The 288,358-nt window shown below is 41.6% G+C and overlaps 4 protein-coding genes and 2 long non-coding RNA genes across 13 annotated transcripts; 3 read left to right on the forward strand and 3 right to left on the reverse strand.

Moving 5' to 3' along the window:
* Window positions 1-541: 541 nt before the first annotated feature.
* Window positions 542-19,969, reverse strand: LOC129824163 (uncharacterized). Its single transcript, XR_008754721.1, has 3 exons — window positions 19,883-19,969; window positions 5,687-5,767; window positions 542-2,483 (listed from the first exon to the last, which is right to left on the reverse strand). It is a non-coding gene; the product is annotated as an uncharacterized LOC129824163 (long non-coding RNA).
* LOC129824159 (acid-sensing ion channel 1C-like) lies at window positions 19,896-216,033 on the forward strand. 5 transcript variants are annotated; one of them, XM_055883577.1, is made up of 11 exons: window positions 19,896-20,450; window positions 198,508-198,658; window positions 199,068-199,195; window positions 204,798-204,948; window positions 205,130-205,186; window positions 209,783-209,936; window positions 210,172-210,263; window positions 210,636-210,715; window positions 210,916-210,987; window positions 212,859-212,911; window positions 214,190-216,033. In XM_055883577.1, the coding sequence occupies exons 1-11, from the start codon at window positions 19,896-19,898 to the stop codon at window positions 214,266-214,268; spliced, it is 1,572 nt and encodes a 523-aa protein (XP_055739552.1). In that variant the 3' UTR covers window positions 214,269-216,033. The 5 variants fall into 5 exon arrangements, with proteins under 5 accessions (XP_055739552.1, XP_055739550.1, XP_055739553.1 ...); XM_055883575.1 differs by lacking the exons at window positions 19,896-20,450; window positions 199,068-199,195 and adding exons at window positions 193,999-195,391; window positions 202,642-202,769; XM_055883578.1 differs by lacking the exons at window positions 19,896-20,450; window positions 212,859-212,911 and adding an exon at window positions 194,004-195,391 and having other exon boundaries at window positions 210,916-211,014; window positions 214,190-214,279.
* Window positions 141,148-144,157, forward strand: LOC129824161 (uncharacterized). 2 transcript variants are annotated; one of them, XR_008754720.1, is made up of 6 exons: window positions 141,185-141,471; window positions 142,105-142,166; window positions 142,331-142,427; window positions 142,563-142,766; window positions 143,509-143,635; window positions 143,750-144,157. It is a non-coding gene; the product is annotated as an uncharacterized LOC129824161 (long non-coding RNA). The 2 variants fall into 2 exon arrangements; XR_008754719.1 differs by having other exon boundaries at window positions 141,148-141,471; window positions 142,563-143,635.
* A 1,969-nt stretch (window positions 216,034-218,002) lies between the features above and the next one.
* On the reverse strand, window positions 218,003-235,890 carry LOC129824160 (cyclin-dependent kinase 5). 2 transcript variants are annotated; one of them, XM_055883580.1, is made up of 12 exons: window positions 234,641-235,890; window positions 233,493-233,581; window positions 233,056-233,123; window positions 232,802-232,862; window positions 232,532-232,588; window positions 226,280-226,375; window positions 226,027-226,101; window positions 225,819-225,915; window positions 220,868-220,939; window positions 220,619-220,677; window positions 220,325-220,405; window positions 218,003-219,647 (listed from the first exon to the last, which is right to left on the reverse strand). In XM_055883580.1, exons 1-12 carry the CDS (start codon window positions 234,741-234,743, stop codon window positions 219,561-219,563), a joined length of 945 nt encoding a protein of 314 aa, XP_055739555.1. In that variant the 5' UTR covers window positions 234,744-235,890; the 3' UTR covers window positions 218,003-219,560. The 2 variants fall into 2 exon arrangements, with proteins under 2 accessions (XP_055739555.1, XP_055739556.1); XM_055883581.1 differs by lacking the exon at window positions 234,641-235,890 and adding an exon at window positions 234,117-234,634.
* Window positions 235,891-241,940: 6,050 nt separating this feature from the next.
* LOC129824158 (autophagy-related protein 9A-like) lies at window positions 241,941-262,775 on the forward strand. Of its 2 annotated transcripts, XM_055883572.1 has the most exons (15): window positions 241,941-242,280; window positions 242,547-242,681; window positions 243,352-243,395; window positions 245,864-245,928; window positions 246,052-246,222; window positions 252,635-252,776; window positions 252,998-253,746; window positions 254,388-254,541; window positions 255,185-255,364; window positions 255,669-255,914; window positions 256,157-256,398; window positions 256,621-256,714; window positions 258,445-258,532; window positions 258,650-258,820; window positions 259,226-262,775. In XM_055883572.1, the coding sequence occupies exons 2-14, from the start codon at window positions 242,573-242,575 to the stop codon at window positions 258,793-258,795; spliced, it is 2,430 nt and encodes an 809-aa protein (XP_055739547.1). In that variant the 5' UTR covers window positions 241,941-242,280; window positions 242,547-242,572; the 3' UTR covers window positions 258,796-258,820; window positions 259,226-262,775. The 2 variants fall into 2 exon arrangements, with proteins under 2 accessions (XP_055739547.1, XP_055739549.1); XM_055883574.1 differs by lacking the exons at window positions 241,941-242,280; window positions 243,352-243,395 and having other exon boundaries at window positions 242,605-242,681; window positions 245,873-245,928.
* Window positions 262,776-285,652: 22,877 nt separating this feature from the next.
* On the reverse strand, window positions 285,653-287,296 carry LOC129824542 (uncharacterized). The gene is made up of 4 exons (XM_055884229.1): window positions 287,107-287,296; window positions 286,746-286,868; window positions 286,512-286,628; window positions 285,653-286,254 (listed from the first exon to the last, which is right to left on the reverse strand). Exons 1-4 carry the CDS (start codon window positions 287,284-287,286, stop codon window positions 286,006-286,008), a joined length of 669 nt encoding a protein of 222 aa, XP_055740204.1. The 5' UTR covers window positions 287,287-287,296; the 3' UTR covers window positions 285,653-286,005.
* Between the last annotated feature and the right edge of the window lie 1,062 nt (window positions 287,297-288,358).

A 288,358-nucleotide genomic window follows, 5' to 3' on the forward strand; every position in this document is an offset into this window, starting at 1 on the left:
ACATCCCTGGTCATCCATACTGCCTCTGATCTGGCGGACTCTCTCAACACAAATGCTTTGTTTATAATTATGTCTTGAGTGTTGGAGCGTGCCTCTGACTATCCGTCAATAAAAAAAAAAAAAAATGTGCTGTCTGCTTAGCTTAATTTAAGGAATTTGAAACGGTTTATACTTTTACTTTTCATACAGTACTATTTAGCAATTCCATTTACCTTTTAATACTTAAGTATATTTAAAACCAAATCATTTAAAACTTTTACTCACGTAGTATTTTACTGGGTGACTTTCACTTTTACTTTAGACATTTTCTATTAAGATATCTTTACTTTTACTCAAGTATGACAATTGAGTATTTTTTCCACCTCTGCCCTTCTTTTTGGTTACATACATCCTTATTCATTTAGAAACTTGTAAGATACAAAATAACAAACAGTACTTCATAAGACCTACCTTTTGATACAGTCAAAATATGATCAATTGTATTGAGATACTGAAGGCACTCTTATGGTCTATTGCACAGTAGCCTAATTCCCACCTCATGAAGCCTTCGCCATCATTTTATTTTAATTAGTCGACAGCTCACGTGGTGTCCTGCATATATTTCTATTTTGGCAGATATACAAATCAGTCTGTCATTCATGCGCATTCCACTGGGTGTCGCGCGTGCACCAGCTTTGTACGCATTAATAAGCATTGCATCAATAACAGTCATTATCACCTCAAGTGGTTCAGATTGTGTAGTAAGTGATAATTCATTTTTCTTGTACAATGGCGATAGTGGTCACAGTGCATAATGGTCCTTGACATTGTGTATAATTTGTATGAAAATTACATTTTCAGCATTGCAAATTGGCTGAATATTTTTGTTATCTATCATTGGACTATTCCTGTAGTTCAAGAGACACCAAAACAGCATGCAATCATACAAGGTACACATTTCTTACTATTGCATGCAAATAATGTAGGTAGGCTATCATGGTTATTTCCAGTCTTGGGTTTGCAGTGTGGTTGTACAGTACCACTGAGCTTATGGTCATCATTTAGTGTGTGGGGGAAATAGCGCTTTGCCAGGATTTGCACAGTTGTAAAAACAGCAAGGTTACTGTAAACAACTGTTGTGTATTATCTGTGGTCTGCTCAAATCAAATTCTATTGGTCACGTACACATACAGTATTTAGCAGATGTTATTGCGGTTGTAGCGAAATGCTTGTGTTCCTAGCTCCAACAGTGTAGTACAATCTAACAATACACACACATATAAAAGTAAAAGTATGGAATTAAGGAATATAGAAATATTAGAATGAACAATGGCGGAGTATTGACAGTATGTGGATAGATTATATGTAGTGTATCTGAATAATACGTAGGATATAATAGCATATTTACAGCAATAGTTGAATAGGATGGCCTTGACTAGAATACAGTATACATATGAAATGGGTAAAACAATATGTACACATTATTAAAGTGACCAGTGTTCCATGTCTATGTACATAGGGCTGCAGCCTCTAAGGTGCAGGGTTGAGTAACCGGGTGGTAGCCTGCTAGTGACTGTGACTAAGTTCAGGGCAGGGTACTGGGTGGAGGCCGGGTGGTGATGGCTATTTAACAGTCTGATGGACTTAAAATAGAAGCTGTTTTTCAGTTTCTCGGCCCCATCTTTGATGCACCTGTACTGACCTCGCGTTATGGATGATAACGGGGTGAACAGGCCGTGGCTCAGGTGGCTGAGGTCCTTGATGATTTTCTTGGACTTCCTGTGACAACAGGTGCTGTAGATGTCCTGGAGGGCAGGCAGTGTACCCCCGGTGATGCATTGGGCAGACCGCGCCACTGTCTGGAGAGCCCTGCGGTTGCCGTACCAGCCGGTAATACAGCCTGACAGGATGCTCTAAATGGTGCATCTGTAAAAGTTTGAGGGACTTAGGAGCCAAGCTGAATTTCTTCAGCCTCCTTAAGCTGTTGCGCCTTCTTCACCACACTGTCTGCGTGGGTGGACCATTTCAGATTGCCACTGATGTGTACACCGAGGAACTTGAAGCTTTTCACCTTCTCCACTGCGGCCCCGTCGATGTTGATGGGGGCGTGCTCCCTCTGCGGTCTCCTGAAGTCCACGATCAGCTCCTTTGTTTTGTTGACATTGAGTGTTATTTTCTTGGCACCACTCAGCAAGGGCCCTCACTTCTTCCCTGTAGGCTGTCTCGTCGTTGTTGGTAATCCGGCCTACCATTGTTGTGTTGTCTGCAAACATGATGATTGAGTTGGAGGCGTGCGTGGCCACACAGTCATGGGTGAACAGGGAGTACAGGAGGGGGCTGAGTACGCACCCTTGTGAGGCCCTTGTGTTGAGGATCAGCGTAGTGGATGGGTTGTTGCCTACCTTCCCCGCACGGGGTGCGGCCCGTCAGGAAGCCCAGGACCCAGTTGCACAGGGCGGCGTTCAGACCCGGGGCCCCGAGCTCAATGATGATGGTGTTGAAGGCTGAGACATAAAACAACGTGTTCATTTAATAAAAGTGTTACATAACCTAGCATCACAGTAACATCTGTATCTGTTCTGTTTGTGACTGTCAGAATGGTCAAGGAAATGATCTTATACCCACAGAAGGATTGATCCTAACTGTCAGTTAACATCCCACGTTCAATTCACTGCTATCTATAGAGGGTCTTTGCGGTTAGTCAGAATTAAATCCACTTGACATTTCAGATGGGAAACCATCTGTCCTGTATTTTGTGAGTCTGTGACAAGGTCTTTGCGACAAATAGCATATGTGTGACGCACAGGAGGCTGCTAAGGGGAGGACGGTTCATAATAATGGACGGAATGAAGTTAATGGAATGGCATCAAACACTTGGAAAGTATATGTTTGATGTATCTAATACCATTCCACCAATTCCGCTCCAGTCATTACCACGAGCCCGTCCTCCCCAATTAAGGTACCACCAACCTCCTGTGGTGTGACGTCCATATGTTGCCATGTCATATCTCCCAGCTCCTTTCACAGGACAAAAGACCTTTTATGTTGATGAAAGTCCATGTGTCTGTCATTGCAGGAGTAGGACAGTTTCATCATATGCATTTGGCATATCATTTGAAAGTAAGAGACTCTTTTAGGTTTGTTTTTGCCATAAATGTTTCATCATTAGACTGTCCTGTTTGGTGACACATACAGTAGGCCTGTCTAAACCAGACTTGATCAAACATACAATTGCATTATATGCAATGCATTCTAGATTATTTCCCTAAATGAAAGAATCATCCCACGGTTTTAATGATTTCATGCACTTGACTGGACTATGATATGGAGATTAACAATCCCTTTTATAATGAATGGTGAAAAAGGAGCAAATCATTTTGGTATCACCGCTTTACCAGGACTTTATTAGTCGAAGCTGGGGTATACTCATTAGTCCGATTCCGTTGCAAAACTTTTTGTCTGTTGCAAAAGGATAAACATTCAACATTGGCCATGCTGTCAATCCATAATGACTTCTGCCTCGCTCAAAACAACTGGAAACTCGGAACTATTACAAGTGCTGATCAATGCTCCTGCTGTTTCACAGGGTGTTTCTTAGAGCAATGTCTCATAACCAAATATAGTTATTTTACAGTGACCTTGAACTAACCATGTAACAAATAGTACATCCCAGCAGGCAAAACTACCCGCTTTAACTTTATGATTATGAACACTTACAATCAGGGGTGGAGATGGGGGGGGGGGGGATTTACAATGGTGAGTTCCCAGACTTCTTCCAACTTCACCCCTGATTGTAAGTATTTATAATTATAAAGTTAAAGCTGGTAGTTTTGCCTGCTGGGATGTACTATTTATTACATGGTTAGTTCAAGGTCACTGTAAAATAACTATATTTGGTTATGAGACATTGCTCTAAGAAACCCCTAATTTTTTCTGCATATCAACCATGAACACTGATGATCAAAAGTCAAATAAATGACCATAGAAAGCCAAACAGAAAAACAACAAGAAAGTTGGATAAACACATTTACATTGCAGATAAAGTAAAGTAAACATATTTGCTTTAAGTATAAACATTCTACGTGATGAAATAGTCCTTACCTTATGTGTAAAAGTGCTTGAGGCTTACAACAATAAAACATGAAAACATAACAACATAAAACCATTAAATCTCAAACTGTTTTCATCAAACAGAAAAACAACAAGAACATTGGATAAACACATTAGATTGTAGATAATGCACTATATATTGGTTTATATATTAGTTCACATCCCTTTTACACAGCATTTCTCCTTTGCCAAGATAATCCATCCACCTTAAACCATTAAACAGCATAATCAGTACACAGGTGTACCTTGTGCTGGGGACAATAAAAAGCCACTCTAAAATGTGCAGTTTCGTCACACAACACAATGCCACAGATGTCTCAAGTTTTGAGGGAGCGTGCAATTGGTATGCTGACTGCTAGAATGTCCACCAGAGCTGTTACCATAAGCCACCACTAACATGTAACCACGCCAGCCCAGGACCTCCACATCTGGCTTCTTCTTCTGCAGCATCGTCTGAGACCAGCCACCCGGACAGCTGATGAAACTGTGTGTTTTCACAACTGAATCATTTCTGCACAAACTGTCAGAAACCGTCTCAGGGAAGCTCGTCTGCGTGCTCGTCGTCCTCACCAGGGTCTTGACCTGACTGCAGTTTGGTGTCGTAACCGACTTCAGTGGGCAAATGCTCACCTTCGATGGACACTAGCACGCTAGAGAAGTGTGCTCTTCACGGATGAATCCTGGGTTTCAACTGTACCAGGCAGATGGCAGACAGCAATGTCAAAGTTGTTAACAGAGTGCTCCATGGTGGCGGTGGGGTTATGGTATGAGCAGGCATAAGCTATGGACAATGAACACAATGGCATTTTATCGATGGCAATTTGAATGCACAGAGATACCGTGACGAGATCCTGAGGCCCATTGTTGTGCCATTCATCCGCCATAAACCTCATGTTTCAGCATGATAATGCACTGCACCATGTCGCAAGGATCTGTACACAATTTTTGGAAGCTTAAAATGTCCCAGTTCTTCCATGACCTGCACACTGAACAGATAGGTCACCCATTGAGCATGTTTGGGATGCTCTGGATCAACAGGTACGACAATGTGTTCTAGTTCCCGCCAATATCCAACTTCACACGGCCATTGAAGAGAAGTGGGAAAACATTCCACAGACCACAATCAACAGCCTGATCAACTCTATGCTAAGGAGATGTGTCAAGCTGCATGAGGCAAATGGTGATCACACCAGATACGGACTGTTTTTCTGATCTATGCCCCTACCTTTTTTTCAAGGTATTCCCAGTCATGTGAAATCCATAAATTAGGACCTAATGAATTTATTTAAATTGACTGATTTCCTTAAATGAACTGTAAATCAGTAAAATAAAATAAAATTGTTGCATTTTGCATTTATATTTTTATCAGTGTAGTAACACCAACCCCAATGGTGCAACGCAATAGGAAAAGGGAAAGTGGCATGAAAAAGTTAGCTAACATTAGCTAGGTAAACAGACAGTGCATGCCTATAGCTAGCAAAACAGACTCATTAAGAAAATGCACAAATCATTTGGCTGGTTAGCAAGCCTAGATTGAACCGAACAAAGCTGGCTGCATTTCCTTAGTTTTTCATCAGATGTTGTTAAAATGAATTACCTCCAAATTAGTCGGGCAGGACTGTTTTCTCCTGCCATGCCAATGCCATGGCGTGAAACGATCAGGTGCCCACTTTAGTCCCTGAAAACAAATGGTAAAAAAATGATTTGCTACATGTCTTTAGCTGGCTAGTAAGTTCACCAATTCATGATTTAAAAACCATCCGGGTCTTCACAATTGACAGATTGTTGAATCTACAATTAGTTTGTTAAGTTGGTCATCTCTAAACAGCTGATAAGCAGGATGAGATCACCTGCTAGATAGCTAGCGCGTCCGACTTGTTAGCTAGCTAGCACTTGGCAAGAGTTTGAACACCAATTACTCAACATTTGAAATCACAATTCATATGAAAGTAATTCGTTGAACAATTTAACATAATTTGGTGAGTAAATAAACATTACTTCTTATTCTTCTGGAAAATGTTATCTCAAGTGAGTACTTTTTTGCTGTGCCACAAGGTGTTATGGGATATTGTCCCCCAGCCAAGGATACTTTGGACTGGGACAACTGAGGTATAAAATGAATGATTGGGACATGCCAATGTTGACGGCCTGGCTAGAAATTCTGCCTCTAAAGGAAGCATCTTATGTCTCGTTAAACCATCAATACTTGCTAAATTCACACGCACAGTTGATCTCAATTGCAACCATTATTGCTCACCTCATTACCGCTCCCTAAAAGATGCAACCAAAGTCCTTTAAGATATGTTCGCCCTCTGGTTGGTATTGTCATTGGAAGAACTTAGTCCTTTTTGAACAGACTAAGGGTGATTTATCTATTTGACAAGCATTGTAAATACAATGTAAATAAAGTATGTCCTTGTTTAACACTGCAAATCTGCTGTGGAAAATTACCTGACACTGTATGAATGGAAACTAATGTTGGTGTAGCTTACTGACTGTAAATATTTTATTTGTTTCCTATTTATGTTATTTCTTTATGAAGATCAGGGGTAAAATTACCCTGGACTGTCCATATTTGAAATGTGTAACTACATCAAGTCAATCGAGGGATTTAGTTATTTGTGCCAGAATGGCATGGGCCGGAATTGAACCCACGCTGACCAGGTAGGTATATTCAGTCTCTCCCTATCCCAGTCTGCTGTTCCGACATGCTTCAAGATAGCCACCATTGTCCCTGTACCCAAGAAGGCAAAGATAACAGAACTAAACCACTATCGCCCCGTAGCACTCACTTCTGTCATCATGAAGTGCTTTGAGAGACTAGTCAAGAATCATATCACCTCCACCTTACCTGACACCCTAGACCCACTTCAATTTGCATACCGCCCCAATAGGTCCAGAGAGGATGCAATCGCCATCACACTGCACACTGCCCAGTCCCATCTGGACAAGAGGAATACCTATGTAAGAATGCTGTTCATCGACTACAGCTCAGCATTCAACACCATAGTACCCTCCAAGCTCATCATTAAGCTTGAGGCCCTGGGTCTCAATCCTGCCCTGTGCAATTGGGTCCTGTACTTTCTGATGGGCTGCCCCCAGGTGGAGAAGGTAGGAAACAATATCTCCACTTTACTGATCCTCAACACTGGGGCCCCACAAGGGTGTGTCCTCAGCCCCCTTCTGTACTCCCTGTTCACACATGACTGTGTGGCCATACACACCTCCAACTCAATCATCAAGTTTGCAGACGACCCAACAGTAGTGGGCTTAATTACCAACAATGACGAGACAGCCTACAGGGAGGGGGTTAGGACACTCGGAGTGTGGTGTCAGGAAAACAACCTCTCACTCAACGTCAACAAAACAAAGGATCGTGGATCGTGGACTTCAGGAAACAGCAGATGGAGAACCCCCCTATCCAAATTGATGGGACAGCAGTGGAGAAGGTGGAAAGTTTTAAGTTCCTCTACGTACACATCACAGACAAACTGAAATGGTCGACCCACACAGACAGTGTGGTGAAGAAGGCACAACAGCGCCTCTTCAACCTGAGGCTGAAGAAATGTGGCTTGTCACCTAAAACCCTCACAAACGTTTACAGATGCACAATTGAGAGAATTCTGTTGGGCTGTATCACCGCCTGGTACAGTAACTGCACTGCCCACAACCGCAAGGCTCTCCAGAGGGTGGTGCAGTCTGCACAATGCTTCACCGGGGGCAAACTACCTGCCTTCCAGGACGCCTACAGCACCCGATGTCACAGGAAGGCCAAAAAGATAATCAAGGACAACAACCACCCGAGCCACTGCCTGTTCACCCCGCTACCATCCAGAAGGCGAGGTCAGTACAGTTGCATCAAAGCTGGGACCGAGAGACTGAAAAACAGCTTCTATCTCAAGGCCATCAGATTATTAAACAGCCATCACTGACACAGAGTGGCTGCTGCCTACATACAGTACAGACTCAAAATCATTGGCCACTTTAATAAATGGATCACTATTCACTTGAATAATGCCACTTTAATAATGTTTACATATCTGGCATTACGCATCTCATATGTATATACTGTATTCTATACCATCTGCTGCATCTTGCCTATGCAGCTCTGTCAGTCATCGCTCATCCATATATTTATATGTACATATTCCTATTCCAACCCTTTACTTAGATTTGTGTGTATTAGGTAGTTCTTTTGGAATTGTTAGATTACTTGTTAGATATTACTGCACTGTCGGATCCAGAAGCACAAGCATTTCGCTACACTCGCATTAACATCTGCTAACCATGTGTATGTGACCAATAACATTTGATTTGATTTGTGGCAGCGACCCTAACCACTAAACCAACGATTGAACTGTATTTTAAGTCCATTCGTAACTTTAGGATACACTAGACGTGTATGTTGTAGCCTAGTGGAGACCAATATCCCCCAAGCCACAAGACTCCTGAACATCTAATCAAATGGCTACCCATACTATTTCCCCCCTTTTACGCCGCTGCTACTCTGATATTATCAATGCATAGTTACTTTAACAACTCTACCTATATGTAAGGTATTACCTCAATTACCTCGACTAACCGGTGCCCCCGCACATTGACTCTGTACCGGTACCCCCTGTATATAGTCTCCCTATTGTTATTTTACTGCTGCTCTTTATTTACTTGTTCCTCTTATTTATTATTCTTATTCATATTTTTAAACTGCATTGTTGGTTAGGGGCTTGTAGGTAAGCCTTTCACTGGAAGGTCTACCTACACCTGTTGTATTCGGCGCATGTGACTAATACAATTTGATTTGATATCTATCTTGTGTTATTATGTTACATAAAACGGTTGTTGATGTGTATGATTGCATTTCAGATACATTTTTGTACATTTGAATGTTGCAGTAGTATTAACTAGGCCTAGTGTTTGAGCGAGCGGAGAGAAAGAGAACTGCTCATTTTCAGCCACTCACAAGGCTCATTTGAATTTCCTGATGCATCAGGAAAATTCTCTGCGACAAAAGAGTGATCAAGTTAAGATCCGACATCTGTGCAGTGTCCAGTTTTTAAAGCAGAGTTTTGGGGGTGTGGAGGTAGTGTCACCATAGTCAAACAGAGGGTGGGTTATTCAAATCAGGGCCTTGCAAGCTGTTCAGGATCTTCTTCAGAGACAGGAGTGAAGGATCTGGTGTGGGTGGGCACAGGAGGGGGGGGTAGGGGGGAAGGGCTGGTGGTTGTGGGCATAGGAGGAGGGCAAGGGACAGACAACCTTCGTGCAGCATTTGAGGACCTCACAACAATATAGCTGGCAGCGTGAAAATGCTCATTAAAGATCTCAGCCACACAGGTTTTGTCGGTTGTAACCACACCTTTGAAGGTGGGAGAGACTAGCAACTAGGGAGACGGTGTGTAATTTTGCATGGATTTCACAGTTTTCCAGAATTCGGATGGCTTACTGATGGTTACGGCAAACTGTTTATGAAATAAGATAAGCTACTTCGGTATTTCTGATGGTTGGAGAGTATTTGTTCCTGATTTGTCTGAAAACTAACCAGTCTTGGGGAAGGTTGGAGTTTCTGGCCTTTTCCCATGCGTTGTTCTTTTGGGTGATTAGCTCAGAGAGGTTATGGGAGAACCAGGTGTTGGAGCGGGTTTATTGATTATTTGCGCAAATGTGTTCTTGAAGTAGGACCAGGCATCTTCAACAGAGGGTATCAGCCTCTGTTGTGTGATAGCAGTCATGCATAAAGGCTTGCTCATCAAAACGCAGAGGGTATCAGACCCAGCTATTGTGATAGCAGTCATGCATAAAGGCTTGCTCATCAAAACGTTTGTAGCAGCGTTTATGAACTAACACTTCTGATGCAAACTACGAGACAGTGGTCACTGAGCTCTTGGGAGAATACACCAGACTGACAGTGGGAGGAGCAGTTGGTGAGAGTGATGTCAATGAGAGAGGACTCGTTGGGTTCTTTGAGAGAGATATGGGTGGGCTCTTTGATTATCTGACTTAGGTTTAGGGATTCCAGTTATGGGGAGACAGAATCAGGAAGGGAGAGCATGTTCCAATTGAGGTCACCCAGTAACAGAAACTCAGAGGAGAGGAATGGAGAGGCAATAGGAGCAGGCTACGTTCATGCATTCGTTTTTAGAAAACATAAGGCTAAGGATCAGAATGTCAAAGTTCTTAGGGACAGATTTAGCCGGAGATATAGATCAGGGTAGGTCCTCTTTGACATAGATTGCAGCTCCACCACCTCTGGGGGATCTGTTAGAGTGAAACACATTGTAACTTGGGATAACCTGGGATTACCCATCTTTATAAGGAGTGTGTTTTTGTTTAGTGCTTACTGTAACGAAAAAGTGTTGAGATGTTTGTGTAAGATGGTGATTACTGATTGATTGACAGCATTACAATGCAAACAAGAGCTCCTGTTACTCATGGTTAGAGTACGGACACTAGCAATCTACATCAGATTTATGAGTTCAATAAAAGTATGTAAGAGATTTTGATACTCCAAGGTTAGTATTAAATAGAAATGTCTCAATCATATGGACTTGTTATTGTACACGTAGAGACAGTGGCATTTTATTTCATTTCATGAGGAGGAATTGAATGGTCATTGTCCATCAAATGTTCTGAGGCCTACTATTTGATTTCTTCCTGTAAGTATTCAATATAAATTAGGAACCCAATAATTTCCTGACCATGCTTGGCTGTTATGGACAGCACAGATGGGAGCCTGTCTTTGGATTGGTTTTTGACTGAAAAGATGAATTTACAAATGCAGATAACGACAGACCTGGAATCTGAAAAGAGGAAGAGTGATCTATTGAAGGTTCCTTGGCTGGAGAGCTTAGATTTTTACAATGCCTAGCAAGCCTAAAGATCTCGCTGCAGTAGTACAATATGTAAGACACCAATCAGGGCTCCAGAGGAACATATTATTTTGTTCAATAGAGATGAATTTGCCTACATATTTATGTGCACTAATATCATAGGCTAATTTATTTGGGGCTAATTCACCACCTGAGTAAGTGGAAACTCAAACACATTAGCTAGATTGCTAACTGTAAACATAATACCCAATGCTGGTAGCCATGTATTAATCTAACACTAAATTCAATGTCCTTAAACAACTTTGTAGTTGTAGCCTTCTACCCAATGAGTCCTATGCACTCAATGGCTATGAGGTTAAGGTGCAGACTGTCAGCTGTAATTGAAGGGTATTTTCATCCATATCGGGTGAACCGTTTAGAAATCACAGCACTTTGTGTACATAGTCCCCCCATTTTAGGGGGACCAAAGGTATTGGGACAAATTCACTTACTGTATATGTGTATTAAAGTAGTAAAAAGTTACGTATTTGGTCCCATACTCATAGCAAGCAATGACTTCATCAAGCTTGTGACTCTACAACTTTGTTGGATGCATTTGCTGTTTGTTTTGGTTGTGTTTCAGATTAGCCAAATTGAAATGAATGGTAAATAATGTATTGTACCATTTTGGAGTCACATGTATTGTAAATAAGAATGGAATGTGTTTCTAAACACTTCTACATTAATGTGGATGCTACCATGATTACGGATAGTACTGAATGAATCATGAAAAATGAGTGAGAAAGTTACAGATGCACAAATATCACTTTTAAAAGTTAATATTCTGTTACTCATACCCAAATAATGTTGTAAACTTGTCCTATACTTGTCCTATTTTTTGCCAAATCATAAATTGGAGTAATAAAATAAAATCTCAAAAAGAAAATAATTCGCACCGATTATTTTAATACTCCAGCACCTTCCCCTTGCGAGGATAACGACACTGACACTTTTTCCAAAATATTTTTTGAGATTGGAGAACACTTTGGGAAGGACCTTAGACCCAGATAGCAACAAGCATGCAGCCCTCCAAAATGATTTGTCGCACGGCGATACAGCTGCCAGTCAGAGTCAAACCAGCAGCTCCCTGTTGCCGTTTATTTTAATATATTTATTGGATGGTCAGATGACATCACAATAGAGCTCTTTGGCCACACACACCAGTGGTGGGTTTGGTGTCCATAAATGGAAGCATATGCAGAAAGTACCTAATATCTACTGTAAAATATGGCGGTGGATCGTTGATGTTATGGGGCTATTTTGCTTCCACTAGTCCTGGACCCACTGTTAAGGTCAACGGCATCATGAACTTTACCAAGTACCAGGATATTTTAACCAAAAACTTGGCAGCAAGTGAATCTTACAGCAAGACAATAAACCAAGCACACTTGATAATCCCCAAAGAAATGGTTTAGTGACCAGAAAATCTACATTTTGCAATGGCCATCTCAGTCTCCGGACTTGAACCTTGATAAGCACATCAGGTGCTGCCTATTAAGGTGATCGTCAGTGAGTATCCTAGCTGACAGAGTCATGAGGCTGTTTGTTTTGTTTGGTGGCAATGAGGCCTTTTGGTTTGTTTTTGAGTCTTTAGTTTGGGTATCCTTTTGTATTTTTTTCATTTCGTACATATTTATGTTTAATCACTATCTGAATAATTAATACATCTGCTTGGACAGGCCTGCCAAGAGGTCAAGAAGGTGCTGGCCCTGGACCTAAGGTAAGGTGGCTGTCTCCTGGGTACATACATTCACCACCTAGTCGTACACGTTTACATCCCACATTTATGCACACATCACATCAGGTTACAGACCATGTATATAGGCCTAAGACCACTAGATATAACAAGTTCAGCAAAATCTGTATGCTAGTTATTGGTTTCGTAACAATTTGAATTATTTGTTTTATAGTCTTTTTTGCCATCTTTATCAAGTGTGCCAATCATTTTGGTGACTATCTTATATTGAGTATGCCACACGTTACAATTTATTGGTGTTGTGAGGCTATCTTGGTTAACTAGCCAACAAACCTTCACCACTCCATCTGTATAAAGTCTAATAAATCATTATTTGATGTATTCCACTAGGCCCTTCAGCTATGCAGAGTACTGGGCATATAGGCTGTATCATTTCAGCTGCTTCCCATCCTGTACCTTGAATACTGAATTGACCAAGTCAATATGAGGATGACTCCTTGCAATTACAAGCATTTCTCTGAGCTAGTAGAAAATATGAAGACATTTGCGTGGCGCATTGTGCAGTATGAAGACATGTTATTTGGTGCATTGTGCAGTATGAAGACATGTTATTTGGTGCATTGTGCAGTATGAAGACATGTTATTTGGTGCATTGTGCAGTATGAAGACATGTTATTTGGTGCATTGTGCAGTATGAAGACATGTTATTTGGTGCATTGTGCAGTATGAAGACATGTTATTTGGTGCATTGTGCAGTATGAAGACATGTTATTTGGTGCATTGTGCAGTATGAAGACATGTTATTTGGTGCATTGTGCAGTATGAAGACATGTTATTTGGTGCATTGTGAGTCGGAGCAAGAATTTTGTTATGTTTAGGTTGAGCTATAGCAGTCAGAGCGGCTGTACTTAATGTAGTTATTGACAGGCAGATACATTCAAAAAGCCCAGCATAAAGCAAAACATTTATATTGCGCTTAAGGAATAAGTGCTTAATATTCACTGCATTATGCCGTGTAAACCACCAGCCACGTGAAAGCCAATTACTAAGGAAAAGTCCTACAAATGTTCCTCTGCAATCTGTAACGAGCAGGCATGGAAGAATTGCAGAAGAAAATGCAAATAAATGCATAGGCTATAAGTGTGTTAGTTATTTGAATTTCTTTTGATTAAATATGTGGAGTTTAAATTATTTATATGAAAATGTATGCAAAAATGATATGAGCAACTTGAGTTACTTTATTGATTAGGCCCCTATGTCATACTTAGACACCTACTGTCTGGACATGTCCATGTGGTACAGATGTAATGTAATGATGGATTGTAATAATGATCATGTATTGCACATTTTGAGCTTTTCAAAGCACCTTACATCAAAAGTGAAGGACAGATCTTACTTAGGGAGTGAACGTTATTTATGCAGGAGTTTTTGAAACGCACAGGGCAGGGGGCCAGAAGGTTGTGGGTTTACAGACCACCATGGACAAGAGTAGTGGTGGAAAGATCTCCATTATTGTTACGTTCAATGAGGACAATTGTAAGGAGTCAGGCGCAGAGAGCAAAGGTAATGGGGAAAAACCACTCTTTAATGTCCAACCAGATGAACAACTGGTAACGTCAAAAACATTTGGCGTAAAAATACGACTTGAATAAAGTACACACTGGAAAATAAATCCAGACTGTGGAAAACCCCAACATACATGAACAACCTCATACAAAACAGAAAAGACAAGCCCGCACAAACAGAAACGGGCTAAACGAACTTAAATAGCACCACCCTAACAACCAAACAATAAACAGGTGAAATCAATTAGTCAAAACCAAACGAAAAGGAAAAAGGGATCGGTGGCAGCTAGTAGACCGGCGACGACGACCGCCGAGCGCCACTCGAACAGGAAGGGAGGCCACCTTCGGTAATACTCGTTACAATTATAGTAAAAGCATTGGGGCGGCAGGTATCCTAGTGGTTAGGCCAGTAACCGAAAGTTTGCTGGATCGAATCCCCGAGCTGACAAGGTAAAAATCTGTCGTTCTGTCCCTGAACAAGGCAGTTAACCCACTATTTCCCGGTAGGTCGTCATTGTAAATAAGAATTTGTTCTTAACTGACTTGCCTAGTTATTTATTTTATTTTATTGCATGAATCTGTCATCATATTTACAAGTCCAGGAAGGTTTTTTCTTTTATAAACATTTTATGCAATTCTACGTCATTTTATGTATTAGGAGAATATTTTTTAATACCACAATCATTATCGAAATTACAGGCTAAGAATATAAAGCTAAGAATATACATCATACCTGTTGATCTTATCATATTTCTCCAATGCCAAATCAGTGTGTCTTGTAATGAAGCTGTCCCTGTTTGCAAATAATTGAGTCTTAGACAAAAGTGTTAATTTAAGTCGGAATTCACAACACCCACAGTGTAAAGGAAAAATCCATTCAGATGTTAATCATTGATCCAATGTTGATACAGTCCCAAAATGTTTTGCATGTCAGCAGTCAAGTTTTCGAGATATTGGACTTTGAAGAAGCAAAGTGTCACTTGTCACATCATCATGATGATGCGTTTAGAGTTATTGGCCTCACAATAAAACAGATTAGAGTAACTCACATTGTGGTGCTGAAACTTGTAGCAGCAGTCGTGGCACAATCAATCAGCAATGGACAGCTCATGGTGCTGAAAGTAGGCAAATTCAAGTAGGCATGATTCATTTCAACGTCTTATTTTTTTTTAAAGTGTGTAGTTTTTTTCGTGATATCCAATTGGTAGTTACAGTCTTGTCCCATCGCTGCAACTCCCGTACGGACTTGGGAGAGGCGAAGGTCAAGAGCCATTCGTCCTCCGAAACACGACCCCACCAAGCCGCACTGCTTCTTGACACACTGCTTGCTTAACCCGGACATCAGCCGCACCAATGTGTCAGAGGAAACTCCGTACAACTGGCGACTGATGTCATGATTGCAGCCTTGTGGCATGCAACCTGCCTGCCACAAGGCGTTGCTAGAGCACGATACGACAAGGACATCCCGGCTGGCCAAACCCTCCCCTAACCCAGATAACACTAGGCCAATTGTATGCCGCCTCATGGGTCTACCAGTCACGGCCGGCTGCAACACAGCCTGAGATCGAGCCCGGGTCTGTAGTGACGCCTCTAGCACTGCAATGCAGTGCCTTAGACCGCTGCGCCACTCGGGAGGCTCAATGTCTTCATTTTTAATTACAATAATTTCTTCCTATATAAGAAATAAGAGGTAGGTTTACCTGTTTGACAGTCAAAATTAGGCTATATTCTGCTATGTACATAGATTTGTTGGCCAATTCCTCCACCCACCATGCAGAGTGCAAATAACAGCCCTTCACTGGAGGTAGGCTAAGTTAAAACCAGGACTCGAATTGAGGTGTGCCATAGGCCTACCTTTAATTAAAGAAAATGGCAAAAAGCACAGACCTACCCATTGTTAGCTTAAGAGCTTGAAGAAAATAAAACAGATCTGGTAATATAAAGTGATATTTAACATCACTTTGGTCCACAATGCTTTATGCTAGAAACAATGCATATGGGGATAGCATTGTTTCGTTGCTTTGTCATTCAGAAGCTGATCGACAACCTTCTATAGCAGAGGAAACAAAACATGTACTTTGCTCGGAAAGTAATCTAATTCTGTCACTATCAATTGTTTAAGCTATTCACTTTCTGTACAATAGAAGATGTTTAAACCCAGACAGCTTTTAGGGAAACACTTGTGACCTTGTCTCATTTGGCTACGCCACAGTAGAAACAGTAGCCAGCAGTTAAAGCTTCTGCATCGGTAGTAGACCTACTTCCAGGCTTTTTCTTCTTTAGACTTTATATGGCGATTTGCATCTAACTTTCATAGTTACCACGACGACCGACTCAGTTCATATTTCAATCACCCACGTGGGTATAACCAATGAGGAGATGGCACGTGGGTACCTGCTTCTATAAACCAAAGAGGAGATGGTAGAGGCATAACTTGCACCGCGTTCAGCGTCACAAATTGAACTGACTTCTATTTTAGCGCTTGGCAAACAGACGCTCGTTGGCGCGCGCGAGCAGTGTTGGTGTAATAATTGAATAACATGTATGTTTAAATTTATTTTGCAACGCTTGCGCACGCGACATGAGCGGTGTGGTCAGCATGTTAGGGAATAACACATGTAGGGTGTAAAGCCTTATTTGCATATTTCCCAGGGTGCCTTTCGAGTTACCCAACCATGACTGTATTTGTTAATTGAGAGAGACATGTTTTTTCCATTGATTAATTTTCTGTCCTGAGGCCTTCATCAAGTGACTGCCTAAGTGAATGTGTTTAACTTTAAAAGTAAACCCTTTATGACCATATATTATACTTTTCATAAGGTCTTTAGTTATGTCCCAGTTTTCCCCCAACATTGTGGTCTGAAAATCGTGGCTCATGGGCCATATCAGACCTGCAAGTCACAATTTGCTGGCTTGTGAAGTATTTTGAAATTCCTATTAAAATCCAGCCATAGGGAGGATTTTCAACAATTTAAACGCTTCATCAACCACAATCCACATTCAGAATGATTGCTATGGTGAAGAACTTGTCATACATGTCTACCTAAACCATCTAAACTGGAACGGCCATCTCAGTAACAGGTGCAATCCATTGGATTGGATTAGTTTAGAAAAATTTTTGTTATTTATTTTAGATCAATCAATGTGCAAGCAAAAACATAGATATTAAAGCAAACTATTTTAAAAATGGGAAATATGATGATGTAGCCCCTCTCGTGTCTTTTATTCAGATAATTAATGGAAATGAACTCAGCACAGTCGAGTAACAACAGCACTTCATTTATTCACTGCGGGTGGTGTAAATGTAAATCCCACTGGCGTTAACCCCACTAGAATCGACTCTCAGATATAGCACTCACAAAACTTTTTTCATCAACACTGAGATTTTAACACCCGCATATTTGCTGTGCAGGGATCATGTTGTCTCCTTCACTGAATGTTTTCAGTTAGCCATTTCTATGACGCCAATATCAGTTTGACATTGCTTTCTTCCACAGGTTGATGGACGAGTATTTTTAGAATGATCTCAATCACACAACAGACAACGTTCGTATTGCCACTGGGTAAGGGTTGGTTGCTATGCTGTGAGTGTGAGCTCTTGGTTAGCAGGACGTGATATTGATTTTATCCTCCCGGGTTGCAGTCATATCCTTGGTAATGTTCCTATTGTTATGATAATGAGGCTTCTCAGGGCGAGTCAATGAGTGTTAATCTTGTTTGCTCTTAAAATAAATAAAAGGTTTCTCTTTAGGATAAGGTGGACTTTCAACCTTAATGAAAAGGCTGATCCCATTATTATTGGTCAAGCCTGGAAACCCTAGATCACATTTAGTGAAACAATCAACAGAGAAAGACACCTCCAGGGGTTGGTTGGTTCCTTGGCCCGAAGGTGACAATGAGCTCTGGGAAAATAGGACCCTTCAATACTAACCTAGGTCTAAACTTTAGAAAAAAAAGTGCTATCTAGAACCTAAAAGGGTTATCGGCTGTCCCCATAAGAGAACCCTTTGAATAACCCTTTTTGGTTCCATGCAGAACCCTTTTGATTCCATGCAGAGCCCTTTCCATAGAGGGTTCTACATGGAACCCAAAATAGTTCTACCTGGAACCAAAAAGGGTTCTCCAATGGGGACAGCCGAAGAACTCTTTTGGAACCCTTTTTTCTAAGAGTGGAACAGAAATTAAATGGCAACCCATGTGTTTGGTTCGCTATCCTATTATAAGAAGAGACCAAAATACTATTTTAACCAGAAGAAGATCAATGGATTCAGTTCTTCAATGTGTGGATCATTTGTTTGACTTGTAAATGAAAATTATCAAATCGAGACACATTCGCTTGTAAAGATTTAGGCTCTTGCAACCACATCTCCACTACAGATAATTCATTCTCTTTGTGGTTATGCATTTTACATCCATATCAACATGCAACCTGTGGCATTCCCATAACACAGTATGAGCTATCACTTGATCACAGATGACAAACGCAGACTGTTAGAATGCATTAGAAAACCATAACACAGTGAAGTTAGCAGCAGCACAGAGTGAGAGACTCCCCCTGTGCACACAGAAACTCAGCCAAAGCAGCCATTCGGCAGAAGGATGAATCCTGACTACTAAAGAGGTAGGGAGCGAGAGCGGGGGCGGGGGGAGAAAGAGAGCGAGCGAGAGAGAGAGAGTGGTGGGAGGGAGCGACAGCAGCAAGCAAGCGAGCTCGCAAAAGAGAGGAAAAGGCTGGCAGACCGCAGAATATAAACCTGTATATTGAGATCGGGAGAAAAGCTAGTGGTGTTGAGCAGGTTTTAGAGGCTAGACTGGCATCAAGAGGTGCATGGGCTTCCCTGCTAATTGTGGATGAGAGCGAAACAAGGTAGATACCGTGGAGGCTACCTACAAACACTGGGCTTGTCTGTAAACCACACAGGAGAGGTGGGTTAGTGGGAAGTCAATGATCCCCCTCATCATTTTTATCTGGGGAGAAGAGAGTGACAGAGAGAGAAAAGAAAGAAAAGGAAGGTGGCAGTGAGGGATAGGGGGCCATTGCTCTCTCTCTCTCTCCCTCTCTTTATTCTTTCCCCCCATTCACAAATTCATTGCATCCCATTATCACCGCGATGTAGTGGCGTTCATGCCAATTGGAGGAGGAAGGGTCCCATTGACTGTTGAGGCTGAACCCCTCTTCAGCCCTACGCAGCCCTTTTCATTACCAATCCCCATCTCTCCCTTTCCTCTCCCTCTCCCTCACGCCCATCTGCTGTTTTCTCCCGGTTGTTCTTTTCATTGTCCATTTCACACTGCTCAGAAGGCATTCCCTTTTGGGTAAAAGTGGGTGTTTCTGGAGCTCATTGTTTGGTTCTGCTACAAAGACAGCTGAGCGGGAGCGAGAGAGAGAGCGCTACAGAGAGAAAGAGAGAGAGAATAGAAGAGGAGCCTGAAAGAAAAGGGGGGACCTGGGACTACATGGAAGAACTGACACCCACTGGAAGAGACATTTTAAAAGCATCTGCCAACCATTTTAAGATAGTGGTTAGAATTTTCCGCTTGCCGCTTATTGTTGGAATAAAAGCCACAGGCTGCCGAGCCAAAGCACTGGCGACCGGTTGGTTTATGCTACATTCTGTTGCTAAGCAAGTCTCTCTAACCTGAAGTTCTTGTTGAGGATCACTCACCCAAACTGCAACCATGAAGGGGGACTCCGAGGAAAGCATCGAGAGCATCCGGCCTTCAAACCTGCAAGCCTTCGCCAACATGTCCACTCTACATGGCATGAGCCACATCTTTGCCTACGGGCACATGACGTTCCGCCGCTTCCTGTGGACGCTCTCCTTCCTGGGCTCGTTGGCCTTGCTTATGCTGGTGTGCATGGACCGCGTGTCCTACTACTTTGAGTATCCCCACGTCACCAAACTGGATGAGGTGGCAGCGCCCAACCTCACCTTCCCTGCTGTGACCTTCTGCAACCTAAACGAGTTCCGCTTCTCCAAGATCACCAGGAACGACCTGTATCACGTGGGGGAGCTCCTGGCCCTCCTGAACTCCAACTACCAGATAGCCAACACTCATCTGGCTGAGCCTGAGGTGCTGGCCGCCCTCAAGGATAAGGCCAACTTCCTCAACTTCAAGCCCAAGCAGTTCAACATGACAGACTTCTACAACCGCACGGGCCATGATATCAGTGACATGCTGCTGCAGTGCACGTTCCGGGGATCGGAGTGTTACCCATGGAACTTCAGTACCGTGAGTCTATTCAAATCATGTCTGGTTATCTGGTTTGGGATTTGTTGTGCGTCATCTCTCTGGGTTTATGTTGTGTTCTTTTCCAGACTAAACAGAGTTTGGATTTCAATGGTTTTAGCTATGTAGTTTCTATATTAATTGAGGCTTGAGAGGAATACCTAATATCTTTCTTCAGGGAAATTTTAACTAATTTACTGTCCCCATAGAGGCAGAAGTGGACAAATTCGTTTTTGTATTGTCCTATTGTGCTCTCAAGATCCACATAAGGCTACTATTGAGTGTAGAAATTGATTGTCACAGTAACTTTAGAATAAAACCAAAGCTTTGCCGCTTGTGTTACAGACAAGGTACAGTAACTCACACTGGACCTGCCATGGTGTCGCTGTGCTGAAAGCTGTACATGTTTAAAGGTGATCTACAGCCTAAAGGGGAATCCAGAATTGGACATGATGGTAACATCAATAACATCTTATAGATAATTTAACAATGGCTAGGTGTAATGATATTATTTGTACATGGTAGGCTACTGTAAGAAAATCATTGGTTGTAGTTCAGGCAACTCTAGTGGCCTTGGTAAACGACAAGGTGAGTTGAAGATGGATGCCTTGCAGACAATATCTTTCATTCCTTTAAGCTGTGGTTTCTGTGAAGAGAAGGAATGATACATGACTTTTCCCATATACTTTAAAAGCAGTAAACACTGAAACCTCAGGCGGTGATACAGACATTTCTTAAAATACTCTGTTCATGAGGTGCAGATCATCAATCTACACACATTACCCCATAATGACAAAATGAAAACAGTATTTTTTATCTTCCGGTGAAGTCCACAAAGCAAATATTGCATGTAAATAACAATTATATGATCTGCAGCATGGTCAAGCAAGTTGTTTTCAACAGTTTACGAAACAACTACTGATTTAGAACCACAGAGTTACCGCAAGTCAGCACTAAGGAGCATTGCCTCCGCTATTCCAGCACCATTTCAACTTTAACATCATCAAATCAACAGTGCTATATACAGTGCAGTTGGAAAGCATTCAGAACCCTTCCCTTTCTCCACATATTGTTACAGCCATATTCTAAAATTGATTAAATTATTTTTTATTTACACACAATACCACATAATGACAAAGCGAAAAGAGGTTTTTAGAAATACCTTATTTACATAAATATTCAGACCCTTTGCTATGAGACTTGAAATTGTGCTCAGGTGCATCCTGTTTCCATTGATAATCATTGAGATATTTCTACAACTTGATTGGAGTCCACCTAATTCAATTGATTGAATATGATTTGGAAAGGCACACACCTGTCAATGTATGGTCCCACAGTTGAGTGTCATGTCAGAACAAAAACCAAGCCATGAGGTCGGAGGAATTGTCCACAAAGCTCAGATTCTTGGATTTCTTGGAATGTTCTCAAACCATTACTGTCCATGATATCAGAGAAAGGATTGTGTCGAGGAACAGATCTGGGGAAGGGTTAGCAGAAAATGTGTACACCATTGAAGGTTCCCAAGAACTCAGTGGTCTCCATCACTCTTAAATGGAAGAAGTTTGGAACCACCAATACTCTTCCCAGAGCTGGCCCCCAGGTCAAACTGAGCAATCGGGGGAGAAGGGCCTTGGTCAGGGAAGTGACCAAGAACCCAATGGTCACTCTGACAGAGTGAGTTCCTTGAGTTCCTCTTTGGAGATGGGAGAACCTTCCAGAAGGACAACCATCTCTGCAGCACTCCACCAATCAGGCCTTTATGGTAGAGTGGTCAGACGGAAGCCACTCCTCAGTAAAAGGCACATTAGAGCCCACTTGGAGTTTGCCAAAAGGCACCTAAAGACTCTCAGACCATGAGAAACAAGATCCTCTGGTCTGATGAAACCAAGATTGAAGTCTTTGGCCTGAATGCCAAGCGTCACATGGTGGCGTGGTGGTGGCAGCATCATGCTGTAGGGATGTTTTTCAGGCACTGGGAGACTAGTCAGTATTGAAGGAAAGATGAACGGAGCAAAGTACAGAGAGATTCTTGATAAAAAACCTGCTCCAGAGCGCTCAGGACCTCAGACTGGGGCGAAGGTTCATCTACCAACTGGACAACAACCCTAAGCACACAGCCAAGACAACACAGGAGTGGCTTCGGGACAAGTCTCTGAATGTCCTTGAGTGGCCCAGCAAGAGCCCGGACTTGAACCCAATCTAACATTTCTGGAGAGAATTGAAAATAGCTGTGCAGCGATGCTCCCCATCCAACCTGACAGAGCTTGAGAGGATCTGCACAGAAGAATGGAGAAACTCACAAAATACAAATGTACCAAGCTTGGCATCATACCCAAGAAGACTCAGGGCTGTATTCGCTGCCAAAGGTGCTTCAACAAAGTACTATGTAAAGTGTCTGAATACTTATGTAAATGTTTTAACATATTTGCAAAAAATTCAAAAAATGTTTTTGCTTTGTCATTATGAGGTATTGTGTGTAGATTGATGAGGGAGAAAAAATGATTTAATCAATTTTATAATAAGGCTGTAAGGTAGCAAAATGTGAAAAAATTCAAGGGGTCTGAATACTTTCCGAATGCAGTGTATATATGCAAAGTAGCAGACACTTTTATCCAAAGCAACTTAGAGTCATGTGTGCGTACATTTTACATGTGGGTGATCCCGGCAATCAAACCCACTATCCTGGTGTTGCAAGTGCCATGCTCTACCAACTGAACTACAGAGGAGCGCATAACAATGTAGATATTGGATTACATACTGCATGTGCCCTTGGCAGCAACTCCCAATAGCATTGCCATTGTGTGTGTTGTAGTTGTGTAACCTAACCAATAGTAAGTGGTGATTATTATGTCGTTTTTGACAACTGAATAAATGATTTATGGAATATTTGTTTGGGAAATTCTGATGTAAAAACATTTACACTGTGACCAAGATGAGCATTATTTTACTTTAAAATGTTTTGTCATTGATGACAGCTACTCTGGTACATGTGATAGATATATAGCGGGGTTCAAAAGTATTGACACCCTTGATAAAGATTACTGTACAAAACAAATAATTTAAATACTGAGCTATATTGTATGCTCCAAAAAAATAGGTAAATTGTATCAATTTATATTAATATAACTGCTCAGAGAAAGATATTTTGTTTAACAAGTAATACTTTTTGCTCTCAAATATGTATGGTTCAAAATTATTGATAACTCTCCTGAAAACCTTTTCAATACTTCACCTTGCGTTGTTAATGGCACTGAGCCTTTTTCTAAAATGTTTTATTAGTTGGAGAACACATTGGGAGGGATATTAGACCATTCCTCCATACAGCACCCTTCCAGATCCTTGATATCCTTCAGTCTGCGCTTCAAACTGTCTGAATCGCCATGTCCCCAGTCAACCCAACCACTCACTGGACCCATATGTTCACTTGGCTACACATGCCTCTCTCTAATATCAATATGCCTCGTCCATTACTGTCCTGGTTAGTGATTACTGTCTTATTTCACTGTAGAGCCTCTAGCCCTGCTCAATATGCCTTAACCAACCATGTTGTTCCACCTCCTACATATGCGATGACATCACCTGGTTTAAACGTCTCTAGAGACTATATCTCTCTCATCATTACTCAATGCCTAGGTTTACCTCCAATGTACTCACATCCTACCTTACCTTTGTCTGTACACTATGCCTTGAATCTATGCTATCGAGCCCAGAAACCTGCTCCTTTTACTCTCTGTTCCAAACGTGCTAAACGTCCAGTTCGTAAAGCATTTAGCCGTACCCTTATCCTACTTCTCCTCTGTTCCTCTGGTGATGTAGAGGTTAATAAGGACCTGCAGTGCCTTGCTCCCCACCCACTCCCCAGGTGCTCTCATTTGTTGAATTCTGTAACCGTAAAAGCCTTGGTTTCATGCATGTTAACATTAGAAGCCTACTCCCTAAGTTTGTTTTACTCACTGCTTTAGCACACTCTGCCAACCCGGATGTCTTAGCCGTGTCTGAATCCTGGCTTAGGAAAACCACCAAAAACCCTGAAATCTCAATCGCTAACTACAACATTTTCCGCCAAGATAGAACTTCCAAAGGGGGCGGTGTTGCAATCTACTGCAAAGATAGCCTGCAGAGTTCTGTATTACTATCCAGGTCTGTACCCAAACAATTCAAGGTTCTATTTAAAAAAATTCACCTTTCCAGAAAAAAGTCTCTCACTGTTGCCGCTTGCTATAGACCTCCCTCTGCCCCCAGCTGTGCCCTGGACACCATATGTGAATTGATTGCCCCCCATATATCTTCTGAGCTCGTGCTACTAGGTGACCTAAACGGGGACATGCTTAACACCCCGGCCATCCTACAATCTAAGCTTGATGCCCTCAATCTCACACAAATTATCAATGAACCTACCAGGTACAACTCCAAATCCGTAAATATGGACACCCTCATAGATGTCATCCTAACTATCTCGCCCTCCAAATACACCTCTGCTGTTTTCAATCAAGATCTACTGGGTCTACTGTGTATACAGCTACTGGATCTACTGTGTATACAGCTACTGGATCTACTGTGTATACAGCTACTGGGTCAACTGTATATACAGCTACTAGGTCAACTGTATATACAGTTACTGGGTCTACAGCTCTATTATATCATCTGGACAAATAGAGGGATTCTGTTTCAACTCATCATTCAGTTCTCCCTCAGATGCACAGGGGAGGGGTAGCACTAACACAACATAAATCAATAAGGAACCGTATTATTGCATTTCTGTAGCGCTATGATTATCCTAAATCCAGGTAATAATATGCAGTCTTCATCGAGAAATGATATACAATCATTTTAGGCCCCAAATTGTAAGCTAAGCTTTTTCAATTGAATTTCCTTTTCCATCACCCATCTCATCGCTGTCTCCATTTCCGGACCATCTGATGGTACTAAAAGTATCATCTGGTGAGATCTCAGCTTTATTTGACTTAAATGGGTGCTTATATTTGGCCTATTATAATAAATGAGATTTAGGACACCTCAAGTCATGAGCTTACTGACTTGGGGTGAGTTCTTTTCATTCACACCGGATCAAAATAAACTCTTATAGAAGAACTTAGTCCATCATTTTTAAAAAGGAACAAAGTAGTACCCGTGTTATTGGTAGGCGGTATGGGCAAATGGAATGTGACGGAATATCAATACAAGCAAGATTGAAATACAATGCGTCATAGTAACAGTGGAGAGAGATTTTTAACTCGCAGATATTCTGCTATATCTCATTGTATTTTTTGGCTGTATTTTGTAAAGTTGGTCCTATGTATGTATGTATGTATGTATGTATGTATGTATGTATGTATGTATGTATGTATGTATGTGTATATATATATATTCTGAACTAGCCCTTAAAAACGTATGGTCCACAGATCTAATTGACTCTGAACAACCCTTTAACTGGAGCAGAATATGGACAAATATTACCATAGCATCCCGTAATCCGAACAATTAATTTATACATTTTAACAGTGATAGCCCTTTGAATCTCTCAATCAGAAAAGATTACTGATGTTGGCCCAAGATGGCAACCACCTCACTCCTTCCCGTTTAACCAGTGGATAAAGTTACTATTAAAAGTTATTACTCTCGAATTAGGGTTGGGAGGCACGGAGGCATTGTTTCTGGGTGGGGAGGGAGGATGCAGGATATATATATATATATATATATATATATATATATATTATAGAGATCAGTCCTTTCGGGAGCCCAGTTAAATTATTTTTAAATCCCATCATTGGATGGTTCGGTAGTTGGGTTTCCAAAGGAACTTCATAGGTCAGCTATGTTGTAAATAAAGAAAAAAGGAGTGGTAATGTGCATCTTTCAATTCTTGGAATGTTCTCAAACCATTACTGTCCATGATATCGGCAAGGGCACGGATTCCACATTTGGACCATTGCGGGGATGCAAAAGGTTACTGCACCTGTACATAGCCCATCTATAATTTAGCCCAAACAACTACCACTTCCCCTACTGTATTTATTTATTTATTTTGCTCCTTTGCACCCCCTTATTTCTATTTCTACATTGCACATTCTTCCACTGCAAATCTACCATTCCATTGTTTTACTTGCTATATTGGTTTACTTACTGTCACGTCCTGACCATAGAGAGCCCTTATTTTCTATGGTAGAGTAGGTCAGGGCATGACTGGGGGTTATTCTAGTTTATTATTTCTATGTGGGGTTCTAGTTTTGTTTTTCTATGTTGGTGATTGGTATGATTCCCAATTAGAGACAGCTGGTAATCGTTGTCTCTAATTGGGGATCATATTTAAGTAGCATGTTTTCCATCTGTGTTTTATGGGATATTGTTTTGAGTTAGTGCACGTTGCACCTCTGTAGTCACGGTTCATGGGTTAGTTTATTGTTCATTTGTTTTTGTCTTTGCTAAGTTTCCCTTTATCATTAAATTATGTGGAACTCAACATCCGTTGCGCCTTGGTCCAATATTTATTCCAGCGAATGTGACACTTACACTTTATATTGGGCCCAAACAGTGTTTCTGGCAGTACTGTAACAGCAAGTTGAAGTGGCTTGCTTTCTCCTTATTCCTTTTCAAATCCTCAGTATGACCCTGCAAAAAGTACTGTAGGCTACATTCCGAAAAGGGCTCATTGGTTCTCTCACTTTATATACCATTCCCCTTACCCTCTCAGGTAGAATTAGAACATTTTCTAAGGTAGTCGCAACCTTAAATTTGATCCGGTGAAATGGTTTTATTGTCATTCATTTTATTAAAATGTTTCAGTGATTCAACTGCACTTTTCCCCAGACAAGGCCCTCCTTATTGGATTGCTTTGTAGTGTTCTTTTGACAAAAATGCCATCAAATGCACCTGCAAGAGCTTTAGCGATTAGGACTGGCTTAGGACTGGCTTACATTAATACTGGTACCATTCCAATACATTTCAAGTAGTGGTGCAAAATGTAGCAGAGAAAGATTTTAGTCCAATAGTCTTGAAGCTGTTTGACTGTAGAGCAACAAACACATGTTCTGAAGGTTTATTAGAACATTATTTCGCTCATAGCATTTATTCTCCTATCGTGAGTGCTTGACAGCAATGGATGGGAATATGAATTCTCTCTTTGTTTGAGAGTAACCTGGTCTATAACCTTGTCCGTTATTTGTTGAATCCCTCTAAGCCATTTTTATGCTAATGGTCAAAAGTAAATTTGGGATTTGACTCTCAGTAAGTATACCAATTATACAGTGTGTAGTTTTCATGAGATTTGCAAGAATGAGTAGACACTTTAAATTTACAGTAATTTACCACCAAACTATCTAGCATATCAGAAGAGAAGGCAGCAAGTGGTATGCTTATCCTAATGTTTGCAAGGTTGGGTTCCTTTTCTGACACTGAAATATTTAATATCAATTGTAAAACTCATCCCTTTCACAGATTATGGCAAGAGATGTGCAAACTCATCCATGTAATGTTTGACCATTGACAAGTGAGTTCAAGTGCCGTTCATGTGAACCCACTGCTTGTGGTCATTCAGAAGGCATTTTGTGTCTTGAAAGTGTTAACATTGTGCTCTCTGTGGACCTTGAAAGGGTAACTTGGCACATGGCTTGGCACATCACTGTGGGCTTATATGATGAAGCTGGGACTATGATTTGGTATTCTGGTGACATTTAACTGAAGTCCTTCATTGGTTGTGAAGTAGTCACAACTGTCATTTCAATTGCTTGTTCCTTTTTTGGATGAAATGGAAACATCTTTACTTCCATGTTTGTTGCCAAGCAACACTCTATGCCTTTGAAAAGCAAATAATGGGTAATTGCTATTGTAATGCTTGATTGAAAACACTTGCCAGGGAAAAAAAAACGGGTTAGGGTAGTTCCCACTTAAGCACATCTTTGTGAATGCACATTTCATTGGGGCTGGTGGTTGAATGCACCTGTGCAATTACACATTCATTCTCAGTCACCATATCTGATAATGAATGATTGTGTTGAAGCACAAAACACCAGTCAAACAAACAATATCAAACACACACCAGAAATCAGGTATTGCTGTGTTTATATGGAGTGAGAGAAGCAGCACACTGTACTACATCATGCACCCTTGTGAAGAAAAGCATTTGTCTAGATGTCAGAAGAAGTACGTACTGTACTGATGCAGCAGTGAGCTGAGTGCTACATTACATCCATCCCCACCCAACAAACCTTAGCCATTAACCCTCTATGGGGGTAACAGCTCTGTTGATAACCTGCTGTATTGCAAACACACTGATTATGCTCAGAACGACCTCCCGGGTGGCGCAGTGGTCTAGGGCACTGCATCGCAGTGCTAGCTGCGCCACCAGAGTCTCTGGGTTCGCGCCCAGGCTGGGTTGGGTTCGCGCCCAGGCTCTGTCGCAGCCGGCCGCAACCGGGAGGTCCGTGGGGCGACGCACAATTGGCATAGCGTCGTCCGGGTTAGGGAGGGTTTGGCCGGTAGGGATATCCTTGTCTCAGTATGTAAAATGTAATAGAATGTATGCACTCTACTGTAAGTCGCTCTGGATAAGAGCGTCTGCTAAATGACTAAAATGTAAATGTAAAAAAAATGAACTGTGCATAACACATGGGAGTCAGTCATGATTAATTATGACACGATTTACTTAATTTCAAATCAAATTGTATTAGTCACATGCGCGGAATACAACAGTGAAATGCTTACTTACGAGCCCCTAACCAACAATACAGTTTAAAAAAAATACAGATAAGAATAAGAAATAAAACTAACAAGTAATTTAAGAGCAGCAGTAAAATAACAATGACGAGACTATATACAGGGGGGTACCGAGTCAATGTGCGGGGGCACCGGTTAGTTGAGGTAATATGTACATGTAGGTAGAGTTATTAAAGTGACTATGCATAGATGATAACAACAGAGAGTAGCTGTGGTGTAAAAGAGAGGGGGGGGGGGGGCAATGCAAATAGTCTGGGTAGCCATTTGATTAGGTGTTCAGGAGTCTTCTGACTTGTGGGTAGAAGCTGTTAAGAACCCTTTTGGACCTAGACTTGTTGCTCTGGTACCGCTTGCCGTACAATTTCTAGGGCCTTCCTCTGACACCACCTGGTATAGAGGTCCTGGATGGCAGGAAGCTTGGCCCTAGTGATGTACTGGGCCATCCGCACTACCCTCTGTAGTGCCTTGCGGTCGGAGGCTGAGCAGCTGCCATACCAGGCGGTGATGCAACCATTCAGGATGCTCTAGATGGTGCAGCTGTAGAACCTTTTGAGGATCTGAGTACCCATGCCAAGTCATTTCAGTCTTCTGAGGGGAAAAGGTTTTGTCGTGCCCTCTTCACAACTGTATTGGTGTGCTTGGACCATGTTAGTTTGTTGGTGATGTGAACACCAAGGAACTTGAAGCTCTCAACCCACTTAGCTCGTATGGTAGGCTTGTGTCACTGGGCAGCTCTCGGCTGTGCTTCCCTTTGTAGTCTGTAATGGTTTGTAAGCCCTGCCACATCCGACGAGCGTCAGAGCAGGTGTAGTACGATTCAATCTTAGCCCTGTATTGAAGATTTGCCTGTTTGATGGTTTGTCAGAGGACATAGCGGGATTTCTTATTAGCTTCCGGGTCCCACTCCTTGAAAGCGGCAGCTCTAGCCTTTAGCTCAGTGCGGATGTTGCCTGTAATCCATGGCTTCTGGTTGGGGTATGTACGTACGGTCACTGTGGGGACGAGGTCATCAATGTACTTATTGATGAGGCCAATGACAGATGTGGTGTACTCCTCAATGCCATCGGAAGAATCCCGGAATATATTCAAGTCTGTGCTATCAAAACAGTCCTGTAGCTTAGCATCTGCTTCATTTGACCACTTTTTTATTGATCTAGTCACTGGTGCTTCCTGCTTTAATTTTTGCTTGTAAGCAGGAATCAGGAGGATAGAATTATGATCAGATTTTCCAAATGGAGGGCGAGGGAGAGCTCTATATGTGGAGTAAAGGGGGTCCAGAGTTTTTTTTACTCGGGTTGCACATTTAACATGCTGATATTTACAAAAATACATAGTCTGCCGCTCCTTGTCTTACCAGACGCCGCTGTCCTGCCGGTGCAGCATATAAACCAGCCAGCTGTATGTTGATAGTGTCGTCGTTCAACCACGTCTCTATGAAGCATAAGATGTTACAGTTTTGAATGTCCCGTTGGTAGTTTAATCTTCTGCATAGGTCATCTACTTTATTGTCCAAAGATTGCATGTTTGCTAGCAGAATGGAAGGAAGTTTGGGTTTATTCGATCTCCTACGAATTCTCAGAAGGCAGCCTTTTTCTCCGCCTCCTCTTCACGCAAATCACGGGGATCTGGGCCTGTACCCGAGAAAGCAGTATATCGTTCGCGTCGGCCTCGTCACACTCGTTAAAGGAAAAAAAGGATTCTGCCAGTCCGTGGTGAGTAATCGCAGTCCTAATGTCCAGAAGTTATTTTCGGTCATAAGAGACGGTAGCGACAACATTATGTACAAAATAAGTAAAGAAATAAGTTACAAACAACACAAATAAACAAACAAAAAACACAATCGTTTGGGGGCACGTAAAACGTCTGCCTTCTCCGGTGCCATCTTACATTCATTGCCCATTTACTTCAGTTGATGCGTTTGATTTCATTGTGATAGATGTGATTTCCCCCCCTATAAAATCTGTATTCAGTGTCATAAGGCTTATAGACGAATATTTAGAGAAATACCACAGGAAACTTTCGATTATTCAAATGCCCTCTGAGGTCTTGAGAGAGAGATTTACAATGCAAAGGATTGTGGGAGGGATGAGCTTTGACCTTGAGTAAATGAGGACGGAATTCCATTAAAGTCTGGAGCGTGATGTGATTGCGCTTGGAAAGCATTCAAGTTTACCTTAAAGTAAAAACAAACCACAATTTTCATATCCAAACTCTCTCCACCCATCATACAAACTTGCTGTATATTATATACGACACATTATATACTGACATCTAAGTAAGGTGACACTCTTACGGTCCTGTTTCCTCTATCTATATTCCCCATAGGGTTTGGCTAATAAAAGGAGGGAAATTGAAGCTGTGCTGCTCTGCAGTGCTAGTCTGGAGAGGAGCGCCTCGTCAGTTCACAGGTGAAGGCTGCTGTGCACAAATCGATTTGCTTTGGCTTTTGTGACCTTCCTCTTTTCACTATAATGTTATTTCTGAGTTTAATCCAAGTATGTCCTAGAGCTGTTGTTGAAGAGCTGTTGGTTAGTCCCTCATAATGTAGTCTCTATGCAACAATGTATTCAAGGTATGAGTGCTTATAGTCCATCTTATGCCACAGCATTCTCAAGAACCAGAAGTGCCACTGACTCAGAAAGGGCATTAGTAGGTCTGTGGGTTACAGTACCTTAAGTCTCATGAAGGCCGTAGCGATGCTAATTTAGCCATCCACTACACTTTCAAATGACAAAATCCCATTGGCTCTGGATGTGACATTTTTTTGAAGATGTCTCTCAGTACAAATCAAAATGAGTTTCAATTAGGATCATATTCATCATGTCCACACTGCGGCGGTGTGGACATAATAGCATGGAGCCCATTGAGAAATGTAACAAATGAGAGCCTAATACGCACAGCGGAAGTACTTTTTAACCAGGTAGGCCAGTTGAGAACAAGTTCTCATTTACAACTGCGACCTGGCCAAGATAAAGCAAAGCAGTGCGACACAAACAACACAGAGTTACCCATGGGATAAACAGTCAATAACACAATAGAAAAATCTATATACAGTGTGTGCAAATGTAGTAAGACTAGGAAGGTAAGGCGAAATAATTACAATTTAGCAATTAAACACTGGAGTGGTATATGTGCAGAAGATGAATGTGCAAGTAGAGATACTGTGGTGCAAAGGAGCAAAAAATAAACAACAATATGGAGATGAGGTAGTTGGATGGGCTCTTTACAGATGGGCTGTGTACAGGTGCAATGATCGATAAGCTGCTCTGACAGCTGATGCTTAAAGTTAGTGAGGGAGATAAGCTTCAGAGATTTTTGCACTTCGTTCCAGTCATTGGCAGCAGAGAACTGGAAGGAAAGGCGGCCAAACGAGGAGTTGGCTTTGGGGATGACCAGTGAAATATACATGCTGGAGCTTGTGCTACGGGTGGGTGCTGCTATGGTGACCAGTGAGCTGAGATAAGGCGGGGCTTTACCTAGCAAAGACTTATAGATGACCTAGAGCCAGTGGGTTTGGCAACGAATATGAAGCGAGGGCCAGCCAACGAGAGCATACAGATCGCAGTGGTGGGTAGTTTATGGGGCTTTGGTAACAAAACGGATGGCACTGTGATAGACTACATCCAATTTTCTGAGTAGAGTGTTTGGGGCTATTTTGTAAATGACATCGCCGAAGTTGAGGATCGGTAGGATAGTAAGTTTTACGAGGGTATGTTTGGCAGCATGAGTGAAGAATGCTTTGTTGCGAAATAGGAAGCCGATTCTAGATTTAATTTTGGATTGGAGATGCTTGATGTGAGTCTGGAAGGAGAGTTTACAGTCTAACCAGACACCTAGGTATTTGTAGTTGTCCACATATTCTAAGTCAGAGCAGTCCAGAGTAGTGATGCTAGACGGGCGGACGGGTGCAGGCAGTGATCGGTTGAAGAGCATGCATTTAGTTTTACTTTCATTTAAGAGCAGTTGGAGGCCACGGAGGGAGTGTTGTATGGCATTGAAGCTCGTCTGGCAATTTGTTAACACAGTGTCCAAAGAGGGGCCAGAAGTACACAGAATGGTGTCGTCTGCGTAGAGGTGGATCAGAGAACCACCAGCAGCAAGAGCGACATCATTGATGTATACAGAGAAAAGAGTCTGCCCGAGATTTGAACCCTGTGGCACCCCCATAGACTGCCAGAGGTCCGGACAACAGGCCCTCCGATTTGACACACTGAACTCTATTTATTGACTACAGCTCAGCGTTCAACACCATAGTACCCTCAAAGCTCATCACTAAGCTAAGGAACCTGGGACTAAACACCTCCCTCTGCAACTGGATCCTGGACTTCCTGACGGGTCGCCCCCAGGTGGTGAGAGTAAGTAGCAACACATCTGCCACACTGAATCTCAACACTGGAGCTCCCCAGGGGTGCGTGGTCAGTCCCCTCCTGTACTCCCTGTTCACCCACGACTGCATGGCCAGGCACGAGTCCAACACCATCATTAAGTTTGCAGACGACACAACAGTGGTAGGCCTGATCACCGACAACGATGAGACAGCCTATAGGGAGGAGGTCAGAGACCTGGCCGGGTGGTGCCAGAATAACAACCTATCCCCCACCGAGCACGTCCCCATTCTCATCGACGGGGCTGTAGTGGAGCAGGTTGAGAGCTTCAAATTCCTTGGTGTCCACATCAACAACAAACTAGAATGGTCCAAACTCACCAAGACAGTCGTGAAGAGGGCACGACAAAGCCTATTCCCCCTCAGGAAACTGAGACCCTCAAAAGGTTCTACAGCTGCAACATCGAGAGCATCCTGACCCGTTGCATCACTGCCTGGTACGGCAATTGCTCGGCCTTTGACCGCAAGGCACTTCAGAGGGTAGTGCGTACGGCCCAATACATCACTGGGGCTAAGCTGCCTGCCACCCAGGACCTCTACACCAGGCGGTGTGAGAGGAAGGCCCTAAAAATTGTCAAAGACCCCAGCCACCCCAGTCATAGACTGTTCTCTCTACTATCGCATGGCAAGCGGTACCCTTTTAGGTATAAAATATAAAAATACAAAAAGGCTTCTCAACAGTTTTTACCCCCAAGCCATACGACTTCTGAACAGGTTACCAATGGTTACCCAGACTATTTACATTGTGTGCCCCCCCCCCCCCGCCAACCCCTCCTTTTACGCTACTGCTACTCTCTGTTCATCATATATGCATAGTCACTTTAGCCATACCTACATGTACATACTACCTCAATAAGCCTGACTACCGGTGTCTGTATATAGCCTTGCTATGATATCGTTTAGGACCTTGAGCGTGGCCGAGGTAATCCTGAATACATTTTCTCTTCTAGATCAATTGACAATAAATTTCACATGCTGTTGTGGCCTGTTGGAGGTCATTTTGCAGGGCTCTGGCAGTGCACCTCCTTGCACAAAGGCAGAGGTAGCGGTCCTGCTGCTGGGTTGTTGCCCTCCTACGGCCTCCTCCACGTCTCCTGATGTACTGGCCTGTCTCCTGGTAGCGCCTCCATGCTCTGGACACTATGCTGACAGACACAGCAAACCTTTTTGCCACAGCTCGCATTGATGTGCCATCCTGGATGAACTGCACTACCTGAGCCACTTGTGTGGGTTGTAGACTCCGTCTCATGCTACCACTAGAGTGAGAGCACCGCCAGCATTCAAAAGTGACCAAAACATCAGCCAGGAAGCATAGGAACTGAGAAGTGGTCTGTGGTCACCACCTGCAGAATCACTCCTTTTTTGGGGGTGTCTTGCTAATTGCCTATAATTTCCACCTTTTGTCTATTCCATTTGCACAACAGCATGTGAAATTTATTGTCAATCAGTGTTGCTTCCTAAGTGGACAGTTTGATTTCATAGAAGTGTGATTGACTTGGAGTTACATTGTGTTGTTTAAGTGTTCCCTTTATTTTTGTTGAGCAGTGTAGTTTTCTAGGTCAAACCGTTCTGACATTTTCTTGAGAAGACCAATTTTCGGGATGTCTCATGGTCTGACAAACACCACTAGCTCTGCCACCTTTCACCGCAGATGTGAAAGTACGACATCGCCGGATGTGGTGGATTGAGACTCATCCAAAACAGATATCTCTAGCTTAAATTGATGTATTTTGTTGGGAATTGTTTTATTATGTTACTTGGATTGACACACCGGTGCGTCAATCGACTTAAGGGGGATAATATACACTGGAGTTGCTTACCAAGACGACATTGAATGTTCCTGAGTGGCCTAGCTATGGCTTGAAAATCTATGGCAAGACTTGAAAATGGTTGTCTAGCAATGATCAACAACCAACTTGAGCTTGAAGAATTTAAAAAAGAATGTGTAAATATTGTACAATCCAGATGTGCAAAGCTCTTAGACACTTACCCAGAAAGAATCATAGCTGTAAATGCTGCCAAAGGAGATTCTAAAATGTATTGACTCAGGGGTGTGAATACTTATGTAAATTAGATATTTCTGTATTTCATTCTCATTATTGGGTATTGTGTGTATCTGTGTGGGTGTGTGTGTGAGTGCATGTGTGTTAAGGTGCGGAGAGCCAGTGCAGGTGGTCAGTCCAGTTCAAGTGTTCAGCAGTCTGAAAAAAAATATGGCTGTTATCGATGTGATTGGCTAGCCACGTTAAAGAGTCTATGCCCAGCAGAGCATGTTAATTGTTTCTCACTCTTTGATGGACATGCCAGCTATAGTGAGCAAGAAGTTGATTATCATAATCTTATAGCGCTGAAGTAATAGTAGAGCCTTAGTCTTGACAGGTCCCTCTAGGGTACAGCCTGCCCTTGCATTTTGTCACACATACAGTACCAGTCAAAAGTTTGGACACACCTACTCATTCAAGCTGTCATCAAGGCAAAGGGTGGCTACTTTGAAGAATCTAAAATCTAAATTATATTTTGATTTGTTTAAGACTTTTTTGGTTACTACATGATTCCATATGTGTTATTTCATAGTTTTGAAGTCTTCATTATTATTCTACAATGTCGAACATAGTAAAAATACAGGAAAACCCTTGAATGAGTAGGTGTGTCCAAACTTTTGACTGGTTCTGTAGATCTGTCTGCGAATTAAACATAATCAGTATTCATCTGTGTTTTTCTGAAACTTCCTGAAACTTCTTTAAGACCTGGAATAGCCTTTCATCTTGAGTGTTCTCTGTGACAGCAGGTGTTGAGGGGGTGAGACATACAGTAGCTGTGAAACGTAGATAGCTGTTATTACTAGGATTCGATGTGGCTGATTGACATGATGCTATGTCTCCTGGATTTAGCTGGCACTCACTGAGCATGTGAAGCTAGGAGATCCTAACAACACTCTGATATGGAACCCCATTCCCTATACAGTAGTATAGGTACTTTACTTAATACGGTGCCATTTCAGAGGAACCCATGATATCATATAGGACTTTTTTTATTTGTATCAACAAAAGACACTCCAGTGAGTAATTGATACATGGAATATGCATGAATCCTGTTTTTGTGAAACAAGCAACTAGTCCTTGTTATGGTGTAGTCGGTTGGTGGAAAAGCAAGGATTGTCATAGTATACCCCTCCATTTGCACGAGTGCCTTTTTCCTATTAAACTACAGCAACAAAACAAGGGGAGCTCAAATGAATGTCGCTCTGAAAATCGATTCTGCGTCCTTCCTACGCGTTCTAAATTATTATTAATCCCCTTTAAATTTGGCCCAGACAGAAAAACGAATAACTCATTGGTGCAGGAAGCTCTCAAGATGAGCAACTAAGGCTAGTCCTCATAAAACCTTACCTCAATGCACCATCACACACGGAGAAACTAAACTACCAAAAGTAATTTCACCTGCCACTGACTTGATGCAGTCTGTTTTGCGTAGTCAAAAGCAGTGCTGCGGTTCCCCGAGTCATTTCAATTCATTGCCTGCAGTTAGGTTTATCTTTATCACTGGCCATAACTACGGATTACCGAGGTTGAGGCCAAATAACCATAAAACAGGTTCTACCGCATGTCCTATTCATGAAAGAAGTCAATCTAGTCCGAGGCCCATTTTCATGCAATGAGAAACTGAATGATGTTGTTATAAGACTGTTTCTTACAGTCACTATACGTGGGCCTTCTAGTCTGCTACTAGGAATGAATGTGATTCAATATTTGGCTTTCAGCAGTATGTACTTAGGTCCCCGCTATGTGGTTCAGAAAGACCCCAGTATTTCCAATAAAGGTAATGGGTTCTTATTTTAAGAAGCCAGCTGTCATTCTGTGATGTGATCCAGACAGTTCTGTTCGCCTACTTCATTTGCTGACTGTTTATGCAGAATAATATAATGTTGTAAGCAGCTTTATTTGCATTTCATGAATATTTAAGACCCTTTGTCTACTGAGAGATACAGTAGAAGACAAAGGATCAAAAGAACCTGCTACAGATGTTCCGATTATAGACCCATTTAACGTTTGAACAACAATGCCAAAGTGTTTTTAAACATGTGTTAGCTGTGTAATCTGAAGACTTGGAGGAACAGAGGAAATGTTTGCTTCCACCAACATCTCAACAAAGCATTCTGATGTAGCGTCGATGCAAGGTCTTAAAGGTCCAGCACAGTCAAAAACATGATTTTCCTGTACTTTATATACTGTATATTTCCACAGTATTAGGTTGGAATAATATTGTGAAAATTAAGAGAATGCCATTTTAGTGTAAGAGCAGTTTGAAAAGACCACCTAAAATGTCAGCCTGTTACAGCCTGCCTGGTGACATCTGCCTGGTGACTTCACCAGGTGATAAATGAGTTAATAGACCTATAAGAAAGAGTTCCAAACATCTCAAATAACAGTTCCTTTTCAGTGTTCCTCTCCCCCCTCACACCACTCCCAGACAGTCCTATCAAAATTCTTGCTTGAGTAATGTATATTTGCCAAGAAGCTATTGTTTATTTTGGACCATATTAATTGAAACCAATGACAGTAAGATACTTAATTGTTACCCATAAATGATTTGATATTGAGATAAAAACGGCTGGATTAGACCTTTAACTTCTGGGTGGGGTATAAACAAAAATAAATGTTATCATTTGACGATAATGCCACCTTTTTCCCTCAGAACTGGATGCAAGTTCCAAAGTTATTTTTAATTGGTCTGTCATGCCGTTTCATCTTCTAGACGAGTGATTCTTCACGAAACCAGGACAAATAAAGACCATGATCTTTTAGATTTTCACAGATTTTATTCCATGGAATGGTCCTTTGGAGCTTTTTGGGGGGGAGATTGTTGACATACAGTATATTTGACAATTGAATATAAAAGCATAGTTGAGAAATAATGTATTCGAAGTTGCCATATGACATTTTGGCCTTACCCAGGCCTCCTTTTAAGACTCCATAATGTTTAATCTGTAAGTGCAACAAAGCAAAAATTGGTGTCATATAAGGTTTTAGCCTACCACTTGCCAGTAATGGTGTATGGATAATATCACTGAGTAAACCAAAAAAAAGAGCCATATTATTGTGATATTTGCGTTGTTTGCTCTATAACCCATTAGTTCATACGCCACCGTGATATGCAATAAGGCCGTGAAAACAAAAAGACAAGTGTATAAATTCAACTACACATACGTTTGTTTCAACACCAAACCAGAGAGCAACATCTGTCCTGTGAAGTCCACAAAACAAATATTGCATGTAAAAAAACAGTTATTTGACCTGCAGCATAGTCAAGCAAGTTGTTTTCAACAGTTTACAAAACAACTACTGATTTAGAACCACAGAGTTACCGCAAGTCAGCACTAAGACAACAGGAGCCCTGCCTCCGCTACTCCAGCATCATTTCAACTTTAACGTTTAAACATCATGAAATCAACAGTGTTATTGTCAAGTTCGTCGTAGTGAGGAGACCAAGGCGCAGTGTGATGTGAATACATAATTCTTTAATAAAACAAAGAACACTTGAACGAACAAACCGTGACGCTATAATAACAGCGTGCTGACATGCAACTACACATAGACAACTACCCACAAAACCTAACTGGAAAATGGCTACCTAAATAGGATCCCCAATCAAAGACAACAATAAACAGCTGCCTCTGATTGGGAACCAATTCAGGCCACCATAAACCTACATTACCTAAACATACAAAATCCCCAGAGATAAACAAAAAAAACCTAGACAAGACAAAAACACACATACCCACCCTCGTCACACAGAGGTCTACCCTCTCCCCAGACAATGTAGACAACTTCAAATATTTTTCAAAAAGATGAGGATATATTCTCAGGTCTGATTTGACCTGACCAAAATAATACAGAAAATATAGAAAACTAAGGTCAGGGCGTGACAGCTATATACAATGTATTTGGAAAGTATTCAGAACCCTTCCCTTTCTCCACATTTTGTTATGTTACAGCCATATTCTAAAATGTATAAAATAATTGTTTTACTCATCGATCTGCACACAATAGCCCATAATGACAAAGTGAAAACAGGTTTTTAGAAATTTTGGCAAATGTATTTGAAATAAAACAGAAATACCTTATTCAGACCCTTTGCTATGAGACTCGAAAATGAACTCAGGTGCATTCTGTTTCCATTGATCATCCTTGAGTTGTTTCTCCAACTTGATTGGAGTCCACCTGTGGTAAATTAAATTGATTGGATATTATTTGTAAAGACACACACCTGTCTATAATATAATGCTAATGCTATGTGATGGTGCATTGAGGAAAGATTTTTTGAGGACTGGCCTAAGTTGCTCCTCTTAAGAGCTTCCTGTGTAACGGATGTGAAATGGCTAGCTAGTTAGCGGGTGCGCGCTAGTAGCATTTCAATCAGTTACGTCACTTGCTCTGAGACATTAAGTAGGGTTGCCCCTTGCTCTGCAAGGGCCGCGGCCTTTGTGGAGCGATGGGTAACGATGCTTCGTGGGTGACTGTTGTCGATGTGTGCAGAGGGTCCCTGGTTCGCGCCCGTGTCGAGGGGACGACGTAAAGTTATACTGTTACACCTGCACCAATGAGTTATTTGTTTTTTCTGTCTGGGACAAAATCATTTAGAATGTGTAGGAAGGACGCAGAATTGATTTTCAGAGCAACGTTCATTTGAGCTCCCCTTGTTTTGTTGCTGTAGTTTTTAATACATTTGACAACATTTCTAAAATCCTGTTTTCGCTTTGTCATTATGAGGTTAAAAAAAATGATTTCATCCATTTTAGAACAAAATGTGTTTTTTCCTTCTCTTTTTGGGAAGGGTTCTGAATACTTTCCAAATGCATACTCTGCAGCAGAGGTAACTCTGGGTCTTTTGTTCCTGTGACGGTTCTCATGAGAGCCAGTTTCATCATAGCGCTTGATGGTTTTTGCAACTGCACTTAAAGAAACTTTCAAAGTTCTTGAATCCAGAAACTTGGTCCAGAAACCAATGGGTTGGGCCAGAGCCAGAACACAAGTGGGTAGAGTGTCAGTTTTAAAATGTATCATTGGCTTTGATACTCTGATTGGTAAGAGATGATCCAACCGCTGAGGACTTTGTTTTGTACAATGCTCCCCGTGCCCCTTGTCGCCACAAATAACTCCAATGATGGCAGTCTCACACTAAAGTATGTAGCGAATGACAGAGCAGTGGAAGAATTTAGTGTCAGTTGTCAGGCTATGACTGCATATAAATTGCCATAATATGGACTTGGTCTTTTACCAAATAGGGCTATCTTCTGTATGCCCCCCTACCTTGTCACAACACAACAGATTGGCTCAAACGCATTAAAAAGGAAAGAAATTCCACAAATTAAGCTGGTTGAGAGAATGCCAAGAGTGTGCAAATCTGTTATGAAGGCAGGGTGGCTATTTGAAGAATCTCAAATATATTTTGATTTGTTTAACACCTTTTTTGGTTTCTACATGATTCCATATGTGTTATTTCATAGTTTTGATGTCTTCACTATTATTCTACAATGTAGAAAATAATAAAAAATTATGAAAAACCTTTGAATGAGTAGGTGTTCTAAAACATTTGACCGGTAGTGTATATTATTTAGTATATGTAAAGATAAGATTAAATCAAGAATAGTGACAATGTTAGCCTATCACTTGTGAATGATATAGTATTATCACTTGTGAATGATGCCCAGCATAAGAAACAATGCATTTTTTGGGGGACTTTTTCTAATCATAGTCATACACCTCATGTAGCCTAGGCCATAGGCTTATATGTTTTGATAAGGTTTGTATCGCCAAATAACTTCTTATCTTCATTCATCCGAGTTTCAAAGTTTGGGGAAGATCATTTTCACCATATAAAAGCGTTAAATGCATAATCGCATTTGCAGTCACTTTTCATAGCGGTGTTTTCCCGCTAATGGAACATTTTCCCTTATAGCTCTACTGCCATGTGCGCATTGCTGAGCTTATAATGTGAATAAATAGACTAATAGTTTATCAACATTTTAAACTACATGTTCTGATCTGTTGCGTCAGCCAGATTAAGTAAACATGTTTTTGATGCTTGTGGTTGTATTCATTTGGGCTCCATCGCAACCCACAACTGTCCCAGACTATGTTTGTAATATTTATTTCTCGCACAGAATAGAATAGGTAATAGGTCAACTTTTGTACAATGGGAATAGTAGATTGACATAGGCTAGTGCTTTGCTGTTCGTTAGGCCTACTCGTCTTGTTGTCTGATGAAAAGTAAATGTCGACAGTTCTTCCAATATCTTCAATATGTACCTCGGAATTGGATAAGGATGAGCGCAGTTGCATCCCCGATGTGTCTGCCTTCACTTGTAGCCTGTGAGAAAGACCTGATGGAGAGCCATGTGAGTGAGAGGTGCTTCAGAGCAAGCAGCTCTCAGGGAGAAGGGCACAATACAGCACTCTGGGCCAAGGGCACAATGGCCACTTGCCGCAAAAGGCATGTGTTTTTTTGAGGGTGCACTAATGCCACTCAAAGGGGATGCCGCAGTGAAATGAATGAGAGACTGAGTGTGTACAGCCTGCGTCTACTCCTGCTCCCCCTCACCGGCTCTCGACTTTGCTGGTCTACCAACCACCGGTCCTGGCAACCTGGACTCCATCACTACCCTGATTACTTCCCCTTTATCTAGCACTCCTTTGTTATCACCCACCAGGCAATATTGTTTATGTTTCCATGTAAGACGCTTCTCTTGTTTTGTATCGTTCCATGTTTGGATTAGGCATTTTCCTACGTCAGGAAAACCCACGGTTGAGCTCAGCTCAATGCTGACTGGCTAATTATTTTATAATTTTTTTATCAAGTCAGACCACATACTTACTGGCATCAACCAATCAAATGCGACAGCGGCAACACGTCATACTCTTTTGTTCCAGACAGGATTAGATACATGGGCTACACATACTGAGACAGAGGGGTGCTGTTTCCCTTGCTCGGATGATTTCTCCCGTGAGATTCAGACACAAGCGAATCAATGGAAAATTATAAAAACACAGACAGACGAAAGAGACATTATAATTATTTTTTTTTTATTAGTCAAATATTTGGGAAGCCTGGCTTCCCTTGGCATCCATGAATATATGCAACTGCCGCATTCCCTATAATGAGCATTTTGATAAATATAAAAAATATAAACATAAATATTGAGATCACCATTTTTGGCTTGGCTAGTTGTTCAACATATTGAGGAACATAATATACTCTAGGGGCATATTTAAGTTCCAGAGTGGGATCTATTTTACTTTTAGAGTTACAATCCAATTTGTAAACATTACCAACTGAGTGAAAGTGAGAATGGATTCAAAATGGTCACTCTCTGCTGGTGATTTGCAGGATGTGCAATCATACCAAGTAAACAGTTACATTGCCTACTATGCAAATTTCTCTGTATACATTTTTTCAGGGTCATAAAACTTTTCAGTTTCATCAAAGACATTACCATGATGAACCATGTTAACCTTGGTATTGATATCTTAAAAAAAGGAAACTATTAACAATTCACTTCTTTGACTATATAACACTACTCTTAAGGAGCTGCCCCTTTTTTTCAAAAATGTTTTCCCCCCCGCCTAAAATGACATACCCAAATCTAACTGCCTGTAGCTCGGGCCCTGAAGCAAGGATATGCATATTCTTGATACCATTTGAAAGGAAACACTTTGACGTTTGTGGAAATGTGAAAGGAATGTAGGAGAATATAACACATTAGATCTGGTAAAAGATAATTCAAAGAAAAAAAACATTTTTTTTTGGTATTTATTTTGTACCATCATCTTTGAAATGCAAGAGAAAGGCTATCATGTACTATTCCAGCCCAGGTGCAATTTAGATATTGTCCACTAGATGACAGCAGTGTATGTGCAAAGTTTTAGACTGATCCACTTAGCCATTGTATTTCTGTTCAAAATGATGTATCAAGACTGCTCAAATGTGCCTAATTTTTTTATTAATAACTTTTCAAGTTTAAAACTGGGCACTCTCCTTTAACAATAGCACGGTATTCTTTCACTGTAATAGCTACTGTACATCGGACAGTGCAGTTAGATTAACAACAATATCAGATATGTCTATGTCCTGGGACATTTTCTTGTTACTTACAACCTCATGCTAATCACATTAGCCTACATTAGCTCAACTGTCCCATGGGGGACCCACCGATCCTGAAGAAGATTTATTAAAATAGTCATGCAAATCTTCTTCTCATGGACTGAAAGTCAGATTCACTCAACATGTGGTCATTGGACTCATCACAATAGTCCCTAAAGAGTTTGAGAAAATAATGTTGATTCATTTAAAGATGGCCACATTCTGTAGATGCAAAATAGCACATACACTAACATGCTAAAATATGCTAAAAAATAGTTTGTTTCCGGGGCGGGACATCTGTTTTTGGGAGATAATGGGTTATCACATATCTAGTCCCAAAATGTCCTTTTATAGGATACCTGGAGGCAAACAATAACATTGTTGCTGAGAAGGGGGTTGCTACTGTTGTTGCTTGCAATGTTCGTAAAAAAACAACAATCAAACCATTTTTTAATATGTATTTTTGCAGACCCCCTGCTGTAAGGAGCCCAGGTTGATTGTCGCTGCCGTAGGGTACTAGAGCAATAATAGAGCAATATATTTATAAATTAATGTAAAAATGTATTTCATGAAATCCAAATACTACTCATATTAGAGCAAGCGGTAAAGCATCATATGAAATACATTTTTTATTGGTTACAATCTAAAAAATTCCGCATACATAGGTTTGATTTACTCCTGGAGGAACTCGGCTTAGTGAAGTGAACATCTGTGCTCGCATATTATTGTGGAAATTGTACACAGGCACACTCAAAGTCAATCTTAAATGAATCATCGTTTATTAACAGCATGCTTGAGAGGTCACAGTCAAACTTAGATGCATAAAGTATCGGTCTGAAGTGAGCTCTCCCAGGGCAGTTCCATTAGTTCTCTTATATACTACTTATGTTATATTTGCATGATTTAGGTTTTTCATCATTCATAATTAATACATCATTAACTTTTGGTTCATGCATGTGACCGACCAATACTGGTTCATGCATGTGACAGACCAATACCTCACGGGGGTTCCTCTCTCCAATCTGAAACCTTGAAACTGAGTTATCCCTTTCAGTCTCAAAACAAGGTTCTGGGTGTAATGCCAAATTGCAGATATTGATAGTGAGGATTCCTCCTAGGCATGTTCAAGTCACTTGCATGAACACAGAAATTGGTTGTTAGAAAAGCACAACATAGAACACATAAATTGGTTATTAGAAAAACAATGTGATCCCTTGAAATACCTTCATTTGAAAAAACTAGAATAAAGCGTCAATATTACTATTTGTCCCTCTTAAGACACTGTAGTAACAAGTACACTTCCCCAAAATAGTCAGAATTAATCTAAGATAACTCAAGAAATCTGTATTTAATTTGTACGTTTTTAAAGAGGTCTTGGTTGTGCAATTTGACATCTAACTAAGAAGTTTGGTGCAATATTTCTCAAGTGAACAAAATGTGCATGAAAACTAGTCTTCTGTCGTTGAATGACAACAAACACATCATTAAAGAATACCTACTATTGACCCTTCACCAATGAAGGGGCGTAGACTTCGGCTACTGAACGCTGCCCAACACCAAAACTAACAAAAACATCCCAAAATGTTGACTTAATATATGTGCAAACTGTTTCGACTGGGAAGCATAGGGTAAGCTTTAAAGGAGGCCTGGGTAAGGCTTGCTCCTGAGAACCTAAGGCATTCTCCAACGTGTTCACAGCTATAAGCACCACTTACCGGTAGGACCATGGGAACTACAACCCGACGCACTGTTTTAACGTTTTAAAACATAAATCATTGCTTGCGATACGGTTATCGTTCATATCAGCGAGAAGTAATATTTCAAAGAAAAAATATACTTACTGTAGGTTTGCACAGATCCATACGGCTGTGTTCCTCCAGCTGATGAACTACACTTCCGCTACACTTCCTCCCCGGTTACGCTTACACACAGGTGTTCTAGCACGCTAGATAGCTAATTTGCACAGGTGGACGCTTCTGTCTATCTGCCGTAAACAAGTGCTGTAACATGGAGAGATAGCTGTGTGAGAACGCAACCCTATAAAGGTGTGTAGTAATTCAACCTTTTTTTCCTTTGTTTTTCTCATATGTAAGATACATATTAAGATACATTCCGCGTGTTAACATTCAGAACGAGTGTCAGGGCTCTTAACACAACTCCCCCGGCCAGGAGATACCTTCATCAATAGAAGCTAAAGGTAGTTAGCGTCAACTAATGGGCTAGGGTAAGACCAAAGTGTCATAAATATGCAAACTTTTATAAATGATTTCACAATGTCAATTTTTTTCCTCCATGCTTTTGGATACAAATGTCAAGTATGTGTCAACAATCTTTCCTCCAAAGAATCATTCTATAGATACAATTTTGTGAAAATCACCAAACTCACAATTTTTTTGTCCTGGTTTCATGAGGAATCACTAGGATGTGAATCTTGATTTTTTTTTTTTCTTAAAGCGGCAATCAGCAATAACAAAGTGGACTCCCCACCACTGTTTTGGTAAAACGCGGGGGGAAGGGTTGGAGAAATGTAACCACACTCAAATTCAAAGACAGAGCTATGGATGCAGAGACTGACCATCCATGATATTAAAATGATAGTTTTAACCATGTTTTAGGTTGTATAGTGTTTGTTTACATTGTTTATAATCATTGGAGCATTTATTTTGGTTTCTGATGGGGTACCACAGTTGAACTAAGCTCATATGGCCTTATCTAAGTTATATTCTTTAAGAATCATTGGGTACATATCATTCATTTTTAAGTCCCAAAAATTATGTAGCAACTGCGGGTTACCCCTTTTATGAAATGAATCTCTGCGAGAGAAATTGGTGTGTGTGCCTCTAGCTTTTCACTGTCTCCATTGACATTAGTCCACCACCAAAATGTATCTTGTTTGTTCTGGGTACTGACTGGCTTTGCTCTGTCATGCATTATTGCCTCTGATTTCTATCACAAGAATCTGTGCTCAGTACTATAGTGTTTTTTAGTGTTTTTTAGTATTTGTTTCAGACCTTCCCTGCATGCTCTTTGTATAGCGTTTTTCTTTTTTTTTAGCACAATATCATGCCCTAGGGTAATACGCATGGCACATGGCATAATTTGCAGTGCCGTGTTGTAATGTCAGCTAGCTTACATTGAACCCTCTGCATTATTCCCCCCCCCCCCCTATGATTCTGTTACACCAATGGAACTCAGTGGAGTGGGTGTTTGTAAAGCAACTGTAACTGTGAGAAGGCTTTCCAAACGCAGTCGCAGCAGCAGTCACCATGCAGTCAAAGACCCCGCTGCTGGAGTGATATGCAGGGCTGTTTGATCAGGCGAATCACACTATCCTCTGAGAGAATGAGGTCACACGCTGTAGTTTCAGGCAATGTTTGTGTGCAGGTTAACAGACCATTACAGTGTTTTTCTCTTTGTGTTTTTGTCCCCGTACATAACCTTATGGCCTGTAGACGTCAGGCGTTTCTATTGAAACCACATTGCAACAACAATAACTTATGGGATAGGCAACCACGTTTTTACAAAGGACACTCCTTTTATTATCAACTGCATTTAATTGTTTAGTTTGTTGGGTCTCTTACTGCAGCTTTAAAAGGTTTTTATTCATCTTGGGGGATTAAGAGCGGGTTCATTCTTATCGATTTATTTTCATTTCTTGGCGTCAACAAAAACAAGTGAATTAAGTACCAGCAAAACGAAGGACTTGTGCAAATAGACTGACATCATCAGTGGAGTCTAATTGGAACCACACACACACACACACACACACACACACACACACACACACACACACACACACACACACACACACACACACACACACACACACACACACACACACACACACACACACCGAAGTGTGCTTGAGTCAGTGTATTTGAGTATTTTCAAATACCTGCCAATATTCAAGTACTTGTCTTTGCAAATAAAACATATCTGAATAGTACTTACTTCGAAATGTATGTGAAAGTAATTGAGATATTTGAACTAGTATTTACACAAACACACATACACACTTATCACAGAAAATATACAAGGTATTTGTTCTCAGAGAATAATTTATTATTTACAACCTCCAATCAGATGTAAACCATAATTTAATCTATAATCTATTGACCACATTTCTTATTTTAGCTGAAAATAAACAAATCACCTGGGAAAACATGCAGGCATCATCAGTTCTAACCAAACCATTTCCAAATTAAAGAAACTACAACCCACAATGCACTGCAAAGCTTTAGATGCATACGTACTCTTTACATATGTACTTTCCTGTGCTGCTGTTCTACCTTGAACCCTTCCCCTTCATAGTCATTCTGTATGTATATATTAATGTATGTATATATTCATGTATGTATATCAGGTAAAGTGGAATGTTGGATCAGTGTAGCCATGGATTCTATCTCCTCTATCTAAAGCGTGGTATTGGCATGTTGGATTTTCATAAATAGATTTGTTCAAGGTGTTTTTCACGGTCCAGCCTGTTCTGTTGCCATGGCAGTAGCAGTGTCTTCTGGGATGCATGGCTCCTCTGGCATTATCAAAATCAGAATTACTATGGGTTAAGCATAATTAAACCAAAGATGGTTTAGTATGAAGACGCCTAGAAACTGCTTCTCCAATAGAAATCCCCAATCAGGCTTGTAAGCAATGTCATGAGGAAGTTAGCTAAGCTCATGCACAGAAACATCATCGGGTCTAATGGTCGTGTCTCGCAGAACTGCGCATGTGCATGCCGGCACTCATTCGATATAAAGATTTTTTAAACCCAATATGTAACTTTCACGAGGTTGGAGTATTAACATGTTCAGCTAATTAAGACATTGGCTCGAATATAGGTTGTGCCTTTAGAAATAGAGAACATTTCCAACTATGGAATAATTTTTCACTTCTCTCATTGACTTCCCATACCCCCGGTCTGGTCTCTCGAGTCTGCTTCGCAAAGCGTTCCTGGGAAGTATCGCGATGTTGGGCCTCTGGGTTTAGAAATTCTGTGATTAAATAGATCGTTCTTTCCTCTCCTCTCCACCAGCTCTTTAAGACTCAGAGCAGAGGCCCACTCCATTTGGATAACATGCATATTGGGCAAAACTGGGAATACTTCAATTGACACTATTCTTTAAAGCCTGTAAGATTTCTAGGCATATTCAATAGAATTCCGGTTAAACTGTCTGATAACTTTCTTTTATTGTGTAAACACAGTCCTGTATGGTTCAGTTGGTAGAGCATGGCGCTTGCAATGTCAGGGTTTTGGGTTTGATTCCTAGGACTACTAAGTCACTTTGGATAAATTGGTCTGCTAAATGGATTATACTGTGCCTTCAGAAAGTATTCAATCAGATCCCTTGACTTTTTCCACATTTTGTTACGTTACAGCTTATTCTAAAATGGATTAAATATATATTTTTCTCTCTCAGCAATCTACATACTGGGGCCCATAATGACAAAGTGGAAACAGGTTTGGGGCAATTTTTGCAAATGTATACAAAATAAAAAACATACCTTATTTACCTAAGTATTCAGACCCTTTGCTATGAGACTCGAAATTGAGCTCAGGTGCATCCTGTTTCCATTGAGCATCCTTAAGATGTTTCTACAACTTGATTGGAGTCCACCTGTGGTAAATTCTGAGGAATTGTCCGTAGAGCTCTGAGACAGGATTGTGTCGAGGCACAGATCTGGGGATGGGTACCAAAACATTTCTGCAGCATTGAAGGTCTCCAAGAACACAGTGGTCGCCATCAGTCTTAAATGGAAGAAGTTTGGAAGCACCAAGACTTTTCTTAGAGCAGGTCGCCTGGCCAAACTGAGCAATCGGAGAGATGGAAGTTCGTCAGGGAGGTGACCAAGAACCCAATGGTCACTCTGACAGAGCTCTAGAGTTCCTCTGTGGAGACGGGAGAACCTTCCAGAAGGACAACCATCTCTGCAGCACTCCACCAATCAGGCCTTTGCGGTAGAGTGGCCAGATGGAAGCAACAACTCGGTAAAAGGCACATGACAGCCCGCTTGGAGTTTGCCAAAAGGCACCTAAAGTACAGAGAGTTCCTTGATGAAAACCTCAGGACCGCTCAGGACCTCAGACTGGGGCGAAGGTTCATCTTCCAACAGGACAAAGACCCTAAGCACACAGCCAAGACAACACAGGAGTGACTTCGGGACAAGTCTATGGATGTCCTTGAGTGTCCCAGACTGAGCTCGGACTTGAACCTGATCAAACATTTCAGGAAAGACCTGAAAATAGCTGTGTAGCAACGCTCCCCATCCAATCTGACAGAGCTTGAGAAGATCTGCAGAGAATAATGGGAGAAACTCCCCAAATACAGGTGTGCCAAGCTAAGTAAAGGGTCTGAATATTTATGTAAATGTGATATTTCAGTTTTTGTATTTTTATAAATTAGCATACAATTCTAAAAATCTTTTGGTTTGTAATTATGGGGTATTGTGTGTAGATTGATGGGGAGGGGGAAAAAACAATTTAATACATTTCAGAATAAGGCCGTAATGTAACAAAAATGTGGAAAAAGCCAAGGGGCCTGAATACTTTCTGAAGGCAATGTATATTATAAATTCTAAGGCATATTGGACTGCACATGCTCCTTTCAATTGACATTGTCCTCGAGTGAGACAGTGGTAGTCTAGTCATAAATGGGACACAGCACAATGAGGTTTGGAAAACATTTTCAAATACAAGAGAACACTTTTTGTACTTTGAAAATGTGAATCAATATTCTAGGCCCAAGGCCTCAGTAAGAAATTGGACTAAATAATAATTTCCACTTGTTTCATTGTTCATTATAACCTTCAGACAGATCAGTGAAATGACAAAGGGATATTTATTGTTTTGGTTCATGGTCCCTCTGTCACGTTCTGACCTTAGTTTCGTTTTATGTCTTTGTGTTGGGTTGGTCAGGGCGTGAGTTTGGGTGGGTAGTCTATGTTCTGTTTTCTATGTTGTTGTATTTCTATGTCTGGCCTGATATGGTTCTCAATCAGAGGCAGCTTTGTTTTCCCACTATGGGTTGTGGGTGTTTATTTTCTGTCTAGTGTCTGTTCACCTTACAGAACTGTTTCGTTTTGCTTTTCGTTGTTATTTTGTGTAGTGTTCAGTTTGAAATTAAAATATGATGAACACTTACCACGCTGCATTTTGGTCCTCCTCTCCTTCCACCAACGAGAATTGTTACACCCTCAACATTTTACTCTGTTAAAACCTTTTGCCAATAGGTGGCGTAATTAGCATTTTTTATTTCTGGGTGTCACCAAATTAAACTGCCTCGTGCTCAATTCTTGATCGTACAATATGCATATTATTAATTCTATTGGATAGAAAACACTTTCTAGTTTCTATAGCCATTGGAATTTTGTCTGTGGGTGACCCAGAACTCTTTCTACAGCGAAATCCATGACAGGTACTGCGATGGTCTGAGAGCGAAGCTCTGATTTCAGATCAGTTTTGAAAGCCTCTGTATATCCTATGGAACGACATGAACTGCACCCGCCTTCCCCTGGATGTCAGTAACCAATGAGAAGTGGAATGGGCTTTCTGCGTAGCTCTCAGAGGTTATAAAAGGCCAAGGAGCGAGGGTAGCCCCCCTTTCGACTCTTGCCATTACGCAGAAGAGGACCTCGGGATGCCATTTTCAGAGGCTCGGTTATCAACGTGAAATGTATCTGTCTGTAATTTAATTCGATATAGGAGTTAGAAACATCATAACGTAGTTAATCTGAACCGTTTTATAGCAATTTAGATCCGTTTAGTGCGATTTTGAGGCATTGCTTTGTTATGCACTTTCAAGCACTGGGCACGTTTCTGGGTCCCGGTCGAACGTTAGTGGTCATTTCGACGGACAGAGGACATCTTTCGACCAAAAGAAGATTAGACCCAAGAAAGGATGCATTGCCCAAGAATCTGATGGAAAATCACCTCATAGTAAGAAATATTTAATATGATAAATCGTTGTTCTGTCGAAATATTTTAAACGCATAATCCGCCATTTTGTTTGCTATAGCTTTGCTTGGCGAACCCTGTATTGCACAGTAAGGATAATTTTAGAAATGTAAATCAGCGATTGCATTAACCTGTTGAGGCTGGGGGCGCTGTTGTCACTATTTATGCTAATCGTGTAATTTTTGAAACGGCTTCCCACAAAATTCTTGATCGTACAATATGCATATTATTATTATTATTGGATAGAAAACAGTCTATAGTTTCTATAGGAGTTGAAATTTTGTCTCTAAGTGGAACAGAACCCATTCTACAGCAATTTCCCTGACATGGAGTCAGATTTCAGAAATTTTGGCCCCTGATCTGGAGTCAGTTAAAAGGCCACAGTTATTGCTATGAGTATACGGACACTGCTTACGTCTTCCCCTGGATGCCTTTACGTGATGACGATTTGAATGGGGTCGATTGCGCGTTCACAGGCACTATAAATTAAAAAACCCTGTAGCTAGGAACTCTTTTCTTGCTGCGTTATGCGCGTGGAGGACACCGACCCGCACCTGTTCCAAGCATTAGTGGAGGGAGTAATATTACTCTGGTCATGTTTCTACTCGTTATAGGAGTTAAAAACATCATAAGGTAGTTAATTTCGAAGCGTTTTATAGCAATTTATATCCGTTTAGTGCGATTTTGGGACATTTATTTCTGAAACGCTGTGAATTGCTGGGCACGCTTCCAGTTCATGCTGAACGCAGTTGGCATTTCCACATGGCAAGAGGACAGCTTTCCACCAAAAGACGATTAGACCCAAGAAAGGATCCTTTGCCCAAGATACTGATGGAAGAACAGCTCAAAGTAGGACATTTTTATTATGATAAATCGTGTTTCTGTCGAAAAATGTTAGTGGCTTAGGACGCCATGTTTTTTGACGTAGCTTCGCTTGGCGCAAACTGTATTGAAAAGTAAGGATAATTTAAAAAATGTAATTCCGCGATTGTATTAAGAATTAAATTGTCTATCAATCCCTGTCCACCCTATATTTTTTAGTCACGTTTATGAGTATTTATGTATAAGAGTAGATCACTGTCTAATATGGCGCACGGACATTTTCTCACCAGCTGGGCTACATTTCACATTGTCTAACCATGATTTTGGTGGCTAAATATGCACATTTTCGAACAAACTGTATATGCATGTTGTAATGTGATGTTACAGGGGTGTCATCTGAAGAATTCTGAGAAGGTTAGTGAAAAAAATAATATATTTTGGCGATGTTGACGTTATCGCTCTCTTTGGCTAGAATCAATGCTGGGCTGCTATGTGCTATGTGCTATGCTAATATAACGATTTATTGTGTTTTCGCTGTAAGACACTTAGAAAATCTGAAATATTGTCTGTATTCACAGGATCTGTGTCTTTCGATTAGTGTATGCTGTGTATTTTTACGAAATGTTTGATGATTAGTAAGTAGGTAAACACGTTGCTCTATGTAGTTATTCTAGTCCATTTGTGACGGTGGGTGCAATTGTAACCTATGCCATCTACCTGAAATATGCACATTTTTCTAACAAAACCTATCCCATACCATAAATATGTTATCAGACTGTCATCTGATGAGTTTTTTTCTTGGTTAGGGGCTATAAATATCTTAGTTTAGCCGAATTGGTGATAGCTACTGGTGTTGGAGGACAAATAAAAGATGGTGGATTATGCTAATGTGTTTTTAGGTAATAGATTTACATCTTTACATATTGTGTCTTCCCTGTAAAACATTTTAAAAATCGGACATGTTGGCTGGATTCACAAGATCTGTGTCTTTCATTAGCTGTATTGGACTTTAATGTGTGAAAGTTAAATATTTAAAAAAAATATTTTTTTTGAATTTCGCGGATCTGCCTTTTCAGTGGGGGTGGGGGGGGAGTGCCGCTAGCGGCACCCTCATCCTAGACAGGTTAAGAACTAATTTGTCTTTCGATTCCTGTCAACCCTGTATTTTTTAGTCAAGTATATGATTAGCTTTCGATTAAACTAGATCACTATGAAAGATGGCGTCCGACATGTTCAGGCTTGATTTGCTACTATTTTCATTGTATAACCACGTTTTTTTATGGCTAAATATGCACATTTTCAAACAAACAATATATGTATGTTGTAATATGATGTTACAGGAGTGTCATCGGAAGAATTCTGAAAAGGTTAGTGAAAAAATTTATATCTTTTGGCGATGATAACGATATCGCTCCCTTTGGCTTGAATTCATGCTGGGGTGACGTTTGCACATGTGGTATGCTAACTTATCGATTTATTGTGTTTTCGCTGTAAAACGCTTAGAAAATCTGAAATGTTGTCTGAAATCACAAGATCTGTGTCTTTCCATTGCTATGCTTTGTCTATTTTTATGAAATGTTTTATGATGAGTAAATTGGTAATACACGTTGCTCTGTGTAGTAATTCTAGGAGCTTTGGTGAGATTTGTGATGCTGGCTGCAATGGCAAACTATGATTTATACCTGAAATATGCACATTTTTCTAACAAAACCTATCCTATACCATAAATATGTTATCAGACTGTCATCTGATGAGTTTTTTTCTTGGTTAGTGGCTATCAATATCTTAGTTTAGCCGAATTGGTGATAGCTACTGGTGTTGAGAAAAAATGGTGGACAAAGAAAAAGGGTGTCTTTTGCTAACATGGTTAGCTAATAGATTTACATATTTTGTCTTCCCTGTAAAACATTTGAAAAATCTGAAACGGTGACTTTATTCACAAGATCTGTATCTTTCATTAGGTGTCTTGGACTTGTGATTTAATGATATTTAGATGCTACTATTTAAATGTGACGCTATGCTAGCGATGCTAATCAGTGTAGGGGGGTGGGGGGGGTTAAAAGTTAATACACGGAAGTAATTTCAATTGCCTTTTGAATTAAATGCATACTATACTGTATATGTTAATGGTGCATAAGACACATTGATAAGAGCCCTTGAATCCCCCCCCAAAAAAGCATTGGTAAAAAGAAAACCCGTTAGTAACAGCTGATGTCATGTCATTAATGCAGCGTTTCCCAAACTCTGTCCTCGGAATCAAGTTTGGAAAGCTTGATGATTGGTTGATCATTTGAATTAGCTAGGGCAAAAAACGTGAGTTTGGGAAACCCTGCATTAATGTGACGCGATTGGCCATGGCATCTCATAATCAAACCACATCTACAGTAAATGTATTTGTTGAATTTCAGTGGAAAACAGAAGTCATTTGGATTTCTATTAGATTTCTATCAGAATGCCTGGTTTGTCCATGAATTCAAACCATTCACGCTTCTCAATTTGCGGATAAAATTCATGGGAATTAATGTAATTGTAGAGTGTAAATTCAATTAACCGATCTAGACTGGTCAAGGCAAGACAGACTGCCTTGTCACTACTCAAACAAAATGTGCATTTCATGACTGACATGTAGGCTAAAGCTACCTCTGATATGTGCCTTGTGTAGAAATGGTTAATTTTCCTTGGTTTCATTTTAAGCTTTTACATGAATAGAGTTAAGTCATCATTTACTTATTTGCATTTGCCATGTATGGAAATTTCATTTCGTTACATTGCTTTGCTTTTATTCTCGATAGCAGGGCCCTGTCAGGGCCCAATTCCTGTCCTGGAGGCCCGAAACAATTCTTGTTTTCATCCGCTCCTTCTAATCAGGGACTAATTCATACCTGGGACACCAGGTGAGTGCAATTTAATTGGCAAAAGTGGCTACGCCCTCCAGGACCGGAATTGGGTACCCCTACTCTGTGATTGATTCACAGCAGGACAACTGTAACAAGTTACATTTTATTACTGACATTTCTTCCTGTCTCCCTTTGTGTTTGGAGGAAGACGATGCCTCTCTTTAGCCAGCCCTTCCTCGAAACTCATTAGGACTCTGAAACTGGAGGATATAAAATAATGGCTTCACAAGAGACTTGAGCCTCTCAAACCACGTCACGCTTTTGAATTAAGAGAGGACGGTAAGCACATCCCTATCAAGGTGCTCTGTTTAGATCTGCGGTCAGTGTAGACACTTGAAAGGCATGTCTGTATGCATGGTCGCAGCCATAGCACTTTACAAGCAGCCACCGCATTATGGTACATGCGATTACGGTGTATATGGTTGGTGGGTTAGGTTTGGACGTCAGAGTGAATACTAATGAGAATCTCCCTTCAAGATGTCAGTGGTCAGTCAGTCGCTGTGTGTTGAATCATGATTAGACCTAAGGTTATTACCAGCGGTGGGCTAGTAAGTGGTACGTTGAGTACCCAAAATATGGTGTAAGTGTACAGAACCACACTTGCGTGATGACATGGATTGAAAGTACAGATAAGCCTACAGTATCACTACGTGCCTGTCTCCTAACTCTCCCTTCTCAGACTGTGAGTTGGTGTGCAGAACAAAACATTGAGACAGCACTTGGCTTGCACTCTCTTTACATTTTCTCGTGATATAATTGCTTGACTAACAATTAGTCGATTATGAATGTGGGGGAAATGATTTGCGCTTCCTTTTTTTGTGTGCACACTGCTTTCTCCCTGAGTCAGGGAAAGGGTATACCTAGTCAGTTGCACAACTGAACGCATTCAACCAAAATGTGCATTTAACCCAACCCAACCCTCTAAATTATAGAGGTACGGGGGACTACCTTAATCGATGTCCACATCATTTGGGCCCGGGAGCAGTTGTTGTTGGGGTTAACTGCCTTGGTCAAGGGCAGAACGGTAGATTTTTCTACTTTGCCGGCTTAGGGACTCAAACCAGCGACCTTTTGGTTACTGGCCCAACGCTCTTAATCACTAGGCTAGTTTACTGAATGTATGACGAGTCTATCACAGAGAAGAAAGAAGACATGTTCACCAAATCATAGTCTTCATAACTACATGTATTACTGCATTAGGCACAATTAGACCACTTTGCACCACTTTGCATTTTTCAATGAAACACTAATTCCATGTGTATTGAAGTAAAATTGGAGTATTTAATAATTAATCGCTATTACAATGACATTTGGGCTGCCTGAGAATATAGCGATTAATACGATAATGTAGTGCCGGCACTTACTGTAGTTAACTATCCTCTTTGCCTTGAAAGTTGAACCAATGCAGAGGTTCATAATTAATGTACCTCAGGAAACTTCAGGGCGACACAGGGGAATCTCCCCTCAGTAAAGGCTGCTCTACACTCTCCTCTCTCTCTGTCTTATCTGCCAATAGATCGAGTCTGTTAGGGACTCTGCATCTCACAACCACATGGGGGTGGAGTGCATTCTGAAGAGACTTTAGTGCTGCTGAACAGTTATTGAGGAACAAACAGTTTGGAGTGTTCAGCAGGGATCGTCTCTGATGAATGGGTGTGCGTCATGTTCCTCCAGAAATAATCACAAAATGTTACTCTTTATATTCACCTGCTTCATACCCAATTCTATCTTACAAGCAGTTCTGTGTAGGCCATGATGCTAAGAGGAAGTCTTATCTGGATAAAGTGATGCTACTTGTAGGTCAAGGCAATTCTTAGCCAATTTGTGGGCTAACATAGTGGGTCCAATGCTAGCACCACCAGCGTTGTGCGTTTGATCCTTGTATGTGCCACCTACAGTGAATAAATGTGTCACATTGAACTGTAAGTCGATTTAGAAGATAAGTGTCCTCTTATTTACCTACGGTATGAGCTGACCAGAGCCTTTCCAGAATGGATGAGGTGCTGATCTCGTCTCCCCTCCAGCCCCTGTCGATATGAGTGTGAGAAGGGTTGCTGCAGACAAGTCAATGTCTCTCTATCTCTCTCTATCCCACCTCTCTTTATCTTTATCGCTCTTGCTCTCACTCCCCCCCCCCTCTTTCTCTACCCCCTCCTCTCTCTCCCTCTCTCCCCCATTCTCTCTCCATGCTGAGTCAGGTCCAACACGACGGAGAGAGATCACTTCTCTGACTGCATTTGCCTGGCTACCCAGACTCCTTGCTCTAGCCAAAAGATACGCCACGCCCATGGATGTTAGTTTCTTCTCCGCGATGAGTCTGGATCTGAGTACCTCTCTGACCCTTCACCGAATGCAAACACATTTGAGGCCGTTTGATTGATTGGTCCAGAAACCGATGGGTTGGGCCATAGCCAGAACACAAGTGGGTAGAGTGGCAGTTTGAAAATGTATTATTGGCTTTGATACTCTGATTGGTTAGAGATGATCCAATCGCTGAGTACTTTGTTTTGTACAATGCCCCCCGTGCCCCTTGTCGCCACAAATAACTCCAATGATGGCAGTCTCACACTAAAGTATGTAGCGAATGACAGAGCAGTGGAAGAATTTGGTGTAAGTCGTCAGGCTATGACTGCATTATAAATTAAAGGAGATTGTCTCGTCCACGCTTTATTATCTGCTGCTCCACTGAGTGCTTTTTCAAAACTTCTCACAAAACCTTGCCAATGCTCGCTTCAAGGGCTAATGGCAGATTTGAACTCATTCACGTTTCATGCAGAGCAGGGGATGAGTAATGACAATGTGAAGAGAGCGTCTGTTTTGATGGGCGGTGTTGCAGTAGGTGAAATGACTACTGGTGATTCACGTTGGACCCACTCGCGTTTTCATTTTCATAAACAATCTTGTGTTGTTGACACTTGGAACATGCTGCACACGTGTACAGTACAATATGTCTTCTTTGTAGTAGTAAACAATGACTCGTTCTTTGTAGCCCATATCAGTCATTAACCATTTTCTAAAGATTTTCTTTTAAAGATCAGGGGAGTTCAATTCCTTTATGGACAATAATATTAAGCAATTGACTTTTGGAAAAGATCAGTCATTATTCAGGCTAGATGTTCCTGTTTTCAGAGCTCTAACATGCTTTCCAATGGCAACTAGCTACAGTATTAGGGCAACATGTTGTTTACAAGTAGTGGCCATGGATTTTAGCTCCCCAGTAACCGGTTGGTATTTTCCAACCCCATGTCTTCTCTGGGCCAATGTGTTGAGTGTTATCTGATCAAACCATTTGTCAGACTGTTGGGGTTTTGCCAATCTAAATTGCTCGGGTCAAAACTAATACAGGACTTTAAGATAGAGAATACATCAGTCTTGGCTATTTCCCCATTTTAATTGAGTCATTATAGGGCTGACAATTTACTTCCTTTGGTCAAGAGGATTGGAAATTGTGTGTGAGAATTATTAAGATTATGACATTGAGGTTCCTTAAAGGTGGAATCTCAATTAGGGGAAGCGGCGCCTGTAACGGTTGTCGTCTGGAGGAGAAGAAGAGGACCAAGGTGCAGCGTGGTAATTGTTCATCTTGTTTAATGAAGGTGAACACTCAAAATACAAAAATAACAAATGTGAAAAACCGAAACAGTACTGTCTGGTGCAGACACACAAAGACAGAAAACAACCACCCACCAAACCCAACACAATACAGGCTACCTAAATATGGTTCCCAATCAGAGACAATGACTAACACCTGCCTCTGACTGAGAACCATATCAGGCCAAACACAGAGATAGAAAAACATAGATAAACAAACATAGACTGCCCACCCCAACTCATGCCCTGACCATACTAAATAAAGACAAAAACAAAGGAAATAAAGGTCAGAACGTGACAGCGCCACTGTCCGCCCCCAGCACCTTTTATTATTGTTTTTGTTTCGTGGACAAAACTGAGGTGAGGTGAGTAGAGCAGTGTGGTAAAACAAAATGGCAGTACATATTCTGCAGTTCTGTCGCCCGTGCAATGATGTACGAGGGGGAAAAAGCAGTGTTTGTTTGCAGAAACTTCTTTGTTGTTGTAAAAACCCGAACGGACTTGGCACTTTCACTACTAAGGATTCCAACTGTAACGGTATTCGTCGTCTGAAGAAGAGGAATCATCGGACCAAAGCGCAGCGTGGTAAGTGTTCATGCTTGTTTTATTAAAACTGAACACTATAACAAAAATAAACAAGAGAATAACCGAAACAATCCTGTAAGGTGAAAACACTAAACAGAAATTAACTACCCACAAAAACCATGTGGGAAAAAGCTACCTAAGTACAGTTCTCAATCAGAATCAACCATAGACAGCTGCCTCTGATTGAGAACCACACCCTGCCAAACACAAAGAAATACAAAACATAGAAAATGAACATAGAATGCCCACCCAAATCACACCCTGACCAAACCAAAATAGAGACATAAAAAGCTCTCTACGGTCAGGGCGTGACACCAACTTGAATTGTTTTCTACATTTCAATAACTAAGAATGTCAGGAACTGAGTAGTATTTATAATAACTGTTGTTATCAGTAGTATTATTAGTTGTTGTCTCAGTAATGTTGACAGTGGCACAAACTAAGGGCATGAACCAATACATAGATGTTATTGTGAGTTGCTTTAACTTGTTTGCATACTACTACCAGAATAGTACCACTTTATTCAGTGCTGTAATGTGGAGTCCGATCTAGATGTACATGGTCTACCAAAGAGACGTACACCAATTTGGGCCCTGAGCCATGGATGCAGTGCGGAGTGCCAGTTCTAATATAATATGGGGGTACTATTCTCATCTGTCTGTCAGACTCCCAACGTGCTGGTGTGTGGTTAGGCGGAAGCGGCAGCGCCTGCTCTGCATTCTGATGGAGTGTGTGTGTGTATGGGTTTATGTGTGCGTCTCACTGGCTGTTACAGACCCGTCTCTCTCTTAATTGGCTGGGTTAAGGCTGACCTCGTTCAGGCTCGTCACTGACGATCTCCGCTCCAGACCCTTTAAAGAGGATTTTCACTCAAATCTCCCTGACCCCCACCACCCCTCATGTCATTTACCACACCAACTTCCTCTACTTGTCTGGAAAGTGCAAAAATGTTTAATGTCTTGTCTTGTCTCCGCCATGTATGTGAAAGTCAATTTATTGACATGTTTATGTATAGCATATTATAGGCTCCATCTAAGAGGTTAGAATGAGAAATTGGACGAGAAGCTATAAATAGTTTCTGACCAGCCTATCATCATGAGGCTCTCAGGACATGAATAGAAGAAGCCTTTAAAATGCCTGAATACCAGGTTTCATAACATAGAGATCGCCATCATCCCTCATAGACTTGGAGAAAGGCCCACATTGCCTAAGGCCTGTGTTTGCCAGGAGGGAGGGCTTCAGCTTGTATCTGGCTCCGTCTGCCAGATATATAACGTCCTCCTCCCCTACAGTCTCGCTGTGTTACCCCCCCCCCCCCCCCCTGCTAAGAGCCCCCTGCTGTACAGCCACCTGTCTCTCTGTAGAAGGCCTGCTCCCACCCACCATCCATCCATAAGGGAGCCGTAGATGCCCACCATGATGCAGGACTCCCACCACTAGGCCTCAAACGTCCCATTACTGACAAGACTATATGCTGTGACTTGACTTCACAGCGATGCAGTGTTTGGCAAACCTAGGTTGTGCTCAGTAGTGAGAAACTTTTAAACAGTGAAACTGGGAAGTTCTACATGAATTTGTCCAACTAGAATACCGATTTTCATTTTCCTTAGAAAATGTTTTGCTATTGTGTGCTCGTCTATTGAACACGACCCTGTTTTTTGCCACTACGCTATAAAAACTACATGAAGTAATGAGTGGTTAAATTATTGTTTACTATGCATGCCACTGACTGGCCATTAAAGGAATTTGGATTTCTTTTGCACTACCTTCTATGTTGCCAAACAATGTTGCACTTTGCATTGGTGAAGTCAGAGATTTTTTAAGAGATTTCAGTTGATTTTAAAGCATTTAAAACTGGAGGCCAGTGAACCACAGGAACATGGAAAACGTATTTAATAATTCAGTGTGAGGAGTGTTGGTGTGGATGCTGACCTTTTTAGATGAAATTTTCCCTATGAGCCAATCACCAGTGACCAAATTTAAGGTCTTCAATCTTGTAGATGTAAACTCTGACATTCAGAGCCCTTCTGTTTGTCTCATTGATTTGGCAAACATCAAGCACCAGAGCCTCGCAAGCAAATTCCCCTCGCAAGCTGCAGTCCCCCACCATGCCATTTCCCAGCCTCTCTTCTGGCTCCCATGGATGCAGAATACAAATGATGTGTGGTATTTAAACGGCTGTAACATTTGCTTAAATCAAACAGTTGTTGTCCCGGAGCAGGTCGGTCAGTCAGTTCGTCTCCCCACAGCATTTAAAAAACATGCAAATAGAATATTAGTAATTTGCCCTGCTGTCTGTAGGACGACTACAACACATTAGCCTTATGCTAAGATGTACCAAGTCTGCTGCCAGGGGCCCTCTGCACAACCAAGCCTCTATAGCCAACTGTTGCTGATTATAAACTACACACTCACAGAAATAAAGTCATGTTGGAAATGTTGCAGATGTTTCAGTTGAGATTCGTAAAAATACCAGCTACAATTCTGGAATGATTGCTTTTGCATCAGGATCTAACATAATCACAGATTGAGATGAATTCATATTAAACTTCCAGTATAAGTTCCAGCTTGACATTAACTTATTTAGTAGGACTGCTTTTTTTATATTTGCCCGAAAGCTCTAGTCAATTGTCCCCCCCTCCCAAAAAGGTCTAACATCATGGGCCAAAAGGTGAATGACAATTGTGTTGTGTGATTCAAGGAACCACTTCACAAAATAACCTGTTGGGGATGGGGGCGCTGTTTAGACTATTTATGCTAATGTGGCTAATTTTTTAAACGGCTTCCCACAAAATCCTTGATCGTACAATATGCATATTATTATTATTATTGGATAGAAAACAGTCTATAGTTTCTATAGGAGTTGAAATTTTGTCTCTAAGTGGAACAGAGCCCATTCTACAGCAATTTCCCTGACATGGAGTCAGATTTGAGAAATGTTGGCCACTCTTCTGAAGTCATTTAAAAGGGCACTGTCGTTGCTATGACTATACGGACACTTCTTACGTCTTCCCCTGGATGCCTTTACGTGATGACGATTCCAACGGTGTCGATTGCGCGTTCACAGGCCCTACAAATCAAAAAACACTGAAGCTAGTCATTCTTTGGGAGCTGCGTCATGAGCCTAGAGGACCCCGGCGCGCACCTGTTCCAAGCGTTAGTTTAGCCTGTTATATTTCTCCGGTCATCTTTTCACTCGTTATAGGAGTTAAAAACATCATAAGGTAGTTAATTTAAAGCGTTTTATAGCAATTTATATCCGTTTAGTGCGATTTTGGGACATTTATTTTTGCAACGATGTGAAAAGTTGGGCACGCTTTTCAGTTCATCCCGAACGCAGTTGACATTTCCACATGGCAAGAGGACAGCTTTCCACCAAAAGACGATTTCTCCCAAGAAAGGATCCTTTGCCCAAGATACTGATGGAAGAACAGCTCAAGGTAGGACATTTTTATTATGATAAATCGTGTTTCTGTCGAAACATTTTAGTGGCTTAGAACGCCATGTTTTATGACGTAGCTTCGCTAGGCGCAAACTGTATTGAAAAGTAAGGATAAATTAAAAAATGTAATAACGCAATTGTATTAAGAATTAAATTGTCTATCAATCCCTGTCCACCCTATATTTTTTAGTCACGTTTATGAGTATTTATGTATAAGAGTAGATCACTGTCTAAGTGGCGCAAGGACATTTTCTTTACCAGCTTGTCTACATTTCACATTGTCTAACCATGATTTTGGTGGCTAAATATAAACATTTGCGATCAAACTCTATATGGAATGTGTAATATGATGTTACAGGAGTGTCATCGGAAGAATTCTGAGAAGGTTAGTGAAAAAATTAATATATTTTGGCGATGTTGACTTTTATCGCTCACTTTGGCTAGAATCAATGCTGGGCTGCTAATTGCTATGTGCTAAGCTAATATAACGATTTATTGTGTTTTCGCTGTAAGACACTTAGAAAATCTGAAATATTGTCTGTATTCACAGGATCTGTGTCTTTCGATTCGTGTATGCTGTGTATTTTTACGAAATGTTTGATGATTAGTAGTTAGGTAAACACGTTGCTCATTGTAATTATTCTAGTCCATTTGTGATGGTGGGTGCAATTGTAAACTATGCCATCTACCTGAAATATGCACTTTTTTCTAACAAAACCTATCCCATACCATAAATATGTTATCAGACTGTCATCTAATGAGTTTTTTTGTTGGTTAGGGGCTATAAATATCTTAGTTTAGCCGAATTGGTGATGGCTACTGGTGTTGGTGGACAAATAAAAGATGGTGGAATATGCTAATGTGTTTTTAGGTAATAGATGTACATCTTTACATATTGTGTCTTCCCTGTAAAACATTTTAAAAATCGGAAATGTTAACTGGATTCACAAGATCTGTGTCTTTCATTAGCTGTATTGGACTTTAATGTGTGAAAGTTAAATATTTTAAAAATATATTTTTTTTGAATTTCGCGGCACTGGTTTTTCAGTGGGGGGGGGGGGGGGGGTGCCGCTAGCGCCACGCTGATCCTAGACAGGATAAAATGTATTGACAATGGAAGGCTGCTGGTCTCCGTTCCCATGTGGACACCTGCTTGTCGAACATCTCATTCCAAAATCATGGGCATTAATATGGAGTTGGTCCCCCCTTTGCTGCTATAACAGCCGCAACTCTTCTGGGAAGCTTTCCACTAGATGTGGGAGACTTGCTTCCATTCAGCCAAAAGAGCACTGATGCTTTTCCAATTCATCCCAAAGGTGTTCGTGGGGTTGAGGTCAGGGTTCTGTTCAGGCCAGGCCGATCTCAACAAACCATTTCTGTCTGGACCTCGCTTTGTGCACTGTCATGCTAAAACAGGAAAGAGCCTTCCCCAAACTGTTGCCACAAAGTTGGAATCACAGAATCGTATAGAATGTAATTGTATGCTGTAGAATTAAGATTTCCCTTCACTGGAACTAAGGGGCCTAGCCCGAACCATGAAAAACCGCCCCATACCATTATTCCTCCACCAAATTTTACAGTTGGCACTATGCATTCGGGCAGGTAGCATTCTCCTTGAACCAACCAGTTGTGTTGTGACAATGTAGGGGTGGTATTCAGAAGATATCTCTATTTGGTAAAAGACCCAGTCCATTTTATGGCAAGAACAGCTCAAATAAGCAAAGAGAAAAGACAGACCATTATTACTTTAAGACATGAAGGTCAGTCAATACGAAAAAATGTAAGAACTTTGAAAGTTTCTTCAAGTGCAGTCGCAAAAACCATCAAGTGCTATGATGACACTGGCTCATGAATACCGCCACAGGAAAGGAAGACCGAGTTACCTCTGCTGCAGAGGTTAATTGCATTAGAGTTAACAGCCTCAGAAATTGCAGCCCAAATAAATGCTTTACAGAATTCAAGTAACCGACACATCTCAACATCAAATGTTCAGAGGAAACTGCGTGAATCAGTTCTTCATGGTCAAATTGCTGCAACGAAACCACTACTAAAGTACACCAATAAGAAGAAGAGACTTGCATGAGCCAAGAAACACGAGCAATGGACATTAGACTAGTGGAAATCTGTGCTTTGGTCTGATGAGTCCAAATGTGACCTTTTTGGTTCCAACAGCAGTGTCTTGCGTGAATCAGGCCTTCATGGTTGAATTGCTGCAAAGAAACCACTACTAAAGGACACCAATAAGAAGAGATGCAGAGTAGGTGAACGGATGATCTCCGCATGTGTGATTCCCACCGTGAAGCATGGAGGAGGAGGTGTGATGGTGTGGGGTTGCTTTGCTGGTGACACTGTCAGTGATTTATTTAGAATTCAAGGCACACTTAACCAGCATGGCTACCACAGCATTCTGCAGCGATGCACCATTTCAACTGGTTTGCGCTTAGTGGGAGGATCATTTGTTTTTCAACAGGACAATGACCCAACACACCTCCAAGCTGTGTAAGGGCTATTTGACAAAGAAGGAGAGCAATTGAGTCCTGCATCAGATGACCTGGCCTCCACAATCACCCGACCTCAAGCAATTGAGATGGTTTGGGATGAGTTGGACCGCAGAGTGAAGAAAACGCAGCCAGCTCAGCATATGTGGGAACTCCTTCAAGACTGTTGGAAAAGCATTCCAGTTGAATCTGGTTGAGATGATGCCAAGAGCATAAAAAGATGTCCTCAAGGCAAAGGGTGGCTACTTTGAAGAATCTAAAATCTAAAATATATTTTGATTTGTTTAACACTTTTTTTGGTTACTACATGATTCCATGTGTTATTTCATAGTTTTGTGTCTTCACTGTTATTATACAATGTAGAAAATAGTACAAATAAAGAAAAACCCTTGAATGAGTAGGTGTGTCCAAAATTTGGACTGGTTATGTATATTCACAACACGCATACTGGACACAAATGGTGGAGCCACTCTTTTTCCGTAGAAGGGAAAAGTGGCAGTGAGAAAGCCACAAGCTCCAAGGTGAGACAATTGTAATGGCCACAGATCTTATGCATAAAGGCAAATATTTATGTTCGCTTGGGTCAGCAGATCGCTGCTCTGCTCCACAGCATAATCCTGACAGATAGTCTGTGTAAGAGCAGGGAGCGAGTGCCACCCTGGTGGTTGATGTAAGCCACCACAGTCATATCGTCGGTTCTGATAAAGACGTGACAATTCCGAATGAAGGGTCGAAAGTGTCCCAGAGCAAGAAACACTGTCAGCAATTCAAGGTCATTTATGTGAGCAATGCAGAGTTGTGGGGTCCACACTGCTTTTGTTGCATTCCTCTCGTGAACTGCGCCCCAGTCTGTGAGTGGCACGTCGTCACCACTATCCTCATTGCCACTACCCCATGAGAAGTAGCAAGAACGAGGATCGAGGAGCTCTTCCAGTGACGGAGCCCCCGAGAGACATGAGGTCACCTTTATCAACGATTGAGGTGACACTGTGTACACAGACGCTGAAGCCTAGCTCAAGAGGGAAGTTGTGTCTCGTACCGCTTGCTCTTGGGATGGGGAGCAAAGCAGGTAATCGTCTATGTAGGCGGAGACTCTCAGCCCCTTGTTTCTCAGGGGTGTGAAAGCTGCGTATATACAGTTGTGGCCAAAAGTTTTGAGAATGACACAAATATTAATTTTCACAAAGTCTGCTGCCTCAGTTTGTATGATGGCAATTTGCATATACTCCAGAATGTTATGAAGAGTGATCAGATGAAACGCAATTAATTGCAAAGTCCCTCTTTGCCATGTAAATTAACTGAATCCCCAAAAAACCTTTCCACTGCATTTCAGTCCTGCCACAAAGGACCAGCTGACACAATGTCAGTGATTCTCTCGTTAACACAGGTGTGAATGTTGACGAGGACATGGCTGGAGATCACTCTGTCATGCTGATTGAGTTCAAAAAACAGACTGGAAGCTTCAAAAGAAGGGTGGTGCTTGGAATCATTGTTCTTCCTCTGTCAACCATGGTTACCTGCAAGGAAACACGTGCCGTCATCATTGCTTTGCACAAAAAGGGCTTAACAGGCAAGGAGATTGCTGCCAGTAAGATTGCATCTAAATCAACCATTTATCGGATCATCAAGAACTTCATCATCAAGAACTTCAATTGTTGTGAAGAAGGGTTCAGGGCACCTAAGAAAGTCCAGCAAGCACCAGGACCGTCTCCTAAAGTTGATTCAGCTGCGGGATCGGGGCACCACCAGTGCAGAGCTTGCTTAGGAATGGCAGCAGACAGGTGCCAGCAGACAGGCATCTGCACGCACAGTGAGGCGAAGACTTTTGGAGGATGGGCTGGTGTCAAGAAGGGCAGCAAAGAAGCCACTTCTCTCCAGGAAAAACTTCAGGGACAGACTGATATTCTGCAAAAGGTACAGGGATTGGACTGCTGAGGACTGGGGTAAAGTCATTTTCTCTGATGAATCCCCTTTCCGATTGTTTGAGGCATCTGGAAAAAAAGCTTGTCCAGAGAAGACAAGGTGAGCGCTACCATCAGTCCTGTGTCATGCCAACAGTAAAGAATCCTGAGACCATTCATGTGTGGGGTTGCTTCTCAGCCAAGGGAGTGTGCTCACTCACAATTTTGCCTAAGAACACAGCCATGAATAAAGAATGGTACCAACACATCCTCCGAGAGCAACTTCTCCCAACCATCCAGGAACAGTTTGGTGACGAACAATGCATTTTCCAGCATGATGGAGCACTTTGCCATAAGGCAAAAGTGATAACTAAATGGCTCGGGGAACAAAACATTGATATTTTGGGTCAATGGCCAGGAAACTCCCCAGACCTTAATCCCATTGAGAACTTGTGGTCAATCTTAGAGACGGGTGGACAAACAAAAAACAACAAATTCTGACAAACTGCAAGCATTGATTATGCAAGAATGGGCTGTCATCAGTCAGGATGTGGCCCAGAAGTTAATTGATAGCATGCCAGGGCGGATTGCAGAGGTCTTGAAAAATAAGGGTCAACACTGCAAATATTGACTCTTTGCATCAACTTCATGTAATTGTCAATAAACGCCTTTGACACTTATGAAATGCTACTTCAGTATTCCATAGTATTCCATAGTAACATCTGACAAAAATATCTAAAGACGCTGAAGCAGCAAACTTTGTGGAAATTAATATTTGTGTCATTCTCAAAACTTTAGTATAATAACACAGACAAAAGGAGAATAGAGAAGAGTGTCTCTGGTGGGTGGCCCTCTGAGGGCCGGTCGGACGGCTGGCTGGTGTTCTAGCAGCGAGCGATGCTGTTATTGCAACGTGTATCCACAGTCTCTGAAACAGCAGTAATTACCTGGTGCTCCTATCGCTGGAATTATGAGAGGGTACAAATAGTACAGCAGACTGCAGAAGGGAAACAGAGAAGAAGATATTCACGCACACAACCTAAAGCATGGGTGTAAACATTTGGAGCTAATGTATATGATGGAAGCAGACAGTGCCGCCAGAGTGGGTGTGTTTTTCTGTGCATGCGTACATGCTTGCTTGCATGCATGCGGGATCCGTAATGGTTTGAAATGTGAAAGAGTGCAGAATCTCTCTCCACCACTGTATCCTTTTTAAACACACTGCGTCCGAATGTTGATGCACTGTCGTGATTTGGTTATGATGGATTACCAGCGGGTTGGGTCTGTGGCTCTGATGGCCAATGGTTTGTGAAGTCAATCTGTCTTTAGTTTCAGCTCTGTTTACAGAGGTCCTATGAGGCTACTTCAATCACTGACCACCCCAGCAAACTAAAATTGCTTCTGTGAATGTTCTCCAAACATTCATTAGGTTTCCCCAAAGGTTCTAATAATACAACAACTGTCCAGTTGTGCTGATGATAATACAATGTTTGTACACTGAACACGAATATAAACACAACAGTGTTGGTCTCATGTTTCATGAGCTGATATACATTTCCCAGAAATGTTCCAAAGGGACAAAAAACGTATTTTTCTCAAATTGTGTGCACAAATTTGATTACATCTCTGTTAGTGAGCATATCTCCATTGCCAAGATAATCCATCCACCTGACAGGTGTGGCATATCAAGAAGCTGATTAAACAGCATGATCATTACACAGGTACACCGTTTTCTAGGGACAATAAAAGGCCATTCTAAACTGTGCAGTTTTGTCACACAACACAATGCTACAGATATCTCAAGATTTGAGGGAGCGTGCAATTGGCATGCTGATTGCAGGAATGTCCACCAGAGCTGTTGCCAAAAAATTGAATGTTAATTTCTCTACCATAAGCCGCCTCCAACATTGTTTTAGAGAATTTGGCAGTACGTCCAACCGGCCTCACAACCGCATGTATGGCGTTGTGAGGGCGAGTGGTTCGCTGATGTCAATGTTGTGACCAGAGTGTCCCATGGTGGCGGTTGGGTTATGGTATGGGCATGCATAAGCGACAGACAATTTGAATGCACAAAGATACCATGACGAGATCCTTAGGCCCATTGTTGTACCATTCATCTGCCGCCATCACGTCATGTTTCAGCATGATAATGCACGGCCCCATGTCGCAAGGATCTGCACACAATTCCTGGAAGATAAAAATTTCCCAGTTCTTCCATGACCAACATACTCACCAGACATGTCACCCATTGAGCAAGGTTGAGATGCTCTGGATCGACGTGTACGACAGCAACTTTGTGCAGCCATTGAAGAGGAGCGGAGTGGGACAACATTCCACAGGCCAGAATCGACAGCCTGATTAACTCTATGCGAGGGAGCTGTGTCCCGCTGCATGAGGCAAATGGTGGTCACACCAGATACTGACTGGTTTTCTGATCCATGTGTATTCCCAGTCCTGTGAAATCCATAGATTAGTGCCTAATGAACTTATTTAAATTGACAGATTTCCTTATATGAACTGTAAATCAGTAAAATCTTTAAAGTTGTTGCATGTTGTGTTTATATTTTTGTTCACTATATAAAACATTTACCTGATGTTGCTATAACGTTCCCAGTACACATTTTGTTATTACATTACCTGGAAACCTAAGAATAACCTTGTTACAGATGCTGTGCACAACATTTTTGTGAATGTTAGGAAAACTTTTTTTCATTTAAAACATTTTGTTATGAAAGCATTATTTGAACGTTATCATCCTAATGTTAGATACAACCCTAACTAGAACTTAAAGTGAATGTTAGCTAATGTCCTGCAAGTGTTCCCGGTTTGCTGGGCCGCTGCCTCTCTCGTCTTCAACACCCCGTCTCAATATTGTCGTCGGACTGCTGTTGTTTTGATGTTAGGAGATGGAAATGTCTGATCCATCTGAAGCTTGGATGCACCTCAGTAGTCTAAAGTGGTTTCCTCTCCTCACCTCCTTTCCTCCATTTTCAGTGACTTTAAAGTTGAAATTCAGGTGAAATTCAGGGAAATTCCTGGTAGGTATCCTTCATATTGCTTTAATATGGCCTGTGTTATCACATTGGTGTAGAATGGAGAGGAGATGAGTAGGGGGGAGCCACTTTAGAGTATTGAGATTCACTAATGATCTGTTGTCATGGACAGCAGAGCTTATATCAGGGTGAAGTGGGGTTAAAAATTGATTATTGGATGATCATTATAAACACAGAGCTTGTTGGGGCTAGGAAGTGGTCGCCATAGCAGCATTCCTAAGTTACTCTATTCACCATGGAAGTTTCTTTTTTCACGCTTGGGGAAAAAGACATGACAATGAAATGGAATGTGTTATGCACCATTTCATGATTGCTGCGATTTTGCCAAATTGAAAATGACATGAGTGTTACAGTGGAGAGCCTTGACATGTTAATGTAAATCACAGCTACTTCACAGTCAAAGAGGACTCCTAACTTTGATAAAGGTCTGATTACACAGAAGAAAAAGACACACCTCGTTCAAACCATGAAGCTAGGAGAGAATGCAGCCTACAAAGTTACAATTATAGACTAGCAAATTTGATTTTGAAGTATAATAGAGCCTATTTTCCATTTTTATAATTAGTAGGCCGACTCGTGTAAAGTGACTTCAGAAAGTATTCACACCCCTTAAAGTCAGTTGGAGAGAAAGCGGAATGTCAATGTGCTTGGTGTGACTACACTTTTGTTATTCCTCATACTTTTCCTGATTATTTGGTTTCTTCACAATTTGTTGTAAAATATGTAGCCTACTCACTGTGGTTGTTGTTCAAAAGGCCACTATTAAAAATAATGACAATTTAAACAATTATTGCAAAATAATTGTTAGTAGCATAGTCCTGCAAGCTATAGATTTATTCTGTCATCTTAATAACCTGTTAAGGCTAGGGGGTGCTGTTGTCACTATTTATGGAAATCGTGTAATTTTTGAAACGGCTTCCTACAAAATTCTTGATCGTACAATATGCATATTATTATTATTATTGGATAGAAAACAGTCTATAGTTTCTATAGCCGTTGAAATTTTGTCTCTAAGTGGAACAGAACTCATTCTACAGCAATTTCCCTGACATGGAGTCAGATTTCACACATTTTGGCCCCTGTTCTGGAGTCAGTTTTAAGGCCACTGTTATTCCTATGAGTATACGGACACTGCTTACGTCTTCCCCTGGATGCCTTTACGTGATGACGCTTTGAATGGTATCGATTGCCCAATCACAGCCACTATAAATGAAAAAATCCTGTAGGTAGGAACTCTTTTCTAGGTGCGTCAGGCGCGCGGAGGACACCGACCTACTGTTTTTCCAAGCATTAGTGTAGCCAGTTATATTTCTCCGGTCATATTTTTACTCGTTATAGGAGTTAAAAACATCATAAGGTAGTTCATTTAAAGCGTTTTATAGCAATTTATATCCGTTTAGTGCGATTTTGGGACATTTATTTCTGAGCCACTGTGAATCTCTGGGCACCGTTCCAGTTCATGCCGAACGCAATGTGCATTTCTGCATGGCAAGAGGACAGCTTTCGACCAAAAGACGATTAGACCCAAGAAAGGATTCTTTGACCAAGATTCTGATGGAAGAACAGCTCAAAGTAGGAACAATTTATTATGATAAATCGTGTTTCTGTCGAAAAATGTTAGTGGCTTAGGACGCCATCTTTTTTGACGTAGCTTCGCTTGGAGCAAACTGTATTGAAAAGTAAGGATAATTTAAAAAATGTAATTCCGCGATTGTATTAATAATTAAATTGTCTATCAATCGCTGTCCACCCTATATTTTTTAGTCACGTTTATGAGTATTTATGTATACGACTAGATCACTGTCTAATATGGCGCACGACATTTTCTGACCAGCTGGGCTACTTTTCTCATTGTCTAACCATGATTTTGGTGGCTAAATATGCACATTTTCGAACAAACTGTATATGTATGTTGTAATGTGATGTTACAGGAGTGTCATCTGAAGAATTCTGAGAAGGTTAGTGAAAAAATTTATATATTTTGGCGATGTTTACGTTATCGCTCTCTTTGGCTAGAATCAATGCTGGGGTAATGTTTGCACATGTGCTATGCTAATATAACGATTTATTGTGTTTTCGCTGTAAGACACTTAGAAAATCTGAAATATTGTCTGTATTCACAGGATCTGTGTCTTTCGATTAGTGTATGCTGTGTATTTTTACGAAATGTTTAATGATTAGTAGTTAGGTAAACACGTTGCTCATTGTAATTATTCTAGTCCATTTGTGACGGTGGGTGGAATTGTAAACTATGACATCTACCTGAAATATGCACATTTTTCTAACAAAACCTATCCTATACCATAAATATGTTATCAGACTGTCATCTGAGGAGGTTTTTTCTTGGTTGGTGGCTATCAATATCTTAGTTTAGCCGAATTGGTGATAGCTACTGGTGTTGGTGGACAAAGAAAAGATGGTGGATTATGCTAATGTGTTTAGCTAATAGATTTACATCTTTACATATTGTGTCTTCCCTGTAAAACATTTTAAAAATCGGACATGTTGGCTGGATTCACAAGATCTGTGTCATTCATTAGCTGTATTGGACTTTAATGTGTGAAAGTTAAATATAAAAAAAAAAAAAATCTTTTTAATTTCGCGGCTCTGCCTTTTCAGTGGGGGTGGGGGGGGTGTGCCGCGAGCGGCCCCCCGGGGCTAGACAGGTTTTTAAGGCAAGATTCTCAAGGTAGGCTACAGTAGAATGTTTTTTGTTCAAAATGTGTAGTTTTAATTAAGAACCAAAACTCAATTACATGATGTATGGAGTGCTGTTCTTTCTTTCTATTCATCCAATTTGGCCTACACAACAACAAAATATGCAGGCTGTATACAAGTAGCTCGTGATTTTTTTTGTTTGAAGTAGCCTTTAAAAAGTTGGAGACCCCTGCTCTAGCCCGAAAAAAGTTTTGACAAACCGACTCATTCAAGGATTTTTCAATTTAAAAAAAATATTTTCTAATAGTGAACACATCAAAACTATGAAATAACACATATGGAATCATGGAGTAACCAAACAAGCGTTAAGCAAATCAAAATGTATTTAAGATTTTAGAAATGCCACGCTTTGCCTTGATGACAGCTTTGCACACTCTTGGCATTCTCTCAACCAGCTTCACCTGGAATGCTTTTCCAACAGACTTGGAGTTCCCACATATGCTGAGTACTGTTGGCGGCCTTCACTCTGTGGTCCAACTCATCCCAAACCATCTCAACTGGGTTGAGGTCGGGCCAGGTCATAGTCCTTACACAGCCTGCAGATGTGTTTTGGGAGATTGTCCTGTTGAAAAACAAATGATAGTCCCACTAAGCACAAACCAGATGGGATGGTGTATCGCTGCAGAATGCTGTGGTAGCCATGCTTGTTAAGTGTGCTTTGAATTCTAAATAAATCACTGACAGTGTCACCAGAAAAGTACCCCAACAGAATCACACCGCCTCCATGCTTCACGGTGGGAACCACACATGCAGAAATCATCCGTTCACGTAATCTGCGTCTCATAAAGACACGGCTGTTGGAAACAAAAAGGTCAAATTTGGACTCATCAGACCAAAGGACAGATTTCCACTGGTCTAATGTCCATTGTTCGTGTTTTTTGGCTCAAGCAAGTCTCTTCTTCTTATTGGTGTCCTTTAGTAGTGGTTTCGTTGCAGTAATTCGACCATAAAGCCTGATTCACGCAGTCTCCTCTGAACAATTGATGTTGAGATGTGACTGTCACTTGAACTATGTGAAGCCTTTATTTGGGCTGCAATCTGAGGTGCAGTTATTCTAATGAGCATATCCTCTGCAGCAGAGGTAATTCTGGGTCTTCCAGAGGTAACTCTGTGGCGGTCCTCATGACAGCCAGTTTCATCATGGCACTTGATGGTTTTTGTGACTGCACTTGAAGAAACTTTCAAAGTTCTTGAAATGTTCTGCATTGACTGACCTTCATGTCTTAAAGTAATTATGGACTGTCGTTTCTCTTTGCTATTTGAGCTGTTCTTGCCATAATATGGACTTGGTCTTTTACCAAACAGGGCTATCTTTTGTATACCAACCCTACCTTGTCACAACAAAACTGATTGGCTTAAATGCATTAAGAAGGAAAGAAATTCCAAAAATTAACTTTTAACAAGGCACACCTGTTAATTTAAATGTATTCCAGGTGACTACCTCATGAAGCTGGTTGAGAGAATGCCAAGAGTGTGCAAAGCTGTCATCAAGGCGAAGGGTGGCTACTTTGAAGAATCTAAAATACATTTTGATTTGTTTAACACTTTTGGTTACTAAATGATTCCATATGTATTATTTCATAGTTGTGAGGTCTTCACTGTTATTCTACAATGTAGAAAATAGTCAAAATAAAGAAAAACCCTTGAATGAGTATGTGTCCAAACTTTAGACTAGTACTTTTTTTTCAAGCATTTGGACAGGACATGAGTGTTATAAATTGTAAAGATCAGGCTTAATTATTGTGAAGAAGTGTATTCGTGAACTGTATTCTGTAATTAGTTACAAAACATTAGAAATGCAATTGTGTTTTACTGGTGTTTGTCTGATATTCAGACTCTGTTGACCATGAGAGCATTTTGCCAAGAAAATGGGTTGAGGCAATCTATTTAGGCTTGGTATGACATGTGGCCCACTGTTTACCTGGTCATCAATGATATATGGCCCAATTGTTTACCTTGTTACCTGGCAACGACCAGAAGTAAGCAAGCTCATGAATATAATGTAAGCTCCCCTCCCTCTCAGCCTGTTCTTTCAGGCTTCCTGATAGTTAGCGATGAGAGAAAGGAACATTTCTCAAATCTAGAGCACTTTAATAGCGTGCAAATATTATGGATGATGTTTTGGTCATTAAAATGCAATTTCTACTTGCGGGATGACTGTGTGGGACTTTTAAGAAACTAGAAATGTCAGACAATACATTTAAACATGCAAACATGTTCAGGGGGAGGTCCCCCCCGACGCTGGGTGTTACTAAGAACCTATCTCCCAAGCTCTGTTGTCTTTATCTAATATTCCTTTTAATTTCACTGCAAATTAAGCTTTTCTATTGCTCTCTTCCAGACTCAAAGGATCATTCTGCTTTTTATTCATGCATTTATATTATCTACTAAGCATCAATGACTAGTGCTCTGCCTGTTGTTTTCATTCTGGTGGCACATACAATCAAGTGGCAAGGGATTATGGGTTATTTTTACTCAAGGATTCTTACATCCCCACTTCCCCATCTCCCATGTGACTGTGACTCAGGGATTTAGGGCTGTGTGTGTGAAGCAATCAAACATCAGAAAACATGATGAGGAAGTTGGCAATCACCTGCAAGTTGCAAACAGTTCCAGGCATGAGGAAGGGGAGAAATAAATGTAGACCTAAGACCAATGTCTGTATGGTAGCTTTACAGTATTATAGGCTGGCTACAAGCAGATGTACACTATTCATTTCAAGGTACTGTATGCTCTGGTTTGCCTAATTTCAGTTTGTGATAAAACAAGCAAATATAGTGTAGAGAATTATTGTACCATCTAAACTGCAGTGAAAAATATTTTCCATAACCAAAATATAGTATTTTCAGCTGTTTGAAGTTGGTGTCCAAAACCGAATGTAAAAGACTCAAAAACAAAACTTGAAAAGGGAAGCAAGAAAATAGAGCACATAGAACACATCTACTGTTTCTTAGATTTGCGTTCAATGAGAATGACAGATCTACAACTCACATTCCTATGTGAATTTTGGCAGGTTGCCCAACAAGTTATATATTGTAGCTTTAAATGTATTTTTGATGGACATATCTTTTTTCATATGGTTGCAGGCAGTGGTTTGAAAGACATCAGGAAATTCACATTTCTCTGGTGGCAACAGATCTGCTGCCTCGTGTATCTTGCTATTATTCCAATCTGTAGGACAAGACTAACTCCTCCTCACAGAAGAAACTGCTGAGCAGGCAGCTTTACATTTGGCTTGGGATTTTAGCCCATACTTAACAGATATGCAGTGGAGATGTTTGAGTTTTTTTCTGTCCTTCATTGTCAAATTTTTCGTTCCAATTTGAAGCAAGCTCCCTAGGTGGCAGGTGTATTAAATTGGAAACATGTTCATCTCCGGCAGGGTTGAGGTCAGTTCCATTTCAATTCCAGTCAAATCAGAAAGTAAGTTTGCTAGCAACCGAGCTACAAGCGGTTTAAGGCACGCCCTGTTTCTACAATGGTAGGGGAAACACTTAATATACCACACCTTCTTAGTGTGAGGTGAGTATCAAGGTGAAACCTGGAGGTTGTGAAAAGAAGTGAACTGTGAACTGACTCCCCATGGCTTTAGTTTAGAGGTTTTTTTCATCAACTCACTAGTGATGAAAGGGAATCTCCAGAGCTTGTTAGAGACATTTGACATGGTCACCATTTAGCAAAGACAATTCCATTCAAATGGATGTGCTGCTGAATTCTCAGGCATTGTTTACTAACTGTACTGTAAAAAAAATGTTAACTTTATTTTAGTAGGCATTTCAGTTAAAGAGCAAATTCTTATTTTCAATAACGGCCTAGGACCAGTGGGTTAACTGCCTTGTTCAGTGGCAGAACAACAGATTTTTACCTTGTCAACTTGGGGAATGTTCTTATATTTTGTTATATTTTTTAATTTCCCCTGTATTTAACCAGGTAGGCAAGTTGAGAACAAGTTGTCATTTAAAATTGCGACCTGGCCAAGATAAAGCAAAGCAGTTCGACACATACAACAACAGTTACACATGGAGTAAAACAATCATACAGTTAATAATACAGTAGAAAAATAAATCTATATACAATGTGAGCAAATGAGGTGATGTAAGGGAGGTAAAGGCAAAAAAAGGCCATGGTGGCGAAGTAAATACAATATAGCAAGTAAAACACTGGAATGGTAGATTTGCAGTGGAAGAATGTGCAAAGTAGAAATAGAAATAATGGGATGCAAAGGAGCAAAATAAATAAATAAATACAGTAAGGGAGATGAGGTAGTTGGTTGGGCTAAATTATAGATGGGCTATGTACAGGTGCAGTAATCTGTGAGCTGCTCTGACAGCTGGTGCTTAAAGCTAGTGAGGGAGATAAGTGTTTCCAGTTTCAGAGATTTTAGGGTATTGGAGGGTATTGGAGGCTATTTTGTAAATGACATCGCCGAAGTCGAGGATCGGTAGGATGGTCAGTTTTCCGAGGGTATGTTTGGCAGCATGAGTGAAGGATGCTTTGTTGCGAAATAGGAAGACAATTCTAGATTTAACTTTGGATTGGAGATGTTTGATGTGAGTCTGGAAGGAGAGTTTACAGTCTAACCAGACACCTAGGTATTTGTAGTTGTCCACATATTCTAAGTCAGAACCGTCCAGAGTAGTGATGCTGGACGGGCGGGCAGGTGCAGGCAGCGATCGGTTGAAGAGCATGCATTTAGTTTTACTTGTTTTTAAGAGCAGTTGGAGGCCACAGAAGGAGAGTTGTATGGCATTGAAGCTCGTCTGTAGGGTTGTTAACACAGTGTCCAAAGAAGGGCCAGAAGTATACAGAATGGTGTCGTCTGTGTAGAGGTGGATCAGAGACTCACCAGCAGCAAGAGCGACATCATTGATATATACAGAGAAAAGAGTCGGCCCGAGAATTGAACCCTGTGGCACCCCCATAGAGACTGCCAGAGGCCCGGACAACAGGCCCCCCGATTTGACACACTGAACTCTATTTGAGAAGTAGTTGGTGAACCAGACGAGGTAATCATTTGAGAAACCAAGGCTATTGAGTCTGCCGATGAGGATGTGGTGATTGACAGTCGAAAGCCTTGGCCAGGTCAATGAATACGGCTGCACAGTATTGTTTCTTATCGATGGCGGTTAAGATATCGTTTAGGACTTTGAGCGTAGCTGAGGTGCACCCATGACCAGCTCTGAAACCAGATTGCATAATTGCATAGCGGAGAAGGTGCGGTGGGATTCGAAATGGTTGGTAATCTGTTTGTTGACTTGGCTTTCGAAGACCTTAGAAAGGCAGGGTAGGATAGATATAGGTCTGTAGCAGTTTGGTTCAAGAGTGCCCCCCCCCTTTGAAGAGGGGGATGACCGCAGCTGCTTTCCAAACTTTGGGAATCTCAGATGACACGAAAGAGAGGTTGAACAGGCTAGTAATAGGGGTTGCAACAATTTCGGCAGATCATTTTAGAAAGAGAGGGTCCAGATTGTCTAGCCCGGCTGATTTGTAGGGGTCCAGATTTTGCAGCTCTTTCAGAACATCAGCTGACTGGATTTGGGAGAAGGAGAAATGGGGAAGGCTTGGGTGAGTTGCTGTGGGGGTTGCAGTGCTGTTGACCGGGGTAGGGGTAGCCAGGTGGAAAGCATGGCCAGCCGTAGAAAAATGCTAATTGAAATGCTCAATTATAGTGGATTTATCGGTGGTGACAGAGTTTCCTATCCTCAGTGCATTGGGCAGCTGGGAGGAGGTGCTCTTATTCTCCATGGACTTTACTGTTATCTTTCCAATTGATCTTGCAACCTTTCGGTTACTAGTCCAACGCTCAAACCACTAGGCTACCTGCCGCCCGGGGGGAGAATGGAGTAAGGGAGAAAGGAGTAAGGGAAAAAGGAGTAAGGGAGAAAGGAGTAAGGGAAGGAGTAAGGGAGAAAGGAGTAAGGGAAGGAGTAAAGGAGTAACGGGGAAAGGAGTAAGGGAAGGAGTAAGGGAGAAAGGATAGTGAGGTGGTGGAGGGAGGGTAGGCGGTGTGTGTGTGTGGAGGGTGATAGCAGTGGTGGCGAGAAGGCGTATCTCACTCTGCTGACAGCTGTTACCTAGGCAGAATGTAGAGGGCCAAACGCCAACCCGGACGGGGAAGGAAGACTTGCAGTAATGCCATCTCTCAGGGACTATTGCAAGCCATGTCTGTAATTTTGGTGCAACCTGAGGGGTTGTGAATTGCATTCAGTAGATAAAACGGCACCATAAATCAGCCATTCCATTCAGTAAAGTTTTTAAAAAAGCAGAGTGGAATTTTGACTGAGGCATCCGCAAGCACAACAGGTATTAAAACACACTTGCCCACTCTTTGTCTCTTAATGTCTCTTCTACCACGGCAATCAGAGGTTTCCTCTCCAACGATGGTGTTGCATTTGAACCATAAATAGACCCCAGTTGATTCGACAGAGGCGGTTGGCTCTGCTGACCTGTCAAGAGGAAGTTGAAAAGGTCATGCTGTAGTCTGACCGTAATTTGTTTACCCTGGCAACTAGTATAAACAACCACAACAACAACAACCTCCCAGTGTAGACAGACAGAGGATGGAGCAGTGTGTGGGCCTGTCATTATTAATGCAGGATCCTGGGGTTCATTCTTTCTAATGTGGGTTACATCCACAGGCAATTTACACCGTTGCTGAGAGGTGTCTGTGTGCACATTGAATACATGGGCTAAATGCAAAAGTGCTTTTTTAATAGATCAGGCTTAATGGGTTGTGTTTAGCAACGATGTTTGGATTTGAATAGGTCAGTCTACCCTAACTTCCCTCATTGCATTAGCTACTAGTGAATATGGATGATTGCAAATGCTATCTATTAGCACTGTCATAAATGCAAACACACTTTTACAAAAGGTATGAAATTGAGCATTCTACCACTGCAAACTAAACAGGTTCATTCACAGAGAGTAGGGGGGATTATTTCTTGTCTCTTTTGTAGATTAGTGGTCAGGTTCAGGCGGAGTGCTAGGGTATTGGACAAGGGTGATATTAAATAGTCAAATTCAATCATACTTCACCATAGCATCACTGGAAAGTTAGTTTCCCTCAGAAAACGTTCACAGTGCATGAATAGAGCTGCCAAGGGAGCATAAGAAACGAGCTAAGATAATTGATCAGAGTCAGAATTTTCATGATCTTTCGTCTGTTTGAAACTGGCGACTAAACTGTGACACACACCTGTGACACACACCTGTGACACACACAACCGTAACCAGAGTCCTGAGCGTTTATGTAAAAAGCCAACCTGTCTTTTAAGACTGCATCAGATGCCCTTAGAAGATTTGCTCTGTTCTCTCCATAGAGTTTAAAGGAAGCAGCTTGTCTCAGATACAATTAAGAAGAAAAATCAAAGTTTTGTGCCGTAACTTTATTTGGACTTGACTTATCAACACTGCACCTGCTATGATGACTTCATTTTGCCATTGATGTTCAAATGTTATTGATGTGGTTTGTATGTGGTTTAAATGTCTCACATTTGTTGAAACAAGGGACTAACGGGCATCAACTTCTGGCATCAGATAGCCTAAGCAAGGAATCCAATTTAAAAGTGATTCTCTAATTCAATTCTGTCATAAATAATGTTAACTTAACTGGGATTTATGCACCAAAACCACTCCCTTTCCCGGGATAAATAACTGCGAGAAACTGGTAAACTATAATAAATAATTTATATGATCAGCATGGCGTGAAATGGAACTGGTAAATGATATGTTATGTCTAAGTCTGGCTTCTCTACGGCCTATGCATGATGAATCAACGCTCAGGGTGGGGACAGACCACCTCCTTATGGAGCAGCAGTTCACAACGCATGTAGTAGACCTATCTATCATCTCATTGTGGTCACTTTTTTTCTTGAGACTGGTAGGCCTACACTTGCAGCAGAATAGCCTACGCTACAGTAATATAAAGACTGAATGTGGGTCAGTTTGTCTTTTAATTGTAAAGATGTGTTATTTTTATTGCAGCTCCAGAGTTTAAAACAGCCTATCACTCGAATATCATTGCTTTAAATCCATGCAGCTGTGAGCACTCTTGCAGTATTTCTCTCTCTCCATCAACTCCATTCAAATTGCATCAATTAGACAATTCTGTTTTAGATTGATATATAGCCCAAAATACGTATACAGTGCCTTTGGAAAGTATTCAGACCCCTTGACTTTTTACACATTTGGTCACATTAAAGCCTTATTCTAAAATGAATTACATTGTTTTTTTTAGCTCATCAATCTACACACAATACCCCATAAGGTTAGAATACCCCATAAGGTTAGACATGTTCGATTTTTTTGCTAATTTATTACAAATAAAAAACGAAAATATCACATTTACCTAAGTATTCAGACCCTTTACTCAGTACTTTGTTGAAGCATTTTTGGCAGCGATTTCAGCATCAAGTCGCCTTATGTATGATGCTTGGCACATCTGTATTTGGGGAGTTTCTCCCATTCTTCTCTGAATATCCTCTCATGCTCTGTCAGGTTGGATGGGGAGCGTTGCTGCACAGCTATTTTCAGGTCTCTCCAGAGATGTTCGAATGGGTTCAAGTCCGGGCTCTGGCTGAGTCACTCAAGGACATTCAGAGACTTGTCCCAAAGCCACTCCTGAGATGTCTTGTCTGTGTGCTTAGGGTTGTTGTCCTGTTGGATGGTGAACCTTCGCCCCCGTCTGAGGTCCTTAGCGCTCTGGAGCAGGTTGTCATGAAGGATCTCTCTGTACTTTGCTCCGTTCATCTTTGCCTCGATCCTGACTAGTCCCAGTCCCTGCTGCTGAAAACATCCCCCCAGCAAGATACTGCCACCACGCTTCACGTAGGGAAGGTGCCAGGTTTCCACCAGACGTGATGCTTCGCATTCGGACAAGAGTTCAATCTTGGTTTCATCAGACCAGAGAATCTTGTTTCTCATTGTCTGAGAGTCTTTACGTGCTGTCAAGCGGGCTGTCATGTGCCTTTTACTGAGAAGTTGCTTCCGTCTGGCCACTCTACCATAAAGGCCTGATTGGTGGAGTGCTGCAGAGTTGATTGTCCTTCTGGAAGGTTCTCCCATCTCCACAGAGGAACTCTAGACCTGTGTCAGAGTGACCGTCCGGTTCTTGGTCACCTCCCTGACCAAGGCCTTTCTCCCCCGATTGCTCAGTTTGGCCGGGCGGCCAGCTCTAGGAACAGTCTTGATGGTTCCAAACTTCTTCCATTTAAGAATGATGGAGGCCACTATGTTCTTGGGGACTTTCAATGCTGCAAACATTTTTTGGTACACTTCCCCAGATCTGTGCCTCGACACAATCCTGTCTCGGAGCTCTACAAACAATTTCTTTGACCCCCGTGGCTTGGTTTTTGCTCTGAGATGCACTGTCAACTGTAAGACCTTATATAGACAGGTGTGTGCCTTTCCAAATCATGTTCACTCCATTGAATTTACCACAGGTGGATTCCAATCAAGTTGTAGAAATATCTCAAGGATGATCAATAGAAACAGGATGCACCTGAGCTCAATTTCGAGTCTCATAGCAAAGCGTCTGAATACTTATGTAAATAAGGTATTTCTGTTTTTTATTTTTAATACACTTGCAAAAATTTCTGAAACTGTTTTCGCCTTGTCTTTATGGGGTATTGTGTGTAAATTGATGAGGGAACAAGTCAAGGGGTCTGAGTACTTTCCGAAGGCACTGTAGATGTCCTATCCTACCTCTTTCAGGTAACACATTCAAAGCATTATTAGCCTTATATTTACCGAATTAATGGTTTATACATGATAAGGTTATAATGTATAGCCTCTGTCTCTTGCGTAATACGCAAGCACCTGTGCTCTGCTTGCCTCTCCTTAAAAAAACGCTCCTTAGCTCTTGGAGTCCCATGCAGGAAAAGCTAGACTAGAATAGCTTGCTGGACATAATTATTTGTTGTTGTTGGTGAATGTGAAATACAGCAGCTCAATAGAACTCACAGGTAGTTTGAAAGAAGAGCGAATGCTTGATGGCGGTAGGCTATATCAGTTCTTTATTCAGACCAATAACCATTCAATCTTCGTGAAGAGAAGTGAAAGCCTTCTGCATCTAATTCTAGTCCTAAATTATTCAAGGATGTCATTAGAATGATAAAGGACAATGAAACATATTTCATTTAACTGTTGAAAGCGAGGAAGGAATGAAGCAACAATAGAGAGAGAAAGAGGAGGTAGGCTAATAACATTAGGGGAAATTTTATGAAAGGTATATATGCGTCAGCCTACTAATTTTACAAATAGGCCCTATTATATTTCAAAATCGAAATAACATTCGCTAGCCTATACTTAACTTTGTTATCAGCATGTGCTGCACCAGAATTGCATGTTCTCTTCTGCTATATCATGGTTTGAACGATGTGCGTAATTCCAGTCTATATAATACAGTATAATATAGTACAGTAATACAGGTCTTACTCAAAAAGGTTAGCCTACTGGAGCTAGTTTCATTTATTTACCAAAGAGAGCAAATAGCTAGCTACGTCTATGGGCTTTTCTGTTTTTCTGTTGTGCGTAATAGCCTGTAGGCTATGTAATGGATAATGGCACAATCATTTTTAGGGCTTAGGCTCATTAAATATTGTTAATGTAGGGTTCATAATATGTATTTAATATATGGCTCATCAGACTCAGGTAGCATCAGGTTAGAATTTGCATGTTGATCAAAGCTCTAATCAAATCCAGACATATTTATGTGCTTTATAATGCTTTTGAATGACACTTCTGGTTTTGGCGGGAAATACCGGGGTACCTGGTAGAAAAGTGATTTATTCTCAGGATGGAACATTTGTAAAATATCAGGAAAATATTCAACCCTAGTACAGATAGCCTTTCAAAACCCTACTGAATGTTCCACTGAATGCATGTTAGGTTAGGCTACCTTATTATCTGTTCTCTATAACCTATTCTCATAAGGAGCTTTGAAGTAATGCCATGAAGTAGCTACTTTTGAGGTACAGATAATAATGGTCTTAAAAGTTTTGATTTCGGCCTCCCGAGTGGCGCAGTGGTCTAAGGCACTGCATCGCAGTGCTAGCTGTGCCACTAGAGATTCTGGGTTCAAGTCCAGGCTCTGTCGCAGCCGGCTGCAACCGGGAGACCCATGGGGCGGCGCACAATTGTCCCAGTGTCATCCGGTTTAGGGGAGGGTTTGGCCGGCAGGGACGTTCTTGTCCCATTACGCACTAGTGACTCCTGTGGTGGGCCGGGCGCAGTGCATGCTGACACGGTCGCCAGGTGCATGGTGTTTCCTCTGACACATTGGTGCGGCTGGCTTACAGGTTAAGTGGGCATTGTGTCAAGAAGCAGTGTGGTTGGGTTGTGTTTCGGAGGATGCACGGCTCTCGACCTTCGCCTCTCCCGAGTCCGAGACAAGACTGTAACTACCAATTGGGGAGAAAATGGGTAAAAAAACATTTAAACTTATGATTTTAAGACCATCTTAATTTTTTATTATTTTTATTATTCTGGGTTTATTAGTACCTTTGATCTGAACCTTATATATTAACATATTTGGCAGCAACATGAATGACCAAATCTGGTCATTACTATCCATTTGTTTTGGCAGTGAAGTTGCCATGAATGGTCTTCAGTAAAAGGACACCAACTGACTCTCTTACTCCTCTACTGTGGCTAATATGAAACTGATGGGCCTTTCAATCTGATTGCCAATGATTTATGATTTGTCTACCAATCAGTTTATAATTTGTGTTCTGATTTGACAGCACCGGTTCAGAGACTGAGATTATGCTCTTCCCATTCGCTTAAGCCCCTTGTCGTCCCAGCTCACCTTGCCATTCACCCGTCTTTCCGTAGCTGAGGTGAACACAGAACAGAGCAGCGTCTCAATCTGTTATCTGTTTTAAGCAGCAAAGTCTCCTAATAAAGTGCTGTGTAGCCGGGACAGGTCCACATTAATCATTTTAATTCAACAGCTCCACTGAAGCCTGCTGGAACCAGAGCAGACCAGAGCTCCACTGTTGAGTTGGGGTGCATTATGAATCCTCTCCTCTTCCTTCGTTCTCAAAAACTGATTGCTACCTTTTCTACTGTTGATATTCCACATCACCATTAATATTTTTCTGCCAGTTTTTTTGAAAAGTTGTGTTGTGTTGCATCATCTCATTCCTTTCCTTCATTTTCAAAAATGGAATGCTACCTTTTTCAGTTGATATTCCACTGGAACATTTTTTTTATTTTTATATTTGTTAGCCTGCCAGAGTTGTGAAGCAACATTGAAAAGTTTACATTTATCCATAGCTGAGTTTTAATGCGCCTTAAATTATCTGTTTCTAACCCAAACAGCTGGAATCCATGCCTCATGTGTTGATATTTTGTCACTTTCTTTCACTGACTGTCTCAAGTTCTTCTCTAGGGAGTATAGAGCTAGATAGCTGTGGTTCCCCATGGGTCTGTTTTGATTGATGCAACTTCTCTCTGCTGTGTGTGTGTGTGCCTAAGTGTGATGTGTTCAGTGATGATGGAGTAAGAGAAGGCTCCTGGCGAGTTCCTGTTGAAAGCTGATCCAGTGTTTTTGCTCTTGTTTCACGCTCACGGTGACTTTCCTCCAGTTTTTCCTCCTCCTCACACCTTTTTCCCTATCCTCCTTTTCCTTCCCGAAGAATACTCTGGGGGATGGTTTGTTGGTATAGCTGGGAACCCCATTTATCCTATTTCTATTTTCCCCCTGAGCCTTAGAAGTATACACATGGGAAATAAAGACAGATGTACAGAGCATTCAGAAAGTATTCAGACCCTTTTACTTTCTCCACATTTTGTTACGTTACAGCCTTACTCTAAAATTGATTCAATTGTTTTTCCCCCCTCATCAATCTACACACAATACCCCATTATGACAAAGCAAAAAAGGTTTTTGGAAATGATTGCAATTTTAATAAAAAATAAAAACGGAAATATCACATTTACATAAGTATTCAGACCCTTTACTCAGTACTTTGTTGAAGCACCTTTGACAGCAATTACAGCCTCTAGTCTTCTTGGGTAAGACGCTACAAGCTTGACATGCCTGTATTTGGAGAGTTCCTCCCATTCTTCTCTGCAGATCTTCTCATGCTCGGTCAGGTTGGATGGGGAGCGTTGCTGCACAGCTGTCAAGTCTCTCCAGAGATGTTCAAGTCCGGGCTCTGGCTGGGCCACTCAAGGACATTCAGAGACTTGTCCCGAAGCCACTCCTGCGTTGTCTTGGCTGTATGCTTAGGGTTGTTGTCCTATTGGAAGGTGAACTTTAGCACTCAGGACGCCAGACTGGGGCTCTGGAGCAAGTTTCCATGAAGGATCTCTGTACTTTGCTTCGTTCATCTTTCCCTCGATCCTGACTAGTCTCCCTGAAAGCCATTCCCACAGCATGATACTGCCACCACCGTTATTCACCGTAGGGATAGTGCCAGGTTTCCTCCAGACCTGACAATTGGTCGTTCAGGCCAAAGAGTTCAATCTTGGTTTCATCAGACCAGATAATCTGGTTTCTCATGGTCTGAGAGTCCTTTAAGTGCCTTTTGGCAAACTCCAAGCGGGCTGTCGTGTGCCTTTTATTGAGGAGTGGCTTCCATCTGGCAACTCTTGGGGTTTTTTTGCCCTTTTTTTCTCCCCAATTTTGTGGTATCCATTTGGTAGTTACAGTCTTGTCTCATCGCTGCAACTCCCATATGGACTCAGGAGAGGCGAAGGTTGAGAGCCGTGCGTCTTCCGAAACACAACCCAACCAAGCAGCACTGCTTCTTGACACAATGCCCACTTAACCCAAACGACAGCCGCACCAATATGTCAGAGGAAACACCGTACACCTGGTGAATGTGTCAGCGTGCACTGCGCCTGGCCCGCCACAAGAGTTGCTAGTGCACGATGGGACAAGGACATCCCTGCCGGCCAAACCCTAACCCGGACGACGCTGGGCCAATTGTGTTCCCTTCCCATGGGTCTTCCGTTTGCGGCCGGCTGTGATAGAGCCTGGACTCAAACCCAGAATATCTAGTGGCTCAGTTAACACTGCGATGCAGTGCCTTAGACCACTGCGCCACTCGGGAGGCCACCGTCTGGCCACCCTACCGTAAAGGTTTGATTGGTGGAGTGCTGCAGAGATGGTTGTCCTTTTGGAAGGTTCTCCCATCTCCACAAAGAAACTCTTGAGCTCTGTCAGAGTGACCATTTGGTTCTTGGTCAACTCTCTGACCAAGGACCTTCTCCCCCGATTGCTCAGTTTGGCCGGGCGGCCAGCTCTAGGAAGTCTTGGTGGTTCCAAACTTCGTCCAATTAAGAATGATAGAGGCTACTGTGTTCGTGGGGACCTTCAATGCTGCACACATTTTTTGGTACCCTTCCCCAGATCTGCGCCTCGACGCAATTCTGTCTCGGAGCTCTACGGATAATTCCTTCTACCTCATGGCTTGTTTTTTTTTATTTAATCAATTTCGGGATGAGGCTGTAACATAACAAAATGTGGAAAAAGGGAAGGGGTCTGAATACTTTCCGAATGCACTGTATATATACAGTACCAGTCAAAAGTTTGGACACCTACTCATTCAATGTTTTTTTTAAATTTGTACTATTTTCTACATTGTAGAATAATAGTGAAGACATCAAAACCATGAAAGAACACATTGAATCATTTAGTAACCAAAAAAGTGTTCAACAAATCATAACATATTTTATATTTTACATTCTTCAAAGTAGCCACAGCTTTGCACACTTTTGGCATTCTCCCAGATTCATGATAGTCACCTGGAATGCATTTCAATTAACAGGTGTGCCTTCGGAAAGTATTCAGCCTTATTCTAAAATAAAATATATATTTTTCTTCTTCAATCTACATAGAATGTGCAATTTACCTTCAATGCGTCTGGGAGATATTGAGATACATTGTCTAGATTTATTAAAATATTGTCTGCCTATAATGAGATTAAGTGATCAGTAGATTTGAGGGAAATTGGTGTTATTTCCTTCAATTGATGAATTGCCTGGGCCAAGGGGTTCCATGGATAATAAACATAGCAGGATTGGATCCCCTTGTCTGCTGCTTCTAGTGATTCTGAGTGGAGCATAGCAGATATTGCCTGTTACAACTATGGCTGAGGGATTGATATATAGCATTATACTCGTATTAATGAAATTGGAGCCAATTTCCATATGTTTCAAGACAGTCCCGAGTGTTTTACCATTCTAGCCCATTAAAAGCTTTTTTTGCATTGAGAGATAATACTGCCCAATGAGCTTTTTCTGATGAAGCATTTAAGATATGTAATAGTAGACAAAGGTTATCCGAGGATAAAAGTTTTTTAACAAACCTGCTTAGGTCCCTGTGGACCAATTCGGGTAAATAATTCTCGAGACAGGATGACAACATTTTGGGAAACAGTCTAATATCTGTGTTTATCTGTACTGAAGACACTTTGTGAATGGCTGTGCTAATCATTTTCAGCAATAGTGGACCTAATAGACCTTTTGCACAACGTAGCAGCACCCACTCAACTTCCTACCCGATACATAGCTTCCTGTCCCGATCGCATCCTGTCGGTCTGATTGTAGCCAAACTAGCCTTGAAGTTGCTTGTTTTATCATTACCTCAGTATATTAATATAATCATATTTAAAAAAATATATAATTCTTGTTGAAAATTCTGTTTATCTGTTCAGTTAGTGATTTTTGTAATTCAATTGTGTTCTGTGTCTTTTGTTGTCCCTTTAACTAGCAAACGTTAGCTACGAGCACTTAGCTAACGTTAGTGCTAACGACGTTAACGTTATTAGTTGGTGCGACATCTTCATTGAAAGTTAGGAAATTAAGAAGATTTCATTGAACCTTCTAGTGGGCTTCGGCATCTGAAGAGGGGAGTAGTACCTTTGCTATTCCAGTGGAATAACTACCATGTCAAAGAGATCATCATGTCACTGATTGGAAGCATCAACTGCATCTGGGCTGTGGCTTGCCTTCTCACAAAACTACCAGTGTGGGCCTCTTGTGAAGGCATGGGCCACGGAGCAATGAGCTACTACTACAATGCATATTTCCTTTTTTTGCTGTGACCATCCACATTGTCTAACACCCTGTATTCCATTTATTGATGATAAACACCTCTGCTTATACTCCAAACTAAATGTTATAAAGAGTTTTTATTTACAGTGACAAGAGAACAGAAAAATTTTGCTAAATCATTTAAAATTATTAATTAATTAATTGCACAGACAAATTTGTTGGTTTGTTTCTCTTTCATTAATTGAAAGATAAAGGAGCCTGTCCCTTGTTATGTAGTATTTCCTGCCAAATATGAACTTTTGCATGTACACAAAAGTAGTACCAGTCACCCTTCTCTCTAATTAGTGAGAACATCCCTGGGTCTCTATGTATTCTCTCACCTGAAGAGACTATGTGAAGCTGGTCTTCTTCACTGAGCACAAATGTGCAGTCTTGAAAGTTGCTAATCCAGTCTGTAGCCATCCAGGGGCAGTGAAGGGAATAGTGGTGTCTCCTTATGGTGAACTCGCGTTATGATTGGAGGCTGCTGGTAAGACAGGAGTCTCCCCACCTGTACCTTTCCAAGGTGGGAGTCGACTAAAAGCTTTTCAGCAGACATCCCAATGCTGCAGATCAATGGCTTGGATAGAGGCTCAAAGTTCTTGTATGTCTTTTCTATCTGGAGAACTGAGAGGTCAGCGGTCCAAGAAGGGCGCTGTAGAGGGTATTTCTGCAAAGCAGCCGCTGTGGTTAGCCAATCTAAACAATGTACTTGAAACCACCTGAAATTAAATCATTTTATATAGTCAAAGTGTAATAGGATATGACCAGCTACTACCTACTATACCGGCTATTAGGGAATACTCACCAAATCCCTCCTTCTGCCATGCGCTTTTTGGTGGGCCTGGTGATGGGCATTTTGCCTATGGGCCCTGGTTTCAGACCCTGTAAAAAGACAGTACAAGGGCACTCTTCTAAACCTAATTAGACAATTTAAGTTTTCATTATGTGGTATAGCTATTAAAACATACCATAGTCATTGGCTTATGCCACTGTTGCTCGGCCTCTGTGCAGCTGTGCACAGGTGGAACGACTGGTGTTCCCATCTGGGAATAGTGTGCAGACTGGAATAGTAATGCAACTGTGTGGTTGCATAATGCAGTGCCAGCAACACATGAACAGTGATGTTGTGCCATTGTTACTGGCTCAGAGGGCTTCAGTACAACCTACGTGGGGATATAAAAATAAAATGATTAGACTATAAAATCACTCAACCTGTGTCACGACCAGCAAACAGAAGTGACTGGCGCAACATGCAACAGCCACTAAATTCATTACAGCAATACGGGTTTAAACTTTGCTATTAAGGGTATATGCCCTTGTTTAAATATAATCTGATGCGTCCAACATAGAGCTTACATAAACAGCAAGGAAGACAACTGAACAATTACTACACTAAGAACGGTTTCATAGACATGGGTTAAGCCTAGTCCTAGACTAAGCAATGCCTCTTAATGCAGATCTCCATTGACAGGAACTTTTTAGTCTAAGTGTGTCACTAGTGTGTCACAAACAGCTGACTTTTCACCCTACACTCAAACTGTGTGGTTTCTCATTTTTCCTCGTGGACCTGTAGCAGCAAGCCCTAATGCTGACCTCTCCTGTCACTTTGTCCCTGTTCGAAACGGTTTGGAATAAAAAGAATGAGCAATCATAATGTTAGCTAGCTACTGTAAAAGGCATGTCTAAACTAGGTGACAGCTTTAAGTAAACGTCCTTGTCTGGTCTGATAGGCGACTTGGCTATACTTACCTTCATAGTTGAAAAGGTAACTGGAGACAAAGTTTGAATTATTTTTCCAACTTGGAGGTCGGTGCTTTGCTACTTGACTTGGCCAGACGATGTACATCCGTCACTGTTATCTTTGGCAGCTCTTGCAAGTGCCTTGAGTAAAACAGTGCCATGGTTGGTAAGGGTGGGGGGGTCGGCTAATTGCTAGCACCTTACTAGTTAGTGCGTTAATATCTAGCTAGCTAAGAGACAAAAAAAGACACAGAACACAATAATCGAATTACAAAATCACTAACTGAACAGATAAACAGATTTTTCAACAAGAATGATAAAACACTATTGAAATATTATATTAATATGCTGAGATAATGATAAAATGAGCGACTTCGAGGCTCGTATGGCTACAATCAGGCTGACAGGACGCGATCGGGACAGGAAGCTATGTATCGGGTAGGAAGTTGAGCGGAAGTGGGCAATGCTACGTTGTGCAAAAGGTCTATCGATTCCAAAATTTAAAATAGACCTCAGGAGGAATAATGTCCCACCCAGGTGATTTGCCTTTATTCATGCTATCCAATGCCCTTTTGAGTTGGATTTAATCTTGCTTGGTGCGGATTTACAATCAGATGTGTCAGAGTAGTAGAGAATCTTTGACTGATTAATTTGGTTTCTGATAGTAATTTCCCCTGTTTCAGATTTAATAGTTGCTATATCAGCTCATTTATCCTTACTGCGTAGCTTTTCGGCCAGTAAATGACTGGGACGATTGGAACTTGGAATTAATGGTTGAGTCTAATTCTGCTCCCTAACTTATCAACAAATTCAGTTCTGCCTTGACTTTGGAAAGAGTAATAGCTGAAAATAGTTTTTTGAGAATGCTCTAATGCAGTTAACAACGTGTCAATTTCTGATATTGTCTTTTAATTGTGATTTACACAAGCCATATACAAATGCAGTTGCATTCTTTTTTATGAAACCTTTGGTGGCATCCCATAGAATCTGGGGGTCATCGAGTACATTTTTATTCATCATAATGCATTTATTTAGTTCAATTTCAAATTCATCACAGAATATAGGATTTTGCAGTAGTGAAACGTTGAAATGGTATTTTGTGGCTCTTTTTATAGGAGATTCTGAGATTTGACGTCGGTGGTAGTAAGTGTGGTGGTCAAACAAACTCATAATATGTCGAATTTCTATTTTCTGGATTCAAGAAAATAGAAGTGTAGATAATGTTATGAAATCGATTCGTGAGAATGTTTCATGCCTGTTTGAGTAGAAAGTGTACTCTTTTGCTTTAGGATTATGTGCTCACCAGGAATCAACGAGGTTGTAGTTAGAGTATATGCTGGCGAGCTTTGGTTGAGTGTGGATTGTCGTTGGTTTTATTAGATGTGGCTCGCAAAATGGCATTCATGTCTTTCACGATAACCAGAAGGAATTCAGTTAATTCTAACCATATGCTGTTCAGAGTATAAAAAAACATGGGATTATATGAATTTGGAGCGTACACATTCATAAACGTAATTTTCTTTACATTATGGATACATTTAAGGAAATGGATTCTGCCTTCTTTGTCTTTGCCTTTACCCAAGATGATGATTTTGAGTTTCTTATGTACCATCATGATTACACCTTTAGTTTTGTTTGCGGCTGATGAAATAGCAGCCAGTTTGTACAAATGGTTCTCTATTCTATGTGTGTCCGTTTGGAGCAGGTGTGTGTGTTTCTTTGAGCATTGCTCTATCAATATGGTTTCTTGCTAGGATATCAAGACAGCTGGAACGTTTGATAGGACTATTAAGGTTTTTCAAATTCAAAGAGCGAATAGCTAGCACTGACAAAAAAAAGAATATTATGAATTATTTACATGTTATCTTTAGTGTTGATAAGCCCATGGATGTGAAACAAAAAGCAGGACCCACAGGGAAACCCATCCATTGGTCATTCCTCACCCAGAAAAACACCTGTGTAAACCATTCCCTCCTCTTCTTCCCTCCCTGGCCCCCTTCTCTACCCCTCAGCCCTCCCTCCACGGTTCCCTCTGTCCTGCACTATCATTATAGGGTTGCAGTATAATGTTGAGTGGCAGCCTTACATATGGAATCTCTTAAAGCAGCATATATTTTTAGGTCTTAAGATATTAATAAATGAATAAAGTGAAAGACAAAATAAGTAGCCATTTACCCACTTCAGACATTTAGATTAAGTTAGTACACTTGATGCGTTAGGGTGGGTAATGAAAGGAAAAGAGTAAGCTAGATAAAGAACATATTTGCAAGCATAAACAGTTAAATAGGAAAGCTGTTGGAGCAATAGTCTTGATCCATTATGCTCATTATTATAATGACTAGGTGTTACCGTTTCTGTTTTAGTGGAGTGTTGTTTCTTTAGGTTACTCCTGGAGGGCACCAGCACCTTGTTTTCTAGTTTCCAGGTTACCCTGATCATTACTTATTGGTTTCACCTGTGTTTAATCACCTCTGTTCACCTGGTTGCCCTGCTATTTAGGTTCCTCAGTTGGCCTGCATCTATGCTTAGGTGTTTGTTAGTGCACTCTTGTGCGGTTGCCTTGTTTCTGTCAAGACTTTAAGCAAACGATCTGGATTTACCCTTACCTCTGCTTGCTGTGTGTCTCTGCGCCTGGGTTTGAGTTTGTATAAGCATTATTGTAACATTAGGAATATGGTTTAAATGACCTTAAACAAATGTACCCTACATTTGTATTAAGCATTTCAGTTCCCTATGCTATGTACAAAAAAAATACAAAAAGAGGGTATGTGCAAGAAATGCAGTCCATAATCTAGATATTCACAACAATGAATCATGGCTTGTAGGCCAAGTCCTCCCTGGGAGATAAATTCAGTAGTGTAAACAGAGGGGTACAGCCATCAACAGAAAAAAAAATACAAATAGGAATTGTGTGGTAGCCCAAATGGGACTGGCCATCTATTCTAAGCAATAGTCCAATAAAAATAGTAGGGAACTATCTTCCCATTTATATTGCCATATTTTGCCCATATAAGGATGCAATGCACTGTATCCCCACAAGGAAGCAGCCTCAGTCTGTGACACTTCAATATAATGTCCATTGTTAATTAATTGGTGTGGTGTCATCATTGCCTAACTGTCCTGGACCATAGCCAATATAATGACAAAGTCCAATGTTCAGCAATAATAGTAATAATATTGTTCCTTTTACCCAATTGTCTTCTGCTGAGGGCAGCATCTGTTGGCTCGTCCCCTTGTGTGTTGGGCTTGATTTGCTTTTCAAAGTAGTATTGAGCCTCCTTGGCGGTAGAAAACGTGTGTGTTGTGTTCTGGAAGGTCAAGATGAGTTTTGCCGGTTGGATGAAGCCGCATCTCAGGTTTCGCTTGCGCAACTGGGATCTCACCTCGTTGTAGGTCGCCCTCTATTTCAGCAGCTCGACACTCAGATCTGGATAGATCTGGATAGAGCTGTTCCTGTCACGTCTACTCCCACTCTTCCCTCCCCTGGCGCTCGAGGGCGCCAGGGGAGGGACCACCGATGGAACCGGGGGTGCCTAGCCAGCTCGTTGGGTTTCCACGCCCTAGCTGGCTTGATAGGTTTCCTTGCCACGGTTGGCTCGGATGGCGCCTATCCCACGTCGGGCCTCAGCCAGATCGTCTGTTCTTGTTCGCCCAGCCGGTCCAGGAGTTTAAAAAAAATGTTTTTAATGTTGGTGACGTCAGGGTGGTTTCCGCCGCAGATGAAACCGGGAATGCCTAAGCCAGCCCATTGGGCTTTCACGTCCTGGCTGGCTCGAGAGGTTTCCTTGCCTCGGTTGGCTCGGCGGCTTCCCATCCCACGTCATTCTCCACCGGATCATCGGGCTCCCTCTCTGCAGCGGGATTGACAGGCGTCTTGCCTCAGACAGATGTTAAGCTCCCATGCCTCAGCCGGCTCGCCAGGCTCTCACGCTCCTGCCGGTTCGTTGGGCTCCCACGCCCCAAGCGGCTTGCCTAGTGCCCATGTCTAGGCCAGTTCGCCCAGGTGGGACGCCGAGTGGCGCCCCAAGAGGGGTACTGTCATGTCTGCTCCTGCTCTTCACTCCCCTGGCGCGTTGAGGGCACCAGGCTGCCCTGCATCATGCACTCCTGTCATCAATTATGCACACCTGCCTTCCCTCGTCACGCGCATCAGCGATATTTGACTCACCTGGACTCACTCACTCATCTGTTTATTTCCTCCCCTATATTTGTCAGTTCCCTGCTGATGCATTAATTGTCTTTTGTTTTTGTTTCCTGTTTGCTGACGCTGTTCCTGTCTCTTTCCATATTCGTTATTTATTAAATGTTTTACTCCCGTACCTGCTTCGTCTCTCCAGCGTCATTCCATATGACAGATCCTCTTCTCAGCATAGTTCAGATCCCCCGATTCCGATGAGCGGCGACCAATTTGCCGTTTGACTTCAAAACTGTGGATTCGTACAATCATATGTAACCGGTGAGAAATGGCTAGCTAGTTAGCAGGGTGCACGCTAAAAGCGTTTCAATCGGTGACGTCACTCGCTCTGAGACCTTGAAGTAGTTGTTTCCCTTGCTCTGCAAGGGCTGCAGCTTTTGTGGAGCGATGGGTAACGATGCTTCGTGGGAGGCAGTTGTAGATGTGTGCAGAGGGTCCCTGGTTCGAGACCAGTTAGGGGCGACAAGAGGGACGGAAGCTATACACTAGTTACATACACCAGGATCTGTTGTGGAGAGGACCCATGCGGTGCACAATGTTTATCAGCGACATGGGACCCAGCTTCTCCTGCCCAAACAGTTCATAGAAAAGATTGGTCATGAAGGAAGTTATGTTGCCCGCCTCCACACCAATTTCAAGTCATGTGACCCGCACATTGAATTTGGGGAATGATTTTCAACTGATTCTGTTTTATTTTTTAAGAGCTTGATTTCACCTTCTCGTTTAGTTCACGCTGTTTCCAGGTCATGGAGTTGCCTCTCTGTCCCACTGGCCACTGTCTCCAAACTTTTCACTTTAGAAGTGAGCAGTGCAAGAAATACATTTATCAGTTTTAATTGCAAGTTCAGGGCAGAGGTAATTTCCTCATGAACAATCTCTTAGACAGTAGTGGCCAACTCTTTCTCTTGTCGGTGTTGAGAGCCGCCATGTTCCCACAGGTGAATTGTGAATAGACAGATAATGCCACCTGCTGGTGCGAAATAGAACTGCTAGTTGTTCCTTTTAATACAATGAACGTCCCACGCCTAATTATGGTGTTAAATGTTGAGAATTCGTTTAAAAAAAGTGTTGATTCATAGTTATTTGCAAAAGATAGCCACACATTTCAATGCATGCCACAAGAGGGGGGAATATACTGCTCGTCTCTCATTCTCTGACACGTTGATTGATAGTCTCTGGGATGTCCCAAGGTCGCAGAGTTCTATGGTTATACAGTTAACTGAATAAAAAGGAACATGTGTTGTATTTCATCCTCCATTTACTGTCTCTAGCTGGCTGAACATTGCAATGTGAGGAATGGGAGATGGAACTGTCTAACCTAATAGAACAGGATAAAGGGCTTCTGTGCGATTCCGGGAAAGGATAGAACATTCAGGAAAACCCCAACTCTATTATGTATCTTAAAGATTCATGGTGCAATACACACTATTCTCTCTCCTTGTTTGTATGTGTATTGTATCCCTCCTAATTTGCATTGTCTAGACCTGTATACCCGTATTGGGATGCCTCATCATACCTGAGACGGCTTTGAGTCAACCTCCTCTTCAGCAAATATATTTTATTTTCCAAGCAGATTCTGCTCGAACATCTGATCGTAACCAGACTCAAAAAACCTTTGAGATGTAGATAGCTACAGTGAGTGTACAAAACACTAAGAACATCTTCCTAATATTGAGTTGCACCTTCTGCTCTCAAAATAGCCTCAATTTGTTGGGGCATGGACTCTACAAGGTGTCGAAAGCATTCCACAGTTGTGTCAAGTTGGCTGGATGTCCTTTGGGTAGTGGACCATTCTTGCTACACACGGGAAACTGTTGAGTGTGAAAAACCCAGCAGCGTTGCAGTTTTTGACACAAACCGGTGCTCCTGGAGCCTACTACCATACCAAATTCAAAGCCACTTAAATCAATGGCGCACATCCACAATCCATGTCTCAATTGTCTCAAGGCTTAAAAATCCTTATTTAACATGTCTCCTCTCCTTCATCTACACTGATTGAAGTGGATTTAACTAAGACAAGGGATCATAGCTTTCACCTAGAGTCACCTGGTCAGGTTATATCATGGAAAGGTGTTCTTAATGCTTTGTATACTCAGTGTACATGTGCAGTGAGACACAAGTGTGTGTGGGTGTGCTTGCCTGTCATATGAGTGAAAATCAAATGTGCACACTATCCATTAGTATTGACTTGTGGTTGTACATTAACTTACTTTGCAAAGCGCTTTTTATTAACATGAAAAATTCCAAATGTTTATCTCTGCAACAAGCTTGAAGGCAAAGGCATTTCCAGACATAACATTTCTGCTCCATTTAAGTACACCCCCCCCCCCCCCTTTCTCGGAATACACACCTATGTGTACGTTAGTAGCCGACACAGATACAAATGAAATACTGTATGTTCCTGACTGTGACTGCAAATGTAAATGTTTAATTCAAACAACTTTTAATTGCCATAATGCGATTAAGCCAGTGCTCTCCCTCAATGTCATGGAGTAAATGAGGGTGCCATTTTAGGCTGCATCAGAAAATGTTATTATCTTCAGTCATGAATGTTGAGTGAACTGTTGAGACAAGACAAGACCTGGGTGTATAATTAGGAGCTAAAGAAACCATTTCTTCAACATTTTAGGGGAAATCATTATTCTAATAAAGGCCTAAATAACAGCGACGTCATTTATTATTTTTGATGTTTCATTTTACTTTATGGGTTGGCTATGTAGGCTTTTTCTAACCCGTCTTTTTCTGCTATATATAATAATATGATTCAATTATATCTTTACATTCAAATCAAAAGTCTATCAGAATTCCTGTCATTCCAATACTGTACATATTATACCTCTTTATCTTGAAGAATAGGACTTGGAAATATTGAAGTATAGATTAGCCAAATTGTTTTACCTGAGCATAACCCCAAGACTAAGGACTTATTAGCCAGCCCTACTCTGTTGTTTATGACTTTGTTGTCATGGAGGACAGCGTCGTCTGGGTTAGGGGAGGGTTTGGCCGGGGTAGGCCGTCATTGTAAAAAATGATTTGTTCGTAACTGACTTGCCTAGTTAAATAAATACAAATAAAATTGTTCTGAGTTTAAAATAAATGCTGCGCTCATGGAATGGCATGCTTTGAGCACTATTGAAAAGTGCCAATTACATGTGAAAAATGAATGCCATATGCTGCATTTCTTATAGGCCTATTGTTAACCTTTTTGTTGGTGACACTTTGATATCTTGATAATATACAGGGCAAATCCACAGATGAAACAATAACAAAACGTACGCCCGCCTCTGTTTTGGTAAAAAGCTTAGGGATGGGTCTGGAGAAATGTAACCACTCTCAGATTAATAGACAGAGCTATGTATGCAAGGACTGACAATCCATGTTATCAAAATTATGATTTTAACCATGTTATGAGGCTATACCATGTTTGTTTATATTTACAATGTTTACAAACATTGGTGAAAAACAAGCTTATATTTTGGGTTCTCATGGAGTGTGACAGTTGAACTAAGCTCATGAGGCATTTATAAGTTATATTCTTCAAGAATCAATGAATATATACTGTATGCCTCATCACAATTGTATTTTGGAGATCTACGAACTGGTTTTTGGACTTCATGGTATAGTTTCTGCTCTGAAATGCACTGTTAACTGTGGGACCTTACAGTGCCTTCAGAAAGTATTCACACCCCTTTAACTTTTTCCACATTTTGTTGTTACAGACTGAATGTAAAATGGATTAAATTGAGATTTTGTGTCACTGGCCTACACACAATACCCCATAATGTCAAAGAGTAATTGTGTTTTTAGATTTTTTAAAACAAATTAATTAAAAATGAAATGCTGAAATGTCTTGAGTCAATAAGTTTTCAACCCTTTTGTTATGGCAAGCCTAAATAAGTTCAGGAGTAAAAAAAAATCTTAACAAGTCATAAAAAATTGCATGGACCTACTCTTTGTGCAATAATAGTGTTTAACATGATTTTTAAATGACTACCTCATCTCTGTACCCCTCAGTCGAGCAGTGAATTTCAACCACAAAGACCAGGGAGAATTTACAATGCCTTACAAACACGGGCACCAATTGGTAGATGGGTAAAAATAGAAAAGCAGATATTGAATATCCCTTTGAGCATGGTGCAGTTATTAATTACACTTTTGATGGTGTATCAATACACCCAGTTACTACAAAGATACAGGCGTCATTCCAAACTCAGTTGCCAAAGAGAAAGGAAACTGCTCAGGGATTTCACCATGAGGCCAATGGTGACTTAGAAACAGTTCCAGAGTTTAATGGCTATGACACGAGAAAACTAACGTAAATGACAGAGTGAAAAGAAGGAAGCCTGTAAAGAATAACAATATTCAGAAACATGCATCCTGGTTGCAATAAGCCACTAAAGTAAAAATGTGGCAAAGAAATTAACTTTAGGTTCTGAATACAAAAGCGTTATTTTGGGGGCAAATCCAACACAAGACATCACTGAGTACCACTCTTCATTTTTTCAAGCATGATGGTGGCTGCATCGTTTAATGGGTGTGCTTGTCATCGGCAAGGACTGAGGAGTTTTTGTTAGGATACAAAGAAACAGAATAGAGCTAAGCACAGGCAAAATACTAGAGGAAAACCTAATTGTTTGCTTTCCAACAGACACTGGGAGACAAATTCACCTGTCGGCAGGACAATAACCTAAAACCCAAGGCCAAATATACACTGGAGTTGCTTACCAAGACGACATTGAATGTTCCTGAGTGGCCTTGTTACAGTTATGACTTAAATCAGCTTAATAATCTACGGCAAGACTTGAAAATAGCTGTCTAGCAGTGATCAGCAATAAACTTGACAGAGCTTGAATAATTTATTAAAGAATGATGGCCAAATATTGTACAATCCAGGTGTGCAAAGCTCTTAGAGACTTACCCAGAAAGACTCCCGGATGTAATCGCTACCAAACCTGATTCTAACATCTATTGACTCGGGGGGTTGAATACTTAACCAATCAAGATAGTGTTTAATTTTCGATAAATACATTTTAAAAAATCATTTTTTTCTTCCATTTTGACATTACAGAGGTCTTTTTTTTAGATAGTTGACAAAAAATGACAATGAAATCAATTTTCATCCCATTTTATAGCACAACAAAACGTGGAAAATATCAAGGGGTGTGAATACTTTCTGAAGGCACTGTAAGTGAGAGAGAGGAGAGAGAGACTGCCAGTTCCTTAATGTTTGGCTGTAATCAATGGCTACTGTACATTAAGAAACTGGCAGTCTCTCGCACTCCCTTCATCTATTGGATTCAATATACAGTACAACCTTCTGTGTGGATGCGGATAAATTTCCAGCTTTGTGCTTCGTTTTGACAGTGCCGAGCAGGTATGCATATTTTTCTGCCAAGAAGTTACAAAGTGATGGGCCTTTCAGTGAATGAAATAAGTGGGAGATAAGCAGGGCTTTCCATCCTTCAGTGCAATGGCTATGTAATGTAATCCAACGCCAGAGTCACTTGTTACTAGAGCTTGAGGTTGACCAATGACTAGGGCTGTGGCGGTCACGAAATTTCGTCAGCTGGTGATTGTCAACCATTAATTAACATAAACACATTTAGCGTCTCCTGGCTTCCACAGCCATTTTAAAAAGTCTAATAAATTAATGTAATATAGTCTACCCCTTCACAATAACTCCATTATTTATTTTAGACAGGTCTAAAGAAGCATGATATGAAGAAAATGTAGTCTATTTCAGTAGAAAAGAACAGCATACTCTGAGGTGTCATTTTAGCTCCTGATGTGGCTATGCCAAATGGCTGTGGGCTACATTACAGTAGTTCAGTTAGCAGGCAAGAATTGCTTATTATTTATAGTATGAAGAATACGAAAGCTGAATAAAATATAAATATTTTCTCCAAATGATTTGAGGGAGTGCTCACATGCGGCTATTCTGTTTGATAGGTACTCCTATTTGCTTAACCTAGAGTTATTCATGTAACTTTAGTTGTTCTACAAACGTTGAGCTCTGCTTTGTTTATTTTTTGCGCAGGCTGTACACACTCCAATAGTCTCTCATTCACAATTTGACAAGCACGTGATAATGCCTCGAATTCCACGGCGGCATCCCCTTTGTGGCCGTAATGCCCCTAAAAAAAAGTCCATGCCTTTTGTAGCCCGGAGTGCTGCGTTGTGCCTTCTCCCAGAGCGTCCTGCGCAATCCGAAGCGACTCTCACTCACATGGCTCTCTGTCATGTGATCGGGTCTTTCTCACAGGCTACAACTGAAGACAGAGACACCAGGGACGCAACTGCGCGTGTATTTTTCCAGTGCATATTGAAGATATTGGAAATATTGTCTGACGCAACAGATCAGAACGTTGAGCTTAAAATGTTGATAAACCCTGAGGCTATTTCTTCATATTATAAGTGCAGCAATGCACACATGGTAGTAGGCTATAAGATCGAATGTTCCATTAGCAGAAAACACCATTATCAAAAGTGACCGCAAATGCAATTATGCACGTAAAGCTTTTATTATAAAGGTGTATTTTTATGGTGAAAATGATCTTCTCTAAAGTTGAAACTCAATCGCTGCTTATATATACTACCGTTCAAACGTTTGGGGTCACTTAGAAATGTCCTTGTTTTTGAAAGAAAAGCACATTTTTTGTTCGTTAAAATATCATCCAATTGATCAGAAATACAGTGTAGACATTGTTAACGTTGTAAATGACTATTGTAGCTGGAAACGGCAGATTTAGTATGGAAGATCTACACACAGTAGGCATACAGAGGTTCAGCAACCATCACTCCTGTGTTCCAATGGCATGTTGTGTTAGCTAATCCAAGTTTATCATTTTAAAAGCTAATTGATCATTAGAAAACACTTTTGTAATTATGTTAGCACAGAAGAAAACTGTTGTTCTGATTAAAGAAGCTATAAAACTGGCCTTATTTAGACTAGTTGAGTATCTGGAGCATCAGCATTTGTGGGTTCGATTACAGGCTCAAAATAGCCAGAAACGAATAACTTTCTTCTGAAACTCTTCAGTCTATTTTTGTTCTGAGAAATGAAGGCTATTCCATGTGAGAAATTGCCAAGAAACGGAAGATCTCGTACAATGCTGTATACTACTCCCTTCACAGAATAGCGCAACCTTGCTCTAACCAGAATAAAAAGATGAGTGGGAGGGCCCGGTGCACAACTGAGCAAGAGGACAAGTACATTGGAGTGTCTAGTTTTAGAAATAGATGCCTCACAAGTTCTAAACTGGCAGCATCATTAAATAGTGCCCGCAAAACACCAGTCTCAACGTCAACATTGAAGAGGCGACTCCGGGATGCTGACCTTCTAGGCAGAGTTGCAAAGAAAAAGCCATATCTCAGACTGGCCAATAAAAATAAAAGATTAAGATGGGCAAAAGAACACAGACACTGGACAGAGGAAGATTGGAAAAAAAGTGTTATGGACAGACACATCTAAGTTTGAGGTGTTCGGATCACAAAGAAGAACATTTGTGAGATGCAGAAAAAATGAAAAGATGCTGGAGGAGTGTTTGACGCCATCTGTCAAGCATGGTGGAGGCAATGTGATGGTCTGGGGGTGCTTTGGTGGTGGTAAAGTGGGTGATTTGTACAGAATAAAAGGGATCTTGAATAAGGAAGGATATCACTTCATTTTGCAACGCCATGCTATACTCTGTGGACGGCTTTTAATTGGAGCCAATTTCCCCCTACAACAGGACAATGACCCAAAGCACAGCTCCAAACTATGCAATAACTATTTAGAGAAGAAGCAATCAACTGGTATTCTGTTTATAATGGAGTGGCCAGCACTGTCACCGGATGTCAACCCTATTGAGCTGTTGTGTGAGCAGCTTGACCGTATGGTACGTAAGAAGTGCCCATCAAGCCAATCCAACTTGTGGGAGGTGCTTCAGGAAGCATGGGGTGAAATCTCTTCAGATTACCTCAACAAATTGACAACTAGAATTCCAAAGGTCTGCAAGGCTGTAATTGCTGCAAATTGAGGATTCTTTGACAAAAGCAAAGTTTGAAGGACACAATTATTATTTCAATGAAAAATCATTATTTATAACCTCGTCAACGTCTTGAATATATTTCCTATTCATTTTGCAACTCATTTCATGTATGTTTTCATGGAAAACAAGGACATTTCTAAGTGACCCCAACCTTTTGAACGGTAGTGTATGCTGGTTCGGCTCTACACCCATTTGTAAAGCGGATGAATGTGCTTCATTTTAAGAAGTTATTTGGCCATTTTAGTTGTGATACAAACCTTATTAACTTCTCTGCGCTACGGATCCCTTTAGCAGGATCATTTTCCTAAACAACCGCTGAATTGCAGTGCGCAAAATATTACTAACAATATTTATAATCATGCAATCACAAGTGAAATATACCAAAACACAGCTTAGCTTGTTGTTAATCCACCTATCGTGTCAGATTTTGAAAATATGCTTTGCAGCGAAAGCAATCCAAGCTTTTGTGAGTGTATCAATCAATGCTACAACAGCTAGCCCCAAATTAGCATGGTCACGAAAGTCATAAAAGCAATAAAATGAATCGCTTGCCTTTGATAATCTTCGGATGTTTGCACTCACAAGACTCCCAGTTACACAACAAACATTCTTTTTGTTCGATAAATATTACTTTTATAACAAAAAAACACCATTTGGGTTGCGCGTTATGTTCAGAAAACCAAAGCCTCGTTCCGTTCGACGAAAATTCCAAAAAGTATCCGTAATGTTCGTAGAAACATGTCAAATGTTTTTTATAATCAATCCTCAGGTTGTTTTTAACAAACATAATCGATAATATTTCAACCGGACCGTAACCTGTTGTCACGTTCTGACCTTTATTTCCTTTGTTTTTGTCTTTATTTAGTATGGTCAGGGCGTGAGTTGGGATGGGCAGTCTATGTTTGTGTTTCTATGTTTTTCTATTTCTGTGTTTGGCCTGATATGGTTCTCAATCAGAGGCAGGTGTTAGTCATTGTCTCTGATTGGGAACCATATTTAGGTAGCCTGTTTTGTGTTGGGTTTTGTGGGTGGTTGTTTTCTGTCTTTGTGTCTCTGCACCAGATAGGACTGTTTTCAGTTTCCACGTTTGTTGTTTTGTATTTGGAAGTGTTCAGTTTATTGTCTTTAATTAAACATTATGGACACTTACCACACTGCGCTTTGGTCCTCTCCTTCTTCCACCGAAGAAAACCGTTACACCTATTCAATAAAAGAGAGAAAGAAAATGGAGAGCTACCCCTCTCGCGCGCAGGAACTAATCAGAGGACACCTGATTAGTTTTGAAAAATCTCGCTAATTTTTCAAAATAAAAGCCTGAAACTATGTCTAAAGCCTGGTCACAGCCTGAGGAAGCCATTGCAAAAGGAATCTGGTTGATACCCCTTTAAATGGAAGAAAGACAGGCCAGGAAACACAGATTTTAAATTTCAAAAATCATGTCCGGGTTAGATTTCCTCAGGTTTTCGCCTGCAGAATCAGTTTTGTTATACTCACAGACAATATTTTGACAGTTTTGGAAACTTTGGAGTGTTTTATATCCTAATCTGTAAATTATGTGCATATTCTACGATCTGGAACTAAGAAATAGTCAGTTTACCTTGGGAACGTTATTTAAATAAAAAATCTGACCCCTAGCGTCAAGAGGTTTAAACATAGTTCTATGGGCTAGGCTACATGAGGTGTGCAACTAAAAAAAGGGCTTTGTTTCTTATGCTGGGCATCAGTCACAAGTGATAGGCTAATATTGTCACCCATCAGACTATTCTTGATTTAATCTTGTCTTTACATATACTAAATAATATATGTGTGACATTTGTATTGATTTAGAATGGACCATTGTCATGCACCTGTCTCGAAACAGGGGCAGCGGTCTCTTACCTGTGGTTTATTTTCATGCCAGCCACGTAGGCTATACTCCTTTTGTAATATAAGCAATGTGCTTAATATTAGGAAAGTAGAGAAATAAATATAGTAGGCCTAGCCTATAGAAAGCTGATGAGATCCACCTCTTTTTATTAGTGGCCATCACTCTGTTTTCTCCCACAATTGCATAGCATGTAGAAATGTTGTGCAACATGAGCTCATGGGCTCTGATGAAGTGTTTGATTAGATTTTCTAAACTATTTGCATTGATGTCAGAGTTATTAGAGGGACAATAGAGTGCTGAGTACCAGGCAGTTAGCAAGTTTGGTAGGCTACTAATGACCATCAGTAGCATCACAGCTTGGAGAAGCCTAATTAGCTTAACTAAACGGTCATGTGGAATTTGACTGCCTTCATGACTCGTGACCGCCGGTGGGGCGGTAATACGGTCACCGCAACAGCCCTAATTACAGCTCAAAAACTCACTTTCTGGGCTGAAGAGACTGAGATTCAAAAGTTAATAAACATTGATAAAATGATTAAAATACACAGACAGTCCCCAAATTGACCGTTAATGTAATACATGACTTGTGTTTAGTATAAAGCACTTTATACATGTCTAGTAGATGGCTATTGCCTTACCTATGTGTTATAAAAGCTGATTTAACAACTTGTTAGGCTATATTCCAAACAGCCTAGTGTCTAAATGTTCCCCCAAATCCAGCTTCCCTATTTACCGTGCTATAGTAGGTATAAAAATATACTTCATACAATATACACCCAAAAATTATGGCCTAACTGGCAGTACTAGGATACATGATTTGTGTCAGTGTGTGTGTGTGTGTGTGTGTGTCTTTCTCGGTTTTCTTCCTACCTTGACTACACCACAGCAGATGTAATTTCTCACAGACACAGACCTCGGACCAGCAGAACCAGAACGTTTAGCAAATAAGTCGGTTAATTTCACACATTTAGCAGCGTTGGCTTCAAGAGCCCTTTTTTGGTCTCTCTAACTTTTCAGCACAGCCCTTCTGTTTTTCTGTTTTGAATGGTCTCACTCTCTTCGATGATACTCATTTGTCTCAGAACATTTGTTTTGTTACTAAGCCCACCCTAATAAAAGATGGTCCAGCCCTTCTGGCATTTGCCAGAATTACCATACGGCCAATCCGCACATGACACAGTGTAAAGGGTTGGTTATGAAACCAAGTCTATTTATAGTAACATGACAATGGTTGGATAGGAATGTGATTTATGGCAACACATTGCCAGTTCCGTAGAGTAAAGATTAACTAGGGTTTCATGGGTTCAATGGAATTTCTCTGCTGCAGAGAGGGAGATGGGGAGAGCAGTTCTTAAAATCATTGTAGTTTTGGTTGGTTTGCATGGTCAAGCCATGTGTATGATTCTGCTCAAAAATAGAGAAAAATACAGAAATCATATAAGCATTTAGCCTAGTCCTCATTCACGTTATTATTACCATAATGTAAACATGTTTAATAGTTTCTTAAGCTACTGTTTGATACATGTGATAAAACGAATCTCCAACATGGGAATAGAAAATAACAAAACAATAAACCGTCAATAGCTCATCCCTAACATCAGTATATTTTCTTAATTTCGTATAAAAATGTTCGACCATATTCCTTAATTATTCAGTCTGTAACCTACTAATCCTCACAGTAGAAGATACATTAGTTTAACACAGAGAACACCATTTCCCCAAATCTTCCCTGCTGTTAATCCGTCCAACGCTTGGTCATTATGCAGAATTTATGACTCATTAAATTGACACTCATCTCAATTAAACAATGTGCATTCCTCATTGTTAACATTGTTTTCATAAACAACCTAATTTAATTTACCCTTTCTCCTATCTGTTGTAACTCAAGGTTAAACTACCTGAGTAAACCCATGTTTAATATGCATCTGATGGCAGTCTCAGAGCAGCCAATCAAACTTCTAATGTTACAGTGTATTACGGTGTCCGTGTGTACGTAATGCAGCACTGACATGGTAGTATCTGATAACGATCAGAAAAACAATGAAGCTCATTACATTGAGGTAATACAACAAAGGGTTTGCACGCCAAACACTATTAGAATGGGTGTAGTCAAGCATGATGTCCCAGAGACGTTCTGACAACGTCACAGCAAACATGACATTGTCTTCATGTAATACTGTATAAACATTATGGTTAGCTAAGCATGTTGCTACACTGGAGTGTTTTTGTAAGACGTTAGACTACAAAAATCACAAGCAAAAATCACAAGCTGTGGAAGTTTTTCCAATGAGATTATCCTCTCAAACACATCCTGGCTGACATTGAGCGACAAAATACACAGTGATTATACACATACTGTCTTATGATATCATCATACTCCATGGCCAGCTAATAACAATATTCTACGTGCACAGTATAGTTCTACAAACAAACATCAACCAGACAACTTGATACAAAATCATAGCTTTGCTTATCTTCAATCAATAGACCTAACATGAATAAGCTACCAGTAATTTACTGTGACATTCGAATGTGTCAATGTAAATAGCATATGGCTACTTTCCTCCAAAGGATTGACAGAGGCAAGATCGTAACAATAGTGGATTTGTTAGGAACACCATTAGGGGTGTACACTCCCAGTAGTAATCAATTGTTCATCTCTAATGCAATCATGATTACTCTACTGCACCTGTAAGAAATGAAGTGCATACAATTTATGACAGCTGAGCTATTTTGCTTTTAATTCCTTTGATAATCTATTAATAGAATTGAGTACACAAAAAAAACTAATCTAGGAGGAAAAAACATTTAAGGCTTTCTTTCTACAATCAAGGGCAACAATCAATAGAATTAATGAGGTGCATCCCTTAGGGCTCGATCATCAACCAACCCATTTTCTAAATCACTTTATAATAGCAAAAAGAGGCGAAGCAAGAACTGTGACCAAAGGCTTGATTTCCACAGATTTTGTATAACAATTTGTATAACTTGAGCCTCTACACGCTGCAGCTACATTTTATTTGTCACATAAGCTCCCGAGCTGCGCAGCGGTCTAAGGCACTGCATCTCAGTGCTAGAGACGTCACTACAGACCCTGGTTCGAATCCAGGCTGTATCACAACCGGCAGTGATTTGGAGTCCCATAGGGCGGCGCACAATTGGCCCAGTGTCGTTAGAGTTTGGCCGGGGTAGGCTACCATTGTAAATAAGAATTTGTTCTTAACTGACTTGGCTAGTTAAATAACGGTAAAATAAAAAAATAAATACACAGAATACAACGGGTGTAAACTTGAAATGCCTCGTATACGAGCCCTTCCCAACAATGTTGAGTTAAACAAATATATAATAATTTATTATAATTCTTTATTATGGGAAAAATAGAAATAGCAACCCAAGACAAATAAAATACACAAAGATGAAGCTAACAGTAACAGTATCATATCACTGTCCAGGGCTACAAGGTATGTTAGGTAGATAGAGTGCATTCAGAAAGTATTCTGACCCCTTCACTTTTTTCACATTTTGTTATGTTACAGCCTTATTCTAAAATGGATTAAATTGTTATTTTTTTTCATCAATCTACACACAATACCTCATAATGACAAACCAAAAATAGGTTTTTAGAATTGTTTAATTAATGTTAGAAAAAATGAATTATCCCATTTACATAAGCATTCAGAGTCTTTACTAATTACTCTCTAGAAGCACCTTAGGCAGCGATTACACCCTTGAGTCTTCTTGGGTATGACGCTAATAAGCTTGTTACACCTGTTTGCAGAGTTTCTCCCATTTTTCTCTGCAGATCCTCTCAAGCTCTGTCAGGTTGGATGGGGAGCGTCGCTGCACAGCTATTTTCAGGTCTCTCCAGGGACGTTTGATCGGGTTCAGGTCCGGGCTCTGGCGGGCCACTCAAGGACATTCAGAGACTTGTCCCGAAGCCACTTCTGCTCTGTCTTGGCTGTGTGCTTAGTGTCATTGTCCTGTTGGAAGATTAAACTTTGCCCCAGTCTGAGGTCCTTAGCACTCTGGAGCAGGTTTTCATCAAGGATCTCTCTGTACTTTGCTTCGTTCATCATTCCTTCGATCCTGACTAGTCTCCCAGTCCCTGCCGCTGAAAAACATCCCCACAGCATGATGCTGTCACCATGCTTCACCGTAGGGATGGTGACAGTTTTCCTCCAGACGTGACGCTTGGCATTCAGGCCAGAGAATCTTTTTTCTCATGGTCTGAGTCCTGTAGGTGTAGAGGGCTGTCATGTGCCTATTACTGAAAGGTGTGTGCCTTTCCAAATCATGTCCAATCAATTGAATTTACCACAGCTGGACTCCAATCAAGTTGTAGAAACATCTCAAGGATGATCAATGGAAACAGGATGCACCTAAGCTCAATTTTGAGTCTCATAGCAAATGGTCTGAAAACTTCTGTTTTTATTTTGTATACATTTGTGACAATTTCTAAAAACCAATTTTTGCTCTGTCATTATGGGGTGTTGTCTGTAGATTGATGAGGGGAAAAAAAACAATGTTTAATTTTATCAATTTTAGAATAAGTCAAGGAGTCTGAATACTTTCCGAGTGCACTGTATGTACATGAAGGCAGGGTAAAGTGACTACATATCAGGATAGATAATAATACAAGTTAAATAATGAACAGAGTATCAGAATATGATGAGTGTGAGCATGTGTGTGCGTGCGTGCGTGTGTGTCAGTGTAGTGTATGAGTGAGTGAGTGAGTGTATATGTTTTAGTGCCTTCAGAAAGTATGCATACCCCTTGATTTATTCCATATTTTGTTGTTTCAGCCTGAAATGAGAATGGATTAAAGATCTTTTTTTCTCACACAATACCCCATAATGACAATAAGTTTTGCAAATCTACTGAAAATTTAATACAGAAATCTAATTTACATAAGTATTCACACCCCTTTGCCATGACACAACAAATTGAGCTCAGGTGCATACAATTTAATTTGATCATCTCATTGAGATGTCACTACAACTTGTGGCCAATTCAATTGTTTGGGCATAATTTAGAATAAAGTAAACCACATTTTATATAGTGCCTTCAGAAAGTTATTTGTTGTGTTACGAAATTATTCAAGCACTTTCAAGTTGATTGTCGATCATTGTTAAACAGCCATTTTCAAGTCTTTTCAACCCAATTTAAGTCATAACCGTAACAAGGCCACTCAGGAACATTCAATGTCGTCTTGGTAAGCAACTCCAGGGTATATTTGGCCTTGTGTTTTAAGTTATTATGCTGCTGAAAGGTGAATTTGTCTCCCAGTGTCTGTTGGAAAGCAAACTGAACCAACATTTCCCATAGGATTTTACCTGTGGTAAGCTCTATTCCATTTATTTTTATCCCAAGAAAAACTCCCTAGTCCTTGCTGATGAAAAGCATACCCATAACATGATGCAGCTACCACCATGCTTGAAAACAGGAAGAGTGGTACTCAGTGATATGTTGTGTTGGATTTGTCCCAAACATAACACTTTGTATTCAGGACAAAAATGTTCATTTCTTTGACACATTCTTTACAGTTACTTTAGTCCCTTATTGCAAACAGGCTGCATGTTTTGGAATATTTGAATTCAGTACAGGCTTCCTTTTTTCACTTTCTTCTTTATGTTAGTATTGTAGAGTAACTACAATGTTATTGATCCATCTTCGGTTATCTCAAATTACAGCCTTTAAACTCTGTAACTGTTTTAAAATCACCATTGGCCTCCTGGTGAACTCCCTGAGTGTTTTTCTTCCTCTCTGGCAACTGCTTTAGGAAGGCAGCCTGCATCTTTGTAGTGACTAGGTGTGTTGATACACCATCCAAAGTAACTTGATTTCTTGAATTGCATTGTTGGTTAAGGGCTTGTAAGTAAGCATTTCACGGTAAGGTCGTGAATACCTGTCGTATTCGGGGCATGTGACTAACATTTGATTTGAATTAATAACTGCACCATGCTCAAAATGATATTCAAGGTCTGCTTTTTTTAATGATTTTTTTCATCTACCAATAGGTGCCCTTCTTTGTGAACCATGGGAAAATCTCCTTGGTCTTTGTGGTTGAATCTTTGCTTGAAATTCACTGCTCGACTGAGGGACCTTACAGTATGTGTGGGGTACAGAGATGGTGTAATTATTTAAAAATCAATGATAAACACTATTATTGCATACAGAGTGAGTCCATGCAATGTATTATGTGACTTGTTAAGCACATATTTACTCTTGAACTTATTTAGACTAGCCATCACAAAAGGCTTGAATAGTTATTGACTGTAAACATTTCTAAAAACATAATTCCACTTTGACATTATGTGGTATTGTGTGTAGATCTCTGACACAATCTAAATGTAATCCATTTAAAATTCAGGCTGCAACACAACAAAATGTTGGAAAGGTCAAGGGGTGTGAGTAACTGTATCTAAAGTGGGTAGGGGTGAACATTTGAAATGCACTAATTTGAAATATGTAGTTAGGCTGTTATAAGGTATTCTATAAGCCAATGGTCATCTATAAGGCATTTATTCAGTGATTTCACTACTAGGATGAGGAACACTTTATTTTAAGGGTCCGTAATAAACCATTTATAAAGCATTTATAAATTGTGTTCACCATTTATTAATCATTACTCCCACATTAATAAACCATTTACTAGTCCTTAGTAAAGTATTTTTGCAGTCCATTTTCTAAAGTGAGTGCTTCTTATACTTTATAAATATTTTGAGTGACCACTGTAATTTCTCACGATAAGATTGACATGCCATTGGTAGACATTCCTGCAGTACCTGGTAAAAGAACAAAAACACAACGCAGGATGTTTAAAGAAATATATATACATGTGTGACAGCCAGACAATCTAACTAGTTAGCTTTTCATAAGGTATTATGAGCTAGTGGTCATCTATTAAGCATTTATTCAGTAATATTTATTCTTTATCTAATAAATGTGTTTGTTCATTCACAACTAGCATGTTGCTGGGCCCAGCACAGGCAGTGTGGTCCCCTGGTCTTCTGGTACCAGTGCTGTGAGAAAGGATGCTAGGCTTAGCAGAGGTCAGTGCAGTTGAAGTTGGAAGAAAACAGAGAGACACAGATGTACTGCCAGTTCCTTAATATGTTGGCTCTATATGTAATAGCAATTAACACTTAGGAGTGGCAGACAGACAGAGTGAAAATGAGAGCACAAGGAGAAGCAAAGACAGACGGGCGGAGTGACAGACAGACGGACGGAGTGACAGGGAGACAGAGTGACAGCAGAGAAGATGCAGAGACAGACTGCCAACATGGAGGCAACAGAGGCACAGTTATTGTGGTGAGATGAATATCCAGTGCTGCTTTACATGTTGTATTTTTCTTAAACATGAGCTGGTTAAAAAGTGCTGGTTAAAAAAGGAGGAAGACTATGTTTCACTGGTCACTGGTACAGTAAAAGTTGAGAAACACTGTACTATAGTTGCCTGTGTTATGTGTCAGTAGGGGGAGGGGAGGCTGGTGTGGCTGAAATGCCAGGGCAGAATATTTCTCCCAGTTCGCCCTTCACTGTGTTGCCTGGCCAAAACCGCTCTTCTGTATGGCATTGCTTTCACATGACTACAATAGAACATAACCCCATGACCTGGACTCGTTCAAAGGCTTCATCAGCCTTTTTTTCATTCTAACCAGACTTAGGGAGCCAATAAGAGCCAACCAGACTTTCCTTGCCAATAAAACACAATATATTAATCTTTACCTATCAAATTTATGTCAGGTAATAAAGGCTAATTTGTGGTAGCTAAACCTAAAGCAACAACTATGTCATACATTTTTATACACAGCATATGATCTTATATTTTGTATTTTTTATATAGCCTACCTAAGTAAAAAAGCATGGCTAGGATCACATTTTATCTCCAAGAGCAATCACAATTGAGACGTGTTCAATACAATGAGAGCATTGCCTCCGGCACTTGGTTGTATTGTATTGATTTGGGGAAAATCAAGTGGCATCCATTGGGTGGGCTGGGGGAATGAAAACGAAACATTCACTGACTCATAGGGTATTCACTTTTAACAGCAAAAGAAGGAAAAGGCAATTCATTTAAAACCCCTTCTTCACCAGCAAAGAGGATTGTTCTTGAGTTACCATCCCATGGGACATCTGTCCCCTATTTAGAGGAAATCCAACATCTATGTTACCACTGGAATGCTTAAACGTTTCCAAGCATCACGATCAAACAGTGTGTGAATTTCATTTCTATCATTGAACTGTAAAAATGACTTCAGATTGAAAGCTAGCTTTCATTTGCATACACTGTCAATGTATCAACAACCACCACACTGTCTACACTGGCAGCTGTTTTATTGAATGCTAATCCCTATTCCACAAGCTATGGATTACTTCTATGTGAGTAGGTGTTGTGTTTTAGTTGGAGTGCTTCAGCATACAATACCCGTATGTATTATAATGATGATATGGGTGGGTGCTACACATTGTATGGGATGAGGTGAGAAACACAATATACACAAAAGTATGTGGACACCCCTTCAAATGAGTGTATTTGGCTATTTCAGCCACACCCGTCGCTGACAGGTGTATAAAATCGAGCACACCGCCATGCAATCTCCATAGACAAATATTGGCAGTAAAATCCAGGCTGTATCACCACCTGGCCATGATTGGTAGTCCCATAGGGTGGCGCACAATTGGCCCAGTGTTGGCCGGTGTAGGACGTCATTGTAAATAAGAATTTGTTCTTAACTGACTTGGCCCATACTGAAGAGCTCAGTGATTTTCAATGTGGCACCCTCATAGGATGCCACCTTTCCAACAAGTCATTTCGTCAAATTTCTGCCATGCTAGAGCTGCCCTGGTCAACTGCACTGTAAGTGCTGTTATTGTGAAGTGGAAATGTCTAGGAGCAACAACGGCTCAGCCGTGAAGTGATAGGCCACACAAGCTCACAGAACGGGACCGGCGAGTGCTGAACCGCGTAACGTGTAAAAATCGTCTGTCCTCGGTTGCAACACTCACTACAGAGTTCCTCTGGAAGCAATGTCAGCACAAGAACTGTTCGTTGGGAGCTTCATGACATGGGTTTCCATGGCCAAGCAGCCGCACACAAGCCTAAAATCACCATGTGTAACGCCAAGCTCCAGCTGGAGTGGTTTAAAGCTTGCCGCCATTGGACTCTGGAGCAGTGGAAACATGTTCTTTGGAGTGATGAGTCACGCTTCACCATCTGGCAATCTGACAGACTAATCTTGGTTTTGCAGATGCCAGGAGAACGCTACCTGCCCCAATGCAAGTGCCAACTGTAAAGTTTGGTGGATGAGGCCCTTTCCTGTTTCAGCATGACAATGCCCCCGTGCACAAAGGGAGGTCCAGACAGAAATGGTTTGTCAAGATCTGTGTGGAAGAACTAACTGGCATGCACAGAGCCCTGACCTCAACTCCATCGAACACCTATGGGATGAATTGGAACACCGACTGCGAGCCAGACCTAATCGCCTAACATCAGTGCCCAACCTCACTAATGCTCTTGTGGCTGAATGGAAGCAAATCCCTGTAGCAATGTTCCAACATCTAGTAGAAAGCCTTCACAGAAGAGTGGAGGATGTTATAGCAGCAAAGGGGGGAACAACTCCGTATTAATGGCCATGATTTTGGAATGAGATGAGATGTTCAACGAGCAGGTGTCCACATACTCTTGGTCAAGTAGCCTATACTAAAGCACTTTGAACACCTAAAAAAGGACCACTGTCTGAAACGAAATCATTATGCCAATTATTGCCCTACTACTGGGGAGGATAGTGTGAGCCAGAAATGCCCATGATAATTAATGCAGAGTAAAGTAAACTCTGTTTAGTCATGCTAACACACTTTCTCAGGTGGTGAGCAACCCTTAATGACGAATAACACCGAACAGGAATTAAAGAGAGTGGAGGTTACAGTAGCGCAAGTCTATTTCTACCCTGCTAGGCATATCCAACTCAGATGTGTACCTCTGTTTACATATATTTAATCTACTTTACATAGTGACTGCAGCATTAAATGAGACCTTGGTTCGACACTTGAAGCCCACACACCTTGCTGCAAGCGTAGGAGTGGGATCCGATGACAAATCCAGGATAAATCAGACTTAAAACTTTTATTAAAATCCAGTTGGTTATAAAAGTTTGGTATTCTTCATCTGCATTTAAACAGTCACATTTGTAAAGCAAGATTCAACTGTGTATGCGCATAGAATAAACTCTGTTCATGGAATTGTTTAGCGTTGCCATCCTTTAAATACAACTTATTTTTACACTGCTGTGTTTCGACAGCTACTAGATAGACGAGGGGCTTTCCTTGTGCTGCCTCCTTCAATCTCTCGCTCTTCTCCAGAGCCACAAGAGAGGGTTTTCCGCTAATGATCCTTCACAAATTAAAAAGCTTCAGCTCTGAAACCAAATCCGTTCAATCTCCTATCCATCAGAGCTTGGCACATCAGTGGTCCATCTGTATTAAAAGCCCACTCCTTGATTTGGAAAAACAACAACACGGCAGCCCTGCCACTTGGTTTGTTAAAGAGGTTGTCCATTAAGTAATGGTTTTAAAACAATGATGATCATATTTTTTTTTAACTATGGCACTTATATACCAAATCCTAGACTGTTTTCTAATGAGAATCATGAACGTTGAGTTGTTGAAAATGTTTTTATTTTCATTTTCTTCTATTTTTTTATGTAATACTATTAGCTATCTAGCAGTTTTATGAAGTTGGCTTTCGCTCGCCCAGACAGGTTACCGATCTCCCAAAGCTAATAAGATGCCATTTCAGGCAATCAATCAAGCTAGAGTAGCGAGCTTGTCTAACTATCTTAGCTGGCATGCGTGCTGGCAAGGGTGATGGACTTTACAAAAGCAAGCAATTACTAAATGTACTGAATAAGACTCACGTTCCTTACAACGTTCCTTTCTATATTTTACCCAGAGTTTAGCAAAGATGCAGAGAATATTTAGTTTCTTACAAAAAAATAAAACACCATTCAGGAGGACATAGACACTCATCCAGAGGCGGCGCTCCTAGTCGCTGGGGACTTTAATGCAGGGAAACTCAAATCAGTTTTACCTCATTTCTATCAGCATGTTATTTATTTTTTATTTTTTTATTTCACCTTTATTTAACCAGGTAGGCTAGTTGAGAACAAGTTCTCATTTACAACTGCGACCTGGCCAAGATAAAGCATAGCAGTGTGAACAGACAACAACACAGAGTTACACATGGAGTAAACAATAAACAAGTCAATAACACAGTAGGGGGGGAAAAATGAGTCTATATACATTGTGTGCAAAAGGCATGAGGAGGTAGGCAATAAATAGGCCATAGAAGCAAATAATTACAATTTAGCAGATTAACACTGGAGTGATAAATCATCAGATGATCAAGTGCAAGTAGAGATACTGGTGTGCAAAAGAGCAGAAAAGTAAATAAATAAAAACAGTAAGGGGATGAGGTAGGTAAATTGGGTGGGCTGTTTACAGATGGACTATGTACAGCTGCAGTGATCGGTTAGCTGCTCAGATAGCTGATGTTTAAAGTTTGTGAGGGAAATAAAAGTCTCCAACTTCAGCGATTTTTGAAATTCGTTCCAGTCACAGGCAGCAAAGAACTGTAAGGAAAGGCGGCCAAATGAGGTGTTGGCTTTTGGGATGATCAGTAAGATATACCTGCTGGAGCGTGTGCTACGGGTGGCTGTTGTTATCGTGACCAGTGAACTGAGATAAGGCGGCGCTTTACCTAGCATGGACTTATAGATGACCTGGAGCCAGTGGGTCTGGTGACCGAATGTGTAGCGAGGGCCAGCCAACTAGAGCATACAGGTCGCAGTGGTGGGTGGTATAAGGTGTTTTAGTAACAAAACGGATGGCACTATGATAAACTGCATCTAGTTTGCTGAGTCGAGTATTGGAAGCTATTTTGTAGATGACATCGCCGAAGTCGAGGATCGGTAGGATAGTCAGTTTTACGAGGGTAAGTTTGGTGGCGTGAGTGAAGGAGGCTTTGTTGCAAAATAGAAAGCCGATTCTTGATTTGATTTTGGATTGGAGATGTTTAATATGAGTCAGGAAGGAGAGTTTACAGTCTAGCCAGACACCTAGGTATTTATAGATGTCCACATATTCTAGGTCGGAACCGTCCAGGGTGGTGCTGCTAGTCGGGCGGGCGGGTGCAGGCAGCGAACGGTTGAAAAGCATGCATTTGGTTTTACTAGCGTTTAAGAGCAGTTGGAGGCCACGGAAGGAGTGTTGTATGGCATTGAAGCTCGTTTGGAGGTTAGATAGCACACTGTCCAAGGAAGGGCCTGAAGTGTACAGAATGGTGTCGTCTGCGTAGAGGTGGATCAGGGAATCGCCCGCAGCAAGAGCAACATCATTGATATATACAGAGAAAAGAGTCGGTCCGAGAATTGAACCCTGTGCTACCGCCATAGAGACTGCCAGAGGACCGGACAACATGCCCTCCGATTTGACACACTGAACTCTGTCTGCGAAGTAGTTGGTGAACCAGGCAAGGCAGTCATCAGAAAAACCGAGGCTACTGAGTCTGCCGATAAGAATATGGTGATTGACAGAGTCGAAAGCCTTGGCCAGGTCGATGAAGACGGCTGCACAGTACTGTATTTTATCGATGGCGGTTATGATATCATTTAGTACCTTGAGCGTGGCTGAGGTGCACCCGTGACCGGCTCGGAAACCGGATTGCACAGGGGAGAAGGTACGGTGGGATTCGAGATGGTCAGTGATCTGTTTATTAACTTGGCTTTCGAAGACATTAGATAGGCAGGGCAGGATGGATATAGGTCTGTAACAGTTTGGGTCCAGGGTGTCTCCCCCTTTGAAGAGGGGGGTGACCGCGGCAGCTTTCCAATCCTTGGGGATCTCAGACGATATGAAAGAGAGGTTGAACAGGCTGGTAATAGGGGTTGCGACAATGGCGGCGGATAGTTTCAGAAATAGAGGGTCTAGATCAGGGGTCGGGAACCTTTTTGACTAAGAGAGCCATGAAATCAAATAATTTGGAAATTTATTTCAGTGAGAGCCATTAATATATTTTAAAAGTGAATTCAACTAAATGTCAGTATAATAAGCCTCTGAATTTGTCGAAGTGCCGATTTACATTCGACCGTTTCATCGATGTAATTTTGTTATTGCAAATTAGACACACCGCAGAACCTGCTCTCTCCACAAAGGCGAATTCTTCTGTCCATTCGTCCTGAAATGTACGATACTCGTCATCTTTTTTTCTTTTCGCCATCTTCTTCGTCGAAGGGTTAGCTTTGAGCTAATGACCGAGCAGACTGATTCAAAAGGAGTCGTTTACCTGTTTTACCTAGCAACGGCCAACGTAGGCCAGTATCATTTAATTAAAATAATGGACAATTGCTCCTGCAGCCCTGAACAGGACATGAGCAGTGAAAAATCGATGGATGGATTAAAACAAGTGAGAATAGGCCTCCCGGGTGGCGCAGTGGTCTAGAGCACTGCATCGCAGTGCTAGCTGCGCCACCAGAGTCTCTGGGTTCGCGCCCAGGCTCTGTCGCAGCCGGCCGCGTGGGGCGATGCACAATTGGCTTAGCGTTGTCTGGGTTAGGGAGGGTTTGGCCGGTAGGGATATCCTTGTCTCATCGTGCTCCAGCGACTCCTTTGGTGGGCCAGGCGCAGTGCGCGCTAACCGAGGGGGGCGGGTGCACGGTGTTTCCTCCGACACATTGGTGCGGCTGGCTTCCGGGTTGGAGGCGTGCTGTGTTAAGAAGCAGTGCGGCTTGGTTGGGTTGTGCTTCGGAGGACGCATGGCTTTCGACCTTCGTGACTCCCGAGCCCGTACGGGAGTTGTAGCGATGAGACAAGATAGTAATTACTAGCGATTGGATACCACGAAAATTGGGGAGAAAAGGGGAGAAAAAAAAAAAAAAAAAAATCTCACTTTTTTTTTTTTTTTTTTTTTTTAATCTGCGAGCCAGATGCAATCATCAAAAGAGCCACACCTGGCTCGGGAGCCATAGGTTCCCGACCCCTGGTCTAGATTGTCAAGCCCAGCTGATTTGTATGGGTCCAGGTTTTGCAGCTCTTTCAGAACATCTGCTATCTGGATTTGGGTAAAGGAGAAGCTGGGAAATAGCCAGGTGGAAGGCATGGCCAGCCGTTGAGAAATGCTTGTTGAAGTTTTCGATTATCATGGATTTATCGGTGGTGACCGTGTTACCTAGCCTCAGTGCAGTGGGCAGCTGGGAGGAGGTGCTCTTGTTCTCCATGGACTTTACAGTGTCCCAGAACTTTTTGGATTTAGAGCTACAGGATGCAAATTTCTGCTTGAAAAGATAGCCTTTGCTTTCCTGACTAACTGCGTGTATTGGTTCCTGACTTCCCTGAACAGTTGCATATCGCAGGGACTATTCGATGCTATTGCAGTCCGTCCCAGGATGTTTTTGTGCTGGTCGAGGTTAGTCAGGTCTGGAGTGAACCAAGGGCTATATCTGTTCTTAGTTCTGCATTTTTTGAACGGGGCATGCTTATCTAAGATGGTGAGGAAGTTACTCTTAAAGAATCCTTCCAGGATACCCGGGCCAGGTCAATTAGAAAGGCCTGCTCGCAGAAGTGTTTTAAGGAGCGTTGGACAGTGATGAGGGGTGGTCGTTTGACCGCGAACCCGTAGCGGATACAGGCAATCAATCAATTTTATTTTATATAGCCCTTCGTACATCAGCTAATATCTCGAAGTGCTGTACAGAAACCCAGCCTAAAACCCCAAACAGCTAGTAATGCAGGTGTAGAAGCACGGTGGCTAGAAAAAACTCCCTAGAAAGGCCAAAACCTAGGAAGAAACCTAGAGAGGAACCAGGCTATGAGGGGTGGCCAGTCCTCTTCTGGCTGTGCCGGGTGGAGATTATAACAGAACTATGCCAAGATGTTCAAAAATGTTCATAAGTGACAAGCATGGTCAAATAATAATCATGAATAATTTTCAGTTGGCTTTTCATAGCTGATCATTAAGAGTTGAAAAACAACAGGTCTGGGACAGGTGGCGGTTCCATAACCGCAGGCAGAACAGCTGAAACTGGAATAGCAGCAAGGCCAGGCGGCAATGAGGCAGTGATCACTGAGATCCTGATTGAAGACAGCAGAGGTGTATTTGGAGGGCAAGTTGGTCAGGATAATGTCTATGAGGGTGCCCATGTTTACGGATTTAGGGTTGTACCTGGTGGGTTCCTTGATGATTTGTGTGAGATTGAGGGCATCTAGCTTAGATTGTAGGACTGCCGGGGTGTTAAGCATGTCCCAGTTTAGGTCACCTAACAGAACAAACTCTGAAGCTAGATGGGGGGCGACCAATTCACAAATGGTGAAAGGCACAGCTGGGAGCTGAGGGGGGTCGGGATAATAGTATTGATGTGAGCCATGACCAGCCTTTCAAAGCACTTCATGGCTACAGACGTGAGTGTTACGGGTCGGTAGTCATGTGCAATTAAATGTGTAACCAGAGGTAAAAAAAACCTCTAGACCACCTTTACTCCACACACAGAGACGGGTACAAATCTCTCCCTCGCCCTCCATTTGGCAAACCTGACCATAATTCTATCCTCTTGATTCCTGCTTGGAAGCAAAAACTGAAGCAGGAAGCACCAGTGACTCGGTCAATAAGAAAGTGGTCAGATGAAGCAGATGCTAAGCTTCAGGACTGTTTTGCTAGCACATACTGGAATATGTTCTTGGATTCTTCCAAAGGCATCGAGGAGTACACCACATCAGTCACTGGCTTCATCAATAAGTGCATCAATGATGTTGTCCCCACAGTGACCGTACGTGCATAACCCAACCAGAAGCTATGGATTACAGGCAACATCCGCACTGAGCTAAAGGGTAGAGCTGCCGCTTTCAGGGAGCGGGACTCTAACCTGGAAGCTTATAAGAAATTCCGCTATGCCCTCCGACAAACCATCAAACAAGCAAAGCATCAATACAGGACTAAGATTGAATCGTACTACACCGGCTCCGCCACCCGTCGGATGTGGCAGGGTTGCAAACTATTACAGACTGCAAAGGGAGGCACAGCCACGAGCTGCCCAGTGACACGAACCTACCAGACGAGCTAAATTATTTCTATGCTCACTTCGAGGCAAGTAGCACGGAAACATGCTTGAGAGCATCAGCTGTTCTGGACGACTGTGTGATCACGCTCTTCGCAGCCGATGTGAGTAAGACCTTTAAACAGGTCAACATTCACAAAGCCGCAGGGCCAGACAGATTACCAGGATGTGTACTCCTAGCATTCACTGACCAACTGGCAAGTGACTTCACTGACATGTTCAACCTGTCCCTGACTGAGTCTGTAATACCAACATGTTTCAATCAGACCACCATAGTCCCTGTGCCCAAGAACACTAAGGTAACCTGCCTAAATGACTGTCACGTTCCTGACCTGTTTTCTCTTGTTTTTGTATGTGTTTAGTTGGTCAGGGCGTGAGTTGGGGTGGGCATTCTATGTTACGTGTTTCTATGTTTAGGTTCATTGTCTGTTAGCCTTATATGGTTCTCAATCAGGGACAGGTGTTTTTCATTTCCTCTGATTGAGAATCATATATAGGTAGGCTGTTTCACACTGTTTGTTTGTTGGGTGATTGTCTTCCGTGTCTGTATGTATGTTCGTACCACACGGGATTGTAGTGTTTGTTTGTAATCTGTACCTGTTCGTGCGTTCTTCGTGTATTTGTAAGTTCTCATGTTTTAGGTCAGTCTACGTCGTTTATTTGTTTTGTAGTTTGTTAAAGAGTTTTCGTGTTTTGTCGTTCTGTTAATAAATATTCATTATGTATTCATCACCCGCTGCGCCTTGGTCCGCTCATTCACCACAAGACGACCGTTACATTGACTACCGACCCGTAGCACTGACGTCTGTAGCCATGAAGTGCTTGAAAGGCTGGTCATGGCTCACATCAACACTATCATCCCAGAAACCCTAGACCCACTCCAATTTGCATACCCCCCCAACAGATCCACAGATGATGCTGTAGATCCACAGACGGGGCTGTAGTGGAGCAGGTTGAGAGCTTCAAGTTCCTTGGTGTCCTTATCCCCAACAAACTATCATGGTCCAAACACACAAAGATAGTCATGATGAGGGCACGAAAAAGCCTATTTCCCCTCAGGAGACTGAAAAGATTTGGCATGGGTCCTCCGATCCTCAAAAGGTTCTACAGCTGCACCGTCGAGAGCATCCTGACTGGTTGCATCACTGCCTGGTATGGCAACTGCTCGGCCTCCGACCGCAAGGCACTACAGAGGGTAGTGCGTATGGCCCAGTACATCACTGGGTTCAAGCTTCCTACCATCCAGGACCTCTACATCAGGCAGTGTCAGAGGAAGGCCCAAAAAATTGACTCCAGCCACCCTAGTCATAGACTGTTCTCTTTGCTACCGCACGGCAAGCGGTACCGGAGCGCCAAGTCAAGGTCCCGAACAGCTAATCAATGGGCTACCCAGACCCCTCTTTTAACCTGCTGCTACTCTCTGTTTATAATCTATGCATATTCACTTTAACTCTACCCACATGTACATATTACCTCAATTACCTCGACTAACCGGTGCCCCCGCACATTGACGCTAAATCGCTACTCCCTGTATATAGCCTCGCTTGTTATTTTACTGCTGTTTAATTATTTGTTACTTTTATTTTTTCTATTTTTTTACTTAATACTTCTTTATTTTTTTTCTTAAACTTCTTAAAGCATTGTTGATAAGGGCTTGTAAGTAAGCATTTCACTATAAGATCTACACCTGTTCTATTCGGCGCATGTGACAAATAAATTAGAATTTGATTTGATTTAGACAGGTCAAGAGTTATACTGAGATATGCAGAAAAATAAACATATTTTTGACCTAGAATTAAGCATAATGATTATGGCTCTAGATTTCAGTAAAAAGGTGTTTCAGGTGTTTGTAAAATGCAAAATTCTCCAACTAGCCCCCCTCCAGACCATCCTTTAACCATCCTCACATCATTTGTGCCCCCTAAGATGTTTGGGGTGCATGACGCCCGGGCTGAAGAACTGGAGAGACACTTAAATTCATAGATGGATCTATGTATCTAATGATGGGTATACATAATTAATTTAAAGTAACATATAATATAATAATACTGTATATATGCCATTTAGCAGACACTTTTATCCAAAGCGACCTACAGTCATGCATATAGTACAATCATCCAAAATGTCTGTGATTATGAAGCACATTGCGTTGCATTTCATGTCTGAAATGTGCTGTATAAATAAAGCTCGATTTGATATGATATCATAGATTGGTTAAAACAGGGCTGGTATTCCTGTGTATTCTCTCTCTAACATGCTGTCTGACAACCAACAGCTGGAGCCTCACACACGATCCATTTGAAGACAGAGATCAAAAAGCCAATTGATCATTAACATGAACAGGCATGGTTGGAAATGCATGTCATCTTTGACATTTACTGTGTGTATATGAGAGGCTATATTTATATACATATATATACACATATATATATACATACACTAGGGAGCAACCAAGATATTGACTGCATATGATGGCAGCAGTATATTGATGAAATGGCTTATTGCGTAGCCTATCATGCACAGGGATCTTTAGCTTAGCTTAGATCCCAAGCGCTGTATAATATTAAATTCCATTCTCTCTCGGTTTCGCTCTCTCCTCGACAGTGACATAGACAAAAGAAAAGATGATGATAGCCCTTCAAATTGCTTGCAGTGTTGATGTGGAGGCAGTAAATGGCAGCTACTGTCAGGCAGACAGGAGCAGGGACAGCTTTTCCCTGAGAGCATTTATCAAGGCTACACAGGCTGGTTTTCCAGCCTCTATGGTATTGGTCATGGAAGCTTGGGAGCAGGCAGGGGGATGCATAGCCCTTACACAACACTCCCTCACAAAACTGTCTTTCATCCTTTACTGCATAGATCCACTGTGTGTGTTAGTTTTCACATCTAGTGCAGTCAAAAGCCTAGCACCAAGCAAGGGATATCTTGTGAAGTAATATTTTATGCATCTACACCTCACCTGATCGAACAAAATTGGGCCCTTCGTCTCAATGCTAGCATACAGGGAAAAGGCATTACAAGTAAGGCTGTAGGAAAATACGGCTTTTCCTCAATATAATCCCACTAATTAGCCATCCAGACCGAAATCATTGATGAAGGATTGAAATAATATATATTTGAGTAACCTATATTATCTGGATCAGAGAAGGACATGCTGTGTATGTGAGCATAACTTCTGTCGCTAACATGGCTTTTCAGGAGGATGAGCAATCTGCTGATAATGTCATTTTAATGCCAACACTTGATACATGTCCCGAACAAAACCCGCCTTCGAGACAAACTCAGTTCCCTAATACCCAGGTATTAGAAAACATTGTACCATGAAACTTTTTCAAACCGTTAATCAGGCTAAAATGCTCTGGGACCCTGGTTTCAAGGTATATTGGGAGGTCATCTGAATATTCATAGCATTATTTCTAAGAGTGAACAGGTGCAACAGTTATTGAATGACTCGAATCTACATTTTTTCCCTGTTTCTCTGAGACATGGTTGAAGAAATCTTCTCCTATTTCTGCTTTAATGTCCCTGGATATTCCATATTCAGGAGGGACAGGGAAGAGGGCAGAGGGGGTGGATTGCTTACGTACATGAAAGATTACTTTAAATACAATCGTATCATATGGAATCATGCCAATGACATTGAATGTATGGGGCTGAATGTCTTCCTCTCCCCTCATATGTGTCTCACTATTATTGGATTATATCGACCACCAACATCGGATATCTCGTTTTATGACCATCTAAATTCCATGCTTAAAAGGATCGGCGTCCCGTCCACGGGACAGTTGTAAATCATGCAGCACGTAATGTCAAGATCACAGATTTTAGAGAAACAACAAAATGTCGGTACATATTGTAACGCTCGTCTTCCTCCTCGTCTGAAGAGGAGCATGGATCGGACCAAAACGCAGCGTGGGTTGAATACATATCTTTTAATTAAAGCAACGAAGACAAAAAAACACACTTGACAAAATACAAAACAAATAAACGACGTGAACGAACGAAAACAGTACCGTGTGACGCACAGACACGGCAACAATCACCCACAAACAAACAGTGAGAACAGCCTACCTTAATATGGTTCTCAATCAGAGGAAACGTAAAACACCTGCCTCTGATTGAGAATCATATCAGGCTAGTTGACAACCCAACATAGAAACACATAACATAGAATGCCCACCCAGCTCACGTCCTGACCAACTAAACACATACTAAACAAAGGAAATAAGGTCAGGAACGTGACACATATAAGTGTCTTATATTGGCTGAAAGCTTAAATTATTGTTAATATAACTGCACAGTCCAATTTACAGTAGCTATTACTATAAAAAAATGCCATGCGATTGTTTGAGGAGAGCTCCTAACAACAAAACACTTTTTCACTGTGATAGGTTAGATACATTCACCTCTGAAGGTGAAATGTGTACTTACATTCTGAAATCTTGCTCTGATTTATCATACAAAGGGTCCCAGAGATAACATGAAGTTTTGTTAGATACAATCCTTTTTCATATCCTAAAAAGGTCCATATTACATGCACGATCGATTTTGGATTTCCACTCGTTCAATTTGCAAAGAAAGGAATCTGTGAGAATCTCACCCTAAATGCTGTTTCAACCAGTCAAATCATGTTTGTATGTATTCTTCAGAGATCCTAGAAGGTAGCAAGACTTCACTATATCATTAGGGGTGTAGTATATCCAATAGGACACTATATTTGGTCAGAGAGCGACGCCTTCATGGCACGCCGTTGATGCGGGCGGTCATCACTTGAACGACTGTATCTTTGCCAAATCAGCACCAATCGAGGTCAAACAAAGCTAACTAGATAGCTAATGATCTGGGCTTTGCGGGAGTATCCGGAAACCATGTATATGTCGTACAAAGTAGCTTCTAACCTTGTACGACAGCATGCCTTTTCATTTTGGACAAAAATTATAAGGATATTCAGAGTTATGAAGTTATGAAAACTAGTTGTTTTGCAAATGTTGAACTTATAATATGGCTACTAATACTTGGAAAGCTAAATCAAAGTCCAAGTATACAGATTTGACAATATTCTTGCAGAAAAATGTAACATGAATGCAAATGTCTCCTTCACGATTTGCCCAAATGTACCTGTGGACTTCACACTAAAAGTATTGTAGTTCACTCATACTTCAAGTTATCCATCTGAAACTTTGCACATACACTGCTGCCATCTTGTGGACACTATTGGAATTACAACCAGAGTGATGGCTAGAACTATGACCTTTCTGGGTTTCAATATATACTGGGAAAACAAAACTTGCAGGGAAAAACTCAAAGTGATCACAGATTATTTCAACCTGACTCAAATAATACAAGGTCCAACCAGAGTAACACAGTCATCCAAGTCATAACACAGTCATCAAATTGATCTGGTGATTACTAACAAACCTGATTGAATAATTATGTCCAGTAACTTACTAATTGGCATATCTGACCACAACATTACATTGGTGGTTAGAAAGCTCACTAAAAAGAGATTTAAGAACCATATTAATGTGCAACAGTACGATAAAAAAAATCCAGAAAAGTGAGCAGAGTAACTACGATGCACCTATAAGTCAAATTGACTGGTCTGAGCTGTTAAGCAATGACAACCCAGAGTCTGGATACAGAACATTTCTGTCAGCTATTGACAAAGTGGATACCTCTTTTAGTAGGACATTTCAAAGCCAAGACGGAAAACCTCTCCACCATGGCTCAACAAGGACCTCTGGAGGCAGATGAGAGAACAGGATTTTTACTTGAAAACAGCCTTGACGTCTGGTAAGAATGGTGACAGATGTATATTTGCATCACTGAGAACTAAGGTGGTTAGGAATATAAAAAAAAATCAAAAGCAGAGTTCTTTCTTAGAGTGATCAATGAAGCAAAAGGAAAGTGGGAAAATTTCAAACTAACAGGGAGAGGAGCTGAAAAGTCCAAAGAACATCCTGAATTAAAGGTTAATGGGATTCTAATTCAAGACTCCAATTTCATATCCACCACCTTTAACATTTTTTTTTGTTGACTCTGCCAGGGAACTGGCTCAAAGATTTTCAACCAAGACCACAGTTCTCACTCCCATAGATAGTAATAATAAACCAATATTCACAATTCCTGAAATCTCAGCATCAGCAGTGGACAGTATTATTAGCTTCTCCAGGAGCTCTAATACAGAATATGTATTTGGTCTAAACACTGTATTCCCGAAGAGACACAAATATTCTCTGATTGCCCCTATTGTACATCTAGTTAATCTGTCCATCAAATATGGGTTCTTCCCCAATGCTTGGAAGTCTGCTGCAGTGATACCTGTTTTAAAATCTGGTGACCCAACACTGGTGGAAAATTACAGACCTATAAGCATTCTTCCAGTGGTATCAAAAGCAGCTGCAAGATGGGTGGCTGATCATCTGACTGATCACCTCATTCAGGGAAACTCCATACATCAAATGCAATTTTGGATTCAGAACCGAAACAGCCAATTGCTATTTTCGTGAGTGCATTAAATCTAAACTGGACATATGTGGGGAAGTCGGCGCAGTCTTTTTGGATCTTGGAAAGGCCTTTGATACAGTGAATCATGAGGCTCTTCCTATCCAAACTATCCTCCCTTAATGTGTCCACTGAAGTCATTAGTTGGATGTATTCCTATCTGACAAACAGAAGTCAAAGGGTTTGTTTGGGGGACACTCAGTCGGAATCTCTTTACTATAACATTGGGGTCCCACAAGGGTCAATATTAGGCCCCCTTCTGTTTACCATCTACTGTATATAAATGATCACCCACTTGCTTGCCCACAAGTTAACATGCTGACAATGCTAACAATACAGTTCTGTATGTCCCCTCAAAAAATAGACAATTGGTTATTAATAAGTTAACTGAAGCTATGGTACATGTTTCTAAATGGATGACTAATTCTTGCCTGCATTTAAATATACACAATACTGTTTGTATGTACTTCTCTAAGAAATCCATTGATTCTTCCCAACGAGCTGTTCTTGTTCATGGGGAGAATCTGAAAGTTGTGTCTAACTTCAGGTATCTTGGTGTCATTTTGGACTCCAACTTGACATTTAAAAAACATGTGAAGAAGATGGTCAATACAGTTAAGTTTGGATTATCCAACTTTAGGTTTCTAAGACCTTTCCTTCCCCTGGAGGCCGACAAACTATATATGCATGCTGTGATATTCTCACATCTGAGATATTACCTCACATGCTGGTCACAAGCAGGAGCTACTATTCTGAAACCAATTGAATCACTTTACAAACAAAGACTTAAGATTTTTGATAACAAACCAAACAGTTACCACCATTACATCATTTACAAACATCATTTATTTAGTCTGGATAGTTTAAAGCAGTATGTACTGTAGATGCAAGCCTTGTCTTTAAGATCCTGCATGGTCTGCCCCTCCACCCCTATGCCGGCATATTATGCTCAAGGAAAACACCCTCAGGATAACAAGGGCAGTAACTAGAGGGGACTGCGTTGTCCCTTTTCGACACAGTAACATGAGCCAATTGGTCTTCTCTGTTAGAGCTACAATATATTGGAATACAATGCCCATGGACTTGAGAAACTGCACTGATTATTGTACTTTTACATTTGAATTGAAAACATGGCTAAAATCTATCCAAACCTGTACACATGAGTTATCTGTGGTTCCTCATATGTAAGACGACAGTAATGATAGTGTTGATGTTGTCGTTAGAATTATATGTTATATTATTGGATGTAATATATTTGTATTTTGTATTGTTTTAGTGAGTAGTTGTATTGTGGTTGTGTCCTTAGCTGCCTTGGGACTACGGGTGCAAATGATCTTTTGGCTAAACCCGGCACAGTTACATGGATGTTGCATTATTGTAATATTGATGTTGATTAATGTGCATTGTCCCCTATAAATAAATAAAACAAACTCACTTGTCTGTGCTGACATGGGCAGATCGTGAGCTGATAGCGTGTTTGTAAATGTTAACAGAATTATTTGTGGCTCAATAGTTGCACTATGATGGAATACTTTGGTATTTGTATGAGAATACACAGTGAATGTATGAGTAAAGCCGGGGCTGCAGTCAAATCCTTCCAGCCTGTGCATTTAATCAATGGCATATGTTGCCTGAGTAATGTTTTAGGTGTGTGCATTGCCATTACGAATAAAAAAACATCATACTTATCCCAAATGTCATTCTCCTCTACTTAGTCTAAATCAAGGATAAGACCGCATGAGGTATTTAAACCTTATTAAGGCAACTCTTGAGATTCAGATCAGCCTAGATGGAAGATTGAAGCTCCAGTCGATGATGAATCAATCAGTGTACAATTAAAATGTACTATTTATAGCGCACCTTGTGGGCGTGGGAAAAAATCCCCATAATCTTGACTTGAATGGCCTACTACATCTGCAATGTTCCCCATGTTAATAACATTAATATGATAAAATACTCTAAATGTTCTGTTTTTGTATAACAGGACAATTAGTCATAGCACGACTCCTATAGGAGTGTCTCTAATGTTTCTCTCTATTCATCGAGCCAGAATCAAAGCAAGGACAGTTTCCACTGACCATGTCCCCTTACTAAATTAACATTGCCACCTGCTGCCAGATGCTATTCATTCAGGTTTGGCAACAAAATAATAGCTTTTTGATTCATCTACAGAGAGATGTAGCAATCGGCAGACTAACTCTCTATCCCCATCATCCATGAATTAACTCCACAGGCTTATTCACTGGATAAAATGTCAAGCCAGTAACTCTGCTAATGCTAATGTAAATCCTATTAGTGGAGTCCGGAATTACTGGTTACGTTGATAAAGATGAGCAAAAAAGACTGTATGAATTAAATAATACAAATACTGAGCTATATTGTTAGCTTAAAAAAACTATTTGTACTAATACAATTGCTCAGAGAAATATTATTTTTTACAAATATATATTTTTGAAATCAAAAAATGATAAGGGTCAAAATGATTGGATCCTCTGGTTTCAATATTCCAGAATCCTCCCCCTGCGAGAATAACGAGACTGAGCCTTTTAATCAACTGTTTTTATGAGATTGGAGAACACATTGGGAGGGATGTGTTCTTTCAATTCAAACCACATGTTTTCAATGGGGTTGAAGTCCAGAGACTGAGATGACCATTGCAAAATATTGATTTTGTGGTCAATTGATCTGTGCTTGGGGTTATTGTCTTGCTGGACAATTCACCTGTGCCAAGTTTGAGCCTCCTGGCAGAGGCAACCAGGTTTTGGGCTAAAATGTCCAGGTACTTGGTAGAGTTCATGATGATGTAGACCTTAACAAGGGCCACAGGACCAGTGGAAACCAAGTAGCCCATAACATCAAAGATCCACCATCATATTTTACAGTAGGTGTGAGGACCTCTATTTTCGTGTCATATGATCATAGCACCGATTCCAATTCAAGTGCCAATGCTGTTTAGCAAACTCCAGGCAGTACTATTGTCAGAGGAAAATAGAGCTCTTTGACCATGCACACCAATGGTGGGTTTGGCCTTCGAAAGAATAATGCATATGCAGAAAATACCTCATACCTACTGTAAAATATACTGGTGGATCTTTGATGTTATGGGGCTGTTTTACTTCCACTGGTCCTGGGACCCTTGTTAAAGGGATAGTGTGAGATTTTGAGATTTTGTTTGTTTTTCTACTTATCATGGGAAGATCTCAATTACATACTACTCGCTTCCTTTCTCCTCATCTCCTTCTCAAAACCCATTGGATGAGAAAGACAGAAGTCTCTCCCCTCTGACAATTGAGATTCTCCCCCATTTACCCTAAGCACATATCAAAATCCACAAAGAAATTGATAATTTAGGCTGGGTTTCTGTACAGCACTTTGTGACATCAGCTGATGTAAGAAGGACTTTATAAATACCTTTTATTGATAATTGACAACAAAATCAACATTTTGCAATGGCCATCTCAGTCTACGGACTTGAACCCCATTGAAAACCTGTGGTTGGAATTTAGATTCGTTTTTTTTCTCTGAGTGATTGTATTAGTTGCATATAGCTCAGTATTTGTATTGTACTTCTTTTAGTCTTTTTTTGCTCATCTTTATCAAGGAATCCAATAATTGCGGACCCCACTGTACGTCTGTAGAAAGAATGATAATCATTTAGCAAAACCACCCCAAGATTTATGAGTTGTACATATCATACTAATTAGCATAAAACACTGCACTGTAACATGTTTCAACGTTAATATAATATGTACCTGTAGGAGAGTTGGGGTTGGAGTGGGTGACTGAGAATGGCAGGCTACTTACAGCAGAGGAGTGCGTGTGTGTGTCTTACGTCTTGTGTGGAAGACAGAATTGTATTGAGATCCTGTCAGTATGTACTGGGCGGATGTACAGTGAAGAAGCAGGATAGCTCTGAGGCTCACTAGAGAGCTTGTTAAAGAGGCATCTCTCAGAAGAAGACAGCGTTGAAGCCTCACTTCACTGTCTTTCTAAAGGAGGGGTCCAGCAAAACACAGAGATCTGCCCAAATGCACCCAACACAATGAAGGCAGGTGTAAACTAAGGTCAAACAGATGAAACCATATGGCCTCAAGCAACACCAAAAATGTTTTCCTGAACAGAGTAACTACATCCAAAATGATTAGTTGTGTTCCAAACTGTCCTCAGTGAGGTTACAGCACCTGGAATGTGAAAAGAGAGAAAAGCAGTGTAGCAACAAGACTGAGATTTGGAGTGAAACGTCTAATAGTACCTCTTCCTAAATAATATTACTGTAGATTTCCTTTACTGTAGTTATTTTCAAATGGTTTTAAAGTACTGTAGTTGTTAGACAAGCCCACAACCCTGATGTAAACAACACCATACTCTAGCTCCAAACCACTGAGCCATTGGAACTACAGTAAGTAATGTAGCTAGCTAAAAGAGTGACTTTTGTAATTGGGATGGGGAATAAGGGAAATGATCCCATGAGTGGATGTCACAGGATGTAGCTGAGACGATGTTTACTGGGGCTTTTAGATGGAATTTCTCATGCATTTTAACACACCCATTACAGGGTGAAGTGGGCATAATTAGTTAACTCAAGTCTGTGGTTGCAGCCCGATGACAGTTACGCCACACCAAAGGACTGTGTAATTGGAAAAAAAACTCCCCCTCAGTATAAAAACACTGTTTTAAACACCATTGATTGGAGAAGGGTGATCTTAAAGTAACTGTCCAGTGAACATATTACTTTTAAAAGTTAAGGTCTTTACTCATACACAAATAATGTTTTGGACACATCCTATACTCCAGCAGAGGCTCCTCAGAGGAGGAAGGGGAGAACCATCATCCTCCGTGAATTTCAAAATCCTTTTAGATAAAAACATACTAAGTATATTCACGTTGCCAAATAATTGATTAAAACAAACTGTTTTTCAATTAAGGTCTACATTTGCCTCAACAGCACTCTGTAGGGTAGCACCATCGTGTAGCCGGAGGACAGCTAGTTTCCGTCCTCTTCTGGGTACATTGACTACAATACAAAACCTAGGAGGCTCATGGTTCTCACCCCTTCCACAGACTTACACAGTAATTATGACAACTTACGGAGGACGTCCTGCAACCTATCAGAGATCTTGCAGCATGAGCATGTTGTCCACCCAATCAAAGGATCAGAGAAGGAATCCCGTTTTGAAAGCATAAGCTACAGCTAGCAAGCAGTGCAGTGCATGAAATGAGGTGAGAAGTTGACTCAAAGAGAGAGAAATATAATAGTTGAACAGTTTTGAACAAATTCATTTATTTAAAAATGAAGAAGTGAGAGAGAGAGCTATGTTTTTTTTAAACTTTCACTTAGTTAGCAAAAGCAGCTAGCTAGTTTAGCCTACTGAAACACCCAGCTGAAACAGAGAGGGATGCTATGTTCGCTAGCTGGCTATGGCTATCCAACAGGGGACCTCTTCAAGGTAAGCTTTTGGTTTTATTAATTTATTGCCACTGGGGCCCGCTGGTGTAACTGCTAAACTGCTTGCTGACAGTACACTCTACTGTATGATTGGAGCGGGTTTACTAACGCGTTAGTTCTAGTGTCTATGTTGACTATATGCCATAGGTTTCATGCATTTATACCATTCCACCTTTTCCGCTCCAGACATTACTATGAACCTGTCTTCCCCAATTAAGGTACCACCAACCTCCTATGGACCCCACTATGGAAAGGGGAGACTCTCGTGAAAATGATGTTCTCCGTTTTGCTTTACGATCCCCATAAGTGTCACGAGACTCATCTGAAGGTAACTCATACACACGGATGGATGTATGGAGGTAGTTTTGTGCAAACAAAAATTAGGGATTAAATATGTCTCTAAAAAAACACAGCAATTTCCTGAGCTTCCTTATATCTCCTAGATATAGGACAGACACTTCAAAACCTTATTCCTTATGATACTGTCTTTTTTGCCTGTCTTTTTTTCCTTTTATGATTGTGCTATTCAATGTATTTCTATGGGCTATAGTAGTAAAGGCTAAATTCAATATTTTATCAAATACATGTCATATTTTTATTTTCATACCTACATTGGAGGACTAGCTAAAGGATCCATGGTATGGCCATCTTAAAACGTCCATGGTCTGTTCCCAAGAAAGCTAAGGTAACTGAGCTGAACGACTATCGCCCCGTAGCACTCACTTCCATCATCATGAAGTGCTTTGAGAGACAAGTCAAGGATCATACCACCTCCACTGTACCTGACACCCTAGACCCACTCCAATTTGCTTACCACCCCAATAGGTCCACAGATGACGCAATCGCAATCACACTGCCCTAACCCATCTGGACAAGAGGAATACCTACTATGTAAGAATGCTGTTCATCAACTACAGCTCAGCATTTAACACCATAGTACCATCCAAACTCGCCATTAAGCTCGAGGGTCTCGACCCCGCCCTGTGCAACTAGGTCCTGGACTTTCTGACGGGACGCCCCCAGGTGGTGAGGGTAGGAAACAACATCTCCTCTCTGCTGATCCTCAACACTGGGGCCCCACAAGGGTGCGTTCTCAGCCCTCTCCTGTACTACCTGTTCACCCATGACTGCGTGGCCATGCACGCCTCCAACGCAATAATCAAGTTTGCAGACTACACTACTGTATAGTGGTAGGCTTGATTACCAACAACGACGAGACGGCCTATAGGGCGGAGGTGAGGGCCCTCGGAGTGTGGTGTTAGGAAAATAACCTCACACTCAATGTCAACAAAACAAAGGAGATGATCGTGAACTTCAGGAAACAGCAGAGGGAGCAACCCCCTATCCACATCGACGGGACAGTAGTGGAGAAGGTGGAACGTTTTAAGTTCCTCGGCGTACACATCACGGACAAACTGAAATGGTCCACCCACACAGACAGCGTAGTGAAGAAGGCGCAACAGCACCTCTTCAACCTCAGGAGGCTGAAGAAATTTGGCTTGTCACCAAAAACATTCAAACTTTTACAGATGCACTATCGAGAGCATCCTGTCGGGCTGTATCACCGCTTGGTATGGCAACTGCTCCGCCCACAACCGTAAGGCTCTCCAGAGGGTAGTGAGATCTGCACAACGCATCACCAGGGGCAAACTACCTGCCCTCCGATGTCACAGGAAGGCCAAAAAGATCATCAAGGACAACAACTACCCGAGCCACTGCCTGTTCACCCCGCTATCATCCAGAAGACGAGGTCAGTACAGGTGTATCAAAGCTGGGGCCGAGAGACTGAAAAACAGCTTAAAAAATGTATGTAATAAATGTATCACTGGTAACTTAAACAATGCCACTTTATATAATATTTACATACCCTACATTACTCATCTCATATGTATATACTGTACTCTATACCATCTACTGCATCTTGCCTATGCTGTTGGGCCATCGCTCATCCTTATATTTATATGTACATATTCTTATTGATTCCTTTACACTTGTGTGTAAAAGGTAGTTAGGAAATTGTTAGATTACTTGCTAGATATTACTGCACGGTCGGAACTAGAAACACAAGAATTTCGCTACACTAGCATTAACATCTGCTAACCATGTGTATGTGACCAATAAAATTTGATTTGGTATGACCAGCCCCCCCCACACACACACATAGCTTAGACTTTTAGAGGTTAAGCGGGATGAAAAGTCACCTTTTATCTTAATATTGCGCTTGATGTCTGTGTAGTAGCTAATTGGTTTCTCCCACTGCCAGGAATTAATTTTGGAGAGGGACCTTTGAAGTAACCCCAGTGAAGCCTTTGTTTGCCTTTTGTATTCTTCTATGGCAGATTTATGAATTCCCCTGTGGCCCCTTAATGAATGACTTCCAGTGCAGATTTAAAGCATTACATCAGCTTGGGGAGGAAATTCTCTCATTTCTACAATGTACTAACACACATGGACAGAGGAAACAAGCTACTGCAGCTCCTAGTAAAGCATATCTACAGTTGAAGTCGGAAGTTTACATACACTTAGGTTGGAGTCATTAAAGTTCGATATTTAAACACTACAAATGTCTTGTTAACGAACTATATTTTTTGCAAGTTGGTTAGGACATCTACTTTGTGCATGACACAAGTAATTTTTCCAACAATTGTTTACAGACAGATTATTTCACTTATAATTCACGGAATAACAATTCCAGTGGGTCAGAAGTTTACATACACTAAATTGACACTGCTTTTAAACAGTTTAGAAAATTCCAGAAAAGGATGTCATGGCTGTAGAAGCTTCTGATAGGCTAATTGACATAATTTTAGTAAGTTGGAGGTGTACCTGTGGATGTATTTCAAGGCCTACCTTCAAACTCAGTGCCTCTTTGCTTGACATCATGGGAAAATCAAAAGAAACCAGCCAAGTCCTCAGAAAAAAAAATTGTAGACCTCCACAAGTCTGGTTCATCCTTGGGAGCAATTTCCAAATGCCTGAAGGTACCATGTTCATCTGTACAAACAATAGTACGCAAGTATAAACACCATGGAACCACGCAGCCGTCATACCGCTCAGGAAGGAGACGCGTTCTGTCTCCTAGAGATTAATGTACCTTGGTGCGAAAAGCGCAAATCAATCCAAGAACAACAGCAAAGGACCTTGTGAAGATGCTAAAGGAAACAGGTACAAAATAATCTATATCCACAGTAAAACGAGTCCTATACCGACATAACCTGATAGGCCGCTCCGCAAGGAAGAAGCCACTGCTCCAAAACCGCCATAAAAAAACCAGACTACGGTTTGCAACTGCACATGGGGACAAAGATTGTACTTTTTGGAGAAATGTCCTCTAGTGTGATGAAACAAAAATAGAACTGTTTGACAATAATGACCATCGTTATGTTTGGAGAAAAAAGGGGGATGATTGCAAACTAAAGAACACCATCCCAACTGTGAAGTAAGGGGGTGGCAGCATCATGTTGTGGGGGTGCTTTGCTGCAGGAGGGACTGGTGCACTTAACAAAATAGATGGCATCATGAGAAGGGAAATGATGTGGATATATTGAAGCAACATCTCAAGACATCAATCAGGAAGTTTAAGCTTGGTCGCAAATGGGTCTTCCAAATGGACAATGACCCAAAGCATACTTCCAAAATTTTGGCAAAATGGCTTAAGGACAACAAAGTCAAGGTATTGGAGTGGCCATCTCAAATCCTTGACCTCAATCCTATAGAACATTTGTGGGCAGAACTATAAAAGCGTGTGCGAGCAAGGAGGCCAACAAACCGAACTCAGTTACACCCGCTCTGTCAGGAGGAATGGAACAAAATTTACCCAACTTTTTGTGGGAATCTTGTGGAACGCTACCCAAAACGTTTGACCCAAGTTAAACAATTTAAAGGCAATGCTACCAAATACTAATTGAGTGTGTGTAAACTTCTGGCCCACTGGGAATGTGATGAAAGAAATAAAAGAGGAATAAATCTTTCTCTCTACTATCTGACATTTCACATTCTTAAAATAAAGTGGTGATCCATTAAAATAACATAAAATTGATCAGAAATACTGTGTAGACATTGTTAATGTTGTAATTGACTATTGTATGTGGAAACGGCTGTTTTTTATGGAATATCTACATAGGGATACAGAGGCCCATTATCAGCAACCATCACTCCTGTGTTCACTGGCACGTTGTGTTAGCTAATCCAAGTTTATCATTTTAAAAAGGCTAATTGATCATTAGAAAACACTTTTGCAATTATGTTAGCACAGCTGAAAACTGTTGTTCTGATTAAAGAAGCTATAAAACTGTCCTTCTTTAGACTAGTTGAGTATCTGGAGCACTAGCATTGGTGGGTTCGATTACGGGCTCAAAATGGCCAGAAACAAATAAGTTTCTTCTGAAACTCGTCAGTCTATTCTTGTTCTGAACAATCAAGGCTATTCCATGCGAGAAATTGCCAAGAAACTGAAGATCTCGTACAACGCTGTGTACTACTCCCTTCACAGAACAGTGCAAACTGGCTCTAACTAGAATAGAAAGAGGATTGAGAGGCACCGGTGCACAACTGAGCAAGAGGACAAGTACATTAGTGTCTAGTTTGAGAAACAGATGCCTCAACTGGCAGCTTCATTAAATAGTACCCGCAAAACACCAGTCTCAACTCAGTGAAGAGGAGACTCTGGGATGCTGTCCTTCTAGGCAGAGTTGCAAAGAAAAAGCCATATCTCAGACTGGCCAATAAAAAGAAAAGATTAAGATGGACAAAAGAACACACATTGGACAGAGGAACTTTTCTGTTGTGTCCATACCATACATGCCCTTCAAAGTCAACTGTTTCTTGCCAACGCAAATGTTTCATTTATTGAGATAACGTATGGGTTCTAAGGATTTTAGTAATGTTATTCGCCACTTTCTCCTTCATGGGTCGACGCCCCACCTTCACGACCCCGGGAGCTTTACCTCTCTCCCTCATCCTCTCAACTGCAATCAACTAAGTTTCGCAGGCTACCAATATCAGCTGGTTCACCTTGGAGATTAGGTCCTCGTTTTCATCGGCTGGCAGTCCTGCAACTATGACAGACACGTCTTAGTGGAACTTAGTTGTTTTGGCTGCGCCTATTCTCCAAGATTCCTAGAATTCTACACGAGTCTGCAGATGTCCAACTACAAGAGCTATGTGGTCATGTAGCTGCTTGTTATTATTCTCCAGTTGAGTCAGCAAAACTGTAAGATTATCCTGGATGGCTTTATCCACGTAAGCTGTTAACTTTGCTATTCATTCCTTTTTCATTACGCAGCTTCATTTCATCCATCTTTGGATTGGCACTTTCTTTCTTTGATAAATTTTGCTCTATGCTTTTCTCACCAGTGCGTAGATTTCTACAGGAGTCCATATGTTTTAGCGGTTAAGTGATTCTATTATTGCCGTTGAAGTCAGCTAGCCAGCTACGTTTATAGCTAGGCTATCCAGCTAACTCGCCAAGCATTCCCCAACAAGTCTGTCAATTGACGATCTTTCACCCAAACGGGATTCAGACTTCAGCTGTCTCCGTTTATGGGCCGATCTCTGTGTTTTAAACTTTAAAAACGTTTAAATAAGTTGTTTGTTTTTTTTTGTTCGGGGGGGGGGGGGGGGGGGGGGTTGTCCTATCAAGAAGTACATTTACATTACATTTAAGTCATTTAGCAGACGCTCTTATCCAGAGCGACTTACAAGTAGATACATTCATACTTTTTTGTACTGGCCCCCCGTGGGAATCGAACCCACAATCCTGGCGTTGCAAAAGCCATGCTCTACCAACTGAGGCAGTGTTTTCATTGTATTTTACAGCCGATACATATAGATACACTCTTAGAAATAAAGGTGCCATCTAGAACCTAAAATGAGTCTTTGGCTGTCCCCATAGGGCACAGGTGTCAAACTCATTCCACGGAGGGCCGAGTGTCTGCGGGTTTTCGCTCCACCCTTGTACTTGATTGATGAATTAACATCACTAATTAGTTAGGAACTCCCCACACCTGGTTGTCTAGGGCTTTATTGAAAGGAAAGACCAAAAACCTGCAGACACAAGGCCCTCCGTGGAATGAGTTTGACACCCCTGCCATAGGGGAATCCTTTGAAGAACCCTTTTTGGTTCCAGCTAGAACCCTTTCCACAGAGGGTTCTACATGGAACATAAAAGAGTTCTACCTGGAACCAAAAAGGGTTCTACCTGGGGCTACCTTGCCAAACCATTCAATTGATAGTAGCATTCTATTCAATAACAAAAAAAGACAATAACAAGTAATAGATGTGTCCTGCAAAATGATATTGCTGAGTGCAAGGTCTTGTACCATTCAGAGACATCAGCATCAAGCCTATCTTGTCAGTCTGGACTCCATCATATCATCTTGGAAGTCTCCCAAGTGCTGTCTCCTTAAAGGTATCTGTGAACACATGCACACAGTCACGGTTCGATTACCAATGGCAGTTAGAATCTGTTTCATCAAAGATACTGGATCGTCTATTTCACACATACACAATCAATGGTAGTTATGATTAGCCTGGTGGAACCAACCGGATCCTTGCGTTCACCTTTCTATTTCAGATATCATAAAATGTGAAGAGAAATAGAATGGTGAACACAGCGATCAGGCTCGTTCATCAAGCTAAGTTATGCCTTGGAAATAAGCAACAAATAGTGGCAGTTTACATACACTGTTGTAGTCAGACATGAGTTAGCTAGTACCACCATAGCTGCATCCTTAGACATGTGGTGCACCTCAAAAGGCTAATGTGACTGTTTAGTCTAAATTAAACTAAATTATAGTGGCATGGAAACAAGATGACATTGCTGAAGTAGTCAAAAATTAGTAGGAAACAACTTTGCCATTTTATGATGTCGTCAAATTTCCATTAGAGAGATGGCAATGTTGCCATTAATGTAACTAGCAAAGTTAGTCAAAAATAGCTAGCAATGCTAATGTTAGCTAGCTACAATACAGTGTTCCCCTCAATTTTAGTTAGCTGGCAGAAGTTACACTGCCTCTAAAGTCAATCTGGTGACATCACAATCATGACAAGAGGTTCCTACTAATTATTTGCCTTCTTTTGAAATGTTATTCTGTTTCCAAACCAAATCTGAGTTGTATTGAAGTGTGAACATCAGCTATGCCATTGATGATAGTGATAACGATCAACAAAATATACATAACGCACACTGTGCCTACTGTAGCAGTCCTCTTCTCACCACAGGGACTTCCAAGGCCCTGTCTCTTTTATGCACATACTCGGATAATGAGTCAGTTTGTGTTCAACTTTTCCCTTCCAATCCAAAATCAAGAGATACTTAAAGCTAGCTGCCTTCCTCCTGCACTGAAATCCCAAAGGTCCTGCAGGGTGTGCTCACAAATAATTGCCATTTAGAGTCATGACAGGAAGTGGTTTGAAGCCAGCTACCTTTCAAAAGAGAGGAAAATAACCTCTTAACATATTCTGTAGATGTCATCTGAACGTGGGAGGGAGATATAAGCAGATGCATGCCAGTACAGTAGTCCCCAACCTGTTTTGAACACCTTTTATAGGATACAAAATGCTTCGGCACCCCTTACTTTTTCCTAATAATTTATTTAGTTGTAATGATCTCCATCTCATCTGATACATACTGTAAATCATACTTTGTCTATGAATTTAAAAAAAATGGATTAAATAGGGTTTATTTAAACTATTTCCATAGTTCCTTACTCATTATGGCTAAATTGTGTGTACCCCCTTAAAGAACGACTGCCCCTAAAAACCAACTAATCCCATTGAAAACGACCTATGTAGCATCGATATGAGTCAAACATTTATTTTAGTGTAAAATGTACTACAAAGTGTATGGGATAATAATGATAGAACCCTGTAAATTTTAATTTTGAAATTCGTGGTCACACATTGTGATTTGTGGTTCGTAAATGTGCAATTTTATTTTGCAAGCTTGTATCATAATGTGTGAAAAATGTAACAGTCGCAAACATGTAACTTGACATTTGAATACATTCAATAAGATTTGCAAGCATCATTTATTTTCAGAATTATTACAAGTCTATTTACGACTATGAATATTCTGCTGCGAAGCAAAAAATACACTTCAAGATTGTATCTGCGCACGCTTGGAGTTATGTAACTGTTGTCACGTTACCAAGAGTTACCAAGTGTGTAGAACGTTTTGTACATTTGTAGAAAGAGATTCACACGTTTAAAAAAATTGACTGAGCAACGTTGCGGGCAGGACCTTTTACTCCTGACCAATCAGCCAAAACAACCGCCGCCTATTGCTGCAACCATTGGCCGGATTGTTCCATCAATCAAATCTCAGGAAGTAGTTTGAAGAGGAGAAGGGAAGTCATTTCTACAAAGTAACTAGAATAAAATGATCTACCTGAAGGTAATCTCTTTTATATGTGTACATATTTTTTTGTTGTAAAAATGCATGGCAGTAGTTTGTTTATGTGAAATATAAATAGTACATTTCAGATTAACTCCATTGACAGCAGCTAAATTAACGTTAGCTACCTGGCTTCTGACATTCATCCTAGCTTTACTATCAACTGGCTAGCTATATCAGGCAGCTTTAGATGCGAGGTGGAAACAAATATATGTGGTAGTTAACCATCTTATTGATAAAGGTCATATAAATGCCATTAGCTAGCTGTCAACATGTAGCTAGCTACCTAAATTGAAACTGCTGGGGGGAAAACTCCCACCATAATCATAGTAGTTTGGTTTCTAAGAAAGCAATACTATATATTTGCTAGCTAACGTTATATATTAAAGACTTGTTACTGACCTTTGAAGACAATTGTCAAACTACTTCGTTTCAATGCCTGTTTTTGATTAATTGGTGACTGAAAAGTTGGCAAGAAAAATGCCCATCCTGCAAATAGGCTGTATTGTTTTGATATCATTTGGCTGAATAGGCTTGTGAACAGTTACATGAGTGTTTAATTAGCCTAGTTAGCCAAATTACTGACTGACTAGGCTTATTGTTATTCAGGTTTTTGTTGTTATTGCATTTCAGGTGGAGAGGGAGTAAGATCACTAGAAAGCAGAAAGCTGCCAGACAACCACAGGACCCAAGAGGTATTACAGTCAATGCTTATGAACTGGATATTGTATGTGAATTGCCCATTTATATCAATGAAACTAACAAAATGGTTGGCTTGTGCAGCAACATGTGCAGTAAATGCTAACATGGCTTTGGTGATGAAAGGTACATCATGTATATACTGTCATCTCCCAATCAGACCTCTACATGCTGTAACATGGGCCCGGATGGTGAGGCACAACTGCTTCCAACTGCCTTACTGAATATTGGGGCCTTCAATGGTACCTGACATTGCAGTAAGAGTCTCTTCATCTCTTTCTCATAGCCATTTAACATGTCATCATGTGTTTTAAGTAACCACCCATTCATCCAAACTGCTACACACATACGAACTGACTCATATTCACATGTCTATTTGTCCTATTCTTCAGGCTTTTCTGGGATATATATTTTAGTTGGCACACCTTTGTGATATCTTATATACATGAATAAAAATGTATTCACCCTGGACATGAGGCTCCAGTTCGACAATGCATGCTTCCAGCAGGATGCACAGACAACTATGGTTTGCATGCCCTGCTGTAGGGCCCTACCGTGCGGAATAGGTGGTTGTAGTTCATTGGTCCCCACTGGTGGTAAGTAAAGCGGTAGCTAGACCATAGACTGCTGGTTATGTATCTTGTTATGTATATTTTGTTGATCGTTATCACTATCATCAATGGCATAGCTGATGTGCACTCTTCAATACAACTCAGATTTGGTTTGGAAACAGAATAACATTTCAAAAGAAGGCAAATAATTAGTAGGAACCTCTTGTCATGATTGTGATGTCGCCAGATTGACTTTAGAGGCAGTGTAATTTCTGCCAGCTAACTAAAATTGAGGGGAACACTGTATTGTAGCTAGCTAACATTAGCATTGCTAGCTATTTTTGACTAACTTTGCTAGTTACATTAATGGCAACATTGCCATCTCTCTAATGGAAATTTGACGACATCATAAAATGGCAAAGTTGTTTCCTACTAATTTTTGACTACTTCAGCAATGTCATCTTGTTTCCATGCCACTATAATTTAGTTTAATTTAGACTAAACAGTCACATTAGCCTTTTGAGGTGCACCACATGTCTAAGGATGCAGCTATGGTGGTACTAGCTAACTCATGTCTGACTACAACAGTGTATGTAAACTGCCACTATTTGTTGCTTATTTCCAAGGCATAACTTAGCTTGATGAACGAGCCTGATCGCTGTGTTCACCATTCTATTTCTCTTCACATTTTATGATATCTGAAGTGAAATAGAAAGGTGAACGCAAGGATCCGGTTGGTTCAACCAGGCTAATCATAACTACCATTGATTGTGTATGTGTGAAATAGACGATCCAGTATCTTTGATGAGGGGCCAGGAGCTGATCTACGCTGCTATGCCCATAAATGTGGCTCTGGCAAAGACCTCACCTCTTGCCTGCTCACCAACAGTTGTCGATGGGGAGAATAAAATGAGGTAGATTTAGTCTGACCTGATCAAACTTCAACATAGAGTAGATGATTTCTGACAAAAAAACAGATTCTAACTGCCATTGGTAATCGAACCGTGACTGTGTGCATGTGTTCACAGACACCTTTATGGAGACAGCACTTGGGAGACTTCAAAAATGATATGATGGCATCCAGACTGACAAGACAGGCTTGATGCTGATGTCTCTGATTGGTTCAAGACCTTGCACTCAGCAATATAATTATACAGGACACATCTATTACTTGTTATTGTCTTTATTTGTTATTGAATAGAATGCTACTATCAATTGAATGGTTTGGCAAGGTAGCCCCAGGTAGAACCGTTTTTGGTTCCAGGTAGAACCCTCTGTGGAAAGGTTTCTAGCTGGAACCAAAAAGGGTTCTTCAAAGGATTCCCCTATGGGGACAGCCAAAGAATCATTTTAGGTTCTAGATCGCACCTTTATTTCTTAGAGTGTATCTATCTGTATCGGCTGTAAATGACAATAAAAACGCTGCTACTTCTTTATCGGACAAAACTCCCCCCCCCCCCAAAAAAAAAATATTTAAATGTTTTTAAAGTTTAAAACACAGAGATCGGCCCATAAACGGATGCAGCTGATGTCTGAATCCCGTTTGGGTGAAAGATCGTCAATTGGCAGACTTGTTGGGGAATGCTTGGCGAGTTAGCTGGTTAGCCTAGCTATAAACGTAGCTGGCTAGCTAACTTCAACGGCAATAACAGAAACACTTAACCGCTAAAATATATGGACTCCTGTAGAAATCTATCTAGTGGTGAGAAAAGCATAGAGCAAAATGTATCAAAGAAAGAAAGTGCCAATCCAGATGGATGAAATGAAGCTGCGTAATGAAAAAGGAATGAATAGCAAAGTTAACAGCTTACGTGGATAAAGCCATCCAGGATAATCTTACAGTTTTGCTGACTCAACTGGAGAATAATAACAAGCAGTTACATGACCACATAGCTCTTGTAGTTGGACATCTGCAGACTCGTGTAGAATTCTAGGAATCTTGGAGAATAGGCGCAGCCAAAACAACTAAGTTCCACTAAGACGTGTCTGTCATAGTTGCACGACTGCCAGCCAATGAAAACGAGGACCTAATCTCCAAGGTGAACCAGCTGATATTGGTAGGCTGCGAAACAGAGTTGATTGCAGTTGAGAGGATGAGGGAGAGAGGTAAAGCTCCCGGGGTCGTGAAGGTGGGGTGTCAACCCATGAAGGAGAAAATGGTGAATAACATTACTAAAATCCTTAGAACACATACGTTATCTCAATAAATGAAACATTTTTGTTGGCAAGAAACTATTGATTTTGAAGGGCATGTATGGTATGGACACAACAAAAAAGTTCCTCTGTCCAATGTCTGTGTTCTTTTGTTCATCTTAATCTTTTCTTTTTATTGGCCAGTCTGAGATATGGCTTTTTCTTTGCAACTCTGCCTAGAAGGCCAGCATCCCGGAGTCTCCTCTTCACTGAGTTGAGACTGGTGTTTTGCGGGTACTATTTAATGAAGCTGCCAGTTGAGGCATCTGTTTCTCAAACTAGACACTCTAACGTACTTGTCCTCTTGCTCAGTTTTGCACCGGTGCCTCCCAATCCTCTTTCTCTTCTGGTTAGAGCCAGTTTGCACTGTTCTGTGAAGGGAGTAGTACACAGCACTGTACGAGATCTTCAGTTTCTTGGCAATTTCTCACATGGAATCGCCTTGATTTCTCAGAACAAGAATAGACTGACGAGTTTCAGAAGAAACTTATTTGTTTCTGGCCATTTTGAGCCCGTAATCGGACCCACATGCTGATGCTCCAGATACTCAACTAGCCTAAAGAAGGCCAGTTTTATAGCTTCTTTAATCAGGACAACAGTTTTCAGCTGTGCTAACATAATTGCAAAAGTGTTTTCTAATGATCAATTAGCCTTTTAAAATTATAAACTTGGATTAGCTAACACAACGTGCCATTGAACACAGGAGTGATGGTTGCTTATAATGGGCCTCTGTACCCCTATGTAGATAAAGAATCACCCGTTTCCAGAAACAATAGTCACTTACAACATTAACAATGTCTACACTGTATTTCTGATCAATTTGATGTTATTTTAATGGACAAAAATAAGGACATTCTAAGTGACCCCAAACTTTTGAACGCTAGTGCATATTACGCTACTTTCGATGATGTGGACAGTATGTGTTACTACATTACACAAGCTGATGTTTTGATCACATATAATTACACATCCATTTTACCTCCGATTGGTGGTGGTATAAAAGTTTATGGTCAACACGATGACACAAGATACATTTCTTTAAAAATATCTATCTTTGGTTTTGTGCTGTTGATTGTGTCATGTGCTGGGGGTTGCAGGACTTAGTACGCAGCTATCATTTACTTTCTCAATGGAATGGAAAACTCTGGGCGGTCTCTCCATAAAAGTTGCTAGCCACGCACCAATACAAGGATTTGAAAATCAAACTATCACTTAAATAGCAGCCAACCTTTGTCACTGTTGATATCCTATGGAGTTCTTTGAAGTTAACTAACAGATAAAGTAGTTTGTTCCCTTTTCTGTGATTGCAGCTTCCCGGAATCAACATTCGCCATTTCAAAATATAGATGGAAGCCTTCTACAAATTCATCGTACCAACCATGTATAGGTTATTCCAAGTTTTTGTGTGGCCTTTGAATAGTGTTAGTTTAAACAGCACTACAACCCAAACGTCAAACCAAATACAAGTAAAATGATTACTATTGCTGCACATGTACAGTTGAAGTCAGAAGTTTACATACACCTTAGCCAAATACATTCAAACTCAGTTTTTCACAATTCCTGACATTTAATCCTAGTAAAAATTCCCAGTCTTAGGTCAGTTAGGATCACCACTTTATTTTAAGAATGTGAAATGTCAGAATAATAGTAGAGAGAAGGATTTATTCCTCTTTAATTTCTTTCATCACATTCCCAGTGGGCCAGAAGTTTCCATGTACTCAATTAGTATTTGGTAGCATTGCCTTTAAATTGTTAAACTTGGGTCAAATGTTTCGGGGAGCATTCCACAAGCTTCCCATAATAAGTTGGGTGAATTTTGGCCCATTCCTCCTGACAGAGCTGGTGTAACTGAGTCAGGTTCGTAGGTCTCCTTGTTCGTACATGCTTTTTCAGTTCTGCCTACAAATGTTCTATAGGATTGAGGTCAGGGCTTTGTGATGGCCACTCCAATACCTTGACTTTGTTGTCCTTAAGCCATTTTGCCACAACTTTGGAAGAATGCTTGGGGTCATTGTCCATTTGGAAGACCCATTTACGACCAAGCTTTAACTTCCTGGCATGTCTTGAGATGTTGCTTCAATATATCCACATCATTTCCCTTCTCATGATGCAATCTATTTTGTGAAGTGCACCAGTCCCTCCTGCAGCAAAGCACCCCCACAACATGATGCTGCCACCCCCTTGATTCACAGTTGGGATGGTGTCCAGAGGACATTTCTCCAAAGTACGATCTTTGTCCCCATGTGCAGTTGCAAACCTTAGTCTGGCTTTTTTGTGGCGGTTTTGAAGCAGTGGCTTCTTCCTTGCTTAGTGGCCTTTCAGGTTATGTCGATATAGGACTCGTTTTACTGTGAATATAGATTATTTTGTACCTGTTTCCTCTAGCATCTTCACAAGGTCCTTTGCTGTTGTTCTGGGATTGATTTGCGCTTTTCGCACCAAGGTACATTAATCTCTAGGAGACAGAATGCGTCTCCTTCCTGAGCGGTATGATGGCTGCGTGGTTCCATGGTGTTTATACTTGCGTACTATTGTTTGTACAGATGAACGTGGTACCTTCAGGCATTTGGAAATTGCTCCCAAGGATGAACCAGACTTGTGGAGGTCTACAATTTTTTTTTGAAGTCTTGGCTGATTTCTTTGGATTTTCCCATGATGGGAAACACCTCCAATTTACTCAATGATGTCAATTAGCCTATCAGAAGCTTCTAAAGCACAGGTGTCAAACTCATTCCACGGGGGGCCGAGTGTCTGCGGGTTTTCGCTCCTCCCTTATACTTGATTGATGAATTAACATCACTAATTAGTTAGGAACTCCCCACACCTGGTTGTCTAGGGCTTTATTGAAAGGAAAAAACAAAAACCTGCAGACACTAGGCCCTCCGTGGAATGAGTTTGACACCCCTGTTCTAAAGCCATGACATCATTTCTGGAATTTTCCAAGCTGTTTAAAGGCACAGTCAACTTAGTGTATGTACACTTCTGACCCACTGGAATTGTGATACAGTGAAATCTGTCTGTAAACAATTATTGGAAAAATGACTTGTGTCATGCAGGAAGTAGATGTCCTAACCGACTTGCCAAAAGTATAGTTTGTTAACAGGAAATTTGTGGAGTGGTTGAAAACTAATTTTATTGACTCCAACCTAAGTGTATGTAAACTTCCGACTTCAACTGTATGTGTAGATGTTTATATTTTCTATATATCACAAACTGTTTCTACGTACTAGTTATTTATTTGGACACTTTAAAACTGTGTTTTGACATTGGGCAACATGTATTTATCTTAAAAGCATAATTTTCAACTTAAGTTCAATTTATATTCTTAAAACTTAACATTAATTTCCAATGGTATTGAACTTACTCATGTAAAAACTACTGAATGAGTCCAAACATTTGCTGTGATTTATTTATTTTAATTGTATAACCAAAAATCACCAAAAGAGGTTTTCTCTGCCTACTCAAGGTTTCCCCTTTTCAATTTGTAATTGTAATTCAGTATTGTAGAGAGGCAGTTTGTAAGGAGTCTTTCTCCTGATGATGGTGACATTGGGTTCTTCTACAAAACTGGTGAGAGGGTAATTATCATGTTAGGAATAGAGAGACAGATTTAGGACCTTTCCCTCATTATTCAAATGACCTTTAAGCATAATGAAAATGGCAGCCTTATATCTTGCTTATAGTATGAGCTCAGTCAGATACAGATACTGGGTCTGCCTGACATTTCCATCGCATGGCCGGGATACATAGCGGATGATGAGAAGGGGCACGTAGTCTCCGAAGAGATTAGTTACCTCCACACCTGTGAAAGCAGCTCTGCTCCGGCTTCCCTCCCTTGCGCCGCTGAAAGAGGCAGGGTATTTGTAACGTATACCCCGGGAGTCAGATAGCAGGTGCAGAAGGTGAGTTTAATACAGAACAGATACAGAAGAACAAACATGGAATGTGTACTGAATGTGAGAAAAATCCAATAACACCGAAGGACTGATGACAACTGAGGGCTAAATAAAGGGGGACTAATCAGGGTCGTGATGAAGTCCAGGTGTGTCTAATAATGGGTCCCAGGTGTGCGTAATGAAATGTTGCCAGGACCGGTAGTTAGGAGACTTGCGACGTTGAGCGCCAGAGCGGGAGTAGACTTGACAGCCCCCCACAGCACGGCTGCAGGGGGACGCCGGCCCCGAGGGCGAGGAGCAGGCCAGACCGGATGGCTAAGGTGGAAATCTCGGATGAATTTGGGATCTAGAATTGTCCACTGGAACCCAACACCACTCTGGACGGTACCCCTCCCAGTCCACCAGGTACTGGAGCCAACCCCCACGACGTCGGGAGTCCAGGAGGGATCTGACGGCATCGGCGAGGCTTCCCTCGATTTTCAGGGGAGGTAGAGGGGTGTCATGGAGGATGGGGGACCATCATCCAGGGGACCAGGAACCACCAGCCTGAGGAGGGAAATGTGAAAATAGGGTGAGATCCAGTAGTTAGTGGGTAGCTGTAATCAGTAACTTATCTCATTGGGACTTTGAATGGCCCCATAAAACGTGGGCTTAGCTTCCGGCAGGTGGGCAGGAGGTTCCTGGTGGAGAGCCAGACGCGGGAGCCTCACTGTGGTGTTGGTCCACCTGCTCAATCTGGTGGAGTACGGCGCGTTAGAGCCTCATATGGGCAGCATTCCAAACCTCCTCTGCCAAACTACTCGTGCACCGCAGGAGCTTCGGTCTGGCTTGGGGTTCATGGATCCAGGTCTGGCTGGTAACCCAGGACGCACTGGAAGGGAGACAGCCTGGTGGAGGAGTGACAAAGTGAGTTCTGGGCATGCAATGCCTAGGGAAGGATCCGGGCCCACTCCCCCTGCCAGTCCTGCCAGTGACTCCTAAGGGACCTCCCCAGCTCTTGGTTGGTCCTCTCTACCTGCCCGTTAGACTGATGCCAGTACCTGGATGTGAAGCTGACCGTGACCCCCTGCTTCTCCGCGAAGGCTCTCCATACCCGCGACGTGAATAGGGAACCATGGTCGGAGATGATGTCCTCCGTAAGGCCATAGTGTCAGAAGACCTGCTGGAACAGTAGCGACATGGACAGCGGTAGGGAGACCATAGAGAGGGATAAAACGGAAAGATTGAGAATTTGTCCACAACAACCATAACAGCGGTGAAACCATCAGATGGGGGATGGTCAGTAACAAAATCAATGGACACATGGGACCAAGGCCGCTGAGGCACAGGAAGGGGAAGGAGTTTCCCTACTGGAGCGTGCCAGGGAGATTTGGATTGGGTACCTATAGAGCATGAGTTGACATAGTGGGCGATGTCCTGTGCCAAGGTGGACCACCATTACTTCTCAGAGGGGTGATGAAGAAGGCAAGGCTTTTCTGGTGCATGGGTCCAACAGTGAGGGTGAGTGGTGCGGTGATGTGTGTAATTGTGCTGGATCCCAATGGTCAAGTATCTAGGGCTTGGAAAGGAAAAGGAGAGCGGGTATGAGGTTAAGTTCAGGGAGGAGTCGAGTGCCTGGAATGCTTGCGCCTACCCTGGGAGACGGAAGGCCACAGGACTGCCCTAATGCGCTAGTGGACTCCGGGTTAGGGCGCACCGGACACCGCTGAAGCTGGTGCCCCTCCTGGCCACAATAGGGACAGAGCCCCAGCTGTCTCCAACGATGGCGCTCTGCCGCGGAGAGGCGTATAGTCCCTACTTCTATGGGTTCAGGCTCTGCCTCAGGATAGCCAAAGGAGGTAGGCGATTGGCGAGGTGGACACCGGTCCTGCCGAATAAGGTTATCCACACGGATGGCCAGCGAGATGAGTGTCCAAGGATATGTTGTCATCCCGACATGCCAACTCCATCTATACCTCCTCGCATAGTCCACTGCGTAATAAAGTATGGAGCGCCAGCTTATTACATCCGCTGGAGGCCGCCACAGTCCGAAAGGTGAGGGTGTACTCCAGCGGTCTGGGCACCCTGCCGGTGCTGGAAAAGTCTCTCACCTCCCTCTCTGCCCTCTGGAGGATGGTTGAAGACCACCCTGAACAGAACCTCTCATAGGAACCCAGCTCCTCCTCTCCTCTCCCGTGGCAACCTTGGACCTCTCAGTGGTGGGGGCTCCCGTCTGAAAGGCAAAATAGAGGGAGCACTGTAGTAGGAAGCCACGATAATTTGATGGACTGACGTCATATTTTTCCAAAAGAGACAGCCGGGCATTGCTGACCTGGGTGGATGGCTGGGTAGGCTGGGGGACAGGCTCTCTGTGACGACCTGTGGTAGGAGGCCCTCTGATAGGTGTATGGGGGCCTCGCAGGTGGGGTTGAGGCGGTGGAAAACGCGGAAAAGACCTAGTTTCGCTAGCTCGTCGTGGTGTTGATGGAATAGAAGACCTTATTCAGTAACCGTCTGGAAGAGGGTTGAATCTGCTGCTGCTTCCATATTGTGAGGTGTTATTCTGTAACGTATACGTAACGTATATAGGACTGATGACAACTGAGGGCTAAATAAAGGGGGTGTAATCAGGGTAGTGATGAAGTCCAGGTGTGTCTAATAATGGGGCACAGGTGTGCGAAATGAAAGGTTGCCAGGAGTGGTAGTTAGTAGACTGGCGACATCGAGCTCCAGAGCGGGAGTAGATGTGACAGTATTAACCATGCACCTATAGCTAACTTCTAGTATAAGAATATTTCAAAGATAAATACACAATGCAGAGGACGAGAGATCAATAGAGTACTAGCGATCAATGGACATAGTGGTTTTTCTGTAATATCAATGGGTCAGAGACATGGGAGGAATTTCAGTCCGGGACTCATAGCTACATGGCAAGTTCTCATTGGTCCAAATTGTTTATATGTTGAACCTGAAATAGGATACTTGTTATTTGGCCATTGGCCCAGTTTTATTGCAAGGAATTCTAATTGGTCATCCACAGGCTAGGGCTGGGTTATAAAACTACATCCTGTCCCTATGTTCTGTGGATAGAATCACAGGAGAAAATCACCGAGGAGAATCACTGAGGACAGGGGAGCATGAACATCTACCATCTACCTCCCCGCATGATTTGTTCTATTTGAATAAACCTATTTTCCTCACACTGATTTGATTTGGGGTCTGTGTTATTGAGGAGTAACATCAACTGCTAACACTTGGTGCCGTGATCCAAATGAATTGGTCGTGAAAAACAACAAGAAAACTCATCAACTGTGTGTTGATCCAGAAGGAAGAGAGAAGGCTGAGCGCAACCCACTTTGGGAGTCAACTTTTAATCTCCTGATTGATGGCATAAGTGCTGGGTGAGTCTAGACCAATTATAATTTTAAAAGAACCAAATCAGGTTAAAATTAGTGCATGCAATGAGTGATACGTATCTGTGATGTATAGGGGTTCAAGTCCACTATTAAAGGTTTGAGTCCTTTTCTTAAATCCCTATCAGTTAAAATAAGCCATTTATATTTGGGTTAAATAAATATATAAACATAGATATATATTATACAACTTTTGAAATTAATGTAATGCCATTGTTAAGTGAGAACCACTTTGGAAAAGGGTGGATAAGCTCCTCCGGATGTGAGCATGAAAGAGATTTTAAATTCACAGTCTAGTGATATGAAGAACCATTTGTGTAGTGTGTAGACGAGATTAATAAAGAAATATTCCGTCATTGTTGACAAAGATGAAATATGGAATCTACATATACAAAAAGCTTGGGGAAAAATACAGAGAATGTCTAACTCGTTGACAAAAACAAGATGGTCTTTAACTCTATTAGCCGAAGTAAGGAAGAGTGATGAGAAATTGTGTCTTGATAACCGTGACAGGACATTGAATAGAGATAAAGTTTGAGGGCTCTTGGTGAACAGATAAAAACCTTGAAAAGCGAAATTCAACAATTACAGGAGGCAAGGGTGGCAGACTTGACCCCCACCTGTGGACCCTTTGTTCCCTCAATCTACCCTCACACTGAGTTGCGCAAGGATGATCGGGTTTCAAGCATCTTGTCAGCATTGCCAGGCTTTGAGTAAACAGATTATGACACCGGTGACGAACACTGTCTTAGGCCAACCAGAACACAGGTTGTAAAAGGTAGTACAGTAATCACACATAAATCACCATATCCAAAACAGTTGGATGAATGGTCAAACACGTTTAAACATCACGAAACGTGGGTTTGAAAACATGGGAACATTTGAAGCATTATGAGAAACTACAATCTACGTCCTTATGAAGGGTTACAGTTAATAGCCTTTGTTTGGAACAACCGTGAACATGGTGTACTAGAAGAGAAGGTTTATAGAGCTGTGGAAGGTGAAGAGCAAGGTGTGGCTGATGGACAGAGAGCCATACATGTTTTACTTAAGGGTTTGACCAATGCAACCACCAATTGTGGAGAGAGAAACAAATGTGTTCAAAATAAATGTTTGTTGAATTTGAAGAAAGGTTTAGAGCAGAGGTGGTTAGACACAGTGGGTTACCCGACATGGAAGGTGAAGATACACTCAAGTCCTCCAAAAATGGGGTAATCACCAAGTTTTTTTTTGCGAAAAACTTTTGTTTCCACAACTAATGACTGGGAGAGATGAAACTATGGCGACATCATCGACAGGTTGTCACGACTGGACAGAGACATCAATCAACATAATAAACCGGCTGTTATCGGAGTTGTGCAGATTCTGAGTGAAACCAACAACATTATTCGTTCAGCAAAAGAGAAACCTGGTGTATGTCATTATTGCGTGATTTCTGGTCACTGGCAACAAGAATGTCGGAAAAGAAAACGTGTTCTTATGAGGAATGGCCAGGAGAAGCAGGGTCTGTCTAAGGGAAAATGGAATCAAGACAACAGTCCCAACGACACAATGCTGGTGCAGAAATTTAAGAAGCTCTCTCCGGCTCAGCAGCAGAGTCTGCTGGATGTTGTGGAGGTAAACTAATAGACCCCTTCTTACGTCCCATCTCAGCTGGTGTACACATGAAATCGGATGGAATATATGTAAACATGATGGTTAACAAATTTGCGGTAGATTTTTTTAGTAGATACGGGTGCTGAAGTCACTGTATTGCCCATATCTTATGCAAAACATATATGTTTTAAGTACACGGGCAAGAAGATGAGAGCAACAGGATATGAAATAGACCAAACCATTATCAATTTCTTTTGGTCCAATGAAGATTGATGCAGGGGTGTGGATAGGCTCATTTGAACAACCTATTTTAGGCCTTGATGTTATTATGCAATTTGACTCTACATTGAACATGTCTGAAGGAAAGGTTACGTGGCAAATTAGACAACTGCAGGGATCTACAGTTCAGAACCATCTTATTAGGAATATGAAGAAAAATGAGTGTGCAACTTTGGATATGGAACCAGTGTGCTTGACAGTTGTTGCCCCACCTTGCACAAAACAATATCCCATTAGCAAGGAAGCTATGGGCACTGCTAAAGTAGTGATTAAAGATCTATGGGACATGGGTATTGTTGTAAAGACACATTCTGCCTCTAATAGCCCAGTATGGCCAGTGAAAAAAATACAAGAATGAAAATGACACCATCTCCAAGCTCACTCCACTGGTGGCTGACACTTCAACCATTTGTTCCTCATTGTCACCTGCTCACTCTGTGTTCTCAGTCATTAATATGGCTAATGGGTTCTGGTCTGTACCCTTACATCCAGAGGTTCGTTCATGGCTTGCTTTGTCTGTGGATGGTTAACAGTATTAGTTGACTAGGACTCCTATGGGCCTTCATAATAGTCCTTCGATTTACCATCAGGCATTGCGGAGACATCTCCAAGATCTCCCTAAGATGTCCTCTGTTGTCATACAATATGTTGATGATGTATTGTTGGCCTCAGAAGATGAGGAAACACATGCTAAAATCACTGTTAGGCCGCTTGCATGCCAAAGGCCATAAAGCTAGCCCTAAGAAGGCCCCAATCACAGGTTATCTACCTTGGTCAACTGGTGTCACGGGGAAAAGGAGAGATGACACAAAGTCGTACGGCTGCCATACAAGCTGCAAAGGAGCCCAATACTATTAAAGAACTTCACTCCTTCATGGGCTTGTGTAACTACAACAGATGCTGGGTGGACTCCTTCACCGACATTTCACAACCCCTTAACGGCCTCCTCAAGGGAGACCCTGATTCAAAAGACTCTGTAGCCTTCATAGAAGAACAGAAAGAGGTTTTTGGCAAGCTCAAACTACCTTTGTCATCAATACTGGCTTTGGGCATTCCGGACTCAGGCCAACCGTTCACCCTCTTTGTGGCTGAAAAAGATTGCCACATGACCTCAGCACTGACACAAGACCATGGTGATTGTCAGAAACCCATAGGCTACTATTCAAAGAAATTGGATGATGTGGCGTTGGGATGGGGTCCCTGTCTCAGAGCTATGCAGGCTACTTATGTCGTTGTGTCAATGGTGGCGTCGCTTGTTCTCGATCAACATCTTACCATCAAGTGTCCACATGCTGTTCATGCTCCTTTGACAATGAATTGAGCTGCACAGGTCACAGCTGCTCGTTGGAACAAATGGTCAACTGTGTTGGAGGCTCCTAACATCATCATACAATGCGTGACACACCATGTAATCCAGCTACTCTGATGCTTCCTCCAGATACCACATGACTTGAACACGACTGTTGTGAGTTGGTTTTGGATCGGCTCTCTGATGGGTTTATTAAGAGTCATCCGTTGGAAAACCCTGAGTTTATCTTATACACAGACGGTTCAAGCATTGTAGAGGGGGTGTGAGGAAGGCAGGCTGGGCAGTTAGGAACAAAATGGGAAGGTCCTTATCAAGTTTTGCTCATAACGAGGTCAGCAGTAAAAGTCCAGGGAAAATCACAATGGATACATGTCACTCATTGCAAGGTTATCCATTTTGATGACAAAGCAGAGCCTGGAGAATAAAGAACTGATTGATTAGCAATCGGGGGCCAATCTCAGGTGAAGAAGTATAGTAAGATGATCAGAACCTGATAGGCTTCTACGTTGTACACTACAGTCATCATATTAGGGATATCTAGGTGGAGTGTCCAAAGTTTTCCTGAAAATCAGGACATGCTTACTTAGGGAAATCAATGAAATATCAATTTCTCTTGAAACCTGGACATGTTACCTTCACTTTTTTGTTTGCTTTGTTACAGGTTATGAGAATCTACCATCTGAAGCAATATTCCTTGACATGATACAAGATCACTGATGAAGTGTTCATTAGAGGTCCTTATCAACCAGTGGAACAGAAGAAGAATTCCTCACTACCGGCAGACTTTCAGAACATAATTTCTAATAGTTATCTATGTGGGACTGATATCAGTGTGGAAGAGCTGGTCACTTTTAATGGACTTGGTGAATGAATACCTTGCAAATAGGACGATTGAATATTGTTGTCTCGTAGACACTATATTTTCGTGTGAGATTCCTCCTAATACAGAATGTGGTAGAAATCGTAAGGAACATCATCATTACACTTGTTAATACTTATTTTCTATAACTTTGTTTGAAATCTGTTTCCTATTGCAACAGCAAGTAAAATATGCCCTTTGTGTTTTATAGAGATGCTAGGTGTTTAATGTGAATGATTTTACGTTTACAGCTAATGTTTTTTATATTGTCCATTTTTTTTATGTGTTCTAAAAATACATTTTAATTATATTTACTTTTAATGTTGACTAGGGGGGTGTGTGAGAATATCTAGAAGATAAATACACAACGCAGAGGACGAGAGATCAATAGAGTACTAGCGATCAATGGACATAGTGGTTTTTCTGTAATATCAATGGGTCAGAGACATGGGAGGAATTTCAGTCCGGGACTCATAGCTACATGGCAAGTTCTCATTGGTCCAAATTGTTTATATGTTGAACCTGAAATTGGATACTTGTTATTTGGCCATTGGCCCAGTTTTATTGCAAGGAATTCAAATTGGTCATCCACAGGCTAGGGCTGGGTTATAAAACTACATCCTGTCCCTTTGTTCTGTGGAGGGAATCACTGGAGAGAATCACTGAGGACAGGGGAGCATGAACATCTACCATCTACCTCCCCGCATGATTTGTTCTATTTGAATAAAACTATTTTCCTCCCCCTGATTTGCTTTGCGGTCTGTGTTATTGAAGAGTAACACCAACTGCTAACAGGGCCCTATCGATCGCAGAGTCCCAGGGATTAATTACTGAAATGTGCTTTCACATCACCACACACTAATTTGGTTTAGTGGCCGCAGGATTAAACCTCCCATGGGTGGCCGAGGCGTTTGCTCTCATAATTGCAAAGATAATATTCTGGAGACACAGTAGTGTTGCCCTGTTTGAAGTGAGCATGTATTGTGTGTCTACTCTACCGTTTAAACTGATCTACTTACTGTTATATACTGTAGGCCATCTTCAATACTGTATTGTTACTAGAGTAACATTTAGGTTATTATACAGGTATAAGCAATTCAATGTAAAAGTGTCACCCAAAATCATATAGGCTAATTTATGAGTTCACACAATATCATTATTGATTGGAAGTTGAATTAGGTTTATTAATTGTTTTACTCTCTGGTCTGCTCTGCCAGCCCAAGGTATAATCGGATAGATTTTCTGACTAAAGGTAGCGTCAGCCACCCTCCTGCACAGTCCTGTCTCTTCCCTGGATTGGGAAAGAGGGAATAGAGATTATTCTAAGCTCTTTCCCGTTGTCGAAATTCACTTCACCACAGTGGCTGTAAAACCAACTCAAGCATTAGCTCTTCAAATACAAGAGGATTATATTCATTACGGTTCACCTAGCTCTTTCACCAAATGCTCTCTCCCACCTATGAGTCTATATTAAACTCAATTAGTTTTTAATAAAGATTGAACATGTCTATATATAGCTCTCTTTGGGCAAAATATAATGCTCTTAAACAATTGAATAGAGCTCATCAATAAATCTATTTGACTCAAACATCAACAATTAATCGCAATGGGAACAGATGCCTATGATAATGGCCTAACATAAACTTAGGTCTTGAATCACAACAGCCCAGTCCCCACTATACCTTTGTCTGTAGCAGAGATAAACAGGCTCATTAATTATGTATTTTGTATTACACATGAGAGGGAGACTGCAGAAAAAGAAAACACACTGTAAACTGCTGATCAAAGTTAAGAGTCCAGCTCCCTCTAGTTGACATTTTCGTTTTGGAGAAGCATACAGGCGATGCAGACTTGTTTTTCTATTAGATAGTGCAACAGCCTTAAAGTTAATGGATGGAACTGGTTTGCTAGATGAGCAAGGCCAGACAGATGACTTGTTAAAATCATTGAAGAAACTAAAAAGTACAAGATATTGTATTGTTAAAAAAGAACATACATTTATTGATACCTAAACTTCTCCTGTATTTTGAAGAATATGTTGTCTTTGAAAATATGGATTCCAGTGTCTGTCTATTCAATAAAACCATAACTTCATGTTATTTGTGACCTTGTACATCATGTAGAGGAGAACATTGAGATCCAAAGGCGTTTCTTTACTTCATAATGTGGAAATAACACTTCTAGACTTACAGTACTTTCTTACATGTGCAGCCAGTGCAATTCTATTCCTGCATCTCCTATAATTGAATTCAATATGCATCATTGCTGTGGTCTCTGATTGAACCCACTGTCTCACCCAACCCTCTGTGGGACTATTTCTCATATCCCAATGAAACTCTATCTCCTGCTCTTCAATGTGCCTTCTAAGATCTCGCCAAGGATTGGCTGAATCAACAATCCATCTCTCCTTTCCTGCTTCTGATGATAGCCCACCCTTTTTTTGCTGGGGAAAGTGGACCCTTATTGGTTCGATTGCCCTCACCCCCTTTACTTTTGGACAACCTCCCTGCAACCAACAATCTTTCTGAGCTTCACTGGAGCACCAGGAGCTTGTGTACGGTAGCAGAAGTTGTGGTTAAAAGGAACTGTCTTTCAGAGCTCCACAAGACTAGCAGAGCTTGCATCGTAGTGATTGTGGTTGTGAAGGAACCTCAACTTTAGCTGCTTGATTCAGGAGGATGGGTTCCCCCGACAGTGGAGGACGAGCAGCCCCGGGGTTCCTCCTCACATCACGGTGTCCTGCTTCCTCTACCAGGTGGTGGGCATGGTGATTTTGTACTACCAGTACCACCATGTCCCCATCCCGGAAGAGATGGATAGCCCTGTCATGCTATTCCCAGCTATCAATCTCTGTAACTGTAATAGCTTCCATAAGTCCCAGGTGTGAAGGAACAACCTGCTCTAGATGGCCTGCATGTTGGACGTGGAGCAGGGAGACTTTGACTTCCTGGCTGCACTGGGGCAGCCCACAGACAACAGCAAGTTCTTCCTCAGCAAGACCTTCAACATGCTAGAATTTGTGCAATGGACAAATCACAACATAGATGAGATGCTGCTGGACTGCAGATATAAAGGGAGGGAGTGCGGTCAGGAGAACTTTACAATGGTAAGTATGGATGGATGGGGCAGTCTGAGGCATTCTGGCAGCTTCAACTTAAGCCGGGCATACACGATTTTGGCCCCAATTTAGCTGTCCCAATAAGAGACAAAATCCCTGTGTCGTTGCCTACTTGGGGCTTGCGGCTGTCATCGATGCTTGTTTAATGTAAGCGGGTCAGAGACGCAATTTCAGGGCTACTGATCCAGTCTTTGAGCTGTCCCAAAAGTCCAGTTTTTTCAAACTCTGCCATGCTCTTGTAGTGGGAAATGTGCAATGACAAATTTTGAGAACGGTGATCAGCAATAGCCAATGAGAGCTTGACAGAGAAGAAGCCAGTGAGATGATGACGTTATATTGCATCACCCAGAATGTGTAGACTCTCGAGCAGGAGCGATGACTACTACTAGTATGTGTTTATTCTTGCCTTTAACCAAAAGCCAAAGTGTAAAATCGTTACAGCACTAAAGTTCACAAGAAATGTTATTCAATTCAAAATGTATTGGCTAGATATTTCAACTCTTTATGGCAAATGTGAATGTGTGACTGAAGACGTTTATGAGGCTGCTTTGAGCCACAGCTCGAACTAGCTACGTTAACGATCTAATCACATCAGCACATCATTATTTTCAAGAGACAACGTGGTATTGAAAATCCTCACAACCAAGTGAAGAATCTTGTAGTGTGACCCCCCGTCTGTGACAAATCATTTAGTGTGCGCGCCATTATGTTGGCAAGACAAGAAATGACAGGAAGGACGGTCGTTTAATGTGAGAGGCTCATCGATGTTAGGATTATGAAAGTCTTGTACTGTACGCCCGGCATTATGGGGATCTGTCAGAGTAAAGCAGTAAGCAATGGTCCACGGAGGACTGTTCATCTTCGAGTCTCCAGAGTCCCGGATAGAAAGAGTTTGATAACATTACCAACAATGTTACAATATATCTAAATCAGGGATGTGTGGGTACACTCAGATAGGAGAGATGTTAATTACAGACAAATGATGTCAATGACATGAGCCATTTTCCTTAATTTGAAAAGTTATGAACAAATGTGAGTATGCGGTAAAATAATTTTGTTGCCACTTTTAGAGTCTGTAGGGTCTTTATGTGTAATTGTAGCAATTAAAGTAGTTTGCTGGGTCTCACTTTCGGGAAATACATTGCGTGTATCCATAATGGATAAATCAAGAGATGGTTTTGAAGATATGCCAAAGGACTTGGCAAAAAAGCAAAGATGATAGTAAATGTCTGAGGACCATTAAGCACTTAATTCGTGCACTTACCTCCATTCAATTTTCACAGATGGTAAGTTGAATTGTAATGGAGTTGTTGTTTATTGGTGTCAGGAGATTTATTGTGGCAAAAGTGATGAGAAATATCACAGAGGATACATTGCGTGCTGAATCATTCCAAAGGCGTTCATGAGAAGAGATGCCCACCACACCTTAACATGCAGACTTTAAATTCTCATACGAAGTAATTTACAGTACAGTAATACACTTTCAGGTAAATATTACTTAACATTCAAAATATGTTTACATGTTTTCATTTTAGACCTGTGAGTAGAAGATGAAAATCCACAGGCCGCTCGTTAGGATTAAGCATTTTTGGAAAGCATTCTTGGCATGTTGATTAAAGGAATATTGTATGTAGCTCTGGGGTGATACAAATTCCGGTATGAGAGAGTGTGAAGATTTCGCTCTCAAGCAGGATTATAAAGCGGGAATGCCAGTTCCAAGGGTATGATGCCAATCCCTATATGGTGCAATGCCAAACCATTTTCTTAAACAGCTGTCACAAGTTTTTACCTCTCTTTTAGTAGCGAGAGTTGGTTTATCTGAGCAGGTGGGAATAATTGCTATTTCCAAAATGAACTGCTCTCAGTTAACTGTAACTGCTCTGAAATGTAAACTGTTAACGTGCTATATGGCCCGACCAAATCTCTTCTGAATCCATTCATCATGAGTTATGAAGCAAACATATGCTGTTTTCCAGTCCAGTCACTGTTTTCCAGCTTTCCAGTCACTGTTTTCCAGTCCAGTCACTGTTTTACAGTCCAGTCACTGCTATTCTTTTGGAAACGGCCATGGAAATCTTTTCATCATCACAACGGCTTTGTCAGCAGCAACTAAGACAAGAACTCAGATATTTATATTACTGTATCTTGGGACATTAAACGTTTCAGGTACACTTTATGTTGACAAGTCTTTTAGCAACACAACATTTTGATTTACAGTAAGCTGAGGAGCAGTCATTTTCTCCAACATTCGGCCTGTCTTGTCCGTCTGGTTCTGGGGATTTCTTTACCCACAACCCCCTGCAGAGGAGATAAAATCATGTCAGCAGAATTTGAATGGAACTTAATCGTCCTGCTGCAGAGACAGGGGAAGGATGTATTTTGATGAAATGGACCATTGATTTGAGTGATGAAAGCCTAGAACCAGGAGGAGTTGTCATGCAGCATTATGCCTTTGTACAGGAGTAGAAGTGAAACTGAGAGTCAAATGACTTATCTTCACTAGATAGACAAAGGTCTACATTGAGAAATGATGCCCCACTGTTAAACGCGTGCCAAAACAGACACCCATAGCATTTCATGCATCAATACAATTCCCATAATGGAGATAATAGAGAAGCATTGGAGTCCGTGTGTAATGTCCATTAAGACAGACAATTAAAAGTTGGTGGTGTACTGTCTTTTTGTCACCTCTAGAAATAACTACAATATTGTTTGCTGTTAAGCTAAATTAAATGGGACGAATACAGTTCTAAGCTAACTAAGGCATGTAGAGCGGCTAGAGAAGCCAGGGGATGTGTCTGTCTGTGGTTTAGCAGTCTAATAAGTCTGACCTTGGCTTATGACATCCACACAAAACGAAGGGAAGATTTCAACTAAATGTCCGAAATTGGAGAAGCTGAGAAGGCCTAAGTATAGAGGAGCCTGATTAAAGATTAATGGAGCTCTCCTCTCTCTCTTTCTCAGCCAGGTCCTGGCTGCAGGAATCCCCCTCCTCCTCTCCTTTCCTCTCCTCCTTCTTCTCCTCTCCTCTCCTCTCCTCCTCTGCCTGTTGATCTGACAGTAGTGTGAGGTTCAGACTCAGGCAGAGAGAGGAGATAAGAGGGGATGGAATTCAAGTGACTCTCCTCTAACGTGCATCATGGACCTAAGGTTAAATCAAATCAAACTAGGAGGAACAGGGAAGGAGACTTTCTAGGCCTAGTTCTAGCGACTTTGCTGTGTGATATTGTATGAAATGTAAGACTGCTGCTTACGTTGTGGTACTGCTTACATTTGCTGTGTAGTATAGAATACATGTTGATTTTATTTATAGCAAACTATCGAATTTCACTGGTAACCAATAGACTAAAGTAGACGCATCCTATTCTGTACAATATGTTGGTATTCCCTAGCTATAGCGAACCCTGGTTGCTATGGCTGGCAGTGGGTAGAGAGGTGCGTGTGTGAGAGGGAGCTTGAGTCACAGCATGACTGCGACATTTGGCGAAACTGCAGATGTTTCCGGTAATGAGCTAGATATTGGTGCGATAATATTGAGTAATTTGGGCGACAAATATCAGGGCACCAAGAGTAATTATTCCCTCTGTAAGAAGTGGAGGAATGATTCTGGGTGCTGGAATTCACTGAAGAAGAAACGGTCTCAAGTAGAAAGATGCTGGCAGATGGCAAATACTTATCTAAGCCAAGTGCTAAATATACTTTTATTACAAGTACGGATGCTTCAATGATGTTGTCTCTCCTTTGACACTGTTGTAGTCATTATTAGAAACAAAAATATATCCCACTGCCTAGTTTTACAAATGTGAATCTGTGAACTTCTTTTTGGTGTCATGTACATTTTAATATAATACATGCCACAGTAGGAACTTTACACTGAGTGTACAAAACATTAAGGACACTTGCTCTTTCCATGACAGACTGACCAGGTGAATCCAGGGGAAAGCTATGATCGCTTATTGATGTCACTTGTTAAATCCACTTCAATCAGTGTAGATGAAGAGGAGGAAACAGAAAGAAGGATTTTAAGCCTTAAGACAATTGAGACATGGACTGTGTATGTGTGCCATTCAGAGGGTGAATGGGCACGACAAAATATTTAAGTGTCTTTGAACGGACTATGGTAGTAGGTGTTATGTGCACTGGTTTGTGTCAAGAAGTGCAACAGTGCTGGGTTTTTATGCTCAGTAGTTTCCCGATTGTATCAAGAATGGTCCACCACCCGAAGGACATCCAGTTAACTTGACACAAATGTCAGAAACATTGGAGTCAACATGGGCCAGCATCCCTGTGGAATGCTTTCGGCACCTTGTAGAGTCCATGCCCCGTTTGTGTGTGTATGCCCTTTCTGCTACAGTAGGTCTTTTACAGTATGCCATCTAGAATTTAGCAAAAAGGTTGTATGAGACTCCAAACATTTTAACAGAGACAAATAGATCAACCCAAAGTAAATTTCACAACCCCTTATTTAATAATAAAAGTGAACCTACTGTATCTCACACCGCCACCTCATTGTATCAAATAGTGGCAGTTTTCCAGACCTGGATTGAAATACGATTCAAAGTCACTTTATATTGGCTTGATTGAGCTTGTCTGGCGCAATGGAATCAATAGAATTGTCACAACACAACAACCCTCCCCATCTGGCCCACCAGGCAGGCTAAAGCAAACACTGAAATATTTGAACGTTTTGAAATAGTATTTTAAACCAGGTCTGCTGTTTTCATGGATCGATAGGCTCATTAATACTCGGCAGCGTCAGTGTTCGGTTCAACCCGACTCACTGCCCTGGTTTGAAGCTGTGGTTGACATTTATTGTCATGAATCTTGCCCTGGAGGCAGAACTAGATGGGCCAGCTGCAAAGTCAAAATTGGCTATTTCGAAAAACTTAATGAAAACAAAAATGTAAGGTTAGTGTTATGCATTAGGGTTAGAAGTGTTTTTAAGGTTAGAGTTAAGGTTAGAGTTAGGTTTAAAATCTGATGTTATGATTTTTTAGCTGTGCCAGGTAGTGACCACTGCAGAGCTGCCTTCAGGGCAAGACTCATGATAATAAATGCCAGCCTGTGTTTGAAGCAGGGAGACATAATCCTGATCACATAAATCAGCCTGGCTGTCAATGAATATATGCTGTGCTCATGCCGAAGTTTGCGTTCAGTAATATAATTGCTATCGATTGTTGGGTTTGCGCTTCATCATACCAACGATTTGTCAAGATGGGAGAGTAATCTGTTACAGATTATATTTTGTGGTCTGATCAAAGTTTCCTGACCGTTGAGGTCTCAAGTTCTCTTGAAATTAATATGAGGATTTAATGATAATTTTTTAAATGTAATTTACTGTCTGTCTGTGGGGTGGACGGGTGGATTTTTCTTCAGCGTTCAGTCAGTCTGTGACCCCCAGACCTCTGGATATGCTATTATTTCACTCCTTGCAGTAATTATAGCAAGCTACCTTAATTTACTGTTGGACGGCCTCTGGTTGGGGTGAGTAAAGGGTTGGGAATGAGAGTGCCAACTCTGGTCTGTCTGATGATTGGTACTCTCAGACTGCAGGCACAGGGCAGATGTTCACCTGCCTCCTCCAAAGCATTTTCTGCTATAGGCCACCAAGTGTTCACAGTGAGTATTTGGATAATATGTGTGCAATGCTTGATAGTGTGTGTGATGTTAACATAGGTCTATTTTCTGAGGACCTGAGCATTGACAGTTAGCAACTATCTGTTCTCTAAAGAGGAAGCTTTTAAATGTGACTAATACCGATAATATGACCCAGGTTTTCACTCAACCATCTAAAGTGCATACTGATATTGTTGGATTTGTGACATCCACTTGTGTTGATCATATCTTCACTAATGCTGCAGAGGTTTGCTACAAAGCAATATCAATTGCCATTGGCTGTAGTGACCATAACATTGTGGCAATAACAAGGAAAGCCAAAGTGCCAAAGGTTGGACCTAAAGTCATTTATAAGGGGAAGATGAACAGAGCAAAGTACAGAGAGATCCTTGATGAAAACCTGCTCCAGAGCGCTCAGGACCTCAGACTGGGGCAAATGTTTACCTTCCAACAGGACAACGTCCCTAAGCACACAGCCAAGACAACGCAGGAGTGGCTTCTGGACAAGTTTCCAAATATCCTTGAGTGGCCAAGCCTGAGCCCAGACCTGAACCTGATCAAACATTTCTGTAGAGACCTGGAAATAGCTGTGCAGCGACACTCCGCATCCAACCTGACAGAGCTTGAGAGGATCTGCAGAGAAGAATGGAGAAACTTCACAAATACAGGTGAGCCAAGCTTGTAGCATCACATCCAAGAAGACTCAAGGCTGTAATTGCTGCAGACGGTGCTTCAACAAAGTACTGAGTAAGGGGCCTGAATACATATGGACCTGTGATGTTTGTAATGTTTTTGTTTTGGCATTATGGGGTATTGTGTGTAGATTGATGAGGTAAAAAAACGATTTAATCAATTTTAGAATAAGACTAACATAACAAAATGTGGAAAAAGTCAAGGGGTCTGAATACTTTCAGAATGCACAGTACTGTAAATTGAGAAAGTTGGTGACTGAACTTAACAAAAAGGATATATTATTTTACCAAACTAAGATAAATTACATAAAACACATTGGAAAAAGACTTTGGAGTACCTTCAATTATATAATTGGCAGAAAACCCAATTCAACCCCATCATTCATCGAAGATGATGGGCCATTTATAACAAAACCTTTCAATATTGCAAATCCGTTCAATTAATATTTCACTAGTAAAGTGGAAAAACTCAGAAGTGAAATGAAAACTTTGAACAGTGAACCATCATATTTAGTATAAAAGATCTAATAATCAAATAGAAGGATTGCAGTTTTGAATTTGGTCAAGTTAGTGTGGGAGAGGTGGAAAAACTACTGCTACTAGGTATAGACAACCTTGATGGGAAAATATTGGGAATGGCAGCAGACTCTATTCCCACACCTATTTGATATACCTTTAACCAAAGCCTAAAATGAGTGAGTGTGTCTACAGGTGTGGAAGGAAGCTAAAGTAATTCCACTTTCTGAAAATAGTAAATCACGCTTTGCTGGTTCTAACAGCCGCCCAATCAGTTAGCTGCCTGTTCTTAGTAAACTGATGGCGAGAATTGTGTTTGACCAAATGCAATGATACTTTTTAAAGATTTCAGCATGCATATAAAGAAGGGCACTCGACTTTTACTGCACTGACTCAGATGACAAAGGATTCGTTAAAATAAATGGATAAGATGATAGTTGGAGCTGTATTGTTAGATTTCAGTGCAGCCTTTGATGTTATTGATCATAAATTGTTATTGAAGAAACTCACTTGCTATGGCTTTACATCACCTGCCATCACATGATTGCATAGTTATTTATCCAGTAGAACCCAGTGTGTTCTTCAATGTAAGCTGGTGTCTGTCCGTCAGGGCCCTGGGGCCTGTTCTCTATTTTTACAAATTATTTGTCAATGGTTTTACACAAAGCTAGAATGACTATGTCTGCGGATGACTCCATGTCAGCATTCAAAGCCGGAGAGCTCACTGAAATTCTAAATAAGGAGTTACAGTCAGTATCATAATGGGTGATTAATAATAAACCAGTCTTAAATACATCTAACACTAAAATTATTGTATTTGGTTATAAACATTCTCTAAGACTTCCACCGCAACACTGGTCACACCTTTTATGCAAAGTTGTGCATAAAGGGTGTGACCATTGAGAAAGTTGAGGAAGCTCAACTCCTAGGTATAACACTGGATGGTCAATTATCATGGTGAAGTCATATTGTCAAAGTTATTGTGAAGATGGGGAGGGGTATGTCTGTTATAAAACTATGTTCTGCATTTTTTTACACAAAAATTAATTGTACTTGCTGTTAAGGCTCTGCTCTTGTCCCATCTTGATTATTGATCGGTTATATGGTTAAGTGCAGCAAAGAAAGACTTAGCAAAACTGCAGCTGGCTCAATACAGCACTAACATCAACAACATGCATGTCAGTCTTTCCTGGTTGAGAGAGAGATTAACTGCTTCTCTAGTAGTTTTCATGAGAACTATTACTGTGTTGAAAATTACAGCTTGTATGCATAATCAAATAACATTTAGCTCAGACACGCATACCTAACAAGACATGCCACCAGGGGTCTTTTCACAGTCCCCAAGTCAAAATCGAATTCATGGCAACGCACGGTATTATACAGAGCCATGATCACATCTCCAATTACTCAAGCAAAAGGCTAAATGACCTATACAAAATTGATTAAACAACATCTCATGGAATGGCAGAGACTGTGAGGGGACACACACAAACACACGCACACACAGACACGCTCAAACACACATTGTTTTTGTTGTATTGTTCGTATTCTCTTTTAGTTGTATTGTTTGTATATCGTTGTATTTAAACATGTTGTGACTGTCTTTGTCTATTGGTCTATCAGTGTTTTGTTGTCATGTTTTGTGTTTCTTGTGGACCCCAGGAAGAGTAGCTGCTCCTTCTGCAAAACTTAATGGGGATCCAAATAAACAAATAAATAAAATGTGACGCCAGGGTGGCGGAGAGAGACAGAGAGGGAGAAAGATAGAAAGGGGGCGAGAGAAGCAGCGCGAGAGACTAGGTTGTTAGACAGAGAGGTATACAGAGAGCTGCAGGGTGACACTAGGCTGGCAGACAAAAAGAGAAAGACTGCAAGGGTGGCAGGCAGACACAGAGAGATACACTACATGGCCAAAAGAATGTTAATACTACTTCAAATGAGTGGATTTGGCTATTTCAGTCACACCCGTTGCTAACAGGTGTATAAAATTGAGCACACACCCATGCAATCTCCATAGGCCAACAATGGCAGTAGAAGAACTCAGTGACTTTCAACGTGACACCGTCATAGGATGCCACCTTTCCAACAAGTCAGTTTGTCAAATTGATGTCCTGCTAAAGCTGCCCTGGTCAAATATAAGTGCTGTTATTGTGAAGTGGAAAGGTCTAGGAGCAACAACGGCTCAGCCGCAAAGTGGTAGGCCACACAAACCCACAGAATGGGACCGCTGAGTGCTGAAGCGCCTACCGCATAAAAATCGTATATTGTCAGTTGCAACACTCAGTACCGAGTTCCAAACTGCCTCTGGAAGCAACGTCAGCACAAGAACTGTTCGTTCGGGACCTTCATGGAATGGGTTTTCATGGCCAAGCAGCCGCACACAAGCCTATTATCACCATGCGCAATGCCAAGTGTTGGCTGGAGTGGTGTAAATCTCACCGCCATTGGACTCTGGAGCAGTGGAAGTGAGTTCTCAGAAGTGATGAATCACGCTTCTTCCGACGGACGAATCTGAGTTTGACAGATGCCAGGAAAACGCTACCTGCCCCAATGCAAAGTGCCAACTGTAAAGTTTCGTGGAGGAGAAATAATGGTCTGGGACTGTTTTTCATGATTCGGCTAGGCCCTTTAGTTCGAGTGAAGGAAAATATTAACGCTGCAACATACAATGACATCCTAGATGATTCTGTGCTTTCCTGTTTCATTATGACAATGCCCAAAGCGAGGTCCATGATAGGTGTGGAAGAACTTGATTGGCCTGCATAGGACCATGACCTCAACCTCATCGAATACCTTTGGAATGAATTGGTGCTTAAAGTTGGAGGAACTCAGATGTGATGTCTTCGTTTGAGACCTATCCAGACTTTTTAAACTACAACGCATGACATGGTTCAATGTGCCTCTAAATCAGCACAATCCATTTTATTTTATTTTATTATAGCCACCGTCGTCTTGGAGCTACAATAAATTTGTATCATGTAAACTGTGCCTATGCCGATACAAAAAAATAGTAAAGGAGAGCAACGTACAATACGGCGAACTTAGAAAATTAGGTGTTTGTGGTAACCACATGGGGGCCACCATCTTCATGCACCTTCGCCATTGGGACGGGTGCTCCTGCCTGACAGATACCATGGTGTGTCAGCAGTGGTGAGAACTCATCCAGCCAGCAGCCCAGCAGTTCAGCCATCTAGGAGACTACAAACAACTGGAAACATGAATTAAGTGAGATGAAGGACATAATAGAGTGAAGGAGCCTGGGGGTTATAATGCTGTGAGGTCTACAGTGTATACGGACAGAGAAATGGGAGAAGGAGGGATGGATACCAGCAGACAGGACTCAGGCAACAGAGATAGAATGACGGGAACTAGAGAGGAAACATTAAAAGTGGACCGTTGTTCCATAATTGTGCTTCATGAAGGCCAAATAACTACAAGCTACAGTTACAGTATTGGCAGTTTGGTCAGTAGCACTGAAGACAAACAATGAAGGAATGTCAAGACTGGGAATCTACTCTCCACTAAGGAAGCCGTTTTCTGGCAGGAGGTGAGAGAGAGGGAGGGTGAAATCACACCATTTAACCACATTAGGTTCTTAGATTGAAACCCAAGCATGAGTTTATTCATCCACAACAAATAGTAGTCACACTGTTATGTTATCATATTAAATGTGTGTTTTATGAAGTGGTCTCAATGTCTACTGTCTACGTTGATAAAAACAGATACATAATGTTTTCTTCAGCTGGATTATCATTGGCCAGAATCACTAGACTGGAGCCTTCCTCGTCGTTTGATATCAAATTACCTTTGATCTAGAGTTACCTCCGTTACCTCTTGAGGTCAATATTTAGCTTTGGTTTCCCTCTAATGGCCTCTCCGATCAATACAAAGCCCTCTCAGCCAAAAATAAAGCCTTTCTAGCACCTTCCGTGGTATTGTGCACCTACTTCCCTGTAAATCTATATTTCCCTGGCATCCCGTGGCCTTGTACTGCGGGAAAGTGGGAAATGAGACAGCAGCCAGAAAGTTCACATCATTCAGCACCCACTGGCTGATGAGGTGATCGTAGTAACTGATGCTCTTCAAAGGCTTTACATTTAGACAATGACATTTAAATATTAGGCCAGGGGTTCCCAAACCTTTTCTGCCCACGACGCCATTTTGATGTAAAAAAAAATATTTTTGCACCCGTGTATAAAAAAGGGATGGAATCAATGGCCAAATGTTTACTTCTTTAATTGGGGCTATGACAGTCTTTTACAAATCAGTCTGACAGTACTTTTGACAGTATTTAAATCTGAAGGAAGTCTGGTTTGAAGTGACATGCATCAGAAAGGTATTGGGAAGTTCAGAAGATCATCGGACAATAGTTTTGCATGATCTTCTGTGTAGAAAAGAACATCATCGTTGGTGATGTTCTATTTCCCCCAGTCTGATTTTGTGCCTCATCTTGTCCACTCTGTTCTGAGTCCTGCTTGGCATGTGGGCATTGTAGAAGGAAACAGAACACATACATGGTCCTGGGATTCTTATCATTCAGTGATGGGGTCATAATATTTTGTAGCTTAAACCGTTCAAAAGATAGAGCCACATTTGTAGGAAGAAAAAAGAAACCGATCTGTTCATTACAACCGCATCTAGCGGCTACTGGAGGTTACTGTCACGTTCCTGACCTGTTTTCTCTTGTTTTTGTATGTGTTTAGTTGGTCAGGGCGTGAGTTGGGGTGGGCATTCTATGTATTGTGTTTCTATTTTGGGTTTATTGTGTTGCCTGTGTAATGGATGTGAAATGGCTAGCTAGTTAGCGGGTACGCGCTAGTAGCATTTCAATCAGTTACGTCACTTGCTCTGAGACTTAAGTAGGGTTTCCCCTTGCTTTGCAAGGGCCGTGGCCTTTGTGGAGCGATGGGTAACGATGCTTCGTGGGCGACCGTCGTTGATGTGTGCAGAGGGTCCCTGGTTCGCGCCCGTGTCGGGGCGAGGGGACGGTTTAAAGTTATACTGTTACATTGATGCTGTTGACCCGGATCACTGGTTGCTGCGGAAAAGGAGGAGGTTGAAAGGGGGGTGAGTGTAACGGATGTGAAATGGCTAGCTAGTTAGCGGGTACGCGCTAGTAGCATTTCAATCATTTACGTCACTTGCTCTGAGACTTTAAGTAGGGTTTCCCCTTGCTCTGCAAGGGCCGCGGCTCTTGTGGAGCGATGGGTAACGACTGTGCTTCGTGGGCGACCGTTGTTGATGTGTGCAGAGGGTCCCAGGTTCGCGCCCGTGTCGGGGCGAGGGGACGACGTAAAGTTTATACTGTTACACCTGATATGGTTCTAAATTAGAGGCAGGTGTTTGACGTTTCCTCTGATTGAGAACCATATTAAGGTAGGCTGGTTTCACTGTTTGTGGGTGATTGTCTTCCGTGTTTGTGTCTGTGCACCACACGGGACTGTTTCGTTTGTTCGTTCGTTTGTTGTAGTCTGTATCTGTTTGTGCGTTCTTCGTGTTATATGTAAGTTCTCATGTTTTAGGTCAGTCTACGTCGTTTATTTGTTTTGTAGTTTATTCAAGTGTTCTTCGTGTTTCGTCTTCATTTAATAAATCATTATGGATTCAACATACGCTGCATTTTGGTCCAACCCTTACTCCTCCTCCGCATCTGAGGAGGAGGAATTAGACAATCGTGACAGAATCACCCACCAACCAAGGACCAAGCGGCGTAACAGAAAGCAACAGCGATCGCAGGATTTCTGGACATGGGAGGAGATACTGGAAGGTAAAGGTCCATGGGCTCAACCTGGAGAATATCGCCGCCCTCGTGAAGAGCTGGAGGCAGCTAAAGCCGAGAGGCGGCGGTATGACGGAAACAGGAGAAGGATCTGGGCTACACTACGTGGGACACCGTGTTATGCGGTAGAGCGCACGGTGTCTCCTGTACGGGTGCATAGCCCGGTGCGGGTTATTCCACCTCCCCGCACTGGCAGGGCTAGATTGAGTATTGCGCTGAATGTCATGAAACCGGCCCTACGCATCTGGCCACCAGTGCGTCTCCTCGGGCCGGCATACATGGCACCAGCCTTACGCATGGTGTCCCCGGTTCGCCTACATAGCCCAGTGCGGGTTATTCCACCTCCCCGCACTGGTCGGGCTACGGGGAGCATACAACCAGGTAAGGTTGGGCAGGCTCAGTGCTCAAGGGAGCCAGTACGCCTGCATGGTCCGGTATATCCGGCGCCACCTCCCCGCCCCAGCCCAGTACCACCAGTGCCCACACCACGCACCAGGCTTCCTGTGCGTCTCCAGAGCCCTGTTCCACCTCCACGCACTAGCACTATGGTGCGTGTCTCCAGCCGATTACCACTAGTACCGGCACCACGCACCAAGCCTCCTGTGTGTCTCCAGAGCCCTGTTCCTCCTCCACGCACTAGCTCTATGGTGCGTGTCTCCAGCCCATTACCACCAGTACCGGCACCACGCACCAAGCCTCCTGTGCGTCTCCAGAGTCCTGTGCGTCCTGTTGCTGCTCCCGGCACTAGCCTGAAGGTGCGTGTCCTTAGCCCGGTACCTCCAGTTCCGGCACCACGCACCAGGCCTACAGTGCGTCTCAGCCGGCCAGAGTCTGCCGTCTGCCCAACGCCGTCTGAACTGCCTGTCTGCCCAACGCCGTCTGAACTGCCCGTCTGCCCAACGGCGCCTGAACTGCCCGTCTGCCCAACGCCGTCTGAACTGCCCGTCTGCCCAACGGCGCCTGAACTGCCCGTCTGCCCAACGCCGTCTGAAATGTCCGTCTGCCAAGCGCCGCATGAACGGCCCGTCTGTACTGAGCCTTCAAAGCCGCCCGTCTGTACTGAGCCTTCAAAGCCGCCCGTCTGTACTGAGCCTGCAAAGCCGCCCGTCTGCCATGAGCCTTCAGAGCCGTCCGCCAGACAGGAGCCGCTAGAGCCGTCCGCCAGACAGGAGCCGCTAGAGCCGTCCGCCAGACAGGAGCCGCTTGAGCCGTCCGCCAGACAGGAGCAGCCAGAGCCTTCCGCCAGACAGGAGCAGCCAGAGCCTTCCGCCAGACAGGAGCAGCCAGAGCCTTCCGCCAGACAGGAGCAGCCAGAGCCTTCCGCCAGACAGGATCAGCCAGAGCCGTCAGCCAGACAGGATCAGCCAGAGCCGTCAGCCAGCCATGACCAGCCAGAGCCGTCAGCCAGCCATGACCAGCCAGAGCCGTCAGTCAGTCCGGAGCTGCCCCTCAGTCCGGTGTTGCCCCTCAGTCCGGTGTTTCCCCTCATTCCGGTATTGCCCCTTAGTCCGGTGCTGCCCCTAAATCCAGTGGGGTTGATTTGGAGGGTGGTCATTGGGAGGAGGCTACAAAAGCGGGGATTGACTATGGTGGGATGGGGACCACGCCCAGAGCCTGAGCCGCCACTGTGGACAGATGCCCACCCAGACCCTCCCCTGGACTTTTGGTGGTGCGCCCGGAGTTCGCACCTTGAGGGGGGGGGTTATGTCACGTTCCTGACCTGTTTTCTCTTGTTTTGTATGTGTTTAGTTGGTCAGGGCGTGAGTTGGGGTGGGCATTCTATGTATTGTGTTTCTATGTTGGGTTTATTGTGTTGCCTGATATGGTTCTCAATTAGAGGCAGGTGTTTGACGTTTCCTCTGATTGAGAACCATATTAAGGTAGGCTGGTTTTTGTTTGTGGGTGATTGTCTTCCGTGTTTGTGTCTGTGCACCACACGGGACTGTTTTGTTTGTTCGTTCGTTTGTTGTAGTCTGTACCTGTTCATGCGTTCTTCGTGTTATATGTAAGTTCTCATGTTTTAGGTCAGTCTACGTCGTTTATTTGTTTTGTAGTTTATTCAAGTGTTCTTCGTGTTTCGTCTTCATTTAATAAATCATTATGGATTCAACATACGCAGCTTTTTGGTCCGACCCTTACTCCTCCTCCTCATCTGAGTTATGAATTAACTCATCTGAATTAGACAATCGTGACAGTTACTCGCGTAACCCCAGTTCTATTAACGCGTAACCCCGGTTCTATGAACCAAGCTCAATGTTTTACATTTTATTTCAGAGTTTAAATGTCGCGACCCCTAGTTTGGGAAACGCTGCATTAGGCAATTAAATATCTCCTATGTTAAAGGGTAAGATGGGTAGGTTTCAGTATGGGTCCTGTGTGGCTCAGTTGGTAGGGCATGGTGCTTGCAATGCCAGGATTGTGGATTCTGTTCCCGGGACCACCCATAGGATTTTTTTCAGCGGCGGTGGTAAGGTTAGTGTGTGTGTGTGTGTTCTTTTTTTAGAATGACTGTAAGAAGGTAACGTATGGTGACTTTTTAAAAGGACATTCTACTCCAAAATACCATCTGAAATATAATTTGCCCTTTAAAAGCATTATAACCTGTAGCCTAATTGATGCAGCATAGCGGCTTTACATAAATAGGCTGAAGCATTGGTTTGTCCATCTGCATTTACCTAATTGAAAAACCCCAAAAGACTTTGAATACATCCAATGCTACAAATATACGTTGTGACTTGTTTTTTTCTGGATCAAAATGTGGCTTAGGTGGTTGGCATAGCGGGGCGTGGTTAATGGCAGGGTCTCCGACCTAATATTTTAGAGACCCTCATCTTGGCCACAGAGACAGCATTTTTCTGTTTTGAAGCTAATTTACTCAAACATTATAACATTATAACAAAATCAATGGGGGCCCCATGCTATGACATTTTCATTTAAAAAAATTGGACTGTCTACTTTTTATTTTGGTGCTTGTTAGTTCTCTACTGAAACCCTGAAGCCCAAGGCAAAAAAAATATAATTGACTTTAGGAATTATGTCGTTTGAACTACTTAGTAACTAATTTGAACAACTTAGTATCTCATTCGAACAACTTATTATTTAGTTTGAATGAGTTAATTGTTACTTTTTATCTAATTAGGCCTCATTTGTTATGCAGCTTGTCAGACCATCTAATGCAGCATTTACCAAACTCGGTCCTGGGGACCCCAAGTGGTGCATGCTTATAATAAAGACAGAAAAATACACGTTTAAAGCTTAATTACATAAAGGAATATAAGTTGGAATATAGCGATAATATAAACAAGAGAAAGGAGAATGGAATATATTTGAAAAGCCTCAAATTGAAAAATGCATTGAGATGAAGCCGAGTCCAGTAGGACAGTGTCACAAGGCTACATAGTCATAGGCCTACATTTCCCAGCTGCTGGAGAGAATGATACAACATCCAGCCATTGGGTATGTTGTATCATTTGATTTACACAACATGCCTACGACTTTGAAGATGCAAAATCTGTTTTATTGTGAAACAAACAAGAAGTAAGACAAAAAAACAGAACTTGAGCGTGCATAACTATTCACCCCCCAAAGTCAATACTTTGTTAGAGCCACCTTTTGCAGCAATTACAGCTGCAAGTCTCTTGGGATATGTCTCTATAAGCTTGGCACATCTAGCCACTGGGATTTTTACCCATTCTTCAAGGCAAAACTGCTCCAGCTCCTTCAAGTTGGATGGGTTCTGCTGGTGTACAGCAATCTTTAAGTCATGGGCTTTGACTAGGCCATTCCAAGACATTTAAATGTTTCCCATTAAACTACTCAAGTGTTGCTTTAGCAGTATGCTTAGGGTCATTGTCCTGCTGGAAGGTGAACCTTCGTCCCAGTCTCAAATCTCTGGAAGACTGAAACAGGTTCCCTTAAGAATTTCCCTGTATTTAGCACCATCCATCATTCCTTCAATTCTGACCAGTGTCCTTCATGTCCTTTGTTTTAAATGTATTATTATTATTGTAAAAAAAAATTCATTGTTGTTCGCTGTTGTCTTCTGTCTTTTCCTTTTTTCTCTTTAGTTCATTCTCTTGGTTGTTGGTGCATTGGGGGGTTCTTGAGGGTGGGGAATGGAATTGCATTTTTTTTTTCCGGGGGGGATGGGGGGGGGGCTGTGGGAGGGGGCTCGAATGTTTGAGGGACAGCTATTGGGGAACTGTGGGGGGATCTTGGAGGGTTCGGGCTTCACAAGATTGTGATCATGAAAAATGAAACTATGACATAGATTTTATATCACTATCATGCACACATACTTTAATGTTACCCCTTCTTTGTGTTTTTTGTAATAAATAATTATTTAAAAAATTTAATTCTGACCAGTTTCCCAGTCCCTACTGATGAAAAACATCCCCACCACCATGCTTCACTGTGTTGGTGTAACAGTCCTGACCTGTTTTATGTTGTTTTTATGTGTTTATGGTCAGGGCGTTAGTTTTGGGTGGGCAGTCTATGTTATTTGTTTCTATGTTGGTTTTGGTTTGCCTGGTATGGCTCTTGATTAGAGGCAGGTGGTTTGCGTTTTCCTCTAATCAAGAGTCATATTTAGGTAGGGCATTCTCACTGTTTGTTGGTGGGTGATTGTCTCCTGTGTCCGTATGTATGTTCGTACCACATGGGACTGTAGCGTTTGTTTGTTTCGTTTCGTTTCGATGTCGTCTGTTTCCTGTACGTAAGTTTATGTTTAGTTATGTAAGTTTATGTTCAGGTTTCGTCAACGTCGTTTTCTTGTTTTGTAGTTTGAAAGTGTTTTGTTTCGTTTCGTGTGGCCATCGTATTTTTAATAAAGATGGCTTATTTCCCAACTGCTGCGTTTTGGTCTGAAGATCCTTCTCTCCTCACCTCGTCCGAGGATGAGGAGAGCGTCAGTCGTTACAGAATCACCCACCACGCTAAGACCAAGCGGCAAGGGAAAAATAAACGGAGTAAGGGACAGGAGAAAAACAAGGATTTCTGGACATGGGAACAGATAATGAATGGAGAAGGTCCCTGGGCTAAGGCAGGAGAAAATCGCCGTTCTCTGGAAGAAAGGGAGACAGCAAAAGCCCAGGAGCGGTGGTTTAAGGAGGCAGCAAGGAGACGTGGCTGGAAGCCCGAAAAGCCATGGGAGCAGCTGGAGGTACTGGGGAGTGCAGAGGCTACCGGAGAGAGGAACCGGAGCTATGAGGGAACGCGTCTGGCACGGAAGCCCGAAAAGCCCGTAAGTAATTCCCAAAAATTTCTTGGGGGGGGGCTAGGAGGTAGTGGGCCAAGGGCAGGTAGGAGACCTGCGCCCACTTCCCAGGCTTACCGTGGAGAGCGGGAGTACGGGCAGGCGCCGTGTTACGCAGTAGAGCGCACGGTGTCTCCTGTACGAGTGCATAGCCCAGTGCGGGTTATTCCACCTCCCCGCACTGGTAGGGCTAGATTGAGTATTGAGCCAGGTGTCATGAGGCCGGCTCAACGCGTCTGGTCTCCAGTGCGTCTCCTCGGGCCGGCATACATGGCACCTGCCTTACGCATGGTTTCCCCGGTTCGCCTACATAGCCCGGTGCGGGTTATTCCACCTCCCCGCACTGGTCGGGCAACCGGGAGTATTCAACCAGGTAAGGTTGGGCAAGCTCAATGCTCAAGAATGCCAGTTTGTCTCCACGGTCCGGTATTTCCGGCACCACCTCCCCGCCCCAGCCTAGTACCTACAGTGTCTACACTACGCACTAGGCTACCAGTGCGTATCCTGAGCCCTGTTCCTCCTCCACGCACTCTCCCTGTAGTGCGTGTATCTAGCCCGGTGCCTCCAGTTCCGGCCCCACGCACTAAGCTACCAGTGCGTCTCCAGAGCCCTGTACAAACTGTATCTTCTCCCCCTACTAATCCTGATGTGCTTGTCCTCAGCCCGGCGTCACCAGTGCCGGTACCTCGCATCAGGGATAGAGTAGGCTTTGAGAGTACAGTGTGCCCTGTCCCTGCTCCCCGCACTAGTAGGAAGGTGCTTATCCTTAGCCCGGTGCCTCCAGTTCCGGCACCACGCACCAGGTCTACAGTGCACCGTATCCGGCCAGAGCCATCCGTCTCCCCAGCGCCATCTGAGCCATCCGTCTCCCCAGCGCCATCTGAGCCATCCGTCTCCCCAGCGCCATCTGAGCCATCCGTCTCCCCAGCGCCATCTGAGTCATCCGTCTGCCATGAGCCTGCAAAGCCGCCCGTCTGCCATGAGCCTACAGAGCCATCCGCCAGACAGGAGCCGCTAGAGCCGTCAGCCAGACAGGAGCCGCTAGAGCCGCCCGCCAGACAGGATCTGCCAGAGCCGCCAACCAGACAGGATCTGCCAGAGCCGCCAACCAGACAGGATCTGCCAGAGCCGCCAACCAGACAGGATCTGCCAGAGCCGCCAGCGAGCCATGAGCAGCCAGAGCCGTCAGAGAGCCATGAGCAGCCAGAGCCGTCAGAGAGCCATGAGCAGCCAGAGCCGTCAGCCTGCCATGAGCGTCGAGAGCCGTCAGCCTGCCATGAGTGTCGAGAGCCGTCAGCCTGCCATGAGCGTAGAGAGCCGTCAGTCTGCCATGAGTGTCGAGAGCCGTCAGTCTGCCATGAGTGTCGAGAGCCGTCAGCCTGCAGGGACCTGCCAGAGCCGTCCAGCCAGGACCTGCCAGAGCCGTCCAAACAGGACCTGCCAGAGTCCTTCAGCCGGGATTTGCCCCTTGTCCCGGTGTTGCCCCTTGTCCCGGTGCTGCCCCTTGTCCCGGTGCTGCCCCTTGTCCCGGTGCTGCCCCTTGTCCCGGTGCTGCCCCTTGTCCCGGTGCTGCCCCTTATTCCGGTGCTGGTCCTTATCCTGGTGCTGCCCCTTGTTCCGGTGCTGCCCCTTGTCCCGGTGCTACCCCTTGTCCCGGTGCTGCCCCTTGTCCCGGTGCTGGCTGTTTATTTAGGGGAAAGTAGTTTTAGGGTGGTCAGTGGAAGGGGTAGACAGAAGAGGGGAGTGACTATGGTGGTGTGGGGACAGCGTCCTGAGCCGGAACCACCACCGTGGTCAACTGCCCACCCGGACCCTCCCCTGGACTTTGTGCTGGTGCGCCCGGCGTTCGCACCTTGAGGGGGGGGGGGTACTGTAACAGTCCTGACCTGTTTTATGTTGTTTTTATGTGTTTATGGTCAGGGCGTTAGTTTTGGGTGGGCAGTCTATGTTATTTGTTTCTATGTTGGTTTTGGTTTGCCTGGTATGGCTCTTGATTAGAGGCAGGTGGTTTGCGTTTTCCTCTAATCAAGAGTCATATTTAGGTAGGGCATTCTCACTGTTTGTTTGTGGGTGATTGTCTCCTGTGTCAGTATGTATGTTCGTACCACATGGGACTGTAGCGTTTGTTTGTTTCGTTTCGTTTCGATGTCGTCTGTTTCCTGTACGTAAGTTTATGTTTAGTTATGTAAGTTTATGTTCAGGTTTCGTCAACGTCGTTTTCTTGTTTTGTAGTTTGAAAGTGTTTTGTTTCGTTTCGTGTGGCCATCGTATTTTTAATAAAGATGGCTTATTTCCCAACTGCTGCGTTTTGGTCTGAAGATCCTTCTCTCCTCACCTCGTCCGAGGATGAGGAGAGCGTCAGTCGTTACAGATGGGTTTGCGCCAGACATAGTGTTTTCCTTGATGGCCTAAAAGCAAAATGTTTGTCTCATCTGACCAGAGTACCTTCTTCCATATGTTTGGGGAGTCTCCCACATGCCTTTAGTGAACACCAAATGTGTTTGCTTAGTCTTTCAATTTTTTAACAATGGATATTTTTTTACAACCCAACCCTGATCTGTACTTCTCCACAACTTTGTCCCTGACCTGTTTGGAGAGCTCCTTGGTCTTCATGGTTTCGCTTGCTGTAACAGTCCTGACCTGTTTTATGTTGTTTTTTATGTGTTTATGGTCAGGGCATGTGTTTTGGGTGGGCAGTCTATGTTATCTGTTTCTATGTTGGTTTCGGTTTGCCTGGTATGGCTCTTGATTAGAGGCAGGTGGTTTGCATTTTCCTCTAATCAAGAGTCATATTTAGGTAGGGCATTTTCACTGTTTGTTTGTGGGTGATTGTCTCTTGTGATGTCTTCGTTTGTGTTCGATATATTCACTTTTGGAGCTGTTGGGCTGTTCGTATGTTTCGATGTCCGTTCCTGTTCGTGAGTTTACGTTTGTCTATGTAAGTTTATGTTCAGGTTCCGTTGTACGTCGTTTTGTTATTTTGTAAGTTTTGAAAGTGTTTGTTTTCGTGTCATCAGTTTTCGTTATTAATAAATAAAAATGGCATATTTCCCGGACTCCGCATTTTGGTCAGAAGATCCTTCTCTCCTCACCTCTTCCGAGGATGAGGAGAGCGACAGCTATGACAGAATCACCCACCAAAATACAGAGACCAAGCGGTATGGGAATGCTCGACGGAGCAATAAGGATTTCTGGACTTGGGAGGAGATATTGGACGGTAGAGGACCTTCGGCTCAACCAGGGGAATATCGCCGTCCAAAGGAGGAGAAGAAGGCAGCCACAGCCCAGGAGCGCTGGTATGAGGAGGCAGCGCGACGACGCGGTTGGGAGCCCGTGAGTAAGACCCAAAAATTTCTTGGGGGGGGGCACACGAGGAGTGTGGCAAAGCCGGGTAGGATACCCGAGCAAACTCCCCGTGCTTACCGTGGAGGTAGAAGGCGTCGTACTGGTAAGACACCGTGTTATGCGGTAAAGCGCACGGTGTCCCCAGTACGCGTGCTTAGCCCAGTGCGGGCTATTCCACCTTGCCGCACTGGGAGGGCTAGGTTGGGCATCGAGCCGGGTGCCATGAAGCCGGCCCAACGTAGCTGGTCTCCAGTACGTCTCCTCGGGCCGGTGTACATGGCACCAGCCTTACAGGTGGTGTCCCCGGTTCGCCTGCATAGCCTAGTGCGGGCTATTCCACCTCGCCGCACTGGCAGGGCTACGGGGTTCATTCAACCTGGTAGGGTTGGGGAGGCTCGGTGCTCAAGAGCACGTGTCCTCCTTCACGGTCCGGTATATCCGGTGCCACCTCCATGTACCAGTCCTCCGGTGGCAGCCCCCCGTACCAGGCTGTCTCTCCGGGTTCTCTCTCCTGCTGTTTCCTCCTCTCCAGCGCAGCCGGTGCCTAGACCACGCACCAGGCTGTCTCTCCTTCTCCTCCCTACAGAGCTATCTGTCTCCCCAGCGCCATCTGAGCCATCCGTCTCCCCAGCGCCATCTGAGCCATCCGTCTCCCCAGCGCCATCTGAGCCATCCGTCTCCCCAGCGCCGTCTGAGCCATCCGTCTGCCATGAGCCTGCAAAGCCGCCCGTCTGCCATGAGCCTGCAAAGCCGCCCGTCTGCCATGAGCCGCTAGAGCCATCCGCCAGACAGGAGCCGCTAGAGCCGTCAGCCAGACAGGAGCCGCTAGAGCCGTCAGCCAGACAGGATCTGCCAGAGCCGCCAACCAGACAGGATCTGCCAGAGCCGCCAACCAGACAGGATCTGCCAGAGCCGCCAACCAGACAGGATCTGCCAGAGCCGCCAACCAGACAGGATCTGCCAGAGCCGCCAGCGAGCCATGAGCAGCCAGAGCCGCCAGCGAGCCATGAGCAGCCAGAGCCGTCAGAGAGCCATGAGCAGCCAGAGCCGTCAGAGAGCCATGAGCAGCCAGAGCCGTCAGAGAGCCATGAGCAGCCAGAGCCGTCAGAGAGCCATGAGCAGCCAGAGCCGTCAGAGAGCCATGAGCAGCCAGAGCCGTCAGTGAGCCATGAGCAGCCAGAGCCGTCAGTGAGCCATGAGCGTCGAGAGCCGTCAGCCTGCCATGAGCGTCGAGAGCCGTCAGCCTGCCATGAGCGTCGAGAGCCGTCAGCCTGCCATGAGCGTCGAGAGCCGTCAGCCTGCCATGAGCGTCGAGAGCCGTCAGCCTGCCATGAGCGTAGAGAGCCGTCAGTCTGCCATGAGCGTCGAGAGCCGTCAGCCTGCATGGACCTGCCAGAGCCGTCCAAACAGGACCTGCCAGAGTCCTTCAGCTGGGATCTGCCCCTTGTCCCGGTGTTGCCCCTTGTCCCGGTGCTGCCCCTTGTCCCGGTGCTGCCCCTTGTCCCGGTGCTGCCCCTTGTCCCGGTGCTGCCCCTTGTCCCGGTGCTGCCCCTTGTCCAGGTGCTGCCCCTTGTTCTAGTGCTGCCCCTTGTCCCGGTGCTACCCCTTGTCCCGGTGCTGCCCCTTGTCCCGGTGCTAGCTGTTTATTTAGGGGAGGGTAGTGTTAGGGTGGTCATTAGAGGGGGTAGACAGAAGAGGGGAGTGACTATGGTGGTATGGGGACAGCGTCCTGAGCCGGAACCACCACCGTGGTCAACTGCCCACCCGGACCCTCCCCTGGACTTTGTGCTTGTGCGCCCGGCGTGCGCATCTTGAGGGGGGGGTACTGTAACAGTCCTGACCTGTTTTATGTTGTTTTTTATGTGTTTATGGTCAGGGCATGTGTTTTGGGTGGGCAGTCTATGTTATCTGTTTCTATGTTGGTTTCGGTTTGCCTGGTATGGCTCTTGATTAGAGGCAGGTGGTTTGCATTTTCCTCTAATCAAGAGTCATATTTAGGTAGGGCATTTTCACTGTTTGTTTGTGGGTGATTGTCTCTTGTGATGTCTTCGTTTGTGTTCGATATATTCACTTTTGGAGCTGTTGGGCTGTTCGTATGTTTCGATGTCCGTTCCTGTTCGTGAGTTTACGTTTGTCTATGTAAGTTTATGTTCAGGTTCCGTTGTACGTCGTTTTGTTATTTTGTAAGTTTTGAAAGTGTTTGTTTTCGTGTCATCAGTTTTCGTTATTAATAAATAAAGATGGCATATTTCCCGGACTCCGCATTTTGGTCAGAAGATCCTTCTCTCCTCACCTCTTCCGAGGATGAGGAGAGCGACAGTTATGACACTTGCTTAGTGGTGTTGCAGACTCAGGGGTCTTCCAGAACAAGTGTATATATACTGAGATCATGTGACACTTAGATTGCACACAGGTATACTTTATTTAACTAATTATGTGACTTCTGAAGGTAATTGGTTGCACCAGATCTTATTTAGTGGCTTCATAGCAAAGGGGGTGAATACATATACATGTACCACTTTTCAGTATTGTTTTTTTTGAAACAAGTCATTTATTTCATTTCACTTCACCAATTTGGACTATTTTGTTTACATGAAATCCAAATAAAAATCTATTTAAATTACAGGTTGTAATGAAACAAAATAGGAAATTCAGCCAAGGGGGATGAATACTTTTGCAAGGCACTGTACCAAGAGTCCAATGGCAGCTTTGAAAGAGCTACAGGCTTTTATGGCCAAGACTGGTCAAAGTGTGCATGTGACAATAATATCCCGAGTACTTAAATGGTAGGGTGGCAAGAAGGAAGTCATTACTCAAGAAAGCCCACTTTGAATCCCGTTTGAAGTATGCAAAAAAAATACACTTGGGAGATTCTGTAGAATGTGGTAAAACCTTTTGGCATAAATGCAAAGCGTTCCAATTGGCGCAAACCCAACAAAGCACATCAACCAAAGAACACCATCCCTACTGTGAAGCACGTTGGTGTGTGTGTGTGTGTGTGTGTGTGTGTGTATGCTACCTGCCCTTCCCCTCTGAAGCATAGGTTACGGTAGCTTACTGACAATGCTGCATAGGTTACTGTAGCTTACTGACAATGTTGCATAGGTTGCTGTAGCCTACTGACAATGTTACATAGGTTACTGTAGCCTACTGACAATGTTGCATAGGTTACTGTAGCCTACTGACAATGTTACAAGTGTAATTCAGAAAATAGGTAGAGATGTTTAATTAGAGAAGAATGGATTTACTTTTTCAATGCTAGTTAATAATACTGTAGTTCACGTTTCACGTTGGATTTATTAACTACATTAAGGTAAGATGTGTTTTTAATTCTAGTGCTGCTCTGCACACACAAGCTTGTCAGCTAATGTGTAGATCAGTGGAAACAAATCCTTATTTAAGTGCATGAAACTCTGAGGCACACAACATGTTTATGAAAAACCTTCAAGGGGTGTAGACTTTCAATAGGCACTGAACATGTTTTGTGATTACAAGTGCAGAGTAGAATCATAACTGTGTCTTGGTGGATTTGAAATAGCTACAGCATATTATGCCCAAGGCAAGTGCTTAGTCCGCTATATTTTCTGCAGAATGTGGCAAATAGTTTTTAACAGTTAGATCTCAAGAAGAACCCTACAAAGTTTATTCTGAACAACCCAAACCCAATGCATGGGGACATATTAAAGCACTACAGCGCTACCACACCAGAAGGGCATGATCCATGAAATGAATGATCTGTTGGAGAGGATGAGAGAATTCAAGGAATGAGTAGTCTAATCAAAGTGTGACTGCGGTCTATGGACTAGAAATGTTTGAGTGACAGAACAGATAGGTTTCCTTCAGATGGATGCAGCCTGCTCTGCTGTGCTCGGGGACCTGGGAACAACAGTGTGTGTATGCAACAGCTTCTGGTATTCATTGATACAGACTGCCTCTTCTCTGCTCTGCTCAGGCCATGGGGCTCAGACCCAGTCCGCCCAGGGAATACAACAGCACACACTCAGGTGGAGATGTCAGCGATTTGATTACAAATAAGTAATCCTGCTGGCCGCTGACTTCTGGATTCTTCTTACCTGAAAAACCCTCTCTCTGTCTGGAAGAGAGATCATTTTAGACTTGAGAGCAACATAGTAATAATTTTGAATTGAAAGTTAAAAGATCATGTAGGTTTTCTGAGAGTGTGATATGTAGGTCATTGGTCCCAGACTACAGTCTGATTCATGCATTTAATTTAGTTCCCCACTGAATAACTAAATAGGAGCTTTTTAAAAGATGGCAGTTGTTATGAAGTCTTCGAAAATCTTTAAAAAAATACTTTCTGCTCTGTATCTGTAGCTTCAGGTGAATCTTAAAAATAAGTAACAGTTCGAAAAAAAAATTCTGTACTGTTTGTGTGCACCCAAGGGGTGCAAGGGTAGGAATGGCCTGCTTTTGGCCCCATCTGGTGGCTACATGACTCATTACAAGGTGGGGCAGCTCTCCACAGAGACGTATTTGACTGCAGCTACACATCTTGAACACTTGGCTGCCATTAGAGCAGCAGCACATAGGGATGCAATGGCATTCACACAGGGGCAGAGTTGGGAGGACACAGTGAAGCTCTGTTTCAAACATTTGGACCAGCCAACACCCCAATGCCTAAGGTTTGAAGCTCTCTCTGCCCTGGGGTAAAATAATATCTTCCCCAGTGATTTGTTAACGTTCAGTTGCTACCATAAAGGGCCAGTTGTTGATTTTGAGTATTTAAAAAAAAAAATTGTGAACAAGCTTTTAGGGCATGAAGATTCCCCATGCTACCTTTTGAGTTAATAAACCATTTTTTTGTGTGCTGAACTGCCCTGTCATTCTCTTTGCTTTTGCACTACCACAGGTGACACACTCCACCTTCGGAGTTGTTAGAGCGTGTATAAAATCTCCAACAACGTGAAATCTCTTCCTTGAAATGTCCTTGATTTTTCTGAGGCAATATTCACCCTAACTGTACATTTTATGTGAATAAAACCACAACATGAACTAGTCTTTGATGTGAATCTATTGTTGGTTTCTTTGCGTTCCATCTGTAGAGTGGTTGTCCTGCTTCTTCTCTGGGCCAGAGGTTAGGTTAATTTAGAAACAAGCCACAAGATGTCACCCTTGACGAAAGAGGCAAGAGTCACAATCTGCTAGAATGACTTTAAACCAAGAGGGTTGTTGATACAAGATTCACTTTCACTCTTTTTTTTCTCCCTGTTTAATTGTATGTCATGTATTGGAATTTGATCAATCTCAGTACTAGGACAATATTGGAGTGTTTTTCTTTGTAGGTTTGCAGATTAATTTCCAATAATATTTTTGAGGTCCGGACTGATCAGAGATTGATCAGTCCTAATTATTTCTTACAACATGACTGTTTTTTGGCACTCATTGATTTGGGATTTGTAACCCTGCTTGAAGCTTGTCTTCATAATCACAGAAACTGTTTTTTGATCATACAGGTGGAACTTCTTTCATTCTCCACACCTCTCCCTATCTCCCCACCCTCCATCTCATACTCTTTCCCTCCATCTCCCTCCCTCCCCCTTTCTCTATTCCTCACTCTGTATTTCTGAGGTGTCTAATTGGTGCCAGCCAGGGATGTGATGTGTGAAGCAACACGTGTTCCTTCTCAATGGCCCTTGAAGGAGCTAGCTCTCTCCTCTCCATACAGTCCAAACCATGCTCTGCCCCTCTTCTTCTCTGGCCTTTTAATGAGTCCTCTGGGTCTTCAGCACAGTGGTAAATGCTCAGAAGGAAAATTGTAACTTACACACAGCACAGGGATTGTTGAGATACTTTTAAAGTGTTAATGCAGTAATGGATTTTCACTCGAAATGCTGCTGTAGAAGAAAGTAAAGTGGTGTTTCATTTCTAAGGATTCCGTCTTTTTTCTGATGATCAACCAGGACAGTTGATCATGCATTGATGATGGTAAATCTTCAAATTATGCATACTGTGTAAATGTTTAATTAAATGGAACGTTATAGTTAGACCCACTATGAAAAATGACAGTGCAAGCGTTGAGGCCATGGAAATGTATTTTCAGCAGCCGGTTCCAATTTTATAGAGCAGAAAAGTCATTAGCTATTGCCCCTGAGCAGGTAATATTCCTGAATAAAGTCAACGCTGCCTTTGAGAAGATCTCATAACATAAATAATGTCTCATCCGTAAAGTGAGTGTACCAACATAAATATAGTACGTTTTTGGGCCAATCTTTGACAAATCCACTTTACAGATACTCCTAACACATGACTAAAAAATATGAAATTGTCAAGACAATAGTCATTTGGTGTCTGGAGAAAACACAGAAATTGATGTTATGGTAAATATGGGTATTAACATTCCTCATATTATTTATGAAAGCAGTTGTTGGCTGTTCAAATGTTTTTCAGATTCACCATAACTGCAATGTGATAAAGAAAATGCATTATGCAGAGTGGGAGCACATTGTGAATCTTTCACACTTGCTTTTATGGTACAGTCTGGATATCTAAACTAAGTTAAAAAAAAGAAATGTCCCTTTTTCAGGACCCTGTCTTTCAAAGATAATTCGTAAAAATCCAAATAACTTCACAGATCTTCATTGTAAAGGGTTTAACCACTGTTTCCCATGCATGTTCAATGAACCATAAACAATTAATGAACATGCACCTGTGGAATGGTCGTTAAGACACTAACAGCTTACAGACGGTAGGGAATTAAGGTCACAGTTATGAAAACTTAGGACACTAAAGAGGCCTTTCTACTGACTCTGAAAAACAACAAAATAAATATGCCCAGGGTCCCTGCTCATCTGCGTGAACATGCCTTAGGCATGCTGCAAGGAGGCGTGAGGACTGCAAATGTGTCCAGGGCAATAAATTGCAATGTCCGTACTGTGAGATGCCTAAGACAACGCTACAGGGAGACGGAACGGACAGCTGATCGTCCTCACAGTGGCAGACCATGTGTAACAACACCTGCACAGGATCGGTACATCTGAACATCACACCTGCGGGACAGGTACAGGATGGCAACAACAACTGCCCGAGTTACACCAGGAACGCATCATCCGTCCATCAGTGCTCAGACTGTCTGCAATAGGGTGAGAGAGGCTGGACTGAGGGCTTGTAGGCTTGTTGTAAGGCAGGTCCTCACCAGACATCACTGGCAACAACTTAGCCTATGGGCACAAACCCACCTGTCGCTGGATCAGACAGGACTGGCAAAAATTGCTCTTCATTGACGAGTCGCGGTTTTGTCTAACCGGGGAGATGGTCCGATTCGCGTTTCCAAATCTGGTGCAGTCCATGAGGAGGAGATGCACTGCAGTACTTGTAGCTGGTGGCCACACCAGATACTGACTGTTACTTTTGATTTTGACCCCCCCCCCCCTTTGTTCCATTTATTATTTATTTATTATTCCATTTCTGTTAGTCCCATGTCTGTGGAACTTGCTCAGTTTATGTCTCAGTTGTTGAATCTTGTCATGTTCATACAAATATTTACACATGTTAAGTTTGCTGGAAATAAATGCAGTTGACAGTGAGAGAACGTTTCTTTTTTGCTGAGTTTATATGCTCAGTGTAGCTGTGTCATAATATAATCTCACTGAGATATCATTTTAAGATCCTTTTGGAACTGTCCAAGAAATTGCTGGGAGTTATCCTTTGAGTTTGCAGCTTGAAAAAAAAAGACACTCCATTTGAATGTCTGTTAGGTTTAGCATTTTTGAGATGCCACTTTGCTTATTAAGAACTGGCTTGCGTTAGTATGTTGGGCAGAGCTGTGTGAAATGAACAACAGTCTGTCTCAGCCCAAGCCTCGTCAGTGGAGAAAAGTCATTGAAAGATCTGGTGATATACAGCAATGATAAGATGAGTGTGAATGTTGGAATGTTAGAAGAGTGTGGAATAGTTGAACTTGATTTAATCCTTCTCTTTGTAAAGTGTGTTGGGTGAAAATGCACTTTAAAATTGATACAACTTGGATAGGCAATCAAACAAGGCAATCAAACAAGCTAAGTGCCAGTATAGAGTCAAAGTAGAGTCGCAATTCAACAGCTCAGACACAAGAGGTATGTGGCAGGGTCTACAGTCAATCACGGATTACAAAAAGAAAACCAGCCCCGTCGCGGACCAGGATGTCTTGCTCCCAGACAGACTAAATAACTTTTTTGCTCGCTTTATGGACAATACAGTGCCACTGACACAGCCAGCTACCAAAACCTGCGGGCTCTCCTTCACTGCAGCCGAGGTGAGTAAAACATTTAAACGTGTTAACCCTCGCAAGGCTGCAGGCCCAGGCGGCAATCCCAGCCGCGTCCTCAGGGTAGTAAGTTTTAAGTTCCTCGGCGTACACATCACGGACAAACTGAATTGGTCCACCCACACAGACAGCGTTGTGAAGCATCCTCAGGAGGCTGAAGAAATTCGGCTTGTCACCAAAAGCACTCACAAACTTCTACAGATGCACAATCAAGAGCATCCTGTCGGGCTGTATCACCGCCTGGTACGGCAACTGCTCCGCCCACAACCGTAAGGCTCTCCATAGGGTAGTGAGGTCTGCACAACGCATCACCAGGGGCAAACTACCTGCCCTCCAGGCCACCTACACCACCCGATGTCACAGGAAGGCCATAAAGATCATCAAGGACAACAACCACCCGAGCCACTGCCTGTTCACCCCGCTATCATCCAGAAGGTGAGGTCAGTACAGGTGCATCAAAGCAGGGACCGAGAGACTGAAAAACAGCTTGGATATCTGAACTAACCGGGGAGATGGTCCGATTCGCGTTTACCATTGAAGGAATGATCGTTACACCAAGGCCTGTACTCTGGAGCGGGATCGATTTGGAGGTGGAGGGTCCGTCATTGTCTGGGGCGGTGCGTCACAGCATCATCGGACTGAGCTTGTTGTCATTGCAGGCAATCTCAACGCTTTCCGTTACAGGGAAGACATCCTCCTCCCTCATGTGGTACCCTTCCTGCAAGCTCATCCTGACATGACCCTCCAGCATGACAATGCCACCAGCCATACTGCTCGTTCTGTGCGTGATTTCCTGCAAGACAAGAATGTCAGTGTTCTGCCATGGCCAGCAAAGAGCCCGGATCTCAATCCCTTTGAGCATGTCTGGGACCTGTTGGATTGGAGGGTGAGGGCTAGGGCCATTCCCCCCAGAAATGTCCGGGAACTTGCAGGTGCCTTGGTGGAAGAGTGGGGTAACATCTCACAGCAAGAAATCTCAAGGCCATCAGACTGTTAAACAGCCACCACTAACATTTAGTGGCTGCTGCCAACATACTGACTCAACTCCAGCCACTTTAATAATGGTAATTGATTGAAATGTATGTAAAAATGTATCACTAGCCACTTTAAACAATGCCACTTAATATAATGTTTACCTACCCTACATTACTCATCTCATATGTATTTGTATATACTGTACTCTATGTCATCTACTGCATCTTGCCATCTTTATGTAATACATGTATCACTAGCCACTTTAAACTATGCCACTTTCTGTTTATATACCCTACATTACTCATCTCATATGTATATACTGTACTCTATACCATCTACTGCATCTTGCCTATGCCGTTCTGTACCATCACTCATTCATATATCTTTATGTACATATTCTTTATCCCTTTACACTTATGTGTGTATAAGGTAGTAGTTGTGGAATTGTTAGGTTAGATTACTCGTTGGTTATTACTGCATTGTCGGAACTAGAAGCACAAGCATTTCGCTACACTCGCATTAACATCCGCTAACCATGTGTATGTGGCAAATAAAATTTGATTTGATTTGATTGGATAGTGAAGCACAAGCTTGGATATATTAATTTTAGCTCAAAGAGGAGCAAAGTGTCTCAACAGCACATCTCCATCAATCCCTGTTCTGTACCATTTTCCAGGTGGTTACTTAAGCAATAAGGTCCGAGGAGGTGTGGTATATGGCCAATATAGCATGGCTTAGGACTGTTCGTACGCGCAACGCGGAGTGCCTGGATACAGCCCTTAGCCGTGGTATATTAGCCTTAATACCACAAACCCCCAAGGTGCCTCATTGCTATTATAAACTGGTTACCAAAGTAATTAGAGCGGTAAATATAAATGTTTGTCATACCCAGTTTATTAAATGCTTTATATCAGGCGTTTACAGTAACAGCCTGTAAAGAGAGACAGAAAGAACGAGAGCAAGGAGAAAGTGGATGGAGAGAAGTGGTGGTAAAGTAAGAGGACCCTAGGGAAGGTCCATATTGGGGGGTGGTAGCAATTATGATGATCATGCATGGCCACAATGTGACCTCTGGTAGGAGGTTCCTAATGGAATCTGTAAATTGTCCTTTGGTCTCAAGATGCTGACTAAGGAGCTTTTAGAAAACCAAGTAAAGCTCTATGGACCTCTGGACCTGTATGGCCACAATAGGCTTTTGGAACAAATGGGCTTTAGCGATTAACTTCCCTGGTTAAATATTCCGGAGACATCGACAGGTTTCCAAAGAAATAGAGAGGGCTGTAAATCAACGCGGATGGTTGATCGATAAGCAGGCAGAAACAGTCAGCAATAACTCTTATAGAGGCGGTATTGCAAAGGTAATTCATTTGTTTACTTTAAAATCAAGACTAAAGCACATTATTAATGCGAAATTAACTACAGTAGTAATGCTAAATGTATATTACTTTGTGTTATTTTATTTCCCTGAATGATTAATAATTCATAGACAGTCATTGTAATTACTGTGAGTGGTTAACAAAAGGATTTGTTAAGGATTGCATGTGTAGAACCTACCATAGCTAGTGAACTGATTATGAACCATTGTGCCACATTATTTAGCAAGGTACTTCAACCAAAAGGGGCATGGCAACAAGCACAAAATGAACTTATGTTCCATTCCAAAATTCAGATTTAGGCTCCAGCTTCATCGGACACAGAGAGATAGTGACCAAGTCAGTAGTCAACCTTCATTCCAAAGATGTTTTCATTCTATTCATTTTTCATTCAACTTGTTCATTCAACAGGATGATTGAAGTGAATAATATCTACAGTAAATAAGACTTTTTCTTTCCTTTTTTTCATCAAAGCAGAACTGTTTTAAATCTGCTCTTGTTATAGATTGAAGTGTTCTTTTTGTAGTAAAAATAATGTGGAGAGGGAAGCATAATTAACAAGCTGGTTTGACAAGACTCCACAGGAAGGCGTTTAAGGATCAGATAAGACACGGTGTTCGTTAAGAACTCAATTGGACTGTGCAAGTAAAAGGTAATTGAAGCCATTTAGGCAATGATTCATATCAAATATGATTTTATAGCTCTCGCAAATACTTATTGTAAGCCCTCAAATGCGAGTCAACGCTTCACCTACTCTTTCCCTCCTAAACAACCTGGTCTCAGAGCATTTTGTATTATTCTGTACGTAAATCCGAGACACTCCATTTAGTATGATATGTTATGTTTCTATGGTATGTATTAATCTGTGGTTGTCCATCACCCATTTTGTATATGTTATGAATTACAATTCGTATAATATGTTACGAATTTGCAGAACATACAATATGTTACAAATTTGCAAACAAATTCTATGTTACGAATTATAGCTAGGTGGCTAACGTTAGCTAGCTGGCTAATGTTAGGTAGGCAGGGATTAGGGTTGAGTTTAGGGTTGGGGAAGGGTTAGCTAAAAGGGTTAGGGTTAGGGGAAGGGCTAGCTAACATGCTAAGTAGTTGCGAAGTAGCAGAAAAGTAGTAAGTAGTTGAAAAGTTGCTAATCGGCTAAAATTGTTAAGTTATCTGTGATGAGATGGATTTACGAATTACAATTCGTATAATATGTTACGAATTTGCAGAACATACAATATGTTACAAATTTGCAAACAAATTCTATGTTACGAATTTTAGCTAGGTGGCTAACGTTAGCTAGCTGGCTAATGTTAGGTAGGCAGGGATTAGGGTTGAGTTTAGGGTTGGGGAAGGGTTAGCTAAAAGGGTTAGGGTTAGGGGAAGGGCTAGCTAACATGCTAAGTAGTTGCGAAGTAGCAGAAAAGTAGTAAGTAGTTGAAAAGTTGCTAATCGGCTAAAATTGTTAAGTTATCTGTGATGAGATGGATTTACATTTACTCTTCTACATCTAGTCAATGAGAGGCTGTCCTAAACAGGAGACTCTATCATATCCTGTTTAATATTCAGGACCATGTATTGACACAGCCTTTTTGCTTGAATGAGATTTGAGGACACCACGAAGCGCATGGTTTAAAGAATGTGTCATGCCAGTTTATGAATATCAGAGTATCTTTTAGAGTTTAATGGATGCTTTTGACATTCCTGGACCACTTATGGCACATTATTGAAGCATTACACTCATCACTGGGATGCTCAACATTACAAACACAGACAGTCCCCTGGTTCCAAGGGGAATTAGTAGGAACAAAGTCACAGAAGTAGGCTGTGGAATCTGAGGAATATATGCTGTACCCTAAAATTGATTTGAAAATGAATTAAAATAAGTTTGCAACATTGCAGTAACAAAGGTGTGACATGCTAGCACAGGAGGTTGGTGGCACCTTAATTAGGGAGGACGGGCTCATGGTAATGGCTGGAGCGGAATGGTATCAAATGCATCTATCACATGGTTTCAATGTGTTTGATGCCATTCCATTTCCTCCATTCCAGCCATGATTATGATCCGTTCTCCCCTCAGCAGCCTCCACTGCTTGCTAGATACAGGTGACTGCCTGGGTAGTTCAAGAACGTTTTTTCTCTTCAGTCTTTGAACATCTGTTTCAGTGTTTTGAGTATCTGCTACAGTTACTGTAGGACTTTTCCCAATTAACAGAATATTATGTCTATTATACTCCAGTGGGGAAAAAACTTGTACCACACTTGCAAAAGTGCTGTGCTGATTATGTCGTAAAATGACATGGATCTCAATACTCTTGGGTCCAATTTCCTCTGCCTAGCTGGCTCTTGATGCTCTGAGAGGCTGTCCGAACAAATCAACAAAATGGTGCTTCATATCTGTTAATTGCGTCAAAGGTCCCTGTGCTTCATTGCACTTTTTTTGTGAAACTAACATGTAGAACTGTCTAAGACCAGAAGAACCACAAACAAGTGGTAAAAGTGATATTTGATATTTCCGGATTACTGTAATACAATTGATTTTCAAATAGAATTCTGAGGGTGTAATTTGAGTTCTTGCCTATTGGCTAGTATCTGGATTGCTGTTCCCTGGTTTATCAATAATAGTTTTTATCGATCATGTGAAAAAAACTGCTACTTTTGCAGCACTAGCAGAGTGTAGATATCAGTGGATGGAATCAGCCCTTCTTTGTTGCATTAGGACTTTTTGCTATATTTTATTCTGGAGCACTCTTAATATTTATGCGTGAGTGGTGGAAATACCTTTCGCCTTACCCACCTCCCATTTTTGCCATTATTGGAGTGCCTCTTCCATCACTGGAGGGAAGCAATTTCACTCACTGGCTCCCTCTCATTCCCATTCGACTGTAGAGAGAAGAGAGTGAGGAGGGAAAATAGCTTTATATTCCTGCTTTAAGTCCAAAGACCAAAAGTATCTCCTCCAGCTGAGCAGGAGGGAGGAGTTGAGAGCTTTCTAGGCAGCTTCTGCACAAAAGGCACAAATCACTGGAAACTGGGAGCAGCATTGCGGAGATGAAGAAGAAGGTGATGAGGAAAAAGAGTGAAACAACATCTGAGCAACAGGGTATGTCTTTACAGATTTCCTAAGTGACTGATTGCTTCAGGAATTGAACTAGACCCCTGCACCTGCAACATGTTATTATCACACCCGTTCATCTGTTGATGAGAGACTAGTGTTGGATAATAAAGAAGAAGGATTCTGTCGATCGAGAAATTAATGCAGCATTTTTTATTAAATCGTTGTGTAAATCAATCAGTTGTATATCCCTAAAAAGTCAAATACAGTACATGCCTTTTGTTTGTTTGGTTTGCAAAGACTATTCAAGCCTGAGTACTGGACAGCTGTGTGTATCTGGAGCATCGGAAAGGATATTATTTTTATGTTTTGCCTGGAATTTATGACACCAATTCAACCAGAAAATCCATCATTTCTGTATGTAAAATGAATAGCCCGAAGCTTGACTAAAAAGACTGCCTTTTTGCTTGAACCGTATGTGTAGCCTTGGAACAGAGATCATTATGGTAACTGCCCCCACATCAGAATCAATCAGCCCTGGGTCTCTACCTAACGATGCCCAGGAGACCACTATCCAGAACAAAACAGGAAAGAGGAGGAAGAGCATGCTAAAACAATCATGGATGGAGATCACTGTAGCTTTCATGAGGAGGACAAAAGTCCATGGGCTGATGTTCGTCTTCTCGCCAGACAAGACCCTGACCCAGCGGATCCTTTGGCTCCTGGCCTTCTTTGTGTGTGTGGGTCTCCTGTTCACCTGGTCCTGGAACCGCATCCTCTACCTGATGTCCTACCCGGCCGTCACCAGAATTAAGATGGAGTGGACTCACAACATGTCCTTCCCGGCCGTGACCTTCTGCAACCACAACCTGTTCCGGGTGTCCAGTCTGACCAAGGTTGACCTGTACCACTGTGGTTACTGGATGGACCTGATGCACCAGAACCACTCGGTTATGGAGAAGAGCCTGGCACTTCTGAGGGACAACCACAAGTACAACCTTCTCAGCCTGCTGGACTTCAACGGCTACACCCCGCCTCCTCGTTACCATGTCAACACCACCGAGATGATTGGCAGGCTAGGCCACCAACTGGAGGACATGTTGCTGGAATGCAGGTTCCGGGGGGAAAACTGTACTCACCAGAACTTCACCACTGTATGTAAAGTAATATAGCCTAGAGATATCACGAAAGACGTCTGTGAGGGGTTGCTGATGTGCGTTTTGTGTACAGGGTATTAATAATTCATTCAATGGTGTGTTTGAATGATATTCACTCTAGCGGATATTCTCTAGGCAGGATTGAAGACACTGACGTTTTAAGGCTAGCTACCAGTATCATGTCAGATGAATTTGTCTTGTCCTTGTGCTTTTCTTTTGTTTTGCCTATACAACATACTAGTTGTTCAGTGAATTATAAGACTACAAAGAATACAGATACACCTAGTTTATAGGATGGTATTGATCGGGTATAAATACTGGTATTTTTTTCTAACATAGATCACAGTTTACGCATTGTTTGCATGTTGGATGATTTTCGAAGCACAGTGGTACAGTATAACAAAGTCAACCCTCAAAACTATCACATTCACATTACCTCTCAACACATGAACGTTAGTAAGTACTATTCAAACCACTCCGCCTTTGTGTCCCTCTCTCTTAGCAGGGAAGAATAATAAAGGTATCAATAATTCAAACATTATAAATGAGTACTAATGAAAGTTTCAGCATTTCAAATTAAACATCTGGACATTCTATTTCATGAGCTTATTCCCCAGAGAGGTGGATGGCTTATCAGTCAAAATAAGCCCCTGACTGCACTAGTCGGTTACTCTCAATCATTTTACCTCAAATCTATTAGCAGTCTTCAAACAGGTTGCTGTTCAATTTTACATGTAAAGAAAATGTCATTGTTAGTCACATTCAAAAGCTCACTAGACATAACCAATTTATCAACAGTATAAGATTTGTAAAAATATGAATAGACAACTTGGGACCTGTGTTTAAAGAGAGTTTACCCCAATTACAAAATGGTTTCCTTACCCTGTAAGCAGTCTATGAACAAGGTATGACAACAATCCATGCATTGATTGGCGTCATACCTTGTCCATAGACTGCTTACAGAGTAAAGAAACCAATACTTAATTTTGTAATTTGGGTGAACTATCCCTTTAAGTAGCTGACAGACACAGAGATTTTTATTGTGTGTGTCATTTCAAGTTTTATCCGATTATATCAAATTCCATCTAAAGGAAGACTTTTGTCTTTAGGTGCCGTCTTTTGACCGTTTTGACAGAGATTTTCCACAAAGATTAGGTACTTCAATGTGAGGCATGCAAGGCTTGTTATAGGGATTCTATTATATTCAAGCTGCTGTTTTTATAAGGTTAAACCTAAAAGCGTTACAATTCCATCTGACATTTTGGTTCTGGCAGGGGCCAGTTGCTCAGAGGGCCTCATTATGGACAGGAGGGGAGAGGAAACTGAAGCCCTGTCATGTCTGTCTGAGCCCATGTGGGTCTGAGATGGGATATGGAAGACTGACTCTGATCTCTGGAGAGAGGCTTTGCTATGCTATCAGAGTCATCCCTCTCTCTAAAACTTTCACCACAATGGATATTGAAAGGAAAATCTGTTGCCCACGCCATAGGATTCCTCCCTATGGGTTTCCTGTTTCTCTTCAAATGTATAGCTGTGGGACCAGAGCATTGAGCCAGGAACAGCAATGGTGATTATTCCAGCAACAGGGCTTGTCTAGACCATGCTAATGTCTGCCAGTGGCTATTAAATACTGACATATTATGCCCAGCTCAAACCAAATGGGAGTTGGCAGTGTAAAATGAGTGGTGACCTTATCCATCATAAGGCCTTATTAGTTAGATGAGACAAAATGTTCCTAACAAACGGGTGTACCTTGTACATGGTAGTTGAAATAGCAAAACAAGAGAGGCAAGCAAGTCTCATCCCATGATCTTGGATGTACAATATGTCCATGTGTACAGATGTAGGATCTTCATTTGATCACTCTTTTGTTACTGAGAAGTTTCCTGCACCAGCTTTGTGATTTACATAAATTAACTGAAAACCCACACTTATTAACAGTATTGCACTTTTCATGTATCTTACTTTTGGCCAGCAAATAGCCTATCCACCGATCAAGCAACATTATGGACTAAACGTTCAAATCCTGTTGTTGCAGGAACATTTTGCTGTGACATATATGTCAAATTAAGACCCAACATCTGTGTGTACACTGTATATGCCTATACCTTTGTGCTAAATCACTTTTCATTTCCTGTGGTTATTAAGATACACGTGGAGGATAACTGTATGACATACAGTACATGCTTAGTGTAGATAAAACCCTCAGAGCACTCCATGGCCAATCAATTCCACCTCTGTGAAATTAAATCACCTACGCAGCAAAATGGATCTAAAATTTAAAGGCCTTATTGCCTTTACTTATTTTAACTTTTAGTTCTAAGTTATAGCTCACCAGCCATGAGTGTCAGTTATGAAAAGCCAGATGTAGCATTCTAAGAAGCTCCTAAGGCTAACTTCTGCTCTGTTGGCAAACATGAGAGGAAAGTTGCCCATCTCGGAGTGAATTTGTTAAATTGAAGAAAAAAAATACATGAAACGTCAATGTAATTTGTGAGAGGTGCTAAAAGTGCTGTTATACTGGAAAATCAGCACAGTACATCTCTGAATCAGTAAAACTAGCTGGTACAGCTGCAGGCAAAATATAGTGTGCACCAACAGTTAATATTAGATTACCATTGAGCTGCAATGGCATAAATTAATGCTTTCCTAGGGCCCATAATATAAGGCACTTCCAAATATAAATTGCATTTGAACAACTTAATTTAGTGCTTGGTGGGAGGGGAGAGGGTGGGTGGGCTTTGCCTGTATTACTTTCTGTTTTAATGGAAAATAAGTTGAAAATAAGTCCTAAATAAGTATCTAAATGACTCAGGGGGAATATAAAATGGGGCTGGGTTAAGATTGCCAGTTGCTATGTTACCGGTGTTCATTTATTTATTAATTCATCAATCTCTATAGCATCTTGTTTGGTTCAGTGTTTTCTCTGATAATTACCTCCGAAGCTTACCTGCCCAGCAACCCTATCCCCAACCGCAACTTGCAGTAAATTAGTCTTGACAGAGAGCAAGACAGAGAGCAACCATTACACAAAGTGACTGTGCTGTTTACTCGCTATGTCAAAACAATGTTGTTACGTTGTATTAATGTCATTTACCTTCTTCTTCTTGCAGATTTACACGCGGTATGGGAAATGCTACACCTTCAACTCTGGCTTGGACGGCAACCCGTTGTTGACGACGTTAAAAGGCGGGACAGGAAACGGGTTGGAGATCATGCTAGACATTCAACAGGATGAATATTTACCTGTTTGGGGAGAGACAGGTGAGTACGCAGTCAGATGACTTCACTTAGTTAGAACCACAATAACTAGTCTGTCCATTTGAATGCAGTAATGACTGGATTTTGGGCCATGGTAGAATGAACTTTGAAAATCAACCAGCCAACAGACATGCATTCAAGGTGCCTTCCTAGCACAGAATTTCACCTGGACAGTATTACAACAACAGATAATGCAGTTCAAACATTTATCCAACACAACATTTAATGTCTCCATCTTGGGAAAAAGGGTTCCTTCTTAACAGTGCATTTCAACATTGGCTTTATCACTACAACAGATATCCAGTAAATAACATCCCATTCCCAACACAACACTTAATTCCTTCAATCCGGTTAAGGAGAGGAGCAGAGGTTTCTGTTGTTACATTCTCTGGCCTGCTGTATGTATCCACAGACGAGACCTCGTACGAAGCAGGCATCAAGGTTCAGATCCACAGCCAGGACGAGCCTCCTTTCATTGACCAGCTGGGATTTGGTGTGGCCCCTGGTTTTCAAACTTTTGTGTCATGTCAGCAGCAACTGGTACCTAATGCTCAGCCTCTCGTACAAACACCTTTCCCTCCCTCCCTTCCTTCGTCCTCTCGCTCTGCTTTTTGTCCGTGTTTTTATCCAAACCTCCAACCCTTCTTCCTCGTCTTGTCATTGGCTATACCTTCTGTGTCTCAGAGCCTGGAGCAAAATCCGTTGTGTTTACCATTCATGCATGGAATAACATGCAGCCAGGGCATTAGCTAATCCTGGACAAAAAACAGTCTAATGACTCTGAACTGAAGTAGTAACAATGTGGTATTCGCTACCCACTATGCATCCAACAATGGATACAGAGGGAAAGACGGATTGGATGTACCAAGCAGACACTGTCTATACATTTATTTACAGTTATTGGTGGGCCAGAGCTAAAGTACCCCAGGCAGTGCACACACATCTCCAACAGCTCAAAAGTACATTTTCCATATAATGTTGCTGGCAATGACTGATCCCACTTAGGATGGGAGAAAAATAGTATAATATCGCTGAATCCTGCATACATTGGATTCAGTGATGCGTAATAACACTATGTAGAGAGAAACAATAACATTCGGGAAGAATTTGGTTTGCTTTTCACAAAATGCCATAGAACCATAGCAAGCCGTTGTTAACTTTTTTTTGTAAAAAGGAAAACCATTTCAGTGTGAACTTTACATTTTCTGGTGTAACAAAAAAGCAATGTAGTACAATCATTGTGGCTTTGCAAGAGAGGGCAAAAAAATGACTAAACTTGAATTACTGGCCGTGATTAAAGTGTAGTCAGAATTGGCTCCCAAGAGTAGCACGCATTTAGCAGAAATTACACGTCTTCAGAAGCTCTCTCGCTTAAATCAACTCCACTCAGTAGAAATACAAATCCTGGATAATTGAGCATATCTGGTACATCGTATCAAACAGATGTTCTAAGGATTTCATTTACCTTGTGTGGATAAATTTCAGATGATATTGAAATTAGAGATGAAAAAAGACGTAGCTATAGGCTACAGTGCCTGTAAACACGGTCCTATACATTAGCCTGTATCTGATGGGCCCCGTGACCAGTCAAAATTGAGCAATATTCCCTAGTAGGCATCAGCCAGTTGTCAGAAACGAATATTAAAATAAGGCAATGTCAGGACCTCAAGTGCCATTTTCATACCGAACTGAACTGAAACGTCCCGAGAACTCTGCTTTCCTCGCGTCCGTAATGGCCATCCTTTTTTTCAAATCCTTAGGTCATCTATTTCACTGTCCTGCCATTGTCACTAACTGTAACCACAGGGAAGGATAACAGCCCCCTTGTCACACTGTACAGTACCCAGATTCCAGATTATGTCAGTGAATGTCAAACATCAATTTCCTTGATCAAACATTAAAATGATGGAGCCTTGTAGACTTTTAAAAAATGATCATCCTGAATCTCAAATAGCTAATTGGCTAATGCTATGGGTCATTAAGAGACCCTCTTAGCAGACTCCTTTCCCTGTAATCAGTGGAGAGAGAGAGAAGTAATAACGTTCAGGGTATGCTCCCAAAAATTCCCTGGACTTCATTAATAGAACAGGGAGGTACAGTACATGCCCATAATACCCACATTGATTTTCACATTAAAACCCAACCAAATCAAAACATGTCATGAAAATGAGTAATCATTTTAATACGACAAAAAAATACTGTAGCATCACACTGTTGAGGAAAACTCGTTCCAAGGAACAGGCAGAGCTCATTATTCTGTTTATAAGAGTTTATTCAAGCAATTGCAGGGAAGCTCACACTCAGGATGAAACTGGAGAGGAACGTAACTATTACTGATGAATTATACTTCATCTACACAAAGAGCTGTTTACCCTTCCTAGGGGAGGCAAGCTTACATAAGAGATAAGGGGTACTTGGCTCCAATTTCTTAAAGCATTGAACAAACAAGAACCAGTTCTAACCAGTTTTCACAGCCTATGTGTCTAAGATTGGGGAGTGATAAGATCTTTAGAACCTAAATAGATATAACAAGAATTCAGCCTTTGCTGGGCCTTTAGACAAGGAGACAGTAACAAATCACTATTTTGTGCAGTGTATGAAGAGGGTACTGGACATTTGTGGAAAATTACCAGTGATATAGGACATATAGTCCTTTATTTAACTAAAGCATGTATATAACATTAGACTGCAACAGACCATTTTGCCCCAACAACACACACTATCAAATCTATTGCAATAACATGCCACTCAGCCTGCAGCTTATGAAATCCTGTGATTATAACTTGAAACAGTGACAGGAAGGTGAAATACAGCTGTGATCTAGAGACAGATATTTCCTCTGGCAACCACTTTATTGTGAAGGACCTGAAAGTGTCATTGGAGTCACAATGTCATGTTTTATACACTCATTGAAGATACACATCTTATTGACTGTACAAGTCACAACTTAGTTTCTCTTCAGAAGTTAGTGAAAACTCAGGGTTCAGGGTTTGTAAAACTTTTCCTGCTGACTGAGTTACAAAATATAATTATCAGAAAAATTACCAGAAATTACCAGAAAAATATTTGAATACATGAAAATTACACCTTGACTTACAAGTTATTCAACAAGTTATTTTATCCCAAAGAAGATTCTTTATCAAGGGGCTCTTCAAAACCCCTCTCTTCATATTCGAAAGAATAACATGAGGTTATCGATGCAGTGCATCTCTAAAACAGACAATTGGACACCACAATCCAAACAACTCTGAATTCAACCGACTTTCCTTGTAAAATAGCTGTTAAATTTACAGTTGATATGCAAATTAAACTCCTCTAATGACTAGAGCAATTCATTGACATTAATTGTACTGAATTGATTATTGTGCCATATAAATCTGGACGGATTCAACTATCATACTAGTATCACCATCTCAAATCAATCCAAAATGATTGATACATTTTTTTAATCCCATATCCTTCAACTCTTTAAAGCTTTTCAAACCCCTTTCAGAGGAACTGATGAATACATGACTTATCATACTTCCCTTCACCAGAACCACCCATATCTACCTCACTACAACCACATGATACAAACATGTAACCCTCTCACAATCTCAGTGGAAGACAAGTCTGACCTAAAAACCAGTCGTTAAAGAACACATTAATTATACACCAACAAAACATAGAATCACTTGGTGTTGAAATTTGGAGCAATATGTTTACAAACATGTCCACCAATCAAGCTTTGAGTGGGTATGATCAATTATTGCAAGATGGCTGAATGACAAGAAATCACCGTTTCTGAACTAATTTGGGCTGTTGTCCTCAGATCTGGGCACAGCTGTTTTGGGGCTCAGTAAGATGAACACCTATAGGCTGGATGGCTGGCTGACTGCTTATATTCAGGGTCCAAACCAAGGGCTTTGACAGATGTTGTCCTATTCGTTAATGCATCACTTACTGCTCTCTGTTGGTGGTGACGTGTTTACTGGTCCCTCCCCCAGATGAGACGTCCTATGAGGCCGGAGTAAAGGTTCAGATTCACACACAGTCAGAGCCTCCTTTCCCCCACCAGCTGGGCTTTGGGGTCGCCCCCGGCTTCCAAACGTTTGTTTCCTCCCAAGAGCAGCGGGTAGCGTACCGTATGTCTGTCTTGGTATGCTGCATGTATGCCACAAACTAAGAGCCACCCAATTACATTCCCCCTTCAAGTCTTCATGACGGAATGGACCAATCATCTCCCTCCATGTGGCTGTAGTGACTACATTTCAATGTCTGTCCCTTCCTGGTTAATCTCTGTCTTCTGTCTCATTATAACTACCATCACTATGGATTAGGAACACATAATGCTATCCTTTCCACTTCAGCTAACACATCCAGCAGTCATTATCCATTCTTTGTCTTTATACAAGCTGTTGTATATGGTGCAACCAGTATTATTGTGCAGTTGTTTTGTTTGTTTTGTTGTTTAGGGCTTTGCATTTGAATGGTTCATACTGCTAGGATACTCTTCATCTGCTTAATGTCTCCTAATGGCCAATCGTTGTGTTTAATGTGGACCTTTTAGAGTAAGGTTCTATCCGTCTAGAGGATCTGATATTTCCTCTGGGTTTTTATTTCCTAAGGGGAAAATGGTTATGAGAGCCTGTAGGCTTAATGAAGACTTCAAGTTTTACATTTAAGTCATTTCAAGACTTATGCTGGGCGTACACAACTTTCAAAATCCAAACATAAGGATCGACGCTGGTAGAGACGAGAAGCAGGTACAGGGAGTGAACATTTAATAGCAACAGACATGGAATAGGACAGGACAGCGTCTGGACATGAACACATAATGACATTAATGCAGACACAGGGAACAAACGGTGGAGCAGACAGAAATGGGGAAGGCAATCAACAAAGTGAAGGAGTCCAGTGAGCACTAATGCGCGTAATTATGGTGACAGGTGTGCGTAATGAAGGGCAGCCTGGCGCCCTCGAGTGCCAGAGAGGGAGAGCGGGAGCGGGAGCCTCTCACATTAAACAACCGTCCTTCCTGTTTTTTTTGTCTTGCACACATAATGGTGCAGTCTCATAAATGTTTTCAGTCAGACATTCTTCTCTGGCGAGCTCTCATTGGCTATTGCTGATCTCCGTTCTCAAAACGTGTCATTGCCACATCGTTTAGTGGGCGAACCACTAAGTTGGCAAGACAAAAAACTACAAGGAAGACAGTCGTTTAATGTGAGGCTCAACAATGTTTGAATTTTGAAAGTCGTATAGTACACCTGGCAATACTTGTTGTTGGGTTGGTATCCAGGTCAATTATGCCTGATTGTTTGTACCGCTGATCAGCTTTTTTTTGCAATACTGTTTGTTGAATGCACAAATTGACTGATGAAGATAATGTGTCACTTTGACTAGAAAAGTAGCTCGTATATCTGGAAGTCTTAACAATTCATTTTTGTTAAGTAGATTCGTAGTACTGTTAGACTTTCAAACTGTTGAGTGAAGTTCTCTGTACTGTTTGTATCATATCACACTGCAAATAGTTTATCAGTGAAAGTACCCAATCCAACATAATTTGAATAACAGTGTGGTTTTTGTTACCATACAGTACATCATAATCAGCTGCATTCATTCCTAAAATGTAGGAAGTCAAGGTTTGCATAAAGTCTGTCAAGACAACAATTCCATTGTATTCATCTAAAAACCTCATAAACATATCTACATACAGTAGAACATTACCTGGGAAGTATTTAAAACAATAATTCCCCATTAATTGTGGTGTTCAGTCTGAAGTTACATATTTACAGATTATATTTGCCCTGTCTCCATACCCCCCATGGTACCCTGCTTTCCTTTCAGCACTAGACCTGACTTGCACCAGTGATTTACTGCATGGTGTCTGCTTGCTGCTTTCTGTGAGCTGTGTTTACCAGCTACACCGTCGTCTGAGTGGAATATTCTTGTAGATGTGAACAGCATCCAGAAAACATGTATTTATTTCATTACGTTCCCTTATTAAACGTTTGATACCTTTCCGTTTGTTTTTTGTCTGCTTGTGTGCACTTTTTATGTTGGGTTTCCCGCTGGGCTGGGATTGACTAGCTGTTATTGACAGTGGTTCCTATACTGTGCCAACATACTGAGGGGAAGCCTGTGCTCTGTTCTTTCCCAGCTTCAGTACCTCCCTCCCCCTTGGGGAGACTGCAAGTCCACTCCCATCGACTCTGAGTTCTTCTCCACATACAGCATCACAGCCTGCCGTATCGACTGTGAGACACGCTACCTGGTGGAGAACTGTAACTGCAGGATGGTCCACATGCCGGGTACTCACACACATTGGCTTGACCATCACATAGTTCACCAATGGAATAGGATGAATAATGTTGTTGTTGTTGTTGTTGTTGTTGTTCTGCATGGGAATATGTAATGACGTTAATGGGATGAAGTTCACATTTATATTTTACCCCCCCCCCCACCCACCGCCCTCTCTCTCTTGTCGAATAGGGACCTCAATGGTATGCACACCCGAGCAGTACAAAGACTGTGCAGACCCAGCTTTAGGTAAGGCAGACAATGGTCATGATGTAACGGAGAGGAGGAGTAGTGATTCGACCAAAATGCAGCGTGGTTATGTGACATAATGATTTATTAAACAAGACGAAGACGAAACGAAATACACTTGATAAACTACAAAACAAATAAACGATGTAGACAGACCTGGACACGAACTTACATATAACGTGAAGAACGCATGAACAGGAAACAGACTACATACAAAACGAACGATACCGAAACAGTCCCGTGTGGCGTAACATACAGACACTGACACAGGAGACAACCACCCACAAACAAACAATGTGAAGCCACCTACCTTAATATGATTCTCAATCAGAGGAGATGAAAACCACCTGCCTCTAATTGAGAACCATATCAGGTACCCATTAAACCAACATAGAAACACAAAACATAGACTGCCCACCCAAACTCATGTCCTGACCAACTAACACATACAAAACTAACAGAAAACAGGTCAGGAATGTGACACATGATATCTATATTAGGAATATGAACTTGTTGTTAGTAGATACACCACACAATATTTTTATGAAAGCCCTGAAGCACAAGGCAAAAAAATTACAAATACTTACTCTTGGAATTATCTCGTTTGAACGACTTAGTATCTTGTGTGAACGACTTAGTATCTCGTTCAAACGATTTTTCAAAAAACGATTTAGTTGTTATTTGTTCTAATTAGGCCTCATTTGTTTCGTGTCATGGTTGCTGCAGCCATTCCTTCACTGATTCCATCCATTGATATTATTATTCATTGACAGTTCTTTGACAGCCTAAAGCCTGTCTGCTTTTGAGTGCCAGAGCATGTAAGTGGGCGAGTGTGGAGCAAGGAGCAGAGCATAATCAGAGAAAATTTGAAGAAATGTTGTCGGCCTTCTCTACCACTCCAATTTCACTCTGGTACTGCTCAGCCACAAACTCGGGGCATGCTCTGCCTAGCATTTTTCATTTCCTTTATCCCTATTCTTTTAATTAGGCCTTTTCAGTTGTAATTATTTAGCCTGCCCCACCCACAGTAGCCTTTATCTAGTTTACATTCAACTTTCTAACATTAGGATACGTAGTTTATATTTTGAAGGACTTCAAATGTATTAATGGATGTTTTAGGTAGGCAATACATAGGCTACTGTAAAATGTGCTTTCATTTTTTTTGGGGGGGGGGGGGGGGGTGGTAGAAACACCAAAATATAAATCAATTTAGTGAAGTTAAAATATCAAAAACAATTATTATTATTATTATTAAGGCAGACACAATTTAAAGCTTAATAACATAACGGAATATTAGTGGAAATATAACTATAATATAAACAAGAGAAAGGAGAATGGAATATACAGTGCCTTCAGAAAGTTTTCACACCCTATGACTTTTCCCACATTTTGTTCAACCTGAATTGAAAATAGATTGAATTGAGATGTTGTGTCACTGGCCTACGTACAATACCCCATAATATCATAGTGTAATTATGTTTTTAGACATTTTGTAAGCTGAAATGTCTTCAGTCAATAAGTATTCAACCCCCTTGTTATGACAAGCTTAAATAAGTTTGGGAGTAAAAATGTGAATAACAAGTCACATAACAAGTTGCATGGACTCACTCTGTGTGCAATAAGTGTTTAACATGATTTATGTACCCAACACATGTCCCTCAGTCAAGCAGTGAATTTTAAAAACAGATTAAACCACAAAGACCAGGAAGGTTGTCATCGGCAAGGACTAGGACGTTTTTTATGATACAAATCAACAGACTAGAGCTAAGCATAGGCAAAATCCTGGAGGAAAACGTGGTTCACTTTTCTTTCCAACAGACACTAGGAGACAAACTCACTTTTCAGCAGGACAATAGCCTAAAACACAAGGCTTACCAAGATGCTTAACCAAGTTGCTTACCAAGATGCTTACCAAGATGACATTGAATGTTGCTGAGTGGCCTAGTTACAGTTTTGACTTATATCAGCTTGAAAATCTATGGCAATACTTGAAAATGACTGTCTAGCATTGATCAACAACCAACTTGACAGAGCTTTAATATCTTTTTTAAGAATCATGTGCAAATATTGTACAGTCCAGGTGTGCAAAGCTCTTAGAAACATACCCAGGATGACTCACAGCTGTAATCACTACCAAAAGTGATTCTAACATGTATTGATTCCGGGGTGTAAATACTTATGTAAATAAAATAATTTGTCATTATGGGGTATTGTGTTTAGATTGGTGAGAACAAAAATCTATTTAACATATTTTGAATTCAGACTGTAACACAACAACATGTAAATAAGTCAAGGGGCATAAATACTTCATGAAGGCACTGTATTCAAAAAGCCTGAATGTAAGTAGACCCCTTTCCTGCAGTCAAATTACCTAGTGGCCTCATGGGCGGAATGTTATTAATACTTTTCATAATTTCATAATTAATAAGCATTCTTTCTTTTTTTACACCAAAAATACAGTGTTTTTATGTCAAAAGGTTTTGTTATATTTCAGTCTTCTGTGATGTAATATTGGGATGCAAACTTGAAATGTAAGACATTTCAAATCTATATCTGACATTGTACAGTACAGGTGTCTCCGAGCTGACAAGGTAAAAATCTGTCGTTCTGCCTCTGAGCAAGGCACTTAACCCATTGTTCCCTGGGTGCCGAAGACGTGGATGTTGATTAAGGCAGTATCTGATTCAGAGGGGTTGGGTTTAAAGCGGAAGACTCATTTCAGTTGAAGGCATTCAGTTGTACGATGGATGGAATCAGTGAATGAATGGCTGCAGCAACCATTACATGGTCTGACAAGCTACATAACAAATGAGGCCTAATTAGATAAAATAACAATGACGTCATTCAAACTAGATAATAAGTCGCTCAAACGACATAGTATCTCGCTTGAATGACTCAGTATCTCGTTTGAAAGACGTTTGAACAACTTTTTTACTAAGTTGTTTCAATAAGATACTAAGTCATTTGAACGAGAGACTAAGTTCAAATTAGTATACTAAATCGTTCAAACAAGATAATTCCAAAGTCTAAGTATTTTTTTTAAATGCTGCCTTTGGCGTCAGGGCTTCTGTAACATTTAGTTTAAATATTAGTAAGTAAGCTTTTATACAATTTTGAAATAAGGAACTGCTGATTTCAAATCAAATCGAATTCTATTGGTCACATACACATGGTTAGCAGATGTTAATGCGAGTGAAGTGAAATGCTTGTACATCTAGTTCCGAAAGTGCAGTAATATCTAACAAGTAATCTAACAATTTCCAAACAACTACCTAATACACACAAATCTAAAGGGGTGAATGAGAAAATGTACATATACATATATGGATGAGCGATGACTGAGCAGCATAAGCAAGGTGCAATAGATGGTATAAAATACAGTATATACATATGATATGAGTAATGTAAGATATGTAAACATTATTAAAGTGCCATTATTTAAAGTGGCATTGTTTAAAGTGACTAGTGATCCATTTATTGAAGTGGACAGTGATTGGGTCTCAATGTAGGCAGCAGCCTCTCTGAGTCAGTGATTGCTGTTAAGCAGTCTGATGGACTTGAGATAGAAGCTGTTTTTCAGTCTCTCGGTCCCAGCTTTGGTTCACCTGTACTGACCTCACCTTCTGGATGGTAGCGGTGTGAACAGGCAGTGGCTTGGGTGGTTGATGTCCTTGATGATCTTTTTGGCCTTCCTGTGACATCGGGTGCTGTAGATGTCATGGAGGGCACGTAGTTTGCCCCCGGTGATGCGTTGTGCAGACCGCACCACCCTCTGGAGAGCAATGCGGTTGAGGGCAGTACAGTTGCTGTACCAGGAGGTGATACAGCCCGACAGGATGCTCTCGATTGTACATCTGTAAAAGTTTGTCAGGGTTTTGGGTGACAAGACAAATTTCTTCAGCCTCCCTGCCCTCACCTCCTCCCTGTAGGCTGTCTCGTCATTGTTGGTAATCAAGCCCATTACTGTTGTGTCGTCTGCAAACTTGATGATTGAGTTGGAGGCATGCATGGCCACGCAGTCGTGGGTGAACAGGAAGTACAGGAGGGGGCTGAGCATGCACCCTTGTGTGGCCCCAGTGATGAGGATCAGTGGAGTGGAGATGTTGTTTCCTACCTTCACCACCTGGGGGCGACCCGTCAGAAAGTCCAGGACCCAATAGCACAGGGCGGGGTTGAGACCCAAGGCCTCCAGCTTGATGATGAGTTTGGAGGGTACTATGGTGTTGAATGCTGAGCTGTAGTCAATGAACAGCATTCTTACCTCTTGTCCGGATGGGATCGGGCAGTGTGATGGCGATTTCATTGTCTGTGGACCTGTTGGGGCGGTATGCAAACTGAAGTGGGCCTAGGGTGGCCGGTAAGGTGGAGGTGATATGACCCTTGACTAGTCTCTCAAAGCACTTCATGATGACAGAAGTGAGTGCTACGGGGCGGTAGTCATTTAGTTCAGTTATCTTTGCTTTCCTGGGTACAGGAACAATGGTGGCCATCTTGAAGCATGTGGGGACAGCTGACTGGGTGAATTGTTTCTAGTAGGCTATATTCTTATCACCTTTTTGAAAACATAGACTCCCGTTCAATTGTCATCCTCCACAGACTTCTTGGTAGAAAAGGACAATGACTACTGTGTGTGTGAGACACCATGCAACATGATACGCTATGGCAAGGAGCTGTCCATGGTGAAAATACCCAGTAAAGCCTCTGCCAAATATCTGGCCAAGAAATTCAACAAAACTGAGCAATACATCGGGTAAGTACCTGGATAGTTAAAGTGAGTTAACACAAGTGATGTAGGGATCATATGTTTGCATTTCGATAAAAAAATCTATCATAAACGAAGCATGATTTTGTTATCCACAGTTCACATTACGAATGAAAAGTAATGCAAAATGTCTCCGAATTGATAAACAAAATCAATCAATTGTATCTCTAAGATGTACATTGCAGTGTAACACCTTTTGTATATGTTTTGTTTTTGTCCCTAGAGAAAATGTACTAGTTCTGGACATCTTCTTTGAGGCGTTGAATTATGAGAAGATTGAGCAGAAGAAAGCGTATGAAATTGCAGGGTTGCTTGGTGAGAGATGTTCCCCCACCAGGCTCATTGTCTGTTTTTACAGACAGAGAGGAAACGTACTAGACCTAAAAACTCAAATCCTCAGCAAGCACTGGGCTAAACTCCTTTTGGGGCAATTTTCTTTTTAACCTTTTCTTTTAAGCCTCGGCTGAATGTGTTTTTATATTGCACTTGAAAAGAGCACTCAGTCGGGAGAGGCAGATAAAAAGCAATGTCTGGATGGACAGTCCACAGTCGCACAGTTCCGCTCAGCTGGTTGAGATACTAAGAGTTAAAGTAAATGTTTCAAGAATGGTTTCAGGCACTATGTTATTACCTGACCGACTGTGTTTTTGCCTGTCCATGTCTGTTCATCTGTCATCCTCTTTTCAGGTGACATCGGAGGTCAGATGGGGCTGTTCATTGGAGCCAGTGTTTTAACGATACTGGAAATATTCGACTACTTATATGAGGTAAAGTGGAAGCACTCACATTTGTTTAATCACCTAAAAGTATTCTCAAGTAGTACTGTAGAGTTAATGATGATGAATTATCTGAATTGAATAAAAAATAAGATAAGCCCTTAACATAATGATATTGTCTGTCTATATGGGTTTAAGTTTTTGCATGTGCCTGGATTGTTGTGATGTTAACGAGATGTTCTTTTATTTAGGTATTTAAGGATAAGGTTTTGGGTTACTTCATGCGCAAGAAGCGACCACAGCGTTGTCCGAGCGACAATCTGGTAATTTGAGTCTCCCACAATGCACTGGTTTGTAGTTCTGCACTGCACTACAAACAAAATAACACAATGTAATGTTTCAGAAACTCAAGCCTTTTTCATGACCAGTCAATAACAGAGGTGGAACGCTAATCAAAGTGAGCACTTTTTCCTCAATTATATACAGTATATGCTCAAAGCCTGGTTCCAAGGCAGTGAAAAAGCCCTGGGTTTCTGTTTCTGCATGAGTTGTCTGCATGCACGGTTGCTTCAATCTTGGAGTTTGGCCCATAAACTGATGTGGAAGAAAAGGTGAGGGAAAAGAGGTCCTGGCCCCACTCCTGAGATAACTGCAGCTACATGTACCAAGAAGGTATTTTCCCTACTGATATTTATTTTTAAAACTCTCTATTTTGATAAGACTGAACGGACAGGAAAGCTTTAAAATACACTTTTGTTGTTGAGAGGAAGTTAAACCTATCAAATATAATAGATTTGGACACTTAGACATAGTTTGACTTTTAGTAATTTAAACAGTTGAAAAAGCAAGATGTTTTTGTGTTTTAAAATTATATTCATAGATATGGTTCTGTATTTTTGTTTGTTTGTTCAAATAAAAGGATATGTCAGGTTTATTCAGAGCATTCTATGTGACAAAGGATAGAGAAAAGTACAATTGTTCAACTGGATGTACCCTATGAAAGATCCACTCTAGGCATTGAATCCTGTCATTATATACACATTGTGTGAGCACTATGGCTGCGTTACACAGCCAGCCCTATTCCGATGTTTTTGTCTTTTGACCAATCAGATCAGATTGGAAAATATCTGATGTGATTGGTCAAAAGACCAATTATTGAAGAAAATAAAAAAAGATCAGAATTGGGCTGCCTATGAAAATATCAGCTTGATAGTGATGGAATCCATCATATCTGAACAGTTAAATCTGGACACATGGAATACAAACATCCCTGTTTCCATGCCTGTTGCCTTGTTTCATAGTAAATCAACAGAGTAGAGTTTAAAAAATACCTTTGTGGCATTTCACAGCAAGTTTTTCCTCAGGCTTTAGATGGTTTTAATCAGCAGGAGCCAACAATGTTATATTACATACCCTGACTGGAGGCACGTACTGCAACATGAAACAAGAACATGGAGCTTTAGGTGGATGTAATGCTGTGTTTCACTACCACATATAGTTTCTCCACCCATGTCATGGAATCATCCATTATTGAAGGCTTTCTTTGCATTAAAACATAATGATAAGCCATTTGTGATACCTTTGACTCTCATGTTCTCCAATCCTCCCCTTCTTTTCTGCCAACTCCATTCACCTTCTCTCCTCTCTAACCACCCAGTGAGTCAATCTACATTAGATTAAGTGCTAAATGAAAACAGTATGAGACAGTGCAACCTACTGTATGCTAAGATAAGTCATGCACATGAGTGTTAAATGTAGTGGTATAATAGTTCTAGGACTACTTACTTTACATAGTACATTAGATGTGCTAAAATGAAGGGAGCAAAGAGCAACCATTTTCATAACAAGATACAGTATGTTTGTGATTTATATTATTGAATGATGAATGTCTACCCTTTTTTAAGCATTACAAAACATACATGGCAGAGACTAGCAATGGTACCTTGCTTTCTCAAATTGATCTGATTTTTGAAACTTCCATTGAAATCAAATGGCTGAACGGAGGTAGCTCTCTGTGACCTTTAGGTATTAGTGTGCAGCGTTCTTGTCTATTCTCAATCGATTACACAGGGCTGTAGGCCTAGCCGTTTTGCAAAGACAAACTTGCTTGGAGCCAATTGTTTTACTTATCAGCTCTGCATTTGATTTTTTTGGGGTCACCCTCATCTTTCTTTTTTCATCATGTCTATTCCAGGAGTTTCCAGAGAACCCAACCAGCCCTGGTGTCACGCCTAATCATGCCCCCAGGTAGCAAACCCCATTGATAATAGATCCTCCCTCCCATACTGTCCTTCTTTTTCAGACATTCTGGGAACCATTTCATACATTTCCTTTCTGGTTAACAAGATGTTGGTTCACCTAAAGCTGGTTTGGTGGTTGATTTTAAAGTAGTGATCACTTTATAAATGTGCTTTTCCAACACAGCAATAGGTCAATGATATTATAGCCAATGTAATGCATTTTCCTCTGTAGATACCATTTGGAAATCAATGACTCTCAATACCATAAATCAATTTGCATTCCCAAGATTATTATCGGTTTATTATAAGAAATTAGTTGGTTGGATTCTACATCTGTTAAGAACGTTTGGGACTTTTCTAGTCAGCAATACAGTCTTGCTTCTTTTTGTTTCTGAAGATGCTTTCCTTCCCTTAGGATAAAATGCAGTTTCCTGAGAAAAATATAAATGTATAAATACAGAATTAGTTGTAGATAGTACAATAAAAGCCGATCCGCAGGGATCATCGATATTATTTCCTACTAGCTTTCCTGCAGGACCGAGGTCCATTTTAGGGGACCATTTGTACTGGATCCTGTGCCCAATAACATCACTAGATGCATTCCTTAGTGATGCTATCACAGGTCTGCATGCAATGCCGTTTGCACCAAATGAAATGGTTGTTCATCTGCTGGAATAGCTATCTATATCTTTGGCTATTACGTCTTTTGAACCCACATAACAGCAATATATTAACTGAAACAACCGCAGTTGCACTAAACGTACGCAAACATTATGTGTGTGTCAATGACCATGTACAAATGAAGATACTAATATCGAGACAAGGACTGAAAAAAATGTTTTCTTTTCTCTTTCCCTCCTTCGCCCATACCATACCCCTCTTATCTTTCTCTCATATTCTTTCATCTCTCTACCCATGCCGTGAAACATTACTGACCTATTGTAACTATCCCCTGCACTACCACTTTAATCATTTTTCTTTATATGTTATCCCATTTGTATTGAATTATTTTGTCAATGTGTACACTATGCTTTCAACCATCTTCCTGTCTGATGCATCAACGATGGTTAACATCATGTTATGCCACTTCTTTTTGTATTCTGTTTTCCACTTGGTCCTGGTTATGTTGAATACTCATTTATTTATTGTTCTTTTTTTCCTGTTAATGTCACATCCCCTCCCATTTTTACTGTGACCCGCATGCCTCTCTCCTCTTCTCCTCACTCTCTCATCACCCATCCCTTAATACGGTTCAACTCCTCTTCCCCCTTACTTTGTCTTACAGAGCACCTGTGACACCCTCCGGAGTCACTCGGACAGTCTCGGATTCACACCGAACATGTTACCTCGTCACCCGACTCTAGGCAACTTTGAGGAGTTTGCTTGTTGACAACATAAAACAGGGTGGGACCTGGGATCTTTGGGGTTTGACAGCAAACTGTGAAATAACGTATATATTATTACCAACATGGTCAGTGATAAATACTCAAAGAGTAGTAGGATCTGTGAATTGCCTGAATAGAAATAGAATACTATCATATGAATAAACCACTTTTAAAACAGAACTCAGGTGATAGGGCCATATCAAGGCACCGACTCTACACTCTGTATTGGATGTTTCGTTCATGTTGCATTCTCTTAAACAGGGTGACATTAGAGTGTGTTTGAATCGGGTTTAATCAGCCTATTAAAGTTTCAGCTTAGTAATGTAAATGGAAAGGCCTTCAGAGCGGTCTCATTTTATCTCAATTTATACACCTTTGTAATCACAGTCCGTTCTGGTGTGCTGAATATCGAACCGAGAGGCTAGCGAGGGTTAGCACGTGTAGCATCATCATATCCAGGTCCATTCATAAATAGAACAAGAGAGGAGGTTGAAAGATATCTTTCTGGTACCATTCTTTCATTTAGTATACCTCAATGTGAGTAAGATAATTCAGATTTCAGTGATGCCTACTCAACTATGATCACAATGCTCAAAGGAGCTGACTTGAATCCCAGTAGTAGACTGCTGTTGTAATTGTTGCCTTGTTGTACTCAAATGATTCTGTTCTGAGATTCTTGATCATGTCATTGATTTGAAGTATAAAACCAAGTGATGAAAGCCTCTTGCGTAAGGTTCCAAGACGATACGCTTTTGCAAGATTACTGAATGCCATTCTTGTTTACAAGTTACATACTGAAGAGGGGGAAACAAGTGTGTATGTTTGCACAAATGAACAATCACAAACTTTTCCATAGATTTTTGGAAAATAGGAACATTGTCCATGGTTATGTATAGTGCTCCGCTCAATGTTTTCTATCTGTTTACTGCTGAAAAACAATTCACATCAATGACTAAATGTTATTCTGTCGTGGTTTCTCATTTTTGGGGGGATAGTGTTATCAGACTGGCTGGACTGTCACTGGAAAAGAGCACCATTCACAGGAGTCTGCTATAACTTGGCCTCCCGCTTTTTCACCACTTTCATTAGAATAGATAAACAAGCAAGACGATGCACCCATCCTTAAAGTTAACATATGTGGGTGTTGAAATGGTTTTGTTCCATGGCCATGGCTTTAAACTGCTACAAAAACACTCATTAGCACAAGTCCCCTGTGATAGTAATAGATTCTCTATTGGAAACTAGTGAAATACAAATGTTTTCAAGGTGGTGTTCTAAATATTGATTGAAATGTGTAAATACTAGATAAAAAATAAGAAATTAAATCTTGCTCGTATGTTGATATATTTAAAAGCAAAAAAAAATATATAGAAATATCCATTACTGCTGTTGCACCATAAGGGAATTAGAGGACATTGCATTTGGATGGGAGCAGCTCACTTGCCATACGAACACACGATGGCCTACCCCAAGGATTGCCTATTAATCTGTGTTGATACCCAAGTTGACCTCAAGTGTCTTCCAGCTTCCATTCAATTTCAGGACCGGACACCGAGACAGTTTATTACAGTGCTTCAAAAACATTCTATTCAGTTCAGTTGGTTTGTAACACTGAAACACATTGTATAACTGCATTATTATATACTATTGTTATTGAAATTTCAGTACATGTAATAAGACTCAAATAACAGTCAGTTTGTGATGTGTAAATGATCAAATATAATAAACTGTATATTTAACCACCTTCCCATGTACACACCTTTTTATCTTTGTTGTCAGTCTAAACGCTCTTATGCTACGGTTCCTGTTCATCACAGTTATCCAAGCTATATATATATACACAATTGTTCAAAAGTTTGGGGTCACTTAGAAATGTCCTTGTTTTTGAAAGAAAAGCAAATTTTTTGTCCATTAAAATAACATCAACTTGATCCGAAATACAGTGTAGACACTGTTAATGTTGTAAATGACTATTGTAGCTGGAAATGTCTGTTATTTTATGGAATATCTACAAAGGCGTACAGAGGCCCATTATCAGCAACCATCACTCATGTGTTCCAATGGCACGTTGTGTTACCTAATCAAAGTTTATCATTTTAAAAGGCTAGTTGATCTTTAGAAAAACCTTTTGCAATTATGTTAGCACAGCTAAAAACTGTTGTTCTGATTAAAGAAGCAATAAAACAGGCCTTCTTTAGACTAGTTGAGTATCTGGAGCATCAGCATTTGTGGGTTCGATTACAGGCTCAAAATGGCCAGAAACAAAGAACTTTCTTCTGAAACTCGTCAGTCTATTCTTGTTCTGAGAAATGAAGGCTATTCCATGCGAGAAATTGCCAAGAAACTGAAGATCTCGTAGAGCGCTGTGTACTACTCCCTTCACAGAACAGCGCAAACTGGCTCTAACCAGAATAGAAAGAGGATTGGGAGGCCCCAGTGCACAACTGAGCAAGAGGACAAGTACATTACAGTGTCTAGTTTGAGAAACAGATGCTTCACAAGTCCTCAACTGGCAGCATCATCATGACAAAATTAGGTTTGGGGTTGTGCAATATTCAGTGACCATGAAGTATTGAACATGGGGATGAGACGCGGGGATGTTTTCTGACCAATTTTTGCGGGTCAAGTTATTGTATGTTATATTTCTGTAAGACTAGAGTTCACAGAAGCTCTGCTTATACCTGGTTCTCATATGCGTCCAATGTCCTGATCTTGTCCACATTCTGATTGTGCCCACATTTTTAGACAGGTGTAGACGATTGAAAGACGCATTGTGATCAGATCTTCATGACCTCCTCCGGAGGTAGTCAGATGCATTGTGTAGACAGATCTGGACAGTGAAACCATCTAAATCATCATAATCCCGCCCTCTAAAATCATTGACAGGCGATGATGTACTGTTTAATCTTTTGTTTTATGTGTGATATAATTTATGTGGCTTAAAATAAATAATTAAATATTATTTTGAAAGAATATCTGTGAAATGATTTGCATACAGTGAGCATATCGTTTACAGTGAGGGACAGGATATCTGCAAGCTACAATGTGGGCACAATCAGAACGAGGATAAGATCAGGACAAAAGACACATGTTAGCACCAGGTATAAACGAGGCTTGAGTATGGATTATAGTATGTCTTACCCTGTTGGAGGCCTACAGACAGCTGTGGAACTGAACTAGGTTAATCTGGCTCTATTTACTGTATATGTGATATATCATTTGTGATTGACCTTAAGTAGTCATTAAATACTTAATACCCTCTCTTTATCAAGTGTAATGTTCTCAATCTTACGTTAAACTTGATGGATTATCTGGAAATATAAATCAGCATTGTTTGGTGCATCGGTTAATCAATGTAGATCAGATCATCCACCACTACACAACACGTGATATTACAATGCCTCCCTCCATATGGCTTCCTTCAACTACTTGGACCGGTTGTGTAACTGGGGTCTTGGCAATAATATTTGGGGCTAAAGGTAACTTTAAAATCATTGGTCGTGATCCATGGTAACAGCTTAACTGAAACTCACTCATCCCTGTTGCGCCTGCTGGTGCGTAGGGCAGAAAGTTGCAACAAAGGCTCTCCACTTTGGACATCTTCTCCACCGTGCCCCAGCTCTGACATTGACAGGGCTCAGTTTCGACTTTAACAGAAAATAAATGGGCAAATTTTAAATAATTTCCCCACAACAAAAAGCAGAACAAGAAACAACCTTTGAGTCCACTTTATTGAACTGTCGTGTTTTGAAATTTCAAGACAACTGACTGACAGCAATTGTCTAAATACTTAACCCAAGTCCTACAATAAAACTATGATAATAGGAAAGTGCAAAGTTCACTCGTCATTCTAAATAAAGATTAAAATCATGTCATATTTAAACTAATATTCTACAGTACTCTTTTCTAAAATAAGCACGGGGAATTGCTTGTCTTTACATGTGATAATGGAATCTTGTGATGTTCCAACTCAACTCGGATGCAAACACACACACGCCGCAAAAGCATTAAAGAACTAAGTGTCACACATTTCATTATTTTAATAAGGAGAACATTGCAACTCATGAAAGGTAATGTGTTGTATATAAAAAAAAAGAGACTAAATGCATACATAAGCAGACATTCAATTATCAATAAATACATGCATTCTATTATTTTTTTCTCTTACATCAAAATGAAATATTTTCCCTATTGATCAAAACCAAAGTTTTGGTAGTTGACAGCAACCTCAAATAGGAGTTAAACATGTTGGCTTTCGTGGGATAAGTAGTGACTATCTGGAGTAAAATAACACTGCAAAACGTACTAGTTCTTTGCCAAAATGAAGTTACCCATCTGCGTGAACACAGCTAAAGGCAGTGGTGCAAAACAATGGTAATGTAGTAATATTAGGTATCAACGGATTTCCTCCGCTCTCACTTCACTTTCATTAAACTATAAGACATCAGGTCAAAGCGCAAAGATGGTAGAAAGTTACAAAATGAAACTAAAAAATAAAAGCAATTACTCAAGTACGTATGGTCCACTGTTCATAATACATATGTTGACCCCATCTTTGTGTTCAACTTTACTTGACCGGGACTAGATCTAAACTTTTAAAAAAGAAAATGCCATTTACCCAAAGTGCACACAAAAAATCAAATACAAAGAGCTAAATAGAGAGCCTGAGAATTAACTGATAAATATAAATAAACCTCCCCTCTGTTTTACAACCTCCTATTAAAGTAAGTGGGAAATGGTTTAGACTATGATGAAGGACAAGGAAGACTGTCTCCAATCTTATCATAAACTATTAATGCAATATTGACAAGTTAACAGCAGTGGCACAAACACTATTTGAAGAATGTATCCAAATAACTACATTTTTGCCAGTACATTATGCAGCACACTAATGCAATTGTTCAAACCGCTTACTCTGCTGTGCAGCTATTGGCTCAGAAGGATTCACTGTTTCTCCGGGTCCAGAATTGTTCATCGCTACATGTTATGTTCCTATGTCAGTGCGCTTAATGTGCTTAACAGACAAAGAGAAGACAAACAGGCTTGCTAGTAGAACCTAAAATCTTGCAGAGCACACAAGGACTTAATTCCATTAGGAGGCACAACAGGATATACTGAAGGGAAGGAAGTCTCTTAGTTAAAACGGGTGCTGCTGGAAGATGAGTCTTGCAGGGAGTCAGGATAGACAGGTCCTGTAGAGAAGATGGAGAGAAAGAGGATTGATTCCGATGTCTGAGGTTCAGTTAAGTGACGTGTGTTTTGGCATCTCATCTACGGTGGGCAGAAATCAGCAAAGTAGGGGTGCTGCAATGCCTCCTCTGCAGAGATCCTCTGGACAGGATTACACTTCAACAGATTCTAAAAGAAGAAAAAAAGAGAATGCAACTCAAATTTGCGTTTGTACGGAAACATTTCTTGAGCATTCAAGCAGTTTCTAAACCCATACATGCAACATCGCGAAACTTCCGGGAACGCTTGCGAAACAGAACAGGGTATGGGGTTTGAGAAGTACAAAATTCTTCCTTTGTTAGCCAACGTCGCTATGACATCACCAACAAGTGTGATCGAAGATTTCTATTGGAGAAGCAGTTTTAGTCTCGTATCTTCATGGGAGTCCCATACGGCGGCGCACAGTTGGCCCAGCATCGTCCAGGTTAGAGAAGGGTTTGGCCGTCATTGTAAAATAAGAATTTGTTCTTAACTGACTTGCCTAGTTAAATTAATAAAATTCATACTCTACTGTCTTTGATTCAAGTTAGGTTTGGGAAAAAGCCTTGCACTGGCTCCACCTAGTGGTAAGTTGATTTTCCCAGCTAAGCGGTCAACTAGTTACAAACTACACAACTCCAGACACATGCATGTTGTTTTAATGCCACTTGTGTGGGTATTTGTGCAAACCTATGAATTCAGAGCTATACAATAGCAGAGTGAAGGACATTGGATTGTAAATTGATGTTAACATCAAGGGATGGTATAGCGTGATAATACATTGTATACTGAATAATATAAATGGTCAGTTGGGGGGCAATACTAACCTGCAGCAGATCCCGTCCTGTGCTACTGAGTTTGGGGACAACATTCACCAGTGAGGTCGTGGCTGGATACATGGGGTACGGCTGTAGACAAAAAGAACAATAAGGGTAACGGATGTAAACAAACAGCAGCGCAGAACATTTTTGTTCCTTCTCTTAGAGATGAATCTGTGATCTGGAAACTGCCATTAATCTCATAGCTTGTAAATCATATATTCACATTTTTCTGTCAGGCAGTAGAAAACATGAATTTCTATATAATCAACTGTAATTCACAAAATGAGTGGGTTTGACTACCTTGTAGTCTGGGAGCTTTGTCATTGTCTGCCACTGCTCTTCAGTTGGTGTACCCAACAATGTGCCACAACAGCGTTAAGGAATGACTTTCACCACTAAATAGGACTCGTCAAGTTTAGTCATTACAATAGATTCATCTCAACAAAGTGGACCAACTTTAGTTCCTGTGTTTTGTTTCTACATACCACACAACAAATGGACAGTGTGCTGAACTTGGTGGTTAACTATCGAAAACATCTCGGAAAGGATATCTGAAGATCCTCTTCAGCTGGTCGTCGACGTCATTACCCGGGAAAAGGGGCCTTCCAGCGTTTGCCAACTCTAAATAAAAAAATGTATAAAAGTTATTGAAGATTCAAAAAAAGGCAGGAGGCAGACCTGCCAACCTTAAATCATTTTTATAAGTACCACTTCAGCGTGGCGTTGGACCCCATGGCAGCGAGCGTGTGACACCCCCACAGATCAAATCATAGGCAAATGCACCTGTTTTTAGCCTAATAATGATGTTGGCAGAAGACTCCCAGTATGAATGGTAGGCTATAGGCCAGGGCTCTCCAACCCTGTCCCTGGAGAGCTACCATTCTGTAGGTTTTCGTTCCAACCGTTATCTAGTGCCCCTGATTCTAATAATTAGCTGGTTGATAAACTGAATCAGGTTAGTTACAACTGGGGTCAAAACAAAAACCTACAGGAGGCCAGCTCTCCAGGAACAGGGTTGGAGAGTCCGGCTATAGACCGTTATGGGTACTTGGGAATTGGCTGGTCTTCAGTAGCTCACTAGAAAAGTTAATGTCAGTGGCCCCCTCAAGAAGTTAGAGCATTTTGAAAAACCTGTAAAACAAAAACTGTAACTGCCATAAATTATATCAAACAAATGTAGCCAACACAGTTGTCTAGTCAAATACTATTTCCCAACTAGAGTACACATTTTCATTTTAGCCCCGGACAAGCACACCTGATTCAACTTGTCAACTAATCATCCTTCCCTCAATTAGTTGAACCTGGTGAGTTTGTCCGGGGCTACAACAAAAAGGAGGGCTGAAGTTTGGAAACAGTGGTCGAGTATTTCATCCTAAATTAAATTGAGGTCTCAATGACCTCACATTTTTTCTTGGTTAAATTTAGGGGTAATGATTATTCTAATTAATAGGTGTATTTATATTGATGGTCTTGTGAAAATGCAAAGTGACTTCTTAATTTTGTTTGGGGACAAAATTCTAAATTAATTCAATTACTGGATGCAATGTAGTAGTCTGGCTTACTTTAGGCTATTTGGAATATGAAACAACTGAACTAGGCCTATATGAGCTTGTTTCAGGTCTCCATCCCTGACCTCATCCATCAAGTTAGGTCTGACTAATACCATTCATTCAACATGCCGTCATCGTGAACTGACTGGGCTATTACCACATCATTAGCAGCCTACTTTTGACATACAGCTACAGTACCAGTCAAAAGTGTGAACACACATACTCATTCAAGGGTTTTTCTTTATTTTTACTATATTGTAGAATAATAGTGATGACATCAAAACTATGAAATAACACATGGAATCTTGTAGTAACCAAAAAAGTATTAAACAAATCAAAATATGACAGCTTTGCACACTCTTGGCATTCTCTCAACCAGCTTCAACTGGAATGCTTCTCCAACAGTCTCGAAGGAGTTCCCACATATGCTGAGCACTTGTTGGCTGCTTTTCCTTCACTCTGTGGTAAAACTCATCCCAAACCATCTCAATTGGGTTGAGGTAGGGTGATTGTGGAGGCCAGGTCATCTGATGCAGCTCTCCATCACTCTCCTTCTTGGTCAAATAGCCCGTACACAGCACGGAGGTATGTTTTGGGTTATTGTCCTGTTGAAACAAATGATAGTCCCACTAAGCGCAAACGAGATGGGATGGCATATCGCTGCAGAATTCTGTGGTAGCCATGCTGGTTAAGTGTGCCTTGAATGCTAAATAAATCAGTGTCACCATCACACCACCTCCTCCATGCTTCACGGTGGGAACCACACATGAAGAGATCATCCATCCACCTACTCTGCGTCTCAAAGACACAGCTGTTGGAAACAAATCTCAGACCAAAAGGACAGATTTACACCGTTCTAATGTCCATTGCTCGGGTTTCTTGGCCCAAGCAATTGCAAAATAGTTGGGAAGAGATTTGCAATGTACCGATTCCATGGCACACTGTTTATGAATTGACACGCAACACGGCGCCAGATTCAAAACTTTGAATGTTTCTGTTTAAATTATTATACAAAATTCTTGAAACCAATAGAATGTTTAAATATATATATATATATATATATATATATATATATATATATAGGGGATACAATCTTCCCAGCTCTGCAGATTTTGCTGCGAGGAGGCAGAGTCATTAGATAAATTATTTTGGTACTGTCCTTATGCAGCTCGTTTTTGGTCACAGGTCAAGGAATGGCTGAAGAATTGCAACATTTCCCTAGAGCTAATGCAGCAGATAGCAATACTGGGTGATTTGAAAAGTCATAGTCAATCAATAATATAATAATTATTTAGCAAACTTTTCTTTAATTTACAATCTGAGGAAACTATGAGAATAGAAAGGTTCAGTACTTTTGTGAAGCATCACAGCACAGCTGAAAAATATATGGCAAATAGAAATTAAGGGATAGATGGGAGGGGTTGAATGGAGCTGAAGGGACTAATAACAACAAGATAACAAATGTAAAACATACGTGGTCTGTAAAATGTATTTAGGTTTAGAACTTTTGTGAAACAGCAGTTACAAATATATGGCAAATAGAAATCAAATTGGATGGACATCACAAATAGAGGAAGGCCAGGACTAAAAACAAAATATAACTAATGTAAAATAGATTGTGTCTGTAAAATGTGTACAGTATGTATAAGTTGTAAGTTGAAGCCTAAGTGTTATTGATTAGTAGTTTACTCCAATTGGGGGAGGGGTGGTAGGGTTTGCAGGGAATAATAAAGGAAGGTATATTCTAAAAAAACATATGTAGGTACACTACCGTTCAAAAGCTTGAGGTCACTTAGAAATGTCCTTGTTTTTGAAAGAAAAGCACATTTTTGTCCAATAACATCAAATTGATCAGAAATACAGTGTAGACCTTGCTAATGTTGTAAATGACTGTTGTAGCTGGAAACGGCTGATTTTTAATGGAATGTCTACATATGGGTACAGAGGCCCATTATCAGCAACCATCACTCCTGTGTTACAAAGGCATGTTGTGTTAGCTAATCCCAAGTTTATAATTTTAAAAGGCTAATTGATCATTAGAAAAACCTATTGCAATTATGTTAGCACAGCTGAAAACTTATAAAACTGTCCTTCTTTAGACTAGTTGAGTATCAGGAACATTAGGATTTGTGGGTTCGATTACAGGCTCAAATGTCTACACTGTATTTCTGATCAATTTTATGTTATTTTAAAAATGGACAAAAAAAAAGTGCTTTTCTTTCAAAAACAAGGACATTTCTAAGTGACCCCAAACTTCTGAACGGTAGTGTATATATAGGGGACTGGAAATGATACAGACAATTACATTGATGGAAGCAACAATCTATCCGCAATATTAAAGCTGATCCACCCCCTAAAAAAAGTATCTTCTTATTGGTGTCCTTTAGGAGTGGTTTCTTTGCAGCAATTCTAACATGAAGGTCTGATTGACGCAGTCTCATCTGAACAGTTGATGTTGAGATGTGTCTCTTAGTTGAACTCTGTGAAGCATTTACTTGGCCTTCAATCTGAGGTGCAGTTAACTCTAATTAACTTATCCTCTGCAGCAGAGCTCACTTTGGGTCTTCCTTCCTGTGGTGGTCCTCATGAGAGCCAGTTTTATCATAGCACTTGACGGTTTTAACAACTGCACTTGAAGAAACTGTCAAAGTTCTTGAAAGTTTCCGGATTGACTGACCTTGATGTCTTAAAGTAACAATAGACTGTCATTTCTCTTTGCTTATTTGAGCTGTTCTTGCCATAATATGGACTTGGTCTTTTACCCAATAGGGCTATCTTCTGTATACCAACCCTACCTTGTCACAAACACAACTGATTGGCTCAAACGCATTAAGGAAAGAAATTCCACAAATTATCTTTTGACAAGGCAAACCTGTTTATTGAAATGCATTCCAGGTGACTACCTCATTAAGCTGGTTGAGAGAATGCCAAGAGTGTGCAAAGCTGTCAAGGCAAAGGGTGGCTACTTTGAAGAATCTAAAATATATTTTGAATTGTTAAAACACTTTTTTAGTTACTACATGATTCCATAGGTGTTATTTCATAGTTTTGATGTCTTCACTATTATTCTACAATGCAGACAATAGTCAAATAAATGAGTAGGTGTGTCCAAAGTTGACTGGTACTGTATATCAAAGGTCAATTAAGAACTGATTCATTAACATAGGCCTACTAAACTTTCACAGTCCAACATAACCTGTGAAGGATGGTATTAGCGGAACAGCTCTCTGTCATGTCTGTTTCCATCCACGCAGCGATGTGCACAGAACTACCTGAACACTGCACGTTTCCTTGCTTGTCAATGCACTCGTGCCTACTACCGTTGGGGAAATCAAAGCAAGTGTGGGCTAGAAAGTGTTCTCGCTTAGTTGACTAAACTTTGTAGCCAAATACCTTTGTTATAATGACGCCTTAGTTAAAAGCACTAACTACAAAATAATATTGGTTATGTGCTTGCCTAACTTATACAATTTGTTAGTCCATGTATTTGGCAAACAGTTTGTTCAACTTCACAATTTTTTCTACCCTTTTCCTCATACAGCAGTGGTATGCGAAGTGGAGAGATGCCATCCAGCTCGAGGGAGGAAAATAGTACTACAATTACAGGAGCGGAGGGCTAGAGATTATTTCCAAAGATTGTCTATTAGCCTCTTCCTCTGTTTTTTCTCCTCGACTGAGTCCTCTGACTGGTTCTGCTTCAACTTCAGACGGCTGAGTCAAAAACCACAAAGTGCCAACGAGATGCCTCTTTTTGTGTATTTTAGGGTAGTTTTTCATACCAGCATACTTTGACTTCAAATGACGTGCTTGGTACGCAGCAACATGTGTGCAGGTTGGCAGGTCTGCAGAGGCCCCAACTTATTTGAGCGTTATAAACACAGGTATGAACAGACCGTAAGATCATCCCCCTTGAATTCGCATCTCAATTTGAACCTTGACGTTACACATACCTGCAAATATACATCCAGCAGACCACATGTCAATGGAGGTAGAATAAAGCTTAGCACCAAAGAGCACATCTGGGGGCCTATACCACAACGTCACAACCTTCAGAGAGAGAGAGAAGCTTGAGTGTCACCAGTAAGTTAGGCCAGTAATTGTTTGCCAGTATCCCAATGAATCATGTAATTGCATATAAACATGTAGTCAATATCCCACCTCTGCTGAGTAACATCTCACTGGGATTCCAAAGGCTCGAGCCAAGCCAAAGTCAGCCAGCTTCAATTCCCCATTCTAAATTAAGCAAATCATACCACATTGTAGGCTATTTAAAAAGGGAAATACTTTTCTCACTAACTAAGCAACAACATTTCTGTTTCAGCTAAGACAGACATACAGTATACAGCACAATGTGTACTTTAGGACTTTCTAGAACTAGAAATTAAAAACAGTCAACATTCCACTGACTTACCCTGTTGATGAGAAGGTTCTGTGGCTTCAGGTCTCTATGGAGAACATTCCGACTGTGGCAGAAAGCAAGCCCCTTCAACAGCTGGTACATGAATGACTGCACATACAGAAAGTAGGGGAAGACTGAGTTAAGCACAGAGATACAGAAACACAAGCCAGTAATACTACAGTATTCTCACTATCAATTAGAGTCATTGGAGGTATTCTTCTGAGCTATAATTTTGCGATTGCAAAATCAACAATACCCTGCATATTATGCAAGGGCTAGCAAATTTGACCAATCACAGCATTAAAACAGTCAATTCATCACAATATCGCATAAAACTGACTGAAACATAGGGTTAGCAATTTCTACAAAAAGAGGGTTAGCAATTTCAACCAATCACTGCACATTTTACCGCATAATATGGTTCAATCAAGCCACACGTCAACAAACTTTTCCCCTTGTCAGCGCATTTGAAACAAAATAATTACATATTGCCACAAAATCCTGAAGGGACAGTTCTACTGATGGGACATCATTAGAGCCATATTCTGCTCCTTATTTGAATCTCAATTAGGGCCGTGACGATTACGGAATTTGGGGTAACAATTCATTGTCATCAGGGATGCAAACTGGTGAGGGCCCAAAATTGTGACACTTTTTTGTTGTTGCACTGAAACAATCAAAAAATCCCTGCTAGGGGGAAATGCAGATTAACCAATTAAACAACAAAGAATATGATCTACATGATCAGTCTCTGTGTGTAAAATAAAAAGTGGTTCATGTGAACCGAACCCAACTAAAAACTGTAAGGAAAGCAATCCAATGTTATTTGTTGCCTAGACTTTACTGCAAATGACACTCAAGTCTTGAAAAAAACTAAAACAAAACACTAATATTGCAGGTAGCCATGACAGCCTTTATAATAGAATGATTGTGACCACACACACACACACACACACATCTAAATATTGCATTTCGGGGAAAAAACATCCTAACCCTAGGATGCATATGCCGGGTCATGTTTTTTTTGTTGCTGTATTGATCCCCAAAAATGTCATCTAATATTCCAGGAGTTCCTTAAATAATGTGTCTTAATGTTCTAACATCCTAGTTGTGTTTTTTTATTTTTCTTATTTAAGTAAAAAATTGTTTTTTTGCATCAATGTATGTATTTCCTATGGAAATCACTGCATTGCACTCGTCAAACTGACCTTTCTTTTTGCTACAACAATAAAATCCAAGTAATTAATAAAATATTTATGGTGTGATGAAAGAGAGCCATGCCACCACCACTCAGAGCAGCCGGAACCAGAAGAAGAAGTGGCAGCTCTGCCCAAGTGTAAAGGATAGAAAAGTTAGCTGCTGGTGTTCAATGCAACACATCCGTCTGCAAACTTGTGGTTTGTAACAAATGCATGGACTAAGACAGCATAAGTAAGCATCACACACGCACACTTTGTCCCTTTTAGTGTTCATGTTTTCTGAATTCACAATTGTTAGTGTTGTCGTTTATATTGATGATGAACTTTGGATTTTCAAATAAATATTTTGAAATATTATAAAAACATGTTTAAGGTGGTTTTAAAGTGCCTTGCAAAAGTATTCATCCCCCTTGGCGTTTTTCCTATTTTGTTGCATTACAACCTGTAATTTAAAAATTGATTTTTATTTAAATTTAATGTAATGGACAAACACAAAATAGTCCAAATTGGTGAAGTGAAATTCCAAAATTAACTTGTTTCAAGAAATAAAAAAATATGGAAAAGTGGCGTGTGCGTATGTATTCACCCCCTTTGCTATGAAGCCCCTAAATAACTCCTTCCGTGGCCTCCAACTGCTCTTAAACGCTAGTAAAACCACCCGCCCGCCCGACTAACATCACCACCTTGGACGGTTCCGACCTAGAATATGTGGACAACTATAAATACCTAGGTGTCTGGTTAGACTGTAAACTCTCCTTCCAGACTCATATTAAACATCTCCGATCCAAAATCAAATCTAGAATCGGCTTACCCTAGTAAAACTGACTATCCGATCCTCGACTTCGGCGATGTCATCTACAAAATAGATACTCTACTCAGCAAACTGGACGCAGTCTATCACAGTGCCATCCGTTTTGTTACCAAATCACCTTATACCACCCACCACTGCGACCTGTATGCTCTAGTCGGCTGGCCCTCGCTACATATTCAGCGCCAGACACACTGGCTCCAGGTTATCTATAAGTCTATGCTAGGTAAAGCGCCGCCTTATCTCAGTTCACTGGTCACGATAACAACACCCACCCGTAGCACACGTTCCAGCAGGTATATCTCACTAATCATCTCCAAAGTCAACACCTCATTTGGCCGCCTTTCCTTCCAGTTCTCTGCTGCCAGTGACTGGAACGAATTGCAAAAAAATTGCTGAAGTTGGAGACTTTTATTTCCCTCACCAACTTTAAACATCAGCTATCTGAGCAGCTAACCGATCACTGCAGCTGTTCATAGTCCATCATTTCCCACCCAATCTACCTGCCTCATCACCATACTGTTTTTATTTTATTTACTTTTCTGCTCTTTTGCACACCAGTATCTCTACTTGCACATCATCATATGCTCATTTATCACTCCAGTGTTAATCTGCTAAATTGTAATTATTCGCTCCTATGGCCTATTTATTGCCTACCTCCTCATGCCTTTTGCACACACTGTATAGACTTTCTTTTTCTACTGTGTTATTGGCTTGTTTATTGTTTACTCCATGTGTAACTCGGTGTTGTTGTCTGTGTCACACTGCTTTGCTTTATCTTGGCCAGGTCGCAGTTATAAATGAGAACTTGTTCTCAACTAGCTTACCTGGTTAAATAAAGGTGAAAAAAAAATGATCTGGTGCAACCAATTACCTTCAGAAGTCACATAATTTGTAAAAAAATAAATAATATAACCCCTTTATTTAACCAGATAGGCCAGTTGAGAACAAGTTCTAACTTACAACTGCAACCTGGCCAAGATAAAGCAAAGCAGTGCGACAAAAACAACACAGAGTTACACACAAACAAACGTACAGTCAATAACACAAAATAAAAATCTTTGTACAGTGTGTGCCAATGTAGAAGTAGAAATAAAGTCCATGATCACATGATCTCAGTATATATACACACGTTCTGAAAAGCCCCAGAGTGTGCAACACCAGTAAGCAAGGGGCAACACCAAGAAAACACCACCATGAAGACCAAGGAGCACTCCAAACAGGTCAGGGACAAAGTTGTGGAGAAGTACAGATCAGAGTTGGGTTATATTAAAAAAAATATCAGAAACTTTGAACATCCCACAGAGCACCATTAAATCCATTATTTAAAAAATGGAAAGAATATGGCACCACAACAAACCTGCCAAGAGAGTGATGAGAGTGATGTCATAAGGTGAATGCACCAATTTGTAAGTCGCTCTTGATAAGAGCGTCTGCTAAATGACTTAAATGTAATGTAATGTAAATGAGTGCCGCCCACCGAAACTCACGGACCAGGTAAGGAGGGCATTAACCAGCGGCAACGAAGAGGACCAAAGACAACCCTGAAGGAGCTGCAAAGCTCCACAGCGGAGATTGGAGAATCTGTCCATTTGACCACTTTAAGCCATACACGCCACAGAGTTGGGCTTCACGGAAGAGCAGTCAGAAAAAAAACATTGCTTTCCCCATTGGCAGGGACTGGGAAACTGGTCAGAATTGAAGGAATGACGGATGGTGCTAAATACAGGGAAATTCTTGAGGGAAACCTGTTTCAGTCTTCCAGAGATTAAAGACTGGGACGGAGGTTCACCTTCCAGCAGGACAATGACCCAAAGCATACTGCTAAAGCAACACTTGAGTGGTTTAAGGGGAAACATTTAAATGTCTTGGAATGGCCTAGTCAAATCCCAGACCTCAATCCAATTGAGAATCTTTGGTATGACTTAAAGATTGCTGTACACCAGCAGAACCCATCCAACTTGAAGGAGCTGGAGCAGTTTTGCCTTGAAGAATGGGCAAAAATCCCAGTGACTGGATGTGCCAAGCTTATAGAGAAAACCACAAGAGTCTTGCAGCTGTAATTGCTGCAAAAGGTGGCTCTACAAAGTACTGACTTGGGGGGGGAGGGGGGGGGGTGAAAAGTTATGTACGCTCAATCTCTGTTTTTTTGTGTTATTTCTTGTTTGTTTCACAATAAAAAAGATTTTGCATCTTCAAAGTGGTAGGCATGTTGTGTAAATCAAATGATACAAAACACCCAAATAAATCTATTATAATTCCAGGTTGTAAGGCAACAAAATAGGATAAATGTCAAGGGGGAGGAATACTTTCGCAAGCCACTGTATTTTGTTCTTCACACTAAAAGGTTGAATGTGAAACTTTGTAAGATGGATTGTAAGAAAAAGATGCTAATATTTTCAATAGCTGTTATGAATATTCATACTATATTATCATTGAAATGTGTATCAAACTGTTGAAGAGCGACTAAAAACATTTCAAACAAAATAATTATCGATAGGTACAAATCACTTAAAATAATTATGTTCCACAAAATTGATAATATTTTAGACCCATATAAATAAAACAGATATTACATTATGGGGTCATTTTGACCCGGCATATCCATTCGTGGGACGCCATGTTTACTCTGCATCCTAGGGTTAAAGTAGAAATATAATGAAAATAACAGGCATTCTGTTTGCTCTATTATAGTGGCCACTATAGTAGACATCGAATAAGTGCACAAGGCTACATGTGTGCAAACCCCCCCCCCCCACTCACACAAGTGTTACTGTCAAGTTCAACACAACAAAAGCAATATCTTTGGGCTACACTGCACATTATTACACTGTACACCTTCTGCCTGCGGACATCAGTTCTACAATGTGCCAGCAGAGCATGATACCCTTTGTTGGCACAATCTCTTTCAGGCAGCAAGTACACCAGTGGCATTCCCACTTTTTATCCACTTTATTGAAAGAGGGAAAGTGTGTGGCGTTTCTTTCACTTCTATTGGCATCCAGCATAATAAGCCAGGCCCCAGCTCCACTTGATCCCTGAATCCACTTGTTTAATAAGCAACGCCTCATTTTCACCTATTTCTCTCATTCTGAAAATTAACCACATAGAGGGAAAACATTAGTTCACAGATAGTTAGTTCGCTAGGTAACATTCACAGATGGCCAGGGTCCAGTGAGCAACTACCGCGCTATAACTTGATGATCAGTGTTGTGCCGAAAATCTCCCCCCTGCCAGAATCCCCCCCCCCCCCCCCTTTCGCAGGCAAGAAAATGGCATTGCTCAAACCCCCCTTCTAACTTCCTTAATTTTGTGGCTCGAGTCAAATACTTTGTGGCACACACACTACTGGTCAACATGAGCTACCAAAATTATTCATAAGTGTGCCAGCCTTGCAGTCCCACGAAAGAAGGGGGGGGGATTTCAGCAGGCAAGAAAATGACCTTGCCTACATTCTTCCCCCCACCTCCTAATTTCCTTAATTTCGTGGCTAGAGTCAAATACTTTCTATAGAACAAACTTCACGTCAGGATAGGAAACCAAAATTAATAATTAACGTATGCGTGTTATATTAAACATAGAATGTAGGCAAGCAATAAACATTTCAGAGCAACTACAAGTCGAATAAGACATGGGAGAGATGATGAATTTTGGCAAAGAGATTTATTTATAGACTAATACACTTGAAACAGATAGCCAAACCAAAAACTGCAGACATTACTAATGCCTCCCCCGCAATCAAACCGACTAACGTGATCAGAAAACTCAACTAGCAAGCAAGTTGCAGCAATGAAAAACTGAGTGCATGCACGTTCACGCGAGGGGGGGGATTCTCGGCACAACACCGGCGAGGAGTCGTATACCAGTTAATACTATAGCAAATTGGTTAGGTTACTAACGTTAGCTCATCTGATGTTGTAACGTTAGCTGTCTGACTATATTAGCCAGTTAATTTTCACACAAACTGAATTATTTGATCTGCTCATTACGTCACCTATTTTGGCCTCAAAACAGCGAATTTCACCTAAAGGTCACTAGTTTGCATCCCTGTGTCAAGCAAATGGACATGGTTATTGTCATAACTGTCATTTTTGTAGAAAAGTATTTCGAGCTTGTCATGGATCATAATGCATCTTAGAAAATGATCTACAACACAGCTTTGTTAACATCTCGGTTTAAAAAAACAATTTTTTTTTTTTTTTACGGTTATTGTTGGTTACACGATAATTGTGCCAGGACCTAATAGCAATGACTCACCTTGACCGTTTCTGGATCTAGGTCTCCATTGCAGCTGTCAAAGTACTTCTTTAGATCCTGTGGTTGTAAAAGTCACAAGTTCTATAAGCAACATTACATTTCTTCTCATCATATCAAACTAGTGAAAAGTACAAAACCCTTATAGTTGTACCTGCGGTCACATCTACTTTAAAATGGTCAGTCAAGTCTATTGGTAAATTGTCATAACTACAAACTCCTCTTTATACAATAATGTAATCTGCATACATCTGGCAACCAAGCAACCCTCACCTGATCACAAAATTCAAACACCAATGTTAACTTCTTGTCACTGTGCAGAACATCATGCAACCTAGGGAAAACCAAATTAATTGTCAATTAAACTCTTCGCATAGCTAGATATTTAATCTAATGCTAATTATAGCACGCTTGAAAAGTAACTTACTACTACTTACTGAGTCAGGCCGGTCTAACTATACTATGGCATAAATACATTTAGCTAGCTATGTATTTTCAGAATTTGACCAATTTCACTTCAGACCTACCTCACAATGTTTTTATGCTTCAGTTCTTTCAGGAGGCAAATTTCTCGCAGGGCAGAACTTGGGACCCCCTACAAGAAACAAGGGGTGTAATCATTAGCCAAACAGCTGCTAAAACATAATTTTAGTTGGGTCCCTCCGTGGCACTGTAAAAATACTTGCAGTCATAAGCAGGTGACAAAGTGGTGTCATTTGAAAACTCGAGTCCTATCAAACAGACCAGTAAACATGTCACACCTGCAGTGGTGTCTCTTGGTGTTTACCTGCAGTGGGAGCTCTCTTCGGGCTTGATGCTGTGTGTGTGAAACGTTTTGCAACAGAATCTGCTTTATGAATACGCCCTAGCGTACAGCAGTAACCAAATTGAGACATCAAAAAATATGCTAACCAGTTGGACAGCAAGCTAAAGTAGCTGTATTTGTAGTCTCAAAAATGCCTACCTCATCGTCGTCATCCAATCTCACTCTTTTCAAAGCCACGATTTCATGCGTTTCTCTGTTTTTTGCTTTGAAAACAGTTCCATATGTACCTGGAGAAAGAAATCACAACGTTCGCTAACTAGCTTGACTGAATGGGCTGTGTTAATTAGCAAGGTAGCTAGCTAACTTGCCCAGGACTGGGCTAACTACTTTCATTATTTACATAGAATAATGAAAAGCTAACTAGCAGCTAACTTCAACGAATTTAACTAGATTCCGACGAATATAAATTGTGTTACATCTTTTTATAGATACGTCAACATATTTCTAGCTAACTAGCTATATTCTGTTAGCACGCAAGCTAACGCGTCAGACAACTAGCTACTAGTAATGTAGGTAACTAACGTTAGCTAAATGTTGTCGGTGTAACATATGCTTGCTGCTAACGTTAGTAAATACTACCAAATATCTAAACACTATCGAACGTGTCACTTAGCAATGACTTGTCATTTAAAATTACGGATATGATGGCTGCTAACATTACTATTAGCTAGCTATTATTATTATTAGCTAGTAGCAGTCATAGCAATGCTAACGGAAAACATTATCAGCAAGAGAAATCCTGGTAAAGAAACAGACACTTACCCTCTCCAATCTTTTCAAGCTTTTCATACTTCTGCATATTTTGTCAATAAAACTAGTCTTTAACTAGCTAACTAGTGAAAAGCAGCCCCAGGGTTTGGGGATATTTGTGATACGCGTTAGCTAGCTGTTCTCAGCTACAATGATGCTGCTACATGGGCATCTAAAGGCCAGATTATGAACTGCATGCAAAATCGTCCATTCCCAGTCAAAAATTATTATTAAGAACCTGTTTCACTGTCATTCTCATGTGGTCAATCAGAAATGTTTAATAAAAAGCAATACTCAATTTTGTTGCAATGTTCCCTCCTGAATAAATCCCCAATCAGAGGTCCAGTTAAACAGCCTGTTTAAATCCGGTTCTAAGAAGCCTGTTAATGGATTTAGCTAGCCTAGATCCACCATTTTCACATCGTATTATCTGTTCAGACAATGATCATTATACATGCCCCCCTCAAATTCTTGCTAAATTTACTGATATATACAGGTCAGGTCCAAGTAACCCTTTTAAAACCACAATCACATACTGTATTGTACGGTTAGTATTCTCTTCCTATTAAGAGCACATGAGCACTTGCAATTTCTGCAGCCTCGGGGCACAATAAAATATGATCGCGTTTGTCCACCCATACATTTGGCTTGTATAAAATGGAATTTGACATTGGACCATTAAACTAAAGCAACATTATACACTTTACAACATCAAACTATTCACAAAAGTACATTACGGCAAGTATTTTCAGTTCACATTGTAGGTCTAGTTTTGTGCTATTTCAAAGTCAGGGCTGACAACTTTTGAAGAAAGCTTGGAGTCAGTTTTGCCATGTGAATTTCATTGCCCCCTGACACAATCCCTAGATGGTGGACTGGGGGTCCTCCCCCAGGAAGATTTTACTGTTTTAAAGCTAATTTCCTGCAATTCTACGTATTTTTCCATGGCTAAGGCCTATGACCAGGGTGTATTCAGGATGCTTTGAACATTAAATGAACACCCAATATTCAACGACTTTGTTACTTTTAGGTTTTTGGGTGAAATGTAAAGTATGCTAATATTTTTTTAACATATTTTTTAGGTGGTTTGACACTTTATTCATACAGTAATGAAATGAGATCGGGAGACAAGCAAAATGCTAGAAACATGGAGACGTTTGGAAGTATGGATTGATCCCTGTTCTCAGTTGGAAAGTTGTATGTGACACGTGCCGGGGAGTGTTACCACTACGCCAAGTCTCTGCACAGGACATTTTTATATTGATGGCAGTGGGTAACCACATCATAGATTACAGTTTCCTTGTCCATAGACTGCTTTCAAGGTAAGGACACCAAGATTTTATATTTTGTCAGTTGGGTGAACTCTATCTTTACAATAGGGATGGAAGAAAATCCTGCTTGCTTTCCAGAAGGGTTGGCCATCTCTGATCTATGTTTCCCAAGTGCTGGATGTTTGAAAATGTTCATGTTATAACAATTAATTTCACCCAACCTTCAAAAAATATCTAATGAATATCTATATTCAGATGGTTTAAAGATCCTTGCCATCAACTTACTCTACATAGACAAAAAATGATGTGTTTATGAGTTGTGAGTCCCCCTACCATCTCTGCCTAGCATGTGCACAATACTAAAATGTCAAAAAATTATATTTGATTGCTGGAGCATTTAATATCCAATGCTTATTTGTATGACTTATCTTATTCAAAACTGTCCATGAACGGCTCCAAAAATACATTGCCTCATATAATATAAGTACTCATATATAAGTACAGTGCATTCGGAAAGTATTCAGACCCCTTGACTTTTTCCATATTTTGTTACAATACAGCCTTTTTCTAAAAATGGTTAAATTGTTTTTTTCCCTCATCAATCTACACACAACACCCCATAATGACAAAGTGAAAAAAGGGTTTTTAGAATTTTTTGCTAAATTATTTTTTTAAAGAATTTAAAAAATACCTTATTTACATAAGTATTCAGACCTTTTGATATGAGACTCAAAATGTAGCTCAGGTGCATCCTGTTTCTATTGATAATCCTTTGTTTCTACAACTTGATTTACCTGTAGTAAATTCAATTGATTGGACATGATTTGGAAAGGCTCACACCTGTCTATATAAGGTCCCACAGTTGACAGTGCATGTCAGAGCAAAAACCAAACCATGAGGTTGAAGGAATTGTCCGTAGAGCTTTGTGTGTCAATGCACAGATCTGGGGAAGGGTACAAAATGCCAAGCGCCTGAATGCCAAGCGTCACTGGAGTTTCTGGAGGAAACTTGGCACCATCCCTACGGTAAAGTATGATGGTGGCAGCATCATGTTTTTTAGCGGCAGGAACTGGGAGACTAATCAGGATCGAGGGAAAGATGAACAGAGCAAAGTACGGAGAGATCATTGTTGAAAACCTGCTCTAGAGCACACAGAACCTCAGACTGGTGCGAAGGTTCACCTTCCAACAGGACAACAACCCTAAACACACAGCCAAGACAACGCAGGAGTGGCTTCGGGACAAGTCTCTGAATGTCTTTGAGATGCCCAGCCAAAGCCCGATCGAACATCTCTGGAGAGACCTAAAAATAGCTGTGCAGCGATGCTCCCCATCCAACCTGACAGAGCTTGAGAGGATCTGCAGAGACAAATGGAAGAATCTCCCCAAATACAGGTGTGCCAAGCTTGTAGCGTCATACCCAAGAAGACTTAAGGTTGTAATCGCTGCCAAAGGTGCTTCAACAAAGTACTGAGTAAAGGGTCTGAATAATTATGTAAATGTGATATTTCCGTTTTTAATACATCTGCCCCCAAAAATTCAAACCTGTTTTTGCTTTCTCATTACGCGGTATTGTGTGTAGATTGATGAGGGGAAAAACTATTTTGTACATTTTAGAATAAGGCTGTAAGGTAACAAAATGTGGAAAAAGTCAAGGGGTTTGAATACAATCCGAATGCACTGTAGTCATATCAGATTTCAAATATGTGATTATTGGAATATTAAAATAAGTGTGGGGAATAACAGTAGTGTTCTTGCTGACAAGCACAGTAATTACCCAATATTTTAATAAATAAAATCTCCTGAAGACAAGGTGACATGAATCTGCCCCTACACTACCCAAATTATTTTATATTTAACGTTCCCATTCTAGAATCAAACTTACACTTTTGGGTTCACAATCTGGTTGACAAAATTATTTTCATAATTACAAAGCAAGTCATCCTACCAAATGTCCCTGCTAAAACATACTGCAGGTCTGTCTGCTGCCTTTTTGTTGTCACAGCCTAAATGCCAATCAGCAATCGAGGGGACTAATGCAAGTGTGGATTAAATCGACTTTAGTACATGCTGTCAGAAGACTGCATTCTGCAATAAGGACGGGAGTAACAGCAACCTAATTTTGTTGAAAACATTGTACATGAAACAGCGCTACCGTGCTGCTCTCTTTACAGTTTTATAAACTCAGCAGATAATTTTCTCTCTCCATTCAGCTCCACTCTAATATTGAGGGGCGTATCTTTAAAACACGCATCCAATCCAAACACGCATCCGTCCAACATGATCACACCACTGCTAGGGTCAAAGATCCTTTACCTAACTAGACCAATCATATGCTTCAATGTGAAGCGGTTCACAGTGCTGTGGCAAGACAGGACAATGATAGAGATTCCGCTCGTGATGCTAAATTGCAGGCGCAGATGCTCCGATTTCAAAACGATTAGGAGCACAGTTAACGTGCTGACTATACAATGGACTAATTTGAAAAATAAAAGCAGTACTTTACAATTCGTGAGATATAAGAGGTGTGCCGTGAGAGCGTGAAAAGAGGGTCAAATGCGTGCGTTTGTCTCACGGCCAATGCGTGAGAGTTGGCAGCTCTGCAAAGGACTGTTCACAACCGTCCCTCTGATCTCTGCCTACGGATGAGGTCAGCAGCCCTCCTTTGCTCAGCAATTCCAGCCTAGGAAGAGAAGATACCTGTGTGTCCACAGAGATACAATATTAAATAAAAGCACTTACTGTAAAAGCACTTTGTGACAACTGCTGATGTAAAAATGGCTTTATAAATACATTTGATTGATTGATTGAGAAAAGGGGAATGCATTGAGTATGTGTGTCTGGGGTTTATTAGAGTGGTATAGACTTGTAATAAATCAGGACTTTATAACGTTCTGGGCCGTTCTGGGAGACTCACTCAAAAAGCTATGTTTTTTCTCACTAATGTGTTGTCACTTACCAACCACAGGGTTGTATCCACCTGGAAAGCCTGTGAGGAAGCGGTGGTCGATGGCCTGCTTGGCAGCGTTGATGACCTCAGCATCAGTAGCCCCCGCTTACCAAGCAAATGTTCTCCATCACAGCACAGGCTCCTGCAAGCATGGGAGGAAAATGTACACAAAGTAACTTTGTTTTTAGTGTTATGTCACAATCACATAAAAAGGCCATGTCATACAGAGGATAGCAACTAAGCATACTAAAACAGCTCCTGAAGACAGATCCTAGAACAAATCCCCCCAAAAACTATCCTCATATGCACTAGAAAACATATACAGCTGTGTGTGTAGAATGATTACAGTCGGATATTTACCTGATTGATGAATAAAATTATTTGTCCTCTGAGATGGGTCCAGTGTCCAGATATCCAGGCCATCCAACATGATCACACCACTGCTGGGGTCAAAGAAAAGCTCCAGCAAGGAGGCCACTGTAGACTTCCCTGCACACAATCACATAATTTTCATAAATATATAATTAGGTTCCAAATAATTATACTATGTTCAGACTAATGTTTCTACAATCTCATTATAGGCCCTTTGTTTATGTAATCAGATTAATTGAGTGTTTGTTTCCATGGAAACGCATGGGACATTACCTCCTGATTCCCCAACGATAGCGACAGTCTTAGAGAGGGGGATGATGAGGTTGAAGTTCTTCAGGATCTGTTGGCCAGGTCTCATTGGGTAACTGTAAGAAAACAAAGAAAATAATGGCACTCACTGATACAAATAATGTGTGTGTCTGTCTTTGTGTTAATACTGTCTTTCTGACATGGTCTTGCCTGAAGGTGACTTTTATGAAGTCCACCCATCGTGTCAGAGATTTGTCAGGGATGCAGCCGCACCCTGTCCGTGGAAATGGAGGTTCCAAAGACAGGTACTCGAAAACACGGGCCCCAGAGCTGAGGGCTCTCACTAACTGGAAAACGCGATAGGATATAGTTTCTCATGGCCATATCAACTGATCACATTTTGAATCCTAGATGGATAGTAATGTATTATGTGAAACCTGGCACCATCCCTACGGTGAAGCATGGTGGTGGCAGCATCATGCTGTGGGGGTGTTTTTCACCGGAAGGGACTGGGAGACTAGTCTGGATCGAGGCAAAGATGAATGGAGCAAAGTACAGAGAGATCCTTGATGAAAACCTGCTCCAGAGCACTCAGGACCTCAGACTGGGGTGAAGGTTCACCTTCCAACAGGACAATGACCCTAAGCACACAGCCAAGACAACGTATTGAGTAAAGGGTCTGACTACCTATGTAAATGTGATGTTTTTTATTTTTATAAATTGGAAACATTTCTAATAACCTGTTTTGCTTTGTCATTATGGTGTATTGTGTGTAGATTGGTGAGAATTTTTTTTATTTAATACATTTTAGAATAAGGCTGTAACGTAAAAAAAAAGTTGGAAAATCAAGGCTTCTGATTACTTTCCGAAGGCACTGAAGGACCACAATGGAAATAAGACTCCGGCCTTTGTGTTCTTATCCTCAATGATTTCTAATGTATGTTAATCTTGTCTCCAGCTGGAGTAGCCTACTACTTTTAATTATCCAATAAATTCATACGTACACAGCCATACCTGAACGATGACCAGTTTGAAGGAAGACTTGAACATTCAACCGGTTCACAAGCATGCCAGTCTTGTTGGCATCAAAGAAGACTACATCTTGCCTGAAACAATAACGGAACTATTGTATTAGCAAGACTGATAGTTGGACAGTAGGTAGTAGGTCTAGTGACATCTAGTCAGTCACCCAACTTCATGTCTTGGAACTGGTCTATTCTACCTGCTTACAATAGAGAAATAACTGCAACTGTATGTATCCCTGAGTAAAGACTGAAAAAGGGTCTTCCCCATGTCTGCTGCTACTCGCCCCCCTACCCTAGAAAGCAGGGTGCTGTAACCAGCAAATATATTTCATGGCCATATGTTTTACTATGTATTTGACAGATATAGATTCTTCAATCTACAGTTCAATTCAAATTAGATCATGGACAACTTATTTGGAGATCAGCCACTTAAGAGCAGGTTCCCTTATCGCTCATGTAATTCCCAGTATGTTCTCTCATGTAGCGTGCCACTCTGTTCACCAGATTGCCCAACAGGGGAATTTGAATATTCAAGATGGCAGCACCAAAAGCAAGCTGGGAAAAAAATACATGATTGGTTAATTCCATTCCAATTGAGGTGTCGGAAATCACTCAACATTTCAACACTAGGAAAATACAATAAAATCAACAACCACTGGAGTTTGGCCTACATGTTACAGTCCAGTACCCTTACAAACTGCAATTGACTGGTATTTTGGACACAGTAATTGCAGAATAACTGAGCTGCAGTTATACTGCACTGTAACTGCATTTACACTGCAATGTACTGCAGTTATACTGGACTCTGACTGCAATCTTTTTGTAAGGGTAGTGTTAAGTTGCTCACCACGACAGCACCAAGAAGGGCAAAGAACTGGGGTTTGACAAACTCCCAGAGGATATGCCAGTCAACAGGATGAACTTCAGCACTGCCCCTTGGTATTGACGTCCGGCAGGCCAATTTGCAGACTGCTTGTTGAGCCAGACCCCAGATATGTCCATCAGCTTTACTAGACTGTCCAGAGAAGTTGCCTGCATTGGCTAATTGTGTTGTGTATAGCCGTGATCTGAAACGAAAACAATAATGTTAGGTTTCAAATATTCAACCTTTATTCAAAGGAGAATGACTAGCATGGCCTGTAAGGGTTCATCCTCAAAAAGAAAACCCTACAAAGATGAATTTCTGGGTGATTACATGTATAATTATAACAACCTGTACTATTTGTAGTGCAATCTTTATTGTGCAAGTTTGACAAACATGGACAACATGAGCTTAACAGCTATGGTGTGGGCTTCTCATTACACTTATTGTTACGTGAATCAAACAAGTTACAAGTGCATTGAGACACTTCTGGATGGTCGATTACCACCACTTTTTACTGTGAAAAGTAAACGACACTACTACTTTGGGACAGAGGTGAACTAAGTCATCAGGGGCGTATTCATTACGCCGATTATGTTGCAAACGTTTCTTAAACGGAATCAAACTGAACGAAACGGGGAGGAACCTACCTGAATTTGTGCAATATAAACTTTTTTGCAGGTGTTTGGCTAACGATTACACACCTGATCAGCTGGCTACCGGCATTAGTCGACTAGCAAGTTGTCCTAACGTGGCTGTCTATATAAATCTTGTGTTGCTGTGGTGTTGAATTTTTTTTTTTCACGGACATTTAACAAAATGCAAATAAACTGAACACTTAGCTCAGAAGTGTACAACAGGGTTAGTTCTTTGGCTACAAGCTTGAACAACATCCAGGCTGCGATGTTGACACTATCCCAGAATGCATCTAATTTACATTTTACTGTATTTGGCAATAATAACAAAACATGCATTTTGGTCACGAAAAACAATATGGCAATAACGTAATTTTTTTATTGCTCATTTTCTTGATCATAATTGACAACGATGTTGTCTTCCATTTGTGAAAAGGGGAGTGGGGAAATCGTCTTGAGGAAGTGACGATCGTTAAAACCAAGTGACGTCAAATGATGTTTCGTTGAGGTTTGTTTGTGAAAGACAGAACAGTGGAAGCCCACCTCAAATGTTCTAGCTAGCTGACGCGGTTATCTACCCTAAATGGTTATTAGTTATATATATAACAGTGTATATTCTAGCTAATAGCGCGACAATTAACGTAGAAATCCAGGCCACTTGAAATCAGAATCCAGCGAATGGACCGAGAAGGGAACAACAGCTAGCTAGCCACATAGCTAACGTAACGGTACCGTATCAGCATTACGTCAAGACAGTCAAGGATCAACGAGGAACGTTGGCTGACTGACTAGCAAGAAAATAAGCTGAGAGTTGTAAGAACAGTTAACTACATACCTTGCTAGCTACTTGCTGGTTTATTGCTTTGTTGGTGATAGGTAACCATTCAACGCCACATTGTATGTAACGTTAATGTTATATAGCTAACGTTAGCATAATAGTTAACGTACAGTAAATTACCTAGCAATCCCCCTCACCTGTCTGATTTCGTTTAAACGAATGTTGTTAACTAGGTAACAACTGCATAGAAAACCAACGCCACAATAACACTGTGTGTGTGTTCCCAACTTGCCTGTTGGAGGTGGTGCAGGGAGAATGTGAAGCACTATGGCCAACTTAGAAACCTACCAGGAGTACCAGCGGATTGAGGACTTTGAGGAGGACTCACCTCACGGGGAAGAGGACCTATTAGTACATGTGCCAGAGGGCCTGAGAGGTACTGTACCAGTTATATTACATAACAGATATTGGCCTAGCTATCAGGGCTAGACATAACGCTATCTTATGGTACAATATGATTTGGAGAGATATGTGATTTCTTGTAATGACACAATTCCTGTTTCCTATAAGCACTAGGAATGGGAATTCCCATGGACCTCACTATAAGATGTTACCTCGATATTTAGGTGCCGATATGATAGGCATTAGGATTCTCACAATTCTATATGTATTGTGATTCGATGTTCCAAACATATTGCTCACCATATACAGTATCTGCTGCAAAGGGACGAGAGCCATGACAAAACGAGTTTTGATCAGTCATGGAAATAAAAGTGCTAAAACAAATTGTCTTTCTATTTAAAAAGAAAATGAAGGACAAAGTATGAAAGAAAAATACTGGAGTTTTGGTGCAGGTACAGCCAACTAGCACAAGAATAATATTGCAATATTGTCAAAACGATACAATGTATCATCAAAATAATTATCCCTATATGTAACTATTGATTCCCTCCCCCCCAATCACTTATAAGCACAGGCACTAGATTCACTTAAAGTTGTTGTTTTCTTCGAATCATACCTGATCAAAACTGTTGTTGCTGTTTTGTTGAGGGGGAAAAAAAGTAATGGTTTCTTTAAATCTCTTTTTTTCCACCCCAAATTTGCAGACTCATGGCACCATATCAAGAATCTGGACAACTTTTTCACAAGAATATCCTTTTAACAAATGTGATAACATGTTTCTCTGGCAATATACAATGCCTTCGGAAAGTGTTCAGACCCCTTGACTTTTTCCACATTTTGTCAGGTTACAGCCTTATTCTAAAATTGACTAAATCATTTTTTCCATCACCAATCTACACACAATACCCCATCATGACAAAGCAAAAACAGTTTAAATTATTCATTTTTTTGCTAATTTCCTAAAAAGTAAAAACTTGAATATCACATTTACATAAGTATTCAGACCGTTTACTTTGTTGAAGCACCTTTTGGCAGCAATTACTGTCTTGGGTATGGCACTACAAGCTTGGCACACTTGTTTTTGGGGAGTTTCTCCCATTCTTCTCTGCAGATCCTCTCAAGCTCTGTCAGGTTGGATGAGGAGTGATGCTGCACAGCTAATTTCAGGGCTCTCCAGAGATGTTCGATTGGGTTCAAGTCCAGGTTCTGGCTGGGCAACTCAAGGACATTCAAAAACTTGTCCCGAAGCCACTCCTGCATTGTCTTGGCTGTGTTCTTAGGGTCGTTGTCCTGTTGGAAGGTGAACCTTCGCCACAGTCTGAGGTCCTGAGCACTCTGGAGCAGGTTTTCATCAAGGATCTCTCAGTACTTGGCGCCGTTCATTTTTGCCTTGATCCTGATTGGTCTCCCAGTCCCTGCCACTGAAAAACATCCCCACAGCACGCTTCACCGTAGGGTTGGTGCCAGGTTTCCTCCAGACGTGACGCTTGGCATTCAGACCAAAGAGTTCCATCTTGGTTTCATCAGACCAGAGAATCTTGTTTCTCATGGTCTGAGTGCCTTTAGAAAACTCCAAGCAGGCTGTCATGTGCCTTTTACTGAGAAGTGGCTTCTGTCTGGCCACTCTACCATAAAGGCCTGATTGGTGGAGTACTGCAAAGATGATTGTCCTTCTGGAATGTTCTCCCATCTCCACAGAAGAACTCTAGAGTTCTGTCAGTGACCATTGGGTTCTTGGTCACCGCCCTGACCAAGGCCCTCCTCCCCCGATTTCTCAGTTTGGCCCGGCAGCCAGCTCTATGAAGAGTCTTGGTGGTTCCAAACTTTTCCCCTTTAAGAATAATGGAGTTCACAGTGTTCTTGGGGACCTTCAATGCTGCAGAAATGTTTTGATACCCTTCCCTAGATCTGTGCCTCGACACAATCCTGTCTCGGAGCTCTACGGACAATTCCTTCAACTTCATGGCTTGGTTTTTGCTCTGACATGCACTGTCAACTGTGGGACCTTATATAGACAAGTGTGAATCTTTCCAAATCATGTCCAATCAATTGAATTTACCACAGGTGGACTCCAATTAAGTTGTAGGAACATCTCAAGGATGATCAATGGAAACAGGATGCACCTGAGCTCAATTTCAAGTCTCATAGCAAAGTGTCCGAACACTTATGTTTTGTTAACATTTCTACAAACCTGTTATCACTTTGTCATTATGGGGTATTGTGTGTAGATTGCTGAGGAAATTGTTTTATTTTCTCCGTTTTAGAATAAGGCTGTAATGTAACAAAATGTGGAAATAGTCAAAGGGTCTGAATACTTTCCGAAGACACTGTATATGCTGTGACTTATTGGGTTGGTATGAATAATTTCTTTCAAGATGTTTAAAAATGCAGCTTTATAATGTGTGTTTCTCTACTGTCACCTAATGATCTAATTTATAAAGAAGCAATTTCAGACACAGTTTTGACATTTTAATCTAATTCAGGCTGTATGATGTCGCAAGATACAAATGCAACTTATGATGCACAGTGACTTTAAATTAGGCACTTGCCTCAGGAGAACGACTTTCAATTATGTGTGTTCTTCCAGAACAAATCCTCTGTACTTTAATGATATTGATGCCAGACTGGTTCACTTCAAGTTGCTTTGTTGTTTTCTTTCTTTCTCCATGGGATGTATTAGGTCTACTTTAAAAATAAATAAAATGGTTATTATTCGATTAAGCATCAAAGGTTACTTCAGAGTAATTGTTTTGTAGGGTGTGACAACCCTTAAAGGGCAATTCCACCACTTTTCAACCTCAGTTTCATTATCTCCAGCACAATATCATTGTCTACATATGTCAAAATGCTGAAATTCTACTTTTTGTAGAAAATAATCAAATTTAAAAAGTTCTACATGATGACATCAAAAGTTAAAGCATAAAAAAACAAGTGATTTTTGAAATTGTTTGATTTGCGGTGACGTGGAGAGCAAGAAAATACCCTCCCTCTGGCTAAACTCTTTGCAGGTTTTAAAAATAACTGTATTTTTACTTTTAAATCCTACCTTGTGGTGTTACAGAGAAGCATATTTTTTGGACCTTATTGTCTTTATAGAAACGCATATGTAGACACCTCACTTATGTAGACACTGGTATGGTGTTGGAGATGATGAATATGAAGTTATGAGGTGGAATTTCCCTTTAATTCTTTGTTTTTCTTAACTTGAATTTCCACATCTATCAGTTCCATCAGAAGAATGGCTTTGCCTGTATGATGTTATCAGAGTTCTTTGAACTTTTGTAAGTATATCGATTTATTTACAATCCTCATGCTATTGTAAGATATTTTTTACTTTTTAAGACAATATTCAAAGTTTATATCGGCTAATGTTTAACCCCAACATCTCAAACTCCTTATTGCAGTCAGTTCCTGTTTGTGGTCACATTCACAACATTCCTGTTCAACTGTGTGGAGTATGATATCCTGTTTGCCAATCGGGCAGTGAACCATACAGGACCTGGCCAGAACCCCATGGACAGAAACAAGGTCACTCTGCCTGATGCCATCCTACCAAGCCAGCAGTGCACTGAGAGGTACGTCAATCAGTATTGTCTTACATGGAACCCAAACCTGCTGAGCGCGTGCGCAATCTTGCGCTATAGTGCATACATTTATTTTGTCCCCCCACACCAAACGTGATCATGACACGCAGGTTAAAATATTAAAACAAACTCTGAACCAATTACATTAATTTGGGGACAGGTCGAAAAGCATTAAACAATTATGGTAATTTAGCTAGCTAGCTTGCACTTGCTAGCTAATTTGTCCTATTTAGCTAGCTTGCTGTTGCCAGCTAATTTGTCCTGGGATATAAACATTGAGTTTTTATTTTACCTGATGCAAAAGGTCCTCTACTTCAGCAATTAATCCAAACATAAAATGGTGAATCAAATCGTTTCTAGTCATCTCCTAGGCTTTTTCTTATCTTGACTTTGTATTGCAATTGGCAACTTTAATAAATGAGGTGCATTACCGCCACTGACCTCGTTCGTCTTTCAGTCACCCACGTGGGTATGACCAATGAGGAGATGGCACGTGGGTATGACCAATGAGGAGATGGCACGTGGGTACCTGCTTCTATAAACCAATGAGGAGATGGAAGAGGCAGGACTTGTAGCGCGATCTGCGTCACAAATAGAACTGATCTATTTTCGCACTTGGCAACGCAGACGCTCGTTGGCACGCGCGAGCAGTGTGGGTGCAATAATTGAATAATACAAATTTCTACATTTATTTTGCAATGCTTGCGCACACGACGCGAGCGGTGTAGTCAGCCTGTTAATAGATGTATTGGTAGATGGATTATGTATGTATGTGTGTGTGTGTGTGTATATTTATACACTGCTCAAAAAAATAAAGGGAACACTTAAACAACACAATGTAACTCCAAGTCAATCACATTTCTGTGAAATCAAACTGTCCACTTAGGAAGCAACACTGATTGACAATACATTTCACATGCTGTTGTGCAAATGGAATAGACAAAAGGTGGAAATTATAGGCAATTAGCAAGACACCCCCAATAAAGGAGTGATTCTGCAGGTGGTGACCACAGACCACTTCTCAGTTCCTATGCTTCCTGGCTGATGTTTTGGTCACTTTTGAATGCTGGCGGTGCTCTCACTCTAGTGGTAGCATGAGACGGAGTCTACAACCCACACAAGTGGCTCAGGTAGTGCAGCTCATCCAGGATGGCACATCAATGCGAGCTGTGGCAAGAAGGTTTGCTGTGTCTGTCAGCGTAGTGTCCAGAGCATGGAGGCGCTACCAGGAGACAGGCCAGTACAACAGGAGACATGGAGGAGGCCGTAGGAGGGCAACAACCCAGCAGCAGGACCGCTACCTCCGCCTTTGTGCAAGGAGGAGCACTGCCAGAGCCCTGCAAAATGACCATGCTCCCGATACTCAACTAGTGTAAAGAAGGCCAGTTTTATTGCTTCTTTAATTAGAACAACAGTTTTCAGTCGTGCTAATGTAATTGCAAAAGGGTTTTCTAACGATCAATTAGCCTTTTAAAATTATAAACTTGGATTATCTAACACAACTTGCCATTGGAACACAGGGAGTGATGGTTGCTGATAACGGGCCTCTACGCCTATGTAGATATTCCATAAAAATCTACCCTTTCCAGCTAGAGGACAACCGAAACAATGTCTACACTATGTTTCTGATGAATTTGATGTTATTTTAATGGACAATACATTTTCTTTTCTTTCAAGGAAATTTCTAAGTGACCCCAAACTTTTGTGTGTGTGTGTGTGTGTGGTTGGCAATAAGAATGTGTAGTTGAGTAGAGATAGTTATCTCTTGCCAGTTCAGGTTTATTGTTTTTGTACATGATCTGGCAGAAACGAAGGTGCTTGAGTGCATGATGTACACTTCCCTGATGTACACTTGTCTTACCACAACCAATGTCAGAATCTAAACCCTTTTTCATTTAAATTGTGTATTGACAAGGCCACAGTAATACCAGTGTATATATATATATCTATCTATCTATCTATCTATCTATCTATCTATCTATCTATATCTATCTAGAGCCTGCAGAACTTCATCAGGGTTGAAAAAAGGGATTTTATTTGTCCAGCATAATGTGATTATGACCAGTCATTCCGAGGCTAATATTTGCTTATTAGATTTGTGTGAGATATGGTTTTACTGTAAGATGGGCTCACATTCATAGAGATACAATGTGGAGCACAGAGCATTGGCCTACTTTCACATGGCCTTTGGGTTATTCTTCCACTCAGAACATTATGATGAGTACATTTAGTTGTGTATCAGAGATGTTAATTGTAAAATGAGCTCTTTTGAGTGGCAGTCTTATTATTGTCTTTCCTATTACCTAATTGAAAGTGGTCATTAATTGAACTAATTTGGATTGCTGTCGAGCACTTAAGTCTAATTGTGTTCAATGGACCGAGGGAAGGGCTGCTGTTTTTAGTGAAGTTTGATTATTTGAGTAATGTGTGCTGTGAAACCTTGTGTTGAAGAGCTTTGTTAGTTATGTCTACCGAGCAAAAGCTTTGGTACTCATGACTTCTCTGTCGAAGACATATCTGAAAGAGAAATTAAGTTCCGTGCAACATACTGGGTTATTTGGAAATAGCCATGGGATGGTTTTGCAATGCCGTCAACAGCATTGAAACAATTTCTTTCAATATCTTTTATACATTTGAATATTTGTAGCTGCTTTTTAAATAAGTACCTGCAGTCAACTTGTGAAGATTGCGTGCTTCATTTCACCTGTGACATCATTTTTCATTATGAAGCTTACGTGTAGTCCCCAGTCACGTGGTGTTTGAGACTGTATAAAATGTTTGCAATGTGCTCATTAGCATTTAGTTAGCATTCTCTATGGGATTTATACAGCCTAGCAGAATGTACTACTGTACATTTTAACTGTTTATTTCAAAATACTAAATTAAGTGCAAAACATTTTTTTGCAAAAATATTCAGTTAATAACCTTTCATTGCTACCCATCCCGGATCCGGGAGCATCCTCATCAAAAAAGCTGACTAGCATAGCCTAGCCTAACGCGACAGGGATATCATATAATATAATTTTCATGAAATCACAAGTCCAATACAGCAAATGAAAGATAAACATCTTGTGAATCCAGCCATCATTTCTGATTTTTAAAATGTTTTACAGCGAAAACACAATATGTATTTCTATTAGCTAACCACAATAGCCAAAGACTCAACCGCATATTTTCACAATTTTTCTACCGCATAGGTAGCTATCACAAAACCGACCAAATAGAGATATAATTAGTCACTAGCAGTCTTATAACATGTTATACAATAAATGTATGTTTTGTTTGAAAATGTGCATATTTGAGGTATAAATCATAGTTTTACATTGCAGCTACCATCAAAAATATCACCAAAGCAGCCAGAATAATTACAGAGAGCAACGTGAAATACCTAAATACTCATCATAAAACATTTTTGAAAAATACATGGTGTACAGCAAATGAAAGATAAACATCTTGTGAATCCAGCCAATATTTCCGTTTTTTTTTTTAAGTGTTTTACAGCAAACACAATATAGCATTATATTAGCTTACCACAATAGCCAAACACACATGCATTTATTAGCAGCAAAAGGTAGCGATTGCAAAAACCAGCAAAATATATAAAATGAATCACTAACCTTGACCAACTTCATCAGATGACAGTCTTATAACATCAGGTTATACAATACACTTATGTTTTGTTCGAAAATGTGCATATTTAGAGCTGCAAACCGTGGTTATACATTGTCAATATGTAGCACCGATTCACCAAATTGTCCGGAGCTATTTTGGACACTCACCTAATCTGACCAAAGAACTCATCATAAACTTTACTAAAAAATACATGTTGGACAGCAAATGAAAGATACACTAGTTCTTAATGCAACCGCCGTGTTAGATTTTTAAAAATAACTTTACCATAACAAACAGCTTACGTTTATAGCGAGACAGCGCCCGCAAAAAGGGCGAATAATAGGACTCAACATTTTCCACAGAAATACGAAATAACATCATAAATTGTTCTTACTTTTGCTGAGCTTCCATCAGAATCTTGTACAAGGAGTCCTAGGTCCAGAATAAATCGTTGTTTGGTTTTAGAATGTCCTTCTCTGCTGTCGAATTCGCTCCACAAGGCTAGCCAATGTTGATGACGTTCCCAATTTCTCTCGATGCAGAGAACGGAAAACTCAAAGTCACATTAAACGTTGAATAAACTGATGAAACTCGGTTGAAAACCTACTTTATGATGTTTTTCTAATATGTATCAAATAAAAACAAAGCCGGAGATATTAGCCGTGTATACTGAACGCTTATCATAAGACTATGGAGGTACTTCCCGCGCCTTGGTAGACAAAGGAAATTCTGGACACGTCATTCCAAGAGCTCTTGTTCGACCTCAGATCAAGCTAGACACCCCATTCCACCTTCCACTGCCTGTTGACATCTAGTGGAAGGCATATGCAGTGCATGCATATCCATAAATATAAGGCAATTCAATAGGCAGGCCCTGGAACAGAGCATCGTTTTCAGATTTTTCACTTCCTTTCTGGAAGTTTGCTTCAAAATGAGTTCTGTTTTACTCACAGATATAATTCAAACAGTTTTAGAAACTTGAGAGTGTTTTCTATCCAATAGTAATAATAATATGCATATTGTACGATCTAGAATAGAGTACGAGGCAGTTTAATTTGGGCACGATTTTTTCCAAAGTGGAAACAGCGCCCCCATATTGACAAGAAGTTTTAAGTATATATCTTGCTATGACTGATTTATAGCCCTGCATATTCACATAGCCTTCTCCTAAAACACTTGTAAACACTAGGCAAGTTGCAACACCGCCAGCCTGTAGTGTATGACTGGTTCCTGGAGCAGGCTATTTGTGTATTTGTGTTCAGAGTAGTACCAGGGAAAACAATGTAATGGATAGTCCCTGAATGGTGAGACTCAGTAGCTGGAAGGAATCACTGTGAAATCTGGGCAGGCAGCCTGTGGACCACATGACATCCCCTAGTGCTGCAGCAAGACCCAGACCCCACCACCACCACAGCGGAATCTTTTTCCAAAATGGATAAACCATCTTGCTTGTCTTTTGCAATATCGTTAATCTGATTCTGCACACAATCCTAGACTGCGGGGTTATAGTTGACCCCCCCCCCCCCCTAAAAACTTCAGTGACTGAATGGGTGTTTATATGGAAGATGACTACACACCACTGCTAGGAATTCTAACCCAGGAACAGCATGTCCCACCATTTTAAAACTACTGACTGCTCCCCCCAACTCCTCTCTGTTTCATCATTGAGTTGGTCTTGAGATGAAAGAATGTCACACAAATCAGGAAGTAGCCTAACTTTGTCACCTTGTTTGTATTTGGTTTTTAATTTCAAAATTATACTCCTGAATTTGTTTATTCTCCTGAATATGTTTACCAGGATGGCTAGCTAGATAATAACCTGTGTGTGACTTGTTCTGTATTTTGAAATGGGATACTTTACCAGCTGATTCTTAGCAATTCTCTGATACACAGGAGAGACTTTTACTGTGACATATCCAAGCCACAAACTGTGAACAGGAGTGCAGTATCTGAAGATACCTCTCAGTAGAGCCTTGCACGGGCGTGAATTTAAAGCCCGGGCCCTACCCATGCAAGCGACGTTCAGGCCCTACCCAGGCTCGATTGCTTCTGCCAAATCCTCCCCCAAATCAGAAATAACTTCCTCCATTTTGTAAGTCCATTAGCTGCTCCTCTCTCACTCTGCATGCACTCTTATGGCGGCCCTGAGTCTGTGAGTATCCATAGCAACGGCACCACTTGGGCTGCTCCGCTTAATGAAGACAGCTGTTAGCTACTTTTCGTCATCTCTAAACTTATTTTTTGTGAAATAATCTCTCCTGTCTTATATTTGACGAGGTTGAAGCATTTCTGACACCATGTTATGATCTTAGTCAGATATGTCTACTTCGCAGCAGAGCACGCGCAAATGGCTCCGCTTCAAAATGTTAGTGATCAATTTAGTGATACCCGAGCCCTGCCCGTACCCTAGTTATTGATGAAAAAACATGCCCGTCGGGCTGGTCGGGTAGCAGAGCTCTACCTCTCAGGCCCCACAGCTTAATTACAACATGTGGTTGGTTCAGGTGACCCGTGAGGAGTCTTAAAGCAACAGATTCATAAGGCTCCTTTACTCTCATTTGTAGATGGTTATTTTGGTCATACACCAATGGTGAAAATGAATGATTTTGACCTGCTCTTTATGCAGCTGATGAATGTCTCATGCCATCTTCCCACACCTCTGTATACAGATTCACAAACGCATGCATTTTCCACTACGTGGAATGAACCACTGATGTCAAACAGGGACCAAAAACATGAATCTTAAATATTTATTTTTCCCCCCTTTGTCATCCTTTCTTCTCCTCTGTAGGATCCAGGAGAACAGTTGGATCATCTTCCTGCTCATCATGGCAGCCATCTTCTGGGTCTACCGGATGATCAAGGTCTTCTGCAACATCCTCCACTACTGGGAGATCCGACAGTTCTACATCAAAGCACTGAAGATCGGAATGGTAAGGCGTGATCCCACAGTCTCATGAAATTGTGATCTGCCAAATGGTTCGAGGTAGTTTTAGCAACGGTATCAGCAAAATAAAATTGCTTGGATTGCAATGGTTTCAAAAAACGTCAAGATAAATGTTTGTCGTCATGCCCACCCCGCCTTACGCACGAGTCCCTCCTATCACGGTACAATCTCTGAACACCTTTGACTTCTGCCCTTTTGCCATTCCAGGGCGAGCTGTGTAACTTCACGTGGCAGGAGGTGCAGGACCGTCTGATCAGCCTGCAGCGGGAGCAGCAGATGTGCATCCACAAGAAGGAGCTAACTGAGCTGGACATCTACCACCGCATCCTGCGCTTCAAGAACTACATGGTAGCCATGGTCAACAAGTCCCTGTTACCTGTACAGTTACAGCTCCCCCTGTTGGGCAATCTGGTGTTCCTCACCCAGGGCCTCAAGTACAACTTTGAGCTGATTCTCTTCTGGGGTCCGGGATCGCTTTTCCAGAACAAATGGAACCTGCACCCCAAGTACAAGCGTGCAGGCAACCGCCTGGAGCTGGCCCAGCAGCTGAGCCGGGTCATTCTTCTGATGGGCGTGGCCAACCTGCTCCTCTGCCCCTTCATCCTGGTGTGGCAGGTGCTCTACGCCTTCTTCAGCTACACAGAGGTCATCAGGAGGGAGCCGGGGAGTCTGGGAGCACGCCGCTGGTCCCTGTACGGCCGCCTCTACCTGCGCCACTTCAACGAGCTGGACCACGAGCTGCACGGCAGGCTGGGCCGCGGCTACAAGCCCACCTCCAAGTACATGAACTCGTTCACCTCACCGCTGCTGACCGTGCTGGCCAAGAACGTGGCGTTTTTCTCGGGCTCGGTGCTGGCCGTGCTCATCGCGCTGACCGTGTACGACGAGGATGTTTTAACCGTGCAGCATATCCTGACCGCCATCACCGTGCTGGGAGTGGTCATCACCATCACCAGGTGAGTGAGGAGACAAAATGGCATCCACAGGGGGAATGGTGACCTCTCTGGATTTTTTTATTTTATTTTTATTTTACCGTTATTTTACCAGGTAAGTTGACTGAGAACACGTTCTCATTTGCAGCAACGACCTGGGGAATAGTTACAGGGGAGAGGAGGGGGATGAATGAGCCAATTGTAAACTGGGGATTCTTAGGTGACCATGATGGTTTGAGGGCCAGATTGGGAATTTAGCCAGGACACCGGGGTTAACACCCCTACTCTTACGATAAGTGCCATGGGGTCTTTAATGACCTCAGAGAGTCAGGACACCCGTTTAACGTCCCATCCGAAAGACGGCACCCTACACAGGGATGATCTTGTACGGGTTGTGTTTCATTCAAAGAAGTCGTTCCTTCCCGTTTCCCATGAGTTGGTATGGAACAGCTCAACCTAGTTTCCACAATATGGTTGCCACTCCACCAATTCTAACAGATCTGATGAGGAATGAGCGAGGCGGTAGAAGGGAGCTCTAGGGAACGTCTATCCATAAAGAAATTCAACCTATGTTAAACCCACAAACATACCAGGCCGTCCATGATCCATGTCATATGTGTTGTGTGAAAAAGAGAGGTGACGTCTGTGTGAATATGCCCTCACAGGTCGTTCATCCCAGACGAACACATGGTGTGGTGCCCGGAGCAGCTGCTGCAGTGTGTTCTGGCTCACATCCACTACATGCCAGACCACTGGAGGGATAACGCCAACAAGAGTGAGACCCGGGACGAGGTGGCACAGCTGTTTCAGTACAAAGCGGTGGGTGAGAAGGGCCAGACAGTAAATAGACGGCTCATTGGCTTCACCTTAGATGGAAAGGAATTACTGAACTTTATATGGCTTTATGGCATACGGTCTGAAATTAAATTGTTCTTGTAACAGACATGTAAGGGCTTATTAACATAGGCTGACTTCTTTGAATGACTCAATACCTAAACAAGTGCTTTAATTGTAAGTAGTTATTTATGTACACTCCAATTCAAATGAATTCACCATAATATGACACTCCCCACACGGGAATGAATTGATGTTACAGCACTTTAAACATTTGTTTGGGTGACACTATGTAAAGTAGTCAAACTTGAGATCCGAGTGCTTCACTGTTCTCGCAACGCTCTCATTGACATCAATGAAGGATGGCGCAGGCTATATGCTATCAGATACCCAAGAACTTCTAGTCATTGCTAGTTAGCATTGGCTCGCAAAACTACCTCTAACTTCCTTCGTACTGAACACAGAGACAAATAAATGTTATGCACGAGTTCATCTGACTGGGGAAGGAGATTAAGGGCATTACCAAAATCCCGAAGTATCCCTTTAAGCGTGCGTATCTGAAGTCTGAACATATCTTCCCAATACAAATCCCTTTCTAGTATAACTCACCAGTGTTCTGTCTGTTTAGGTGTTCATCCTGGAGGAACTGCTGAGCCCTATTGTCACGCCCTTCATCCTCATCTTCCTCCTGAGGAACAAGTCCCTGGAGATCATCGACTTCTTCAGGAACTTCACCGTGGAGGTGGTCGGAGTTGGCGATATCTGCTCCTTTGCACAGATGGACATCCGTCGCCACGGAAACCCACTGGTGAGTTCAGGTCGTCTCTGCTGCTTTACCGTTCACTCATTTAGGGTGTTTACCGTATTGGGAAAGATTTATCGTGTCATTATTCCGAAAGCATTTGTAATTTTGCATGTTGAAATGAGAGACTAACACTGTTAATTGTCAGATATCGCCAAGTTATCAGTCATACTGTACATGCTATTACAAATCAGTTTTCACTTCGTGTGTGTTGTCCTGATATTTGTGACTACTTCTGTATAATGGTGTTAATTCATATTTTTGTTGGGCAAAGTTCCTGTGAGGGATGTATAACCGGTTGTCTTTGCAGTGGATGTCAGAGGGCCAGACAGAGGCATCTGTGTACCAGCAGGCTGAGAACGGCAAGACTGAGCTGTCCCTGATGCACTTCACCATAAAGAACCCCCACTGGCAGCCCCCCCAGGAGAGCTCAGTGTTCATCAGCCATCTGAAGGAGAAGGTGCACCAGGACGCTCAGGGAGGACCCCCCACCCAGCTGCTGCTCTCTGAGGCCCCGCTCTGCTCCTCACTGCTCTCCAACGAGTCCGGCAACGCAGTGAGTGACTAACTCACCACCACCAATTCCTAGTCAGTCACAGTTAGTACACAGGAAGATATTTGCCTCAACACTGTATCAGCACCCCTACTCTCATTCAAACGGTTTCATCCAACAATGATGTCAATGTATTGTCATTTCTCAAAGATTTTTGTTTAGTATTGGATTACATTATGTTGTGTTATTTTTCAGCTTTCTTGTATACTGACCTCTGTATCTCTGGCTTATGTTTTCCTGTCCAGCCTGACAACCTATTGGCCAGTGTCCTAGCCCACCCTATTCTGACAGCGTCAGGCCTACCCGGCCGAGACCGCCGCTTCGTCCCTCCCAGCACGGCTGCCTCTGCCGCCGCCAGCGTCCTGGCCTCGCTGTCCATCTCCCACTCCCAGCTCCCCCACGCCAGCCGATCCCACTCGCATGTTCTCCTGCCCTCCACCCACCCCGACAGCACCATGTACTGCAGCGACCGCACTGTCATTGACAGGTAGGTAAACAGACTCCACGCTCTGCAAACGCACTCCACAACACACAAAGTTTAAGTTGTTCTATAACACAAAAGTGTTGCTTGATTAGATACTTGCAAGCCAAAAGTGTGTTATTGATTTGATATTGAGGTTAGTTAGGTTAGGTTGGATTAAGTGATGAATAAAAGTGTATATAGATGTTTTTTAGGCTTGCTAATAATAGCTTGCTGTTATTTCCTCAGCATGTCAGCCAGTGACTCTCGGATCAGGAGCACGACAATGCTTTCAGAGTTTGCCTTGGCCGAGATGAGTCTCCATGCTATTTACATGCATGAGGTAGGTAACCTCAAAGGGATGACCTCAGGGTCCTTATGTTTATTTAACTGTGGCACTAGGGCTGTCCCCGACTAAAACAAATCTTGGTCGACCAAGAGTCGTCTGTTCTTTCGACCAATCGGCTGGTCGAAATTTTAATAAGTGTGTTATTCCATATGTAGACACAGCCTATGTGTTTTTAATAAAATCAACTATATGTAGGCTACTGAGCTTGTCTGATGCTTTAAGCACACTGGTAAATAATTAAGACAATTACACAAGAGGGAGCAAGAGATCAAGCAAGGTAGCCTAACCAGAAGAAACAAAACCTGTTCCCGAACCACCACCTCCCGTTGATGCTTCTGGCCTTCGCAGATTCTGCCATTACGCTCCCGAAGTTGTCAGTAATAGGCTATACCAGGGGTCGGCAACCTTTTTCCCATTTGGAGTGCCAATTTATCTTGTCATTTCTACCGATCCGCGTGCCAGTTATGATTTTCATATGCACATTTTCGTGGAACAGTTTAATTTCTTTTATAATAAAGTTGTCTCAAAATTATTGTCATGTGATTTAATAAAAATTATATCTAAATGAACAATTATACAAATCTTAATCAAAAATTGCCATTGCCAACTTTTTTAAATTTAATTGTATTTTATTGAACCTTTATTTAACTAGGCAAGTCGGTTAAGAACAAATTCTTATTTACCCCGAGCCAAACCCTAACCCGGACGATGCTGGGCCAATTGTGCGCCGCCCTATGGGACTATGTAAAATTAGCATACATAAAGCCAACAAATAAAAACGTTGCAGCTGACTACGCATGACCTTTCTGTGAGGAACTTGAAACATTGTACTAACAAATTTGCAACATTATATTAAAGTATTCTGGAGTTTCATGAGCCAGTGAGCTCTGGACAGGCACAGCTGTAGGCTATTTGAGCAATGGATAATAAGTAATCAGGTAGCCTGTTTTATGACGTTCCCATCGGATCAGACCATTACATTTTGTTTCTCCCTTTCTCGCTGGGTGATTATCAAAAGGGAGAGAGCTGGAAATACTTTTCAAGTATGCTACATTAAGGAACTATTGTCATTCTCAATGGATATAAAAGCAGAACTCCTTTACTTGCTGTTTTGAGGTGAAGAAAAAATTACTTAGTAGCTCCACAGCTCATTAGTGGTGGAGAGTTAAGACGATCAGAAATACTATCAGATCCCCAAATGGGCACATTTATAAGCCTACATTTGCATGCAGGCCCGACAGCCAAGGCTTACTTCTATGCGTAATCGGGTGTGTATCCTTCCTCAACAACAAGAGCCCTCCAAACGAAACAGTGAATAAATTGACAACTCGTAAATGGAATGAAATAAACCAAAACTTGTTTCTCACAATTGTAGTTTAAGTTGTACCCTCTGCAAACAGCGTGTCCACCCTGACAATGAGAACTGTAAAAGACTATAATAATATTGAATGCATTAACAGAAATTACGGTAACCAAACAAACATTGTAGATTAGAAATTATGGGTGTTAACAGTAAGTGTACTACTGGTGATACTGGTATGCCATCTCCACGGCCTCCGCAACGGATTAGTCCACTGAAACTGGCGTCAATCAAGACGTGCCATAAAAAAAAAATTTTTTTGCAACTGTTCGACTAAAACATTCTCGGCCCACCAACAGCCTATCGACCAGTCGACTAAATGGGGTCAGCCCTAGTACGCACACGTGTCCTTTTCTGTCTCTAGGTCCACCAACAGAACTCGCTCCCCCACCAGAGAACATCAGGCCAGTGGCAGAACCCAATGCCAATGAGAGATCTAATCAGCAACACTGGTACGTAACAGTCATTCATCTGTTTTACTTAAGATCTTGGCTAAGTCAGATGGAGCATGTTGGGTTATGACATCCAGTTGATCAACTGTCTTATGCGCCGACCCTCTATGCAATCAGGTTCGCAGACGCACAGCGGCCACACAGCAGTCCACCTGTCTAGTATGCCCACCCCGCTGCGTCTGGGAGGCTGGACGGAGGAAGAGGAGGAGGATGAAGAGGAAGTCCTCAACAGGGGATCAACTCCTAAACAGGACTCCGAGTAGTTGTTAAAGTGCCTTAAATAAAGGGGTGTGTTCCATCTTACCTCTATTTCCTACACACAGACACTCCTCCCTAACCCATAGGCTAATATTGTCGGAAAATGTTCTTCTATCTAGTACTACTGTTTTTGCTTTTTTTAAGTGAGCAATAGGTAGAAATAGCTCTGCCGTTTCCTGGTTTCTAAAATGTTTGCCTGATTGTGTTATACAACAAGCAGACTGCTGTGAATATCTTTATAACCAGTAATAACCCAAAATATTGTAGTTTTCAGCTGTTTGAAGCTGAAAACCGGAAGCAAAAAATAAACGTAGACTATAACTTAATCTATAACTCTAATTTCTATCTGAAATGTCAGGTCATACTCACAACTACGTAATGGACCTTTAAAAAAAAAGTGTGTGGCTGATTGTCTTTTCTCCTCTTCGTTTGCAGTGTTTCCACTCCTTTCTTGATGAACATTGTGGCCTTAGATGATCTTTCTGGCGAGTATTATGACATCACGTAACACAACACGGCAGTTGGGAGAGCTCATTGGATAACCATTGTCTCAGTCTCCACCCCACTACCATGCCTCTCCTATCACATCAGGAGTTGATGTGGCATCAGGGAAACTGACCTGTCTTCCATCCCTCTCGCCATGTCATCATTTTGTTATAAAATGTATAAATATCGCTCATAGAGGACTGGTGTCTGTGTGTTTGTGTGAGTGTGAAAGAGCGTTGTGTGTGTGTGTTTAGAACTCGGGGTAAGGGTGGCATGCACAGCCAGGAGACTTGCAGGGCAGGCTTGAGCATGGTACATAGCAACACCTGTCACACTTTTGTTGCGTTTCTTCATGTGTTTATTTTTAAAAACGTTTTATTTGTGCATCTGGGAGGTTTACAATGTGGGTCTGGGATCACTTTCTCATGGTGGAAATTGTGTCTTACCTGGTGCTGAAGAGAGTATGGAATGAAGGTCTATCATACTAGCTGCCTGACCATTTTCACTATATGAGGAACGTTGAGGGCAAAATTATACATTGGCGTATTTGGCCATGACTTATTATTGCTTGACATTTGTAAATACACTTTAGCGTCTATATGTTCTGGCAGTTTTAATGATTGGGAAAGATGCGAAGTAATGCGGTGACCTGAAGTAGGCTGCAACTATACTACTTAGGTCACCAATAGGACCCCACAAGAAAATCTGACAAAAGCCAACAGATGGACTAGATTCATTAACCACATTTCTAAACTGGACATAATCTCATTGAAAGCTGCTGTCTATGACTTTAATGGGCCTAATACCATGTTTTCTACAGTATTAAGTTATTTATCTTCTTTTTAAAGTAATTGGCGACCCTAAAACAGTATTTAACAGGTAATAACTTGATTACTCTGTATCAAAGGATCGCCAATGTTCTGTCTCCACTGGCAACAGAGATGTATGTATTACTTGACAAACGCACGAAGATCAAGATGACATATTTGCCCAGGCAGTAACTACTTTGTTGTGGGTAGCTATGAGAATAGGCAATGCAGAGTCGCATATCATGTACAGTAAATCATTAAGTGTTGTTGATTTTGCATGTACTGCTCAAAATTTTGTTCACGGAACACTTCCCCCAATGTACACACGAAGTTAACTTTTTATTATCAGGGCTGTTCCTAAAATTGTCATTACAGCAGTTGGAGTTTGTGGTTTTACTTTATTTGTAAGTTAATCCTATGTCAGTATTTTACTTTTCTCAGAGAACAGCCTAAGATGTCATTTTAAATAAGATAATTCTCCCTTTGTTGTCCCAAATATTTAAACTGTCCAGATTTCTGAGATATGACCTATAATTAATTATTTAGTTAATTACAATATGAGTGAAATAGTAATTATGTTAAGAAGCAGTTTTTGTGTGTTGGAGTGGTATGGGCGTACCCCAACATCAGAATGTTTTGGGTGTATACCGGTCATGCAAATCAACAGCTGATTGGCCAGCTCAGCCAATGAGCCATTTTTTTAATGGTCTGTTTGAGATGCAAGTTTGATATGGGTTTTTTTAAGTCCTTTTTTCCCCTTCAATTTATGTTTTGTCCACAAATACAAGTATAGGACGAGTCAACAACATTATTTGAGTATGAGTTAACAGAATGTCAACATTTAAAAAGTGAGATTTTCACTGGACAGTTACTTTAAGTTATGAATATCTTTAGTATTTCATATTTAATTTAGCATTTATTGGTTTCCTTAATTAGTCTTTATAGTAAATACATTCATACCAAATATGATTGGGATCTAATTTTAATAATATATATTTTTCAATTCTTAAATTTGCCCCATGTAAAACATGTATTTTCCTGGATGTATTTCTCATGCAACATTGAACCAAACAGATTTTCAAAATCTTTATTTGTTTTTTAATTCGATTTTTTATTATTTTTTGCCTTTGACACAACATTTTTGGATATGCAGCTTCGAAAATAAACAATCCTTCATGTGTGCTTTAGCACCACTTAGTGGTTTCATCAGGACAGTACAACTCAAAAGGAAAGCAAACGTGTTTGCGTGTAAATGCTGAATGTAACCCACCCATCACCCCTAGAAATGTATCCTTGTTACTGTAGCCAGAACTGCTTATTGAAACATTACACTAAAGCTCCGTCACTGCTATCCATGCCCGGCTGATCCACTAACCTAGAGCACATCTATATCTCTATATCCACCACTACTGTAAGACTTTAGAGAGCACAGGTGACAACTCTTTTCTTCATTTTGTTTTCTATATGTGTGTTTTGAAGGGGTGTGAGTGTAGTCATCAGTCTAACTATGCTAAGCTAACATTGACTCAAACGTTTTGCACTGACTGAAAATAAAATGTCTATTGATCGATACCTACATTAAACTACATTTTAGATAGAGCCGGGGTCTCAAAGGGATAGTGAGTGGAACTCCCATCCTGAGTGGCCTCTCTCACAGTATGTATAATGTGCATATAGCATCACCATGCGTAGTATTGTTATCGTCCACACTGTGGGCCTATCGCAGACCTGGTTGTTGTTACCTCTGGTCAGTAAAAGTTCAGCCAGTAGGGGAAATGTCTGTAAATGTTTTTAGTAACATTTTAGGCCTAGTCAATGCTACAATTGGTATGGCTGTTGGTTTTCCATTTGTCATTACTGATGTATTGAGTTTTAGTTGTGGAGACATGACAGGTCATGTGTCTTGCTAGTTTCCATAGCTAGATCTCACTGCCTCACGTCTCTGTTTATTATGTAGCTTTATTTTGAGCAGTGCCTTAGGGTTAGCGTTAGTTCCTTATTAGAAACCATTGTATGTAAACCATCGGATCTAATTTTACTTAGAATTTTAGCAGCACATGATGTACAGTATTTATTTTGGCAGGTTGGTCATGTTTTGGCATCAAATATACAGTGGGAATTGTATTCTAATATTGTGGATGAGGCTTGTGTAACATGAACTACAACAGACGGATATTTGACATCAAAGTAGTCAAATCACCTTCACCTGATAAGAGAATTAATCTGATCAAAGTTTTTGTTTTGCACTGTCTGCCTTCCCGATCCAAAAGAAGCTGTTTGGGAGGGGAATGTTTTATACTCCTTTCAATGAAGTTGAATGATTATTTTATCACATCCTTGAGTCTCCCCACTCAATATCATTGCTTCTTATCCACTACAAACCAGTAAAAAAATATATATTTTGACTGGTACAAGGTGCTACGTTTTCTTATTCTAGTGTTGAATAGTTTGAGGCATCTTGTTTTTTTGTTACTTAGGTTTTTTTCTTTTTGTTTGTTTTGTTAATTTAAGGAACACTCGCTGAGAAGAAACCATGCCAAAAGTACTTGTTTTCAACACAGCTTTATCGTACATCTTTTATTTGTTTTCTGTAACTGAATAGAGGCAAAGGAATTCTTATTTCGTGTGTATTTAATCATTGAAGTGTGTTCCAAGATGTAATGTACTTTGAAATAAAAAATAATAATATACGTTCTGTTCTATGCATTTATTGAGTTGGAAATGTTTTCATTGGCACAAACTTTCCAAATGTAATTCCTTAACTGCCATTAAACATTAAATAAATGCACAATTCACAGACATGAAATAAATTAATCTTATTTTGCAGTTTATTAGTGTGATAACTAGCAGTGGTGATTTTTAGCATGTAAATATTGGTGAGCAAACACCATTATTTTAAATGCATGCCAGAAAAGCCACTACACAACATTAAACAATACATTAATTGCACTATAACGGTGACAAAGGTGCCCACAAACTGTTAGGGCCTACTTAAATCTGGCTCAACAGCAGTCCCAACACCTTACCACTGCTACACTTGGCTATCAGCGGAGCCTTGTTTGGCAGCGAAACAGTTAATTCAGCCTTATTAACTGCCTTAAAAAAAACATGGCTGATATGGATAACTTGCATAAATAAATGTGGTTTATAGTGACAAATGAGATGTACAAACTATGGCATAAGGGGTGGACGAGCGGATAAGAGGCAATCCGTAATTTTGATGAAGACTTTAATGAGTGAGCTAGGACGGACGTAGTCTATTACAATTTGTTCAGCACTTTTGAAATGTACAGCGACAGAATTCAGAACATGGGCCGTTTTTACAGTATTTTCCCTGTGAACCAAGTCAGAACCGTAGGATAAATAAAGGGAATTATAAGCAGACAATGAAAGCTCTTATAATATTCAATGATTACATTTCTCTAAAACAGGTTATAGGCTACATGTGCACCACCAAGTCAGAAGAGTACAAAGTTAAGAGGGGAAAAGGGAACAAATTATTAGGGTGAGGTACTAACAGCTTATCATATATATATATATTTTTTTTTTCTCCACCATTTACCAGTTCTCTTGAACGCACTGAAGTCGGAAGTCGGTGATTTCCCAGCTCTGAGTTCTGAGTTGATCTAAACGTGGTATTTTTTTTAAACGATGCCAAAGTCTCCAGTCATGTAAAATGATGTAGAGTTGGACCCTAAGCCACAAAAATGTTTCCCATGTGTCTCTACTCTACTGCTCTATGCCACTACTTAAATGTAATGATATGCATGCAATGCTTTATTATAATGGTGATTTATTTTTTCTCATGCGTTCCAGTACCTCGGAGCTCCCCAGGTCACCCCACTCTAGCGCTCACTTTCTTTTCAGGCACCTCCCGATTTACTAAGAATTTACACAAGAGACCTCTTGTGGCATGTCTTGTGGGATGTGTATGGGTGTCTGAGCTGTGCGCCAGCAGTTCAAACAGACAGCTTGGTGCATTCAACATGTCAATACCTCTTATAAATACAAGAATTGATGAAGTCAATCTCTCCTCCACTTTGAACCAGAAGAGATTGACATGCATATTATTAATATTAGCTCTCTGTGTACATCCAATGGCTAGCCGTGCTGCCCTGTTCTGAGCCAATTGCAATTTTCCTAAGTCCCTCTTGGTGGCACCTGGCCACACAACTGAACAGTAGTCCAGGTGCGACAAAACTATGGCCTGTAGGACCTGCCTTGTTGATAGTGCTGTTAAGAAGGTAGAGCAGCGCTTTATTATGGACAGACTTCTCCCCATCTTAGCTACTGTTGTATCAATATGTTTTGACCAGGACAGTTCTCAATCCAGGGTTACTCCAAGCAATTTAGTCACCTCAGCAATTTAGTCACCTCAACTTGCTCAATTTCCACATTATTTATAACAAGATTTAGTTGAGGTTTAGGGTTTAGTGAATGATTTGTCCCAAATACGATGATTTAAGTTTTAGAAATATTTAGGACAAAGTTATTCCTTGCCACCCACTCTGAAACTAACTGCAACTCTTTGTTAAGTGATGCAGTCATTTCAGTCGCTGTAGTAGCTGACATGTATAGTGTTGAGTCATCTGCATAAGCCAGTGGCATGTCATTAGTAAAGACTGAAAAAGTAATGGGCCTAGACAGCTGCCCTGGGGAATTCCTGATTCTACTTGGATTATGTTGGAGAGGCTTCCATTAAAGAACACCCTCTGTGTTCTGCTGACAGGTAACTCTTTATCCATAATATAGCAGGGGCTGTAAAGCCATAACACATATGTTTTTCCAGCAACAGACTATGATCGAAAATGTCAAAAGCCGCACTGAAGTCTAACAAAACAGCCCCCACAATGTTTGTAGCAATTTCTCTCAGCCAATCATCAGTCATTTGTGTAAGTGCTGTGCTTGTTGAATGTCCTTCTCTATAAGCATGCTGAAAGTTTATTGTCAATTTGTTTACTGTAAAATAGCACTGTATCTGGTCAAACACAGTTTGGTTGGTAACAGGCTGATTGGTCGGCTATTTGAGCCAGTATTTATTTATTTATTTAATTTATATTTAACCTTTATTTAACTAGGCAAGTCAGTTAAGAACAAATTCTTATGTACAATGACGGCCTACCAAAAGGAAAAGGCCTCCTGTGGGGACGGGGGCTGGGATAAAAAAGAAGATATATATAATATAGGACATAACACACATCACGACAAGAGAGACAACACTACATAAAGAGAGACCAAAGACAACAACATAGCATGGCAGCAACACATGACAACACAGCGTGGTAGCAACACAACATGACAACAACATGGTAGCAACACAACATGGTACAAACATTATTGGGCACAGACAACAGCACAAAGGGCAAGAAGGTAGAGACAACAATACATCAGATGAAGCAGCCACAACTGTCAGTAAGTGTCCATGATTGAATCTTTGAATGAAGAGATTGATATAAAACTATTCAGTTTGAGTGTTTGTTGCAGCTCATTCCAGTCGCTAGCAGCAGCAAACTGAAAAGAGGAGCGACCCAGGGATGTGTGTGCTTTGGGGACCTTTAACACAATGTGACTGGCAGAACGGGTGTTGTATGTGGAGGATAAGGGCTGTAGTAGGTATCACATATAGAGGGGAGTGAGCCCTAAGAGAGTTTTACAAATAAGCATCAACAAGTGGGTCTTGCGTCTGGTATACAGAGATGATCAGTTTACAGAGGAGTATAGAGTGCAATGATGTGTCCTATAAGGAGCATTGGTGGCAAATCTGATGGCCAAATGGTAAAGAACATCTAGTCGCTCGAGAGCACCCTTACCTGTCGATCTATAAATTACATCTCCGTAATCTAGCATGGGTAAGATGGTCATCTGAATCAGGGTTAGTTTAGCAGCTGGGGTGAAAGAGGAGCGATTATGATAGAGGAAACCAAGTCTAGATTTAGCCTTAGCCTGCAGCTTTATATGTGAGAGAAGGATAGTGTACCGTCTAGCCATACTCCCAAGTACTTGTAGGAGGTGACTACCTCAAGCTCTAAACCCTCAGAGGTAGCAATCACACCTGTGGGGAGAGGGGTATTCTTCTTACCAAACCACAACCTTTGTTTTGGAAGTGTTCAGAATAAGGTTAAGGGCAGAGAAAGCTTGTTGAACACTAAGAAAGCTTTGTTGTAGAGTGTTTAACACAAAATCCACGGAGGGGCCAGCTGAGTATAAGACTGTATCATCTGCATATAAATTGATGAGAGAGCTTCCTACTGCCTGAGCTATGTTGTTGATGTAAAGGGGGTAAAGTGGGCTTTACTTTTCTTAGGTAGCGGAATGACTTTTGCTTCCCTCCAAGCCTGGGGGCAAACATTTTCTAGTTGGCTTAAATTGAAAATATGGCAAATAGGAGTGGCAATATTATCCACTATTATCATCAGTACTTTTCCATCCAAGTTGCCAAACCTCGGTGGCTTGTCATTGTTGATAGACCAATTTTTTTTTTACCTCTTCCAGACTCACTTTACGGAATTGAAATTACAATGCTTGTCTTTCATAATTTGGTCAGATATACATGGATGTACGGTGTCAGAAAAAAAATCTGAAAAAAAAACAAGTTTGAATCACGATGACGTCAGTGATCTTCAGGTCGTAGCTCTAGAAAGAGGCCTGAGTTCCCAATTTACAATTCTGAGTTGGATGACCGTTCAAAGTGTATTTTCCCAGTCGGAGCTCGTATTTTCCAGAGTTCCCAGTTGTCTTGAACTCACTGAAGTCAGATTTACCAGTTCCGAGTTTCCAGTTGTTTTGTGCGCGGCATAAATCATGCTGGATTGACAGCATGGCCAATGTTGAATGTTTATCCTTTTAAGCTTGGAAAAGAGACCATTAAACGAAGACTTGGGACCCCACACCCACTCCACTGAATAGCAGGCTAGTGATTACTTTGCAATGCTTGCAGTTAGCCACTGATTACTTCCAAACCACTCATTGTTGTATTTGTGATTTCCAACTTGTTGTGTATTGTTTATGTCCAATGGCCGATGAGCACCGATACGTTTTATCTGTAATTTCTCATCATTATTTCTATTCGTATGTCAAGGATTAAAAAGGATTTGCCAGTAGATTGTCGACTTGATTCATGATGATGACTGCTAGCTAAGATTTTGAAAGTATGATGTTGACAGGATCAGTCCAATCAAAGCTACTGTAGATATAACGTCATTTAATGTCATTTTATCTGTGGCCAATAACCATGACACTTCTTGGATGGGCACCTTTAATGTAACTCTATGGCAGCACCCAAGGATCTTGAATTTTTTAGCTCTACCCTTAGATTTGGCAGTGATGTAGTGTCTCCATGAGTGACAAAACACTGAGCCAATCACAGCGCAACTAAGGAACATTACCAACTCCTACGCTTCGTATTTTATGAAGTGCAGATAACAAACCCTTAAGAGACACCATGGAAGAATATTTATTAGGGATGAAAAGAAAGCGGAGAGAGACGGAGATAATGAGACAAACATAAGTCTCCCGAAAGCTAAGACGAGGAAATATGACGAAGCGTATGTAGCGCTTGGCTTCACTGTGACTACGATGGGAGACGATGAAAGACCGGTATGTTTACTGTGTCTAAAAATGTTGGCAGCGGACAGCATGATGCCAAATAAATTAATGTCACTTAAAGACATTACACCCCAATCACGCTGATAAGCCGCTTTAGTTTTTTTCATCGAAAACTTGCCGAATATTGCCAACAATCATCCCGCTTTGTGAATGCTACTTCAGTAAACCAGCAAGCACTGTTAGCATCATATAAGGTGGCGTACCAAATTGCTCAGTGCAAAAAAAAACACTCCATAGCAGAGGAGCTGATACTGCCTGCAGCATTAGACATGGTCTCTGTCATGCTGGATGACACAAGTGCTGCAAAAATAAAAAACTATCCCTCTGTCCAATGACATATAAATGACATTGCTAACGATCTTAAAGAACAGCTGGTAGATAAACTCAAAGACAAATGTTTTGCCTTACAGTTCGATGAAGCAACTGACAGCAACAAAGACTGTTTGTTTATCGCTTATGTACGTTTTGACATGACAAACTCCCTGTGTGAGGATCTACTTTTTTTGTAAATATGTCAGAGACAGAGCCACAGCTGAAGAGCTATTCAAAATGCTGGACTGCTTCCTGACTGAGAATGGGCTAAAGTGGGAGAACTGCATTGGTGTTTGCAGTGATGGTGCACAGACCATGGCAGGGATGAGAAAAAGACTTCGGGCACTCATCAAGAAGGCCTCACCTAATGTTGAGTGGACACACTGTGTTATACACAGAGAAACACTGGCATCAAGGCACCTTTCCTCTAAATTAAGTGAGGTTATGACTGACATTGTAGGTGTAGTCAATTTTATAAAGACCAGACCACTAAAAACAAGAGTCTTCTCTGCTATCTGTGAGGAGATGGGAGCTGAACATCAAGCTGTGCTGTTTCACAGTGAAGCAAGGTGGCTGTCGCGAGGAAAAGTCTTGTCCAGAGTTTTTGAGCTCAGAGAGCAGATGAGAATGTTTTCGGAGCAGGAGCACAAGTATGACCGAGCAGAAACATGTAGTGATGAGAACTTCCTGGCAAAACTGGCCTACCTGAGTGACATATTTGGAAAGCTAAATGAACTAAATCTACAGCTTCAAGGGAAAGATAATAAACACCTCCCTCAGGTCACAGACAAGATCAGCTCTTTCACTCGAAAGCTTGCAATGTGGGGCAGGCGACTTGATGAAGGAAATACTGATTCATTCGAGAACCTGCATGAATTTGTTGACACTACTGACTATGATGTCACCTCAGTGATTCCATATATTAAGGAGCATATTTCATCACTGATGGGATTCTTTAAAAAGTACTTCCCTGAAAACAGTTCCCAATATGACTGGGTGAGAGATCCTTTCAATGCACCAGCTACAACTGGTTTCAGCTCTGCAGAGGAGGACCAGTTCATTGACTCCACATTGACTCCTCCACGTCGGACTCCACATTGAGACTGAGGTTCACATCACAGACACTGAGTGAATTCTGGCTGAGTGTAGAGAGGCAGTATCCACTCTTAGGGCAGAGGGCCATGGGCATTCTTCTTCCTTTTGCAAAATCTTATCTTTGTGAGACTTCTCTGCTGTTGCTGCACTGAAGACCAAGTGCAGGTCCCAGCTAAACATTGAGCAGGAGCTGAGAGTTGCAGTATCATGCTTCAAACCCCGCTTCGAAAAGCTGTGCTCTGCAAAACGTGTTCATTGTAGCCATTAATCCTGACTTCCTCATTTTGATTTTAAAAAATCAGCACAAATAGTTTTATTCATTTTTGTTTTATAGGTAAAAGTGTTTCATATATTGTGCTCCTGAGTTAATGTTGCTGATCAATTAGAATCTATTATTATTTATTGATTATATTTTATTTTATTTTTCAGTATCAAATGGTAAAAAAATGTTTACAGTTTAAATAAGGATTGATTTTTTATATTTTTTTCAGGCAAATTGATGCACTTTAAGTCTTTTCTGTTACAGACTAAAAAACAATGTTAATTTAATAAAGTTATTCTTTGTTGTAAGTTGATCTATATTTCTTTCTTTTTTCTTTTTTTCTTTTCTTTAATGTTAATAAAGATGTTATGCAGAGGTGTTATGCAGAGGTGTACTTATAACAATTTTATAGACAAATGATACTATTTACAGTCGCGGCGGAGAGTTGGGGGGGGCGCAAAATGTTTACTTCTTCCTAGGGGGGGGCGTAACAAAAAATAATTGAGAAGCACTGACTTATCCGAATCTTGTGCTGCATATTAATTACATTTTTGTGTGAAAAAATCTAAATAATTAGACCATTACAAGAAGTGCATTTTTACTTCCTCAAGAAACATGAAGTTCAAGCAAATAATGCACTTAACATACAATACATGACCAAAAGCCGGTGGACACCTGCTTGTGGAACATCTCATTCCAAAATCATGGGCATTAGCATGGAGTTGGTTCCCCCTTTGCTGCTATAACAGCCTCCACTCTTCTGTGAAGGCTTTACACCAGATGTTGGAACATTGCTGCGGGGACTTGCTTCTATTCAACCACAAGAGCATTAGTGAGGTCGGGCAATGATGTTGGGTGATTAGACCTGGCTCGCAGTTGGCATTCAAATTCATCCCAAAGGTGTTCGATGGGGTTGAGATCAGGGCTCTGTGCAGGCCAGTCAAATTCTTCCACACCGATCTCAACAAACTATTTCTGTATGGATGTCGCTTGTGCACGGGGACATTGTCATGCTGAAACAGGAAAGTGCCTTCCCAAACTGTTGCCACGAAGTTGGAAGCACAGAATCGTCTAGACTGTCTTTGTATGCTGTAGCGTTAAGATTTCCCTTCACTGGAACTAAGGGACCTAGCAAAAAACAAAACCATGAAAAACAGCCCCAGACCATTATTCCTCCTCCACCAAACTTTACAGTTGGCACTATGCATTGGCGCAGGTAGCGTTCTCCTTGCATTCGCCAAACCCAAATTAGTCCATCGGACTGCCAGATGGTGAAGTGTGATTCATCACTCGAGAGAATGCGTTTCCACTGCTCCAGTCCAATGGCAGCAAGCTTTACACCACTACAGGCGGAGCTTGACATTGTGCATGGTGATCTTAGACTTGTGTGCGGCTGCTCGGCCATGGAAACCCATTTCATGAAGCTCCAGACGAACAGTTATTGTGCTGATGTTGCTTCCAGAGGCAATTTGGAACTCGGTAGTGTGTTGCAATGGAGGACAGATGATTTTTACATGCTACGCGCTTCAGCATTCTGCGGTCCCATTCTGTGAGGTTGTGTGGCCTACCACTTCGCGGCTGAGCCGTTGTTGCTCCTAGACATTTCCACTTCCCAATAACAGCACTTACAGTTGACCAGGGCAGAAATTTGACAAACTGACTAGTTGGAAAGGTGGCATCCTATGACGGTGCCACGTTGAAAGTCACAGCGCACTTCAGGAAGGTCATTCTACTGCCAATGTTTGTCTATGTAGATTGCATGGCTGTGTGCTCGATTTTATACACCTGTCAGCAAAAAGTGTGGCTGAAATATCAGAATCCACTAATTTGAAGAGGTGTCCGCATAGTTTTGTATATATAGTGTATCTTTTGATTGACTGTTCTGACACTGTTACTGTTTACAATTATGTTCTAATAACTTCCAGTGCTCAGCACCTGCATGTATAGCATCATCTTCCCCCATGTCTAGGTCTACAGACAAGTTGTGTGATTTGTTTTGTTTGGGTGTAGACAGATACAGTTCAGGGAAATACATATTGAAACAGGCAGCATCTATTATTAAAAAAAACATTTAAAATACTCTGAAATCCTGAAAGCTACCCCTTGCTACCCCTGCCACTTCCCGGCTGTTCAAGAGAGGCGTGTATACGTGAGGGACTTGGTATAGAGAAACGCGGGGACACGCTCTCCCAAAGGAAGGGGGTAATGTAGCGACATCAAAAAAACTGTAATTCAAAAGATTGTATTCCACTAAGCACTACACCTCTTTTTCCACCAACTGCACACATTCGACTGCCTTCTGCAAATGGCTCATCTCGAATAATAAACACTCTATACTGTATCCCATGCAGATCATTTCCCTCTGGATCCTGTGTTTTCCTCTACCGGTGAGGGTGAGTTGAGGATATGACACTGTTGATTAGGCCTGCCACTCTATGTACTGTCCTGTGTGTCTTGTCCTAAAAAAGCACTTTTAACAGAGATGCTTTATTGAACATTGTTAGTAGAAGAGTAGGTGTTATCTGGGTGTATGAAACCGCAATCTGGACTCAGGGGTAGATGTAACATAGTAAATGTAAATCCGGGACACTGCAATTAGTATGGTGTGTTACGTTTCATATGGTAGGCCTGTGTGTTAATTTAAGAATGTCCGTCATCCATTTCGTATGATATGTTACGAAATGCAATTCATACAATATGTTACGAATTGCAATTTGTACAGTATGTTATGAATTTGCAAAACAAATTATTTGTTACGAATTCCAAATTGCTTTAGCTAACGTTAGCTAGGTGGCTGACGTTGGCTGGGTTGGGGGTTAGGGTTAGTGGAAGAGTTAACTAACATGCTAAGTAGTTGCAAAGTTGCTAAAGTTGTCCATGGTGAGATTCGAACACACAACCATTGGGTTGCTAGATGTTCACATTATTTGTTTACCCATCTACCCCGACCATCCACCCTACTTTAGTTTCTGTCGTCTGTCTTATTGACCCATACCAGTTCTGGGTCACATTTCCATTACAGTCTTCTGGATCAGTGCCGAATGACCACCTCTCTGGAGAGCAAAGTCTTGAAGATAAATCAGAAAATCTTGTTTGCTTGAACAGAACACACACAAGCTGGCTGTGAACTGTACTACAGTGTTGTATTGCTTATGTTTTTGCTGTTGTTGCAGCTGTTTTTATTCATTGAAGGGGTTAGTCAGTGATACATGTTTAATGTTACATAAACATAACATGTCAAATGTTAATTACTTTTTTCTCTCTCTCTTTCTGTCAGTTAAAGGTACTTGATGCGTCTTACATCTAGTACTCATGTTTGAAAAGCATTGGATTGGTTTTAACATGGGCAAGAGAGGTTCCTTCCACCATATGTGTTGTACCAGTCTAGGCGCTTATCCTTTAAATCCAAGTCACGTTAGGATTGATTTATAATTTAAACCTAACCAAACCTATGGGCAGCAGGTAGCCTGGTGTGTAGGAGTGTTGGACCAGTAACTGAAAGGTTGCTGGATCTAATCCCTGAGGTAAAAACCTGTCATTCTGCCCTTGAACAAGGCAGTTAACCCACTGTTCCCCGGGCATCGATGATGTCGATTAAGGCAGACCCCTACACCGCTCTGATTCAGACGGGTTGGGTTGAATGCGGAAATAACATTTCAGTTATGCATTCAGTTGTACAACTGACTAGGTATCCCCATTTCCTGGCCATAGAGTTGTATGAGTAGCCACTGAGAACTTTTGCCATTTTGATTTAGATAACTGGGCGGGACTTCCAACGTCATTGGCTGAAACCTCCTGATGACCCGGGTTGGCATGACCTGATGACCTGGTTGGAGTCGTGACAGCCGGGTCATCATAACTAACTAATAACTAATATTAAATCACAAAACTATAATAACCTTGCCCTCCACAGCCACTTCTGTACCCCCTGCAGTTTACTATCATGAAGTACGTACCACAACAAATAATCTTAATTAAACATTTTTTTTCTCAATCAGGTTAGAGGTGTTGTTATTAGATGCTGGGGCTTAAAACGTAGAATTAGACAAACCTGTGCTTATTGAGGTTGATGATGATGATGATAGTAATGATGATGGCATACATTTACTGTGAAGTTTTCAGTTGTTTTGTACAGTTTTGAGTGTTTCATCATTATCTGTGGATTACATTATCTGTGGATATCAACAACCGAAGCATTTCTACCAGTTACCCTAGTCAACCTCCAGCTCCTATATAGAACCCCCCACCTTCTGCACTGAGTTACCCCGACCGGCCCTCTGCACCGTCCATGACTTATCCCAACCACCCTGAAGGTTCAGATGGTCAGAGTGCCCCGGTAGGTTTATCATCAATCAAGTATTTCATTACCGTGTCACGTTTTTCTCTGTTTTTCTCTCCCTTTTGCCCCCTCTATCATATCTGTGTGGGACCTTCTATTCCCCCTAATTCTGTTATCATATGTGTGTTATTACTATGTGTGTTTGTTTCAGGCCTACAATCTTGTTGTTGCTGAGGGACCTATTTGTCCCTCTGGGTTCAGACTGCCAGATTGAGCTCCCCTCTCTGCTCCTCCCCTCAGCTATGACCCTACATCCTACGATAATGTCTACACCTTAGACAAGTGCGCATAACCTTTGTGATTGACATACGTTCACTGAAAACCCACAGTTGGCGCCGGGAAGTTGGTGCCGGAAGAAATGGCAGCAGTTTTACGGGTGCCCAACCAATTGTGCTATTATGTATTTTTTTTCGCGTTATTTGTAACTTATTTTGTACATAATGTTTCTGCAACCGTATCTTATGGCAAAAAAAGAGCTTGTGGATATCAGGACAGCGATCACTCACCTTAGATTAGACGAAGATTTTTTCTTCAACAAGCAAGACGCACAAGACATTCTCCAAACACACGACAGGGCCAACATCCCCATTATTTGCAAGAGGAAGCGACGCAGGTACAGAGGACAAAGAGCCGGATGCCTGGTCAGGACCTGGAAAAGGTGAGTGGGAAAGCTGCCGTTACCGTCAATACTACTCGCCAACGTGCAATCATTGGACAATAAGAGGTACGATCACGATCACGAATATCCTACCAACGGGACATCAAAAACTGTAATATCCTACGTTTCACGGAATCGTGGATGAAGGATGACATGGATATTCAGCTAGCGGGATATACGCTGCACGGCAAGATAGAACAGCACACTCCGGTAAGACGAGGGGGGGCTGTCTGTGCATATTTGTAAACAACAGCTGGTGCATGAAATCTAAGGAAGTCTCTGGATTTTGCTCGCCTGAAGTACAGCATATTGTAATAAATTGCAGGCCACACTACTTGCCTAGAGATTTTTCAGCTATACTTTTCGTGGCTGTTTATTTACCACCACAGACAGATTCTGGCACTAAGACCGCACTCAGTCAGCTGTAAAAGGAAATAAGTAAACAGGAAACCACTCACCCAGAGGCGGCGCTCCTAGTGGCTTTAATGCAGGGAAACTTAAATCAGTTCTACCAAATTTCCATCAACATGTTAAATGTGCAACCAGAGAGGAAAAAATTATAGATCACCTGTACGACACATACAGATACGCGTACAAAGCTCTCCCTTGCCCTCCATTTGGTAAATCTGACCACAACTCTATCCTCCTGATTCCTGCTTACAAGCGAAAATTAAAGCAGGAAGCACAAGTGACTCGGCCTATAAAAAAGTGGTCAGATGAAGCAGATGCTGAACTACAGGACTGTTTTGCTAGCACAGACTGGAATATGTTCCGGGATTCTTCCGATTGCATTGAGGAGTACACCACATCAGTCACTGGCTTTATCAATAAGTGCATCGAAGACGTCGTCCCCACAGTGACTGTACGTACATGCCCCAACCAGAAGCCATGGATTACAGGCAACATTTGCACTGAACTAAAGGGTAGAGCTGCCGCTTTCAAGGTGCGGGACTCTAACCCGGAAGCTTACAATAAATTCCGCTATGCCCTGCGGCGAACCATCAAACAGGCAAAGCATCAATACAGGGCTAAGATTGAATCATACTACACCGGCTCCGACGCTAGCCTTATGTGGCACTTATGAAGCACAGCCGCGAGCTGCCCAGTGACACGAGCCTACCATACGAGCTAAATCACTTCTATGCTCACTTCGAGGTAAGCAACACTGAGGCATGCATTAGAGCATCAGCTGTTCCGGATGACTATGTGATCACGCTCTCCGTAGCCGACGTGAGTAAGACCTTTAAACAGGTCAACATACACAAGGTTGCAGGGCCAGACGGATTACCAAGACGTGTGCTCCGGGCATGTGCTGATCAACTGGCAGGTGTCTTCACTGACATTTTCAAAATGTCCCTGATTGAGTCTGTAATACCAACATGTTTCAAGCAGACCACCATAGTCCCTGTGCCCAAGAACACAAAGGCAACCTGCCTAAATGACTACAGCTCGTAGCACTCATGTCCGTAGCCATGAAGTACTTTGACAGGTTGGTAATGGCTCACATCAACACCATTATCCCAGAAACCCTAGACCCACTCCAATTTGTATACCACCCAAACAGATCCACAGATGTTGCAATCTCTATTGCACTCCACACTGCCCTTTCACACCTGGGCAAAAGGAACACTTATGTGAGAATGCTATTCATTGACTACAGCTCAGCGTTCAACACCATAGTACCCTCACAGCTCATCACTGAGCTAAGGATCCTGGGACTAAACGTCTCCCTCTGCAACTGGATCCTGGACTTCCTGACGGACCGCCCCCAGGTGGTGAGGGTAGGTAGCAACACATCTGCCACGCTGATCCTCAACACTGGAGCTCCCCAGGGGTGCGTGCTCAGTCCCCTCCTGTACTCCCTGTTCACCCACGACTGCATGGCCAGGCACGACTACAAAACCATCATTAAGTTTGCAGACGACACAACGGTGTGAATGTATAGTTAAAGTGACTATGCATATATGATAAGAGTAGCAGCAGTGTAAAAAGAGGGGTTGGGGGGGCACACAATGCAAATAGTCCGGGTAGCCATTTGATTACCTGTTCAGGAGTCTTATGGCTTGGGGGTAAAAACTGTTGAGAAGCCTTTTTGTCCTAGACTTGGCACTCCGATACCACTTGCCATGCGGTAATAGAGAGAACAGTCTATGACTGGGGTGGCTGGGGCCAAGCTGGGGAAATCTATGTAATGAAGTTGAATCAACGTGGAAAACTGATTGGATTTGCATAAAGTCATCAGCGTTAGGGCATTTTGTCTTTTTTCACCTAGATTTGAACCAAAATCCAATGACATGGTGTCATTTTTTGTTAATTTCATGTTGAATTCACGCTAGTTGACATCTCAACCAAATGTAAATCAAAACTAAACATTGAACTGCCTCAACATTCTGTTCTATCCAGCCTCTTCTCTGAGTGCCTTATGCTGTTTTTCCTCACCAGAATGCCTCACTCTACCCTTGGAGGAGTGGACCATCTATGGTCTGTGGCAGGCCAAGAGACCAACCTGTCATGTGCCTTTAACACTAATCAGACCCGTGTGGAAGTGGCCTTAGCATTGTTTTATCTATGCACTGCAGATTCACTTTTTCTTATGTATCCTGCCTTTGTGACTTCATGTGTTGAATTGTTATATTCACATCTTCTGTGAGCCAGTTAGAATCAATATAGGCAGGATACTGTTAATTAATGCAAATAAGGCAAGTACTTGTCACTGAGAATACACACTGAGTGTACAAAACATTAGGAACACCTGCTCTTTCCATGACATAGACTGACCAGGTGAAAGCTATGATCCCTTGATTGATATCACTTGTTAAATCCACTTAACTTCTTATGGCTGGGGGGCAGTTTTGAGTAGCTTTGATGAATAAGGTGCCCAGCGTAAACTGCCTGCTACTCAGGCCCAGAACCTAAGATATTATTAGTAGATTTGGATAGAAAACACTCCAAATTTCTAAAAGTAACAGAACTCATATGGCAGGCAAAAACCTGAGAAAAAATCCAACCAGGAAGTGGGAAATCTGAGGTTTGTAGGTTTTCAAGTCTTTGCCTATCCAATATACAGTGTAACATTTGGTCCGGTTGCACTTCCTATGGCTTCCACTAGATGTCAACAGTCTTTCGAATCTTGTTTCAGGCTTCTACTGTGAAGGGGGAGAGAATAAGAGCTGATTGAGTCAGGTGTCTGGCAGAATGCCATGAGCTCAATCTCGCGCCCACCCGTGAGAGTTAGCTGCGTTCCTTTTCCTTTCTAAAGACAAAGGAATTGTCCGGTTGGAATATTATTGAAGATTTATGATAAAAACATCCTAAAGATTGATTCTATACATCGTTTGACATGTTTCTACGAACTGTAATGGAACTGTCGTCTGAACTAAATGCCTGCGCCGTATGAATTTGGATTTGTGAACTAAACGCGCAAACAAAAAGGAGGTATTTGGACGTAAATGATGGACTTTATTGAACAAAACAAACATTTATTGTGGACCTGGGATTCCTGGGAGTGCATTCTGATGAAGATCATCAAAGGTAAGTGAATATTTATAATGCTATTTCTGACTTCTGTTGACTCCACAACATGACGGGTATCTGTATGTCTTGTTTTGGTCTCTGTATGGCTTGTTTTGAAATCTGACACAGCGGTTGCATTAAGGAGAAGTTTATCTATAATTCCATGCTTAACACTTGTATCTTTTATCAATGTTTATTATGAGTATTTCTGTATATTGATGTGGCTCTCTGCAAAATCACTGGATGTTTTGGAAGCAAAACATTACTGAACATAACACACCTGTTAAGCTGATGAAGGAGGACCCAAAAGCGACGTAATAGAAACAGAGTCTTTATTCCAGTCTTAGGCAAAAACGATACTCCTGATACATCTAAGGTAAAAACAAAACAGGAAAACTGAAATCCTCTCGTCAGTAGAGATGAACGACTGGAGACGCGACCACTAGACACCTGCTCACACGCAGCATCTGATGAAGGCAAAAACACGACAGGGCGGAACAAGGACACAGAACAGCAAACATCAAACAAGAATCCGACAAGGACTGAAGCGGAAAACAGAGGAAGAAATAGGAACTCTAATGAGGGCAAAATAGGGAACAGGTGTGAAAGAGTAAATGAGGTCGTTTAGGAGAATGAGAAACAGCTGGGAGCAGGAACGGAACGATAGAGAGAGACAGCGGGAGAGGGAGAAAGGGAGGAGGAGAGAGAAGGATAGAAAGAGGGAAAGAACCTAATAAGACCAGCAGAGGGAAGCACAGGGACAAGACATGTTGATCAAAGACAAAACATGACAGTACCCCCCCACTCACCGAGCGCCTCCTGGCGCACTCGAGGAGGAACCCTGGCGGCAACGAAGGAAATCATCAATCAACGAACGGTCCAGCACGTCCCGAGATGGAACCCAACTCCTCTCCTCAGGACCGTAACCCTCCCAATCCACTAAATACTGGTGACCACGTCCCCGAGAACGCATATCCATGATCTTCCGTACCTTGTAAATAGGTGCGCCCTCGACTCGGACGGGAGGGGGGGAGGGAAGACGAACGGGAGCGCGAAGAAAAGGCTTGACACAAGAGACATGGAAGACAGGGTGGACGCGACGAAGATGTCGCGGAAGAAGCAGTCGCACAGCGACAGGATTGACGACCTGAGAGACACGGAACGGACCAATGAACCGCGGAGTCAATTTGCGAGAAGCTGTCGTAAGGGGAAGATTACGAGTGGAAAGCCACACTCTCTGACCGCGACAATACCTAGGACTCTTAATCCTACGTTTATTGGCGGCTCTCACAGTCTGCGCCCTGTAACGGCAAAGTGCAGACCTGACCCTCCTCCAAGTGCGCTCACAACGTTGGACAAAAGCCTGAGCGGAGGGAACGCTGGACTCGGCGAGCTGGGACGAGAACAGAGGAGGCTGGTAACCAAGACTACTCTGAAACGGAGATAGCCCGGTAGCAGACGAAGGAAGCGAGTTGTGAGCGTACTCAGCCCAGGGGAGCTGTTCTGCCCAAGACGCAGGGTTTCGAAACGAAAGGCTGCGTAAAATGCGACCAATCGACTGATTGGCCCTTTCTGCTTGACCGTTAGACTGGGGATGAAACCCGGAAGAGAGACTGACGGAAGCACCAATCAAACGACAGAACTCCCTCCAAAACTGTGACGTGAATTGCGGACCTCTGTCTGAAACGGCGTCTAACGGGAGGCCATGAATTCTGAACACATTCTCAATGATGATTTGTGCCGTCTCCTTAGCGGAAGGAAGCTTAGCGAGGGGAATGAAATGTGCCGCCTTAGAGAACCTATCGATAACTGTAAGAATCACAGTCTTCCCCGCAGACGAAGGCAGACCGGTAATAAAGTCTAAGGCGATGTGAGACCATGGTCGAGAAGGAATGGGAAGCGGTCTGAGACGACCGGCAGGAGGAGAGTTACCTGACTTAGTCTGCGCGCAGTCCGAACAAGCAGCCACGAAACGGCGCGTGTCCCGCTCCTGAGTAGACCACCAAAACCGCTGGCGAATAGAAGCAAGCGTACCCCGAACGCCGGGGTGGCCAGCTAACTTGGCAGAATGAGCCCACTGAAGAACAGCCAGACGAGTAGAGACAGGAACAAACAGAAGGTTACTAGGACAAGCGCGCGGCGACGCAGTGTGAGTGAGTGCTTGCTTTACCTGTCTCTCAATTCCCCAGACAGTCAACCCGACAACACGCCCTTCAGGGAGAATCCCCTCGGGGTCGGTAGAAACCACAGAAGTACTAAAAAGACGGGATAAGGCATCAGGCTTGGTGTTCTTATTTCCCGGGCGATAGGAAATCACGAACTCGAAACGAGCGAAAAACAACGCCCAACGAGCTTGACGTGCATTAAGTCGTTTGGCAGAACGGATGTACTCAAGGTTCTTATGGTCAGTCCAAACGACAAAAGGAACAGTCGCCCCCTCCAACCACTGTCGCCATTCGCCTATGGCTAAGCGGATAGCGAGCAGTTCGCGGTTACCCACATCATAGTTGCGTTCCGATGGCGACAGGCGATGAGAAAAGTAAGCGCAAGGATGAACCTTATCGTCAGACTGGAAGCGCTGGGACAGAATGGCTCCCACGCCCACCTCTGAAGCGTCAACCTCGACAATGAATTGTTTAGTGACGTCAGGAGTAACAAGGATAGGGGCGGATGTAAAACGCTTCTTGAGGAGATCAAAAGCTCCCTGGGCGGAACCGGACCACTTAAAGCAAGTCTTGACAGAAGTCAGAGCTGTGAGAGGGGCAGCCACTTGACCGAAATTACGAATGAAACGCCGATAGAAATTAGCGAAACCGAGAAAGCGCTGCAACTCGACACGTGACTTAGGAACGGGCCTATCGCTGACAGCCTGGACCTTAGCGGGATCCATCTGAATGCCTTCAGCGGAAATAACAGAACCGAGAAAAGTGACAGAGGAGACATGAAAGGCGCACTTCTCAGCCTTCACGTAGAGACAATTCTCTAAAAGGCGCTGGAGAACACGTCGAACGTGCTGAACATGAATCTCGAGTGACGGTGAAAAAAATCAGGATATCGTCAAGGTAAACGAAAACAAAGATGTTCAGCATGTCTCTCAGTACATCATTAACTAATGCCTGAAAGACAGCTGGAGCATTAGAGAGACCGAACGGCAGAACCCGGTATTCAAAATGCCCTAACGGAGTGTTAAACGCCGTTTTCCACTCGTCCCCCTCTCTGATGCGTACGAGATGGTAAGCGTTACGAAGGTCCAACTTAGTAAAGAACCTGGCTCCCTGCAGCATCTCGAAGGCTGACGACATAAGGGGAAGCGGATAACGATTCTTAACCGTTATGTCATTCAGCCCTCGATAATCCACGCAGGGGCGCAGAGTACCGTCCTTCTTCTTAACAAAGAAAAACCCCGCTCCGGCGGGAGAGGAAGAAGGCACCACAGTACCGGCGTCGAGAGAAACAGACAGATAATCCTCGAGAGCCTTACGTTCGGGAGCCGACAGAGAGAATAGTCTACCCCGAGGGGGAGTGGTCCCCGGAAGGAGATCAATACAACAATCATACGACCGGTGAGGAGGAAGAGAGCTGGCTCTGGACCGACTGAAGACCGTGCGTAGATCATGATATTCCTCCGGTACTCCTGTCAAATCACCAGGTTCCTCCTGAGTAGAGGGGACAGAAGAAACAGGAGGTATAGCAGACATTAAACACTTCACATGACAAGAAACATTCCAGGATAGGATAGAATTACTAGACCAATTAATAGAAGGATTATGACATACTAGCCAGGGATGACCCAAAACAACAGGTGTAAAAGGTGAACGAAAAATCAAAAAGGAAATGGTCTCACTGTGGTTACCAGATACTGTGAGGGTTAAAGGTAGTGTCTCACATCTGATACTGGGGAGAGAACTACCATCTAAAGCGAACATGGGCGTGGGCCTCCCTAACTGTCTGAGAGGAATGTCATGTTTCCGAGCCCATGCTTCGTCCATAAAACAACCCTCAGCCCCAGAGTCTATCAAGGCACTGCAGGAAGCAGCCGAACCGGTCCAGCGTAGATGGACCGACAAGGTAGTACAGGATCTTGATGGAGAGACCTGAGTAGTAGCGCTCACCAGTAGCCCTCCGCTTACTGATGAGCTCTGGCTTTTACTGGACATGACATGACAAAATGTCCAGCAGAACCGCAATAGAGGCACAGGCGGTTGGTGATTCTCCGTTCCCTCTCCTTAGTCGAGATGCGAATACCTCCCAGCTGCATGGGCTCAGTCTCTGAGCCGGTGGGAGGAGATGGTTGAGATGCGGAGAGGGGAAACACCGTTAACGCGAGCTCTCCTCCACGAGCTCGGTGACGAAGATCTACCCGTCGTTCTATGCGGATGGCGAGTGCAATCAAAGAGTCCACGCTGGAAGGAACCTCCCGGGAGAGAATCTCATCCTTAACCTCAGCGTGAAGTCCCTCCAGAAAACGAGCGAGCAACGCCGGCTCGTTCCAGTCACTGGATGCAGCAAGAGTGCGAAACTCTATAGAGTAATCCGTTATGGATCGATCACCTTGACATAGGGAAGCCAGGACCCTGGAAGCCTCCTTCCCAAAAACAGAACGATCAAAAACGCGTATCATCTCCTCCTTAAAGTTCTGATAAACGTTAGAACACTCAGCCCTTGCCTCCCAGATAGCTGTGCCCCACTCCCGAGCCCGACCAGTAAGGAGCGATATGACGTAAGCGATCCGAGCTCTCTCTCCTGAGTATGTGTTGGGCTGGAGAGAGAACACAATATCACACTGGGTGAGAAAGGAGCGACACTCAGTGGGCTGCCCAGAGTAACAAGGTGGGTTATTAACCCTAGGTTCCGGAGACTTGGAAGACCAGGAAGTAGCTGGTGGCACGAGACGAAGACTCTGAAACTGTCCTGAGAGATCGGAAACATGAGCGGCCAGGGTCTCAACGGCATGACGAGCAGCAGACAATTCCTGCTCGTGTCTGCCGAGCATTTCTCCCTGGATCTCGATGGCAGTCTTGCGAGAATCCGTAGTCGCTGGGTCCATTCTTGGTCGGATTCTTCTGTTAAGCTGATGAAGGAGGACCCAAAAGCGACGTAATAGAAACAGAGTCTTTATTCCAGTCTTAGGCAAAAACGATACTCCTGATACATCTAAGGTAAAAACAAAACAGGAAAACTGAAATCCTCTCGTCAGTAGAGATGAACGACTGGAGACGCGACCACTAGACACCTGCTCACACGCAGCATCTGATGAAGGCAAAAACACGACAGGGCGGAACAAGGACACAGAACAGCAAACATCAAACAAGAATCCGACAAGGACTGAAGCGGAAAACAGAGGAAGAAATAGGAACTCTAATGAGGGCAAAATAGGGAACAGGTGTGAAAGAGTAAATGAGGTCGTTTAGGAGAATGAGAAACAGCTGGGAGCAGGAACGGAACGATAGAGAGAGACAGCGGGAGAGGGAGAAAGGGAGGAGGAGAGAGAAGGATAGAAAGAGGGAAAGAACCTAATAAGACCAGCAGAGGGAAGCACAGGGACAAGACATGTTGATCAAAGACAAAACATGACAACACCAATGTAAACTGAGATTTTTGGATATAAATATGAACTTTATCGAACAAAACATACATGTATTGTGTAACATGAAGTCCTATGAGTGTCATCTGATGAAGATCATCAAAGGTTAGTGATTAATTGTATCTCTATTTCTGTTTTTTGTGACTCCTCTCTTTGGCTTGAAAAATGGCTGTGTTTTTCTGTGACTAGGTGCTGACCTAACATAATCGCATGGTATGCTTTCGTCGTAAAGTCTTTTTGAAATCAGACACTGTGGTGGGATTAAATCAGTGTATATGAAGGGGAGGACTCCGTAGCCGACAAGAATTTTTAAGCCTTGAAACAATTGAGACATGGATTGTGTATGTGTGCCATTCAGATGGTGAATGGGCAAGACGAAAGATTTATGTGCATTTGAACGAGGTATGGTAGTAAGTGCCAGGCGCATCGGTTTGAATGTGTCAAGAACTGCAACGCTGCTGGGGTTTTCACGCTCAACAGTGTCCCATGTGCATCAAGAATGATCCACCACCCAAAGGACATACAGCCAACTTGACACAACTGTGGGAAGCATTGGAGTCAACATGGGACATCATCACAGTGTAATGCTTTCGAAACCTTGTAGAGTCCATACACCAACGAATCGAGGCTGTTCTGAGGGCAAAGGGGGGTGCAACTCAATATTAGGAAAGTGTTCCTAATGTTTTGTACACTCAGTGTATATCTACATCTATAACCACTAATACTTTTAAAACGGTCTGTGTCACGTGTATCATGGAGTGAATTTTTAAAATTAAAACACTTGAATAATTTTTCCTTTTTCTCTCTCTTTAAAAATCCTACTATTCTACGTTTGACAGATGTCAGATGCTATTACATGTAACAGACAAAAACACCCTGATGGGATAAGAAATGAAAAAACACTTTCCTACAAGCATTTTCATTTTCTTTTTAAATCTCGGAGGTTGCTTTATTTCACTTGAGAAACTGACACACATACATAGACAGCACACCACCACCGCCACCATCCTTATATTTCCAACTCATGATGAGTTCAGATTTTTTGTGGCCCCCACCCTCATAAAAGTTGCCCATCCCTGCCTCGGAGAGAGTTCAGAGGAGGGCTCTCAAGATCATCCTCGGTTCTGACTACACCTCATACGCAGTGGCCTGTCAAACCCTTCAGATGCAACCAGTGCAGCAGAGATGAAATAAGCTTTGTCTGAAATTTACTCTCAAGCTGCAGAGTTCAAACAAATTCTCCAGCTGGCTGCCACCTACAAGGGATGAGCGTCCCGGAGTAAGGACAATGCAGGGTGGGCAACTACGGGAGCAAAAAAATGCCATCACTTGCTAGTTTTTTGAACGGACACTAGATGGGGTAGTTGTTCAAATTTAAATGTTTATATTAAAGGAGCAATGCAGTCAAAAACGTGAGTCCCTGTGTTTTCTATATATTCTCTATATATATTTCCACACTATGATGTTGTAATAATACTGTAAAATTGTCCAAATTATCATAATTATCTTTTAGTGTAAGAGCTGTTTGAAAAGACCTGAAATTTCATTTTGTTTGGTTGGGTGGGGATTTTGGATTTTGTATAGGTTAATAGACCAATAACAAAGAGAGTTTGCCCTGCTCTCTGCCAATAACATCTAGTTTTCAGGTTACACATCCCCCTCATTAGGCTCCTCCAATTAGGCCCCTCTCTCAGAACACTCCCAGACAGTCCTAGCTAAATTCTTGCTTGACAAATTGCATTTAGCTAAGAAGCTGTTTTTGTTTATTTTTGACCGTTTTAATTGAAAATGATCACAGTACAGTATTTCATTGTTCATTGTTTCATTGTCAATGATTTGATATTGGCATAAAAAACGCATGCATTGGACCTTTAAAGTGTTTTTCTTTTAATCATGTTAATTTTCTTATGTAAGCTGCACTGCAATTCTGTTTTCTTCACTGTGAACTGCCAAATTACTCCATTGTGGCACATGTATTTGTGTACATAATATCTTAAAAGTAGCAAAATGCTCTTTCTTGCATTATGGCTCTTACATTTCGGATTCCTAGGCGGGCACGTACTAATTACTCTTACTTGAATCTGTGTTCGGTCCTAGATGTTTCAGCAAAGGTTAAACTGCCGGTCTAATAGATCTGACAAGAGTATAGATATTTATTTGAAACAGCATAATGAACAATAAACACAAAAACTTTGAAAAAACTGAATTCCTGAACTGCCATGAAACATTAAATAAATAACACATTTTACAGACATGATCTTTTGTAAACTTATTTTGCAGTTTATTGGCGTAAACATAATCTGGAAGTAATTTTCATAAAATTCAACAATTGGCATGTAAGAGTAGGTACGTTGATACATAAAAAAATAAGATAAATAACCTTATGACATTTCTTTGATAGATGGGATATTTGCAGTTATCCAGAGGTTGTATCGTGCTGATCTATGCAAAGCGATTTCCATCACGGTGATCTCTGATAAATCCATCAATGAAAGAGCCACCCCCAGTACGAGAGCCACCCCCAGGAGGAGAGCCACTCCCAGGACGACCAATTAAGGAGCTACTCCAGTACGAGAGCCACCCCCAGGACGACCAATTAAGGAGCCACTCCCAAGGCGAGAGCCACCCCCAGGACGACCAATTACGGAGCTACTCCCAGGACGAGAGCCACCCCCAGGACGACCAATTAAGGAGCCACCCCCAAGGCGAGAGCCACTCCCATGACGACCGTTGCTGCGAAATTTGCAATCTTTGCCTCTGGAGCATATTCTGGCTTTGCTTCTTCTTGTCCGAATCTTCTGCTGCAATCATGAAAAATATTCATTGCATTTTTTTTGCGTGAAAAATCGGAATAATTAGACAAGTATAATCAGAAAAATAAGGTTACTTTCTCAAGAAGTTTAACCTCCATGAAATTCATAAGCAGATAATGCACTTTTCACATCTACATTTTTAGATTGCAGATCAACTGATCTGACACTGTTCGGCTACCATTATCATGTCATCCTAACTAATGTAGGTAGGGGGGTGTTGAGAAATAACTTGCATTGCTCAGTACCTGCATAGCATCTTCTGCCTCCATGTATTCACAAAAACATTTAGACAGGTCAGTGTTCAGGTTGTTGCTAGCCTCCAGAATCGGATGTCTGACCTTCATGCTGCACATCATTAGTTTCTAGAGGAAGGAGTAATTGACAATTAGCCATTTGCTAACCTCAGCATATTATTTGTCATTTCCTGCTTCCCATGATTATTATTCCCCAACAATACTGTAAAATCCAATTGTTCTTACCCCATTTTTCTTCAGAGGGCATGGTTTGCCTGGCTGCCCCTGTGATTTACTGCAGAAAGTCTCCTGCATGGGGAAGCTCAGCCTTACAGACACTTCAGACTGGTCCACATCCTCTGTATTCAACTGATTTCAGAGAGACAAAGACAACACTGCGACTTATAGTATTATCATTTATTTCAATTGTCATTCCCCCACATTGAGTCTGTTTCTTTTCCACAAAAAAGGACTTGGAAAATGTGTACATGATGGTGCATATTAAACAGACAATTATCCATTGACTTGACTGAAAGAAAAATATGAAATAAAACAAGACACAAACTTTTTTGAAGGAAGGAAACATTCATACTGTCAGAATACTCACAGTCTCGACTTGGAGCTGGTTCAGAATTGGACGGAAAGCCTGCTCTTTCCCAGGAAGCAGCTGAGGCAAAGCAACTGAGATGATGTCTTCATACCTGGTCTCAGTCTGGTTCTGAGATCTGACCAGCAGGACAGCCACAGCGAGCAGGGTGAGAGATCTCACCTGGACCTTCATCTTCATGTCTGATTCCTACTTCCTACTTCTGCTGTTTTATAGTCTGTCTGTTGTTCTTACAAGAAACTCCAGGGTTGAGCAATCCAGGCTTTTAGGGAACCCTCGCCTGAAGTGTCGTCATGGTTTTTTACAGAACTTGGCCTAATCTGTTTCCGGAAAAGTTCCTACATGTTTCAACAAAGCCTAATTTGTCTGCTAAATAGATCAATCAGAGCATTGGCCTTTAATATTGCTAAATTGTATATACATTTATTTTAAACAGCATAATGAACAATCATTCTGAACACAACAAATCTAACTTTTGCAGCGGTTACTGTCCACTGTTATACTTTGCACTGAAATGCAGGCATAGATTTTATCCTCAAATCTATACAACTATGTTTAATCTGGTTTATCACACCTTAAATACGCTTCAGGATGAACTATATTGTTGTTGTTACTATGATGACAATAGGAACAAATATTGTTGATGACACAGTTTGTCAAAAGTGCAATTCATTGGATTATGGAGTTGAGTGTTCTTGAGTGACAAATGTTTCTGAAGGTACTGGCCAATTAGAAATAGGAAAGGTCAGCCAGGAAAGTTGTGAAGCGTCTCATGATTCATGTTCCCCCGTCAATCAAAATGTGTGTTGCAACTCTGTTTTGAAAGACCTTTTATTCCCATGTCTGTCTGCCACTAGGTCGAAGAACCACCAGATCACAAACACAAACTCACAGCTCACAAGCACATACCAGAAAACTTTCCAGCTACAGAAAACGTTTGATTTCTGTATCTAGCTTATCTGTACATTTTACTGATTTGTATCATTTTGAACTGACGAGGTGAAGAATATTAGGAAACTGAGCTGTTTCACATATTCATTTGGTAATGTGGGTCAATTGGATCTTCTGTTTGAATGTCACACATTTAAAATGGCTTTATATCAATTAGTGGGCATCTATACTGTACATAACAGTAAGCCTATATGCATGTTGTGTTGTTGCCTTTACTTTGACTGTACAGAGTAGCCATGCTGGAACATTAATTTTCCTGTCTGAAAGTTCCACAAGGTTTTCAGATTTGCACATTACTGTC

The sequence above is a fragment of the Salvelinus fontinalis genome, chromosome 26 (genome assembly GCF_029448725.1).
Source record: "Salvelinus fontinalis isolate EN_2023a chromosome 26, ASM2944872v1, whole genome shotgun sequence".
Classification (NCBI taxonomy): domain Eukaryota; kingdom Metazoa; phylum Chordata; class Actinopteri; order Salmoniformes; family Salmonidae; genus Salvelinus; species Salvelinus fontinalis.

What these genes read in the sequence shown, in the direction of transcription:
- LOC129824159 (XM_055883575.1), top strand. Translation starts at nt 194,714, where the DNA reads ATGTGTAGCCTTGGAACAGAGATCATTATGGTAACTGCCCCCACATCA. An exon ending in ACCTGTTTGGGGAGAGACAG is followed by an intron (nt 198,659 to 202,641) that starts GTGAGTACGCAG and finishes TCCCTCCCCCAG; the next exon opens with ATGAGACGTCCTATGAGGCC. An exon ending in TATTCGACTACTTATATGAG is followed by an intron (nt 210,716 to 210,915) that starts GTAAAGTGGAAG and finishes TCTTTTATTTAG; the next exon opens with GTATTTAAGGATAAGGTTTT.
- LOC129824160 (XM_055883580.1), bottom strand. Translation starts at nt 234,743, where the DNA reads ATGGGTGGACAAACGCGATCATATTTTATTGTGCCCCGAGGCTGCAGA. An exon ending in AATACTAACCGTACAATACA is followed by an intron (nt 233,582 to 234,640) that starts GTATGTGATTGT and finishes TTCTTTCTCCAG; the next exon opens with GTACATATGGAACTGTTTTC. An exon ending in CAGGACGGGATCTGCTGCAG is followed by an intron (nt 219,648 to 220,324) that starts GTTAGTATTGCC and finishes TTCTTCTTTTAG; the next exon opens with AATCTGTTGAAGTGTAATCC.
- LOC129824158 (XM_055883572.1), top strand. Translation starts at nt 242,573, where the DNA reads ATGGCCAACTTAGAAACCTACCAGGAGTACCAGCGGATTGAGGACTTT. An exon ending in GTGGTCATCACCATCACCAG is followed by an intron (nt 253,747 to 254,387) that starts GTGAGTGAGGAG and finishes ATGCCCTCACAG; the next exon opens with GTCGTTCATCCCAGACGAAC. An exon ending in GTCGCCACGGAAACCCACTG is followed by an intron (nt 255,365 to 255,668) that starts GTGAGTTCAGGT and finishes TTGTCTTTGCAG; the next exon opens with TGGATGTCAGAGGGCCAGAC.
- LOC129824542 (XM_055884229.1), bottom strand. Translation starts at nt 287,286, where the DNA reads ATGAAGATGAAGGTCCAGGTGAGATCTCTCACCCTGCTCGCTGTGGCT. An exon ending in ACCAGCTCCAAGTCGAGACT is followed by an intron (nt 286,869 to 287,106) that starts GTGAGTATTCTG and finishes CTCTGAAATCAG; the next exon opens with TTGAATACAGAGGATGTGGA. An exon ending in AGGCAGAAGATGCTATGCAG is followed by an intron (nt 286,255 to 286,511) that starts GTACTGAGCAAT and finishes TCATGATTGCAG; the next exon opens with CAGAAGATTCGGACAAGAAG.